The following is a 240,203-nucleotide window of genomic DNA, read 5'->3' as shown; positions in this document are numbered from 1 at the left end:
TTGGGGCACAGGATTTCAACATACGGATTTTGAGGGGCACAAACACTCAGTCTACAGTGGAGTTGTTATGAGGATTAACCCTCATAGTTAACATTTGCAAGCTGTTAGAATAGAGTCCACGACGTGCCTGCCTCCTAAGAATTGCACGGGTTAGGCAGTCATGGTTCCTGTGGCCAAAGAGGGAATCGAGGCGCAGAGAGNAACCATGTGACCGGCCTCGGTNACCCAGCCTGTGGATAGCAGAAGCAGGCTTTCACACCCTTTTGCCTGGACCCCCAGTGGTGTCTGGACCCTACCCGATTCACCATATGGTCCTGGGCCAGTCCTTCANCCTCCTTGAGCCTCAGTTTCTTCATCTGTAAAATGGGGGCGGTGGGCTTGCACTGTGAGGAGAACTATAAGGTGGTGAGGCCAGGCAGGTCCTGCTGTGCAGTTAGAGCTCTGGACAGTCGGGGTGCTGGTCTTCAGATCCACCAGAGTCCAGCACCGGGCTGGGGCAAGCTGCCCTGTTCCCCGACACCCCTCACTGCCCCGGATGTCTGCTGCCTTCTGCCCCTTGCATCTGCTTCAGGCTCCGGGAGAGTAGGAGGCACGGGGGGCCTCCTCCACAAGGAGAGCCCCCTTCTTTCTGCCTCCTCTCCTTTCTTGCTCACCGTGTGCAAGCCTCTCCAGCCCTAGGCCCCAGGGGCTCAGGTAGGGGGCTGCTTGCCTCGGATTTGCTGGCACGGTGTCTCCTTGGGGCTCACCCCAGGCCACCTCTGGGCCAAATGATGTGTTTTCAACTGCACACTGACCCTCAGCCCCGTGAGACTGAGGGGGCTGGTCTGGCTGCGCTGTGCCCACATACAGCGCCTGCCGGGGAGAGGTGCTGGGGACCGAGGGAAGGATGAGCAGCGGGGGCCGTCACCTGAGGGCCCGGCCCTTGCCCGTGTCCTGTCCTGGGGCAGCAGGAATGGGGTGCTGGTGCACCCTGGGGCCGCATGTGGGAAGGAGTACTGGAGGGGAAGAGGGCTAGTCATGGCTGCTTCTGGGCCCAAGAGCCAGGCCGACTGGGGGTTCACGGGGCTCAGGGCAGACGGGGCTGGCCAGCTCCCAGCAAGTGGGCTGACCCTCTGGGGGACCCCATTGGAGGGGTCTGGCGTTCTGAAACACCCCACGCTCTGGCCTCCAGCTCCACAGTCTCAGCAGGCGAGTACCCCTCAGGGGCAGGTGTATTCCTTAGATCCTTCCACCCTGTTCTTTGGAAACCTGGCCCTAACCACAGTCTGCTTTTTTCCTCCAGCCCGGCTGCCGCAGCCACTGAGAAGAAGGCAGTGACGCCGGCTCCTCCCATCAAGAGGTGGGAGCTATCCCATGACCAGCCTTACCTGTGACTGTGCCCTGGGACACCAGGCCAGGCCCTCAGTGGCGCTTCCCCTCCTTGGATTCCCTTGGGGGAGACTGACCTAATTTATGCCAATTATATGGAGCTGCAGTATGGCTTCCGTTGTTCCTTTTGAAGCGACACCTGCTTGCTTGGACTTTGGGGTGAAGTGGGTGAGAATCTTCTGACTCCAGCAGCGCTCTAGGGGCGGGGGAAGGGTAGTGTTCTGGGGGTCCAGGGTGCCATGCTGCCACTGGGCACAGAGTCAGGTGACATGGTGCGGGGGGGCCCAGACATGTCACTGGCCCTTCTCCGAGGGCCTGGCTCTGTCCCTGAGAGTGGTGGGGTGGCTCCAGGACCCCTGGGTGTTTGTGAGCACCGACTGTGAAGGACGCGGGCCGAACGCAAACTGCTCACTTGGCCTCTGCATCTCAAGAGCTCCCCGGGCCATCACTCGTGTGGACATGGGCCAGTGCCCTCCCACCGCGACGCCCCCCCCACCCCGCCCCGATCCTGGACCCCCGCAGCTCAGCGGGGAAGGCAGGACAGCGAGGCGGCGCCCAGGGAAGGCTCACCTAGGGCGGGTCAGGAAAGGCTCCCTGAGCCAGAGACCTCTGTGCTTGGGCCTGGGGGCGGTGAGGCCCCTGGTCCCTGTGGGGGAATGAGGGGAGGGAAAGCTGAACAGGAAGTAGCCCAAGGCTGGCTGCAGGAGCCACACAGTGACTTCAAGTGGGAGAGTGTCCCTGGCAAGGCTTCCTGGCGGAGGTGGGATTCTGGTCGGGGCCAAGGTGAATCCCACTGAGAAAGAAGGTCAGCAGGGAGAGGGAGGCGGGGCAGGGTTTGCAGAGGTCAAAGGAGGGCAACCCGGAGGGCTTTGCAAAACCCGGGGCAACCAGGCCACTGCAGGTGTCCGAATAAAGTTTCTTGACCCAGACTTGAAATTGGGCGCGGGAGTGGAGGAGGGGAGAGATCTGACGCCTGAGCTCCTCGCGGGTGCCAGGCACCTTCTGAAGCCTTTCTCTGCGTGATCCCGGCTCCTGGAGCAATCCTGCCAGGTCATCGCTGGACAGAAGAACCGAGGCGTGGAAAGACCGAGAACTGCCTCAGGCTCGCTGAGAGCTGGCCCCGAACCCGGGGGGCCCATGAGTCTGCGCTCCACTGCCGCAAAGGCACGGCTGCTCCCGCTCTTATCCCGCGCCCCATGCCTCCCTCACCGAGATGGCGAGGCTCGAAGGCGGCCGCTGCCCTGCCCTGCCCCGGGCAGTCGCGTCTGCCATCCTTGCCATCCTCCTCCGCACCTGTGCACCCTCGCGTCTTACCACATTTCCCCTGGGAATAGGAGAGAGGCTGATTTAAACAATTATATGTATATATGCTCCAAAAGCAGCTGAAACCTCCAGCGTTTTGAAATAGCATGCCATCAACCTGTAAATGGAACCCCTTCTGGGAAGATCGGGACGCTTTAGTGTGGCATCACGGAAAACCGGGATTGGTGAACACTCCCACGCCTGTCTTAACGCTGGGGGACGGTAACTTGTGTGGGGTCCTGCTGGCAGTTGGACGCGCTGCTTCTCCGGAAGGCAGAGCTGTCGATAAGCTCTTTATTTCCAAGAAGAAAACACTGAGGCCAGACTGGCTGGAAAGTCTGCAGCAGGTTTGTAATGTATGTGCCTACTGGGTGAGCGGGAGAAGAGAAACCCCAAGGGCTGCCTTTGCATATCTTGTTCCCGAAGTAAAAAATGATACCCACCTCCCTATGAGGGGTCTAGAAGGACTAAGTGAGGCAGGGAGCGAGGGCGCGCGCATCCAGGTGGGAGGGATGGCGGACCCAGGATGGAAGCCAGGAACCGGAGGATTCTTTCATTTACTCACCACATCTATTTTTTGTGTGTGTGAGCAAGATCAGCCCTGAGCTAACATCCATGCCAATCCTCCTCCTTTTTTCCCCCTTTTTCTCCTCAAAGCCCCAGTAGATAGTTGTATGTCATAGATGTACATAGTTGCACATCCTTCCAGTTGCTGTATGTGGGATGCCCCCTAAGCATGGCCAGACAAGAGGTGTGTCGGTGCGCGCCGGGATCTGGAGCCGGGGCCGCCCGAAGCGGAGCGCGCACTTAACGGCTAAGCCACGGGCCGCCCCTACTCACCAAATCTTTAAGAGCCTACTGGGCGGGCCCGGTGGCTTAGCGGTTAAGTGTGCGCGCTCCGCTGCTGGCGGCGCGGGCCCGGATCCCGGACGCCACCGACGCACCACGTCTCCAGCCATGCTGAGGCTGCATCCCACATACAGCCACTAGAATGAGGTGCAGCTATGACATACAACAATCTACTAGGGCTTTGGGGGGGAAAATAAATAAAATCTTAAAAAGAAAAAAAGAGCCTACTATGTGTCAGGCACTGTTCTTGGCTTTGGAGACACAACGAGGAACACAGCATTCCTGCTCTCCTGGAGCTGACATTCTAGTGGGGAATCAGACACTAAACAAAAATTAGTAAATATATAATCTGTCCAGGGCACAGAAGGAGCAGGAGGAGGGAGGGCTGGGGCACGCCTGAGAGGAGTGGCGCCATATTCAATAGGATAATTAGGCAATGACTTTTGCTGCCGGATGCAAGTGGAAAGTTAAATATTGTGAGAAGCCACACACAAGTTCGTGTACATCCCCACAAGCTTCTAACTTCAAATGGGCCCCAGAGCCTTCGCTATGCCTTGTGGGTGGGGAGAGCGGGGTGAGTGTGAAATCGCTTCGCCCCTCGTATTCGACCCTTTACGGTAGCCCTGGCCGCGGACGCCGCGGGTCCTGGTGCCTGGGCCCCGCCCCCCGGGCTGCGCGTGCGCGTGCGCGGGGATAAGAGCGGGGCCGGCGGCGCGGCGGGGGCGGTGCGCCGAGCGGCTGATGGCGGGGGGCGGGGCGCGGCGAGCAGCGGCTCTGGGCCTGGCGCTGCGGCTGCTGCTCGGCCTCGGGCTGGGCCTGGACGCCGCCCCGGCCGCGACCCGACCCTCGGCCCAGGCCCCAGGTGAGTGAGCTCCGCGCGCCCTCCCCGCGCGCCAGCAGCGCCCGGCCATTGGCTGCGGCGAGTCGCGGACACTCCCCCGCACGTGGCCCGACGGCCCCGCGTGCCGCCCCGACCCGGGACCCTCGGCCCGGGTGGCTCTGCCCGCCTTGCTCCGCCCTGCTCGCCCCGCACAGCCGCTCTGCTTGTCGTGCCCTGTTGTCGCCCCCACGCCGCCCTTCAGCCCAGCGTGGCGGGAGGGCGCGCTGCAGGCTCTGGTTGTGCCCCGTCTGATCGTGCATGGCCGGTCACCCGGCGCCGCCCGCAGCAGCGCGCCTTCCAAACCCGCGCGCCCCAGCCCGTGTGGCTGCGTTTCCTGGCGACCACCCCCCGCGCTGCCAATCTCTGCACCTTCCTCCTCTGGCCTTAGAGAACGGCCTTAAAGAACGAGAGGGCTCTCTCCCTCCCTGTGACCCCAGGGCCGCGGACGCGTTGGCCCTAAGTCCCCCTGACCCTCTCTGAGGTTCCCAGAGGCAGCTGGGCGCGTTACAGGGATCTCCCCGTGCGCACTGTGAGCTCGGGTTCAGGCTCACCCCGCTCCTCCGTGGGTTCCTGCCTGCTGTGGTCCCTGCCTGACCCCGAAGCCCTTGCCTTTTCAGGCCGGATGTGCCTGTTTCCTCCAAGGAGGCAGGACTCACGTTAACCAAGTTCCAAACTTTTTACACGCAAGCAGTCTTCTCTCCTCAGGACACTGAGGTGGGGCCTCCTAGGGTGCCCGTTTTACAGGTGAGGAACCTGAGGCCGGCAGGGGAGTCAGTGGTGCCTCCAACTCCTGTCCGACCCCACAGCCCCATGAGGCCAGGTCTGCTCTGCTCTGCCGCCCGCTTTGCAGAGGGACGCACGCTCCAGCAGCCAGGGAGGGAGGTCAAAGTTTGTCAGTGCAGAGAGCGGCTAGGGCTGGGGAGGAAGCCGTGCCAGCGGCCGCCAGACCCCCGGGGGCCTGGAGGGAAGGCGGCTCCAGGATTTCCACAGCTCTTCCGGGCTCCCTGAGCTCGGGGACTGTGTGGCCCGCAGGTACAGTTGGGCCTGGAGCCCTACGGAGGGGCTGGCTGTGCCGAGTGGGGGTTTTGGAGGCTCAGGGCCCTGGGAGTAAAGGTGAAAGGGGCCAGAGGTCCAGGACTGAAGGGAGTGAGGCTAGGCTGGGGCCAAGCCAGATGGTGGCCACCTGCCCTGGTTCACCCAGGAGGAGACCCTCAAGGCCACTCCCTTCCTCTGCCCCTCAGACTCCTGCCTGCTGGCCCAGCTTCCAGGCCCTTCTGTGCTCCGGGGTCCAGGAAGTCTCAGATCTCATCTGGACTCAGCCTGGACCCTTGTGTGACCTGTGTCCGCTTCCTGTCAGGCACGGCCCTGAGCTTGTGGTCACCAGGTCATTGCTCTGACCTCCACTGAGCGCCTAGTCTACGTGGGTACCAGTTTAAGGACCATTGGGTCCATTGTTATAAGCGGGAGGCAGAGCTTCAGGGGTCTCAGAGAAGGGCATGAGACCCCTCCCAGGAAAGAAGCTGAGATCTGAAGGCTGAGGAGGAAATCAGCAGGTGCAGAGTAGGGGGAGGAAAGGGCAGTGTGAGCCAGGGAGCAGCATGGGCCAAGGCCCTGAGGTGGAAACGAGCCAGGCCTCTTGGAGAAGCAGCAAGGAAGCCAGGCCAAGGGCCTGATGAAGAGGAAGAGTGGTGGAGGAGGTGAGGTCCAGGAAGGGCTCAGGGCTGGACCACACAGAGGAGGTAGGGGTTGGTTGTGAGAGGGTCGGGGACCAGGGGACAGTTTTGAGCAGAGGGGAGGCGCAGGTAGGTGACGGAAAGTGCGACTCTGAGAGGTCTCCAGTGTCCGACAGGAGATGGAGTGGGGCCTGGTGGAGGTGGCACGTTCAGGGTGGGAAAATGATTGGATCTGGGAGGAACTTAGGAGTTGAGTCGACAAGGCTTGGTGACTAAGCAGGTCCTCTTCCCAGGGCCTCAGTTTCCCCTTTGCTAAGCAGGAAGGATATAACAGCCCTGCTGACCCTGCCGCTGGGCCTGATCCAGAGTAGGTTCAGAGATGGGCCTCCCTCAGTCTGTTTAACCCAGAAGGGTCTTGTAGGGATTTCTGGGGAGGTCATCTGGCCATTTGGAGCCTGGTAAAAGCTGGAGGATCGGCGAGACCTGGGTTGCAACCCGGCCTCTGCCACTGGCTCTGCAGCCTCTGGCCTTCCCTCTCCTCAGTGTCTTTTGTAGAGTGTGGATCACAGTAGAACCTGCCCCATAGGGCTCGTGGTGAGGCTGTGAGCCGCCCAGCTCCAGCCCCACACAGAGTAGGTCCTCAGCAAAGGGTCCCTGGAACCCGCCCTGTCTCCACGTGGTCGAGCCCTGTGACCATTGCTCCTGGGGGAGGGTGCAGACTCGGCCTCACTTGTCCGCGTCTCGCAGGCCCCAGCGCAGGCTCGTGCCCGCCCACCAGCTTCCAGTGCCCCACCAGTGGCTTCTGCGTGCCCCTCGCCTGGCGCTGCGACGGTGACGCGGACTGCGCTGACGGCAGCGACGAGCAGGAGTGCAGTGAGTGGCCGCGTCCCGGGGGCGGGGCTTGCAGGGGTCGGGGCCACAGGGAGGTGGGGTGGCTGCGGAAGGGGTGTGGCTTCAGGTAGGGCCCACTGGGGCGGGCCTGAGGTTGGGCGGGGCTTGCAAGGAGGGAAGCTGGGATTGAAGCTTGAGGAGCTGTGGGTTTACAGGGAGGCGGAGTAGTGGGGTCTTGGGAGGAGGGGCTTACAGGGAGGCCTGTCCTTGGAAGGTGGGGCTAACGGAAGCGGGGCGGAGCCATTATGGTCGGCGGCACTTATAGGGTCTACTCTTCGTGGAAGGCGGGCCTTGCATGGGGCTGGGCGGTGGGAGAACCCTGGCCCTCTTGAGTGGGCGTATGGGACCTGACTGAACCTCTGCCCTAGGGATCGAGCCATGTGCCCAGGATGGGTGGTGCCCGCCACCGTCTGGCAGCCCCTGCTCTTGTGACAGCATCGATGACTGCGCCAATGGCATCGACCAGAACCTTCAGAACTGCAGCCACCAGCCCTGTCCTGCCGGGGAGCTCCGCTGCCCACTGGGCGGTGCCTGCATCCCACGCACGTGGCTCTGCGATGGCCACCCGGACTGTCCCCACTCTGGCGATGAGCTTGGCTGTGGTGTGTGCCGTGGGACCTTGGCGTGCCTGTGGGGTGGGAAGGGCTGGTTGTTAGACAAGGCCCCCGGACACCTTTGGTGTGTGAGCAGCCTGGGGGCGTGGCCGTGGGCCTCTGGCCGTGCCTACATCCCCGTGGGGTTGGCGGGAGGTGACTCGGCGTGGCAGTGCTCACCAACCTCAGTCTGGGATGAAGATGAGCCCCGAGGTCCCCCCTGGGTACCTGGAACACCTACTCAACCCCCCACGCCCTGGGTGCCCCCTCCCCAGCTACTGAATGCCTGGACTTATTACAGGAACCGAGACCCTCCAGGAAGGGACCGCCACGTCCATGGGGAGCCCTGTGACCCCGGAGAGTGTCACCTCTCTGAGGAATGCCACAGCTACCTCTGTTGGGGACCTGGACTCGGTCCAGCCTGGAAACCGAAGTGTCTATGGGGCTGTTGCAGCTGCTGGTGAGATGAACGGGCCCTCCCTTGCGTGGGGCTTGGAGCGACTACTCCTGGGAGCAGGGGCTCGGGGAGGGAACAGGCTTCAGACCCCCCACCCTGACATGTCAGGAGCTTGGTGGGTGTGGGGGCTCCTGCCACCCCATCACCTGCTCCCATGTGTCTGTTGCCCACAGTGCTGCTAAGTGCAGGTCTGGCTGCCATTGCCCTGCTGGTGTTGTCCCGGCTCTGTGCCCGGGAGGCACCTGGACCCGCTGGGGCTGCTGGTGGCTGTGAAGGAGACCCTGCTGCTGTCAGAGAGGAAGACCTCGCTGCTCTGAAGACGAGCTCTTGCCACCATGTCGCCTGGGCCCCCGAGTGTGGCAGTTATGGGGACACGCATGCTGCTGCTGGCACACCTGTCTTCAGACATGGGTTCTTCTGGCCATACAGCACCATGGACCTGAGCTCCTGCAGACGTGGCCCTGGAGGTTGGAGGTCCCCGGATCCTTCCCCTGGATGCAGGGAGCCTTGAATGCGGAACACGCCGCAGCTGGAACTGAGGGGCTGGCCCCAGGCTACTCCCGGGGGTGGCCCTGCTCTTAGAGACTCTTGCTGTGCCCGTCCGAGGGTGGTGATTAAAGTTACTTCACATCCTCTGCCTGCCTGTGGGCCTCTGTCTCCCTCTTCCCTGGGTAGAGGTGGAGCTCCGCGGTGGAGCGCCAAGCCTGGAGAGCATGGGACTCAGGGACCCAGCCCTGGGTGCCCCCTTGGCCACTCCGCCCCTGGCTTGCTGGGATCCAGAGCAGGGGACGGGGAGGTGGGGTGGTGGGGCTGTCTGAATTGCCTGCAGGCTTCTTGGAAGAGGAGCAGAGCTTGGGCGGTTCCTCCCTGAGTCCTGGGCTGGGGGACCCTGTCCATCACGCCTTCCTCCTTTTGCGATGGAAGTTGGGCATCCCAGGGTTGGTCTCAGCCCCACTCTGTTTTAACATGTAGGTTTATTATTATTCAGCAATGGCGAGGCCCGTAGATCAGGAGATGACTGCCATTGAAAAGACACTTTGTTACTCACAGATCCCAAGAGAAGGGGGCACAGCACACTGGGCAGGGCCACACGGGGAAGCACCAGGGTGGGTCAGGGGGCAGAGGGAGGGGGAACATGGGCAGGAGTCCCTATTATGGTTTCCAGGGAAGGAACAGGCGAGGCAGGGTAAGCAGATTTAGGATTGGCTAGTTGGAACAATTCCAGCGCACTCTGCGGGGCAGGGGCTGGCCCTGGGGTTATCCGGGCAGGGGAGAGTGCCCTGGATTGGTTGGGTTGCATGTAAAGGCACACTCGCTGGTGACTTGCTTGCTTATCTCTAGAACCAGCTAATCCTGGGAGGGATGGTCCCCCCTGGTTAGCGAGGCCAGGCTGCCAAGAATACAGAAAGTATAGTTAATACACACCCTAACTGCCAGGTGGTGATGGCAGGGCTCTTCTCTGACCCTCGGTTTCCTCATCTCCAGATGGGGGGTCCAGGGCCCCGGTAGCCTGTTTTTGGGGCAGTGACCTCCCTGACAACCTTGGAAGTGGACCGGGTGTCTGCCACCAGCGGGCCCCGTGCAGCCCAGTGCCGGGGGAGCATGCAGGGTCGGGGGCTCTGACATCTGTCAGGCAGGGAGCTGGGCCTTGTGAATGAAATGCTTGGAGGAGCAGGTGGGTGAAGCAGGAGGGCTTCCTGGGGGTGGTGGAGTTTGGCTTTGGGACCCTGTCCCCGTGGGGAGGGTGGTTGAGATGAGTTTTGGAGTCTGGGCCTCGGCCAGCGTGTTGGGGGCTGAGTTCTCTGCAGGGTAGGGGGAGTTGAGGTTTGGGAGATGGGCTGCAGCCAGGATAGGGGGCCTCGGCTGACCGTGGAGCAGAGGGCACCCCACCTCCTGGGGTACAAGGCCTTCCCTCTGCTCAGGGGGCGGGGCCCGGGGCCTCTCAGCTCCCAGCTTGGCCCACCGGGTACACGCTGAGCTGTCCCAGGGCGCCCTCCACAGAAATGGAACCACGGTGGGCTTCGTCCGGTTGGAGGAAGAAGTTGTATCACAGATGGGATTCTCTCTTTAGGATTTTTGTTTTTTCCTTCCTTTGCTCAGGCACGCTCAGCCACAGCAGGCGAGGGGCCCCATCAGGGGTCCCCGAGGACGGCCACAGGTGTCACACAAGCAGAGGTCTAGGGTCTGGGTCTTTTCTGGGATGTCACTGGGTTCTCAGTTGTCAGTGGAGCAAACCACCCCACGCGCAGGGGCTCCAAACAACCCCTGATGTGTTCTCTCGCGTGGCTCCGTGTTGACCGGGCCGGCTGGCGGCTCCTGTTCCCCCTGATGGTGGCTGCTGTCCTCTGGGCGCTGGGCTGGCTGGACACCACCTTCTGGAATGTCTCTGTTATGTCCGGTGCTTTGGGGGGGATGGCGGGGCCAGCTGGACCTCTCCCTCTCCGCGTGTCCTCTCCACGTGGCGTCTCCGTCTCCACGTGGCGTCTCCGTGTGGCGTCTCCGCGTGGCCTCTCCCTCTCCACGTGGCGTCTCCGTGTGGGCTCTCCACATGGCCTCTCCGTGTGGCCTTTCCCTCTCCACGAGGCCTCCGGAGCAGGACGGCCGTGTTCCTTTCACGGCGACTCAGGGTTCCCCAAAGTGCAGACCCAGCTGCTGGACCTTCTACAGCTCTGCCTGGAACTGGGCCAGCACCTCATCCGCCACATTCTGTGGGTTCAGCGGAGCCGCAGGCCAGCCCTGATGTGTGGGGGGCGGAGGTGGGGGCCACAGAAGGGTGATCCCGGTTCCTGGGGCCATCCTTGCAGGCCCGCTGCCACAAAGGGGGCAGAGGGCAGGGGCCGGGGTTGGGGCCGGCCAGCGTGGGCGACCGCGTCCCCTCGAGCCAGCTGAGTGACGGTGGCCCGTGGCGTTGCTCTCTCAGGTGCCCTTTGTCATCTGCGCCCCGGGGCGGTCACCGGTACAGGCGCCGTGAGCACGCTGCGTTGCAGCTCTCTCTGTTCCTTCAAGTGGGGCTCACTGTTCTGCCAGCCGCCCATCCTGTCCCGGACAGCAAGCCCCGCGAGTCACTTCCAGGAAATTCCAGCGAAGGTCCAGGTTTCAAAGGGAGGGGTGTTTGGGGAGCCCACAAGGAGGGAGACGTGGGGGTGGCCACAGGCCCAGCGCCTGGGAAATTCTGATGGGCCGGGGCAGGTGGGGCAGGTGGCCGGAGGGGCTGCGGGGTGGGGGCTGCAGTGGCAGATGGGGAGGGGGTGGAGCAGTGTGCGTTTGTGTATCTTTGTCCAACTGGCCCATTCTTCCTTATTTTTATTGAGGAAAATTTCACGTAATATAACATTAACCATTAACCATTTGAAAGCATACAATTCAGCGGCATTTAGTGCATTCACAATGTTGTGCAACCATTATGATGTTTTCTATCTAGTTCCAAGACATTTTCATCCCCCTAAAAAGAAACTGCATCCCGGTTAGCAGTCACCCCCCACCCTTCTCCCCAGCCCCTGGCAACCATGAATTCACTTTCTGTCTCTACGGATTTGCCTGTTCTGGACGTTTCCTGTCAATGGAATCACTCGCTCTGTGGCCCTTGCAGTCTGGCTTCTCTCACTGAGCATCGTGTGTTCAAGGTTCTTGCCCAAATGTTTCCTTGTGCCCTTTTTATCCACCCCACCTCCATTACCCAGGCAACTCCCGATTGGTTCTGCATTTCTAGAATCATAGAGTATGTATCTTTTTCTGCCTGGAGGTTTTTACTTTTGGGGATTATCTTAAGATCTGTATAGGTTGTTACATGTAGTAAAAGGTAACTCACTTTTATTGCTGAGTCTTTTGTTGTCTGGCTATCCCAGGTTCATTTACCCATTTCATCTGTTGATGGATATTTGGGTTGTTTCCAGTTTTTGATTATTACGGATAAGGCTGCTGTGATCGTTTATGTATAAGTTTGTTCACATGGTTTTAATTCTTTTGGGTAAATACCCAGGAGTGGAGTGGTGGCGTCCTATGGTAGATATATATTTAATTTTAAAGAAATTGCCAATGTGTTTTCCAAAGTGGATGTATTCTTATTTTTTCTGCCCCCACAGCGTATGTATTCTTGTTTCCTCACATCCTTGGCGTCACCTGCTGTGGCCAGTCTTTTATTCATTTTATTTATTTATTTATTTTTGTGAGGAAGATCAGCCCTGAGCTAACATCCATGCCTATCCTCCTCTTTTTGCTGAGGAAGACCGGCTCTGAGTTAACATCTATTGCCAATCCTCCTCCTTTTTCTCCCCAAAGCCCCAGGAGATAGTTGTATGTCACAGTTGCACATCCTTCTAGTTGCTGTATGTGGGACGCGGCCTCAGCATGGCAGGAGAAGTGGTGCGTCGGTGCGTGCCCGGGATCCAAACCCCGGTCGCCAGTATCGGAGCGCCTGCACTTAATTGCTAAGCCACGGGGCCAGCCACTGGCCAGTCTTTGAAATGTTAGCCATTCTAACAGGTGTGCAGTGGTATGACACTCTAGTTTTTTTAATCAAAGTGAAATTCATGTAACAGAAACTTACCCATTTTAAAGCGAACAATTCAGTGGCGTTTAGCACATTTGCTTCCTAACTACTCATTTGTGAATCTTTTTGTGAGCTGGTGGCGTTTCATAACAGGTCTGGTTGGGACTTTGGGATTGCATTGCGTGTGTAGGTTAATTTGTGGAGGAAAACAAACATTGAGTGGGTGCCAGGCATTGTTCTAGGTGCCGGAGCCTTGGCCTTGAACAGAACAAAGCCCTCTCACCCATGAGGCGGAGGTGGGGTGTGGAGACATTCACCTCATAAGAGACCAGGACCTCAATGTCACCTGATGCTAAGTTCTGGGGACCGAAAGCTGGAGTTGGTGGGATTGCGTTCTGGATCGGGAGAAAGAAGGGTCACTGTATTTTTTATCTTAGTCGAAAGAGACCTCTCGAATAGGAAGACATTTACTTATTTTTTTTTAAAGATTTTATTTATTTATTGTTTTCCCCCCAAAGCCATAGTAGATAGTTGTATTTCATAGCTGCACATCCTTCTGGTTGCTGTATGTGGGACTCGGCCTCAGCATGGCCGGAGAAGCAGTGCCTCGGTGCGCGCCTGGGGTCCGAACCCGGGCCACCAGCAGTGGAGCGTGCGCACTTAACTGCCAAGCCACGGGGCCGGCCCCTGGAAGACATTTAAATAGAGACTTGGAGGAAGTAAGAGGGTGGGTGAATTGGGGCAGGTAAGTAGATGAAGAACATTCTGGGAAGAGGGAACAGCACGTGCAAAGGCCCTGAGGCAGACGTGTGTTCCAGAAATAGGAAGTCTGGAGGGAGTGGGTGGTGGCAGTTGTAAGATGTGACAGCAGAGATGGCTGGGTCAGGGCACAGAAAGTACATAGTGACGTGGCAGCCTCTGGGAGGTTTTGAGTAGAGGTGGGCATGCCCTGACTCAGGTTTTAATAGGTCTTTCTGTAGTAAGAAAATCCTTTAGAGAAGTGATTTATCTAACTGAAAGCTTCTGGCTTGAGTAAGACTTTGTTTTTTTACCAAATTGGTTTAATAACAGCCGTGTGTAGGTACAGTTTGTTCTGAAACAATGCATGTTAGTTTGTATTATCATGGAACGGGTCCGTTTTTCTCAATTACAAAGTACTTAAGGGGCCCGCCCCATGGCCTGGTGATTAAGTTAGGTGTGCTCTGCTTGGGCGGCCCGGATTCGTGGGTTTGGATCTCGGGTGCAGACCTACACCGCTCATCAGCTGCGCTGTGGCAGCGTCCCACATACAAAATAGAGGAAGACTGGCACAGATGTTAGCTCAGGGGGAATCGTCCTCATCCAAAAAAAAAAAATTATTTAAAAAAGGGTCTTTCTGATACTTTCTCCTATTGTCTTGCCACAATCTGCCATTTCCAATTTTATGTGGTTCTTTGGGTTAACCTATTGGAGTTCTTCATTTATTCAAAACATGTTTGTTGTACATGAATGTTCATAGCAGCACAATCATTAACAGTCAACAGGTGGAACCAAGCCAAAGATCCATCAATGGATGAATAGATAAACCAAATATTGTGTATCTATATAATGGTTTATTATTCAGCCATAAAAAGAAATGAAGCTCTGACATAGCTACAACGTGGGTGAGCCTCATAAACATCGTGCTAAATGAAAGAAGCCAGATGCCAAAGGTCACATGGTATGCGATTCCATTATGTGAAATATCCAGAACAGGTAAATTTGTAGGGATGGAAAGATGAATGGTTGCTTAGGGCTGGGGGATATTAGTGAGATAGGGATGATGCTAGAAGATATGGGGTTTCTCTTTGTGGTGAAGAAAATGCTCTAAAAATGGACTCTAATGATAGTTGCACATATCTGTGAATATACTAAAAACCACTGAATTGTACATTTTAAGTGGGCGAAGGCTACGCTGGGTGTATTCTGGGCTGAACTGTGTCCTGTCCAAATTGATATGTTGAAGCCCTAACCCTTAGGACCTTAGAATGTGACTGTACTTGGAGACAGGGTCTTTAAAGAGATGATTACGTTAAAATGAAGCCATTTGGCTGGCCCTAATCTGATCTGACTGGTGTCCTTATAAACAGGAAATTTGGACACACAAAGTGACACCAGGCTGTGGACACAGAGGGAAGACCATGTGAGGACACAGCGAGAAGCTGGCAGTCTGCAAGACAAGCAGAGAGACCTCAGAAGGAACCAACCCTGCCAACACCTTGATCTCGGCCTCCTAGCCTCCGGAACTGTGAGAAAATAAATTTCTGTTGTTTAAGCCCCCCAGTCTGTGGTATTTTGTTACAGCAGCCTGAGCAGACTGAAGCGTGCATTATATCTCAAAAGCTGTTTTAAAAAGAGATTTGTTGAATGGTACTATGTCTTAGACACTGTTCTGGGTGCTCAGGATACAGCAATAAATAAAATAGACCAAAAAAAAAAAAAAAAAGTGGGCAGAGTGTTTCTGGCTGACAACAGAGTACAGAGGTCCCCGACTTACGATGGTTCGACTTATGATTTTTCTACTTGGTGATGGTGCGAAAGCGATATGCATTCAGTAGAAATCGTACTCCGAATTTTGAGTTTGATCGTTTCCTGGGCTAGCGATACGCGGAAGGATGCTCTCTGGTGTTGCTGGACAGCTCCCAGTCAGCCCCGCGATCACAAGGGTGAACAGCCGACCCACTTCCCCATTCTGTGCCGGGACAACCATTCCGTTCTTCACTTTCAGTACAGTATTCAATCAATTGTGTGAGACAGTCAACACTTTATTATAAAATAGTCTCTGTGTTTGATGATTTTGCCCAGCTGTAGCTCATGTAAGTGTTCTGAGCACGCTGAAGGCAGGCAAGGCTAAGCTATCATGTTCGGGAGATGAGGTGTATTCAATGCATGTTTGACTTAAGATATTTTCAACTTACGATGGGTTTATTGGATGTAACCCTGTTGTACATAGAGGAAGATCTGTATAGGGCGGGAGGGCACAGAGCTGGGAGCCTGGAGACCAGGGAGGAGGTGACCGCGCTGGTCTAGGAGGGCACGATGGGTTGGCCCCAGTGGGGCGTGCAGGTGGCGAGAAGTGGTGGGATTTTGGATCTGTTTCCAAGGAAAAGCTGAGGGAGCGATGGCATTGGCTAGCACATTGCAGGTGGGCGTGAGAAAGAGAGAAGGCACGGAAGGACGGAGCCAACCTCCAGGGGGAGGACGGTGGGGGCGTGGCGTGGGTGGGGGGCCACTAGATCAGCTTTGGACCTGCGACATTTCAGAGACCTGTGAGGCCCCCACGTGGAGACGTGGGGAAGACACTTGACCCTATGGTCTGGGTTGAAGAGAGGAATTTGGGAGCTGTCCCAGGTGGACTGGAGGGGAAGAGAGAGTACAGCCAATGTCTAGAGGTTTCTGGAGTGAGGAAGATTCTGGAAGGAGAAGGAGCAGCCACAGAGGTGGGAGCGAAGCCAGGAGAGTTCAGGAGAACAGAGTGAATCAAAGAAGAGAGCGTCCTCCCTGGGTCACAGACTGTGATGCTTTCTGTGAGACGGGACCTGGAGTGAGACACTGGGATTTAATAACATAGAGGTCATTGGTCTTGATGGCAAAAACAGTTACATGGCTTGAAGAACAGATGGGAGGGAGAAGGTGTGTATGGATGACTCTTTGTTTTGGGCAGAGGGCGCAGAGAAATGGGGCAGGGGCTCGAGGGAGCGGGGCGCTCAGATTATTTTTTTCCTTTTAGATGGAAGATGCCCATGAGAATGGCTATAATTTAAAATAAAAAAATAATGTGTTGGTGAGGATGTGGAGAAATTGGAACCCTTGTGCATTGCTGGTGGGAATGTAAAATGACACAGCCACTGTGGAAAACAATTTGGTGCTTCCTCAAAAGTAAACAGAATTACTAGAATTACCGTATGATGTGGCAATTCCTCTCCTAGGAATATGCCCCCAGAGAATTGAAAACAGATATTCGAACAAATACTTGGACGTGAACGTTCATAGCAGCAGTATTCACAATAGGCTGAAGATGGAAACAACCCAAGTGTCCATCAATGGGGGAATAGATCAACAAAAGGGGTGCCTCCAGGGCCAGCTCCGTGGCTTAGCAGTTAAGTGCGCGCGCTCTGATGCTGGCGGCCCGGGTTCGGATCCCGGGCGTGCCCCAAGGCACCGCTTCTCCGTCCAGCGCGAGGCTGAGTTCCACGTACAGCAACTAGAAGGATGTGAACCTATGACATACAACTATCTGCTGGGGCTTTGGGGGGAAAAAAGTGAATAAATAAAATCTTTAAAAAAAAAAAAAAAAAGGGGTGCCTCCACACAATAGAATATTATCCACTCATAAAAAAGAATGTTCTGGTACACTGTGGATGGACCTTGAAAACATGATGATAAGTGAAAGAAGCCAGGCACAGAAAATCACATAACGTGTGATTCTGTTTATATAAAATGTCCAGAATAGGTAAATCCATAGAGACAGAAAGCAGATTAATGGTCACTAGGGGAGGGGCTGGCCCGGTGGTGTAGTGGTTAAGTGCGCGTGCTCCGCTGCTGGCGACCCGGGTTCAGATCCCGGGCTCGGATACCTGACGCGCACCAATGCGCTGCTTGGCAAGCCATGCTGTGGCGGCGTCCCACATAAAGTGGAGGAAGATGGGCACGGATGTTAGCCCAGGGCCAGTCTTCCTCAGCAAAAAAGAGGAGGATTGGCGTGGATGTTAGCTCAGGGCTAATCTTCCTCAGAAAAAAATAAAAATTAAAAAAAAATAAAGAAAAGCATGCTCAATTGTAAAAAAAAAAAGAAAAGGTCACCAGGGCCTGAGGGGAGCAGGGAATGGGAAGCAACTGCTTAGTGAGTATGGGGTTTTATTTTGGGGTGATGAAAAAAATCCGTAAGACTTTTTTTAGATCAATTTTAGGTTCACAGCAAAATGAAGAGGAAAGTACAGAGATTTCCCATATACCCCGTAACCCTACACATTCGTAGCCTCCCCCACTAGCAACATCCCCCACCAGAGTGGTACCTTTGTTACAACTGATGAACCTACGTTGACATGTCATCATCACCCAGAGTCCATAGTTACATGAGGGTTCACTCTTGGTGTACGTTCTGTGGGTTTGGACAAATGTGTAATGATGTATCCAGCATTATAGTATCAAAAGAGTATTTTTACTGCCCTAAAAATCCTCTGTGCTTCCCTGATTCACCTCTCCCTCTCCCCTAATCCTTGGCAACCACTGATCCTTTTACTGTCTCCATAGTTCTGCCTTTTCCAGAATGTCATAGAGTTGGAATCATCCATTATGTAGCCTTTTCAGATTGGCTTCTTCACTTAGTAAAGTGCATTTAAGATTCCTCCATGTCCTTTCATGGCTTTATAGCTCACTTATTTTTAGCACTGAATAATATTCCATTGTCTGGGTGTCCCACAGTTTATTTATCCATTTACATCCTGCAGGACATTTTTTTGGTTCCAAATTTTGGCAGTTATGAATAAGGCTGCTATAAACATCCATGTGCAGATGTGCAGGTTTTGTCTGGACATAACTTCCAACTCACTTGGGTAAATACCAAGGAGCGTGATTGCTGGATCATATGGTAAGAGTGTGTTTAGTTTTGTAAGAATCTGCCAAACTGTCTTCCAAAGTGGCTGGACCATTTTGCCTTCCCACCAGCGGTGAATGAGGATGTGATGCTCCACATCCTCACCAGCGTTTGGGGTTGTCAGTGTGTTCTGGATTTTGGTCATTCTCCTAAGTGTGTAGTGGAATCTCATTGTTTTAACTCGCAATTCCCTGATAACGTATGATGTGCGGCATCTTTCCGTACGCTCATTCGCCATATGAATATGTTTCGGAATTAGCTGGTGGTTATACAGTGTTGGCCTAAATAAATAAAACAGCAGTTATTTTACCAGCGAAATGAGTTTATTCGGGAACAGCAAAGAATTGCAATTTGGGACAAACAACCTATAGCAAAAACCACAGGCAAGTCCCCCAGTCAAAGGAGAGGAACGTTATTTTATAGGGAAAAAGGAGAAAATTGGGAGGAGTTGTTTTGAACAAAAGTCCATTGGAGAAAAGCACACGTTCAGGGTGGGGATGGTTTCTCATTGGCTGAGTTGCTGGGGTAGTCGATTTCTGTTTGGGATGCAACGCACATTTCTTCTTGTTGGGGTCTGTAATTGACAATCTTTCCTGTAATTGACCTGAGCGGTGCTGCGCGAGAGCTCCCCCTTCTGGCCTCCTGACTTCATTTTAAATGAGCTTTCCCTTTATTAATTTTTTTTCTTTCTTTCTTTCTTTTTTTTTTTTGTGAGGGAGATCAGCCCTGAGCTAACATCTGCCAATCCTCCTCTTTTTGCTGAAGAAGACTGGCCCTGGGCTAACATTCATGCCCATCTTCCTCTACTTTATATGGGACGCCGCCACAGCATGGCTTGACAAGCTGTGCCTTGGTGCGCGCCTGGGATCCGAACCGGCGAACCCCGGGTGGTTGCAGCAGAGTGTGCGCACTTAACCGCTTGTGCCACCGGGCTGGCCCTCCCTTTATTAATTTTCACAACAGCCTTGTGAATGTACCAAATGCCACTACGGTTTAGTTTTAAACAGTTAATTTTATGTTATGTGGATTTCACCCAATAATAAAACCAAACCAAAAAGAAGTGGAAGATGAATCCGCATATTCGTGCGCTGATGACCTAGTACGGAGGGAGAATTGTTGTTGTGGCTGCTTGCATCGATGGGTTTGCCTGGGTTCCGGCGCAAATTGTTATCTCAAAGCGGCAGGAGGGAAGGCTGGGGTAGCGTGTGGGTCTAGGTGCGTGTCGGCAGGTTGGTGGGGGATGGCGGCTATGGAAGTTTTTTTCTGCTGGTTTCTATTTTCTCAGGTATGAGAAATTTTCTGCCACAAGGGTTGGTAAACAGGAATGATGTGGGCATAAGGAGGAAATCGCAGCGGCTTCTGTACATGTCTTTCCAGCTCCTGAAAGAACGCAGCAAGGCAGCAAACCGCCCCTAGGGGGCGCTCTCTCCCTGCGCCTGCCGCCCAGGCTTCATCCAGCCATGCTTTGCGTTTTGTTTTTTTTAAATAATTTTATTTATTTATTTTCCCCCCAAAGCCCCAGTAGATAGTTGTATGTCATAGCTGCACATCCTTCTAGTTGCTGTATGTGGGACGCGGCCTCAGCATGGCCGGAGAAGCGGTGCGTCGGTGTGCACCCGGGATCCGAACCCCGGGCCGCCAGCAGCGGAGCGCGCGCACTTAACCGCTACATGCTTTCTGTTTTGACCACGTGCTGATTGTGGCTTATTTTGCACTTCCTCCCCGCTATTTATGCATTTGCTTTTGCCTCCACCCTTCCTCACTCTCTTCTCCATCAAGTAACATTCACCTTTGTGGGGGGGGGTTATTGTAAAATATTATAACGTGAACTTGACCATTTTAACCATTTTGAAGCGCACAATTCAGTGGCATTAAGTACATTCCCCACCATCCGTCTCCAGAACTTTTTTCGTCTTGCAAAACAGAAACTCTGTCTCCGTTAAACACCAACTCCCCCTCTCCCTCCCCCAGCCCCTGGCTCCCACCATCCTACTTCAGGTCTCTATGAATTTGACTCCCCCAGGGACCTCACAGAGGTGGAATCATACAGTATTTGTCTTTCTGTGATGGGCTCATTTCACTTACATAATGTCCTCAAGGTGCATCCATGTTGTAGCAGGTGTCAGAATTTCTGTGTTTTTTTTTTGTTTATTCAATGAGGAAGATTAGCCCCGGGCTAACATCTGTTGCCAATCCTCCTCTTTTTGCTGAGGAAGATTGGCCCTGTGCTAACATCCGTGCCCACTTCCTCTACTTTATATATGGGACGCCTACAACAGCATGGTTTGATAAGCGGTGCACAGGTCCACGCCCAGGATCCAAACCTGCAAACCCAACCACTATGCCACCGGGCCGGCCCCGGTATGTTTTTTAAAGATGAATTCCTATATTTATTTCTTTACACTTATTAGAAATGTAACAAGTCTTTTAAACTGTGCTAGTATTTTTCTTAAGCTCGTTTCTGCTTTTGTTGATGATCTGCTTACAGGGTTGTAAGGATGTTGGGTGGCTTGCTTGACAGAGATCAATTACACTGACTTTCTGAGGATGACTCATCTGTGCTTTTCTGGCCAAATTGTACTTGGTCATGACGTAATCGTTCCCCCGTGCTGCAAGATTGGGGTAGCAGCATTTCATTTAGAATTTCTGCTTCTATGGACATTATTGATAATTGGTCTGAATTTTTCTATCCTGTTCTAGTCTTATCTATTTTTGTTTTTATTGAGGTGAAATTCACATAACAAAATTAACCATTTGAAAGCGAACAAGGGCCGGCCCCGTGGCTTAGCGGTTAAGTGCGCGCACTTCGCTACTGGCGGCCCGGGTTCGGATCCTGGGCGCACACCGATGCACCGCTTCTCCGGCCGTGCTGAGGCCGCGTCCCACATACAGCAACTACAAGGATGTACAACTGTGACATACAACTATCTACTGGGGCTTTGGGGAAAAAAAAAAAAGGAGGAGGATTGGCAATAGATGTTAGCTCAGAGCCGGTCTTCCTCAGCAAAAAGAGGAGGATTAGCATGGATGTTAGCTCAGGGCTGATCTTTCTCACAAAAACAAAGAAACAAACAAACAAAAAACAACAAAAAAAAGAAAACGAGCTATTCAGTTGGCATTTAATGCACTCACTTCTGTCTAGTTCCAGAACATTTCCATCACCCCAAAGGAGACCCCAGACCCATTAAGCAGTTGCTCCCAGTCCCTAGGCCCCCCTCACCCCCGGGAACCACCAATCTGCTTTCTGTCTCTGTGGATTTACCCATTCTGGACATTTCACATAAACAGAATCATACAATATGTCGCCTTCTGTGTCTGGCTTTTTTCGTTCAGCGTCATGTTTTCGAGGTCCATCCGTGCTGTAGGCATCTCTGGTTTAGGTTTGTAGGTTATATATTATCATCCTAAAAGAAGTTGGGTGGTGTCCTCTCATCTCCTTGTTTTCTGTTCCTGGTATCAACCTGAATAAGATGGGAATTACCTGCTACTTGAAATGCTAATAAAACTTGACTGTAAAATTCCCTACGTTTTGTCCTGTAAGGAGAGGTAATTTTTTCCCCCTGTTATTTCCATCTCATTAACATTTATGGATCTAGTCAAGTTTTCTGATTTTTCTTGGTACAATTTTTGCATTTTATGTTGTCCCATAAATGTATTCATTTCATCTTGATTTTCAAATTTATTGGCATATAGTTTTTTTTTTTTTTTTACCACCTTCACCCATTTCGCACACCTCCCCACCCCGGCCTCTGGTAACCCAATCTGTTCTCTGTATCTATGCGTTCGTTTTTGTTTGTTTGTTTGCTTGTTTTTAGATTTCACATATAAGTGAGATCATACAGTATTTGTCTTTCTCTGTCTGACTTATCTCACTGAGCATAATGCCCTCCGTGTTGTCACACATGGCACTATTTCCTTCCTTTTTCTGGCTGAGTAGTATTCCATTGTATATATATATACCACATCTTCTTTATCCTTTCATCCACTGATGGAGACTTAGATTGCTTCCATGTCTTGGCTATTGTAAATAATGCTGCAATGAACATGGGGGTGCAGATATCTTTTCAAGATAGTGATTTGGTGTTCTTCAGATAAATACCCAGAGGTAGAATTGCTGGATTGTATGGTAGTTCTATTTTTAATTTCTTGAGGAACCTCCTTACTGTTTTCCACAGTGGCTGCCCCAGTTTGCATTCCCACCCTCAGTGCACAAGGGTTCCCTTTTATTCACATCCTCTCCAACACTTGTTATCTCTTGTCTTCTTAACATATGGTTCTCAACCTTCTCATATATAGTTTTAAATTCTCCTTGTTTCCCTCTTGCTCCTTCTCTCCAGGTGTTTATCTTATTAATTTTCCCAAAGAGCCAGAGTTTGGTGTTATCCTTGCCATTTCTGTTCCTTTGCCCTGTGTTGATTTGTTTTAATCTGTGTTGTTTCCTTCTTTTCTTGTGTCGTTGGGTTTTCTCTATTGTGCCTTTCCTAGTCTAGTGCCAGGTCACCTCTCTGACTGAGCTCAGCCTCCCTCCGTGGGAGTGGCTGGCTGGGAGCCTGTCGTCCGGCTGGGAGGTCCTGGCCAGGCCGATGGACTCTCAGTCCTGGATTGTGAATCTAGGATCTGCCTCAGTGAGGCCAGGCTTTGCAGGGCCAGGTGATGGAGAGGGGCTGGGGGCTCGAAGGCACAGGCAAAGGGTGTTGCATCTCCTGGGGGATGAAGCCAGTTGAAGAGGAGATGGGGGCAATCTGAGAAGGCTTCCTGGAGGAGTAGCCTTGCCTGGGTTGAGAGGTGAGGTAGGAGTAGGCTTTGAATGGTAAGCTTTCAGCACCTTGGAGAGGGCTGATGGGCCCTCCGTAGAGGCACCTATAAAGAATGCACGAAAACCTTCTATATAGAATAAAACATAACCCCTATAGAGAAAGCACACAAACACACTCGTGATAATATGTGTGGGCCCACAGGACACAGAGGACAACATGCCTAACTCACATGAAGACACACTGGGGAACATGGGCACGTACAGGCTGTAAGGAATGTGGACCTCAGTGAACACCAGACCATACCTGACCTGAAAACTGATCCTCAAATACGTGTATATGAATGATCATAGCAGCACTACTCACGACAGCCAAAAGATGGAACAACCCGGGTGTCCATCCACAGGTGAACGGATAAACAAGATGTGACACAGCTATACGATGGAATAGTATTCAGCCATCAAAAGGAGTGAAGGATACATTACAGCATAATGAACCTTGACAATATGATGCTCCATGAAAGAAGCCAGACACGATAGGTCACATTGTATGATTCCATTTGCATGAAATATCCAGAATAGGTAAATCCACAGAGACAGAAAGCAAATTGGTGGTTGCCATGGGCTGGGGGAGGGGGGAGGGGGAAGTGACTGCTCATGGGTATGGTGTTTCCTTTTGGGGGGATGAAAATGTTCTGGAACTAGATAGAGGTGGTGGTTACACGACATTGTGAATGTCCAAAATGCCACAGAATCGTTGACTTTAACATGACTCATTTTGTGGTTTGTGAATTTCACCTCAATAAAAAAACGTGTAATAAAAAAAATTTCTTCCATCATTTCCATAGGTTTGGTGTGTGAAAGGAGAATCTAGCATGTTCTAGTCTGCCCTCTGCAATCTACACGCTCTCTTGTGTGTAGCTCTTGAAACCTTTTCGTTATGAAGCACAGCAGATATAAAAACATACGAAAAACAAACGTATCACGAATCATTGCAAAGTAAACACCTCCTGGCACCCACTCTGTAGCGACAAAGCTCCTTCTCACATTTTGTTTCATTCTGTGAGTTTTGGCAAATATGAAAAACAGAGAAATATCAGTAGGAAAAAGAAAGTAACAATCCCCGATAGTTCTCCCATCCCAATTACCGTTAATATTTTGATACTTTCGCTTCCGCTATTTTGTTTCTATTCTTGAAAAATATACAAATAATTTAGAAACAAATGCATCTTTAAAAAGTAGCAAGTTCTCATAAAATGAAAGTGCTTTCTGGCCTCCATCCTTCTTCTCAGCCCCCTACTGTGTAGCCTTTAGTCCACATTAAATACTTTTACATATAGATAGAAAATGCAAAATATGGTTTTGTGTGTATTTTATTTTTATGTAGATATCAAGGTTCTATATGTATTTTTGCAACTTGCTTTCTTTTACTCAACTATATGTTTTGGTGTCAATTCATGTTGATAATATGGATGTAATTCATGCACATTTTATTAATATATTTCCATATTATTTGCCTTTGGGTGGTTTTCCCTCTTTTCCTACCACAAGCACACCCCTACATCCTCAGGCCCTCCTGGTGGGTCTGAGATATTGGCTTGTGGGGTCAGCATGGTTTCGCTTTTTTTTAGTTAGCCCTTAGTTATCTTCTAAAGCGACTTGTGTCAATTTCCACTCCACTCCCCCCCCCCCACCCAGGAGAATACCGTTTCCCCCACAATCTCATTAACATTGGATATTATCAAACAAAAAAAATTTTTTTTCCAATCTCATGGTTGGAAAATAAGTCTCATGGCTATTTCAATAGGCATTTTCCTGGTCACTAGTGAGGCTTATGTCTTTTTATATTTTTTTAATCAACTTTATTTTCTAGAGCAGTTTTTAGGTTCATAGGAAAATTGAGCAGAAAAGACAGTTTCATGTAGGCCCCCTGCCCACACACAGGTGCAGCCTCCTCCACTATCGACATGGCACCAGAGTGGTGCCTTTGTTACAACTGATGAACCTACATTGACATGTCATTATCACCCAGAGTCCATAGTTGACATGAGGGGTCACTCTTGGTGTTGTCCTTTCTATGGGTTTGGACAAGTGTGTAATGACATGGATCCACCATCATAGTATCATACAGAGTGGTTTCACTGTACTAAAAATCCTCTGTGCTCCACCTGTTCATCCCTCCTTCCCCCTTCCAACCCTTGGGGATCGCTGATCTTTTTACTGTCTCCATAGTTTTGCCTTTTCCAGAATGTCATAGAGTTGGAATCATACAGTATGTAGCCTTTTCAGACTGGCTTCTTTCACTTAGTGATATGAATTTAAGGTTCCTCCATGTCTTTTCATGGCTTTATAGCTCATTTCTTTTTGCACTGAATAATATTCCCTTGTCTGGATGTCCCACAGTTTATTTATCCATTCACCTCCTGAAGGACGTTTTGTTTGCTTTTAAATTTTGGCAATTATGACTAAAGCTGCTATAAACATCCGTGTGCAGGCTTTGTGTGGACATAACTTCCAACTCACTTGGGTAAATACCAAGGAGCACAATTGCCGGGTCGTATGGTAAGAGTATGCTTCGTTTTGTAAGAAACCACCCAACTACCTTCCAAAGTGGCTGGACCATTTAGCATTCCCACCAACAGTGAATGAGAGTTTCTGTCGCTCCACAGCCTCACCAGCATGGGTGTTGTCAGTGTTCTGGAATTTGGGCCATTCTAATAGGTTTGTGGTGGTATTTCCTTGTTGTTTTAATTTGCATTTATTTCCCTGATGGCATATGACGTGTAATGACATGTATGTTTTCATATGCTTATTTGCCATCTGTATATTTTCTTTGGTGAGGTGTTAAGATCTTTGGCCCATTTTCTAATCGGGTTGTTTGTTTTCTTGTTGTTGAGTCTTAAGAGATTTTTTGTATCTGTTAGATAACAGTCCTTTATCAGATGTCTTTTGCAAATTTTTCTCCTAGTCTGTCTGTCTTCTCATTGTCTTGATAGTGTCTCTCATGGAGCAGACATTTTTAATTTCAATGAAGTCTAGCTTATCAATTCTCTCTTTCTCTGATTGTGCCTTTGGGCTTATATCTAGTCATCACCAAACCCAAAGTCACCTAGATTTTCTCCTGGTACCTTCTAGGAGCTTTATAGTTTTGCATTTTACATTTAGGTCTGTGATCCATTTTCCGTTAATTTTTGAAGGGTGTAAGGTCTGTGTCTAGATTCATTTCTTTGCATGTAGATGTCCAGTGGTCCCATTACCAGCACCATTTGTTGAAAAGACTTTGATCCATTGTATAGCCTTTGCTCCTCTGTCAATGATCAGTTGACTGTATTTATGGGGGTCTATTTCTGGGCCCTCTATTCTGTTCCACTGATCTATCTAATCTTCCCTGGGCCCTCTATTCTGTTCCACTGATCTGTCTAATCTTTCACCAAGACCACACTATCTTGACTGCTGTAGCTTTATAGTAAGCCTTGAAATTGGGTAGTGTCAGTCTTCCAACTTTCTTCTCCTTCAACATTGTGTTGGCTATTCTGGGTCTGCTGCCTCTCCATAGAAACTTTAAAATCAGTTTATCAATATCCACAAAATAAGTTGCTTGGATTTTGATTGGAACTGCATTGAATCTGTAGATTAAGTTGGCAAGAACTGACAATGAATATCTTGACAATATTGAGTCTTCCTATCCATGGACATGGAATATCTCTCCATTTATTTAGTTCTTTGATTTCTTTCATCAGAGTTTTGTAGTTTTCCTCATATAGAATGTGCACACCTTTTGTTAGGTTTCTACCAAAGTATTTAATTTGGGGCAGTGCTAATGTAAATGGTTTGTTTTTCATTTCAAATTCCACTTTTTAATTGCTGGTACATAGGAATCTGATTGGCTTTTGTATATGAACCTTGTATCTTGCAACATTGCTATCATGGCTTATTTGTTTTAGGAGGTTTTTTTATTCTTTTGGATTTTCTACATAGATGATTATATTGTCTGTGAACAAAGACAGTTTTATTTCTTCCTTCCCAATCTGTATCCCTTTTATTTTCTTTCTTATCTTATTGCGTTAGCTAGAACTTCCCGTACGATGTTGAAAGGCATCCTTGCCTTGTTCCTGATCTTAGTGGAAAAGCAAGTTTCTTACTATTAAGTATGATGCTAGCTGTAGGATTTTTTGTAGATATTCTTTATCAAATTGAGGAAGTTCCTTTCTATTTCTAGTTTACTGACTTTTCCCGTTTTTTTTTTTTTTAATTGTGGTAAAATACACATAACATAAAATTACCATCTTAAGTATTTTTAAGTGTACAGGTCAGTAAGGTTAAGTATATTGACATTGTTGTATACGCAATCTCCAGAACTCTTTTCATCTTGCAAAACTGAAACTCTATACCCATTGAATAAGTCTCTATTTCACCCTCTGCCCAGCCCCTGGCACCCACCATTCTAAATCCTGTCTCTATGAATTTGACTATCTTAGATACTTCATATAAGTGGAATCATATAGGATTTTTTTTCATGTCTGGCTTATTTCACTGAGCATAATGTCCTCAAAGTTTATCTATGTCATAGTATGTGTGAGAATTTCCTTCCTTTTTTAAGATTGAATAATTTTCCATTGTATTTTCCCATGTCTTAAAAATTCCACTGCTGTGATTTGCCTGTTCACATCCTATTGACCTTTTTTCTTTTGGGTGGCTCTTTTTTCATTTATATTTGGGAGTTCTTTTTTCGTGTGTGTGTGAGGAAGATCAGCCCTGAGCTAACATCCGATGCCAATCCTCCTCTTTTTTGCTGAGGAAGATTGGCCCTGGGCTAATATCCGTGCCCATCTTCCTCTACTTTATATGGGACGCCGCCACAGCATGGCCCGACAAGCAGTGCATCGGTGCACGCCCGGGATCCAAACCTGCGAACCCCGGGCCACCACAGCAGAGTGCACGCACTTAACCACTGCGCCTCTGGGCCAGCCCCATTTTTGGAGTTCTTTGCTAAAGTTCACTCCAAAAAAAATACTCATTAAACAGTTATTCCCTATTCTCCCTTCCCCCAGCCCCTAGCAACCATTAATCTGCATTCTATTTTTATAGGTTTAGCTATTCTGAATATTTCATATAAAAGGAATCATAAAACGTGTGACCTTTTGTGTCTGGCTTCTTTCACTTACCATAATGTTTCTAAAGTTCATCCACATTATAGTGTATATGAGTACTTCCTTTTTATGGCTGAATAATATTCCATTGTATGGATGTACCACAGTTTGTTTATCCATTCACCCATTGATGGCCATTTGGGTCGTTTCCATCTTTGGCTACTGTGAATACTGGTGCTATGAACATCCATGTCTGAGTGTTTGTTCAAGTCCCTGTTTTCAGTAGGTAGGTAGGTACCTAGGAGTGGAATTGCTGGGTCATATGGTAACTCTATGTTTAACTTTTTGAGGAACCACCCAACTGTGTTCCACAGTGATCGGCCATTTTACATTCCCATCGACAACATATGAGGATTGTTCCAATTTTTCCACATCCTCACCGACACTGGTTATTTTATTTTTTGCTACATCCATCCTTATAGATGTGAAGTGGTATTGATTTACATTCCCTAGTGACTAATGATGTTGAACACCTTTTCACATGCTTGTTGGCTATTTGTATATCTTCTTTGGAGAAAGGTCAATTTAAGTCCTTTGCCCATCTTTTCATTGTTTTTTTGTTTTTGGTGAGTTGTTAGTGTTCTTTATATATTCTGGGTACTAGACCCTTTTCAGACACATAGTTTGCAAATATTTTCTCCCATTCTTCAGGTTGTCATTTTGCATACCCCTTTTAAATTGTATTTATTAATAATATAATATCTCTCACACCTCACAACGTCCAAAGCTAGAACAGTGACAACAATTCATATCTATCTGAATCCCATCCCCTGCCTCCCAAGATCAGAGATAACTTACCACTCTTGGGAGTTTTGTGTTTAAATTTTCTATTTATTAAAGAAATCGTTCTACTAGATAGATGTTCACACCTAAACAATACATTATTTTGTTTGAGTTGCTTTTGGACTTAATAGAATGGCCAACAATTTTACATAATGCTGGATGGTTTTCCAAAATGACTGTGCCAATGCACTTCCCCAGTAACACATCTTATTTATCCTCATCTTCTGTAACACTTATTTTGTCCAATTTCTTTATTTTTGCCAATTGAATGGGTCTACAATGGCATCTCATAGCCTTGCTTTGCATTTTCCTGATTATTGAGACTGTCTTGAGATGTTTATTGGCCAGAAGTGCCTTCTCTTCTGTAAATGTCCATCATGGTTTCTGCTACCAATTTTTTTTTTTTTTTAGGTCAGTGGTCCTTTTCTCACCAAGAAGTACTGTAGGCTTCTGTTGGGAAGTTCTAGACGTATCTTCAGGGATAAGGAGGAAATGCATTTGTACTTCCAGGTTTTGCCAAATTCCTTTCCTTGGGTGTGAACCACGACAGTTCCATCTGCCCTGCCAATCTCACCAACAGAGGCTTCTGTCACTCTTTTTTGCCAGGATAGCTGGCGAGAACTGATATTTCATTGCGCAGTGGTGCGTCTCTTAACGACGGGGACACGTTCTGAGAAAGGCATCGTGAGGTGATCTGGTCGTTGCGCGAACATCACAGAGTGTACTCACACAAACCCCGATGGTATAGCCTCCTACACACCTAGGCTATATGGCGCTAATCTTACGGCACCACTGTCGTCTCTGTGGTCCATTGTTGACCGAAACATTGTCATGTGGTGCAGGACTGCTGTTTTCGTTTGCATTTGGCTTCTGTTGAGCGAGGTGGAGCATCTTTTCATTCACTTCAAGGCCATTTGCATCTTTCCCCTGTGGACCACCTGTCCATCTTTTCATTCCTCCGTCTCTCCAGATCTTTCTCTTAATTAAATTTCCTCTTTCACGTTTCTATTTGATAACCCCTCCATACCCCTGTGGTCCTCTCTCTCTTCTGTCTCGTTTCCCATTGCCCTCCTCTCTCCATCTTTCTGCCCATCTTCTCACTAGTCCTTCTCTCACATCTCTTCTTCTCTCCAAGCTCCTAGTCTGCTCTCTTGTTTCTCATCTCCGTGTCCTCTCCAATGCCTCTTTCCTCCCATCCCACCACGTCCCTGCTTTCTCATTCCCGTGCCGCCTGCAATTCTCCTCTCTGCTATTTTCTGCCCCCTCTCGTCCTCCTGGTCCCTCTTTCTGGCATCTCTAACGCCTTCCTCTTGACTCTTTTCTCTGTCTTCCTTTTCCTCTGGCCTTGGCTGGCTCTGCCATCTCTCCCACATCCGTTCTCTCTTTGCTGAGAAGCACCCAAGACAAGACCTGGACCTTCTCTCTCTCTGTCTCTCTCGTGTCCTCAGCTCAATCTTCACTTGTCTGTCTTCTCCCATCCCTCTTACCCCTTTTTCCTCTTCTATCTCCACTTCTAGCTCTTCTCAGATCTGCTCCTCTGTTGTCCTCAGTTTTCTCTTTTCTGTCTCTCTGTGATCTGTCCTCTGACAGGTCTTTCTTCTCTCTCTCCCATGACTCTCCTCCTCTTCAGTGTTCCCCTGAAGGCAGCACGTCCTGGCCCTGCACAGGGCTTTGTGGCTGTGATTTCTGGGGTATGGACGCAGGTCTCCCAGCCTCAGTTGGGGGAGGGGAGCACCTTCCTGCGGAGCTCCCAAAGAGATGGTGACCTCACCCAGGCCGACCCTTGGGAAGCCTGCAGGAATCCCCCCCACCCTGGGTCCTATTTCACCGTCTCCAGGGAGGCCCCGGGACCATGGGGGTGGGGTTCTGCCAGCCTTGAGCAGGGGCTGCAGGGACAGGCAGGAGCCTCCCCTTTGCCCTTCTGCTTGACCTCTGACCTGTGTGACCTTGGGCAAACGACTTGACCTGTGTGAGCCTACAACCTTCTCATCTGTAAGCTGGGTCTATGAGTAGCTGGCCGAGGGCTGCCCTGAGCTGGAAGGAGGTGGTTTGGCCAAGGCGTTGGCCAAGTCAGGGACTTGCCTGGTGGGCAAGTGTCCGTGCATTCTTGCCATCTGCATCCCCTGGGGGCGGGCACGTGTCAGAGTGGCAGTGAGCATCCCGTCAGTGGGGTATGCCAGTAGGCCTGGCTCCCTCGGGGCCTCTGGGGATGGACGAGGAGCTGTGGCAGGGACAAAGATCTCAGGCAGAGAGTTTGGCTCCGTTCAAGTTTTATTGGACCCCTTTCAGCTCGGGGCTCTTCACAGCCCCCAGGCTGCAGCCTGGAGGCGGCTCTGGCGGGCCGCAGCATCTCGCTGCTGCCCGCCCCCCCAGCTCTGTCCAGTTGCCTGGGGGAAGGAGGGAGGGTGAGCGAAGGAAGGGGCTGGAGACAGATCATCAGCCCTCCCCCCAACTCTGGGGTGGGGCCCTCTCTGTCTCCACAGAGCTGGCCCAAGGGCCACCAGTCCAGCCGCCCCACGCATTCAAACCGCTGGGTGCTGGGGGCAGCCCCTCACGGCCAGTCCTCGGCCAGCTACGTGGCCAGCATGTGCCCATTGGCCAGCCGCCCGGTGGCCCGGCTCCGAGGGCCGTCAGTGGGGGCTGCCCCATTCTTCAGCCGAGGATGCTCCTGGGCCGCCTCCCCGTCACTCGAGTCGGACTCCTCCACATCGCTGCGAACGTCCTTTTCCATCTGGAGAAGAGGGAGGAGGGTGGCGCTCAGAGCACGGAGTGGGGGCGAGGCTGCAGCGGGGCTGGCGGCTCCAGGGAGGCACACGCGAGCCGACCCTCGCCCCATCCTACCTGGCCCTTCTTGGCAAAGCTGTAGATCATGCGAAGGATGAGGCAGGACCAGAACACGTGCAGCAGCTGCAGCATCGTCAGAAGCGTGTTGAAGAAGTAGTACCCAAAGAAGGGGCCCGAGTTGGCAACAGACTCATAGTAGGTGGTATAGAGGATCCTACAGCGGGCAGGGGGGTGGGGCTTCACCAGCTGCCGCAGCCTCCGGTCCTGGGAATCTCTAACTTGTGTGACCCGTCCTGCTCTAGAACCTTCTATGGCTCCCCACTGCCACCAGAGTGATACCTGTGTTCTCCAGCAGGGCATGTAAACGCCCCTCTCACCTGCTTTTATTAAATTAGTGGAAGGCACAAGCTTGCCAACCAGCCAGTCACAACCATGAACCCCAAGGGGGTGCTTAGTATCCTGGTGGCTGGTATAAGAACCGGGTGGTCCGTTCACCCCTTTTCTTCTCTCCTCAGAGCCCCATCTTGCCCAGATTGGCTGGAGGGTCACCTTGCCCAGGCAGCAAGCGCCCAGCTGGCCCTTGTTCCTCCCTGACACTCTTTCCTCATGGCTTTCAGGGACCCACACTCCCCTCTCTGTCTCCTCTGCAGGCTCCCCCTGACCCACGAACATCAGGGGGTCCCAGGGCTGGGCCTCTCTGTCCACACCTGCCCCCCCGGGTGACCCCGTCCAGTCTTGGGGCTGCAAACCCCAGACACGTACATCTCTCCCCAGAACCTCAGGCTGGGTGCACACTGATTCCTCTACGACTATTCTGGGGGGGCCCGCAGGCCCCTCAAACCCAGCAGGACCAGAGCTGAGCTGCTCCCCGCCCCATCACCCTCGGGTCATCCTCCTGGGCCCACTTGCCTCTCTCATCCGCACTGGTCCAGCTGCATCACTGCTCACCTGGACCAGTGCAGTGGCCTGGCCCCGCCCAGCTCCTGCTGGGGGCTCTCACTAGTTGTTCCCCCTGCGGCCACCAGAGGGCGCCCGTGAGCCCCTGAGGCAAGTCCTGTGTCTCTTCTAATCAGAACACTCTTCTCCTCTCATCTAGCTTGGGATAAAAGCCAAGTCCTCCTCTGGCCCATAAGGCCCTGCATATTCTGCCCCGTCCCCTCCCTGCCCTCCCCCTCACTCACTCTGCTCCAGCCACAGGGGCCTCCTCTCTGTTCCTCCAACATACTGGGGACGGTTGTGCCTCAGGGCCTTTGCACGTGCTGTTCCCTCTGTCTGGACTGCTCTTCCTTTATGATCAGGGTTCTCTCCCTCACCTCCCTCCAGTTTCTGTATGAACGCTGTCAGTGAGGCCTCCCCTGACCATTGTAATTCTAACTAGCCACACACTTGTCTCCTTCCTGACTTGATGTTCTCTAGCACGATTGCTCCCTCAAGTGCTCTATATTCTACTTGTTTGCCCTTTTTATTATATCCCTCCATGTCAGCTCCACACGAGCAGGGGTCTTCATGTGGCTCCCTCTGCCGTGAAAGGCTCAGTAAACACTGGTGGGCTGATGGCCGCCCCTGCCCCCAACTCCATGTTCCAGGCACTCGGGGCAATGATGACTGAGCCCAGTTTCCTGTCTCCCCTACCTCTGGGCCTTTGCATATGCTGTGCCCTGTGCCGGGAACACCCTTCCTTGCCTCCTCTGGGAAGTCTCCTGGCCAACACCCCCAGCTCCCTGGGTGGGGGCACCGAGGGTGAGGCAGGCCTGGATCTCAGCCACACCAGCCCCCCCTCCCCAACCCCCGCTGGAGGGCTGACTCACTGGGTGGGGAAGAGCACGAGGCGAGTATAGAAGAAGACCAAGGAGAAGACGATGAAGAGGGTGTCGCACACCCTCCGAAAGTGCGTGTAGTTGAACATCTTGCAGGCCTGGGGAGGGCAGCAGAGAGAGATGGATTCAGGCTGGTGGTTGGGTGGGGGAGCCAGGTGGGAAGGGTGGGGCTGGGCAAGGGCGAGGCCTCGCCTCAGGGCTAAGGCACCATGGGGCCAGGCCGGGTGGGTGGGGCATGCCCAGAAAGGTAAAGTGTGTGTCTCTGAGTGTGAGAAGCACATGTCACTGGAAGCCAAGAGGGGCCCGCGCCATCTCCCAGGAAAGCTGGGGGTGGGTGGGCCTCACCTCCCAGGAGGACTGAGAGGGGGCGGGGCCACACCTCCCTGGAGGATTGAGAGGGGGTGGGGCCTCGCCCCCAGGAGGACCAAGGGGGCGGGGCCTCACCTCCAGGAGGACCGAGGGGGTGGGGCCTCATCTCACAGGAGGACTGAGGGGGGCGTGGCCTCACCTCCCCAGAGGATTGAGAGGGGGTGGGGCCTCGCCCCCCAGGAGGACGGAGAGGGGCGGGGCCTCATCTCCAGGGGCACCTGGCAGGCCGGGCAGGGGAGGGCGGCCGGGAGGCGTCCGCAGGGCCAGGCTCACCTCCAGCAGGTAGTCAGAGGAGTCGTGCAGCAGCAGCACCAGAGAGCCGATGCGCAGCAGGTTGGAACTGTAGGAGAAGGTGATCAGGGTGATGGTCACGAAGTGGTGCGCCACCTGCTCCTTGAAATCCTGCGGGAGACGCGGGCACAGCTGGGACACGGCTGTGAGGGCCGGCAGCAGGCCCTCCGGGTGGGGGGAGGGGTTGGCACCTGGAGCCTGTGGACTTCTGCCTGGGCACCAGGGCCCCTCAGGGTGTGGGGTGAGGCCCCCCTCCCCGCCTGAGACTGAGACACGCCCCCCGGCACGTCACTTCCCCAGCCGGACTCTTGGCCTGGCCTCACCTTGCGCTTGATGTCGAAGGGCAGCGTGATCAGCAGTGAGACGTAGAAACTCAGCTCCAGGAGGTACCACCAGTACATGGCCAGCTTCAGGGGCTGTGGCAGGGCGGGCACGGTTAGCTGTGGGGGTGGAGGCTCCACGGGGCAGGGGCACGGCTCAGGGCCCTCCCTGTTTGCTCACAACCAGGACACTTGAACCCCCGTGAGGGAGGAAGGCGTGAGCTCCCTGTCCCTGGGGGTAATCAAGGCCAGTGGTTTCGTGGCAGCTCCTGCTCCGAGTTTCCTGCCCCCGTCCATTCCGCAGCAAACGCAAAAAGAGAGAGTGGGACTCGGAGGGGATTACAGTGTGACGGCCAGGTTTGGCTCTCCTGCCCGTGGCTGCAGGAAGTCGGACCACCCCGAGCGTCCCACAGCCTCCGAGCACCCCCTGCCACTCACCTGGTTTGGGTAACTGTCCCAGCACATTGCCGGCGTCCACAGCCACGACTCCTGCGGGGACACGGGAGTCTGAGGCTGCCCGAAGGTCGGAAGCCAGCCTACCACCCTGGGTCTGGGGCCTCCTCGGGGGCTCTCCAGGTGCTGCCCTGGCCCAGCCCTGCTGTCTCCTGTCTGGTTACATCTCTGCTCTCACTCTAGACCAGGGGCTCATTCACTGCAGAAGCCCCAGCCACAGGGCACGGTAGGTCCTGAATAGGCGCCCACTGAGTGAACATTCACAGTGACCTTGCCAAGTTCTCTCTCCTCTCTCTGTGCCTTTGCACATGTTCCCCTCTGCCCGCACCCCTCCACACACCCCCAGCCAGGCCCCGCACATAGTAGGTGCTCGTGGGATAGGTGGGGGCAGGTGAGCAGGCAGGTGGACTCACGTGGTAGAGGACCGAGAAGCCACCGAGAAAAGAGCACAGATAGAAGACGAACCTCCAGCTGTAGAAGGGGAGGGAGTCCGTGAGGCAGCTGCCAAGAGAGCAGACCCCCCTGCACACCCAGACAACCCCTCCCCAGCCCCATCCTGGGCTGACCTGGCCTCACAGAACTTCTTGGTCAGGCAGGGCCGGTCCTGGTTCCGGCGTCTCCGGAACCAGTGTTGGGTCTGCCGCAGCGTCAGGCCACACCGGGCAGCCAGGAGGGCCATCTGGGGCTGGGGAGGGGGTGATGGGGGCCAGCGTCACAGAGGTGGCTTCCCGCCCTTGTCCCAGGACAGGCAGGACCCAGCTCTGCTCCTCCTCCCCTGCGGCCCCAGACCTTGTCTGCCTATGGAGATGGGGGAATCGGGGGGGGGGGGTGTCACAGGGTGGACCCCCAAAACAGGCCTTATGAGAACCCAGCCCTGCTCACAGGACAGGCCGGTGACTGCTGGGGGCTGGGACTGGGAAAGGAGCTGGGGGCTGGGGCAGCTCCCCCTAGAGGTCTTCCTGTACCCACTCCAGAAGAGTCAGGTCACACCCCCACCCCAGGCAGGCAGCTGCAACGTTGCCCCCCACCCCTGCCTGCAGAGGGGGACTGATGAGCGGGATCACAGGCTCTCTGTTCTGCCCACTGCCCCTCCCGCCTCCCTCCTCCCCCCTCCCCTTCAGGACCCCGCCCAGCGCCTCCCATAGCCCAGCCCCTGCCCACCGGGCCGCCATACCATGGGTGGGAACACAGGGGTGGGGGGGCCCCAGAACGGTCAGACCTTCCACTCCTCCCCTGCACAGAAGAGAACCCTGCTCCCCTCCCCTCCAGTCCCAGGATCTGCCCATTGGGCAGCTGGGCCCGCTGATGGCGGTCCCGGTGGAGTGCGGGGTGGGGACACTGGGGGGTGCCAGAGGCTGCCCTGGGCTTTCGCTGCCCCAAACAGCTGGGCCACATCCCACCCCAGGCCCCATCCAGACAGCGGCCACGCAGGCTGGTGGGGCTGGAGGGTGGAGGGGCTCTCACCTCCTTGGGCTTCCACCCTTCCGTGAGGAAATGTTTCTCCAGCACGGCGTTGGGCTTCACTGGCTTCCTGGCCCGATCCCGGACCCCCAGCCACTGGCTCAGGGGCAGGCCGATGAATCTGGGCGTGGGGAGACAGAGACATCGGTCCAGGTGAGAAGGAACGTAAATGCTACAGCTGGGGAAACTGAGGCTCGAGAGCCCAGGTCACATCCTGGGACCCACTGCTGCTGCACTGGACCCACATAAGCAGGGGGCTGGACTGGTCTTCAGGACGGGGGTGTGAAGGCCAACTTTTGGGGTGCCCAGGTACCTTCACCCAATCCCACAGCAGAGTTCCTCTACTGCCTCCTTGGGGGTCCTGGTCTGCCCCACACTGGGCTGGGGGCTCCCCATGGGCAGGGGCAGGTCTGCTCCCTCTCAGGCCTCGGTCCTGCCAGCATCCCCCACTCCAGCAGACACTTGGAGGAGTCGGGTCCCTGGTCAGTTACCACACTCCCACCAGGGGCCCCCCTGGAGTGGAATTTCATATCCACTGTCAACATCACCTGTCATTTGGGGAAACTGAGGCTCAGAGCAGCCCAACAAGGAACTGATTCCAGATTCAGTCACGAGGCGGGGAGGGGACTGGGGTTTACTGAGCACTTACGATCTGTCAAGCCTGGGTCCCAGTCTACATTATACGCTGGCTCACTGAACCCTATTATCGTCCCTATTGTTCTGATGGGCAAACCGAGGCTCAGAGAGGTCAGAGAGGCACCCAAGGTGACACAGCGAGTGAGTGGCAGACCCGGAATTCGAACCCAGAATTCACTTTCCCTTAATAACGGGGAAAACCCCTGCTTTTGACCCCAGAAATGCTACTCCCATCTCCACTGCCCTTTGGAGGGGCAACGGATGCTTTTGGGATGTGTTAACACCCCCACTTCAGACCAGACCATCAGTTAAAGATGCAAATGCCCCTTGGGGCTCCAGTAGTGAACCCGGGCATAGTCCCCCCCTCACCCCTCCCTCCCCACCGCTCCCTCCCCACCCCTGCGGGAAAGCAGACTGGCCCTTCAAGTCCTGGCTGAATTGGGCCTCCCAGAATCCTTCGGGCAAAGCCTCAGGCCCCACTGACCTATCTGCTGTGTGACCTCAGGCAGGTCACTGGACCTCCCTGTGCCTCCATTTCCTCTTCTGTGAAATGGGGATAATAATAGCACCACCTCATGGGGTTGCATTGAGGGCTAAGTGAGTTAAGACACTCGACTGCTTAGAGCAAGAGTTGGCACAGAATAAGCACTCAAAGGCTGTTTGGGAGAGACAAAGCAAGATGCAGAAGGCTCCCATGTCCCTGTGGTCACAATGAGACAGAGGGGGGGACCCTAAGTGGGGGCTGGAGGGGGTCAAGGGCTTTGTGGGGGGAGGGGCAAGGCGGGCTTCCCTACAGCCTTAAAGGAGCCGCAGAACAGCAAGTGCAAAGGCCAGGTGGTCACAAGAAGATGCAGACCTGAAATCAGGGGTAAGCAGAGGGAGGGGCCCTAGGCATCAAGGGGGATCCTGGAGGGGGTGTGAGGGCAGTCATACGGGGGCAGTGGGGAGGCCGGCGGGAAGGGGCCTGGCAAGGTGGGTCTGGGGGCTGTGACCACAGCACTGGTCAAATGGGAAAGGGCAGGACCAGCAGGGACAGAGGGGGGGACCCCAGGGATAGATGCCCAGGGACAGAGGAGGAAACCCAACATGGGGCAGCCCCTGGTCTCACAAGGAATGACTGAGAACCCACAGGGCTTGGCAGCTGGGAGGTCACCGGGAACCTGGGCAGGCGGGAGCCAGGCTGTGGGAGGCTGGGGTGAGCGGAGGAGGCCCAAAGGGGAGGCCAGGGGCCTGTGATCCTTCCCTTGGCTACAAGGGGAGCAGGAGGGACGGTGTTAGAGGGAGCCAGGAGGGAGGGGTGGTGGGGGCCGAGCCAGGGGTGGTGGGGAGGAGCCAGGGGCTTGCCCACAGGGCACAGAGCGGGGAGGGAGCAGGCAGGAGCTTCTCGCTTACTGGCTGTGTCCAGCCTCTGCAGACCGTCCTCGGTCAGCAAAGCGGGCACACGCCCTCCGGCCCCCACCCGTCTTCTAAAGATGCTGACACGCCCTGACCTGAGCTGCAGCCAGCGTTCCGATAAACCAGACACCAGAAGAGCTGGGGGCAGGACGGAGCCGGAAAAGCACTTTGGCTCAAAGGCCAGGCCCCACCTGGGGACACATGAGGACAAAACCATGCAGGATGCAACCACCCCATATACGTGAGTGATGACGGGGCCGAGTGCAGGGCGGACACTCACCTCTCGAAGACGAAGCGCACGGCAACCAGGGCCAGCGCCAGGGGCAGGGCTGCCAGCATGTCCCGGGGGTGGGCGTAGACCAGGCCATCCCGGTCCTCCAGTTCAGCCCATGAGATGTTGGGCGGCAGCCAGAACCTGTCCTGCCAGAACCACTCGTGCAGGCTGGACCACATCCTGTAGACACGGGTTCCAGTTAATGGAGAGCTCGGCCAGCTCACCCTGCCCTCGTCCCCCCAGCGCCTGGCAACCTCGAGTTTATTACAGCCACTGTTAAGGACAGACTTGCGCTGTGTCCTCAGGCAAATGACTTGACTTCTCTGAACCTCAAGTTCATCTGCAAACAGGGATGTAATAACCACCTGTGAGCCCAGCCTGGCTCCTAGTGACCCCTAACAACATAGCTCCTGACAGTAGTTATTATTCTGCACGTTATAGATGTGAAAACAGCGGCCAGAGTCAGGGGAGGCTTGATTCCCCAGCCATCCTTCTGAACGCGGACTCCCCCTGACGTATGGCTGTTGGCTGTCTCGCTCGCTATCCCAGAGGCCGGGCTGCGGTGGGGCAGGAGAGGCTGCTGCATGCCCGAGCTTGCTGGATACAGAGCAGCGGGCCAGGGGAGCCAGCGTCCCACCAAGAAAGCTTCCCACCAGCTGTCTTGAGGAGTCCAAATAGCTTCTCCCCTTCCCGAGATCTTAAGACAAGTGTCCAGACCCCCATACCAGTCCCAACTGGAAATGTTCGTCCATTCATTTGTCTGTCTACCCATTCATCTGCCTGCCCACCTGTCCATCTGTCCGTCCGTCCATCCATCCATTCATCTGTCCATCTGTCTATCCATCCATCCATCTACGCATTCATGCATCCACCCACCCATCAATCATCCATCTACCCGTCCACCCATCTATTCATCTGTTCATCCATCCATCTGCCCATCCGCCTGTCCACCTGTCCATCTACCTACCCGTCCATCTATCCACCCGCCTGTCCATCCATCCATCCATCCGTCCATCTATCTATCTATCCATTCATTCATCCACCCACCCACCCATCAATCATCCGTCTACCTGTCCATCCATCTATTCGTCTGTTCATCCATCCATCCATCCATCCATCCACCCACCACGTGTCCATCTACCCATCCATTCATCCGTCTGTCCATTCGTCCATCCATATCCATCTATCCATCCATTCATCCATCTGTCCATACACCTGCCCACCTGTCCATCTACCTACCCATCCATCTATCCACCCATCTGTCCATCCATCCATCCATCCATCCATCCATCCATCCATCCATCCATCCATTCATCTGTTCATCCATTTATCCATCCATCTATCCATTCATGCATCCACCCACTCATCAATCATCCATCTACCCGTCCACCCATCTATTCATCTGTTCATCCATCCGTCCATCCATCCATCTGCCCATCCGCCTGCCAACCTGTCCATCTACCTACCCGTCCATCTATCCACCCGCCTGTCCATCCATCCATTCATCTATTCATCTGTTCATCCATTTATCCAACCGTCCATCTATCTATCTATCCATTCATTCATCCACCCACCCATCAATCATCCATCTACCTGTCCATCCATCTATTCGTCTGTTCATCCATCCATCCATCCCTCCATCCACCCACCCACATTTCCATCTAACCATCCATTCACCCCTCTGTCTGTCCCTTCGTCCCTCCATATCCATCTATCCATCCATTCATCCATCTGTCCATCCACCTGCCCACCTGTCCATCTACCTACCCATCCATCTATCCACCCATCTGTCCATCCATCCATCCATTCATCTGTTTATCCATTTATCCATCCATCTATCCATTCATCCATCCACCCACCCATCAATCATCCATCTACCCGTCCATCCATCTATTCATCTGTTCATCCATCCATCCATTCATCCATCCATCCATCCATCCATCCATGCATACACCCACCTACCTGTCCATCTATCAGTCCATTTATTCACCTGTCTGTCCATTCGTCCATCCATATCCATCCATCCATCCATCCATCCAGTGTTCTCTGATTGACTTGTATACGCCAGCCTGGGGCTGGGTGTTGGGGACACAGCAGGCAACAGAGCAGACACATCCTGTCTCCATGGAGCTCACAGCCTAGCAGGGGAGGCAGCCAATACACAAGGAACCAGATTCACAGATAGATGAGATGACACAGCATGATGGGGCCTGACCGAAAATAAACAGGGTGGCGTGGTTTTAAATCAAGTGACCAAGGAAGGTCTCTTTACGGAGACATCGCCTAAACTGAGACCTAGAGATGAGGAGGGCCTGGGTTGATGCAGAAGAGGGTAGTGGTGGTGGGGAGGGGCTTTCCAGAGAAATACACAGGAGGTGCAAAGGCCCTGAGGCAGGACTGAGCTCAGAGTGTTGAAGGAACAGCGAGGAGGGCTGTGTGGCCGCAGCAGAGTGAGTGAGGGGGAGACACAGGGAGGAGAGGAGGGCAGGGACGGGATGGGGGCAGGTCGGGCAGGGCCTGTGAGCCACAGGGAGGAATTTGGATGATTTCTCCATTTTATGATGCAAATTTTCCCACCTGCAGAAAATCTGGAAGAACTTACAGTGAACATCTATCTACCCACTACCACATTTTGCTCTATGGCTTCATCACACATCTGCCTACATCTGCCCACCCCTCCACCCCTCTATCCACCATCAGTCCATCTTACATTTTCGGAGGCATTTCAAAATGAGCAGGAGACAAGTCACATCAGCCCTCAATATTTCAGCATGCACATCATTAACTAGGGCTCAATACTTGCTTGTTTTTTTTTCCCCAAGGTAAAATTTACTAGAGCAAAATGCATACATCTCAAGCATACTAACCGCTGATTTTTGACAAATACATGTAAGTCTGTAAACCCAACATCCTTCTGTGAACATTCCCAACCCCCCACAAAGTTCCCTGCAGCCCTTCTCAGTCAATCTCCATCTCTGCTGTCCCAAGGTAACCTCTGTTCCAATCTTTCTTCCATCATGGAGTAGTTTTGTCTGTTCTAGAACTTCCTATAAATGGAATCACACACTCCGTCTTTGTGTCTGGCGTCATTCACTCATGGGATGTTTTTGAGATTCTTGTCTCCTTTTTATTACTGGATCATAGGTACCGTAGGACTGTACCACAGTTGGTTATCGTTCGCCCGTCGAGGGGCACTTGGGATGCTTCCAGTTTGGGGTAATTATGAGCAAAGCTGGTGTAAACATTCGCAGCTGAGTCGCATGTGAACAGAAGCGTGCATGTCTCCTGGGTCCGTCCTGAGGAGCGGAATTGCTGGGCATAGGGCAGTTGCCTGTTTAACTTCATAAGCAGCTCTGAAACTGTTTTCCAGGGTGGCTGTACCATTTTACACTCCCACTCATGGAGTCTGGGGGCTCTGTGGACCTTGGTTTTATTGTAGGCGAGATGGCAAGCCAGAGGTGTTGCTTGCCATGCAGGGAGTGGCCTTTTGGAGGCCAGAGGGGATGCTGCGGACTGTGTAGATGAGGTGGGGTGGAGAGAAGGGGATGGGTGCCAGAGACATTTTGGAGGCAGAGCCCCCAAGAGTTGAACATATGAGGTAACATATTCCCAGGCTCCAGGATTAGGAGGAGCCTTTAAGGACACCTTAAAGGGGGCATTATTCCGCCCATCACCTCGCCGGACATCAGAAGAGTGGTCGCTCTTAGGGACAGGTGGATGGGTTGCCAAGGGCTGGAATGTTCCGTCTGCTGATCTGGGTGCTATTCTGGTTGAGAAACTTCACTGAGTTCTGCATCTACGACGTGGGCCCTTTTCTCTGCACAGATTCAAGCATTTGCATTCAACAAGTCTATGATTCTCATTCCAGCTCAGACGTGTGGGTTTTCCCCCCACACCACCAAGCTGGGTGTCCTACAGTTCAACTCAATTCTGACTCCGGCTACCTGGAGAGAGCGTCAGATCCCACGGGTTAAGGGCTTGGTCCCACAAGACTAGCTCCCTGACTTCAGATGCCAGTCGCAAGTCCAGGATGTCACCTGTGCTTCTGACCCACCAGCTATAGATCAGAGGTTCCCACCGTCCCCTCTTTGGGTTTGATTATTTTGCTAGAGCGGCTCAGAGCTCAGAGAAACAGTTCGCTTACTGGATCATCAGTTTATTATAAAACGATGTAACTCAGGAGCAGCCAGATGGGAGAGACACAGAGGGCGAGGTCTGGGGAAGGACGGGGAGCGTCCACACTCTCCCCGTGATCGCCACCCTCCCGCACCCCCACTGCTCACCAACCGGGAAGCTGTCCGAACCGTCCTTCTGGATTTTTGTGGAGGATTCATTACACAGGCGTGATTGATGAAATCACTGGCCATTGGCGATTGGTTCAGCCTCCAGCCCTCTCCTCTCTCCCCGGAGGTCAGGGGGTGGGACTGAATGTTCCAACCCTCTAATCACAGGGTTGGGTCCCCTGGCCACCAGCTCCCTCCTAACATGCCCTAGGGGCTTTCCACAAGTTGCCTCACTAACAAAACAAAAACGCCTTTATAGCTCTCATCACTTAGGAAATTCCCAGGGTTTTAGGAGCTCTGTGCAGGGACTGGAAGGGTGGGGGCTCAGAAGTCCCTGGCTGATGTTTAAATCCATGGAGATGGACGGGTTCCACCCCCCGGGGGGGGGGGCGGGCCGTGAAGGAGCAGCCCATTGACCACGCCGTGGGGGTGGGGCGTCCAGCATTCAGGCATCAGCGAAATGTTTCACAGCTGCCGCCACCACTGGACACTCGGGCGGGGAGGGACACTAGCGGGCAGCAGCCTGAGAAGTGGTCAAGGGTTTGGGACAGCGGCTCGTCTAGACCCACAAGGCCCAGGGCACCAGCCTGGCATTCTCGGCCCCGCCCACACAAGCCTCCCAGCCAGAGCCACGCCCACCGCAGGGCATCTCCATCCTCCTCCGCAGGGGCCCTCCCGCCCATCCCACAGACCCCCCAGTGCTGACGGAAGCGGGCCGGGCGCCCTGGGAAAGCCCCCAGCCAGCCAGAACCCACAAGTGCAGCCCCCAGCCCATGTTCTTCCCCCACCCAAGGGAGCCCAGATGGGGGTCCACTGCAGCCACGGGGCTTACAAATCGAGAGATGCCACACAGGAGCAATGGCATCTCGTAATCTCAGGCCTCTGCGGATGTCCTCAGCCTCAAAGCCTCACACTCTTGGCTCTCACCGCACAGTCGGATCTCACACACCCCAGCCTTTACAAATGCTGTCCTCTGCCTAGAATGCCCATCTAATATTTACTGCCCTGTGCTGGGTGCTGAGGACGCAAAATGAAGGGAAAGTGGGCAAGGTCTCTGCCCTAACAGGGCTTACCCACTTCCTTGTCTGGTTGGCAAACTCCTATGCATCCTTCAAAACCCAGTTCAGTTGTCACTTCTTCTTGGAGGTACCTCTGATTGCCCCCACCTTGGATCCAGTTAAAGCACCCTCCCCTAGCCCTGCTGCACTCACTGTGACATTGGGAGCTGGCCAGGCAGTCTTTTTGGAGGTGGTGAGGGGGTGGAGAAGGAAGGGAGCACGACCAGCCTGGAACCCCAGTCCCCTCAGCTGAAGCAAGCCAGCCCTTTTTGGCCGTCAAGTCAGAAAGCGGAACAGAAATACACTTTCCAAACTGGAGAGCCCTCCAAAGGGGCTTCAGACTGACACACCCTGACTGTAGATGCCTCCTCCTGGAAGTCCTACCCTCTCTCTAACCTGACTCTGTGTGTTTGCCCACCTGCCTCACCCTCTTGATAAAGAAGAGACACTGTGATTTGAGAAGAGAACAGGGTCCAGAGTCCAGCAGACTGGCCGGAGTCCCAGCTCCAATGTTCTCAGCCTGGGTGCCTCAATTTCTTCCCCGACCTGTTGGCGGGACCTGTGCCCTCCTTGCTGAGTGGTTGAGCTGGCCAGAGATGACCCTGCATGTGGAGCATCTAGGCAGGGCCTGGCACACAGGAGGGGCTCAGGTACGGCTGTAACCGGGCGACCAGGCAGCAAGGCTCAAATTTCTCTGCGCCTCAGTTTCCTCATCTGTAGATTGGGAATAACAGCTCCTTCTACACGGGGTGGTTGGGAATGAAGCCTGGGGTGGAGTGAGCAGTGAGTAAAAGTCAGCTACTGTTACTGTCAGCAGTGGAGAGGAGAGGGGCGGGATGCGGGGCCGTCTGGAAAGGAAGGAACCTGTGGCAGGTTCTGGTGGTTCTTCCTGGAAACCGCCCTCCCCTCGCCAGCCTCCCCTTAAAGCTGCCGAGCTCAGGCTGGGCTCCGCCAGGGCCGCCCAGGGGTCATCTGGAGAACGCCGAGGAGCCTGGTCCAGCCTGACCAGCCCGAACCTTCATCCCCATCCCCCCCCCCCCCCCCCCGGGTCTCCAAGCCCAGCTGTGTCTTGAAGCCTTTTTGGCCTCACTCCCAGCCCGGCCCCTGCCACCTGGGAGCCAGCTTCTGATAATCCTTCTTAGCAGCTAAAAATATCCCCGGATTGGGAGAGAGAGAGAGATTAGGGCTTTGCGCTGACATGGGGAGGGGGAGGAGGAGCAGAAGACCCCTGGCCTCCCTCAGGGGTCCGAATGAGTGCGCCTGATCCCAGTGCCCCCTGAACCCCCAAATGCCCCAACATCGCCCAGCAGAGCAGGGCTGTGCACACAGGTTTGTTCTGTGTAATTTAAGATCCAGCTAGCTGCAAACGCAGGAATTGCCCGGCTCGAAAAAAGGAAATCAATTCAGACTCCAGATGTCTGGGTGCCCGGGGACAGGCGGATACACACACACCCCCACTCCGCCCCACAGCCTGGCCCGCTGCCGGGGGTCACCTGACTCCTGTGGCTGGAGGCCTAGGCGGGGAACACATGATGTACTAAGCAAGGGTTGTTTGTCAACCACGGCTGCCCCTGCATCAGGCCTGGCTGTCCCCTCCAGATGGCCCTGGCTCTTCCATGCTGGGCTTCTCTGAGCAGGGTCCCCCGTGGGGTGCTAATGACCACAGATGCAGACAGCCCAGGAGGCACTACTATGCTGCTCCCTGCAAGGACCCCACAGACAGCCCCAAGTCCAGGGCTCTGCCTCCCCCCAGCCCCTCATATTTAGACACACTCTTCCTGCCCTCCACACTCTGGCCCTGTTGGGACAGCCCCCATCTGCCACCAGCTCAATTCACTGCAACAGCTGGTTGGTGGGCTTCCAAATCACCAAGCTCACTCCTGCCCCAGGGCCTTTGCATATGCTGTGTCCAATCCACCAAGCTCATTCCTGCCCCAGGGCCTTTGCATGTGCTGTGTCCAACTCGCCAAGCTCATTCCTGCCTCAAGGCCTTTGCATGTACTGTGTCCAATAGACCAAGCTCATTCCTGCCCCAGGGCCTTTGCATGTGCTGTGTCCAACTCATACAGCTCACTCCTGCTACAGGGCCTTTGCATGTGCTGTGTCCAACTCGCCAAGCTCATTCCTGCCCCAGGGCCTTTGCATGTGCTGTTTCCCCACAAAGCCCTGTGTCTAGCTCCATCTCATCATTCATACCTCAGCTCACTCGTCACCTCCTCAGAGAAGGCTTCTCAGATCACTACCAGAGAAACCACCATATTATTCCATCTCCTTACCCCATCTCGTTCCTTCAGCCCTCTTCTCCCACTTGATCTGTTTTCTTATTTACTTGTTTGCCTCACCCCACGGCATAAGCCTCAGGAAGGCAAGAATGTTGTTTTAGTCACTGCTGTGTCCCCAGACAGGGCCTGGCACAACCTTAGGTGACAACAAAATGTTTGCTGGGTAGATAAATGAGTGGGTAGAACAGACACACAGACAGGTGGTGGATGCGAAGACTTTAGCTCAGGTGGTTGAACTTTCTAGAAAAAAAACACACCAGCTTTAACAGGCAAGGTCGGCTTGATCTCTGCAAAGTAGGTCCACTGTCTCCCACTTTGGAACTGGAAGCCTGAGGCTCAAGGCAAGAAGCCACTAGATGCAGCCAGCAAGGGAGCGAGCCAGGGCTGGATGCTCCCCGGGGTGGGGAGGGGGCTCAGGGTTCCCAGGACCCTCCCCAGGCCTGCCTCTGCCTATCAAGGTTTCCCCAGGGGGCAAGCTCCTACCCCACCCTCCCTCTAAGCTTTCAGGGTGCCAGGAGCTCAGCACACCATTTCTTAACTTCGACACCCCCCGGCAGGCTCAGGGGGCTACATGAACCAGGGTGGGTCCCCTGGTGTCCCCAGCCCACTGGCCACCCCCTCGCCACTACCTGCCCTCCCACCCCCACGGCCCCTCCCACTCCCTTGGCAGCGCCTTCTCAGAACCACCCCCTTGGCAACTACCCCCAAAAATAAAGGGTCACTCTGCAGCTGCCCACCCGGCTCTGCCTCGGGGCTGCCTGCGGGCCCTCCTCCTGGACTCTGCATTCCAGCTCTTCCTTCTGGAGCCCCACTGAGCCCCTGCACTCCCCCACGCCCAGGTGCCAAGGTTCCCAAGAGCCTCCTCCAGCGGTCCAGCCCCCAGGCCTCTGCACGGACAGTGCCTTTTCCCTGCAATGCCCCCACCCCCTTCACTGGCCCAGTTCCTAGTAGGTTTTCGAGACCTGGACCAGATTAAACTCCCTACTTAAAAGGCCTTCTCTATCCTTCCCACCCTTGGCAGAGCCCCCTCCCCATCCCAGCCCCACCCCTGGGCCTTTCTTAGGGGCTTTTGTCAACCCTGGCTGGGCTCCAGGGAGTTTAGAGAGCGAGCTGGCTCTGAATCTCCCCCTAGACAGTGAGGGCCAGGGAGGGACCTCTAGGGTCCCCAGCATCACCTCCTGGGGGTTTGTGTTTGGGCGTCAGCCAGGAAGCTATTAAGAAAGACTGAGGGAGAAGAGAGGATCTCAGGTCTCAGGAAGTTTGAGGGGGGACACTGAGCAATCCCCAGCCTGAGACTGGTGGGGGCAGCAGGATCTGATTGTTGCAGGGACGAGATCAAGGTTGGGGTGGAAGGGGAGCTCACTTGGACTAGACAATTAAAAAGCCAACCAAACAAACACAGCTTTATTGAAGTATCACCGACATTCAAGAACCCACACATGTTTAAAGTGTGTGACATGATGCATTTTGACACATGTACATACCCATGAAACCATCACCTCAATCAAGAGAATGAACATATCCGTCACTCGCCCAAAATTTCCTTGTGCCCCTTCAGGGTCTCCCCACCTCTCCCTTCCAGTGAAAACTGGAAGCAATCTTGATGTCCAACAGTTGGGGATCAGAAACCTCAGGATTCCATACTATGAAATATTAGATAAGAGTTTAAAAGGAGGAGGAGGACACAACACGGATGAACCTTGAGGACATTACGCTCAGTGAAATCAGCCAGACAAAAAAAGACAAATATTGTAGGATTCCACTTACAGGAGATCCCTAGAGGAATCAAATTCCTAGAGACAGAAAGTAGATGGTGGGGGCCAAGGGATGGGGGAGAGGGAGGAATGAGGAGTTAGTGTTTCATAGGGACAGAGTTTCAGTTTTGGAAGATGAAAAAGTTCTGGCGGGGCCAGCCTGGTGGCATAGTAAAGTTCGTGTGCTCCGCTTTGACAGCCTGGGGTTCGCAGGTTCGAATCTCGGGCGCAGACAATGTACTGCTCGTCAAGTCATGCTATGGCGGCATCCCATATAAGGTAGAGGAAGATGGGCACAGATGTTAGTTCAGGGCTAGTCTTCCTCACCATAAAAAAAAAAAAGGTTCTGGAGATTGGTTGCACAACAATGTGAATATACTTAACAATACTGAACTGCGCACTTGAAAATACTCAAGATGGTCAATTTTGTTATATGTATTTTACCACAATTAAAAAAATTTTTGTGTATTTTATCACAATTAAAAAAATTTTTTTTTATTTAAAAAATTGCCAAAGGAGAGGCACTGAGGAGGAGGAGGAAAAGCTATGCTGACTGACTTGGGAGGATCACTGAGTAGAAAAAATGAAAGCAAAATGCAGAGAGATACTAATGGCCTGATACGTAATTTATGTAATGGAAAACCACCAGAAGCGTTCACTCCTTCCTGGTGATGGTGGGGTTAGCCACATCAGACCAGCCCTCTCAGAGATAACAATAAACTCTGGCTATGAAAAATAAATAAACACCTGAAATTTCAATTTAATTGAATAAAATTTAAAATTCAGTTCCTCACTTGCACCAGCAACATTTCTATACTAATAGACGCATGTGGCTTGCGGCTACCATATTGGGCAGAGCAGATATGGAACATTTCCATCACTGCAGAAAATTCTATTGGATGATACTGCTTTAGAGAGTGACCAGAAATACATAGAAGTTGCAGGAGAGTCTGTACGTGGAATAAGGGACCAGCACGGGGTGAGTTTCCCGTTTTTTATCGTTATTCGTGGAAATAGAAACTGGCTTGAAAAACAGGAAAACCGAGCTCAGAGAGACCACAACAGGTCAATAATGGGACAGAACATGTAGGAAAGGAGAGAGCCAGGAAAAGGAAGTTCCAAATTCTGCATAAAAACTCCACAAGTCTCTTGCTAACCTCTGAACCACGCACGTGCCAGGGCAGACTCCAACTAGCCCAGCTAAGGCTGAAAGAAACAAACAGAGAAGTCACCTGTCACCCCCCACAAGGGAAACAGAGCTTGAGTCCAGACAGGTTAATTGCCCAATTAAAACAAAAAAAAATCTCTGCTCTTCAGAGGAGCACAACAGAAGCCAGAGCATCCACAACACACCTTTCACAATGTCCAGAATACAATCCAAAATTACTTGACATACGAAGAAACAGGAAGACATGACCCATACTCAAGAAAGAAGGAAATTAATCAGGACTGACCCTGAGGTGACCTAGATGTTGGAATGAGCAGATAAGGACTCTGAAGCATCTAGTAGAAATCTGTTCAAGCATGTGAAGAAAAATGAGCTCCTAACGAATGCACAAACAAGAAATCTCGACAGAGAAGCAGAAACTATAAAAATGAACCAAGCGGAAATTCTAAAACTGAAAAATACAGTATTTGAAATAAAACATTCATTGGGGGGCCGGCCCCGTGGCTTAGCGGTTAAGTGTACGCGCTCCGCTCCTGGCGGCCCGGGTTCGGATCCCAGGCGCGCACCGACGCACTGCTTCTCTGGCCATGCTGAGGCCGCGTCCCACATACAGCAACTGGAAGGATGTGCAACTATGACATACAACTATCTACTGGGGCTTTGGGGGAAAAAATAAAAATAAATAAAAAAAATCTTAAAAAAAAAACAAAACATTCACTGGGCTTGAGAGTTGATTGAAGATGACAGAAGAAAGGGTGAATAAATTCAGAGACAGATAATAGCAAATATCCAAAATAAAGAAAAGAGAAGGAAAAATTGAGATTAAATAAAAGCGTGCGTCTGGAAATGGATAGTGGTGATGGTTGCACAACAACGTGAACATAATGAATGCTACTGAGTTGTGCACTTAAAAATGGTTAAAACGGTAAATTTTATGTTGTATACATTTTACTACAATTAAAAATTATATAGAGTCTCGGTGACCTTTGGAGCAGTATCTAAAGGACTAACGTGCACGCAATTAGAGTCCCAGAACGAGAAAGGAAGGAGAGAGTGGGATAGGAAAAATATTTGATGGAATAAGAGAAAACACCAAAGGATTTTCTGTTTTTGTATGGCTACATATATGCATGTAAACATGCAGAAAAAGGCTGCAAACATACAGTCCACACTCAGAGTTCCTATATCAGGATGTCGAGGGGAGGGGACAGCTGGTCAGCTTGTCCTGTGATTCACTCATTTTTGTAAGGAGCGTGTTTAAAGGTGACAAAAATTTTTCTTAAAGTGCGGTAAAATACACATCACATAAAATTTACCATTTCCACCATTTTCAAGTGTACAGTTCGGTGGTATTAAATAGTCACAGTGCTGTGCAACCATCCCCACCATCCATCTCTAGAACTCTTTTCCTCTTGTAAAACTGAAACTCTACCCCATTAAACACTAACTCCTCATTCCCCCGCCCCCAGCCCCTCGAAATCTCCATTCTACTTTCTGTCTCTATGAATTTGATGACTCCAGGTCCCTCCTATAAGTGGAATCGCACAGTATTTGTCCTTTTGTGACTGGCTTATTTTCCTGAGCATCATGTCCTCAGGGTTCATCCATGCTGTTCCAAGTATCACAACTTCCCTTCGTTTTAAGGCTGAATAATATTCCAGCGTATGGATATATTAAGGGTGACTTTTTAAATCAAAAATTATATGAGTGCAAGAGAAAGGAAAAGGTTTCCACTGAAGGGGTGGTTGGCAGAGGAGACAGGGGCTCAGAGGGGGCATTTCTGGCTGGCAAGGGCCCCCACGTCCCCCAGCTCACCGCTTAAGAAACCACTTCCCAATCAAGATCAGCCCCGTCCGCGATCTTGGCCACTACCCACCTTCCAGGGTACAGAGAACTGTGGGCTCCAGGCTGCACTCCGAGGGTCTCCCTCCTTCACCCAACCTGGTCTAACATCTGCCCTACTTCTGCTGCCAGTTGGCTGCTGGACCCCTCTGCCACCCCTTGGTGACGGCGTTCCTGGAGGCAGGATCAGGTAAGGCCAAGTAGCAGCAAAAGCCAGACTATTTTCTGGGACGGGGGCCTCGCCCACACCCTTACCAGGGATTGCCCAACACACTTGGGGTGTTGGTACCACGCCAGGGGTTACCTGCAGACGCCCACTGCCCCACGTGCCTGCCTCCCTGCGTTGGAAATGTCAGCCATGCTCTGAGGAAGATGCTGTTACCGTTCCCACGGATGAACTGTTTCAGTGACACTGATTCGTCTCCCGGGGTCACACAGCTGGCAGACGGCTGGAACTTTAGCTTCGCCCCGGGCCTTCCAGGACACGGGCTCACAGATCTTCGGCTCACCCGCATCCTCGGAAAGCAGGACTTGCTGTCTTGATGCCTGTATTTCACTCCATCCCCAGCCCACTACTTCGGACTTTGCCTGGGTCCCCGTGGCCACCCCCTGACCCCAGGCCAATCCCAGCGGCCAGTTCCCTGTCCATGTATTTGCGACCTCCTGGTGGCATATCCGACCCTAAGAAGGCACGATCAGCGCATGCGTGCTGTGGTTTCTAGATTCCTGCGCCTTCCAGGTCTCTCCCCGCAATGCCAGACCCGCTAAGGCGACGCCACCCGACCACTGCTTGCATGGACGTGTCACGCTCAAATCACTCTCCAGCCACCACATGGTTTCTTCTTCCCGGGGCTTCCCACCTCGAGAAGATCCCACCTTCCACCCAGTCTTTGGGGGCAGCAATCTGGGGGTCATCCCAGACCCCTCTGCACACCCCCTGGACACTCATTTCCTCACCGATTACATCCACTTCCCTCGTAATTGTCAAGCAAGTCCCTTCTCTGCTCGAATACCCCTGCTGCAGCCTCGACTCTCATCTCAATCATTGTGGTCACTTCTGCCCCGGTCTCCCTGCCCCAGGGTTTTGTCCAGGCCACCTCCCTCTGTCACCTCCCACATGATCCTTCTAACGTGCAAATCAGACCCTCAGCTTTAAATCCTGTAGGTGTTCCCACGGACCCTGCACTATCCAGCCAGGTGCACCTCCGGGCCTTTGCACGTGCTGTTTCCCCTACTGGGGTTAAGTGCCCTTCCCATGGGCTCTCTTACCTCCTTTCTCAGAACTTTTAGGGCAACTTTGGTGTCTTTCCCAGTAGCCTAGTGATGGGGACTGGCCTGATCTCTCCATGTTCCCAGCGCCTGACAGGCGCCCAGAAGCTGTCCACAGAACAGATGACTGAATGAAAGGCCCAGCTGAGGCCCCAGCTCTGTCTGCGGACACCCAGAACCCCCGAGAAGAACCCAGCACCAGCTTTGCTCCTTCCCACAGCCCGGTCACCCTTTTGCCCCGCCCCTCTCCCTCCTGTGCATCGTACACCCACTAGTCTCCAAAAGGCGCACTTGGTTTGTTTCTTAAGTACATTTATTTTCAGAAGAAACTTTCCCTCCCTCTAGGAAAGCCAGCGTCCGCATCACGTGCCGACAGCAGCCACGAAACAAACACAATGAAACAAGACGGCATTCAGTCCTCGCCAGCCCCTGACACGGGCGGGGCTGCCAGCTCGGGCCTGGGCTCTGCTTGTTCCCGGGAGGTTGGCAAGTACCTGTCACCTGGGCCTTAAAGACAGAGCAGCAGCCATGGGAGCCTGGGGCCTCGATGTCCCTGGAAGGGGGTGGTTCTGAGAACTCTCCGGGAACGGGCGCTGTCCTTCCTTGGGACTCCACTGACAAGGAAGTGCCTCCCTAAGAGGTCACCTGTGGCGGCATCTGGGAGGTGATGGGGGCTGGGACAGGGCTGGGAGTAGAGTATGTTGGGACAGGCAGGCCTGATCTGGAACGACCTGCTTGGGCAGGAGTTTGGGGGCACACAGCCCAGGGGTGGGAGGAGACGAGAAGAACCTTCTTGGGCAAATTCCAGGCGTGGGACTCGGAGAAGGCGCCCTCTGAGAGGTAGCAGGGGTGGTGAGGGGGGAGAAGGCAGGGCCTCAAGAGCCCGGGAGTCTCAGCGCCCCCAGGCACCGCCTCTGTGCCCCCTGACTTGGTACACTCCTGAACCTGAGCCCGCAGACCTGTCCGGTGGCGCTGAGTGAGTGGCAAACGGGGGTGCACTGGAACGTCAGAGTCACCTGCACCCATCTGCTCCTGCTGGGCGGCCTGGGGCGAGCCGCGTCTTCGGTGAGATGAGTCACCATCCTAGCGCTTCTGCCCGTGCAGGGCGCACGTGAGCGCCGGCCATCCCCTGGGTTCAAGGAGGGCGCTGCTGGGCTGGGGTCCCAAACCCCATGGGGTGGTGCGGAGAGGGGCCCCCCGTCGGGCCGCCAAGGCTGTCCGTGGGCCCTTTAAGGACCGGAGATGTTTGTGTAACTGGAGGCGAAGCACTTCCTCTCAGATGACCACTGTGGGGCGGCCCCTCCTCTCCGATGCACAGATGGGCGGCAGGGAGGCGGTGGCGGGGGATGGAGAGAGGCCGGTGGCGGGGGATGGCGGGGGATGGAGGGAGGCTGGAAGGCGCAGGGCCAATGGCTCTTCCCCACCCACCCCTCCCCCCAGGGGCTCAGGGTGCAAGGCTGTCCCCTCCCCCACTTGAGAGCCCCAGGGGGCTCCCCACCCTCCAGGCGGCACATTCATCTCCTAGGAGGCCTCTGTGGTCCGCCCCGCCCACCGCCCCTTCCCTGTGCTGACCCCCTGCAGCCACCCAGACTCCGTGGTTCTCAGCCCCTCAAATCTCAGACACAGCGCTCTAACGCGATACCCAGGTGCCAGGCCTCTGTCCGGGCCGTTCCCTCCGCCTGGTCACTGTTCACCATCCTCCTAACCCGCCACATCAGCAGCTTGCCTGTGGCTGCTTCCAGGAAGCCCTCCAGGACTCCCAGGCTGGAGCGGGGGCCTGGGGGTCCTCTGCTGCGCTCAGGTTATTCTGCCTTGTAACTGCCCAGGGACGCATCTGTCTCCCCAGCAGAGAGGGGGCCTTGGGAGGGCAGCGCATGCCTGGGGGTGTCCATCACCGGCTCCGACTCAGGCTCAGCTCAAATGTCACCTCCTCAGAGATGCTCCGACCACCTGAAGTAAAGTAACCCCCCTCACGCTCATTTCTGGAAAATTCTAGGAATGTGTGGAAAGTCCTAAGGATCCTGCCTCGGGGTCTGATTGGCCCCCAACTCCTTCCAGTCTCCAGCCAGGCCCCCAGGAAGCTGCAGCAGGGAGTCCAGCGCCAGGGGCTTTGGCGACCACATTTTGCAGCTGGGGAAACTGAGGCACAGAGCCACCTGTGGGCACAAAGGAGGAAGTGGAGAGCTGGGATCGAACCTAAGCCCGCCTGTCTGCAGAGCCTGGCACCCTATCTGCCACTCCCCATCCAGGCCCAGCCTGTCAGGCTGCAGCCAGAAGTCCCTGGGATGCCTGTCATCATTTCATAAACATTTATTGAGTGCCTATTGTATACCAAGTGCTGGGCGCCAAACTGGGGTCCCACAGGGAACAGACTAGGTCAAGATTCCCACCCTCATGGAGCTGAGGTTCTGGCCAGGGTGAGGTTGGGAGGCAGCAAAACCCATATATTTTATTAATTCGTTTCATTATGTCAGGTAGCGGAGAGGAAAAAAAGGCAAGGGAAAGAGATCAGGCGTTGGGCAGTGGGGGGCTGCAACTGTAAACAGGGAGGTCAGGAAGGCCTCCCTGAGGTGATGCTCGAGCAAAGCAGGTGAGGGAGGGAGCCATGAGGACAGAGCGTCCCAGCCAGCAAGAACAGCCGTGCAAAGGCCCTGAGGCAGGGCCATGCGCGGTGGATTCGAGGCATAGTTGGGGCTGGAACAGAGGGGAGAGTGGGAAGAGGTGAAGGCAGGGAGGTGACAGCCTTATCTAGACCTGCCCTAACCAACATCTCAGATGGAGAAAAGAGACACAGAGGCAGGCATTCCCAGAACTCATCCTGCCTGCCCTCCCCTCCTGTCACTGTCTTTGTCCCCTGCTCTCTCACGGTTTAGCCCGACTCTCTTGCTCCAGCTGTGGCCGCATCGCGCCTGCCAGGATCACTGTCATAGCTGAGCCAGGACCACGGGGAGCTGCCTTAAGGCACACCCATCCCCGATTTGTCCCGGTCGCGGTGTCCTGGCTCAGCCGAACCTCCGAACTAGGTTCCAGGGTCCGCTGTCTGAACCCCCTCAGTGAAGCCTCTGAAGCCGGAGGGGTTTGGGGCACGCCAGCAGTGGGGGCAGGAAGGGTGACCAAGTCCAGGCGACCAGGCCCTTGCCCACGTAGGGGACAGAGTGGGGGGGCGCGAGTCCTTTCTCCTCCACCTGGAAAGGGAGTGACAGCAGGCTGGTGGTGGGGCCATCCTCAAAACACATCTGCTCTTGTGTTTGCTGCTTGTCCTTGAGGCCCAGCCAGGCCGCTGCCGCCATCCCTGCATCCCTGAGGGCTCCTGTCACCTCTGAGAACATCCTGCCCCCAAACCCAACTCTCTGCCCTGCCTGGCCTGCCCACCCAGTAGTCCTCATGTCCTCCACCTCCATACCCCCCACCAGTGCCCTCTCCCCTGGCTACTGCCCCCCACTCCCTCTGGGGCGTCTCTAGGTCAGCTGAGCCCCACCACGTGCAGGGGGGAGGGGCGAGGCCTTGCCCATCGCCTCCCTCCTCCTGCCAGCCCCCTCCGCCTTCAGGGTTCCAGGACTCAAAGGCAGAATGCCCACTGCACAGAGGACAAAGGACCGAAGCAACCCCTACAAACCGCAGAGCAGCAGGGCCCAACAACCTCTCAGCCCTCCAGCCAGGACCCTCCCAGGGTCTGCTGTTGTTGGAATGGGGGGCACTGAGGACCCTCAGTCTCTCCATCTACCCTTCTCCCCACTCTCCCCCTGGCTCACTCTGCTCCAGCCACACCGGCCTCCTTGCTATACTTCCAAAACAGCAGGCTAGGTCCTGCCCCAGGACCTTTGCACATGCCAGTCCTTCTTCCTGGAATGTTCTTGCTACTGATGTCCACCTGGCTAGCTCTTTCTCATCCTTCAGATCTCATCCCCCTCCTCCCAGAACATCAGCTCCATGAGGTGGGGGGCAGCAGGGAAGCTTCCTTTTTGTCCATGCTGGTCCCCAGTGCCTCCCAGTTCAGGCACTTCATATGTGCTGAATCAATAAATGGCAGACAACAGGGGTGGAAGGGAGGTGGGGCCAAGCACAGGGTAGAGGGGATCTCCAGGGTGTGGCTGGCAGGGGCTTGACCCCTCCTCAGATACACAGTCGTGGGACCCTGGGGCAAAATACGGCACTGGGGCAAAATACGGTTTCGTGAGCCCAGGAGGGCGTGGGGCAAGAGCTGAGCCCCTGCTGGTTCTGTATAGGGAACTGGCACGAGAGCATCATATTACCAAAGGTATAAACTCCAGATTGAGGGAGGAGAAAGGCCTCCTCTATGCCACTCTGGTCAGAGCCAGGCTGGGTTTGAAGAGCCCATTCAAGGGTGGCAAAGAAAAGCCCATTCTGAATGGCTTGGGGTGGGAGCAGGGGGAGGGGATGGTAGGGAAGGGCAGCCAGACAAGAGAGTAAGACCCCTGCCACGGGGACGAATCATTCGAGCAGGGGATTCAGAGACACGGAGAGGCTGACCTCTTCCTCCTCTCTGAAGCCCTTGCGCCCTTGGCTTCTGGCTTGCCACCTGCTCCTGGTTTCCTCTCGCCCTCTCTCCACCCCATCCCCCCTGGGAGGATGTCTCCCAAGGTCAGGCTTGCTTCTCGAAAGCCCGCCCTGCACCTTGCTTCCGCCTGGGCATCTAGCAGCAGCAATTTCCAGACGCTGGAAACAGACGGCTGACTTGCACCCGACCCTGCTCCCCACTCAGTGGCCACTCCACCCCCCCACTTCACATCTATCCAGGATCACCGACTTCCCACGCATCCCCACCTCCGCGCCGTCCAGCCCCCTCGTGACCCGGACCAGTGCAGTCGCCTCCGTGCAGATCTGGCCAGCTCCTCCCGTGCACCCCGCAGTCTCTCCCTCCACATCTTGCTCTCTGGTCCCTCTGCCCACCAACTCTTAACCATCCTTAGGAACCAGCCCATGGTCACCTCCTCCAAGAAGCCTTTCCAGACCCCTCCCGAGGCTGAATAAAGTCACTCCTCCAGACTCCCTCCCGGCGAGGCATCCAGGCATGCTCTGTCTGACCAAGTGCTTACTAGCCTCTAGGCTCTGTGCTCATCTCCGAGCCGATGACTGGTATTATGCCCATTTTACAGGTGAAGAAACAGCATGGGGAAGGTGAAGTCAGTAGCCTGAGGGCAGTGAACTCAAACTGGCAGGAGGAGGTCAGAGGCAGCCTCCGGACAGCTGGAAAGGGGCCAGCCTGCGGAGCCCAGATAAGAGAGCAGCGTCCCACGGTGCCTGCATTCCTGTGGGTGCCCCGAGGGTGGTGGGAGGAGTCGCCCACTCCCCCCTGCCAACCACAGCCACCCCGGCGCTCCTGTGCCGCCGAGTAATCACCCCATGTCAGGTGCTCTGCCAACCAAACCTTTTCCACGTCTGGCTCACCCCATCTGCAGCCGCCCTGGGTCCAGAGGTGGGTGCAGTTATGCATGGCACCCATTTCTCAGAGCAGGAAATGGAGGCTCACGGGGCTCTGAGCTCCCACCAGTACTGCAGCCCTCCTCTAGCCCCTCAGCCTGAGGCTGCCACGGGGACTGGCCAACCCCTTTCCTGGCCAAGGCTTCCTTACATCTGAAGGATGCTCCCAGATATGGGTACTACTGACGCATTTCACAGATGGGCAAACTGAGGCTCGGAAAACCTTCCCTGGAAGCAAGAGGCTCCCAGCTTATTTCCACTGCCTCTCCCCTCCCCCCTCAAGACACCTCCACCAGGAGTGGGTGAGCCGGGAGCGCAGGCAAGGCAGGACCTGACTGCCTCCTCCCTCCAGCCTGGCAGGGCCTGCCGGTACCCAGGTGTGTTGAGTAGGCTCCAGGCTCTCACCCCACCAGCGCCAGGTTTATTCCCAGCAGCATTCCGGGAATGGGACCGAGCTGAGGCTAAGTGTGCTGGGGGCTTCAAAGACCATCCCACACTCCAGAATTTCTATCTCGGGCAGCCCAGTGCATCAGATCCAGGATGGCCCTGGGGGGCCCTGTGCTCAGCCGCCTGGGACCCTGCCTGGTCTCCAGGAGCCTCCCCATCAGGTGGCAGGTTTCGCTAGTGAGACTCAGTCACAGCAGCTGCACCCGGCAGACCTGTTTCTCTCAGTTTCCCCATGCGGGCAATGAAAGGCCCGTCTGCAGTTTTATCTGCCCATGCCAGAAACCTCCTCCAGGCACTTGCCTTCATGCCCCGCTTCTGAGCAGGCGGGGAACGTAAATGACGTTCTTTTGCCAAAATGGATCCCCGATTCACTCACTTTCCACCACCCCTTCCAGTCGGGTCCCAGCAGCAGCCTTCTCCCATCTCTTCTGCCCACAGCAGCTGCGGGATCACAATCAGACCACGTCACTCACTTTGTTCTAAGCCTCCGTGGTCCCCACAGACTTGAGTATGGAATCCACACACTCCTCGCCATCTTCGAGGCCCGGGCCAACCTCTCCCCACTTCCGATGCGCGCTCACCGCCCTTCACCCACGCCGGCCTCTTTTCTGCTCTCGCAAACACATCACGCTGGGCCCTGCCTCAGAGTCTTGCTGTTTTCGGGGCCTAAAAAGCCCTCGCTGGCTGGACAACTCAGGCCCGGATGACACCTTCTCCGAGAATCCCTTCCTGACCCTTACCCCATCTCTCTGATGCGTTGTCTTCCTCGCGCTTAGCACGGGCTGGAATGATCTGTCTCTCTGTTTACGCGGTTCCGAGCCGTCTACACGGCCAGGCTGCGGGCTCCGAGGCCAGGAGCCCGGCGGCATCCCCAGCCCTGGCACGTCGGTGGCACTCAGTAGGCGCTCCCTCTGGATTCGCTGGTGACGGACCGCCACTCCGGGCGCGCTCCTTGCGTCCACGCACCCGGATTCCCCCGCGTCACCGTGCCAGGCTCCCCCCCACTCCCTGCCGCGCGTCTCGCAGCGGCGCCCCGGCCCCCGGCGGAGCGGGGGTCTCTCGGAGAAGCGCCCGGGCCCGGGACCAGATGGGAAGCCCCGAGAGGCCGTCCCGGGCCGGGTGATGGGGGACGGAGCGGCTGCGTCTGGGGGCCGGGCCGGGGCCGCCATGGCCGCGGAGGCGGGGCCGGAGCTCGCCGCGAGGGTGGCGTTCCGGGCGGCTTTCGCGGCGCGGGGCGCTCGCTTACCTGGGGTCGCAGGCGGCGGGGCGCTCCGGAGGCCAGTGGCGGGGAGGGGGACAGCCGCCTGGTGGGCGATGCGGCGGAGAAGGAGACACGCGCAGCGCGCACGAGGCAGCCGGACTCTGCTCGCGGCACCGCCTCGGCCGCGGGCCGGGGAGGCAGGCGGGAGGGGGCGCGGGGCGGGGCCTGAGGGGCGGGGCGGGACCAGGCCCCCTCCGCACCACTAGGCCGCTGCCCGGACCCCCGGCCCCGCCCCCGGCGTCCCAGCCCCGCCTCGCCCCGCCCCGAGGCGCGCTCGGCCGGGATCCAGCCCCCAGCCTCCTGCCTGCGCCTTTGAACCCAGCACGCTCTGCTGCGCGCCCAGGCCGGGCCCCGCTTCTCCTCTGTTAGCTGTGCATCCCCCAGCCCCCTCCTGGCTCCCCTATTCTGGCTCGGCTCCGCCCCGCGTCTCTGCAAACACTCCCGGGGGCGCCCTGATCCGCTGGAGCGCACGGCTGGGAGTTGCGGGGGAGGCCCGGACTCCGCTTCAGGCCTCAGAGGCCACCCCCGGGCCCCCGAGTCTGGGGACCTGTCCCAGCTCGCAGGCCAAGCGGGCCCACTTCGTGGTTCATGGGGCCACGGCTCGCGCAGGCGCCAACTGCAGTGTTGGGAGCCCCGGAGGCCACCCCGAAGGTTGGGAGGCGTGGAGGGCATCCGGGCAAAAACTGCAATTTGGTGGAGTGCAGAGGTCAGGCGGCAGAGCGGGGGAGATAGGCCAGCGTGGGTGGTGGCGCAGCCCCGAGTCCCACTGCGGTGCCCGCCTGGCGGAGGGCAAAGGGGGAGGAGGCTGGGCCCCCTCTCGCCGGGTGGAACCGAAAGTGACCCGGAATCAGCAGCGCGCACGGGCAGGGAGCCTGGGCGAGCCGCGAGTGGAGGACAATCCCGGATGGAGCAGAGGCGGTCTGAGCACTGGGTCGCCCCTGGGGGACTCAGGCTACAGCTGTCGCCGGTTGGGGGTTCGAGAGCCGCTGGCCAACTGCGTGTCATCTGGGCAAGTGGCTTCACCTTTGGACAATAAGCCTCTCCCTGAAGCAGATCCAGGGCGCGGTGGGGGAAGTCGGGACCTTCTGGGCTGGGGGCCCTAAACGAGTTGTTTCACAGAGCTGACATTCGATTTCCACACGTGGGGAGAGGGAGGGAGACACAGACCGCTGTCGTAAGTGTGGAAGAACCTGTCCCTCCCAGTTCAGCCTCCAGCTCTTTGCACTCGCTCTTCCCTCCACCAGACTAGTATTCTTTCTCTTTTCAGTTGCATGCATCCTTCTCTCTCAGGCCCCTGTCCCCTCCCCAGAGCCCCACGCTCCACCTCTGCCCCACCCTCTGCATTCACCGTTCTATCCTCTCCCTCTCCCTCCAAGAGCTCCTTTGCACACGGGGAAAGGAAGACCATCAAGTCACTTTTCTCAGTTCTTGCGACTAGGATCTGTCCCATATGACACTTTGCACCTGGCGGTCCTCAGAGCATGGCAGCCATTTGTATTCATAGTGGGAGACAAGGTCAAAGTGGAGGAGTCCAGGCCCCAGGGGAGAAGCAGCAGATCCCTGGAGAACTGGAGGGGGAGGCCCTCATAAGATGATTTGGGTGGGCCAGGGTCAGGGAGAGATTTCAGGTGGGAGGTACTGCGTGGGCAGAGGTGGGGAGGCTGGAGGAACCCCCAGTTGGGCTGTTTCTTGGCTGCCCCCTGCCCTCCTTCTCCTGGCCCCACCCCCCTTTGGTGAGCACGGAGTGTTCAGGGCAGGCTTCCTGGAGGAGGAGGCATCTGAACCCTGAGAGATGATGGGTGGGGATTAAGCTGAGTTAGGGTCCAGAAGTGAGTGTGGAGAGGACAGCAGGGCCACTGTCCTGGGCCAGTGGCTGTCCAGGGCCAGCCACTACAGGTCCCCCAGGGCTCTCTTAGAGGAGACCTCTTGGGAGCGGCTGGGGCCAGGTCTGGGGGTTGCAGACAGGAGTGAAAGGAGGGACTCTAGCGGGATTTAGAGGTAAAATCGCCAGGGTTTGGGGGAAGCTGGGGAGGCCAGGGCCTGGTGGGTGGGAGTGAGGAGATGGAGGTGTTTCTAAGCTGGAGAGTCCAGTGTGGGGTGTCTGGGTCCAGGGAGGGGGGACCCTAGGGAGGCCCAGAGCTCAGACATGAGGTGGGGGAGCTCCTCAGCTCCCCTTCCCCTCCAGGCCTCCCCACCCTTTGTGCTTGAATGGGGGACAAGGAGGTAAGATTGGGGAGGCTCAACAGCCCCACCCACGTGATCAGCGGAGGGCCTCTTCGTCCCTCCTGGTCCCCTCCAGCCCGTCAACTGGTCCCAGCCACCTTGGTCTCTTCCAGACCCTGGGACCACTATGGCCAGGCCTGGAGCCTAGACCCTGGACCCTGGACAACGCACCCTGTGCGAGGCGGAATAATAGCCACCCAATGATGTCCACATGTCCTAACCCCCGGAACCAGTGAATATGTGACCTTATATAGCAAAAGGGACGTCGCAGGTGGGATTAAGTTAAGGATCTGGAGGAGGGGCAGATGATCCTGGATTATCCGGGTGGGCCAGCGTCCTCACAGTGTCCTTGTAAGAGGGAGGCAGGAAGGCCAGAGAGAGCTTGGAAGATGCTGGACTGTTGCCTTTGAAGATGGAGGAAGGGGCCCCAAGCCAAGGAATACAGGTGGCCTCCAGAAAGTGGAAAAGACAAAGAAATAGGTTCTCCCCTAGAGCTTCCAGAAGGATGGCAGCCCTACCGACACCTTGATTTTAGCCCAGTGAGACCTATTTTGGACTTCTCACCTCCAGCACTGGCAGATAATAAATGCGTGTTGTTTTAAGCCACCAAGTTGGTGATAATTTGTTTCTGCAGCCACAGGAGACCCATGCAGACCCCGAGCTTCCCATCCAGAGTCCTGCATGCACTGTCAACCCCCGCTCACCCCTCATCTTGACTCAGTTTCCAAATCAGCACCCTGAGGCCATCCAGCTCAGACCCACCACCCCCGCTGTGTGCCCGCATCACCCAGCCCTCTGGAACTGCCCCTCCGGTGGTCTCCAGGGCTGCTGGTCCCCTGTTCTGGTGGGCGGGGTGGGGGAGTAGTGAAGTCCCGGATGTCTGTCTGTCTGTCACTGCCTCTCTGTCCTGCAGCGTCCATTTCGGTGTCTCCTGTTCCAGCACCGCACGCCGGGCAGGTTTCTGCTGTCCCAGGCCCTCGGCTGACCGTCTTTCCTGGCCCAGCCTTTGGCCCTCAGTGGAGGGCTCCTCTCCCTGAAGACAGAGGCCCTGAGTTCAGACAGACCAGGGCCCACATTTGTGCTGTGTGACCTCGGCTGTGTGACAGCCTCTCTGAGCCCTGAGGTGCCCTCACCTGTGGAACGGAAGCTAACCAGGCCAGCTGGGGGGTGGATACCCGGATGGACCACTCTCCCCACATTGTCCCTTTCATCCAAACGGCCTGAGTTGGGACTGGGGGAGGGGAGGAGATGGGAGGATGGAGGAGTGGAGAGGCCTCTGCATTGGCTGTTCCCTCTGCCTGGAACACCCTTCCTGTATGTCCATGCTGCCCCCTCCCTCATTTCCTTGGGCCTTTAGTCAAGGCCCACCCTGCCCCACCCATCCTGCCATACGCCTTCCCTGTCCCCCTCCCCAGTCCTCCTGCGTCTGGGCTCCATGTTTATTCTGTGCCCTGACAGCAGCCCCCGGAGGGTGTCCGCCCCCAAGGGCAGGGGCGTCTGTTTTGACCCCCCTGTGACCCTAAAGCCTAGAACAGGGCCTGGTACACAGTGGGTGCCCCGTAAATGTCTGTTAAGGGCGGAGAGGACGGACAGAGGCAAGGCAAGATGTGGAGTTTGTCCGAGAAAGGCTCAGAAAGAGGGCCTGCTGGGTGTGTGTGTGTGTGTGTGTGTGTGTGTGTGTGTGTGTGTCTCCATGTCCCTCTGGGTCTCTGTGTGTTCCTCTGTGTGTCTCTGCATCTGTCTGGGTGTGTCTCTGAGTGTGTGTGCGTCTTCTGTGCATTTCTGTGTGTCTGTCTGTCTGTGGAGGTGTCTGTCTGTCTCTGGGGGTGTCTCTGTGTTCCCTACGTGTGCGTGGGCGTCTGAGCCTGGACACACGTAGCCTCGACTTCCCCGCTGAGCAGGGCTGGATCCTGAGCCCTCCTCTCCGCGTGGCGCCCCGCCCCCCGGAGTCCCGCCCCTTGCCTCCTCCGGGCGCCCTCCCGGTGGCGCCGTGCCTCAGTGTCCTCCCCTGTCCAGAGCAGGCACTCAGTGCCCGGTGTCCCTCCCCCTCCCTCTGGCCCTTCCAGCTCCTCGGGGGCGGTGGGCTAACTGGTTTGAGCCAGTGCTGCCTGCCAGCCAGCGCGAGGCTCCCAGTGGCTGGGCGGGGGTGGGGGGGTGGAGCATGGCCGGGCTGGTGCCAGGCGCTGTGCTGAGAACGTCACAGAGATGAACACATCCACCCTATCTGGGAAGCAAGTGCATTGAAATTCCCATTTCACAGATGAGGACGCAAGCCCAGAGTGGGGGAGCAAGACGCCCAAAGCCACACAGCCGCGGGGAGGGGGCATTTTTGAACCCAGTTCTGCCTCACCTCTTATTCTCCATCAGCCTCAACTTTCTTTTCCTCTGCTGGATTGGGGGGGCACCAGGGTGGGAGAGAGGACCTCACCCCTCACCTCTCACCCCTGGTGGACTCAGACCCCTCACTCAACATCCATACTCACCCATCCCCCAGGGCTGGTTCTCTCTTTCCCCCCTGTCTCTGTGCCCTGAGGGGGGCAGGGGGCAGGGCTGGCCTGGCACCCCCCAAATGTGAGCTCGAGTGATGAGAAAGGGCCCCCACCCCTAAGTACGCCCTTTGCTCACCACCCATCCCTGCCTTCCCGCTCACAGGAGGCCCTGGTTCATTCATCCCTGCCATCCGCCTGCCTCTCCGCGGGGCATCTGGGAAGCTGTCGTTTCTCCTGATCTTCACCTGCACTCCAGCAAGGTCTGAACAATCCGGCAAATAAGAACCCTGGGCCCAGAGGTGCTGTGACCAACCATCCCGTGTGCCTGGGACACGGGACTTCCAGGGCTAATGCCAGGATGGTCTGAGCGTCACCCTCCCGGGAGGGGAGGTGACCTGCCCACAGTGACCCGGGCACAGGAGCCCCCACGCCAACACCTACTGATGGAAGACACCGTCCCCTCTCCCAGATGTGATTAGGAGGAGCTAAGGGGGTCCTCTTTGAAAAGGGTTTTTAAAATAGGAGATGACATCTCTGATGGGCATGAAAACGTTTTTTTGTTTGGAACAATTCACACATAACATTCAGAAGCTTCACAAACATTTTCTGTGGCGGTAAGATTTCCTCCCCTCTGTTTCTCCGGCCCCAGAGGCTCAATTTGTTGGTTTAGCTGCCTGAAACAGTCTTTGTATACAAATGCGCACGTTCTTTTTCTTTTCTTTCTTAAAAAAAACAAAGCTTGCGTTTTACACATTCTTCTGCATCTTTTTTTTTTATATGTTTTTTTTTGTTGTTAAAGATTTTATTTATTTTATTTTTTCCCCCCAAAGCCCCAGTAGATAGTTGTATGTCATAGCTGCACATCCTTCCAGTTGCTGTATGTGGGACTCGGCCTCAGGATGGAGGGAGAAGTGGTGCCTCGATGCGCACCCGGGATCCGAACCCGGGCCACCAGCATTGCAGCCCGCACACTTAACCACCAAGCCACAGGGCCGGCCCCTGCATCTTTTTTTTTGAGGTAAAATATACATAATATAAAATTTACCATGTTAACCATTTTGAGTGTGCAGCTCAGTGGCATTAAGCACATTCACAATTTTGTACCACCATCACCACTATCCATTTCTGGAACTTTCTGATCATCCCAAATGGAAACTCTGTCCCCATTAAACACTGACTCCCCATCCCCCTCCCCCAGCCCCCGGCCCTCACCATCTACTTTCTGTCTCTATGGATTGCCCATTCGAGTACCTTGTGTCAGTGGAATCACACAGTATTTGTCCTTTTGTGTCTGGCTTACTTCACTGAGCATAATGTTCTCAAGGTTCATCCATGCTGTAGCATGTGTCAGAATTTCGTTCTTTTTTATGGCTGAGTAATATTCCATTGTTTGTATATATCATATTTTATTTTTCCATTCATTCGTTGATGGACACTTGGGTTGCTCCTACCTTTTGGCTACTGTGAATAATGCTGCTATGAACATGGGTGTACAAATATCTCTTTGAGTCCCTGCTTTCAATTCCTTTGGGTCTATACCCAGAAGTGGAATTGCTGGATCATATGGTAATTCTAGGTTTAACTTTTTGAGGCTCCTGAACCTTGTCTTTTAACTTGATATTCCTAGGAGGTCTTTGATTTTAATACATAAAGAGATCTCTTGTTCTTTTTCTTTTTTTTGAAAGAGCGAGTGTTTTATTTTTTTGCTAGCAACTTTAGAGATGCAATTCACATATCATCCAGTTCCCCAATTGACAGTGTTCAAGTCAAGAGTTTTTAATAGAGTCACAGAGTTGGGCAAGCTGTCACCACCTGGTCACCACCTTTAACTTTAAAAAGTTAAAGGAACCAGTCCCCTATGGATGGATGGGAATGTTGCTTGTAATCTAAACAATGCTGCGCTGAGTACCCTGACGCAGAAGTGATGTCAAGCCAGTGTGAGCATCTCTCCACAAATGCACAGGAGAATTGCTGGTCAGAGGGCATTCGAGAACAAACAGCGATTGCCACAAGATTCCTTACCCTTCACAAGGGCGGCGCTATCAATCTTTGCTAATCTGAGAGATAAAAAGTGATATAGTTCTCAGTTGCATTTTTATTCTAAATGATGCTGAACATCTTGGTCTTTAAAAGGTGGGTCTCTATTCTTTGCCTGGAAAAAAACTTTTTTTTAGTTGTCAGACTTTAAAAATTTATTTATAGAGGCTCTTTTTTAAAATTATGGTAAAAGATATAGAAGCTCTTTTTTTTTTTTTTTTAAGATTTTTTAAGATTTTATTTATTTTATTTTTTTCCCCCAAAGCCCCAGTAGATAGTTGTATGTCATAGCTGCACATCCTTCTAGTTGCTGTATGTGGGACTCGGCCTCAGGATGGACGGAGAAGTGGTGCCTCGATGCACACCCGGGATCCGAACCCGGGTCACCAGCATCGTAGCGCGTGCACTTAACCACCAAGCCACAGGGCCGGCCCTAGAAGCTCTTTTTAATATTAAGGAAATTAATTAAGGAAATTACTTCTTACTCTCTGATATGAGCTGCAATATCCCCCTCCCCCCACTGCCCAGTTTGTTGTATTTTTATCTTGTTTATAATGTTATCTCCCCATGCCTCTATCTGCATTTTCAGGAAGTTGGACTTATTTGACTTTTTCTTTTGTGGCTTTTGTGTTTAACTTATTTTTCTTAGAAAGGCCTTATGGACTCTCAAATTATTATTTTGAAAAGGCCCCCATGTACTTTTTTTTTCTGGTTCTTTTATGATTTTATTTTTCATGTGTAAAATTCCTATTCATCAGGAATTTATGTTGAGGTAGGGTGTGAGGTAGGGATCCAACTTTTTTTTTTTTTTGGTGAGGAAGATTGGTTCTGAGCTAACATCTGTGCCAATCTTCCTCTACTTTGTAAGTGGGACACCGCCACAGCATGGCTTGATGAGCGTGGTGTAGGTCTGTGTCTGGGATCCAAACCCAAGAACCCCAGGCCGCCGGAGTGGAGTGTGCAAACCCAACCACTCCACCACTGGGCTGGCCCCTGCTCTTTTTTCTCCCAGTTGTCCCAACAGCATTCATTGCATCATCTGTCTTTTAGATGTGTAGTTTTGGGGAGATCACAAGGGCTGTCATATCTGCAAGTAGGACAGTTTTGAGGTGTGGAGAGAAGTCAGAGTTGTCACAAGATGGACACTGTTTACTACTAAATTGATGATTTAGGAAGTCAGTCCCCACCCAAACCTCCAAGTGTTTCCCAGCACTGAGAAGCATCTGCGGAACGTGACTTTTTTGTTTTGGATCCATTGTTCTCTGGTCCTGGGATGTTGTAAGCGTCCCACAAAAACAACATTAACACAGTGCAAGTCGATTGCAAAATGATAGGCGAAATCTTGCAACTTGGTACGATTTCATGTGATGGAAGGAAGTGGGTGTGGAGAGGGACCAGAATCACGGGTAAGTTACTGACAGGGAAAGTCCTGGGAAGACAGCACAGGCTGCCCCAGGGAGAGTGTCTGCAACATCGCATGAGTCAGACCAAGACCTGGGTATGGTTTTCAGGGCTGCCATAAAAAGGTTCCACAAACTGAGTGGCTTAAACAACAGAAATTTATTATCTCACAGTTCTGAAAGTTCAAAGTCTGGAATCAAGGTGTCAGCAGGGCCATGCTCCCTCCAAAGGCTCTAGGGAAAAATTTTTTCTGCCTTTTCCAGTTTCTGCGCTCCTGGGCTTGAAGACCCATCACTCCACAATTTCTGCCTCCGCCTTTACGTGGCTGTCTTCCTTCTCTGTGTGTCTGTTTCTCTGTGTCCAAATTTCTCTTATAAGGTCACCAGTCACTGGATTTAGTGCCCAGTCTACTCCAGTACAACCTCATCTTAACTTGAGCACATCTGCAAAGACCCTATTTCCAAAGAAGGTCCCCTTCCCAGTTACTGGGGTTAGGACTTCAACATATCTTTTTGGGGGACACAATTCAACCCACAGTGCCCTCCAAGCATTTTTTGTTTCGTTTTCGCTCTGTGTGTGTGTCTGTTTTCCCCCAAAATGACTCTTTCCAGAATCCTATTGAAATATTAAGTACGAATTATTAAATACAAATTTATGCGGAGGGGAATGTCCCCTCCAAAAAACCCCAATGAATTAATTTCTCTTTTCATTTCGAGAATTAGCCCGTAGTTTCCATTACAGCCCACATCTTGTTCGCTGTAAAAAAGACTGAATTCCTCATCGTAATTTGGACTCTGTTTTTGAAAGATACAGTTCCTTCCCATCAATTCTTTTGTTTTCTGCCCCGGGGTTTTGGTGCCCATGTTAATTGGAGGGGTTTTCTCTGGGACCAGCGAGCCGAGGCTAATGAGGTGGCTCCTTGGTGATTCCAGGTCGGTGTGGTGGGTGCGTGATGGGGGGTGTGTGGGTGGGGACAGGATGTTCAGGACGTGGACAGGAGGTCGCCGTGACCTTCCCAAGGATGGAACGCCCCTTGGCTGAAGGAGCAGGAGGGCAGGGATGCAGAGGGCTGGGGGAAAGGGGACTCCACTGAAACAAAAGCCCAGTGTGACCTGAGAGGGCAGCCTGAGGGACTGTCCACTCAGGGCTGGGGGAGCTGAGACTTCATGGAGCCACAACTGAGTTTTTATAGGAGAGTGTCACGCTCTGATTTGCCATCTAACGGGTCACCAGGGTGCAGCATGCGAGGGCATGGAGAGAAGAGAGGGAAAGCGGCCTGGCTTCTGAGAGGAGGGTATCTGGAGGCTGATGGGGCCCGGGGGAAGGAAGGAGAGGGAGGTGGAAGGGAGGTCTCTGGCAGGCCTGGACTGTGCCTCTCTGGCTGGGCAGCCAGATGTGTGTCCTTGAGTGGAGGGCACAGGGCGACAGCAGATTTGGAAGGACGGTGCTGGGCTGGACAGGAGAAGTCCAGAAGTCCATGGGGGCCTGCCCTGGAAGCTCCGTGTTTCTGAGCTGGAGATGCGGGTCCCTGGTGTCAGCCCAGGGAAGGCATGTGGAGGGGTAGGAAGTCCCGTGGGTGACAGCCCTTGTAGGTGAGGGCAAGAGGAGAGAATGTGGGGAGGGGCTAGGCCTTACTGCAAGGGGCCGCCTGGCTGGGGCTTGTCCTGCCTCCTTCAGGGCCCCTCAGGCCAGCTGCACGGGCCACCGTCAGCCCCCAGACAGGGGAGGCCACAGCAGCTTTGCTGGACAGACGGGGCTGAAGGGCAGTAGCTGAAGGATCAATTCAGACGTTGAACTCAGCCTCTGCACCATCCTGGGACAGCGTGGGGACAATCAGAGAGGAGGAGCGGGGAGGGAAAACCAGCATTTATCGACTATTTCCCACATGCAGGGCATATCCCCGATTCTCGCCTATTAAAAATAACACCAGCCACAAGCTGTCACAGGTCGCTTGTGTGCCAGACGTTAATTTAAATGAACTTATCTGATCCCTCCACAGCCCTGTGAGGCAGGTCCTCTTATCCTTCGTTTGCAGCTGAAGACACGGAGGCACAGAGAGGTTAGGACACTGGCCCAAGGTCACACAGCCTGTGAGCTGCTGAGCTGGGATTGGAACCTGGGCTGTGTGTTTCGGCTCTCCTGGCAGTGAGCCAGTGACAGGCCAGAACCCGGTGTCTGTGCAAAGCAAGTGTGCAAAGCTAGTGGCCCAGAATGAAGCCTGCCTCGTAGCTGTTCCAATGAGGATTTGGGTCGGGAGGTGGGAGTAGCTGGAGACAGGCTTGGCTGGGTCTCCCAGAGGTCTGGGAGCACCAGTGGTGTGAGCTACAGGTGTGGCTGACCTAACCCCACTTCCCTGGAACCTTCCCCACCCTCCCTAACTTCCCCTTCTGCAAAGGCTGCAGGCTGGGGAGCGGGAGAGAGTCCTCTGGAAACGGGTGGTGGGAGCCGAGGGCTGGACCCGCAGAGCCGGGAGAGGGGGCTGGAGATGTGCGGCTGGGGGACGCAGGCAGGGGCTGCCAGGAGAGAAGAGGGGCAGAGCTCAAGTTCAGGACATTTGAGATCCCTGCCTCGTCCTCCCCCACTGGAGGAGGGGGCAGTCTTTGGGTGAGGACCTGGGACCTCTCAGTTCTTCCCAGCCCAGGAGTCTCCCCTGCCCAGAGGTGGCTCAGAGGGTGGGGGCTTCCCTGCAGGAAAGGACCCTGGCGTGAGCATCTAAGCTTTTGCATATTACTCAATGCCTTCTCTTATATTTTGCAAAACTCAGTGTGTGTGTGCGTGTGTGTGCGCGCGCGTGTGTGTGTGTGTTGACTAGAAGAAAATCAATTATAGTCCCGAAGCCTCCTGGCCCTTAGCTCTGAACTGGAGTAGAGGGAAGGGTCCGAGGCCGGGGGAGGCTTCCAGAGTAGGTGCATTGGAGCTGAACCTCGGAAGGCAAGAGCATATTGGGGGCAGTCAGGCAAAGAAGGGAGCAGGTACAAAGGCTGCAGTTTGAAGCAGGTGTTCTGGGCTGAAGCTTAGTTTAACTGTGCAAGGAGCAGAGAGGGTGGGTAGAGATGAGACTGCAAGAGAACCAGGGTTGGGACTGAGAAAGTCCCTAAAGCCTTGGATCTAATCTTGGGGGCAATCGAGAGCCATGGCAGGGTTTAGAGCAGGGAGGGACACGGTCTTAGTTGTGTCTCCTAGAGATCCCCTGGGCTACGGTCTGGAGGACGGGCTGGAGAGAGGGGACAGGTAGGGGCAGTCGCCCAGTGCAGAGCTGATAAGGCCTGAATAGGGCAGCGGGCTGGAAGAAAGGGGCAGAATTTTTAACTTTTAGAACTTTTATTCAAATATTGCACACGTACAGAAAAAAATGCACAAGTCACAAACGGACGGCATGAAGTTTCTGCAACGTGCTTGAGAAGCCAAGACCCAGATGGAGGACAGACGTCACCAGCCCTAGGAGACCCTGCTGTTCTCCTTCCCGTCCTCCCACCCAGGGTCAGCCCTTGACTTTGAACAGCACGGAATCACTGCCCATCGTTTGAACTTGATATAAATGGAAGCGAGCAGGATGTTCTCTTTATAGCTGGCTTCTGTGCAGCATTGGGGAGGGGGGTGTGAATTTCCTCCAGTGTCCTAGGTCGCACCCTTGGTCCTTGTCATTGTGGTCTAGCAGAGTTTCTCAACCATTGTTGACATCTGGGGCTGAGCAATTCTCTGTGTGTCCCATGAATCATAGGGAGCAGCCTCCCTGGCCTCTACTCACGAGAGGACGGTAGCCTGCACCCCCTCCCTCAAGTTGTGACAGCCAAAAATGTCTCCGAACATTACCAAATGTCCCCTTCGGGGTAAAAATCAGCCCTGGTTGAGAATCCCTGCTGTATAGTATTCCATTTTGTGAAGTCACCGCAATCTATTGACCTTTTGTTGGGCAGTTAAATGGTTTCTGGTTTGGGATTATTACAAGCAGAGGTGTTATGAACGTTCTCATAGGTTTTTTGGTGAATGTATGCATTTCCTTGGGGTTTATTCCTAGGAGTCATAGTGTAGGTGTTTGTCTGGCTTTATGGATACTGCCAAACAGTTTTACAAATGGGTTGTATCATTTTACACTCCCACCAGCAGTGTAGAAGCATGAATTGGTATTGTCTTTTTCATGTCAGCCATTCTAATAGGTGTGGCATGGTTCTAATTTGCCTTTCCCCAATGACTCATGATGTCAAGCATCTTTTCATTTATTGGCCGTTTGGAGGTGACATTTTGTGATGCCTTTTTCTTGGTGATTTGTAAGAGCTCTTTATATATGGTGGACATATGATGGCATTAGGACCACCTTTACTCTAGTCCCCCTGGTTCCTCTGGCCACCTCTGTCACATTGATGCCCTCTGGCTGTATTGACCATTAGGTCATACTCCATTCCAGTCACTGGACTCCACTGGCCACTGATCTGCAGTGACCTGGTCTCTCTGGCCACTTTGGGGAGACACACTTGAAAGACACAAGTGCCCAGAACAAAATCACTGCACTCCCCACAGAGATAACCATTTCCATAATCTGTATCTACTTTCGCAGGCAGAGATGTATCTATAAACAAGTGTGTTTTTAATTTATATAAATAGTATCATATTGTGCTATCATTACACAACTTGTTTTCTCTCTCAGCAGTATGTTTTTGAGTTACAATTATGTTGCCACAGAGACAGAGTTGGTATCTGGGGGAAGCTATTCATTCCCTTTTCACTCCTATATAATATTCGACCACAAGACCACCCTCCTTTTCATTTCTCTACTCCTCCGTTGATGGACATTCCAATGGCTTCTAACTTTTCACTCTCACGATCATCACTGTAAAAAAATCCTTGTATCTGTCTCCTGTCACTTTTCAGAAAGTTATTTCCTTTCAAAACCCACTGTCTATTTTTCCTACTGCTTCCACAATAATGGCTCCATTTCTTGGCTATTTGGAGATGACCTTTTGTGAAGGGCTTATTTTTCCTTTGAGATGTCTGCCTTTTTCTTGTTGATTTGCAGGAGCTCTTTATATATGCTGGACATGACTCCTTTGTCAGATATTTCTACAGCAGATATTTTAGAAGAAGTTTTGGGTGGTACTCAGGAGGTAAAGTCAACAGATCTAGGTGACTAACAGGTGGAGAGGGAGAGGAAGGAGTGGAGAATGGTGCACCAATCATTCTAAGTGTCAGGGTGACTGATGGGGCCATCACTGAGGTGGAACATGGGAGGAGCCACAGGTGAGAGAGGTGCTGGTGGATCTGAGGAGTCACTAGAATTTGTCCTGGGGTCTCATGGACAAAGTAGGGCTCCACAGAGAAGGGCCCCTGGGTGGGCTGCAGACCCCAGAAATCATTTGCAAGATATGAAGCCTCGTGCATTTTCTTTTTTTTTTTTTTTTTTGGTGAGGAAGATCAGCCCTGAGCTAAGATCCGATGCCAATCCTCCTCTTTTTGCTGAGGAAGACTGGCCCTGAGCTAACATCCGTGCCCATCTTCCTCTACTTTATATGGGACACCGCCACAGCATGGCTTGACAAGTGGTGTGTTGGTGCACACCTGGGATCCAAACCTGCGAAGCCCGGGCTGCCAAAGCGGAGCACACGCACTTAACCGCTGCGCCACCGGGCCAGCCCCCAGCCTCGTGCATTTTTCTAAGTATCTCTAGCTTGCAGCACGTCCATACACGCCAACCCTTGCCTCAGAGCATGAAACACAACAGGGTCTTGTGGGCCAGCTGAGGCTCTGGCAGCAGGATTTTCATATTTTGCAATAAAAAATTTTAAAAAACTATTGTCAAATAAAATTGACTTTTTTTCTTTGTTCTGTAGCTCTGTGAATTTTAACAAGTGCATAGATTCGTGTAACCACAACCACAATCAGGACGTAGAACAGTTCCATCACCCCCCAAATTCCCTCGTGCTGCCCTTTCAACTCTCACCCCCTTTCTCCCCCCGTCCCCCGGCAACCACTGATCTTTTTACTGTCTCTATAGTTTTGCCTTTTCCAGAATGTCACAGGGTTGGAATCATCCGTTATGTAGCCTTTTCAGATCAGCTTCTTTCACTTAGTGATATGCATTTAAGGTTCCTCCATGTCTTTTCATGGCTTGAGAGCTCATTTCTTTTTCGAGATGAATAATATTCTATTGCCTGGGTGTCCCACAGTTTATTTATCTGTTCACCTACGATAGGACATCTTGGTTGCTTGCACCTTTGGGCAATTATGAATAAAGCTGCTATGAACATCTGTGCGCAGGTTTTGTGTGGACATAGCTTTCAACTCACCTGGGTAAATACCAAAGATCCCAATTGCTAGATCGCATGATAACAGTATTTTGTTAAGAAACTGCCAAACTGTCTTCCAAAGTGGCCGAACTATTTTGCATTCCCACGGGCAACGAATGAGAGCCTGGTTGTTCCACAGACAACAGGATTTTTAATCCCAGAAAAAAAAATTGGGTGCCATCTGTAGACAGGTTTTTTTTAGAACATTATATGAAAACACTTTCCCTGTCGTTAAAAAAAAAATCTCTCTGCGTTGTTAGAAAAATCTTTCTAACAATGTTAATGTTACAACCAGTTAAAAAGTGTCAAAGGTTAAAAACCTCTCTAATGACCGCATAATCAATTTTACCATGTTATCGTACTGCAATTTACTTAACTGTGTACCTTAAACCTTGTACTAAGTCAATATGAAAGTAATGCTACCACAACTATTGTCATGTGCAAATATTTGCCCGCCTCTCGTATTTCTTCAGAGCAAATTCTCAGAAGTGGAAATACTAGCTTGAAAAAGACAAACGGTGTACGATTCCTGGGACCCGGTGCCAAATGCTCTTTGGAAGGCTGCAATTTATGCTGAAAGCAGCAAGCCGGAGCAAGAATCTCTAATAAAACAAAAAGTCGTGATTAAAATAGGCAAAAGGAGGTTTCATTTCTAATTAGCAATTAGTGTCTTTGGGTATTCGTGAGGTCGAATGTCTTCCCCCGGCTGTATCTGCAGGATATTTGTGACTTCTCTGTTCGTGGTCTCTTCCATTTCTTGGTTGGAATATTCATATATATCGATTCATATAAGCTCTTTAAATTTTCAAGAGAGACAACCCAGTACATTCCTTTCCTATTCCTCCCATGGCTCTTAAGCTTAGAAAGAGCTTTGAAACTGCAGAGATTTGAAATCCACTTATAGACATACCTTGTTTTATTGCAGTTTGCAGATATTGCTTTTTTTTTTTTTTTTTTTTTTTGGTGAGGAAGATCAGCTCTGAGCTAACATCTGTTGCCAGTCTTCCTCTTTTTGCTGAGGAAGATTGGCCCTGGGCTGACATCCGTGCCCATCCTCCTCTACTTTATATGGGACACCACCACAGCACGGCTTGACAAGCAGTGCACGGGTCCATACCCAGGACCCGAACCTGCAAACCCCAGGCTGCCGAAGTGGAGTGCATGAACTTCACCACTACACCACCGGGCTGGCCCCCAGATATTGCATTATTTACAAGACCCTCCACCAGCAAAAAGATTATGACTTACTAAAGGCTCAGATGATGGTTAGCATTTTTTAGCACTAAAGTATTTTTTTTTGAAGTTAATAATCATCAATATTTATTGAAAATATATTACATATCAAACCCATGATAAGGGATTATAAGGCATGTGTTGTTATCAGGAGACTGAGGCTAAAAGAGGTGAAGTGGTTTGCTCGAGGTCCCTCAGGAAGTGAATAGCAATTGGGATTTGAAGCCCAAGCTGACTTGCTCTGAAGTTCGTGTTCTCAAATCTTATGCTTCACCTGCTCATGTTTTGGTATATGCATTGTCTATCACAATCATGCACACATGCTGTCTTCTTCACTGATAATTTCCTACATGAACTACCCTTATATCCCCCTTAATGACAAGCCTTCTTGCCATTTGCATGGAGATATTTTTCCATCCCTTCACTTTCAGTTTGTGAGTGTCTTTAGATCTGAAGTGTGTCTCTTTTATGCAGCATATATATGGACCTTGTTTTTATATCCATTCAGCCATTCTATGTCTTTTCACTGGAGCATTTAGTCCATTGACATATAAAGTAGCTATTGATAAGAATAACTTAGCTATTTTTTTTTACGTTTTTTCTGGGTGTTTTAGTAGTTTTTCTCTGTTCCTTTCTTCTTTTCTTGCTTTCTTCTCTTGTGGTTTGATGGCTTTCTTAGCACTAAAGTATTTTTTAATGTAGGTATGAACAGTGTTTTTTTGGACATAATGTTATTGTACACTTTCTAGACTACAGTATAGTGTAAACACAACCTTTATGTGCACTGGGAAACCAAAAAATTTCCTGTGACTCACTTTATTGTGATATTCGCTTTACTGCAATGCTCTGGAACCGAACTTGCAATATCTCCTGGGTCTGTCTGCAATTTTATTCCTTCTATTTTCTTCTAGCCTCATAAAAGTGTGTAGTTTGGAGATATTTAACTCTTCAGATCACCTTGTATTCGTTAGCTGTGGCTGCATAACAAATTGCCCCAAACAGTGGTGGAAAACAGCAATAAACTTGATTATCTTTCCTATTTTCTGTGGACCAGGAGTTCAGGAGCTGTGTGGCTGGGAGGTTCGGGCAAGGGGTTTCTCGGAGGCTGCAGTCAGATGTCACTCAGAGCTGTTGTCATGTAAAGCTCGACTGGATTCATTTTGAAGGTGGCTCACTGTCAAGGCTGGCGAGTTGGTGCTGGCTGTTGGTGGGTGACTGCAGCTCCTCACCTCGTGGGCCTCTCCGTGGCGTTGTTTGACCCTCCTCCCAACATGGCGGCTGGCTCCCACCAGATCAAGTGATCCAAAAGACCAGAGTGGTCACACCACAGCCCCTGGGTCCAATCTGGCTCACCGCCTGTTTTTATAAATAAACTTCCATTGTCACACAACAATACCCATGTATTTACCTGTTGCCTGCGGCTACCTTTGTGTTGCAACAGCAAGTCAAGTTGTTGCATCAAAGATTGTAGGGGCCACGATGCATAAAATATTTACTATCTGGCCCTTTACAGAAAAAATTTGCTGATCCCTGCAAATGACCAAGGCTTCTAGAAGCTGATGCTATTTATGGCCTAGCTTTGGAAGTCACACACTGTCATTCTACAGAATTCCATTGGTCACACAGGTCACCCTACCTCTGATTTAACATGGGAGAGGACTTGAATACCAGGAGGTGAGGATCATGGGGGCCATTTTGGAGGCTGACGGCCACCCTCCTGGAATTTGTTTGCAGGTATTTTTTCAGAGATGCTTGGCTGCCTGCCTGATATTCATTTTCCCTTCTTCATTACTAAAAAGTACGGATTTTGTCTGGGGCAGTAATATGCTCAGTTTAAAACACAGATGTCCCCAGATTCCCTCATAGCTAGAAGTGTCCACGTGACCCCTTTGTGGCAAATGAGATGTAAGTGGACTGTTGTTTTTCTGACTAGAAGGGGAAACTCTGCCACCTCTACCTTTTTTACACGTAATTCCTCCCCTTTCTTGCTGCCTGGAACATGGTCACAATGCCTGGAAGAACAGCAGCCATCTTGAGACCATGAGGACAAAAGCTACGTACTAAGGATGGTTATGCAAAAAAGTGGACTGACCCTAGGTCCCAGCCAGCGTCATAGAGACTCTGCACCAGCACTGGGCTCTACTTCCAGAATTCACCTTATGTGAAGAATGAAATCCGAGGCCGGCCCCATGGCGTAGCGGTTAAGTGCTTGCGCTCCGCTTCTGGTGGCCTGGGTTCGGATCCCTGGCATGCACCGACACGCCACTTGTCAGGCTATGCTGCAGCAGCGTCCCACATAAAGTGGAGGAAGATGGGCACGGATGTTATCTCAGGGCCAGTCTTCCTCAGCAAAAAGAGGAAGATTGGCATGGATGTTAGATCAGGGCTGATCTTCCTCACACACACACACAAAACTAATAGTAATAATAAAAAGAATGAAACCCTCCTCCTACCCTGTTTCAGTCACTATTAGATATGTATATATATATTTTGGTCATACATAGCCAAATGCAATCCCAAAGTGGTTCTGATGTAGGATGAGGTAAGAATACTTTTTTTCCCTCCCAAATGGTTAACAAATTGTCTTACACCATTTACTGATCTGTGATAGCAGCTTCATGTTGCAAAAATCAGACATGGACTCACGCAAGACTTTTGGGTCCACAGATTCCATCTCAAATCTTATAGCTCGAGCAGTGTGGTTTCAATTATTCTAGTTGTATGATGTGGTTTCCTATGGAGCAAGACCTCCTTCCTCCTCTTAATTTTGCCTCAACTATCTTCACCCCTTTATCCTTCTCTGTGAAGTTTCCAGTTGATTTGTCAGTCCGCCCACCTCTCTCCCACGATATCTTAAATCGGAGTCTGGTATTTCAGGACAGCTTTTTATGTTTGGCGCAGGTCAGCTGTAGCTTTCTATCATTGGTTTGATTTTCTAGACTATTTACGGGGTCCAAGCGAGATCATGCTAGAGGCTGTGCTAAGGATCGCCCACCACTATCTTGTTTAATTTACACAATTCTCACCAGAAGTACGTGCTATTATTTCCTCATTTTACAGATGACTAAATTGAGGCTCAGAGGGGCTTCCTAAGTTGTCCAGTGTCACTAAGCAAATAAAAGGCTAGCGATGAAATTCAAACTTGGAGTCCCAACTCTGAAGGCTGTTTTAGCTCCTACGTGGTCCTGCCTCCTTGTGGGCATGTCAATACCCCAGGAAAGGAACCATTCTCGCCTAGAGCTGACTCAAGGGGTGGCAAACAGCCTCCGCCAGTCTCTGGAGGATGCTGCACCCCCACAAACCTCCCGCTCTGTGCCTTCCCCCACCCTCTGTCTCTGGCCTCCCAGAGGGAAACTGAGGCAGCTCGGGCAGCAGCCAACACTCCCAGACAGCTGCAGAAAGGAACCCAGAACATTCCTGGGCAGAGGGAAATGTCAGGGCCCACAAGGCAGGCACCTGTAACGTGGGAGGCAATTGACAGGGTTTCTGCCCCTCAGGGACCCGCGTGTAAGACGGCTTCTCCCAAGTCTGGAATCCCACTTCCCATGACTTATAACCACTAGTATTTCTATAGTCCCCTCGCCTCTCTGTCCCCTTTATCCTCATGACAGCTTTGCCCAAGCCCCTGAACAGGAAGCAGTAAATCCATTCATTTAGTCCTTCCTCCCTGGGGTTGACAGACTAGAGGTCACTGATGGCTCTTGTCTCTCTGAGCATCACATAAGCCAACAGGCTCTCTGTTCCTCTGGAAACCTTTTCCAACAGTGTGTATGGTGGAGGGCTGTCTGCCACCACCGTCCTCTCTCGATGTGGCTGAGTCTGGATCATTCCATCAATCCATCCATCAGTGGGAGCACCAGGCAGGACTCAGGATTCCCTGAGGATGTGACTGTTGGCAGGTTGGTGGGCTGACTGCCCTCCAGGTCCTGTTCTATGCCCAGCTCGGGTCCCCCAAGGGGTGCAGACCCTGGCATCACCTAGTTCTCTGTCACCTGAGTGGCTTTGCAGGGCTGACTCATCCTTTAGGCTCTGTACCCAGGGCCCATGACATTTTTAGGGGCCTATGAAAATGTTTTAAATTTACTTTCTTTTAAAGTGAATAAAAAATAATGAATATGTAATAATGAATCCAGCCAGGATTACATTCATTTTTATACCAATGCAGTTCTAAATATAATTACTACTTTTTTTTTAATGGAGGAAGGGGCCTATGGAAGCAAAAGTGTCTATGGTCCACTAATATAGCCCTGGTCCTCTCCTCCCAGGAAAACCCCAGACCCATCCTCTGTACAGAGATTGGGTCTCATCCTTCTCCTGCTCAAAACCCTGCTGCAGCTCCCCAGCACACTCAGAGTGACACAGCCAACAAGGTCCCCATCACCTCTCTGCTACTCACCCTTTATTCTCTCTACTCTAAGGTCATTGGTCTCTCTGCTGTTCCTCCAACCCATGGAGACACTTCCTGCCCCAGGGCCTTTGCACCTGCCCTTCCCGCCGCCTGAAACACGTTTTCCTAGTTCTTATCACAGCTGACTCCTTCTCATCCTTCAGATCTCAGCTCAAATATCCCCTCCTCCAAGAGGAACCTCCATGATGCCCCCAACTAAAGCAGCTCCCTCTCCAGTCACATCCCTCTGCTTTCGTGTGTCCACATCACTGACTGAAAATCTCTTGTTCATTTGTTTGTTTACTGCCTCTCCTGGTTCTGGTTATCTAATGCTGCATAATAAGTCACACCCCAAACTTACTACTATCTCTCCCAGTTTTGGGGGTTGACTGGGCTCAGCTGGGTGGCTCTTGCTTAAAGTTTCTCATGTGGTCACAGTTGGGCTGGGACTGGAGTCATTGCCAGGCTTCCTGGCTCCCCTGTCTAGCAGGTGATGCTGGCTGCTGGATCTCCGTGTGGTCTCTCTGTGTGGTTTGGGCTTCCTCACATCATGGCGGCCGGCTCCAAGGGGAGGGGTCCCACGAGAGAGCCAGGAAGGAGCCCCGCCACCATTTATGACGTAGCATGGTGGTTTAGTGTCATTTCCGCCATACTCTGTCGGTTAAGGCGGACACAGAGATCTGCCCAGGTTCAAGGGGAGGGGACCTGGACCCCAGCTCTTGTCCTGGGTGTCAAGTCCACACTGAGGAAGAGCCAGTGGGATGAGAGAGATGGTCACAGCTGTCTTTGGAGAATACAGTCGGCCTCATCACCACTGGAGAGTCACCTCCAGGGGGGCAGGGTCCTTGTTTGGGTTGCTCACTGCTGTGTCCCTGGCTCCTAGAAAGTGCCTGGCACATAGCAGGTGGTCAGCACATCGGGAGCTTCTACCAAAACATTCCAATGCTTTCCGGAAAAATCCTGTGTTCTGAAAAATCACACTTGAAAAATAACAGGAGGGCCGGCCCCGTGGCTTAATGGTTAAGTGCGCGCGCTCTGCTGCTGGCAGCCCGGGTTTGGACCCGGGTGCACACCGACGCACCGCTTCTCTGGCCATGCTGAGGCCGCGTCCCACACACAGCAACTAGAAGGATGTGCAGCTATGACATACAACTATCTACTGTGGCTTTGAGGGGAAAAATAAATAATAAAAATTAAAATTTAAAAAAAAAGAAAAATAACAGGATGTTATTTATATATTTATTTATTACAATACAACAAACGTATTATTTATATTATAACAGGGTATTAATTACAATAAATATATTAACTATAAATTAAATATTACATTTAACAATGAAAATAATTGACCAAAAATGGGATTGAGGGCAGAATAATAAAACCCACTGAGCTTTGTACCCAGAGCACTAACAAAACCAGTTGGCGTCCTGGTCAAACCCCTATCCCAGGTAAACCTCTCCTGATATCTGTGCCAGTCTCCAACTATGGGCACCCGGATCCTCATTTGAATGAAGGCATTCACTTCTAAGCGAGGTTGCGTCTAACCCAGTTCAAATCTGATCCAGCCCGTGGGTGTCTTCATTAATGTATTGCTTCAAACTAGGGCAAAATGTCTTTGCCGTGTCTTCATCTGAACTTGAAACTTTGCCAGGCAAGAGAGCAGAAGGTGTAGAGGTTCTTGAAGTCATAAGTCAGCCATGGAACCCAGCCACAGAACCCAACCATGGAACACAGCCACACAACTCAACACAAAACCCAGCCATAGAACCCAGACACAAAACCCAACCATGGAACACGGCCACAGAACTCAACACAAAACCCAACCATAGAACCCAAAACAAAATCCAGTCATGGAACCCAACCACAAAATCCAACCATGGAACACAGCCACAGAACGCGACACAAAACCCAACCGTAAACCCAACCATGGAATTCAACACAAAACCCAATCATAGAACCCAACACAAAATCCAGTCATGGAACCCAGCCACAAAATCCAGTCGTGGGACACAACCACGGAACTCAACACAAAACCCAGCCATAGAACCCAACCATGGAACACAGCTGCAGAACTCAACACAAAATCCAGCCACAAAACCCAACCACAGAACACAACCACGGAACCCAGCCATAAAACCCAACATGAAATCCCATCACAAGAACCGGGCCATGGGACCCAGCCCCTACTCACCCTGAAGGAAGGCATTTTTGTAGCTCTTCAGTTTTTTTTCCTTTTTAAATAAGATTTTTCATATACAGTTAAGACTTTCTCTTTAATTACAAAAAAGTGCTAGGAAAAAACCCAACACTTCTGGGTTATCCCAACGTCCACCCTCCCTCCATCAATGCAAACTGGGTGATTTACAAAAAAGGAACACATGTTGTGAGAGAGCAAGCTGTGGTTACCGAATCTGTCAGCAGGGACTGGATGCCCAGGATGGGACTGCAGAACCTCATTCCAGCCTCTACGATGCAGCTCAATTATGCATCAATGAGCAGGAGGCGTTTGTGGTTCTGCCACTTCTCAGCCAGGCAGGCTCAGGCAAGTCACTTCCTTGTTTCAACATCTATAAAATGCAGCCTCAAGACCAGAGCCCCACGTGCAGAAGGGCCCTGCACTTGGTTTACTGCTCTGCTGTTGCCATCAGGAAATTCTTTTTATCCCCCAGCTTTGCGAAGATATAATTGACATATAATATTGTATATAAGTTTAAAGTACTGCAAGGTGTTGATTTGATACATTTAAAATTGCAAGATGATTACCACCCTAGCATTAGCTAACACCTCCAGCCTGCCACATAGTTACCATTTCTCTTTTGTGGTGAGAACACTTCAGATCTACTCTCTTAGCAACATTCAAGTATGTGATACACTGTTAATAGCTATAATGACGGAGCGGTACATTAGCTCCCCAAACTTGGTAATCTTCTAACTGAAAGTTTGTACCCTTTGACCAATATCTCCCGATTTCCCCCATCCCCCAGTCCCTGGTGACCACACTCTCTGTTTTTCTGAGTTTGTCTTTTTTAGATTCCACATATAGGTGAGATCATGCAGTATTTGTCTTTCTCTGTCTGACTTATTTCACTTAGCATAATGCTTTCATCTGGAAATTCTTAATCATGTTACCTTTGAACTTGTGCTTTGTAAGTGAAGCCTGGTGGGATAACGGAGCATGAGCAGAGACACATCTGCGATGCCCTGTGAGCACAGAATTTCAGCAGACTCCTCACATGTGACAGTTCATCGAGACTCAGAGTGAGTGTAAGGTGTTAGGTCTAGGATTGAGTAAGCCAGAGACACTGACAACCTCTCGAGGCAACGCTTTCCATGAGATCCCAAATTTGCTTCTAGCTCTGAAAAGAAAGCAATAGTGTTCTAAGGAACGACAATGAAGAAACCCTGTTATATCTTTTCTCACTTGCGGTGCTGTCTTGTACTAGCCAACGAATTCTGCTGAAGGTGGTGACACAGAAGTAGAAAGAAAGAGAGCATAACCCACAGCTCCCTTTTCTTCAGGCTTTCCTTACACACTGGTGAACTGAAAGTAGAGAGTGTTGGTAAAATGTGCTTGTCTCAAAAAGTGAACGTTTTGTGCAACATTTGATCTGGTAAGAATGAAATACACGTGCACGGATGAGCTACGAAATCCAAAGTGTGTAATTTAGGGGATTTCATGAACAAGTTCAATGCCCTTACATCTGTATTTAAAACTGTCACTGGATGGAGATTTCTCAAAAAATTAAAAATAAAAATACTGTACAAGCCAGCTATCCCACTACTGGGTATTTATCCAAAGAACTTGAAATCAACAACTCAGAGACTTATGCACCCCTGTGTTCATTGCAGCATTATTCATAATAGCCAAGATGTGGAAGCAACCCAAGAGCCCATCGACTGATCAATGGATAAAGAAGATGTGGTCTATATATACACAATGGAATACTACTCAGCCATAAAAAAGACAAAATCGTCCCATTTGCAAAAACATGGATGGAGCTTGAGGGTATGATGTTAAGTGAAATAAGCCAGACAGAGAAAGACAAACACTGTGTGATTTCATATGTGGAAGATAAACTAACACACGGACAAAGAAAACAGATTAGTAGTTACCAGGGGCAAGGGGGTTGTGGGGTGGGCGAAAGGGGTAAAGGGGCATGTATGTATGGTGACGGATAAAAACCAGACTATTGGGGCCGGCCCCGTGGCTTAGCAGTTAAGTGCGAGCCCTCCGCTACTGGCGGCCCGGGTTGGGATCCCAGGCGCGCACCGACGCACCGCTTCTCCCGCCATGCTGAGGCCCCGTCCCACATACAGCAACTAGAAGGATGTACAACTATGACATACAACTATCTACTGGGGCTTTGGGGAAGAAAAGGAGGAGGATTGGCAATATGTGTTAGCTCAGAGCCGGTCTTCCTCAGCAAAAAGAGGAGGATTAGCATGGATGTTAGCTCAGGGCTGATCTTCCTCACAAAAAAATTAAAAAAAAAAAAAAAAAAAGAAGAGCCACTTCCCATAAAAAAAAAAAAAAACACAAAAAACCCCCAGACTATTGGTGGTGAGCACAATGCTGTCCATACAGAAACTGATAAATAATAATGTACACCTAAAATTATACAATGTTATAAATCGTTATGACCTCAATAAAAATAAAAAAATTTTTGTGGAAATTCCTTTCGCCTTATAAAAAATAAATAAAATAAAATAAAATAAAGCTGTCACTGGGCAATATAAAGATGAATGGTAAAATTCATGCTAAGAATTTCACATTTAAATTCCTTGTCACTTAGACTGAAGTGGGAAATGTGAATATGTTACGTCACTTAGAGTGACACGGAAAACACTATGACAAGTCGAGAGAGAGACTAGGGAAGAAAGGGGAAAGTTTTGTATTTTCTGTGTGTGTGTTTTTTTTAACAAGGGGCCCCACATTTTCATTTCATACCGGGCGTCGCAAATGATGTGGCTGGCCTTGTGTAGAACCTACCCCGCAGGGGGGTTATTCATGCACATGAAGGGCTCGGCTCAGAGCCTGGCACAGAACAGGGCTTTGGTAAAGATTAGCCGCCATCAACATCATCATCATCGCTCTCTCTCCACCACCCCTGAGCTCTTAGCTTGCCCACCTCCAGCTCCCTGACTGTACCCTCCTCTCCCTGTTGGTCAGTCCAGCCTCAGGGACCCCCCTGACCCCTCTCTCCCCACCACCTTTGACCCCTCTGTCCGTCACTTCTGGTCATACTTTACCTGCATGCTGCCGCTGGCCTCTCCTCTCCTGCGTCCATTCAGCTGACAGTCCCACGGCTGCTCCAAGGGGCACAGTCTGAGCCACCTGGGCCCCAGACCCTCTTCCTAATCAGCTCTGATCCCTTTTGCTCCCCCCAGTGTGCTCCCCACATCTCCCCACGCTCCCACAGTCCTCCATCTCTTCCGCTGAAGACTCAAAGCAAAAAGGCTTCTCCCCCAGGTACCCCTCCAGCTGCTCACAGCCTTCTTCCCTTTAGCAGCCAGCCTCGTGCTCACACTCCAGTCAGAGACAACACTCTGTCCTCCACACACCTCCGCCGGTCCTGGCCTAACCCAGCGGGCGCCCTGGGTTCCTGCAGTCACCGGCTACCTCAACCTCCTGCAGCCTCTGGTATTTTCCGCCATCTATACTGTTTGAAATCCTTTTGTCTTAAAATGTACCTGGGATTAGTTTCCACCAGGGATGGTAAAATGTACAGACACAAAAATGACTGTCACGAAGGACATTTACACTCACAGTCCCTAGAAGCAGGAGGCAGGGCACACGCCACATGGGGAAGCAGCAGGTCTGTCAGGAGGCAGAGGGAGGGAGGAGGAGAAATGTGGGAAAGAACCTTTATGGGGGTGTCTGAGGAAAAGGCAGGCAGGGCAGCATAAGATTGAGGCTGGGCTAGTTTGAATAATTTCGGCCGACTCTGGGGCAAAGGGGCTGTGCCTAGGTGCCTGGTACCTGGCCCCGGGGTGATCAGGGCAGGGGGATATTGGCCCAGAGGGTAGAGCCCCTAAGGGAGGTGGGTGTGGGTGTGAGTTTTGCATGGCTGGTTTGCATATGAAAGGTGCGCTCCCTGCAGAGCTGTTCACTATCTCTAGGAATTACCTAATCCTGGGTGGGGCAGTGTCTCCAGGATCAGCCAGGCCCCAGGATGGCAAAGCCCCAGAATATACAGAACAAAAAAGGCATGATTAACACACCCTTTCACCTCGTGACTGCACTCACCTTTTTCCCTATATCTCTGCACCTGTCCCCCACAGCAGCCCCTTGCTCCCTGGCCCCTGGTCCTGAGCCATCCTGTGCCTTCTGTCTCTCTCTCATCTCCATCTGCACCACGGGCATCTCAGGGAACCCCAGACCTGTGGGTTCACCGGCTCCCTAGACATGTCCCCATCTCAACAATGTGTACCTGTCCATGTATGACCTGGGATGCCACCTTCTCCCTCATCCCCTGTAGCCGGTAGACCATCCAGCTCTGATGGTTTTGCCTCCCTAATATTTCTCAAAAGCCCCCTCTGTGTTCCGCCCGCCGTGTTGCATGCTTATCAGCCCCTCCATGCACCAGGCCCTAGGCCAGGTTCCCAGGGGCACTGCAGCGGCCGGGACAGACACGGTCCCTGCCCGAGGGAGCTCGCAGTCCGTGGGGATCCAGACACTCAACATCCGTTTCTTTTTTTTTTAAAGATTTTATTTATTTATTTTTTCCCCCCAAATCCCCAGTAGATAGTTGTATGTCATAGCTGCACATCCTTCTAGTTGCTGTATGTGGGACACGGCCTCAGTGTGGCCGGAGAAGCGGTGTGTCAGTGCGCGCCCGGGATCCGAACCCGGGCCGCCAGCAGCAGAGCGCACGCACTTAACCACTAAGCCACGGGGCCGGCCCTCAACATCTGTTTCTAGTTTTTTGTGTGTGTGTGTGAGGAAGATCAGCCCTGAGCTAACATCCATGCTAATCCTCCACTTTTTGCTGAGGAAGACCAGCTCTGAACTAACATCTATTGCCAATCCTCCTCCTTTTTTTTCCCCCCAAAGCCCCAGTAGATAGCTGTATGTCATAGTTGCACATCCTTCTAGTTGCTGTATGTGGGACGCGGCCTCACCATGGCCGGAGAAGCGGTGCGTCAGTGCGCGCCCGGGATCCGAACCCGGGCCGCCAGTAGTGGAGCACGCGCACTTAACCTCTAAGCCATGGTGCTGGCCCTGTTTCTAGTTCTAGGTCAGGCCCTGCCTGATCCTCCCGGCTCAGTCCACCCCAATGCCCACCTGCCACCAGCAGCCACAGGAATGGCTCTGAAACATCACTCATCCCCGCTTAGAATCCCCCAGTGCTTTCCTCCAGCCCTGAAGGGAGCTCACGCTTCTTAGCGGGAGACACAAAGCCCCTCCTGAGCTGAACTCGAAGGCCTTTGAACCCCACTCCCCACACCCGTGTGGTTCCCCCAGCACACCTGGGGAGCCTCACCTGTCCCGGGGCCACGCCTCCTCCTCTCTCTGTGTCAGGGTCGCTCCCTCATTGTCCTGCTCGTATCAGATGGGTAAAGAGCAAAGTTCGAGAAGACACAGTGTGAGTGGTGCTGCGGGGGACCCAACCCTGTCAGACAATGCAAATGTGACCCAGCGCTGGGAACAGCCCAGAGGAAGGCAACTAGGCTCCAAAGCTAAAAACCGTGAAATACACATGCCCTTCAGCTCAGCCGTCTCCTTTTTGGGAACGTGTCCTGCAGATAAACTTGCACAAGCAAGGAAATTCAAGTGAGATGATTCCATGCTGTCTCATTCGTGGGAGCAAATCCTAAATGCTCATCTGTCGCAGGCCAGTTCAATAAAATTAGTGGCCCCTCCACGAAAGGGGACCCTGCATGGCTGCCACGTGGGAGGGGACGGATCAGGATACGCTAATAAAAGCAGCTTAGATGTATCCAGCTGTGATGGGCGCTTTACTTGTATTTACACTTTCTCTTTATACGTATTGAAATGCTCATCACATTGAGATTGAGGAAGTAGGTGCTGTGATTCTCCCCCATTTTGGGACAAGGAAGGAAACCGAGGCAGCTTTGAAGGGTTCAACGACCTGCCCGGATTCACGGAGGGAGAAGTGACAGAGCCAAATCTGGCCAGTCCGCGATGCTAGTCTCTGAGCTAGGACTCCCCTGTTGGCTAATTCTGAAAGATGTCCGACATCCATTGCTCCTTTCAGAAGCAGGGAATGGTTTTGTAAAGTGTTAACATTTAGAGGAAGCCAAGTGCAGGAAGTTCAGGAACTCTCTGCGCGGTCTTTGCGAGTTTTCTGTAGATCTAAAGTCATTCCAGAATAAAAAGTTTATTAGAAAGAAAAATGCCTCCAAGAGATACTTGGACACCAGTGTTCGTACGTAGCAGCATAATCCACAATGGCCAAAACGTGGAAACATCCTGAATATCCACCGATGGATGAATGGATAAGCAAAATGTGGTCCATCCATACAATGGAATACTATTCAGCTTTAAAAAGGAAGGAAATTCTCACACCTGCTACAGCATGGATGAAACTTGAGGACGTGACGCTCAGCGAAATAAGACACAAAAGGACAAATACTGTCTGATTCCACTCAGAGGAGGTCCCTAGAAGAGTCACATCCCTAGAGACAGAAAGTAGATGGTGGGGGCCAGGGGCTGGGGGAGGGGGATGGGGAATTAGCGTTTAATGGGGACAGAGTGTCAGTTTGGGAAGATGAGAAAGTTCTAGAGACGGATGGTGGGGATGGGTGCACAACAATGTGAATGTACTTAGTGCCACTGAAATGGGCACTTAAAAAATGCCCTTCTTCATGCCCTAGTGCCAGCTCCACCGCTGGGAACACCCGTCAATACGTGCCAATGACATTATCTTCCTGGACTTCAGCGGGGGCACTGTTGGCTGAGGCTGCGCGGGGGCTGGGCACCGATGGGGCCAACTTCCAAGTCACTTGGGTTCATGCAACTCAGCTGGTGCCCAGATCGTATAGGCTCTTGTCTCTGGGTGTAGAATCTCCACGGCAGAGAAGCTTGGTGTCTGGCCAGCTGAGAACAGAGTGAAGGAAAGAAGGCAGGTCGCCTTTCCCAAAAGGGGGTGTAGAGTGACCTGTCAGAGGGCAGAGCCAGACCCCGGCCCCGGGCTGGGGAGGAAGAAGTTTTGCCTGTGAGGGCCCTTCTCCCATTCCTGCCTCCCCCTCATCTCTTCCAGGGCGGATGAAAGAGCATTTGCCAGGAAACTAACCCTGAACCACAAAGCAAAGGCACGGGCCAGCAGGTGGGCATGGTGGGGGCTGGAGTGTGGAAAGGCTGACCTCGCGGAGCAGAGGGAGGTCCCCAGAGACCAGAAAAGACATCGGCTTTGTGGACCCACAAGCTGGACCTTATCAGGGTCTGCGGAAGTTTAGACACAGTGGTAGTTGACGCTCATGGTTATAGGTAGTATACAATTAGCATCTAAGCTCCCTATGGAAGTGGCAGGAAACCCCCTGTTAGGATACAGGGCGCCTTTGCGTAAATTGCAAAAAGCTGCCCTCCCCACAAGAGGCGGGAACACACAGGGGCTGAGGGGTCACGGGACAGCTCTGCCAGCCGGGCAGCCTCGGGCGGGTTATTCCATCTCTTTGAAATTCAAAGTTTGCTCCCGTACAAAATGGAGATGGCAGCAGTGCTGGCCGGTTGCGTGGGGCTGTGGTGGGAAGTGGATAATGGATATCAAGGGGAAAGACAGTGCCTGGCGCAGGAAGAGCGCTTTCTGACTCTTAGCTATTATTTTATGATTGTTATCGTTGGTGCATGATGTCCCACATTCAAATGTGATCTTGAATCCCTAGGGGGACCCTTGAAAGCAAGGATTATTATCGCTTCTATATTCCAGTTGGGAGATTAAGTCTCGGAGAGGTCGAACCTGAGAGCCCAGAGCTATAGAGTGATGGGGCTAGGATTTCATCGAGCCCGCCCACCGCCCAGCCTCAGGGGCTTTCTCCTGCACCCTGGCCAAAGCCCAGACCTGGAGGGAAACCAGGCACACAGTCTAGGAACGGTGTAAGAGGGGCAGAGTCCATCTGAGCAGATTCCCGGGCCAGGACTTGGCCCCCTAATTCCAGTAAGAGCTCTTTGCTCTTTCTGTGGGTTCCAGGAAGATGGTCTCTTGTGTCCCTGTACCTGGCGTGTGAATAATGCCACTAGGCTGCAGCAGCTTTCAAATCCCACCAAGCCCCCTCCTTCCTGCCTGGGCCCCAGACAGACTGTCTCCAGTGCCCGAGCCATCCTCACAGCTGCTGCAGGTGGATTTCCCATTGGCTTATCTCCCCAGGATGGTATTTGACTTCCAGGGGCCTGGGGGTCACTTGCTGGAGCCCCTACTTCGCCCATTTGGGGACGGATGTTTCTAGAAGGCGACTGACAACAGGTATCAAAAAGTTTAATAAATTGCCTTTGACTCAAAAATTCTACTTTTAGGATTCAATCCTGAGAAAATAATTAAAGACTTAATCAAAGTTTTAGCAATAATCATGTATATATAATATTCTATATGGAATATAGAATATGTGTGTATATTATATACAGATAATATATATTATATATATGATATATTATAGATAATATTGTTACATATGGTTATATATAATATATGTATGTATTATAGTTATAAATCTATGCAATATGGTTATATATTATATACTTAGATATTACAATAATAGTAAGAATTCAGAAGCAACCTAAATGTCCAATAATAGAATTTTGGTAAAGTATATAATGCTATATATAATGGAATACTATACGGTCATTGAAAAAAAGATGAGATAGGTCTACATTTATTGACATGGGAAAATGTCTGTTACTGCAAAACAAAAACAGGTGGTTAGAAAAAGAACTAATTATTGATAAGGATAGTTAATGAGAGATGGGAACTCTGGGAGAAAAAATTTTAAGGGACATGGAGGATAAATCCAGGTATTCCAAAACAGAAGTTTCCAGAAGGAACTGGAATGGTCAATAGAGAAGATTCCAGAAGGAACTGGAATGGGCAAGCTCCAAGGGACATGAACTGTCTGATTTGCTCAGTGCTACACTGCCAGAATCTAGGATGGTGCTACCACTTAGTAGGTGCTCAATAAACAGCTGTCATCAATAAATACCATCAAGGAGAAGACACAGTATTTGAAGAAACAATGGGTAGGAATTTCCTAATGGTGGGAAGTTGATTCTCTGATGAATTTAGCTCCCAATTGGGAGGCGTTGGGCCTGAGGAGAGAGGAAGAGGTACCATGTTGAAAACATGAGTGAAAGCTTCCATACTGGAGAAGGAGATTGCCAGCCCCTTTCCTGCTGGGTCCCAAGAAAGCCAAGGATACTCCCCCCACCCCCCAACCCCCAACTCCCAACAGGATACTGAGAGTCTTCTCCAGAGAAACCACGTTGCCAGAGAAAAAGACCTATAGGGTGTTCTTGGGGGACCCCTGGGAAGTTTCACCTTCCATGAAACCACCCCCTGACATGAATCCCGCAATCATTTCAGCCCCTGCACCTCACATTCAAATATAAGATCTAGGGAAACTTCCCAAAGGAAACTCAGAGACCAGAATAAACATAGGAAAAACAGACAAACAAACTCAGGAAACACAACAGTGCCAAGGGGGAAAAAAAAAAAGACAGTGCAACCCCACAATTATTATCTTCAGAGAAATAGAAGATATACTGATTAGATCAATACACAAGAACAGAATGCTGCTTTTAAAAATAAGAAAGAGGAACAGTCAGGTTCATTGCATTGTTGTTTTGCTTGATGGGGATTTGGAGGGGGCTGGGGTCCATCGCTGGGTGAGCGAATGGCAAAGCTGGGGACACACAGCCAGGAGTCCCACAGCAGCTGGAGGTAACAGACAGGGCTCGCGTGAGCAATGTGGATGGATCTTCCCAACCAAGTGGAAACAACCCAAATGTCTATCAACCGATGCATGGATAACAAAATGTGGTCCATCCTTCCATACAATGGAAAATTATCCAGCCATAAAAGGTAATGTAGTACTGATACACGCTACGTGAAAGAACCTTGAGGACACTACAGTGAGTGAAAGAAGCCAGACACGAAAGTCACATAGTGTGTGCTTCCATTTATATGAAATGTCCACAACAGGCAAATCCACGGAGACAGAAAGCAGAGCAGTGGTTGCCCGGGGGTGATGGGAAGAGGAGGAATGAGGGACGACTGCCAGGGGGTATGAGGTTTCTTTATGGGGTGATGAAAATGTTTTGGAATTAGATCGTGGTGACGGTTGCACAACCTTGCGAATATACTAAAAACCACTGAATTGTACTCTTTAAAAAGGGCAAATTTTGTGGTATGTGTGTTATACCTCAAGAAAAAAATAAAGATATGCAGAGGCTGATTCAAACAAAAAATAAAATGCCAATAGAAAAAGGAATAAACAAGAGCGAGAGGCAACACAAAAATTGGGGTGAATGAAAAACACGTGCACCTAGGACAATATACATCTTGCAGAATCAGAAGCAAAGAAAAAGATAGACGCCAAACGCGCTAGGATGATTGGGATTCTCGAATGGAAAGGATAAAGGGAATAACTCCTCTCATAACCCCATCCCCCCTCCTCACCCTCCCTTCCCCCAACAGACCAGCAGTGACAAAGGGCAATGACTTGAATGACAGAGGGAACCCGGATGAAACTTGTGAACTATTCAAAAAAACAGTGAAAAGCACATTTCATATCAAAATCCCTGAAACTGATCAAACCGAACCTGGAGAAATGTTCAAGCCTTAATTATCCCATTATTAAAGAGAGCAGAAATGAAGGAATTACCTACTCGTCTTAACAAATTAGACAAAGCACAAAAACAAATACAGGAAGATGCAGTGGATAGAGATGAAAAACAGAAATGAATCAAATAGGGGAAAAGTAACAATAAACGTGATAATCACGGTAGGAAAGTGGATTCTCTGAAAAGACCAATGAAACAGATAACCCCTCACAAACCTTCTTAATTTTATAAGTCAAGGCAGAAAAATAAATAAGATTAGGGACGGCAAAGGACATAAGGTGTCAGCATAGATATAAACAGTTAAATAGGAGAATTCTACATCGGGCTCCAGGCCACATTCTGGAAACCCTGTTGGAAATGGATGATTTCAGAGAAATATGCACAGTCTGATCACTGACCCGGGTGGAACATCTGATTAAGTCAATGAACATAGAGAAATCAGAAAGCTGATTATGGAAGCAGGTTGAAAAAGTTTCTCTAAACTAAAAAGAAAAAAAAAATCCAAATTATTTAAACTACTCCATAGAAATGCGTCTATGACTTCATTTTATCAATTCGATTTCATGACTTCAATTTCAAAACTTAATACTGACAGAACAGAAATTACAGATCAATCTCACTTAAGAACATAGATAGAAAAATTCTAAATGTTTTCAAATATTGTCATTTAATAAGAGCTACAGTATGATATTAACTTTATTTCCAGAATTCCAGAGAGGTCCATCAAAAAACATTCTATCCAATTAAATGAGAAAAACCACATGATCCTATTAATACTTACTAAAAGGCATTTGATAAAATTCGGCAGCCTTTTCTAATCAAAGCAAAGTAAAATTTAAAAAGAGGAAGAAGTTGCTTAAATATAATAAAAGCAATTTCCTTGAAATCAATAGTAAATATTGTCCTAGATGCAAATTAGGAAAATGACCAATGGGCCAACTTTTACTGTCATTTTCTAACTTGTCTTGGGGATTCCAACAAATGCAGCAAGACAAGAAAACAGTAAGACATTCAAAAAGAAGAGATAAAGCTAACACTTTTTGCTAATTGTGGAAAACTCAAGTGCTTTTGCAAGAGTTTAGTAAGATGAGTGGTAGAAATATTGTACAAAAAAAATGAATTTCTTCTAGGGGCTGACCCAGTGGCATAGTGGTTAAGCTCTTGTTCTCCACTTCGGCTGCCTGGGGTTCATGGGTTTGGATCCCGGGTGTGGACCTATACACCGCTCATCACCCCTCATCAAGCCATGCTGTGGCGGCATCCCATATACAAAATAGAGGAAGATGGGCACAGATGTTAGCTCAGGGCTAATCTTCCTCAGCAGAAAAAGGAAGATTGACAATGGATCTTAGCTCAGGGCAGGTCTTCCTGAACCAAAGGGGAAAAAAAAAAGAATTTCTCTACTCTAGCAATAATAAGGAAATACTGCATTCACAAATGACAAACCATGATATTGTGAATAACTTTGGTGAAAACAGTACAGATACTATACAAACAAAATTATGAAATCTCATTGAAGGAGGTAAAGCAAGAACTGAAAAGATAGACGACACAGCATTTCTTTGATGAGTCAACAACAATAAAATATAAATGACCCACAAATTGATAGATTTAATGCAATTGGATTCAGTATCCCAATGGAGAAAGGGTAATGATTTTTCCTGAATAGGATAAAAACTATATGGAAGAATAGCTAAGACAAATGTAAAAAAGAATAGGAGGATAATTCAACTAGTAAAGTATTAAAATGCAACAGTTAAATAGATGAGAAGAAAAAGAACAGAAATCCAGGAACATATCGCAGCATATATGAAAATCTATATATGAAGAAGATGGTATTTTAATTCCACCATTAATAGGGTGGTTTATTTTTAGAGCGGTGCCGACCCAACCTTGAGTTTCCATCTGAAAAAGCAGGTAGACTCTCAGCTACACAATAAACAAAAATATATTCCAGATAGAATCAATATTCAAATATAAAAGAATGAAAATCTTGCTAGGAAATCTAAGTGACTACACATATAATCTGAGGACAAAAGAGCCTTTCCTAAGCAAGACTGGAAACTCTGGATGACAAAAGATATCCTAAATTTTGAAGTCAATAATTTGGATGACAACAAACATGCACAAATTGAGAAAAAGACAATCCAAGAGGGAAAAAGGGACAAAGAATATGAATAAACAGTACACAGAAAAGTAAACCCAAGTCACCAAAACCATACGAAAAGACGCTCAAATGGTCTGGGGGTTAGGAAATACAAATTGAGGTAATGGTAAGATGCCATTTTCTCAAACTGGCCAAAAATGTAAAAGTGATAACACTCATTGCTGGTGAGGCTGTGGGGAAAAGGACACTCATGCACGGCTGGTGGGAATGTGCTCTCCCAGTGGGTTTGAACACTTCACCCTGGCAACATCTATTTTGGATACAAGTCCTTTTCACATATGTATTTTGCAAATATTTTCTTCTAGTCCATAGTTTGCCTTTTTATTTTCTTAACAGCAGCTTTTGCAGAGCAAAAGTTTTAAATTTTACTAAAGTTCAACATCAACTTTTTTCTTTCATGTGTTATGCTTTTGATGTTGTATCTGAAAACCCATTGCCAAACCCAAGATCATCTAGATTTTATCCTATGTTTCCTTCTAGAAGTTTTATAGTTTTGTGTTTTACAGTTAGGTCTATGATCCTCTTTATGTGTTTGTGTATATATACATATGAAATGTGCAGTTTATCATTTTAACCATTTTTAAGTATACAATTCAGTGGCATTCAGTATGTTCAGTGCAACCATCATCACCATCTATTTCCAGAACTTTACATCATCCCAAACAGAAACGGTACCCATTAAACAATAACTCCCCATTTCCCTTCCCCCCATTCCCTGGTAACCTCCATTCTACTTTCTGTCTCAATAAATTTGCTGGTTCTAGGCACCTCATTATGATCCATTTTGCGTTCATTTTTGTGAAAGATATGAAGTCTGCCTAGATTTATTTTTTTTTTGCATATGGACATCTAATTCTTACAGCACCATCTGTCGAAAAGACTGTCCTTTCTTTATTCAATTGCCTCTGCTCCTTTGTCAAAGATCAATTGACTATATTTGTGTGGCTCTATTTCTAGGCTCTCTATGCAGTTTCATCGATCTGTGTGTCTGTTCTTTTGCCAAGACCACGCTGTCTTGACTGCTGTAGCTTTATAGAAAGTCTTAACATTGGGTAGTGTCAGTCTTCCAACTTTGTTCTTCAGTACTTTGTTGGCTCTTCTAGATTTGTTGCCTTTCCATGTAAAATTCAGAATCAATTCATTGATATCTACAACCCGACAAAATCTATTAAAATTAAAAATACATAAGCCCTTCACCCAGCAATCTCACTCCTAGAAATCTTTCTCTTAGAAATAAAATCATCAGCACATATGGGTGTCGGTAAAAAAAACATTGATTGCATTTATGTTATTCTTTTTCTTTTTGATAGCGAAGGGAATAAGATCTGTAAATCAAGTGAAAGTCTCTCAATGGGAATGTGGTTGAATAAATTATGATTCATCCACATCACAGAAGATTATCAAGCAATTAAAAAGAGTGAATAAGGACCTTCACGAGTGGTCTGAGCAGTTTCCATGAGATACTTTGGGTTAAAAGAGTACAACCAATAGAATTCTATATTTATGAAACAATGACCCCAATTCTCTGCTTTTGGTCTATTTATTTATGTGTACGTACTTTTATTCAATGAGCAAGGAGAACAAGATGGTAAGAAACACAATAGATGGAGAACTTTAAGGACGACCAATCTAAGAGAAAATAAGAAAAAAAGAGAGGTTAGTTTACCCCGTTACAACAGTTGAAAATCGTACCTTCTCCCTAAGCCAGCATTTTCCAATAGAAATATAAATGCGACCCATGTATACAATCTTAACTACATTACAAAAAAGTAAAAAGAAACAGAGGAAATTTTAATAACATAACTTATTTAGCCCAATGTGCCCAAAATATCATCATTGGAACATGTCATTGATATTTCAAAAAGCATTCATGAGACGTGATACACTATTTTTCTCTTACGAAGCCTTTGGAATCCAGTGTGTATGTTACATCTTGATTGGGGCTGGGCATGTTTCAAGTGCTCAATGGCCAGTGGCCAGTGGTCCCCATCTGGACAGTGAGGCTCTGCAGACAATTTATAGGAAGACTTGAGTGCCCCCTAGTGACAGACTTGATTAACTCCACCTTCTGGGCAACTTAGTCCTCAAACATAAGTCAGATGGTGTGGCTCGCTGCCTAGAACCCTCTGTGGCTCCCTGCTGCCACCGTGCTTCACGCCTTCCTTGTAGGATTACCAGAGGAACTCAGTGTGATGACAAATGTAAAGCATCTAGCACACAGTAGGTGCTTAATAGATGTTGATTGAACTAATGGCACCCTTGAGGTTTGCAGGGCAGGGCAGGAAGCTGCAAGTAGAGACTCAGACAGCAGGTGAGGGATGGATGGGACCATAAGGAGACAGGCTGGGCAGATCCTGGAGCCCCAGAGAGATGGATGCAGATGGCAGGGCTGGGGGCGTGTGGCCAGGTCCTCCCTCCCCCAGCAGGACTAATCCATGCTTCACCCAGTGGTCCCAATCTTTGCAGAACCAACTTGCGATCACCCCCTGCAACAAAAAACCCTTGTGGCTCCCTGCTGATCTTAAAATATCGAGAAATTCCCCAAAGACTGTCCCAGCCTCACCTCTCTCTCCTCTCTCCCTTCTTCATTGTATTCCGGCCACTCAACTTACACAGGGCCTTTGCACATGCTGCTCCCTCTCATCGGGATGCTGTTCCCTTTCTTTAGCTTTAAGTTCCATTTAGCTCCTCCTTATCTGGCTAGTCTCAGAGCAAGTGTCACCGCCTTGGAGAAGCTCCCCATGACCCCCCAGCCTAAGTCAGGCCGTGGGGCACCAGGTACCTCACTCCCGTGGCACTTATCACCACCAGAATGTGAGTTCCGGGGATCTTTGCTTTGTTGGCTGCTGTGTCGCCCCTAGCCCCTAGAACACTGCCTGGTATACAGCAGGCACTCAACAAATGTCAGTTGAATGAACGGTCCCACCGTGTCTGTTTCTGCTCGCCTTCCTATCCCCAGTGCTTGGTACATGGTAGGTGATCAATAAATGGTTGTTGTGGAAATGGGTGATGGCCTCAGGCCTGGGTCACTGGGCACCTGTGTCTTGGGCCACCAAGTGGCCACTGCATATTGCTGCCAGCTTGATCCCACCTGATTTTCCCAGGAAAATGACCAAAAAGAGGTTTTCTTTCCCATTTTGAAGATGAGGGAACTGAGCCTGGAGGTGGAGAGGCACAGCTCGGACACACGGCTCGGACTCCACGGCTTGCGGATTCCTCTGAGCTGACAGTGAGGTTTTTTCTCCATCAGGGACGCTCACTGTGGTGGGCTGCATAATGCGACCCCCCCAAAGATGTCCACGTCCCAATCCCAGGACCCGTGACTCTGTTACCTAACACGGAAACATATTTGCAGATGGGATTAAGTCAAGGATCTGGGGATGGGAGATGATCCTGGATTACCCTGGGGACCCAGTATCATCACAGGGCCCTTATAAGAGGCAGGCAGGAGAATCACAGAAAGATTTGAAGGTGCTACGCTGCTGGCTTTAAAGATGGAGGAAGGGGCTGTGATCCAAGGAACGCAGGCAGTTTCTAGAAGCTGTAAAAGGCAAGACAAGGGATTCTCCCTGGAGCCTCCAGAAACATCGCAGCCCTGAGGACACCTTATGGTTAGCCCAGTGAAAGCCATTTCAGACGTCTGCCTTCCAGAACGATAAGATAATAAATTTGTGTTTTTAAGCCACTAGGTTTATGGTAATTTGTTACAGCGCCCGTAGGAAACTCGTGCACCCTCCAACCTAAGAGGAAGATTCCAGCAGGTCAGTGGGCAGAAGGCATCCGACAGATCCCGCATGACCGTTGCCTCAGCGTTCAAAGCCCTGTGTCCCAGACACAACCAGCCCTGTCACTCCAACTGCATCCCAAAACCAGTGGCCAAGCCTGCCCTCCCTGGCAGCAGAGGGTGAATTATAACTTTGGAAGCAGGACAGAGCTGTCAGAAGCACACAAAATGCGTGATTGTGAAGGGAAACGGCAGCCAGCAACTATAGGTCCTATGGCTGCGTGAACATCCAGACTTTTCTCTCCATCAAGAGAGAAAACTAGGGGCTGGGCCCATGGCATAGTGGTTAAGTTTGTGTGCTCTGCTTTGGCGGCCCCGAGTTTGCTGGTTCCAATCCTTTGGTGTGGACCTACACACTGCTCATCAAGCCATGCTGTGGCAGCATCCCACATACAAAAGAGAGGAAGATGGGCACAGATATTAGCTCAGGGCCAGTCTTCCCCAGCAGAAAAAAAAAGAGAGAGAAAACAAAAACCAAGAAAAAAACATCAACAAAATGAAAAGACAACCTAACAGATGGGAGAAGATATTTGCAAACTACATACATGATAAGGGGTTAATATCCAAAATATATAAAGAACACGTACATCTCAACAACAAAAAAACTAACAACCCAATTAAAAAAATGGGCAAAGGATCTGAACAGACATTTCTCCAAAGAAGATACACAGATGGCCAACAGGCACAGGAAAAGATGTTCAACATCACTCACTATCAGGGAAATGCAAATCTCATTACTACTAACCATAAGAAACGATGAAATCCAGCCATTTGTGACAACATGGATGAACCTTGAGGGTATTATGCTAAGCGAAATAAGTCAGAGGGAGAAATACCATATGATCTCACTCATAAGTAGAAGATAAAAACAACAACAAACAAACATATAGAGACGGAGATTGGATTGGTCGTTGCCAGAGGGGAAGGGAGGAGGGAGGAGGGAGAGAGGGGTAATTAGACACATATGCGTGGTGATGAATGGTAATTAGTCTTTGGGTGGTGAACATGATGTAGTTTACACAGAAATCGAAATACAATGATGTACACCTGAAATTTATAGAATGTTATAAACCAATGTTACTGCAATAAAAATTAAAAAAACAAAAACAAAAAACAAGAAAAACCCCAAGCACTCAGAGAACCCAGCATGATGTCGTGTTTCTGGGGAGCAAGGACGAGGGATAAGACGCGCCCAGCCGCACCCCTCCAGAGATGGAGGCTGCAGGTAGGGAAGGACGCTGCCGACGACCAGGCTTAAATGAGCCCAGAGGTGAGATTGTGGTGTCCACATTTTTTTCTTAACTGTGGTAAAACACACGTAACACAAAATTTACCATCTTAACCATTTTTTGAATTCTTAAAATTATTTTTTTCCAACTTCATTGAGGAATAATTGACAAATATAATTGTGTTTATTTAAAGCGTACAATGTGAAGATTTGATACACATATACATTGTGCAAAGATGACTTCATCATTTTGAAGTGCACAGTTCAGTGGCATTAAGTACATTCAGGGTTGTGCAGCCATCCCCACTATCCATCTCTAGAACTTTCTTATACCCCCAAACGGAAACTCTGCCCCCATTGAACACTGATTCCCCATCCCCTTCCCCAGCTCCTGGTACCCACCATCTACTTTCTGTCTCTGTGAATTTGACTCCTCCAGGGACCTCCTGTGAGTGGAATCAGACAGTATCTGTCCTTCTGTGTCTGGCATATTTCACTCAGCATGATGTCTTCAAAGTTCGTCCATGTTGTACGATGTGTCAGAATTTCATTTTTCTTTTTTTTTAAAATGCTTTAAAAGCTTTTATTTAAAAATGCATTTAAAAATGCTTTTATTGCATGTCGAAATGCTCTGACCATAATTAATACTCCGCACACCGTCAGGTGCCAATCAGAGAGGGCTAGAGGCAGCGAAAGGAATGTTCTAGCACACTGGGACAGGGAGGGTTCTCAGGACTCGGTCCAGTTGTCTGAGCTCCAGGTTTTTTTTTTTACTTACTAAACTACAGAGTTTATTTGGTTTTTCCAGGATCCAGTCTAGTACACCACATTGCATTTATTTGGTCATTAATGCCTCCTTAGTCTCCTCCAATCTCTGACAGTTTCCCAGTCTTTCACGACCTTGACACTATGAGGAGTACTGGTTGGTTATTTTTTTTTTTATTGGTGTCATAATAGTTTATAACATTGTGAGATTTCAGTTGTACATTATTGTTTGTCAGTCACCATATAAATGTGTCCCTTCACCCCTTGTGCCCACTCCTTACCCCCCTTCCTCCTGGTAACCACTAATCTGTTCTCTCTGTCCACGTATTTGTTTATCTTCCACATACGAGTGAAATCACGTGGTGTTTGTCTTTCTCTGCCTAGCTTATTTCGCTTAACATAATACCCTCCAGGTCCATTCATGTTGTTGCAAATGGGACGAGTTTGCCTTTTTTATGGCTGAGTAGTACTCCATTGTATATATATATATACCACATCTTTACCCACTCATCAGTCAAGGGACACTTGGGTGGCTTCCACTTCTTGGCTATTGTGAATAATGCTGTGATGAACATAGGGGTGCATAAGCCTCTTTGAGTTGTTGATTTCAGGATCTTTGGATAAACGCCCAGTAGTGGGATAGCTGGATCATATGGTATTTCTATTTTTAGTATTTTGAGGAATCTCTATACCGTTTTCTATAGAGGCTGCACCAGTTTGCATTCCCACCAGCAGTATATGAGGGTTCCCGTTTCTCCACATCCTCTCCAACATTTGCTGTTTTTTGTCTTGGTGATTATAGCCATTCTAATGGGTGTAAGATGCTATCTTAGTGTTGTTTTGATTTGCATTTCCCTGATGATTAGTGATGTTGAACATCTTTTCATGTGCCTATTGGCCATCTGTATATCTTCCTTGGAAAAACGTTCATATCCTCTGCCCATTTCTTGATGGGGTTGTTTGTGTTTTTGTTGTTCAGCTGTGTGAGTTCTTTATATATTATGGAGATTAACTCCTTGTCAGATATATGGTTTGCAAATATTTTCTCCCAGCTGGTGGGTTGTCTTTTCATTTTGATCCTGGTTTCCTTTGCCTTGCAGAAGCTCTTTAGTCTGATGAAGTCCCACTTGTTTATTTTTCCTTTTGTTTCCCTTGTCTGTGTAGATATGGTGTTTGAAAAGATCCCTCTATGACTGATGTCAAAGAGTGTACTGCCTATATTTTCTTCCAGGAGTTTTATAGTTTCAGGTCTTACCTTCAAGTCTTTGATCCAGGGCTGGCCCCATGGCTTAGCGGTTAAGTGCTCATGCTCCGCTACTGGTGGCCCGGGTTCGGATCCCGGGCGCGCACCGACGCACCGCTTCTCCGGCCATGCTGAGGCCATGTCCCACGTACAGCAACTGGAAGGATGTGCAACTATGACATACAACTATCTACTGGGGCTTTGGGGGAAAAAAAGACGGAGAAGGATTGGCAATAGATGTTAGCTCAGAGCCGGTCTTCCTCAGCAAAAAAAAAGAGGAGCATTAGCATGGATGTTAGCTCAGGGCTGATCTCCCTCACAAAAAAAAAAAAAAAAAAGTCTTTGATCCATTTTGAGTTAATTTCTGTGTATGGCAAAAGAAAATAGTCTACCTTCATTCTTTTGCATGTGGCTGTCCAGTTTTCCTAGCACAATTTTGTGTGTGTGTGTGTGTGTGTGTGTGTGTGTGTGAGGAAGACCAGCCCTGAGCTAACATCCAATGTTAATCCTCCTCTTTTATGTGCTGAGGAAGACTGGCGCTGGGCTAACACCCGTGCCCGTCTTCCCTTACTTTATGTGGGACGCCGCCACAGCGTGGCTTGCTAAGCGGTGCGTCAGTGCGCGCCCGGGATCCAAACTGGCAAACTCCGGGCCGCCTCAGTGGAGCGCTAGCACTTAACTGCTTGCGCCGCCGGGTTGGCCCTGTCCAGCACCATTTATTGAAGGGACTTTCTTTTCTCCATTATATGTTCTGAGCTCCTTTGTCAAAGATTAGCTGTCCGTAGATGTGTGGTTTTATTTCTGGGCTTTCAGTTCTGTTCCATTGATCTGTGTGTCTGTTTTTGTGCCAGTACCATGCTGTTTTGATTACTATTGCTTTGTAGTGTATTTTGAAGTCAGGGATTGTGATGCCTCCAGCTTTGTTCTTTTTTCTCAGGATTGCGTTAGCTATTCGGGGTCTTTTGTTGCTCCATCTGAATTTTAGTATTCCTTGTTCTATTTCTGTGAAGAATGTCATTGGGATTCTGATTGGGATTGCACTGAATCTGTAGATTGCTTTAGGTAGTATGGACATTTTAACTATGTTTATTCTTTCAATCCATGAGCATGGGGTGTCTTTCCATTTCTTTATGTCATCATTGATTTCTTTCAATGACGTCTTATAGTTTTTGTTGTATAGGTATTTCACCTCCTCGGTTAAATTTACCCCTACACTTTTTATTCTTTTTGTTGCAATTGTAAACAAGATTGTATTCTTGAGTTCTCTTTCTGTCAGTTCGTTATTAGAGTATAGAAATGCAACTGATTTTTGTAAGTTGATTTTGTACTCCGCAACTTTGCCGTAGTTGTTCATTATTTCTAATAGTTTTCCAATGGCGAATTTCCTTTCTTTTATGGCTGAATAGTATTCCATTGTATAGATGGACCACATTTTGTTTATCCATCATCCCTCGATGGGCACTTGAGTTGTATCCACCTTTTGGCTATTGTGAATCCTGCCGCTATGAACATGTACCTGTTCAAACCCCTGCTTTCAATTCTCTTGGGTCTGTGCCCAGAAGCGCTGGATCATACGGTGATACTATGTGTAAATTTTTGAGGACCTACCGTATTGTTCTCCACGACAGCTACACCATTTTACATTCCCACCAGCAGTGCACGAGGGTTCCAATTTCTCCTCATCCTCACCATTACTATTTTCCTTTTTTTAAAAAAATAATAGCCATCCTAGTGGATGTGAGGTGGCCTCTCATTGGTATCACAGCTTTTTGCCTCTCCAAAGGGCAGATTGGTTCTCCATTGTCTTCAGGTGGTTCCAGATGAGAGCCCTCTCCTAGAATTTCCTCTCGATCTTCCCGTTCATGACCTTCCAGAGGTGGCAGATGTGTGTCTCTTCTCTGAGAGGCGGGAGCCCTCTCCTTCAGAGCCACGAGTCCGTCTGCATCTCAGGAAATGCCTGCCCGTCATTGCTCCACGGCTGTCTCCCCAGTTCCGGGAGTGTCGGGAAGTCCTCCCCATGCGGAGGCTGCCTTGTTGACCTTCAAGTGTCTTTGTGGGCCAGCCTCGCTTCCACTTCTCCTCCTGGCCAGCATTTTTGTCATCAGCAGCGGCCATCCTTCCTTCCCCTGCGACCTCTTGACCACACGACGGCTAAGCCACATCTGCAGCCTCCAGTCAATTCTTCACGTTCTCCCGGAGCTCCTTGCCATATCCCTGTGGATGTGCTGTTCCCCTCCTCCCTGTCCCTCTGGCTTCCTAGGAGTCACCCGGGACAAGTGTCTCTTGTGCATCTTGGGTGTCCGCTCTCTGATCCTGTCAGGACTTGTCACCTCCACTCTGTCCATTGTCCCTTCGGCAGACAGGCTGCGGGGGTGGGAGGTGACGAGGGGGACCGCACGTTGATAATTATTGAAGCTGAATGATGGACCCACGGTGGTTCGCCACATTGTACATACTCTCTCTGCTTTTGCGTATGTTTGACATTTTTCATAACAAAAGATTTCTAAAAACCCTGCATGATGTCTAGCATGACATGGCACCTGTACTTGGCTATTTCCTGAAGTCCTGAAAGTCCAGAGGTAGGTGACTAGGTAAATAAATCACCAGTTTCACCAGTTCCGCTCACCAACGTAGTCCTCTGCAGACATCAAAAAGAATGAGCAAGTGCTCTCTGAACTGACACAGAAATAGTACCAAGACGGGCCGGCCACGTGGCTTGGCCGTTGGGTGCGTGCGCTCCGCTGCTGGTGGCCCGGGTTCAGGTCCCGGGCGCGCACCGACGTGCCGCTTCTCCGGCCATGCTGAGGCCGCGTCCCACGTGCAGCAACTAGAAGGATGTGCAGCTATAACATACAACTATCTACTGGGGCTTTGGGGGGAAAATAAATAAATAAATAAAAACTTTAAAAAAAAAACAAACAGAAATAGTACCAAGACGTCTTAAGAAGAGAAACAGAGCAAGTACATTCATAGCAGCACTATCACAATCGCCGAAAGGTGGAAACAACCCAGGTCACCGTCATCTGGTGAACGGGTACACAAGCTGTGGCCCCTCCATACAGTGGAATACTATTCAGCCATAAAAAGGGATGAAGTTGCCATACGTGCTAAGATGTGCGTGACCCTCGAAATCACATGTAGTGAAAGAAAATAGATTAAAAGGCCACATAGTATATGATTCCATTTACATGAAATACCCAGAATAGGCAAATCCATAGAGACAGAAGGTAGAGTCTTGGTTGCCAAGGGCTGGGGGGAGAGAGTAAGGGGGACAGGGTTTCATTTTGGGGTGATGAAAATATCTTGGAACTAGATAGAGGTGATGGTTGCACAACATTGTGAAAGTACTTGACGCCACTGAATTGTGCATCTTAAAATGGTTAATTTTGTAATGTGAATTTTACCTTAATTTAACAAAATGGTAAAAAAAAGTGATCAGGGAGAGGCACTTACCAGGAAAATAAATTTTTATAAAGAGGAAAAAAGCAAGGACAGAACAATGTACACAGGTGCCGATGTTTGTGTTTAATGTTAAAGAGAAAAGAATACGTGTGTGTATCAGAGAGACACAGGACTCTGTTACCTCCCCCTGTCTGGGAGACTGAGGTTTGGGGGGCTGGTAGCGGCAAAGCCCAGGGGCACGGGGAAGGTTTCAGGCTGTGTGACCTGGGTTCAGATCTGTCTGTGCTCCCTTTTTTTTTTTTTTTTGGTGATGAAGATTGGCCCTGAGCGAACACTTGTGCCCTTCTTCCTCTATTTTGTATATGGGATGCCACCACAGCATGGCTTGATGTGCTGTGTGTAGGTCCGTGCCCGGGATCCAAACCCACAAACCCCAGGCCGCGGAAGTGGAGCGCACAAAGTCAACCACTACACCACCTAGCCAGCCCCCTCTCTGTGCTCTTTACTGGCTGTGGGCCTAGGGTAAGTGCCTTGGGGGCTTTATGCCTCAGTTTCCCCATCTGTACAGTAGAGATAGCAGAGCCCGCCTCAGGGGTCTGTTAGGGGTCCAGCTTGGCATGCAGTGAGCACTTGATGAACTGGGGGGGCTGTCATCCCCAGAGAACCTGACAGGGAAGCCCTTGGGGGTCCAGCTGTTCTCTCTGCCCCCCTCCTGTCCCACTCTGACCTTCTCGGGGCCATCCCGGGACCTCCGGGACCTGCCACCCTCCCAGCCTCATTCCCAGGCATCCGGCCAAACTCTCTGTGTGCATGAGCTCTGTCCTCCCCTTGCCCAGCTGCTTCCTGAGCTCAGACAAAGAGAGCTCTGTCCCCAGGCCACCCGGCCCAGGCAGGCCCAGCGCACCCCACACAGCACAGGCTGCAGGCACCCCCCGGTGCCCCCGCCATGTCTCTTTGCCCCCAGTCCTGGCCCCGTGCTCCCGGGCATGCCCTGCCCGCCCTGTCTCCATCCCTTCCTCAGGCCGCGCTAATGGACATCTGGGAGTCTCCTGGCCCTGGATGCACACAGTAGCATCCTGTCTGCAAGAGGGGCCTCTGGGGCTGCACAGAAAGTCAGAGGGGGGGCGTGTGAGGAGAAAGGGCGGATCTGGAATGACTCAGACATTCCACAATGACTGAACAGGATGACGCAGTGTGGGTGCGCAGGGCAACACGGATTGTGCCCCCATGTGACAGGGACAGGTGACAATTAATAGGAACTGGGGATGATGGAGACACAGTGTGACAGCAACAGGTGACAATGAGAGGACAGTTGACAGCAACAGGTGACAATGAGGAGACAGCTGACAGCAACAGGTGACATTATAATTTAAAAAACCCCTAGGGATTGGTCTAATGTTGGTAGGGAGGCTGTGATATTCTAATAAAGGAAAATAAGGGGACATGTATCAAAATGACAGGGGACAGTGAGGAGACAGTGTGGCAGTGAGGGATGACAGTATTAAGACAGTCTGTGACTGTGATGCCTGACAGTAGAGAGATGCTGTGACAGGAACAGTGACTGATGATGAGGCAGGAATAACACAGCAGACAGGACCTCTGCCATTGTTTTAGCCATAGGTGACTCAGATGGCCTTTCTCTAGGTCTGGGACATGCCCCCTTTATGAGGCCAACCCCACAACAGAACCTCAAGATACTGGATCCCCATTTTCCCAGCCCGCCTTGCATCAAGGTGGGGGTGCACGACCCCACACCCCTCTGCCAGGCACCTCTGCCCCCAACTTTGGTGGACGCTGGCCCCAGAGAAGTGGGGACCCTTGGAGTCCGTTCTGCCGAGAGTGGCACAGGTTTCCAGCATCCAGATCATCAAGCATCATCTGAGCCCAGGGAGTGGAGAGGGAAGGGAAAGTGTCTTTGTGGGACCAGATCTGCGGGCAATTTCGGGGCGACTCTGCTGGCTGAAGACCCCCAAGCTTGGGTCTCCAGCCTCCCAGGGAATCTGCGTGCGACCAAGAGCCCTTTCTGCCGAGACCGATTTGTCACTTGCAGTTTAAGAATCCTGACACTCTGGGTGATGGGACCGTCGTTAACGGATGACAATGTCACAGCGACAAGGTGAAGGTGTAAAGGTGACAGGAGACAACACAAATGTCACAGGCAGCGGAGTCACCAAAAAATAGCAAGGTATCCTGTTCACTGTGACAATGAGAGGATGACAGCAGGGGGTGACAGTGACAGGTGGCCCTGTAATGGGAATTTGGTGATGATGCAGTATTGACGGGGAGACTGTGACATGCTCTGCTCTTGTGACAGTCTTGGGGTGGCATTGGGATGCTGGGGGGGGTGAGAACCTAAATGTCCCTTCATGACAGTGCGATGTCACGGAGTGACTGTGTAAGTGACACTCAGAGTGACCACATCAGTCGTGGGCAGCAGTGTAGCAGACCCAGGCAGTGGTGCATTGGAAGGAAAGACGGTGTGATGGTAGTGGGGGGTGCGATGACAAGAAGCACTCACTTCTGCTGTCATGGAGAACTTTCTTGTGCACGCACATCTCCTCTGTCTTGCCCCACCCTATGGGTTCCTTCTCCCCTCGCTTCCGGAGAGCAGGGAGGGAGAATTCTAGAACTGAATCACCGCCTGACCCACCAGCCTTCCTCTGGGCTTAGCCATCGAAGCATCGGTCACACTGAGTCCCTGGTAGGGGACTGTCCCTCCCCACGTTCTGCACATCTGCTGGGCTGCTTCTGGGACACCTGGAGCCTGTCCTGTGTAGGACACACTTGTTGGCTGAAGAGCAGACCAGGCGGGACTCTGGCAGAGGAGCTTCAGAAGAGGTGACAGAAGTGTCCCTGGAAGCTGGCCCATCCCTGAGAGCCTCTGGGCCTCCCACACTGGAATCTCCACACCTCTCACTGCTGTTCCGGGGTTTCCTTCCCTGGCACACCCTCGCCACACCCAGCCACCCTTCTCACAGGCCCCGGTAACCCTGCTCCCTCGGCCACGATGACCCAAATCTTGTCCCTGAAGTTCCTCTCTGTCTCATGCCCTCGCTGCCCCCCAGATGAGGTTCTAGAACCAAGGGGCAGCCTCTGGAGGGACCTCCTTTCCTGGGAGCCCACCACAGCTCCCCTCAGAGGCGGGGGGAGCCTACTGAGGGCTCCTGGGTGCTCCTGGCTTCTGCTCACCCCTCAGCCTCCCTTGTGCCCTCCCTCCCTTTCTCCCCTCCCCCAAAGCTCTAGCCTCACTCAATTCCATACTTTCCACACTTTCTCATCTCCAGGCCTGTGACTGTGCTGTTTCCACCTCCTGTCCCTCCCTCTACTTCTCTGACTTGCTCCCTTCTACTGAGCCCTCAAGGCTCCCATCAACAGGCAGAATGCTCCTTTCCTTCCCTGTTTTTGGGGTCCCTCCCTCTGGCCCGGGAGTGGGGAGTCCGAGTCTGTCTTCTGGGACGCACACTGGGACATTATAAGAGTATCTCCCTCACAGGGTTTTTTGGTCATGAAATGAGATAACGTGTATGTAACTCTTAGCGCCAAACCTGGCACATAGGCACCCAATAAATATTAGCTCAAATTGTTATTTGATATGTATTTATTACATACCAGAAGTGCTATGATGGAGGCATGATCAGCACAATCAGCTTTGGGAATTCAATACGGTAAACTAACAATTTGGTGGTGGGGAGGAGATTTTTGAACTGGGCTTTGTCAGATGCATAGGAGTTTGCTGAGTAGACTAACAGCTTCAGGTCCAACAGTTTCTGGCCAATCCCCACCTTAAGGGTCACTGGTGGAAAATGGTGGGGAAAGCTAGAAATTTTCGCTTGGGTAGTAGGCTCCAGATAAGGGGTGTAAATTCTGAAGTTCAGCCCCTATGACAGGTGGAGAAACTGAGGCTCAGAAAGTCTAGACCTTTTGGACTCTTAAACTCTTCATTTTGAGAATCAGATGAAAAACGTGGCCCTTCTCCCCAGGAAATGCATCTGGGTTTTGCTTACATTTTTAGGGGATTCTGGCTCTTAGTCTAGTTAAGAATCCAGGCTCCAGGCGCCAGGTGAGTTTCCGAAGTTACCCTCGGAATTCTCCCTGCCCGAGGGAGGGGGGAGGCGTCTTGGGAGGACGTAAGAGGGCCTCCCAGGTGAGTCTCGAGACATCCCGGCCTGGCTGTGCTCCAGGCCGCCCCAAATCGGAGCCCCACTTCAGGGCACCGCCGGCTCAGTTTCTACCCGAAAACGCGGTCGCCGCAGCCCCTCCACGCCCTGCGCCCCCCAGCCCGCGCCAGCCCCGCCAGCCCCGCCCTGGCTCCGTGCTCCCCGGTTTCTCCAGCCCCTCCGAGTTTCACCCGGAGCCCCGGGCCCTCCCCCAGCTCCGGCCCCTCCCCCAGCCCGGGATCGGAGCCCCCGGCCCCCGCCCCGGGAGCTTCGAGGTGCAAACGCGCCCTCCCCCGACTCCTCCCGCCCGCAACTCCCCCCGAGTGGCAGCTCTTGGCTGGGAAGGCGGCGGGGTCGGCCTCTCGGCTCCGCGCTCCCGCCCCGGGCCCCCGGCGCCGCGCCCAGCCAGCCCCTCAGCGCGGAGCCCCGCGCGCCCGCCCACCGTGCCTACCTCCACGCGCGCCGGCCCGCAGGTAGGGGACGCGCGGGGCCCGCGGCGGGCGAGGGACCCGGGAGCGGGGCGCGCGGGGAGGCAGGGCGGGGAGGAGGGGGCCACGGCCAGGGCGGGGGAGGGGATTCCTTTGTTTGCAGCCGGCAGCCCCGGGCCCAGCCCCCTCCCCTCTCCGCGCTCCGCTCGGCGCCCGCTGGGGCGCGGGGACCGGTGCCGGCGGGAGGGGCTCGGGCCCGGCCCTGACCCGCAGGTGAGGGCGGAGCCGAGCGTGGTCGCGGCCCCCGGCCCTGCCCGATGGAGAGCGCGGCCCCCTCCTCGTCCCCCGAGCCCGGATCCCTCGCCGCCCGGCCCCCGCCTCCCCGCCTCCCTGCCCGTGCGGTGCGCGCCGTCCCCGCTCATTCATTCGACAAACTCCAGGGCGCGGTTGGCGGAGGCCGGGCGGGGGCCGGGTCGGGCCAGGCCGGAGACCCCCCGAGGCGACCGGGCTGGGAAGGAGGCCCCGCGGGCTCTGAGGCTGCGCCAGGCGTCCCGGGAGCGCAGACCGGCCTGGACATCTTGGAAGCAAGAAGCCGCTGCCCCTCCCCAGCTGGACCGTCTCGCCCCCGCCTCCCCGCTAAAGTTCACAAGGATCTCTCCTTTCTCCAAGGACCTTGGGACCACCTGGGTGGGCTCTCCTGTCACCCCAAGGCCCAGAGAGGGGCAGCCACGGGCCCAAGGGCACACAGCGTACTCCCCACCAGTTCCCCACCCAGGCCCAATTCTTCTCCGCCCTGGTCTGGAAAGTGGGACCTGAAAGGGGCCCCGGAAGGCCACTTGGTCGGCCTTATGTCCCTCAAGTATTTGGCTTCCATCCTGCTAACCTTTGCCTGGTCATCTCCTCCACCAGGAGTGGCCCTGTCCTCATCTCCTCCCTCCCATCTTTCCAGGTCCAAGAGCCAGCCAGCCACCTCCTGGGGGTTGGGGGGGGGCGCCCCTGATCCTCTTCCCCTCCCTCCCCTCTGCCTGGGCTTCAGCCCCCTCTCAGCCCCTCACTAACTGTGTGATGGTCTTAGTTTGCTGATCTGTGAAGTGGACACAAAAGCTGTCCCCTCCTTGCTGGGCGGAGGGGGGTGCTCTCCATTGGGAAGTTTCAGACTCTGCCTGGTGCCCCTGCTCAGTATATCCACCTGTCACCTGTCTCCCAACCCTTCCCTCCCGGCTCAGCCCTCCCGGCCAGGACTCTGGGGGTCGCCTCAATGCTCCCCACCTCCCTCCAAGTCAGCTGCCACCTCCTGGTGATTTCTTTCCTCTCTCGGCCCTCATCTGGACGCCTGCCTCAGCCTCCTCACCTGCACGCTTCCTCTGAGGCCCTACAAGCCCTTCCACACTCCATCAAACACCCATTCTGCCCTTGTTCCTCCCACTTAAAGCCCTTCAAGGGCTCTCCATTGCCCTTAACCTACAAGTAGGAGCTCCATTACACACTTATCGCTCTCACAACACTGGCCCATCCGTCCCTCTCTCTCCTCCACTCCATGCTCCACGCCCTCCTCGCCTCTGCTCTCGCTGTGCACACTGCCCCAGCACCCCTCTCTTGGGGAACTCCATCTCTGAGACATCACGCCTCCTCTGGGAAGCCTCCCCTGACTTCATGTGCTCCCGGGTCAGGGTTGGATGCTTCCCTGGGCTCCCACAGGCCCCGAGTTTCCCCATCCCGGCGGCCGCGCCACTGCTCCTGGTTCTTCTGGATGCCCCGTGGCCGAGGGCTTCTGCTGGGGTTGACTCTGCTTCCTCTCCGCAGTCTCCGAGGGACACATCGTGGTTCTGGAGGGTCTCTGCTTGGCAAGGAGAGGGGCTGGCGCTTTCACCATGGCCTGGGGCCCCCTGGCTCGGCTCCTGCTGGCCGGAACAGCCCTGTCGTGCGTGGCGGGTGTCCAGGGCCGCTGGGACGGGGCGGTGGAGGCTGCAGGCCCCGGACGTGTGCGCAGGCGTGGCAGCCCAGGCGTCTTGCAGGGGTAAGCGGTACCCGGGATGCTGAGAGGCCCCCGGGGTGTGGGTTGGGCTGAGCTGTCCTGCTGGGGGCTGGGGGTGGAGGGACGAGGCCCAGGGAACATCTAGCTGGGCAGGGGCTCACTGCCCATGTCATGCTCTCCCGAAGGCCGAATGTGTGTGGCTCTCGCTTCCACGCCTACTGCTGTCCTGGCTGGAGGACGCTGCCTGGCGGGAACCAGTGTGTCGTCCGTGAGTGCTGCTGCCTCCTGGAGGGGGGCGCGGGAGGGGACACTGGGCAGCTCTCCGACCTGTGGGCAGGACCAGCCCTGGTTACAGGTGGCCTTGGCTGGGGGCGTCTGGACGAACCACAGGAATGGCCCTTGGCTGTCCTCAGGTTCCCAGGCCACCCTGCCATGTTCGTTCCTTTGCCTTACAGCCTCTTTGTGTCTGTCTGCCTGCCTGTCTCTCTGTCTGCCTGTCTCTTTCTCTCTTGGTCTCTCTCTTTCTGTCTCCATCTCTGTCTCTGTCTCTGTCTCTCTCTCTTTTTCTTGGTCTCTCTCTCAGTATTCTCTGTCTCGCCATCTCTTGGTCTGTCCGTTTCTGTCTCTCTCTCTCTCTCTCAGTCTCTGTCTCTGTTTCTCCTCCCCGTCTCTGTCTCTGTCTCTCTCTGTCTCTGTCTCTGTCTTTTTCTGTCTCTCTGTCTCTCTCTCTCCCCATCTCCGTCTCTCTGTCTCTCCCCATCTCTGTCTCTGTCTCTCTGTGTGTCTTTTCTGTCACTCTGTCTCTCTCTGTCTCTCCCTATCTCTGTCTCTTGTCTCTCTCTCTGTCTTTTTCTGTCTCTCTCTCTCCCCATCTCTGTCTCTGTCTCTCTCAGTCTATCCCCCTCCCCAGCCTCTAGAGTCTGACTCCACTCCCCAGGAGAGCCCCCTGGCCACCATGGCCGATGCCCCAGCACCCTCAGCTTCTCTCCTTGCTGCTCAGCGGTTCTTCCCCAAAGAACCTCTCTCCCAAAGGCTCCCGCAGAAGCCTGGAGCCTTGCCCTGGGCACATACGGGGTGGGGATGGTGCCAATTCGGGTCCTGGCCCTGACTGTCACCCGCTCTGCCTGTGCCAGCTGTCTGCAGACATGCCTGCGGTGAGGGCTTCTGCTCCCGACCCAACCTGTGCGCCTGTGCCGATGGGAAGCTGGCCCCCAGCTGCGCGGTGGGCCCAGGTGAGTGGGGAGCGGCCCACAGGGGTGGGATGAGAAGGTTAGAAGTTTCTGGATGCCACTGGGAGCCTGGGCTGGTTTCGCTCAAGAACCAGAGCCAGGCCTCGCCGTCCTGGTCCCGCCGCCTTGCACGAGCATCGTGGGGCCTGTCGCCACCTTACTGTGCGTCCCTCCTCCCTGTCCTCAGGGTCGGGGTGCAGTGTGAGCTGCATGAATGGGGGCAGCTGCCGAGGGGAGTCTTGCCTGTGCCAGAGGGGCTACACGGGCACCGTGTGCGGGCAGCGTGAGTACCCCCCACGCACACCTGGGCCTGGGATCCCAGAGGGCGGGGCTCTGCTGCCACCTGCCCACACCCACAGTCACTTCTGGGACCAGGGATGGGAGGGGACACACTCATCACTGTCTTATCACTGGGTCTGGGTCAGATCATGGGGATTCCCGGGTGAAGACAGGCTCGCTAGGGGCCCAGCTCCCTCTATGCCCGGAGGACCTCAGGCCACCCTGCCCTTTCCCTCCACAGCCGTCTGTGACCGCGGCTGTCACAACGGGGGCCGCTGCATCGGGCCGAACCACTGCGCCTGTGTGTACGGCTTCATGGGGCCTCAGTGTGAGAGAGGTACCAAGCTGGGGGTGGGGAAGGGCTCTGGAGGGAAGGAAGGGGGCTTCCTGGCAGCCCTGAGATGAGTCCAGGCCCTGGGAAGGCCCAGCTGGACTGTTTCCTGCCGCCCCTGTTGCTGTGAAGGGCAGAGAAACCAGGGAAGGGAGTCAGGGAGGGCTTCCTGGAGGAAGGAATAAGGCGGAGTTCATGAGATGGACAAGCCCCTTTTTCTTGCACCCTCTCTATCAAAATGATCCCATGGGCTGAGGTGGGGGGGCGTTGGGAGACAGTTGCCAAAAACTAAGACAGTGGAAGCAATGATGTTTTGTTGGACGTGGCGGGCGAGGGGAGGGATGGAGGCAAGGACGAACCCCAGGTCTGATCTGAAAACCTGGGGGAAGGTGGTGCAGCTGGAGGGCAGGAAGGGGGGAGACCCTGAGCTCAGTGTTGGCCCAGGAGCCAGGGGGTCGTCCAGGAGGTAGCTGGACACCCAGGCCTGGGGCTGCCCCATCCACGGGGCCTGAAGCAGAGCGCACGGTTGAGGTTCACGGGGAGGAGAAAGCAGGGAGATTTAAGTGCATACGGAAACCATGGAGCCCACAGGAGGCTGAGAAGGAGAAAGCGAACAGGAGCGGGCGGCCTTGGGGATGCCCAGGCTGGCGAGACTTTTGGTTGCAGGAGCCATCAGAGTGGCCAAGGAGCCCAGGACGGCGAGGGTGGGCAGGGCCCTGGGACTGACCTCCGGGGGGAGGTGGTGGCTTGGGGAAGAGGCGCATCTGTGGTCGAAGCCAGGTCGGAGAGGGTGTATCGATGAATCAGAAGCCGGAAGGGCTGGGGGTGACCTGGGTTCGAGGGTGGGCTTGTGGGAACTGGATTTGACAAGAAGACAGAATTGGAATTTGAGCTGACAGAGGGGGAGCACCCGGGGTGGCCGAGGGGGAGTGAGGGTCAGTGGGGAGGGCGAGAGAGGAGGGGTTTGGGGTGGGTGGTGGACAGGGAAGGTCCCAGAGAGAGGCAGGGCTGGGTGCCTAGGCAGCAGTGAGTGGGGGTCCAGGGTGCTGGGTGAATTAGGCGAGATTCTGGGAAGAGAATGGCTTAGGGAGTCAGGGCCGTTGGGGGGTCTCTGTGAAGCCCCTCCTCCATACGGGGCCTGGCTTTGGCTTCTCCTTCTGGGAGTGACTTCCCTTGATTCAGTGCCAGCCCCTTGATTAGAACCATCTGGAAGATGGAGCCAGGAAGTCACATCCGGGCCCGTGCGTGGCAGGGGGTGGGGGGGGTGGGGACGGACGGGACCACCTTCTGCCGGGTGCAGGGGTCAAGGATGTGGTGTTGTGGATCCAGAGCATCTGGGCAGATGCTGGGTCCCTCCCAAATTCCAGGGGATTTGGCAGGGCCAGATGTGTGCTCAGGGACCAGAGAGGCTCCCTAGCCAGGCATCCATGGGTCCCTGCCCAGGCCTGAAGGTGGGGCAGGGCCTGGGGGAGGGAAGGCAACCCCAGATATGTCCTGGCCTCTCTTGGAGGTTGGTTGGGGAATGCTTTGGAGAGAAAGGGTTTTGAAGGGTGAATAGGAGTTTGTCGGGTAGGGAAGGGGAACAGCATGAGTAAAGGCTTGTGGTCAGGAAAAAGCCTGGTGTGTTGGTGTAGGGAGGCTGGGAAGGTGGCTGCTGCAGGGGTCCAGGTGAGAGAGGTGGAGGCCCGAGCTGGGGCTGCCGGGATGGAGATGAATGAGGCTCTGGGGCGAGGGCAGCTGAGGCCAGCTGCCCACATCCATCTGTCCTGCAGACTACCGGACGGGGCCCTGCTTTGGCCAAGTGGGCCCTGAGGGGTGCCAGCACCAGCTGACAGTCCTCGTCTGCACCAAGGCGCTCTGCTGTGCCACCGTGGGCCGGGCCTGGGGCCTGCTGTGTGAGCTCTGCCCTGCACAGCCACACCCCTGCCGCCGTGGCTTCATCCCCAATATCCACACGGGGGCCTGCCAAGGTGAATAGGGGGGTCAGCGAGTGGGGATGGAGGTCCTGGGGGCCAGGGCTGAGTGGGAGCCCTCAGCAGCCTTGGTTCCTCCCTCTGACGGGCCTCTTATTCCCTCGCAGACGTGGATGAGTGCCAGGCTGTCCCAGGCCTGTGCCAGGGGGGCAGCTGCGTCAACACTGTGGGGTCCTTTCAGTGCCACTGCCCGGCTGGACACCGGCTCAGTGAGAACAGCGCCAAGTGTGAAGGTGGCCGACGGGGAGGGGGACGACCTGGGTCTTCCTCTGTGCTCTGGGCGGCTGGGGCTCCCCTGCAAGGAGAAGGTGCGCAAGGGCTGGCGGGGGGGCCGGCTCTGATCGAGCATCTGTCTACACAGATGTGGACGAGTGTCTCAGCGTGCCGGGCCTCTGCTCTGGGGGAGACTGCACCAACACAGTCGGGAGCTACCTGTGCACCTGTCCCCGTGGGTTTGCCAGCAGCCTGGACGGCACCCGCTGCCTGGGTGAGCCGAGGGGGGTGGAGGGGCGGAGGGCGGGTAGGGGACAGGCCCCTTGCGCATCCATCTCTGCACCCCTCTGGCCCTCGGGCTCCTCTGGCCCTCCGAGCTCTGTCCTTCTGCCTTTTTTGGATCCCGGTTTCCATCCCCTCTGGCATCCTGGCTCCCTACCCAGTAGGCTTTGTGCTTTATGGACCACAGTCTGCGCACCCCTTTGGCTTTCCATCTCCATGCCCTTTAGCTCTCTCATCCCCTGGCTTGGCCTCTTGGAGGCACTGCCCCCCTCTCTGTGCCCCTCTGCCTCTCAGACTTTAGGCCCTTCTGGCTCACTGGCCACCTTTCTTGCCTCTCTGGCCCCCTGCCTCTATGCCCATCTGACCCTCTAGCCTCCATCTCTGTGCCCCTTTGACCCTCTAGCTTTCATCTCTATGCCCCTCTTGTCATCTAGCCTCCATCTGTATGCCCCTCTGGTCATCCAGCCCCATCTCTATGCCCCTCTGGTCGTCCAGCCTCCATCTCTGTGCCCCTCTGGTCGTCCAGCCCCATCTCTGTGCCCCTCTGGTCGTCCAGCCCCATCTCTGTGCCCCTCTGGTCGTCCAGCCCCATCTCTGTGCCCCTCTGGTCGTCCAGCCCCATCTCTGTGCCCCTCTGGTCGTCCAGCCCCATCTCTGTGCCCCTCTGGTCTCTAGCCTCCATTTCTGTGCCCCTCTGACCCTCTAGCCTCCATCTCTGTGCCCCTCTGACCCTCTAGCCTCCATCTCTATGCCCTTCTGACTGTCTAGTCTACATCTGTATGCCTCTCTGGTCATCCAGTCTCCATCTCTATGCCCATCTGCCCATCGGCCTCTCTAGACGCCCCCGTCTGTATGTCCCTCTTTCCACTCCCAAAGACTATTTAGGCGCGCCCATCTTCCCCCCAAGCCATGTGTTTGAGATAGGGAAACTGAGGCTCAGAGAGAGGAGGTTTGCTGAGCCAACTCAACAAGTCCAGATGCCCACACCCAGCTCCCCAGGCCCCCAGCCAGGGTGAGGTCCTCTGCGCCATGCCTTCCCCTGGATGCCCACCCTTCTGTAATCTCCCACACCCTGCCTGGCCTGGACGGGGGGACCCTTGGGCTCTCACTCCCTGTCCTGCTGTCTTGATGAGCCTGTCATTAGACTTGAGAAGTTGCCGGTGCCCAGCGGGGCCAGCCAAGAATATGGACGCTTGTGGTGGGTGATGGGCAGAGTCCTGCTTTGGGGAGGAGCGGGGCGCCTGCCAGTTCCCCAGCACCCCCCACCCCGGGCCCCTCTGGCTGGGCCTCTACCAGGCAGGGCTGGGGATATTGTGTTTGGAGTTCTGCCAGCATGCTGTGGCCAACGCCAGACCTTCTATTCCTCCACCTCGGAGGGCCACCATGGCGGCACGGAGGATCCCTCTGGGCACGTCCCCCAGACGGTGGGCACCTCTCCCAGCTACTGCTATTCAGTTGCCAAGGGCAGGTTGCCTCTGAACTTGAGGTTGGGGCTCTGTCCTGGGTTCCAGCTGTCATCGGAGCTGCTCACAAACTCTGTGACCTTGGGCCAATGGCTTAGCTTGTCTGTGCCTCAATTTCCTCATCTATAAAATGGGCATAGTGGCAGTACCCACTTCATGGAGTCATGGAGAGGATTAAATACAATTTGTGGAGTGATTTGCCCAGGGCTGTATGTAGTTGACACTCGATACACATTCACAAAGACAGGAGAACAGTGGAGTTGGGGCAGTGGCCGCTTAGTGGGGCCTGATCACAGCGGATGGTTAATAAGCAACGGCAACGTCATTTTTGTTAAAGTTCTTACGTTTGGTCTCGGTCTTCCCTGCTTCAGAGGCAGCTGCCTGGTCAGGGCCCCTGGGGTTCAGAGATCTGGCTTCCCATCCTTCCTCCCTCTTTAGCAGCTGTGTGACCTTGAATGAGTCTGTTGACCTCTCCTCATCTGGGCAGGCCCAGCCCCCCCCGGAGTGCAGAGGCGACTCCGACCCATGCATCTGGGATGTGCCCAGGTGCACGGGGTGGGGCCGGGGAGGTGGAAACTGTTGCATGTTTTCTCAGCCTGGGGCAGGGCAGGGGCGGCTGTGAGCCTGTGAGCCGCCCTCCGGGCTGGTGGGAGGGGTTTCTCCACTGTGGGCCCCCAGCCAGGATTTGTGGGATTTTAAACCTAAAAATACGCTCTTTGAGTCAGAGCCCAAGAAATCTGATCGCTGCATAAAGCCGTCTGACTTGAGGACCCGGTGGGAAGCGGAAGACTGTCCGTAGTTCTCATACCTGAGGGGCCTCTGCCTCAGTCTCCCCAGGGGCTGCAGCTGTCAATCCACCAGTCTGCCCCTCGGGGTTCCTCCTCAAATTCACAGCCTTTTAGCTTTCTCCGGAATGCCCAGGGCTGGCAGACAGAGACGCCCAGCTATAGATCCCGGCGTCCCCCCAGGGCAGCCCCCAAACCGAGAGTTTTTCCTCAGTGTAGTTGAATACTCACAGTGACGGGGAGCTTACTACCAGTGCCAGCTTTAGGTGTTGGAACGCTCTTGCTTGAATGAGCCGAAATCTACCTCCCTGGGATAATTTGGAAATCTTGGTAATAAAAGATGTCGCTCAGTGAGGATTGGCCATGTGCCAGACATCCTATGCTCTGCTTTTCATCAGGGCAACACTCTTCCGAGGTGAGGTGGATGCTCTGAGCATCCCCATTCCGTGGATGGGGAAACTGAGGCACAGAGAGGCAAGGAGACCTGTCCTGCAGGCAGTGCTGGTGGACCTGGCATTTGAACCCGGCTCTGGTAACAGACCTGCCCTGCTTTCGTTGCAGACCACCGGGCTGGCACCTGCTTCTCGGCTCTGATCGTGGGCCGCTGTGCTGGGGACCTCGCCGGCCACTACACTCACAGGCAGTGCTGCTGTGACAAGGGCAGGTGCTGGGCAGCTGGCCCGACCCCTGAGCTGTGTCCTTCGCGGGGCTCTGGTGAGTGGCCTGGGGCTGCCTCCCGTCCTCCTCGGCCCCCAGGGCTCCGCCTGCAGCTTGGGGCCCCGGGGCACGCTGAGGGCTGGCCTCAGACCCTGCCTCCTTGCAGATGAGTTCCAGCGACTGTGCGCCCAGGGGCTCCCGCTGCTGCCCTCCTACCCCGGCCCCTTCCCTGGCCTCCCCGGCTTCGGATCCAACGGCGCAGTTCCTGGCCTTGGGCCGGCGCGGCACAGCCCCCACGGCTCCAGTGGCCGTGGGGTTCCCAGCCTGGGCCTCGGCGACGCCAACATTGGTGAGGCCTGGGACCTGGGAGGAGGGGTCCAAGACCTGGGGGAGGGGGTCCAGGCCTTTGGAGTGGGGGGTCCTGGCCTGGGCAGTAGGGATGAAAGTACCCATAGTGGTCTGGGGGCAGGGGTCGATTGGGGATCTGGGCCTCAGAAGTCAGGGTTTGGGCCATGGGGGGGGTCTGGGCTCAGGGTGGTAGTCTAGGGCTGGGGTGGGGGATCTGTGCTTCTCTGAGCCTGGGGTGGGAGTCTGGGCCCAGGGTAGGGTTCTAGATCTGTGGTGGGGGTTCTGGGCCCAGGGTAGGGTTCTAGATCTGGGGTGGGGGGGTCTGGGCCCAGGGTAGGGTTCTAGATCTGGGGTGGGGGTCTAAGCTTCTCTGGGCCCAGAGTGGGGATCTCAGCCAGGGTGGGAGTTTGAATCTAGGGTATGATTCTGGGTTGAAGTGGGAGAGCCTGGGCATAGGGGGCGGGGTCCCAGCCTCAGAGTGGGGGTCTGAACCCAGAGGCAAGACCCAGACTCAGGGTCGGGGAGGCAGACAGTGCTCAGGTGCCCCCACTGGCCCCACGGCAGGCACAGCCACGCTGAACCAGACCATCGACATCTGCCGACACTTCACCAACCTGTGTCTCCACGGCCGCTGCCTGCCCACCCCTTCCAGCTACCGCTGCGAGTGTCACATGGGCTACACGCAGGACGTCCGGGGGGAGTGCATCGGTGAGCAGCGGCCGGGTTTGGGGGGGTGGCCGCACCCTGCCGGGCTGGGGCTGAGGGTCGTCTGCCCGCAGACGTGGACGAATGTGCTAGCAGCCCCTGCCACCACGGAGACTGCGTCAACACCCCCGGCTCCTACCACTGCCGGTGCCACGAGGGCTTCCAGGCCACACTCAGCAAGCAGGCGTGCGTGGGTACGGCTGTCTATCAGAGGGTGGGGGCGACGGGGGCCTTGGCTGGGGGGGGCCTGAGTCTGCCACCTGAATTAGAGTCTGGGGGGTGCACCTGCCGACTGCCCGCCTCCCTCCCTCCCCGCAGACGTGGACGAGTGTATTGCCAGCAGTGGCCTCTGCCGCCACGGCCGCTGCATCAACATGGAGGGCAGCTTCCAGTGTGTCTGCAACGCAGGCTTCGAGCTCAGCCCTGGTGGGAAGAATTGTGTGGGTGAGTTGGGGGGTGGGTGGGTGGGCTGGGGGCTTCTGGGCCCCACTAGCTGTCTTTTAGGGCCACCTTGCATCTTGAGTCCTCCTGCATCACCTCCCTCCTTCCCTACGATGGACCCTCTGCTCCACCTCTCTGAGACCAGCCAGCCCACCTGAGGTTTTTCTTGTGCTCTGTCTACCTCCGACTTGCTTCTTCATTCCCTCCTTCCTGAATTCATTCCGTGCATCCCAGGAAGGGCTGTCTGATCCTGAGTCTGGAGCACATCCCCTCTCCTGTCCCATGATGCCCCCGAGAGCGATGGGATCAGGACCGTGGAGAGCGCCCTGCTCTCACTCTCTCTGTTGGGTACAGGGGTGCCATCCAAGCTCCACGGCTTATGGGGGCCCCTGGGCTCCCCTTTATTTGATTCTGTCGCCTTGTCTGAGGAGACCTGCCTTAAAGTCTTCGCTCGTCAGGGAGGATTTTCTCCTTTCTGCATTCATTCATTATTAAAAACCTTTTTAAGCATCTTTATTGGTATATAATTCACATGCAATAAAGGTAGTCATTTAAAGTGTACAATTCATTGGCTTTTAGTATATTTAGAGTTGGACAAGCATCTAAGTTTAGAACATCTTTATCATTTCATCTCCATTAGTCATTCCAGAATCTTCTCTCCCTCCCCCCAGCCCTTGGCACTAGGCTAATCGGCTTTCTGTCTCTGTGGATTTGCCTGTTCTGGGGGTTTCCTGTAAATGGAATCACACGCTGTGTGGTTTTTTGTGTCTGGTTTCTCTCACTGAGCATCATGTGTTCAAGGTCCATCCACATTGTAGCATGTGTCAGGGCTTCACTCCTTTTCATGGCTGAGTAATGTTCTAGGGTGTGGATGGACCACATTGTGTTTACCTTTTCATCAGTTGATGGACATTTGGTTCTTTTCCACTTTTTGCAATTTTGGATAATGCTGCTATGAACATTCATGTACAGATTTTTGTGTGGATCTTTCATTTATTCATTTCCTTTTTCTTTTTGGGGGGGCAGTCCATTATTGTCCAAAATGGATACTTTGATAATCAACTCATTTCTGCATCTACCATGTTCCTTTAAATTAGGCTATTTTAAATAAGATGAGATTCACACGAGATCAATTGAATCATTTAAAAGTGAACAATTCAATGGCATTTCGTAATTCCCAATGTCCGTGCAAACACAACCTCATTTATTCCTTTTTTTTTCTTTTTTTTGATGAGGAAGATTGGCCCTGAGCTAACATCTGTTGCCAATCGTTCTCTATTTTGTACGTGGGCTGCTGCCACAGCATGGCTTAAGTGGCAATGCATGGGTCCGCGCCCAGGATCCAAACCCATGAACCCCGGGCTGCTGAGGTGGAGCGCACGAACTTAACCGCTACGCCTCCAGGCTGGCCCCTATTCCATTTTTTTTTTGGTAGCAAAATATGCATAGTATTTCTAAGTGAACAATTTGGTGACATTTAGCACGTACCCAACGCCGTGCAACCACCTCATTTATTCAAAAATAGCTTGCAGCAGAATATGCATAGCATAAAACTTACCATTTTAACCCTTTTAAGGGAACAGTTCAGTGGCGTTTAGTGCATTTCACAAAGTCCTGCAAACATCACCTCATTTATTTATTTTTATTATTTTTTTTATTGTGGCAAAATATACGTAACATTTACCGTTTTAACCATTTTTAAGGGAACAGTTTGGTGGCATGTAGTACAAAGTTGTGTAGCCACTACCTCACTTACTCAACTTTGAACAAATATCTCTGGAACGCCTACTCCATCTTGGGTGTGGCAGGACCCAAGATGCAGACGTGAGCGAGCAGCCCTGTCCTGCCCCCTGGGGAGCTCACGTGCCTGCAGACAGACTAATGTCCAGCAGACACAGTCACAGACAACCATGTCTTGTCTTCTCGGGCTCCCACACCCTGGTAGTGGTCCCTCGGGGGCTCAGCCCTGGCTCTGCCCTGGAGAAGTGAGAGGGAGGGGCTGGTCCAGTGAGGGGCGAGCGCCAGCCTCGCCTGCCCGGACCCAGCCTCTCCGGGTGTCCCCAGACCACAACGAGTGTGCCACCACCACCATGTGCGCCAATGGAGTGTGCCTGAACGAGGACGGCAGCTTCACGTGTCTCTGCAAGTCTGGTTTCCTGCTGGCGCCCAGTGGCCGCTACTGCGTGGGTGAGGCTGGAGGCTGGACCAGAGGCGAGAGATGGGGAGGCTGGAAGGGCTGGTGGCGGGGGGCACAGCTGGCACCCATGGCAGTGTCCCCACCACCCCTGCAGACATCGACGAGTGCCAGACGCCCGGTATCTGCATGAATGGCCACTGCACCAACACCGAGGGCTCCTTCCGGTGCCACTGCCTAGGGGGGCTGGCCGTGGGCGCAGACGGCCGCGTGTGTGTGGACACCCATGTGCGCAGCACATGCTATGGGGCCCTCGAGAAGGGCTCCTGCACCCGCCCCTTCCCCGGTGCCGTCACCAAATCCGAGTGCTGCTGTGCTAACCCTGACCACGGGTTTGGGGAGCCCTGCCAGCTGTGTCCTGCCAAGAACTCCCGTGAGCATCCTGCTGCCCGGCCCCCACCCGCTGTCCATGGTCCCTCCATGAGTCCTCGCTTCCCGTTCATCACCCTGGGGGAGGAGAGGAAGGGGCTCTGGGCTCCTATGGGGTGGGGGCTTCTCTCCTCTGGGGGCTCTCCCCAAGAAGAGACTGAAGGAAATTGCTCTTCCCATGGGAGGGGGGTCATCATACTCCCAGACTCTTGCTCAACACCGAGGGGCCATGTCCTTGGGCCACACCTTATAATGTTAGCAGTCACTGGTGACCCCTCTCGCCCTGCCCCTGCCCTTCCAGCCGAGTTCCAGGCCCTGTGCAGCAGCGGGCTCGGCATCACCGCAGATGGCAGAGGTGAGTGGGGGCAGGGCCGGGAGACGGCAGGGGGTGGGGTTGTGGTTGGGCACTGTATCACTTTGCGGGGGGGGGCTGCCATAACAAAGTAACACAAACTAGGGGTGCCAACGGCAGAAATGTATCCTCTTGCTGTTCTGGAGGCTACGAGTCTGAGATCAAGATATTGGCAGCGTGGGTGCCTTCTGAGGCTGTGAGGGAGGTTCCGTTCCTTGCTCTCTCCTAGCTTTTGGTGGTCTGCTGGCCATCTTTGGTGTTCCTTGGCTTGTAGAAGCCTCACTCTGATCCCTGCCTTCATCTGCACATGGTGTTCTCCCTGTGTGCGCATCTGTGTCCAAATTCCTCCTTTTTATAAGAATGCCAGTCGCATTGGAATGGGCTGGGGTCCACCCTAATGACCTCGTTTTAACTGGATTACCTCTGTAAAGACCCTGTCTCCAAATAAGGTTGCACGCTGAGGTCCTGGGGGTTAAGACTCCAACATGTGATTTTGGGGAGGACACGATTCAGCCCATAACAGAGATAGTGGATGTATAAAGCCGTGCTCCCTCCCACGGCTCCTTTCCCTCCCCTCCAACTCCTTCCCTCCTGAGTCCTGCTTTCTGTCCCACTGGCTGTGCAACCTCCAACGTGACTCTTCTGATTCCCCCAGGACTGGACAGTCCCTACCGGGGGCCCCCTGGCTCATCTCCTGTGGCCAGCAGGTCTCAGCCCAAAGTTGAACTGTTGAAACTTGAAAGGAAATTCTCCGTGTGTGTATCTTTTCATTCGTTTGCTGCTCAAACATGCGCACTGCCCCCCCCATGCCTTCCTGAAACAGCTTTTCTGCCTGAGCAGAAATAAAAGGATACAGTCAAGTTTTCCATTGTGGGATAGATGTCTGACACCCCCTTTCCCCCCGGTTTGTCCCCTCAGTTAAAGGCACAGACTGAAGCCAGATGCCCGGGTTCAAATCCCGACCCTACTCTCTACTGATTGAATAACCTCGGGCAGGTTACCTACCCTCTCTGTGCCTCAGGTTCTATGTCTGTAAAGTGGGGATAATAAAGGACTCATTTCAGGGGTGTTGTGAGGTTCAAACGGGTCAATATGCTTGGCACAAGCTAGCAGGCATCCCATAGCGTCAGCAGTTATGATTGCTTTTATTTTTATTACGTTGCTGCTGTACAAATGTCTGGCTTGTGGGTTCCAAACTGGGGACAGTTGGAATTTGGCCATTTCTGGAGAAATATTGGAGAGGATGCTATTGGGATCTCGTGGGTGGAGGTCAGGGATGCTGCTCGGCATCAATGCCCAGGATGCCCCCACAGCAAACAAGGATCCAGCTCCAAATGTCCACGGCGCTGAGAAATCCTGTCTTAGAGGGAAATGCGACAGGGTCTGGGCTGGAGCTCTGGCCCCAGGGGAACGTGGCTTCTGGAGACCCCTGGTGAGCTTCTGACGCCTTCCACCCGCTTCAGACATCAACGAGTGTGCCCTCGACCCTGACGTCTGTGCCAATGGCGTGTGCGAGAACCTGCGAGGCAGCTACCGCTGCGTCTGCAACCTGGGCTACGAGGCGGGCGCGGCCGGCAAGGAGTGCAGGGGTGAGTGTGCCCCGCGGACGGGCGGGTGGGCAGGTGGGGGAGCCTCCCCTGCTTGGACCCCTCACCCCACTCTCCCACCCCGCCCTGCAGACGTGGACGAGTGCGCCCTCAACAGCCTCCTGTGTGACAACGGGTGGTGCAGGAACAGCCCGGGCAGCTACAGCTGCTCCTGCCCCAAGGGCTTCAGCTTTCGGCAGGACACGGAGACCTGCGAAGGTAGAGGGCCCGGGCACGCTGCGTGCGGCGGGTGCACACACAGACACACGCTCACAGACAGCTACATGCGCTGCGTGAGGTGTGTACACGCACAGATGCACACACACTCAGACACACATGCTGCATGTGGCGTGTACATACACAGACATGCGCACACGCAGACACACACTGGAGCTCTGTGTGCACACACCCAGACACATGCATGTTGCGTGTACACACACATGCACACAGACACCTACACACGCTGCATGTGGCGTGTACATACACAGACATGCGCACACTCAGACACACACTGGAGCTCTGTGTGCACACACCCAGACACATGCATGTTGCGTGTACACACACATGCACACAGACACCTACACACGCTGCATGTGGCGTGTACATACACAGACATGCGCACACGCAGACACACACTGGAGCTCTGTGTGCACACACCCAGACACATGCATGTTGCGTGTACACACACATGCACGCAGACACGTACACATGCTGCATATGGTGTGTACACACACAGGTGCACACATGCTGAAAGATGCATGTATACTCACATTCACACCCACATTCATGCCCCCGTACTCCCAAGGACATACATGTATTCATACTTTATCTCACACAGTTATACACACTCAGGAGTGTACTCAAACACACATATACACACATTCACACACTCATTTATTCTCACACTTACACACTTGCACTCATAGCCATACAGTTACACCTTCAAAGGCCCACACATATGCCTGCATTCAGACACTCATACATTCACACGTGCGCATATGACCACTCAGTTACACACTCTGGTACTCACTCAAAACACACATGCACACCCACAGTCACACTCGCCAACACCCCCCATAGTCACACACACTCACGTGCACATGCTCAGAGACACGTGTGTGTTTACATTGTCACTCACACTTTCACACAGTTAGGCTCACAGTCACACACACGCATGCATTCACACAAACCCCTCACATACCCATGCACTTGTGCACTCACACACGCTCACACTTGCTCGTGTACACAGGAATACATGCCCATCCTTGCTCACACACGTGCTGAAACACATGTGCACACTGTCACACATACTTGTGGCGATGACCTTGCCCGTCCTGCGGCCCCTTGCACACTCACAGGCACACGCACGCACGTGCACACAAGCCTTCCGCCTGACCCCGGCTCCCCAGCCTGTGTCTTCTTTCCCTCCTCCCCTGACAGCCAAAGCTCGCCACAGTGCCGTCCTCACTCCCACCTCACCCTAACCCTGTCCCCGTGGTCACCAGAGCCCCCACGTGTCCCCTTCACCCTCTGCAGCAGCCCGGGCCCAGCCTCCTGCTCCCCGCTCCCCCGGCCGACCCCACCACGTCTAGGCCTCTGTCCTCTCTGGGTTTTCCTCCTGCCTCCCGCTCTTGTCCTCTCTTGTGCCCTGACTGACTCCATGAGGGTCACCGTTCCCCACCGTGTCTGTCCCTCTGCCCTTTTCACACGTGCACGCTCCCAGAACCCTCTGTGTCAATGTGCTTGTTTGGGTGGACACCACGATTCAGTGCAAACACGTGTGCCTGCACATTCCGTTCCTGTGCACGAACGCACCTTATCTGTTCACGCACGTGCATGGACACGCATGCACCACCCCGGGCCGCTGGGCTCCGGCAGCCCCCGGGGAGGAGGGGGCCCTGGCCAGGTGGGGCTCCCTTTCCCGCAGCTCAGGACATGGTGGGGGGCTGTCCTCACAGACATCGACGAGTGCCTGGCCAACCCGTGTGTGAATGGTGTGTGCCGGAACCTGGCCGGCTCCTACGCCTGCGAGTGCGCCCCTGGCAGCCGGCTGGGGCCCTCCGGCACCATGTGCTTAGGTGAGAGTCCCCGAGTCCCACGGAGTTCCAGGGGCCCCGCTGCCCAGCCCTGAGTCCCTCCCCGGGGAGGGCTGGGCCTCTGTGCGTTGATGTGCAGGTGGGGGCCCTGCAGGTGACACAGGTGACCCCCTCTCCCCAGACAGCACCAAGGGCACCTGCTGGCTGAAGGTCCAGGACGGCCGCTGCGAGGCAAACCTGCATGGAGCCACCCTGCGGTCCGCGTGCTGCGCCACCCTCGGGGCCGCCTGGGGGAGCCCCTGCGAACGCTGTGACATAGGTAATGCCCTGGGTGGGCTCCTGGGGGTCTCCTGGACCCGGGCACTGTGCCTGCCGGGGCGCCCTTTCAGAGAACTGGATGGAAGAGGTACCCCGGGTCTGGATGGAGAGAGTCACTCCTCTCCTCGCTCTGGTTCTCCCAACCGCAGACCCTGCCTGTGCCCGTGGCTTTGCCCGCATGAAGGGGCTCACCTGTGACGGTAAGTCCCTGCCTCTCGTGGTACATCCCCAAGCCGACTGCATGCAAGTTGGTGTCTTGGGGGCTGCCTGCAGTCCCTCCCCAAAATCTTTTGAGATGCAGACAGAGACTTCCCCTCCCTGGTCCCCTGGTCTTCCCCGCGATTCCCCAGCTCTTGAGGCTGGCACGATCCCCCTGCTGCTTCCCCAAGGACAGCTAGGTTCTGGAGCCCCCAGCTCCTGGGAGCCTCCAGCCCTCGCCTCTCCACTTGCCTGCCACTGGCCAGATGTGGACGAGTGCGAGGTCTTCCCCGGGGTCTGTCCCAACGGGCACTGCCTCAACACCGCTGGCTCCTTCCGCTGCGAGTGTCCCCAGGGCCTGACGCTGGACGCCACGGGCCGCCTGTGCGTGGGTGAGTCCGTGCAGGGCCACCTGCCCTGCTTTCATTGTCTCTACCCCCAGTGACTGGAGACCCCTCCCACAGACAGGAGACATTGAGGGGGTCCTCAGGGACTGTCTACCCCCCTGCCCACCTCCTGCTGACGCATCTCAAAAGACGTCTGTTTTGGGGGTTCTGTCTCTTCACTTAACCACCCCTTTAATGAAGTGCATTGCAAATGGGAAAATCTTATAAAATAGTATCTTCAACTTTTGTTTATTCTTTTCTCGTTACCAAATAAGGTTTACCCCGGGGGGACTTGAGCACAAGACACCTCTGACACAAGTGCTGAGATGCACACAGGAGCCTTCGTCCTTGCCCACGAATCTCCCTCAGCATCCAGGGCTCAAGCACTCTCCCCCAATGGCTCACCCTCCAGCTCAAAGGCTCTGTGATATTTTCCCCCTGGAGGAGGATTTCTTGGCTTTGCCCCATCAGCATCTTGAACCGGAAATTCCTTGGCCAAAAGCATCCATCATCTAGCAGACAGGGCTCCTGTTCTATCAGTTTTTCCTCCTGCAGACCCATCAACCCATTTGTAGCCTCGTCATCGGCCCCTCGGGGCCTTGTCAACCGTAAGGCTGCTGGGACCCTTATCAACTCTGATTTCCTTTTAAACTGAGTTTCAGGTGTACAATGGGTCTTCTCACTGACCCCAAAATGTGAGCAAAGGGAAAGTAACCAAGTAAAGAGAAAAAAGCCATTGCCTTGCAGGACACCCTGCGCTGAATTCAGGGCTGGGTGAAATAGAGAGACGCAAACCCTGGCCCAGGCTGGTCAGATGTGACCATTACCCCTGGCCCGAGGCACTGGGTACAAGAGAACTTAAGATGGACCCCTGTGTGTGGCTCAGCACTCTCGATTTTTCCCAAAGATTCTATAAAACTGTCTGATCCTCAAATTGACCACTTAAACATACGTTCCGGTTGCAAAGAGAGAAAAGTTGTCCTAGACCAGGGATCAGCAAACTTTTCCTGCAAAGGGCCAGAGAGTAAGTATTTTCAGCTCTGCAGGCCACACAGTCTCCATAGCAACGACTCAGCCCCGCCTTGTAGCACAAAAGCAGACACACATGATATGGAAACAAAGGGACGTGGCTGTGTGTCAATAAAACTTTATTTACAAGAACAGGCAGCTGCCCCCAGGCTGTAGTTAGCAGGCCCCTGTCTTAGACCCTCATGTCCGGCATTAAGGAAGGCTTGTCTGCTGTCAGATTGTTCTATTTACAGATTAAGCAGAGTCTGGAGCCAGATGGCATGTTTTGAACCCGGCTCTGCCTCTTACTAACTGTGTGGCCTTGGGCAAGCTACCTAACCCTTCTGTGTCTCCTGTAAAATGGGCACGATAGTAATATTTTCATCCTGGTGTCATTTTGAGGATTAAATGGGTTAATGAGCTAAGAACAGTGCCGAAAATGTAGCAAGCCTGCTAGCAATTCGAGTTATTATTATTAAAGTGTAACTGTTGGGGCCGGCCCCGTGGCCTAGTGGTTAAGTTCAGCGTGCTCCACTTCGGTGGCCCAGGTTCAGATCCCGGGCGCGGACCTACCCCACTCATCAGCCACACTGTCGCGGCAACCCACATACAAAATAGAGGAAGGTTGGCACAGATGTTAGCTCAGGGCTGATCTTCCTCAGCAAAAAAAAAAAAAGTAGCTGTTGGATGACGTTGAACCTCAGCAGGAAGTCACTCCCATCTTAGTCTTCCTGTTGGGGAGGCCATCTCAGATGGGCGCTGCTGAGTGAGGCCGTAACGCCCATGTGGCGGCGGGCATGGTGTGGCAGGGGTGGGACCCGGTGCTGATCCTCCATGCAGATATGCGCCTGGAGCTGTGTTTCCTGCACTGGGACGAGGACGAGTGTGGGGCCGCCCTTCCCGGCAAGTACCGGATGGACCTCTGCTGCTGCTCCGTGGGGGCCGCGTGGGGGGCTGCATGCCAGGCATGCCCGGAGCCCGAGTCCCCGGCGTTCGCCAGCCTGTGTCCCCGGGGGCTGGGCTTCGCCAGCAGGGACTTCCTGTCGGGCCAGCCCTTCTACAAAGGTGCGTCTGGGCGCGGGGAGCCTGGAGGACGGGGAGAGGGCACAGCACGGGCAAAGGCCTGGGGGTGGGAAGCGCATTTGAGAGATAGCAAACCATCCACAGTCAGAGGTGCGGAAGCTCAGAAGCGAAGAGCCCAGGGATGTCGGGACCCTGTGACATTTGATGCCCCCACCCCGCAGATGTGAACGAGTGCAAGGCCTTCCCTGGCCTCTGCGTGCACGGCACCTGCCGGAACACCGTGGGCAGCTTCCGCTGCTCTTGTGCAGGGGGCTTCGCCCTGGACGCCCAGGAAAGGAACTGCACGGGTGCGTGCCCACCTCTGCCTCTTTGCGGGGGCCTGCGGGGATGGGGGCCACAAACCAGACGTGGAGCGAAGGCCAGTTCTCTAGGTGCCTCTTGTCCTGCCTGCCTGCTGTGTGGCCCAGGGCAGGTCGCCACCCTCTCTGGGCCTCAGGGACCCGACTGTAAAAGGAGGGGCTGGCAAAGGGGACGCCCAGGGGCCTCTGGGCTGGGAGGGAATTCCCTGCCCTCTCTGGTGTGCTGTCACGGCGCCTCTGCTCCCCTGGCTCAGTGGGGCAGCTTGGGGCTCGTGTGGCCCCATGTGCGCACAGAAGTGGAGGCCCAGCCCGCGCCCCCTCTCTCCACAGACATCGACGAGTGTCGCATCTCCCCTGACCTCTGTGGCCAGGGCGCCTGTGTCAACACCCCGGGCAGCTTTGAGTGCGAGTGTTTCCCCGGCTACGAGAGCGGCTTCATGCTGATGAAGAACTGCGTGGGTAGGCGGCCGGAGCGCGGCGGGCACCCTGGGTGGGGTGATGCCTGCTGGGTCGCGGGCTGAGTGGAGGGACGGTGGGGACGTTGCTGTGAGGGACGCGGGTGGAGGGAGCAGGTGTAGGGAGAGCTGTGGCCCAGCTGAGACACAGTGAGCATGGGCGCCATGTGGCATCGTCCCCAAAGGCAGCCGGACATGGGTCTGGCGGGCAGATGGGAGGCCTGGGGACCAAGATTTGAGCAAGTTCTCCCAGGGCGGGTGTCGCGTGAGAAAACGAGAGAGCCTGGGAGAGAGGAGCCTCTCGCCCCTTTCCTTCGCTTTTTTATTCACTCAGTGAACGTGTCACGTGTATCTACTCAGGGTACTGCAGAGAGCTTGGGGGCAGAGGGCCCTTCTCTCAGAGCTTGTGACCTAATTAATAAAATAAATCCCCAGAGAAATGCGAAGCGGCCAGCGTCAGAAGCGCTTGAAAGGGCCACGTGGTGGGGTTGGAGCCTGGACCCCAGGGATGTGTCCTGTTCTGTGGGCTTGAGGTTGTGGCTGAAAGAGTGGGAGTAAATGGGGTGAGCAGGGCTGAAAGAGCAGCCTGGAGGGAGAACAGCATGTGCACAGGCCCTGGGGTCGGCCTGAGGGATAGAAGGAGCTGCTGTGTGGAGGGTCAGGTGGAGGGAACAGCACATACAAAGGTCCTGAGGTGAGCCTGAGGGGTAGAAGGAGGCAAGGGAGACGAGTGTGGTGAGGTGGGTGGCGAGGCTGCCTGCTCCCCGTGGTGAAGCCTGGTGGGGCTGGGCCTTGCCTTCCCGCTGTGTCCTGTGGAGGGGAGGGGGGCTTCTCAGGGCCTCCTTCAGTGACTCTGGGAGTATTGGCCTCGTGGCCCTGATTCTCCTGAGAATTCCAGCTCCCCCTGCCCCCGTCTGACTTGTCCCTGCTCCTCCCAGCTCCAACTCTGCTCCCTGGGGTCACCCGAGCCTCAAGCCTCCAGGCTCCCTTGAGGGGGCCACAGGGAGAAGCTTTAGGAGCCACATCACGCCCTCCCCAGGTCGGCATCTTCATGCCTCTCTCTTTCCACACGCCCAGACGTGGACGAGTGTGCGCGGGACCCGCGGCTGTGCCGGGGAGGCACCTGCACCAACACGGCAGGGAGCTACGAGTGTCAGTGCCCCCCTGGACATGCACTGACGGCCCAGGGCACTGCCTGTGAGGGTGAGCGTGCAACCGGGCGTGTGAGTGGGGGAGTGAATGTGAGCGGGTTGCATGAGATAGTGGGAGTGTGGATTTGTGAATCTCTCTGAGTCCGTACCTGTGTGTGAGTGTGCACATGTGTGTCAGCATGTATCTACGTGTGTGAGTGGGTGCATGTGTGAGATAGTGGGAGAGCGTATTTGAGTGGGTTTCTGTGAGAATGTGAAAGTGGAAAAGCAAGTGTGCAAGTATGGGTCAGTGTGTGTGTGTGAAATGTGACTGCATGGGTGTGAGATGGAGGGAGTTTGTCCATGTGGGCATGCAAAGGTGTATCTGTGACTGTGTCTACACATAAGTGAGTGTGTCACAGGTGCTTGTATGTGAGCCTGTGTGAGTGTGTGTCTACACAAGGGTGAGTGTTCTTGTGTAAGTGTGTGTGCTTGAGTCTCCATGAGCTGTGAGTGTGTGTGTCTGGGTGTGAATGTGTGTTGGCACATGGATGAGTGTGTTTGGAGGTAGGTGGGTGTGAGGGTGTGTTTGTATGTGGATCTGTATGAGTGTGCAAGAGGGCATGAGTGTGTATCTGAGTGTGGATGTGTGTCTGTCGAGGGCAAGTGTGTTTGTGTGAGTGCATGCAAGGGTTGTTTGTGAGTCTACATGAGTGTGGAAGAGAGTGTATGTATCTGGGTGTGTATTCACACAAGGCAGGCACATTTGCCTTTGAGCAGGTGTGAGGTGTATTTGTGCATCTACATGAGTGTGCACGTGGGTGTGAGTGTGTATCTGATTGTGAATATGTGTCTACTGAGAGTGACTATGCACGTGAGTGGGCGTGAGGGTGTGTTTGTGTGTGAGCCTATGAATGTGCACGTGATGTGTTTACTGGTGTGGGTGTGTGTCTGCTGGGGGTGAGTGTGCAAGGGTGTGATTGTGAGCCTTGTGAGTATGCAAGAGGATGTGAATGTGTATCTGAATATGGACGTTTGGGCGAAGGCGAGTGTGTGAGGGTGTGTTTGTGAGCGAGTAGACTCACACCCACAGGGTGTGTGGACACTGGTAGTGTGACCACATCGGCATGCATGCGTGTCCGAGTGTCTCAGGGCCCGCAGGTGGCCGATGGGGCCCAGCCCCGCCTTCCCTCGGGCCCCTCACCCGCCTGCTCACGCAGGGCCCCCGCCCGGCCTTCTCCCCCCAGATGTGGACGAGTGCTCCCTGCGGGACGGCTTGTGTCCCCACGGCCAGTGTGTCAACGTCATCGGCGCCTTCCAATGCTCCTGCCACGCCGGCTTCCAGAACACCCCTGACCGCCAGGGCTGCATGGGTGAGAGGGCGCCCCCCCGCTGCCGGCCGTGCCCCCAGTGCAGTCTCCTGACCCCAGATGCCGGACCCTCTCCCCACTGCCCTACCCCTGCAGACATCAACGAATGTCGCCTTGGGAACGGCGGCTGTGACATGCACTGCGTTAACACCGAGGGCAGCTACCGGTGCGGCTGTGGCCCCGGCTACTCGCTGCTGCCCGATGGCAGGGCGTGCGCAGGTGGGTGGCACGGCCCCTCCCACTGCCCGGGATGTGGGAGGGAGGAGGGGTCTCCCAGACCCGGACGGGCCGCTGAGCCTGTGGCAGGGTCCCCGGGGCTCCCCGAGTCCCTGCCCACCTGCAGCCCAGCCTGCACCCCCCTCCCCCAGACGTGGACGAGTGTGAGGAGAACCCAGACCTCTGCGAGGGAGGCCAGTGCACCAATGTGCCCGGGGGACACCGTTGCCTGTGTTACGACGGCTTCGTGGCCACGCGGGACGCGGGGATGTGTGTTGGTGAGGAGCTGGGGCCGTGGGGTGGAGCACGCAGATGCCCCAGGTCCCATCCGTCACACGCAGGCAAGGGGACAAGGCTTTGTAAATCATGGCCACCGGTGCCTTGAGCCCAGGCGCTAAAGCCTGAGGAATCTCATCCATAGCATCAGAGCCCGAGAACCTTGTTCCTTTGAAGTACATTTATTGGGCACTTACTGTATACCCAACACGTACAGAGACCCGTGCCCTGTTCTGAGGGCTGCACTTTAAGATCGCCACAGACCAAGGGGTGTTATGCAGAGGAGGGTGAGCAAGATGGGGAAGACCCTTAGAACTGTGTTCTCTGAGCCCCCCGTGGGCACCCCGAGCTGTTGGGGCCGTGATCATCATCCCTTCCTGGCTGTGAGTCCTCACGAGGCCCGGGAAGCAGATGTGTACTGGGTGGCTCATCAGGACAGGGCTGGGGCCGGAGTGGGGACGTTCCAGGAAAAAAAGAGGTAAAGACTCCCTCCCGAGAAGACGTGTCCAGCCCAATGCAGCTGCAAGAGTTCCAGATCGCAGAAGTCTTAGGAAGCACTCAAGGGCCTTGGACCAAATGGAATAGGCCCTCTTGCAGATCTGCATCAGCGTAAAGGCTCTGAAAAGGTCTGCTGGAGAAAAATCCAGTTAACTTTGTCTAACTCAGAGTTTTCTAAATGTACGTGGCTATAAAATCCTTCAGAGGACGCGTGCCCAGTGCGTTGCATGGAATTGCTCTGTAAAATGTTGGCATACCACAGCTGCGGGACCAGAGGGAGCCCCCCAGCCCTGGAGGTGGGCAAGGAGAACCCCAAAGCTGGTGCAGTGCTGGTGCACCCCGTCCACCCTCCCCTGCTCCCTCTCCCGTCATCCCCGCACCGAGCGCTCAGGCTTCACCTCTCTCTCCCCACAGATGTGAATGAGTGTGACCTGAACCCCCACATCTGCCTCCACGGGGCCTGCGAGAACACAAAAGGGTCCTTTGTCTGCCACTGCCAGCTGGGTTATGTCATCAGGAAGGGGGCCACGGGCTGCTCCGGTGAGCCGGCGGTCAGCGGTGCAGCAGAGGGGGCCCCCGAAGGGCCAGCTCAGTGGTCGTGGGGTCTGCCCCGTCCCTCAGGGCAGAGCAGGACCAGACATCCTTCTTACAGATTTCCGGTGCTGGGCCCTCTTGTTAAAAGCAGGAACAGGACCCAGTCAAGTGCCCCTGGGGCTCCCCTGAACAAACAGCTCTATGGGGGGGCTTTGGAGCCCCCAGGGTCCACAGCGGCATCCCCAAAGCACTCAAGCCTGGTGGTTTTCAGTGACACAGGGACGAACATTTCAACAGTTATTATTTTAGCTTCCTAGGGCGGCTGTGACAAATTCCCACAAGCCTGGTGGCTCAGAACCACAGAAATTTAGTCTCTCTCCAGAACAGTTCTGGAGGCCGGAAGTCTGAAGTCAAGGTGTCGGCAGGGTTGGTTCCTTCTTGGGGCTCAGAGGGACAATCTGCTCTGTGCTGTCTCCTGGCCTCTGGTGGTGGCCCTCAGTCCTTGGGGCTCCTTGGTTTGTAAAAAGGCATAGCTCCAATCTCGGTGTCCGTCGTCACGTGATGTTGTCTCTCTGTCTGTCCAAATTTCCTGCTGCTTATAAGGACACCGGAGTAGTCCTTATAAGAAGTCACTGGAGTAGGGCCCACTGTAACCCGGGATGACCTCATCTCAACTTGGCTACATCCACAAAGACCCTATTTCCAAACAAGGTGTCATTCACGGGTTCTGGGAGTTAGGACTTGAATACACCTTTTTTTGTTTGTTTGTTTGTTTGTTTGTGAGGAAGATGAGCCCTGAGCTAACATCCATGCTAATCCTCCTCTTTTTGCTGAGGAAGACCGGCTCTGAGCTATCTATTGCCAATCCTCCTCCTTTTTTTCCCCCAAAGCCCCAGTAGATAGTTGTATGTCATAGTTGCACATCCTTCTAGTTGCTATATGTGGGACGCGGCCTCAGCATGGCCGGAGAAGCGGTGCGTCGGTGCGCGCCCGGGATCCGAACCCGGGCCACAAGTAGCGGAGCGCGCACACTTAACCGCTAAGCCACAGGGCCGGCCCCTGAACACACCTTTTTGGAGGACACAGTTCCACCTGCTAAAATTAAACAGTTACTTTAATGTGGACCAGAATCAAATGTCACACAACAGAGCATCAAATCCACGGCTTCTTAGGGACTGTTGGTGGTGTTATAAGATTTTCTTTTAAAATACATTTATGTAGGTAAAAACAGGAGGCAGTGTAAAAAAATGTTCGGTAAATAGCTCCGTTAGGTGGCGTATGATGCAAAATTGACTGAGGATTAGAAATGCTGGTTTAGAAGAGGGGGCGTGTTCATTAGGACAGTTACTCTTAATGTCTACCCGAAGTCTCTCATGCTGCCATTTCGGACCATTTCTGAGGGCTGCTGGGAGTCATGCCTTTTGGGTTTCCAGGTTTTTCTCTTGGGCTCTGGTTGAAGGTGGAAGCTCCCAGAGTGGTGGTGGGGGGGCATTTCCGGGCCAGCCCACCCCAAGGGGGGGATCCTTGTTCCTTCTCCTGCCACTACACTTAGTCTCCCCACTCTGCCCCAAAGCCCTATTTCTACTAGGCCCGGGCCTCATAGGGCTGCTATGTCCTCCTCCCCTCTCCCGGTCCTGCCCCTCCTGTGACTGGGTCCCTGCCCTCTCAGATGTGGACGAATGTGAGCTTGGGGGACACAGCTGTGATGGTCACGCCTCCTGCCTCAACGTCCCCGGGAGTTTCAGCTGCAGGTGCCAGCCAGGCTGGGTGGGGGATGGCTTCGGGTGCCACGGTGAGTGCCTGAGGACAGGCGATCCGGGCAGAGCAGCTGAGGGAGGTGGGGGGCAGGGAGGGGGTGGCTGGGCCCAGGGGTGCCAGTCAGGGCTGGATTGGAGGGTCTGCCTCCTCGTGGCCCCCCAATGCACACCCCCGGGGGTCCCCGGGCTCCGTCTCCTGCAGACCTGGATGAATGCGCCTTCCAGGAGCACCAGTGCAGCCCGAGAGCAGACTGCCTCAACACCCCTGGCTCCTACCGCTGCGCCTGCCGCCGCGGCTTCGCGGGGGACGGCTTCTCCTGTGAAGGTGAGGTTGGGGGTGGGCTGGGAGGTCAGGAGGGGCCCTCCTGGAGGGGGCCAGCCACGCAGGCTGGATTCTGAGGTGGCCACAGTGGTCACTTGGCTTCCCAACTCATGCTGATTCACCTGCTGCTCTGTGGGTGCTGGAGACACCGTGCCCTCAGCCCACGGGGCCACCGGCCAGGCCCAGAGTCCTGGGAGCGGTCTTCTGCCTGGACTCTGAATGCATGGAGCCTTCTGGATGTGGGGAGCAGGAACGCTTGCTTACTTCCCAGCGGCTCTCCACCCCAGATCCTGAGAGACCAGGTCCCCTGTCTGCCCACCTGGCTGGAGTCCCAGTGACCAGGTCCCCTGTCTGCTCCCTGGCCCTGACTTGGTCACCTGCCCACCGAGTCAAGGTCTGAGTTCTCAATGCCACTTGCCTGCTCCCGGGACCCCGGGGGACAGTGAAGGGTGCAAGCGATGGGGCCCACCCTGCGGGTCCTGGCTAGCTGGCGGCCAGCCCTCTGCCTCTCGGGGCCCTCAGACAGGGACGAGTGTGCGGAGGACGTGGACCTCTGCGAGAACGGGCAGTGCCTCAATGTCCCCGGCGGCTACCGCTGCGAGTGCGAGATGGGCTTCAACCCCACGGAGGACCTCCGGGCCTGCCAGGGTGAGGCCTGGGGCTGCCGGGGAGGGGCACAGGGCAGGCAGGTCCCCGGGGCCCTCTGGCACCGGGGGCGGCCGGAGCAGGCTGCCCGGCAGAGCACTCTGACCCGGGGTCCCCACAGACGTGGACGAGTGTGTTCTCGGGAACCTCTGTGTGTTCGGGAGCTGCGAGAACCTGCCCGGAATGTTCCGCTGCATCTGCGACGAGGGCTACGAGCTGGACCGTGGTGGCAGCAACTGCTCAGGTGTGGGAGCAGAGGGGCGGGGGGGATGAGGGGATCAGGAGCGGGGACGAGGAAGAGGCACAGCTCACTCCTTCGCTGCCCTCGGATCTCATCCCAAACGTCTTCTCCTGGGGGGCCTCGCTTGACCCCCCATCTCCAAAAGTGCTCCTGTTCCCGTTAACCTTCTTCCTTGTCTTTGATCATCCTCGGAATAAATGCAGTGAATGAATGAAAGCGAGCTCCCTCCACCACAACCGTCAAAACGGTCTCCCACCCGTGTGTTTAAAACAGGGGTCGGCAAACTTTATCAGTAAAGGGCCAGACAGTACATAGTTTCAGTTTTTTGGGTCATATGGTCTCTGTTGCAGCTACTCAACTCTGCTGTTGGAGCTCAAAAGCAGACACAGGCGATATGTGAATGAGTGGGCGTGGCTGTGTGCCAATAAAACTTTATTTATACAAACAGGCGGGGGGCCAGATTTGGCCTGCAGGTTGTAGTTTGCCAACCCCTGGTTTGAAAGCATGTTCTAAACGTTGGTTTTGTTTATTGGCTGCGTGGAATCCAGGCAAGGGGCGCTTTCAAGGGCAAACCTCCAGGCCGAGTAGAACAGAGCAGGGAGGGGAGGGGGGCAGATCCCGAGGCTGCTGTCCCCTTGGGCTTTCTTCCCAGGGGAGGACACAGCCTCACCCCACAGCCCCGCATTCAACATCAAGGGCTTGGACTTCCCAGGAGGAAGGTGGGAGGGAAGCAGGCTGAGGGAGGGCTCCCCACTGAAGTGCTCCCACCCCACAGATGTCAATGAGTGTGCAGACCCCGTGAACTGCATCAACGGCCTGTGTGTGAACACCCCCGGCAGCTACCGCTGCAACTGTCCCCAGGATTTCGAGCTGAACCCCAGCGGGGTGGGCTGCGTGGGTGAGTACACTCTTGGCTCTGGCTGGGGCCCTGGGGTCAGTGATCTGGCCGGGGCCGGGGCCTGGGTCCCCCTGGCCTGTCGACCTGTTCACATCCACCTGCTCCTCACCAGCGGGATCTTTGCTGGCCCCGGCCAGAGTGATTGTCCCTGTCGCCTGTTGCAATGCAGCCTTCTGCTCTACACACACACACACACGTGCACACAGACGCGTGCACGCAGAGTTACACAGTTCCACACACAGACACACACAGTTGCACACACAGAGACACACACACACCCTTTCTCCTCCGCCACCTGCTAACCATCTCCTTCCACCTGTTCAGACACCCGGGTCGGGAACTGCTTCCTAGACACGCAGGACCGAGGGGACGGTGGCATCTCCTGCGGTGCTGAGATCGGGGTTGGCGTCTCCCGAGCATCCTGCTGCTGCTCGCTGGGCCGGGCCTGGGGCAACCCTTGTGAGCTGTGCCCCATGGCCAACACCAGTGAGTCCCTGGGCAGGGGGTGGGGCGGGCGGGCACTGTGGCCTGAGCCACAGAGACCTAGCCCTGGTCTGGGCCTCCCTGGGTCTTCAGGGGTCATCTATGCTAAGGGAGGGAAGCTTGGAACCAGAGAGGGAGAGGGGCTCGCCCTGGGTCACACAGCATACTCTCAGGAGTTCATTGGCTGGGCCTCTCTCCAAGATCTGTTCGTGCCTTCCCTTCCTGCAGATTCTCTGTGTGTTTATATTCACTTGCTCACTCAGTCAGTCAACAAACATTGGGAGTTCCTCTGTGCTAGGGACTGGGGATCCAGAGAAGGATGAAACAAGGCCACTGCACACTGCCCTTCACCCATAAACCAATGGTCCCCAGACTGAGAGTAGAGCTATCCTGAGGGTCTGTTTGAGGCACAGTGATGGCTCAGGAGAAAGCCGTGGAGAGGGAGGGGGTAAGGGAAGACTTCTCAGGATAAGAAGCTTGAATGAGGTTTTGAAGGATGAGTAGGAGTTTTCCAGGCAGAGTAGGGGGAAGGGTGTGTGATGCAGTGGGAACAGCATGGGCAAAGACCTCAGGTGTGAAACAGGGAGACATCTGTCTACCTGGGGTAGACAGGAGTGTGTGTGTGTGTGTGTGTGTGTGTGTGTGTGTGTGTGTGAATGTCCAGGGTCTTCCTTTCATGGGGGAAACTTACGGTCACACTAGGGTCTGATTTTCGATCAGAAACAATCCCTCCTCCCCACCCCCAGCTACTACCACATGACCCGTCCGCTCACATGTTGAATGTGAATACATTTAGGCACACACATACACAGGTACTGGACCCCCCAGGATTGGCCAAGGTCTCTTGGCCCTGAGAGGCTGAGGAGGTAAGAGGATGTAGTTGGTGTGGTAGACGGATGCAGGACCCACTCTCGAGTCCCTCTTGGGGGACCTCCTCTCCCCTGCCTCCCCTAGGCTTTGCCCAAATGCCCCACCCCACAGTCCCTCACAAGAGCCTCTTTTCCTTGCAGCTGAGTACAGAACCCTGTGCCCAGGTGGCGAGGGCTTCCGGCCCAACCCCATCACTGTCATTCTGGAAGGTGAGTTCCTGGCAGACCATCCATCCGTGCACCCACTGATTGCCCTTTCTCATCCCTGCCTCACCAAAGGGCAGAGTTGGGCAGCTTTGGGGAGCCTAGACCCTCCCACTTGGAGGCCAGGCATCAAGACCAAGATGTACTTTTAGTTTGGGGTGGATTTTTTTCTCTGTCCTTTTAGCCACCTCTTCTTCCACCTGTTGGTTTATTGATCCATCCTTTCACCAATCCCCCATCCATCCATCCACCCATCCCACACTCATCCAGTCCCTTTCCTTTCTTCCTTCCATACAGGTATATATATATACCCATATATAAACACACATACATCCACTCATCTACCCATCCATCTACTCGCTTACCTACCCACCCACCCATCCGTTCACTCATTCATCTTCTCCTCCGTTGACCCACTTGCTTGTTCACTCATCCACTACTTTTCATATCCATCCATCCACCCATCCATCCTCTCATCCATCTGTCCATCCATCCACTCAACTACCCATCCATCCATTCATTCATCTACTCACCTACCTACTTACCCACCCATCCATTACTCACTCATCTTCTCATCCATTGACCCACTTGCTTATTCACTCATCTGATACTTTTTATATCTATCCATTTACCTGTTCACCTGTTCACCTATCCAGCTACCCATCCATCCATCCATCCTCCTCCATCCACCTATCCACCTATCCCCTATCCATATAGCCATCTCCCTCCACTCATTTATCCATTTATCCATCCATCCATCCCCAAAACATCCATCGATCCCCCTCTATTCGTTTATCCATTTATCTATCCATCCATCCATCCATCCACTCATCTATTTTCTTGTCCATTCACACTCTTGCTTATTCACTCATCCACTACTTTTCATATCCATTCACTCATCCATCTGTCTGTCCATCCATCCTTCTGGCCACAGGGTGTAGTAAGATTGGAGAATTCCTCCCAGAGGGAACTATGTGATGGATGGATGCATGGGAGGATGGACTATCAGATGAAGGGGTAGGGGATGAATTCAGGATGACATTGACCCAAGAGAGTCTGGGTGCAGCCTCCAAGATAAGCCCTGGCCTGAACCCTCCAGATAACCATCAGCTATTGAGTATTCTTGAAGAAGCAAGACTGGCTCCTCCAGGACCCTGGACAGCCCAGGGCAGGGCTTGAGTGTCCCCTGAGTCCTCTGCTTGGGTTTAGCTTCCAAGCACAGCTTCCTCGCTTTCTGACAGATATCGACGAGTGCCACGAGCTGCCAGGGCTTTGCCAGGGGGGCGACTGTGTCAACACCTTTGGCAGCTTCCAGTGTGACTGCCCACCTGGCTACCATCTCAATGAGGACACCCGCATCTGTGAGGGTGAGCACGGACCCTCCCCGCCTCCCTGCCTCCCTGCCCAGCCTCACCTCCTCCTCAGGTGCTGCGGCCTGAAATGCCCCCAGGAGCCTGCTCACCTGTCTTGCTGCCTGGGGCCCAGTGGAAGGATGGAGAAGGCCTCATCGGTGTGCCCTGTTCTATCCTCTGCTCTGCTGACTCCTCCTCTCTGTTGCCTGACCTCTGACTTCCCCACTCAGAAATGATCTGCAGTAGCCATGAGTTTCCTCCTTTGGGCAAAAGTTGACCCAGAGCTAGAATTGGGAAGGGAGACACCAAAGGAACAGCCCCACCTCTCCTTCAAGCATCCCTTCACCTGTCTCCTTCCTGTTCTGTTTTGCGCATCTTAGTAATACCCAACAGTTTATTGGTGTCTGTGACTGTGTGTCACCACTGTGCTGAACATCCTCATTTGTAATTCATTCATTCACTACAACAGCCCCATGAAGGAGGTCTCGTTCCTATTATGATCCCATTTTTCAGATGCAGAAACTGAGGCTCAAGGAGGTTAAGTGACTTGTTCAGAGACACTAACTCGTAAGTGATGGAAACTGGCTTTGAGCCCAGCCATCCTGATCCTTGAGCCTTCCAATGAGCTCTTCCAATGCAATGTACCATGTTCATCCATTCACTCATTCATTCATCCATTCATTCATCCATCCATCCATGCTCACCATTCATGCTCACTGTTGCCATCTTGAAATTCTTCGTGTATTTTGAACAAGAAAGCCCCGATTTTCATTTTGCACTGGGCAAATTCTGTAGTTGGTCCTTGTCCAAGAGTTTGTCTCACTCCTGGAATCACTGGGTCATGTGGTAATTCCACTGACTCTTTGAGAAACCGCCAGACTGTTTTCCAAAGCAGCTACGCCATTTTACATTCCCACGAGCAACATGTGAGGGTTCCAGTTTCTCCACATCCTCACCAACACTGGTTATTTTCCATTGTTTAAAGTTATATCATCCTGGTGGGTGTGAAGTGGTATCTCATTGTGGCTTTGATTTGCATTTCCCTAATGACTAATGAAGTTGAGCATCTTTTCATGTGCTTATTAGCCATTTGTCTATCTTTTCTGGAGAAACATCTGTTCAGGTCTTTTGCCCATTTTTAAATTGGACTGTTTGTCTTTTTGTTGTTGAGTTGTGAGAGTTCTTTATTCTGGATATAAGACTCTTATCAGATATATGATCTGCAAATAGATTCTCCCATTCTGTTGGTTGTCTTTTTACTTTCTTGATAGCATCCTTTGATCCACAGCAGGTTTTAATTTTGATGAAGTTCAATTTATCTGTTTGTTTTTTCTTTCATAGCTTGTGCTTTTGGTGTCATATCTAAGAATCCATTGCTAAATACAAGGTCATTAAGCTTGACCCCTATGTTTTCTTCTAAGAGTTGTATAGTTTTAGCTCTTATGTTTAGGTCTTCTATCTGTTTTGAGTTAATTTTGTATATGGTGTGAGGTAGGGCTCCAACTTCGTTCTGTTGCATGTGGATATCCACCTGTCCTAGCACCATTTGTTGAAAAGACTCTTCTTTCCCCGTTGAATGGTCTTGTCAAAATCAATTGACCATACATGTAAGAGTTTATTTCTGGACTCTAAATTCTATTCCATTGATTTATATGTCTAGCCTTATGCTAGTACCACACTCTGTTGATTACTGTAGCATCGTAAGTTTTGAAATTGGGAAGTGTGAATCCTCCAACTTTGTTTTTCTTTTTCCAAGATTGTTTTGGCTATTTGGGCTCCCTTGCAATTCCATATGAATTTTAGGGTCAGCTTTTCCATTTCTGCAAAAAAAAGAGTCATTGGGATTTTCACAGGGGTTACACTGAATCTGTAAATCGCTTTGGGGAGTATTGCCATCTTAACCATAATAAGTCTTCTAGTGAATGTACACAGGATGTCTTTCCATTTATTTAGGTCTTCTCTAATTTTTTTCATTAATGTTTTGTAGTTTTCAGTGTTCAAGTCTTGCACCTCTTAGGTCAAATTTATTCCTAAGTATTTAATTTTTTGGACACTATTATAAAAAATTTCTTTTTCGGTTGCTCATTGGTAGTATGTAGAAATACAACTGATATTTGCATGTTGATCTTGTATTATGCAATTATGTTGACCTCATTTATCAGCTCTAACGGTTTTTATTTTGTTGATCCTTTAGGATTTCTTATAGATCAGATCCTCTGGTTGCTGTAAGTTTTTGACTGGATTCCAGAGTCTTGCAAAAGTTGATTTTGTCACTTTTTGCCAACTCAATAGTTGTTTTGATGGAGAAATGGAGCCCTGGCATTCCATGCTCTGCCATTTTTGGTGACATCATTCCTAGCGTGCCAATATTCCACCACCTGTTTTTGTACAGCCCACTAGCTAAAAATGCTTTGTACATTTTTTAAATGGTTGGAAAAAAATCAAAAGAAATATAATATTTTGTGACACATGAAAATTACATGAAATGCACATGTCAGTGTCCATAAACCAAGTTTTACTGGAGCATGCTGATATATTTAGCTGTTGTCTATGGCTGCTTTCACACTACAATGGCAGAGTGGAAAGCTATGTCCGAGACCATTGTTTGCCTTGCAAAACTGGAAATAATTTACTTTCTGCCCTTTATGGAAAAAGTCTACTGCCTCTGGGCTAGAGAATTGATCAGATTGAGAATCAACCTTTTTTTCAAGAATACTTCATCCATGGGGCCCTTGCTTCCTCTCACATCACATTAGGAAGCACATGATTCTGCCAATCTTGGTGACCATGTAATTAACTCATGGGCTCAGGTCATATTTTTTCCTAATAGAATTGGGATCGTAGTAAACGTTTTCCCTCGCTTAACGCCATGTCGTACATGTCCACGTCACTAAAGTGGCTGTGCATTTTAAGCTAATCTTGAAACCAAACTCAAGCCATAGTGAAGTTGCTCCACCGGACCTGGGATGGAGAGTTATCCAGACAGTTCCAGGATACTGCCCCTCCCTCCCCTGCAGACATCGACGAATGCTCCGCACACTCGGGCATCTGTGGCCCTGGCACCTGCTACAACACTCTGGGGAACTACACGTGTGTCTGCCCCGCAGAATACCTGCAAGTCAACGGTGGCAACAACTGCATGGGTATGAAGTGTGATAATGGGGGAGACCCGCAGTTGTGGAAGCAGCGCTCAAGTGTGGGAGGGACTTCTGGGAGTCTCCAAGCCTTGGAAGAGTGTGGGGAGGCATGTTTGGGAGAGGAGAGAGAGGGAGAGTGAGTGTATTTGAGATGCCGGTATGCAGCAGTGAACAAGGCTGCAGGACTCAGGGGATCAGGGCTGCCATGAATGGTTGTCCTGGTTGTGCACTGCCCAACAAAGTCTAAAATGTGAGTGGCACCCCCAAGTGTTGGGGAAGAGACATCAAGCCAGTTATTTTCAAATGAGTTTCCTTGGTCGGACTCTCTCTCCCTCTGGCTTGAGTGTTTTTTATCTACACTCATCTCCCTAACCCAACCACAGACATGAGGAAGAGCGTCTGCTTCCGGCACTATAACGGCACGTGTCGGAATGAGCTGGCCTTGAACGTGACCCGGAAGACGTGCTGCTGCTCCTGCAACATCGGCCGGGCCTGGAATAGACCCTGCGAGGCCTGCCCCACCCCCGCCAGCCGTGAGTCCCCCTCGTCTGCCTTCTTTCCAGCTTGGCCTTTCTCAGTGCAGTGTTTACGGAGGCACATCCACTTAGGGCTCCCCGATCAGTCCACATTGTTCTGATGAGAGCTGAAGAGTTGAAGTTATGTCCCACTGTATGGAAATCAATGCTTTTACGGTGGGCAAGCCATCCTTCCTTCCATTTTGCAGATTTGGGAAATTCAGGATGTCTTGGTGAAGCTTTCATTTGTGGTAAAGGTCTTTGAAGACTCACAGATTATCTGGGGGGTTGGGAGTGCCTGGGGCCGGGGAGGAAGTGCACAATTGGTTCGAGGAACCAGGGGCCCCATGAGCTGGGGTAGGGGCAGACGCGGGGAAGCTCCAGGCAGGATTGCTGAAACATCAGTCAGGATGAAGAAGGGTGTTCCAGGCAGGGAACAGCATGAGCAAGGGCCTGGAGGCAGGACTGAGCAGGAGACAATTTTGGCAGCTGGGACGAGACCTATTAGAATGATCTAGCAACCAGCCTAGGCGTCAGAAAGAGCTTCAGGAATGGAGCAATGACTAGAAGGGAGGGTCACAGTTGTGTTAGTGCTATGGACTGACTGTGTGTGTCCCCCCAAACTCATATGTTGAAACCTAATCCTCAGCGTGATGGTATTAGGAGGTGGGGGCTTTGGGAGGTAATTAGGTCATGTGGGTGGAGCTCTCATGAATGGGATTAGTGCCCTTATAAGAAGAGACATGAGAGAGATATCTTCTCATCCTCATGTGAGGACACAGCTAGCAAACAGCCATCTATGAACCAGGAAGGGGGCTCTCACCAGATGCCGAATCTGCCAGCACATTGATCCTGGGCTTCCCAGCCTCCAGAACTGCGAGAAATCAGTGTTTGTTGTTTAAGCCCCCCAGTCCATGGTATTTCGTTATAGCAGCCAGAGCAGACTAAGACAATTAGTTTCCTAGGGCCGTGGGAACAAATTACACAAACTTGGTGGCTTAAAAAACCGGAAATATACTCTCTCCCAGTTCTGGAGGCTAGACACCAGAAATCACGGTGTGGGCAGGGCCACCCGCCCTCCAGAGGCTCCAGGGAAGAATTCCTCCCTGCCTCTTCTAGCTTCTGGTGACTCCAGACGTTCTTTGTAACTGCATCACCTCCATCTCTGCCTTCGTCTCACGTGGCTTCGCCCCGAGTGTCTGCATGTCTCTCCTTTTCTCATAAGGACACCATTCCTTGCATTTAGGGACCACCCTAATCCACGATGACCTCATCTTAACTTGATTATATCTGCAAAGACCCTATTTCCAAAAACGGTCACCTGCAGAGGGTCTGGGTGAACATGAACTTGGGGGGGCTGGGGGTCATCCTTCAAACCAGTGCAGTGCAATGGGGAGGGGTCGTTACTGGCCATCTCCGGGCTCCGGGCCATGTTTTGGGTTCTAGAATAAGGCAGACCTGAGCTGTGCAGTCAAGGAGGAAGCTGGGAACAACCAAGTGTGGTTGTAAGATTGTCAAGACAGAGCATATGTCACCCATGGGTTATGTGCTGGGACTTAAGTATCTGCCCAGATCTTGTGCCCTGAATCTGACGTGCAGGTAGAATATGATGAGGCAGAAGTCCACCCAGCAAAGGGGCTGCTGAGATTGTCTGGTCTCATCACAATGCAGGCAGAAGAGCAAACAAGGGCCAGGGCAGGGACCTGGGAAAAGGTGGCAAGGTGGCACTGTCTGACCACCTGCCCCTGTCTGTCAGGTGACACCCACCTCTTCTGGGGATTGAGGTGGGACAGTCAGCATCTTGGTGTCAAAAGTGGGATGTAATTAGAGACTGCATTGCCCAGGAGAGCCTGAGGGTGGCGCCATGAGGTGCCTGGAGCCAGAGTGGCGGGTCAGGGGGAGCCCTAGGGAGCCTGCCCTGTGTCCTCGAGGTTGGAGTGAGCTTTGCTAGGGAGCAGCAAAGGGAACAGCATGTGCAAAGCTGTGGCAGTGTGACAGAAGAGGGCATATTCAGACGTGTAATGAAATCAGTGTGACAGGAAGGTAGGGCTTACTGAGGGAGGAAAGAGGGGGCTGGGGGGTGAGGGTCTGGAGGTCCAAAGTGAAGAGTCTGTGTTTTGTGGGGAGGGCAGTGGGGCGTGGTCAGGGGCACTCACACAGAGAGGAGATAAGGGAGGTCACGTCTCTGTGTTGGAAAATCACACTGCACAGCTGGATGGTGGTCTTTAACCCTCCCAGTGCTCCTCCAAGTGGAGGGCGGGAGAGGGACTAGTTATTGGAGGCCAGGTGAGCCCTGGGCTGCAGGGGTGGAGGAGGTGATAGGTGGGGGTGTCAGGAAGAGGAGGAGGGGTCCCCCTACCCCAGGGAGCCTGCAGCCCCAGTGCCCCCCTCCCCTGTTCTCCTTTGCCCAGTGGACTACCAGATCCTGTGCGGAAACCAGGTTCCTGGCTTCGTCATTGACATCCACACAGGGAAGCCCCTCGGTGAGTGACTGCTGCCCCCTGCCCATATCTCCAGGTCCCTCTGTCCCCAGAGCCCTGACCTTTCCCTTCCTCTCCCCTAGCCCCTGGCCCCACCATCTACTTTCTGTCTCTGTGGATGTGACTCCTCTAGGGACCTCCTATGAATGGAATCACACAGTATCTGTCCTTCTGTGTCTGGCTTATTTCACCGAGCATCATGTCCTCAAGGTTCATCCGTGTTATAGCCTGTGTCAGAATTTCCTTCTTTTTTAAGTTAAATCAGGTTTCATACAATTTAATACCTGAAGGCCAAATTTCAACTGTGCAGTGTTTAATTAACGGACCCACGTCCAGTTGTTTTATTCCCACGGATATATTCTCCTTATTTTAAACAATCGGAACAGGGTAGATAAGATTCACTTCCTCTCCAGTCACCACCTTAAATCTAAGTCTCCTTCCCACTCCTGCAAGGTTCCCACGCTTTATGCCAGCAGTATTTCTTTCTTGTTCTTTCTTCATGCATTTAAATACACAGAGAGGTCCCCCCATGAAAATGTATGAAATTATGTTCTGGGGAGTTGACATAAATTCTGTGATTCTCTATACGTTGTCTGCAAGTTGTTTTTTTCACCCAGCAACGAGTTGTGAAGAACTGGCCAGGTTGCTATACACAGTACTACCTCCCTCATTGTCCTGCTTTGTAGTATTCCATGGGGCTGCCCCGTCCCAGGTCACGAGCCAGTCCCCCATGGATGGACACTTAGGTTGCTTCCAGATTCTTTTTTTTTTTTTTTGTGAGGAGGACCAGCCCTGAGCTAACATCCAATGCCAATCCTCCCCTTTTTTGCTGAGGAAGACTGGCTCTGGGCTAACATCCATGCCCATCTTCCTCTACTTTATATGGGACGCCGCCACAGCATGGCTTAACAAGCAGTGCGTCGGTGCGCACCTGGGATCCGAACCGGCGAACCCCAGGCCGCCGCAGCGGAACGTGCGCACTTAACCGCTTGCGCCACCGGGCTGGCCCCTCCAGATTCTTTTTTATATATAACAGCTTCATTGAGATATCGTTCACATACCATGCACTTCCCTCATTTAAAGTGTACAATTAAGTGGTTTTTCGTATATTCGGAGAAATGTGCACCATCACCTCAACCTAACTTTGGGACATTTTCATCATGCAAAAAGAAACCTCATCCCCATGAGCTGTCACTCCCTGTTCTGTCCTCTCCCAGCCCCTGGCAACCACTAATCTGCTTTCTGTCTCTATGGATTTGCCTATTCTGGACATTTCGTATAAACGGAGTCCTACAGTATTTGTTCTTTTGGGACTGGCTTCTTTCACTGAACATCATGTTTTCAAGGTTCATTCATGGTGTAGCAGGTGTCAGAGCTTCATTCCTTTTTAAGGCTGAGTAATATTCCATTGTATGGATGGACCACATTTAGTCATCCATTCCTCTGTTGATGTTTCAAGTTTCTTGCTAAACATCATCTCAGAACCTCGCCATGCAGCTCCCTGCTCACAGAGGGGGCTGCTTCATTCCCACAGACCCCGCAAAGCAGGCTCGCTGGGCAACAGCAAATGGGCATATTTTTTTGTGTGTGAGGAAGATTGGCCATGAGCTACCATCTGTTGCCAATCTTCCTCTTTTTGCTTGAGGAAGACTGTCCCTGAGCTAACATCTGTGCCCATCTTCCTCTATTTTGACGCTGCCACAGCATGGCTTGATGAGCGGTGTGTAGGTCCACGCCCGGGATCTGAACCCGTGAACCCTGGGCCGCTGAAGTGGAGCGCGCAAACGTAACCGCTACACCACAGGGCCAGCCCCAGGATATGGGCATTTTGAATTGAGAAAGATGGTCTCTCCCTCTGCTCGTCTTTCCTCCCGCATCCTGATCTTTTTCTGCTGGGCCCAGAGATATTTTGGCCACAGCAGGATCTTTCGAGTGTGTGCTGGTTTGTGGTCACATCTTCTCCCAGTCTGCTTGGTCCCTTAGCTCAGGGTCCCCACACATCGTTCCTGGGGGCTGGGCTGCCCCTGACGGCTGACGCCCTCCGCAGACATCGACGAGTGCGGGGAGATCCCTGCCATCTGTGCCCACGGCATCTGCATCAACCAGGTTGGGAGCTTCCGCTGCGAGTGCCCCACGGGCTTCAGCTACAACAGTGTACTGCTGATCTGCGAAGGTGCCACCTCCCCGGCCCTGGGTGGGATGCTGGCCCCCCGCGCCCTCTCGGCGAGTCACTTAAACTCCGTGAGCCTCAGCTCCCCCCTCTGCATAATGGAGCTAACGCCTTTCCGAGGGCCTCCATCCCACGTGACCACCCTCCCTCTGGTTGTGGCTGCTCCCAGGGAGACCTCCTCCTGTGAAGCCAGGGGCTGCATTTAGGGTTAGATCCTCCTTCACCCCCACCCTGTTGGTTGTATCCCCCAGACGTGGACGAGTGTGCCAGCGTGGAGAGCCCCTGCCAGCAGAATGCCGACTGCGTCAACATCCCTGGCAGCTTCCGCTGCAAGTGTGCCCGAGGGTACAAGCTGTCGCAAGGCGGGGCTTGTGTGGGTAAGCGGGGACCCCAGCAGGGCACGGGCTAGGGAGGTGAGGGCTTGGGATACAGGAGCAAGCCAGGCTCTGTCTCCCATTGTGACTTGGGGAGGGCTTGGCTCTGTCCAGGCCTTTCTCCTTGACTGTACCACGGGCGGGTGGGGATGCTGAGAGCATCTGTTAATAAGGGAGTTATGGTGGTGGCACAGGAGGTGAAGAGACGGTGCTGGCAGCAGCTCGAATGGGGGCTTCCAGGCAGGCCCTGGCTGCCCCCTTGCAGCATGCAAGGGCTCAGGGAAGCACTGTGGGGGGTGGGGAGCATGGGGACACCATGCTGCCTGCCCTCCCCCAGGACGGAACGAGTGTCGGGAGATCCCGAACATCTGTAGCCACGGCGACTGCGTGGACACGGAGGGCAGCTACAGATGTCTGTGTCACCGTGGCTTCCGGGCCTCGATGGACCAGACCCTGTGCACAGGTGAGTGTCGCCTTCAGCTCCCTCCTTGCGGGCCAGGCTGCCAAGGGCAAGGGGCCACGGGTCTACACCCCCCCTGGGGTGGGGATGGTGCTTCCATCCATCCTGGTTCACAGACTCACACGTTTGAGTCCTGGCACCTAAGACCTTGAGGAAATGACTTATTCACCTCCCTGGCCTCAATTTCCCCTTCTGTTAAATGGGAGCGATAGGTAGTATCAGGGGTACTTCCCAGCCCCTCACCCCCTGAGCCGTCCCATGCCCTGGGTGAGCTGGGCAGGGCTCGGGGGCTTTGCTCCGGCAGACATCGACGAGTGTGACCAGCAGCCATGTGGAAATGGGACCTGTAAGAACATCATCGGCTCCTACAACTGCCTCTGCTTCCCCGGCTTTGCGATGACGCACAGCGGAGATTGTGTTGGTGAGCCATCCGAGCTGGCAGGCGGGCCTCAGTGTTCCCCGCTGAAAAGTGGGTTCTTGGCTTGCGGGCTCCCCTCTGAGATAAAGGATCTTGCACCAGGGATCCTTCTAGAAAAACACCCCCAGGGGATGGAAAATGAGTCACCCCAAAGTTCCCCACACATTTTTAATTGTCAGGTGCTGGGGATTCCTGGCTAGAGCTATGCTCAGATTGATGGGAGGTGGATGGACAGTATGGAGAGGAAGGTAGAGAGTGAAGTGTGACGATGGCAGTTTAGTACAGTGGCTAGAAGCATGGATTCCAAGGTCGGGCGGCGTGAGTTCAAATCCCAGCTTTGCCAGCTGCCAGCTCTGTGACCCTAGACAAGTCATTTACCTCTCTGTGCTGCAGTTTCCTCCTCTATAAAAAGAAGATTAATAGTAGTACTTACTTATATTAATATCAGACCAAATAGACTTTTTTTTTTTTTTTTTGGTGAGGAAGATCAGCCCTGAGCTAACATCCATGCCATCCATCCTCTTTTTGCTGAGGAAGACTGGCCCTGGGCTAACATCTGTGCCTATCTTCCTCCCCTTTATATGGGACACTGCCACAGCACGGCCTGACAAGTGGTGCCTTGCTGGGCGCCCGGGATCCGAACCCAGGCCGCCAGCAGCAGAGTGCATGCACTTAACCGCTATGCCACGGGGCCAGCCCCCAAATAGACTTCTAAACAAGGAATATTACCAGAGATAAAGAGAGACATTATATATTGATTAAGGGGTCAGTTCCCTAAGAAGACATCATAAATGCATATGCATCTAACAATATAGCTTCAAAACAAGTAAAGTTTAAATAGAACTGAAAAAGACATAGACAAATCCACAGTTATAGTTGGAGAGTTCAATACTCCTCCTTCAGTAATAGAGAGAACAAATAGAAAATCAGTAAGGATATAGAAGACAACACTGTCAACCACCTGATTGATATTTATAGAATATTCCAGAATACACATTCTTCTCAAATGCACATGTACGTTTACCAGGAAAGATCATATTCTGGACCATAAAACAAATCCTAACAAATTTAAAAGAACTGAAGTCACACAAAGTAGGTCCTCAGAATGTAAGGGAATTAAACTAGAAATCAGTCACAGAAAAATATCCAGAAGATTCCCAAATATTTTGAAATTAAACAACAGACTCCTAAAGAATCTGTAGATCAAAGAAGAAATCGTAAGAGAAATTTTAAAAAATTTTGAATTAAATGAAAACGAAAACACAACATAAGAAAATTTGTGGGATGCAGCTAAGGGAATACCTTGAGGCAAATTCATAGCACTAAATGCTGATGTTAGAAAATATTGGTGTCTACTTCATAGGCTAGTTGGAAGGTTAATATACAGAGCCTGACACAAATTGGAATCACTGCTGTGAACTTAGCTTTGTTGTGAACAAAAGTACAAGGGAAACTCAGAGCCCCATGCACTGTGGGTGACACCTCCTGCCCATCTCCCCTCTGCAGACATGGATGAGTGCACCACCCTGGTGGGACAGGTGTGCCGATTTGGCCAGTGTGTCAACACAGCCGGCTCCTTCCACTGCCTCTGCCAGGATGGCTTTGAGCTGACAGCTGATGGGAAGAACTGCATGGGTGAGTCACACGGTGCTGGGGGCCATCTCAGCCGGCCCCTGCTCCGAGTTTACTTGCAGTTGGTACTTCTGAGGGACCATGGTTCCATTTCATAACCATGCATTTATTTTTTAAGAAGAAATAAAACCAGCACATCAGACCTATGTTTTCATAGAGTTTTCAACTTAGGGTGAGGCTGTCTTGACAATTTAAGTTTTCTGAAGGAAGGAATAGTAGAGATGCAAGTGGATACCGTGGAAACCATGAGAGGGATCTGCCAGTGGCTTGAGATTAGGAATCTTCCTCCCTCTTCCCGTGACACCACTAGGCTCCACCTATAACCCACACCAGGACCCAGAATATCCTTCCCCAGATGTCCCTGTTTTCCTGAGTCTTGAGCCCTTCCCCTGGATCCCGCACTGCCACAGGGAGGACTTGTCCTGGGACCCTCTGCCATCATGCAGTGACTGTAAGTGCTGGTGCCAGTCCCAGGCAAGCCCCCTGCCACAATCTGGCACTGAGACCCCTCCTTCTCTTCTCCACAGACACCAATGAGTGTCTCAGCCTTGTGGGAGCCTGCCTGCCAGGCACTTGCCAGAACCTTGAGGGCTCCTTCCGCTGTATCTGTACCCCCGGCTTCCAGGTGCAGAATGACCACTGCGTTGGTGAGTGTCTGGCCCCACCTCCCAGCTCCAGGGCCAGGAGGTGTCTCTGGGCCTCTGTTTCCCCATCTGTAAAATGGGAATGCCAGCTGGGATCGTGGCGAGGGTGGAGATGCACTTAGCACAGTACCCAATGCAGCTCCTTAACACTACTGTTTTTAGGATCATTTTGGACTCCCAGCTCAGGGCTCTCTCTCTGGGGCCCACAGGCTTCCTCGTGAATCCTATAAAATGGGAATGGGTGTGGGGTCAAACTGCACCTCCAATTACCCAAACATAGAAGTCTTCACTCAATGAAGGGTGGTCATGGACCAGTCTGCCCTGAGCTCCAGTGGGGTAATCCCCCGTCTGGATGACTTTGTACAGTGTGGGCTAACCTGGACCAGAGTGGCCTGACAACTTCTAGTCCATTGATCCACTTGGACCAGCCTTGTACAACCTGGGCTAACCTGGACCAGTCTAGCCTGAGTAGATGGGCTAGCCTTGTACCATGTGGGTTGACCTGGACCAGTCTAACCTGAGTAGATGGGCTAGTCTTGTGCAGTGTGGGTTGACCTGGACCTGTCTAACCTGAGTAGATGGGCTAGCCTTGTGCAGTGTGGGTTAACCTGGACCAGTCTAGCCTGAGTAGATGGGCTAGCCTTGTACAGTGTGGGTTAACTTGGACCAGTCTGGCCTGAGCAGATGGGCTAGCCTTGTACACTCTGGGCTAACCTGGCCTGACTTTCTGTGGTCTATTCTATTTGGACTAGCCCAGTGCAGCATGAGCTAACTCCATCCAGGGTAGGCTAAATTTGTCCAGTCTCAGTTAACTTTCTACAAATTTAGTCTCTAAAGATGAATTTTGCCCAACCATGACCCCTACCCCAGAGACACCTTCTAGGAAAGACCCCCCCACACACACTGCCCACCTAGTGCTCCAGTTCATACTGAGCCCTGGAGGCCCCTGCCCAGCCCCAGTCCCTGGGCCCACCCTGGCTGAGCCCCCACTCCATCTGCCCCTCCTGACAGCTGAGCCTGCCCCACTCTGGTGGAGGTCTCGCTTGCGTCCCACCCAGCTCGTGTCCCTGCCCCTCCAGACATCGACGAGTGCTCAGAGCAGCCCAACCTCTGCCTCTTTGGCACCTGTACCAACAGCCCTGGGAGCTTCCGGTGCCTCTGCCCACCTGGCTTTGTCCTCTCTGACAACGGGCACCGTTGCTTCGGTGAGTCTGGGGTCCAGGGAGCACACAGGGCTAAGGGAAGAGGTGGGAGGTGAGGAGGGGCAGAGTCAGATCACCCAGAAAAGGGGGCTGCAGTTTCTTGTGTGCGTCTCCAGGAGCTCTGCCTGGGCTTCTCTGCCTTCGTGGGGTCGTCCTTGTCCAAGCAACCTCTTAGCCAGACAGGTCACTTCTACAGAGGGCTACCCTGGTCAAGTCTGGGCTAGCCTGGTTTCCTGGGCTTGGGCTGTCCCGTATGGGCTACAGTTGCCTTACCTGGCTGGCGTCATCCCCGCTGGGCTGGCCTTGTCCAGTGTGGGCCAGCCTCACCCAATGTGAGCCAGACTCTTCTCTCCCAAGTTAGAGGCAACAAGGCTGAGGGCAGGGTAATATTTGTTGTTCTGGGGGCCACTGGTGGGCCAATGAGGACTTCTCAGGCTGATGGAGTCCAGGGCTGAGGACTGGGGGTGAGTGACAAGGATTTGGAGTCTGAAATCCGGGGTCTTCCTGCTGTCTGGAATCCATCGCTTTGCTACTCCAGGAAGGGACTTGTGATCCAAGAATAATGTGGCTGAGTTTGACCATTCTCCCTGGCATGGGGCATCCCCACAGCTAGTGTCGCTGGAAGGGATTCCCAGGGGTCCAGCAAAAGCCCCAGGGCTGACCCTCATTGGTCAGTATAGGTCACATGTCCATCCTTGAACCAATCACCACGCCCAGGGGCCTGGAGTGTTCTGATTGGCTGCTGTAGGGTCAGGACCGCCCATTCACCAGGACTGAGGTGGGGGAGACCTGCCGGGCAGGTGGGCGCTGCTGATGGCCCTTCTCTCTGGGGAATTGCCCCACAGACACCCGGCAGAGTTTCTGCTTTACCCATTTCGAGGCCGGAAAGTGCTCAGTGCCCAAAGCTTTCAACACCACTAAGACCCGGTGCTGTTGCAGCCAGAGGCCTGGCGAGGGCTGGAACGACCCCTGTGAGCTGTGTCCTCAAGAGGGCAGCGGTGAGCCTGCCCGCCTAATGCCCCTCTGATTCTGCCTGCCTGCCCCCTGTCTGCTCTCCTTCCTCTCTGTTCCTCCTTCAGCCTTCCCTGCACTCACTCTGGGGGACCCGGGGGGCTGCCCCTGGCCCCTGACCCTCACCCCTTCCCTCTCTGTGTCCAGCTGCCTTTCAGGAGCTCTGCCCCTTTGGCCACGGGGCGGTCCCAGGCCCAGATGACACTCGGGAAGGTGAGCCCCTGGCCCACCTGCTGAGAGCCCCTCGGGGGCTGCTGTGCCCTCCTCCTTTCCCACCCAGCCCTGGTTCCCAAGTCTCAGGCTCCCTCCCAGACCCGTGGGTGGCCTTACCAGTGGACCCCCACCAACCTGGAGGGAAGGAAGAGACCCTGAGTGTGGCCAGGGCGTGACAGAAGCCGTGCCCGTGCCCCCGCCGCCCGCAGACGTGAACGAGTGTGCAGACAGTCCTGGCGTCTGCGCTGACGGCCTGTGCGTCAACACCGACGGCTCCTTCCGCTGCGAGTGTCCCTTTGGCTACAGCCTGGACTTCACGGGAGTCAGCTGTGTGGGTGGGTGGCCAGCCGTGGCCCGGGAAAGGAAGGAGCGGAGTGGGCAGGGCAGACGCCACCCAGGGCGGGATCCTGTCCCTCAGCGACTGTCGCTCTCCCCACCCACTCCTTCCCTCCCTCTGCTGTTCACTCGCTCATTCACTCATTCATTAATTCACTCACTCGTTCTTATTCATTTACTCATTCATACACTCATTTGCGTGCTCATTCATTCACTGGCTCATGCATTCACTTGCTCAGCCATGCACTCATTTATTCATTCATTCCTGTATTTACTCATTTATTTACTAAGTCATTTACTCATTCATTCACTTACTCATTTACTCATTCATTTGTCCATTCACCTATTCATTCACCCACCTGCTCCCTCATTCATTCGGTCACTTGCACATTCATTCATCAATTCACTTATTCCTTCACTCATTCACTCTTTTGCTCATTCATTCATCCTCTCATTTTTCTGCTTGTTCATGCATTCACACCCTAGCTCACTCATTCATTCACTTATTTACTCATGTGCTGATTCACTTCTTCCTTCACTCATTCACTCTTATTCATTCAGTCAGTCACTCATTCATTGGACACAGATTGCATGCCTGCCCTGCCCCCAGCGCAGGGGTGCACAGATGTGGCCCTATGCAGTATGTGGCAGTCGGTGGGGAGGCAGACAGGATAATATCAAGGACAGGAGCTCTCTGCAGGGGCTGACAACCCCTTCTCCCACCCCAGACATAGATGAGTGTTCCGTCGGGCACCCCTGTGGGGAAGGCACCTGCACCAACGTCATCGGAGGCTTCGAATGTGCCTGTGCTGATGGCTTTGAGCCTGGCCCCATGATGACCTGCGAGGGTACGACCCTGCCTGCCCAGGACCTGGGCTGTGTGATGGTGACATGGGGGGCTGGCCTGAGAGAGGGATGGGGAGTCCCATAGGCAGATCCCGCCCAGCTGGCACCTCCATGGCCTCCCCAGATGTCGACGAGTGCTCCCTGAACCCCCTGCTCTGCGCCTTCCGCTGCCACAACACCGAGGGCTCCTATCTGTGCACCTGCCCAGCTGGCTACACCCTGCGGGAGGATGGGGCCATGTGCCGAGGTAGGATCCACACGAGTGGGTGGGTGGGTGATGGGCAGGGCCCCAGGGCTCCCCAAGCCTTGGTCCTGAAAGAAAATGGAGAAATGAGAGCCTGTGCCTTCAAGCAATGAGCCATAAGTGCTAAAGTGAAGGGAGAGCTGAGGCAAGTGAGTGTGCAATGGACGCAGTTTTGTGAGTGGTGGTTCTGCTTCTGTTGTTGTAAGTATTATTATAAAAATGGCGTACAAGTATCTCCCAGGGTGCCAAGTCTAACAGGACAGTGAGTGTGGGTCTGGAGGCCTCTCCACAGGGGCTGGACATGCCCTGAGTGGGGTAGGTCAGTGAGGACAGCAATTGTGCCCCCAGGGGACATGTGACAATATCAGGAGACGATTTTTATTGTCACAGCTCCGGGGTTGGGGGATGCTATAGGCATTGAGTGCTATATAAATATGCTGCTAAATATCCTACAATGTACAGAATGGTCTCCCACCACTAAGAATTTTCCGGTCCCAAATGTCCATAGTGTCAAAGATGAGAAACTGTGGGCTGGGACTTGGTCTTTCCAGGGCTGTTTCAGGGTCACTGTTCCAAGGACCCTGGTGAAGGCCAGACAGATTCCCAGACCCTGATGTGGGCAGGGGACGTGCGTGTTTGGGCAGTCCTGACCCCCTCGGCTTCTCAGGAGGCCTGGGACGGTCAGGGGAGGGTGGACGCTGGCTAGTGCTGCAGGGACCTCACTCTGGCCCCACCCGAGGCCACCGGGGGTGGGATCCGGGTCCCCACAGCCTGGAGCCGGGCCCTGGTGCGCCTGACTTCGGCCGCCATCTGTCTCTGGTTGTCCCCAGATGTGGACGAGTGTGCAGACGGCCCGCAGGACTGCCACGCCCGGGGCATGCTGTGCAAGAACCTCATCGGCACCTTCACGTGCGTCTGCCCCCCAGGCATGCGGCCCCAGCACGGATCTGGGGAGGGCTGCACAGGTACAGGGTACTTCAGGGGTGCAGGGACCCTCCACAGAGGGGAGAGTTCAAAGCCAGAGACTGTGGGTGGGCAGACATTGACACTGGAGGGGGATCTTCCAGGCCGTGGGGGAGGCTGGCTCGGGGGGCTGTGTTCTCTCCGCTGGCCTGCCTCATCCCTCCCACCTCAGATGATGACGAATGCCGCACCCAGCCCAGCCTCTGTGCCAGCGGCCGCTGTGTCAACACGGCGGGCAGCTTCCGGTGCGACTGTGACGAGGGCTTCCAGCCCAGCCCTGCCCTCACCGAGTGCCACGGTGAGTGTGGCCAGGCACAGGCACGGTGGACACAGCCGCCCACCACGTGGCACCACCGCCTGTCTCTCCTGCCGCCTGGGAGCTCCCCGAGGTGGGGACGGGGTCCAGGGCACTGAAGGGGCATGCGGGGGGGTGCTGAGCCGATCTGGACACATGTCTCCACCGTGCACCCCTTCTCTTCCCTTCGTGACTTCAGCCAAATGCTCTGGAAGAGCAGAGCGCCCCCCCCCCCGCCCCATCCATCACACCCAGAACCAGCCCTCCCCAGCTTTGCCACTTCCTGGCGGCCAAACCTGGCGGGAGACCCACTGGTACCATCTGTTCTGGCGACGTGTCCATCCCAGTCCCCACACAGGCCTCCCGTTCTCTCCTCCCTGTCCACTCTCCCCCCAGCACGGTCTCCATCCCACAGCTTCAGGCCAGATGTGTGTGTCCAGCTGCCTCCTGGACCCCCCACCCCAAACAGCCCCCCACATGCAGCTTGCCCCAAAGCAAGCTGAGCCTCTTTGCCCCTGGGCTGTAGCACCCACTGGACCCCCAAGCCAGCCCCTGGAGTCACCCTCATCTTGACGTCCAGTCTCCAGCCTGTCTTCTCCACTTCCCGCGTGTCGCTGGATGTCACCCTCCTGCTCTGTCCCCATCTGTCAGGACACCACCACGTCTTTCCTCCCCCACAATGTTCCCGGCCTCCACACTGCCCCTTGAGCATCTGTTCTCTCTACGGATGCTGCTCTTTGCCTTCAGGAAGCTGCCCGGGGTCTACAGCCCCGGGGTGTCTCTCTGATCGTGGGTCTGCAGCTTCTGCTGTGGCCCAGCCCCAGCCCAGAGAGGGCGTCTACCAGTCTAGGTGACACTGGCTTGGGACATTGCACCCTGCACATGCAGAGCTGTGTCAGACGTCTGGGAGCCCGTGTGTAAACTCAACGCCGCCAGTCGCCATGGGAGAGGGGCCCTGATGGCACGTTTCTCCCACCCACCATCCCCCACCCCGCTCTCCGCAGACATCCGGCAGGGGCCCTGCTTCTCCGAGGCGCTGCAGGCCGCATGCCAGGCCCAGTCGAGCGGCGGTGAGGCGGCCACCAGGGCTGAGTGCTGCTGTGGGGGTGGCCGTGCCTGGGGGCCCCGCTGCGAGCTCTGTCCCCTGCCCGGCACCTCCGCCTACCGGAAGCTGTGCCCCCACGGCTCAGGCTACACTGCCGAGGGCCAAGGTGAGTGGGCAGTTGTGCACGGTCGTGTGTCTGCATTCTAGTGGGTGCTAGAATGTGTGAGCCAGTGTGTGTGTGCGTCTCTGTGCTGGCAGGCATGTGAACGAGTGTGAGCCAGAGCCCACTCTGTGTGTGTACATGAACTTGGGTGGACGGGTGAGCAGATGTGTGAGCCATGTGTGTGTGTTCTTGGTGTGCTCTGGCTTGTGAATGAGCTTGTGAAAGCATGTGAGCCAACATGCACTCCCTATGTGTGCAAGCTGGTTGATGAGCATTTGTGTATTAGTGACGATGTGAAAGTGTGTGAGCTGTTTCATGTGTGTGCAAGCTTTTCAATGAACTCCTATGTGCTAGTGAGTGTGTAAAAGCATGTGAGCTGGTGTGCATTTCCTGCATGTACAAGCTGGTTACTGAGTGTGTGTCTGTGTGCTGAGTGTGTGAAAGTGTGTGAGCCGATGTGCACTCCCTGTGTGTGCAAGTTGGTTAATGAGCATTTGTGTGTTAGTGCATGTGTGAAACTGTGTGAGCCGATGTGTTTCCTGTGTGTGCAAGCTTTCCAATGAGCATCTGTCTGTGTGCTAGTGAGTATGTGGAAGTGTGTGTGGTGGTGTGCATTCCATATGTGTGCAAGCTAGTTAATGAGTGTGTGTGTGCTACTGAGCACGTGAAAGCATGTGAGCTGGTGTGCATTCTGTGTGTGCAAGCTGGTTAACGAGCATTTGTGTGTTAGTGTGTGAAAGTGCATTTTCCGTGTGTGTGAGCGTGTTTGTGAGTGTGTGTGTGCACTAATGAGGGTGGGAGCTGGTGTGTGTTCCGTGTGTGGGAGCTGAGTAAGAAGCACATGCCAGAAGGTGGGTGACAGAGGGAGCCAGTCTGCGTGTTTTGGGTTCTGGTGAGTGTGACAGTAGGTACATGTATGGGAGTGAGTGTGAGTGTATCTGTGCATGAGTGTGTCTTATCAAGCATGACAGTGAAGGTGGGACAGGTCGCCCCAAGTGAGCAGTGGTGACATCTGGGGCTGAGAAGGAAGAGCCTTTGCGAGTGCGTCTGGGGGACAGAAGGGCCTGTGTGTGTCCTTGTGATTCTGCAGGAGTGTCTGTGGGTGTGACTGGTGTGCAATGCGTGTGTGTCGCTGTCTGTGCTTCCTCGTGTGTGTGTGGGTGCCCTGAGGCGATGTCGTTGGTGTAACTGGGGTGGGTGTGTCCCCCGGGTGTTCTCAGTGTCTTGTGGCTGTAGCTTCATTAGCGTGTCCTGCTGGTGGAGGTACGACCCGCAACCTGAGTGTGGGGTCCCTGGGGGCCGGGCCCCCAGCTCCGGGGTGCACAGAGGGGAAGTAGAGGCTGGCCTTGCCTCCAGGGAGAGGGCTGGTGGGCAAAAGGGCAGAGGCATGTCCCAGTGACCCGAGGCGACTAGCCCCAGCCGAGCCCCGCTTGTCCCCAGACGTGGACGAGTGCCACATCTTCACTCACCTGTGCCCCCACGGCGAGTGCATCAACAGCCTGGGCTCTTTCAGCTGCCACTGCCAGTCTGGGTACGCCCCAGATGTCACTGCCACAGCCTGCCTGGGTGAGCCCCCTGACTCCATCCCTGACCCAGCCTAGCCCTTCCACACAGCACTGTTCCAGCATTTCCGTGAGAAAAGCGAGACCAGGAGCAAAACATCCTTGGTCTTTCCCCGTGCCTTGATCCCATTTGGCCCACTTTCCTGATGTTACTTTGTGCGTCCTAAGATTTTCGTGTAGCAGGTATTCATCTAAGTCAAGAGTCAGCAAACTCTGGCCCTCAGGCTGAGTCTGGCCCTCCACTTGTTTTTGTTAATAAAGTTTTATTGACACACAGCCACATCTGTTTGTTTCCTTAACCCTCTGTGGCTGCTGTCCTGCTACAAAGGCAAAGTTGAGTAGTTGACTGAGACTGTGTGGCCTGCAAAGCCAAAGAGGTTTACTCCCTGGCTTTTTACAGAAAAAATGCAATTCCTTGCTTAAGCCCACAGATTCTGGATGGCTAGGGTTTGGGAAGGAGGCCTCAGCAAGGCCTGGGTGGAGACCCCAGCCCCTGAGCCCCCGGGAATGTGTGTCTGACCCCTTTGCATGCTGTGAGACCATCTAGATGTGGACGAGTGCAGCCAGAGCCCCAAGCCATGTACCTTCCTCTGCAAAAACACGGAGGGCAGCTTCCTGTGCGCCTGCCCTCGCGGCTACCTGCTGGAGGACGGCAGGACCTGCAAAGGTGACGTCCCCCATCCCCCACCATGCCCCTTGGGGCTCCAGCCCTGCCCCCAGGGATGCCCCAGGCACAGCCCCTGCTGTCTCATCCCCTCCCTGCTGCGTGGTGTCAGGCGCCACCTCCAGGGTCTCTTCCCCGGGAAGCCCCGGCCCTGTGGGCCCTGCCTGAGCCCCCCCGGTGCTGTCTGTGCCGCAGACCTGGACGAGTGCTCCTCCAGGCAGCACAACTGCCAGTTCTTCTGCGCCAACACCGTTGGCTCCTTCACGTGCCGCTGTCCCCCTGGCTTCTCCCAGCGCCACCAGGCCTGCTTTGGTGAGTCCCCTCACACGACCCTGGCTTTCACTGGTTTGTTCACCAAATAAATCCAAGCACACAGTGTGTGGCAGACATCGGGGACACAGGGGTGATTGGAGCAAAGTCCATACTCTGTCGGTACTCACGTCCTGGTGGCATCTAGAACTTCGGTCTCTTCCTCGCCCTAGGGACCTGGGAGGCCCACCTTCAGGAGTCCCTCTGATATTGGCCCAGGACACCTACCCTCGCCCCTAACCAGTGCCTGCTGAGTCTCTCTCATAGGGCCTCCCCGGGGCGCTCCCGAAAGCCCAGGTGCCCACACAGTCCAAAGGGGAAGTTGGCTCAGAAGCGAAAGTTTCCAGGGCATCTGTCACTTCCATCACTTCTTAGTGTCTTGTGACCCGGGAGAACCAGACCTCCCTTGAGGGCCGAGCCCAGCCAAGAGTGGCTCCATGCAGCCTCCCACTAATCCACTCAGCCAACACTTACTGAGCACCTACTGTATACGAGGCAGTGCTCTCGACCAGAGGTTGGCAGACTCCAGCCTCCAGGTCAAGCCCGGCCCCCTACTTGCTTTTGTTAATAAAGTTTTATTGACACACAACCACGCCCATTCATTTATGTATTATCTATGGCTGCTTTTGCACTATAACAGCAGAGCCAAGTAGTTGCAACAAAGTTGCAGATATTTCCTCTCTGGCCCTTTACAGAATGGGTCTACCTAGCTCTGTTCTAGATCCTGAGGGCACAGCAGTGAATACAAGGGTCAAGCCTGTTGCCGGCATGGACTGTCCCTGCTGAGGAATCAGACTAGAAACAAACATAACAATAAGTTACCACCATAACATGTTAAAAGGTGATGTGCAGAACGAAAGAAAGAAAAAAGAAAGCAGAGTTAGGAGATCAGGAAGGCTGCAGTTTTAAAACTGGGATCTGGAGAAGCCTCCTTGAAAGGAGACATTTGACCAAAGATTTGAAGGAGGTGAAGGAGTGAGCCATGTGCACATGGGGTGGGGGGAGCATTCTGAGCCTTGGAATGATAGGCATTTCTCTTTTTCTGCACAGTAAAATTATTTTCCCTGTTTCCTAAGATGAGCACCCTTAACAAGGCATTTGTATGCACGCAGCTGTGCGCGTGTGCACACACAGACCCACGTGCCCGTGCACACGTGTAGTTACCACGGATTGAGGGCTCCAGATGGTTCATGAGTACCACTTCTATACCTGTACTCCTGGTGGGTGGTCTTAAGCTAACTAGGTCAGGGGTTGGCAAACTTCTTCTATAAAGGGCCCGTTAGTAGGTATTTTCGGCTTTGTGGTCCGTATGATCGATGCGGTAACTGCTCCACTCTGCCATTGTAGCTCAAAAGCAGGCATAGACAATACGTAAATGAATGGGCGTGGCCACGTGCCAATAAAACTTGATTTATAAAAACAGGCAGTGGGCCGGATCTGTCCCACGAGGCCCTGGTTTGCTGATGACTGAACTAGAAGGTCAGACTCACCTGACCACAAATGGGCCACCTAGACCCTTTGGTTTGATTTGCTGGATACAAAGGGGAAGAAACCACAGGTGGTGCCGGATGTTTCTCTTGGGTGGGATCCTGGTGAGAATCCGGGGCTAGTCTCTGTGGCCCCTCAAGGGACAGCTTACGTGTGAGGGATGAGACCATGGGCAACTACAGGAGCCACTCTGTCCCCAATGCCTCTTGTACCCCAGGGAGATTCCAGGTCCCCAAAGGGATGTGCGTCATGTCGAGAATCTCCATACTCAGGGAAGCCAAAACTAGGGTTCCCTGCCCCGAAATATATTGTTCGTTCCCCAAAACCCCAGTTCAAATGCAATTGACGAGCCACGGGCCATTGCCGCCAGAGCAACGTTGTCTGGTAACCAGCCTGCCTTAGCTCTGGCTGCCGTACAAAATGCCACAGACTGGGGGCTTAACCAACACACGTTTATTTCTCACCGTTCCGGAGGCTGGAAGTCTGAGATCCAGGTGCCGTCAGGGTTGGTTCCTGGTGAGGGCTCTCTTCCTGGATTGTAGACAGGAACCTTCTTGCTATGTCCTCACATGGCAGAGAGAGAAAGAGAACTCTCCAATGTCTCTTCTTATAAGGACACTGATTCCATAGTGGGGGCCCCAGCCTCATGACCTCATCTAACCCTCATCACCTCCCGAATGCCCCACCTCCAAATACCATCACATCAGGGGTTAGGGCTTCAACACACAAGTTTGGGGGACACACACATTCAGTCGATAACACTGGCTGACACCCAACAATTGTCACTTTTCCATGAGGATAGAGCACAACAGTGACCCCAGGTCATTTTCCTATGGAAAGGGAGAAGGGGTTTGTTAATCTTTTACTCCCGTGCTGAGCGCTGTCCTAAGCCCTTTACATGATTAAATTAATTTAATTCTCACAAAGACGCAATCAGGCAGGTATTATCATCTCCATGCTACAGCTGAGGAAACTGAGGCACAGAGAGGGTAAGTCACTTGCCCCAGGTCACACAGCTTTGAGGTGGTACAGATGAAATTCCGACGAAGTCCTATGTGTCGGTGGTCTTAAATACTCGTGGCAGTTTCATGAAGTGGGAACTGTTACAGATCTCATTTCACAGAGGGGGAATCTGAGGCCCAGTGAGGGTAAGTGACTTGCCTGAAGCCACACGGTGGGGCCTTAACCACCAGGCGGCCCTGCCCATTCTCTGTCCTCTGCAGACAATGACGAGTGCTTGGCCCAGCCTGGCCCGTGTGGCCCCTGGGGACACTGCCACAACACTCCAGGCAGCTTCAGCTGTGAATGCTTTCAAGGCTTCACCCTGGACAGCTCAGGCCGTGGCTGCAAAGGTAGAGCCAGGCTCTGAGTGGGGTCTAGGTCTGGGAGGGGGTCCTGAGGGCCACCAGGCAAGCCCTCTCTCCCTCTCTCTGTGTCTTGAAGACGTAGATGAGTGCAACGGGCCGCATCGCTGCCAGCATGGCTGTCAGAATGAGCTGGGAGGCTACCGCTGTGGCTGCCCCCAGGGCTTCACCCCACACTCCCAGTGGAGCCAGTGTGTGGGTGAGTGGAGGGGGCCGGGAGGGAGCCGGGCCTCCCGCCAGAATCTGTCCGGAGCGGGCGACTAGGAACCACCACCCCGAGGATATTGTGATAAAGCACAACTACCTAGAGATCAGATGGGCCGGCCTGAAAGGTAGTGAGTTCCCCACTGCTGGGGAGGCTGGGGAGCCAGGGGGCTGCAGAGCCAGCAAGGCAAGGTTCAAGTCCATTTCTTAGGGTGTGGTGGCCTGGAGGGCTCCGCTGAGAAAGATTCTGAGCCGGTGCCTGTGATCACTGGGAAAGAGTGCTGTGATTGATTAGTGATGTCTGCCATGGATGCGGCCATGGGGAATGGGGGCGTGCATGCTACATCCTTGACATAGCTGTTGCAGAAGCCCTCGGTTTGGGGGGCTAGCCTTCTGCCCCCCAACCTTCCCCATTGCACACTTCTCTATGCTGCTCCAGGGCCTGCTAATAACAGCCTTATCCTCACTGCCTCTCTTCGTTCCTCCTCGATAGTCTGGCTTTCCCTCTCTACCCTTGTCGGGACCTGCTCTCCTGTGACCTATCTGTCACCTCTCCTCAGTCTTTATCTTCGACCTGCTCTGCTCCGGGCCCTGCTACCTACTCCTCCTGGACACACTCTCCTCTCGCGGCTTCCATGACGTGGCTGTCCCTGCTCGCCAGCACTGCCTTCTTTCCGGCTCCTCCTTCTGCCCCTCAGGGTGGGTCCTCAGCTAAATTCGTCTTTCTCTCGCCCAGTGGTGTTTGTCCCCTGGGGACCCCGCAGACCATCCCTTCTGCTGCCAATTCCTCGTTCTCAGCCTGTCTCCTCTTTAGACTTACTTATTCATTCCTTTAGCAATGACTTTTCCAGGTCCTGCCTTGCACCAGGCCCCGTGGATACACAAGCGAGCCGAGAAACAGACTCTGTCCCTCTCCTCCAAGTTGTGCTGTCTGGCGGTGGGGACAGGGACTAATTAGGCCAGTGGCTCTCATTTCGCCCCCTGGGGCACATTTTGAAGTGTCTTGGAGACATTTTTGCTCATCACAGCTGGGCGGTGCCTGCTACTGGCCTCGAGTGGGTGGAGGCCAGGGATGCTGCGAAATGTCCTCCAGTGCGCGGGCCAGCCCCCAGCACGGAGGGTAATCGGGTCTCAAATGTCACTAGTGCCGAGAGTGAAAAGCTTGTTCCAGATCAGCCCGCAGTCTAGGATTTCTGGGAAGTTTTGAGAAATGCTTTGAAGGAGAATTACAGGGGTGGGGGGGCGTGAAGGAGTGTAAAGGAGGTGCAGACCTGGTCTGGGGGCTCACGCGAGCTGGATGGGGGTTTTGACGTCGGCCTTGGGCTCTGAGGAGGTGTTGGAGTTGGCGAGTGGGGATGGGGAGCGTTGCGGGCAGAGGGCTCTGGGGGTACGAAGGCCGCCCCCCGTCCCCTGTGTCCTCTCTCTCCCCGTCCCCACCTGCAGATGACAATGAGTGCGTCCTGTCGCCCGCGGCCTGCGGCAGCGCCTCCTGTCACAACATGCTGGGCGGCTTCCGCTGCGTCTGCCCCTCTGGCTTCGACTTCGACCAGGCCCTGGGGGGCTGCCAGGACGTGGATGAGTGTGCGGCGCGGGGCGGCCCCTGCAGCTACAGCTGCGCCAACACCCCCGGGGGCTTCCTGTGCGGCTGCCCCCGGGGCTACTTCCGGGCTGGGCAAGGGTGAGGGGCTTGAGCGAGGTGGGCACGGACCCCTCAACCCCGGAAGAGCACACACACACATGAGCCCGTGCATGCGTGCATGGACACACATGCACAGAGGCCCAGCAGCACTTGTACGTGCACACACACAAGCTCATATCCCACAATGGTGTAATTGTCCTCGTGGTGCTCCCGTATGCTTGCACGTCCACAGTGGTAGATGCACACGTCCCTGTAACACACTCGAGTGTGTGCATGGCTCACATTTATGCCAACATGCCCGGGCACCCTGGTACATTCGTATATCCCAACGTGCATATGTGTGCAAGCATACCTCAGCATCCTGGGGTGCAGGCTCGCACAGGCACATGCCCCTGGGTACGCTCAGGTGCATTCATGCACCCCTGCGTGCACGCAGGTTCACACCTATGCCCAGGTGAGCCAAGGGGTGCACACGCACAGGCACACACCCCTGCGTAGGTGCATGCCAAGCCACGCCAGCCCGTTGGCACGCCAGTGCTTGCTACCACAGGCTCCGAATGGAGTGTGGGGGGTGGAGGGGGGTGGCGGAGAGGTCCCACCAGCCTGTCCCTGAAGTCCTGCCGTTCCCTGTCCTGGCCCAGGCACTGTGTCTCCGGCCTGGGCTTCAGCCCTGAACCCCAGAACACCCCAGAGGAGGAGGACCTGCTCCCGCCCGAAGCCTGCTACGAATGCAAGATCAACGGCCTCCTCCCTCGTGACCGGCCACGGCGCAGCGCGCGCGGGGACCACCAGGTGCCAGGGGGATGCACCAGGCGCAGCAGCACTGTCAGTGGCGGGGGCTGCCAGGGGACGGGCGAGGGTGGGAGCACCAGACTCCGTGTGCCGTCTTGTCCCCCGTGTTGTGCTGCCTTCCCAGGTCTTCCTGTACTTCGTCAGCCCCGGCTTCCGCCTGGGGGCTCTCTGGGGGACACAGGCCCCCGAGCACCCCACCTCCCTCTGGGCGACGAGTCAGGCACCTCCCACACGGACCCTGGCTGGGCTGTGATGCTTCCATGGACCCCTTCCTTGGCACTTGGATGCAGGAGAAATGCTTTTGGCCCCCCAACACTGCCTGCACCCCGATACTTGTCACCCCTCGCCTCCTGGCTGCTGAAGCCCTCCTTTGGAGCCCCTCTGGACTTAGCACCGTTGGGGCCCAGAGCAGCCAGCTTAGCCCCATTGTCCATCCCCCCTCCTCAGACCCTCCACTCTGCACCCCTTTCCTGCACCTGCAATATACCTGGACCTCCAGAACCCACCTTGTCTCTAGAAGTCACGGGGGTCCTCCCCACTCTCTAAGGGTCAGCAGAGCAGGCCTGCAGCTGCGTCCCTTCTGCCCCCTGGGGCCACACCAGCCTGACCCGGGTGACCGTGACCCCACCAGGTTGTGCGGGGAGAGCACTGTGTCACAGCTTCGGCCTGCTGGCCCCTCAGCCCAACAGTCCCCAAGGCCACTGCTGGTCGGTCTTGCCACCATCCCCCAAGAGCTCTGAAAGGGAAACATTTATTAAGCACCTACTGGATGCAGGCACTGCTCCAAGGACTCTGCATTCACTCACAGCCTCTCAATGTTTACCACAGCTCTGGGAGGTGTAGATGCCACGATCATCCCCATTTTACAGATGGGGAAACTGAGGCTCAGAGAGGTCAGATCGTGTGCCCAAGTTACAGGACTTGAAAGTGGCAGAGCAGGGACTACGCCACATGGCCTTCTCTTTACAAGCAGCCTTGGTCTTCATGGCCAGGCATCCTGGGCCCCTCTGCAGTCAGCACCTTCTGAGCCCACCACTTTACATTATATCAAAAAAAAAAAAAATCTCTGAGCATGGAAGCCATTACCCACATCTGGGACCAAACTCCTTCATGCCACAGATTTTGCTGGACACTTGCTGTGCACTGTGTCATGGAGCAACAATGAACCAAAAAACCCAAAAGTCCCTGCCCTGGTGGGGCTGATATTCTAATAGAGAGACAGGCATGAGATCAGTAAAACACATTGTATTTTATAACACATGATAAATAGGATCCATGATAAATGCTGTGGGGGAAAATGAAGGCAGAAAGGGGATAGGAATGTGGTGTGTGAGGAGCTTTCAATACTCAATCAACTAAATGTGAATGTATTAGTTTGGCTTTTCCCCTCCTGTTGTATTTTTCCCCCTTGGTGGGAAAACGGTGGCTGTATATAGGATCCCATAGTTACTGTTATTTTTTGTAAGCTTTGCAAGGATAGAGCCCTGTGTCTGCTGCGTTTGTATTGCCAGCCTTTGGTACTCACTAAGAGTGAGTGGGGTGGTTGTCAGGGCTCCTGGGACAGCCACCAGCCCGATTGGACAGAGGAGGGCTGGGCTGTGACTTTGCCTGCAATACCCACAGACTGCCAGCATGTGTCAGTAAGAGCACATGTCTGAGCAACTCTCCCAGGGAAGGGCTGAAATTTGCAGAACTTAGGGGCTGGGAAACAGGAAGAGCTTTCACTTTAATGCAGCAGCAGAACACCCCATCGGCATGTAAATTTGGTGGAACAAACACAGCGCTGCCCTAAACAAAGGAGAGGAAAAAACACATAGCCTCCTGTGGGATTGGATAAGTCCCCCAGCCCGGGTTAGCCCATCATTGAGGCTTGCTGGCTTATTCAGGGCTCTATCCCACTGCCAGGACCGGGACTGCACTCAGAGGAGCTCAGATAAAGAGGGGTTTGTCATCCACACACAGGGGGCTCTCAAAGAGCCCAGATGCAGGAAGTGCAGTGGGCCTCTGGGAACCGGAAAGCTATTGGGCGGCTCTGTCTGGCCCAGCGGGATCTTGTGTTTCTCTCACTGTGTCAGCTCCAGTGTCTTTCGGGGGCTGGCTTCTGCTGCAAGGCCCTGGGTCATGACTCCAGCCACCCCAGGCCACCTCTGAGTGACCTCAGGGCTCTGGGACCCAATGCCATCTGACAGACTCCCCATCTGGGTCTCTGAGAGCAAATCCTCGATTCCCTCTGCCCAGGCTGGCAGGAATCTAGCTAAGGCCCCTCAGCTGAGACTAGGAGTCTGGAGTGAGCGTGTGACAAAGTGGCTGCCTACTCGCCCCTCTTTTCCTTCCACCTGGAACCAGCCTCCGCCGTCATGCCTCTGTCTGTAGCCCAAGCTGACCATTGGCCTTGTGGATGGAGGACTAGACAGAAGTCAAGGGCAGAGAGTGGTCCACGTTGTCCTCCTCTTTAGAGATTGGCTGAAGTCTCCCCTTGGCTCCGTGGCCCCCTGCCCCCACCACATTCTGATTCTCCCGGCCTCTGACCATGCCCCTGGTCTTTCTCCCCAGGTGAACCTGGCCAGCCTGGACTCGGAGGCCCCGCTGACCCTGGGCCTGAACCTCTCACGCCTGGGCCAGGCCGAGCACCTCCTGGAGCTGCGGCCGGCGCTGGAGAGTCTGGGGAGCCGGGTGCGCTACGTCATTGCCCGCGGCAACAAGCACGGTTTCTTCCGCATGCACCACCTGCGAGGCCTCAGCTCCCTGCAGCTGGGGCGCCGGAGGCCGGGGCCTGGAACCTACCAGCTGGAGGTGGTGAGCGTGGCAGAGCCCTGGGGCACCCAGCCAGAGGGGCGGCCGGGGCCAGGCGGCCGGGCCTTGCGGCTGAAGGTGCGGCTGCACCTGCTGTAGCCAGGAGGAGTCCACCCCTCCAGCCTGGCCCCAGGCCCCTCCCGCAGCCCCCCTGCAGACTCACCGCCTGGGCACCGCCCAACCCCTGCCTCCTTCCACGGGGTTTTGGGGAAACTCTGATGTCACTCTGCTCACTACACACTGTGGGGAGACTCCGGCGATGAGCCCTGGACTCGATGGGCCGCAGAGCCCCCTTGCCGTCCTCCTCTCCAGAGACAGGAGATTCTGGAGCTGGGAGGGATTCATCTCCAGCGGCAATGGCCGACCGGGTGGAACCCCGAAACTCAGGAAGAGTGAAATGCTACGCTACGACCTCAAGCGAGCCCAACCTCTGCCCCGGGGACCCCAGCACTCCGTCTTTCTGGAGACAGCTGGGAGCTGCTGTGTGCACCCTCCGCCTCCAACCACCCGGGTCAACGAGGGCCCCTGTCTCACTGTATCTGGTCAATCTCAGGCTTCAACTTCTGCACTGCACCAGGGCTCGCCCCTGGGGGTCAGCAGGACAGGAATGGGCAGCTGGGGTGGGCATGGGGCTTGTCCCTCAGAGCAGAAGTTGGTGACACACAGCCATGTTCATGCCCCCAGGGGGCCGGGTGAGGGTTGCGAGGATGCTTTTATATCGGAAGCAGAGACAACAGTAAAGTTATTTGGGGTTAAGTCTGCCCCCTTGGCATGTTCTCGAAGTAAACAGACGCTGCCCTCAGCTGGACCGGGCCAGGCTCACATGTGGGGAGCTGGAGGCCCTGGGAGGGAGGAAACCTTGAGAAGGAGGGGCTTCAGCCCAGGGCTCCGAGGAGAAAGTGAGTGGGGAAGACGTGGGTGAAGACCACCCTCCACCTGGGGGTGGGGGACTCGGTCCCAGGGTGCAGGTAGGTTCTGCCAGCTTCAGACCCGTGCGTTTGGCACAAAGCCGGACTGTGAGTGGTAAGACTGGGAGCCCTCATGGGTATCAGCCACGTGCTACGTACCAGGCACTGTTTTAAGCATTTAAAACATTCGGTCGTCCCCACAGCCCCATGGAATAGACACTGTTATTCTCATCCCCATTGTACAGATTGGAAAATCGAGGCTCAGAGAGGTTAAGCAATTCGCCCAAGGTGACCCCAGGTCGCAGGTGGCAGAGCCGGGTTCAGAGTCGGGCAGCTGTGCCAGTGTCCCTGCCGTCGCCTGCCATGCCGTCTTGCCTGGCCCCAGGTTGGGCCGGATCTCCGGAATGTGATGGCTGGGACGCTCGCCTTGTTAACACGTCCTCAGCGTGTGTGTGTGCGTCACGGAGCGCAGCGCAGTCAGTCCCCACAAACACGTATGAGGCAGGCAGTGCTGTCACCCCATTTCACGGGGGGGAAGCCGAGACTTAGGGAGTTTGTGGAATCTGCCCGGGTCCACCCCCCAGAGTAGAGGACCCCAGGTCCTCCGAGTCTGCACCCTGGCCCCCTTGCCCCAAGCCGCCTCGTGTCCTCTAGACATGGTGCATTTGGTTTACATCCAGAATGTTCTCTCTTGTGGTGGAAACGGAGGCTGCCTGAGGACAGCGCCCACTCGTGGGTGGCTGGAGTCTGGGTGAGTGACCTGGGCCCTGATGCCTAGCTCTGCCTCCTGGAGAGAGGTCTCTAGTGCCTGGCCCCGGGGCTCTGTCCTCGGCCCGATTCTGATTCCCCGACTTCTCAGGAGCCTCTGGGCCCCCATCAGAGCTCACAGAAGGCTTCCCTGTCCACTAGCCCAGGGATCCCGGCAGAGCCAGCACGTGGCCCGTTTTATAGACAAGGAAAGAGGGGCCGGGAGAGTGAGCGGTTTGCTCAAGGTCACCAGTTGGGCTCGCACCCAGGCCCACAGCCCGCACACCCGGTGCCTGGTCCCCGGGCACACAGCCGTCTGCGGTGAGGGCCGAGAGCACAGATCCCGGGTGGGGGGGCAGCCACAGGGGACTCAGCACAGGCTGGGCAGCAACTCACACCCCCACGTGACACGTGACAGAGACAGGGATGATGTCCCACCGAAGGTTTATTGAAAAGTTATGGGAAAGCTGGGAGGGGCATCCTTGGACGGAGCTTTGCAAGGACCTAGAGGGACGCAGGCAGGCGTGGCCCGGGGTAAGTGGCAAGAGGCTGCAGGCAGGCCACGTATCCCGATGATTCTGTAGACGACCCGTTGCGCAGGGCTGACTCTGGTGCCCGGAGCAGGCAAGGGGCTGAAATAAGACCAGCTCCCTCCTTCCGGCTGCCTGAGGAGCTGGGGTTGCAGGGGTGATGGGGAGGGACCCAGCGCAGGCTCGGACCGGATTCAGATTTGACCTGATGAGCGAGGGGCTGGGGCAGCCGGGGCTGCAGGGCGATGGTTGTGGCAGAGAAGGATGCAGCCCATCTCTGCCGGCTGATCCTGGAGACGTGCTGCTCATGGTCCTGCAGGCGGGATTGGAGAGGACGGCAGGTGACGGGGGCTGGAGTGGAGTCGGGGGCCCTGCAGCTCTTGGTTTCCTTTCAGCTCTTGCCAAAGCCCCCTGGGCTGGGTCAGGGTGGTGAACGGCCAGCTAGGACCCTCCCGTGTGAATCTGCAGGGCTGACTGCAGAGCCAGCCCTCCTTGGTCCTGGAGGTGAGTCCTCTCACCCAATCTGGGCTGATCCTAAGCCCTCATCCCTCAGCAGTGGTGATCATGATCTGACATGATCAGAGTCCTTACCTAGAGTAGCTGTGGTTGGGAAGGAGGCGTTCCTCTTGCTGCTTTTGGCGGGATCTCTAAATGTGAACAATGGTAGCCCAGAGGTTCCAGAGTTCAACTTCCTCACCCCAGAGTGAGAGGCTGTCCAAGAGATAGATAAGAGCTCTGCCAATACCCTTTGAGCACCTGGATCCAGCCGAACCTGAAGCCATTGGCTGGTTATTTGAGCCAATGAATTTCCCATTTGCTTGAGTTTTCCATCTCTAGCAATTGCAAGTGTCTTGACTAAAAGAGTTGCTCCTTCACTCAGTCTCCCACTCACCAGCAACTGGCTTTCTTTGGGGTGGGGGCAGCTGTCATTATGCTGGGCTGCAGCCCCCTCCTTTGAGAGTTGAGAAGCTCAGGGGCCCACAGCAGGGAAGGTAAGCACCAAGATGCAGAGCTGGGGTCTCACCCACCTTGGAAGCTTCTCCGGGTTCCATGGTGGGACTTTGAGAGGGCCTTGTTCCGGGCATCCAGGATCTTCATCACATTTTGCACCCACCTGGCCCTTGGGTTCCCACACACCATCCTTTGCCTCTGGCGGAAGAAGAATCTGGCGGGTGGGGGGTGGGGTGCCCAGGTTAGGGTGCAGCGGGGAGCAAAGCTGTGTGTGAGCCCCTCCCCCTGGCCCCCACTGTCCCACTCACATCACGGCGGGCAGGTTGCAGCTCCCGGTCACCTCCTGGCGCAGGTAACCCTGGGCGTGCCGCAGCAGGGCCAGCCCAACGTGGCGGTGGTAGGCCAGGCAGCAGTCCTCAAAGACTCCTGCAAACACACGGCCGCCCATAGGCTCACGTCTGTACGTGCACATGCACAGCTGTGTGTGCGCTCTGCAGGGATGGCCACAGACGTGGGGACCTGTGCTCACAGCACGACCCTCCCGGGCCCGGCCGAGGCCAAGGGACAGCCCAGGTGATAAGGAAGCTACTTCGCTCACCTTTGGCCCTTGATATGGGGACAGCTGGCAGGAGATGGGCCCAAAGGCCCCAGCTGGGAAGGGCCTGGAACCCCCAAATAGGTGAGGGACCAAGGCCACTGCTACTCCTGCTCTGGGACAGGGGGCCACGGGGAGCAGGTGCAGTGCCCTGAGCACGGGGACCACCCAGCCTAGTGCCTCCTCCTGCTCCTGATGTCCTGGCTCCTGCTCCAGGCTAGCCCTTCCCCACTGAGGGCTATCGCAAGCACCTCTTCCTCTCTGTCCCCATTAGAGTGATCGCTCCGAGTTCCCCGGCTAGAAACCGGGAAGTCTCTGTTCATTTACCCGTTGGTCGAACAAAAGCATTTAAAGAGCTCCCACTAGGTGCCAGATGTCTAGACAAACAGAGGGGACTTGGCCCCAGAGTTGTCATGGGGATCTCTCCACTGGGTGGGGAGACCGGCAAGTTGATCTACGCTGGAGGGGGAAGCGCAGAGACCTGGGGTGGGTGGCTGCCTGGACGAGGAGGTGCTGGTGCCCCAGAGGGTCTGGGAGGCTGAGCAGGGGGAATGAGCAGAGGATGAGTCCCTGTAGGAGACAGTGCAGAGGCCTTTGAGGTCCTCTGGGATCAGGCCCTCTGCTGACCCCTCCCTCCAGGGGCCACATCTGAGTCCTGGCAGAGCACAGTGGGAGGGATGGGGGTGGGGGAGGGCTCGAGGGCCCCCCCACCCTGCACAAGGGGAAGTGGAGTCAGACGACCCTGGGCTGCAGTGCCTGGCACACAGTTTCCAGGGCTGAGGGCCACTCTGCCCCCAGGATCAAAGGCTGGGCCTGGCTCCGGGAATGCGCCTCTGATAGCGGGACAATGGGAAGGAAGCCCAGCCCCCTCCTGGGCAAAGGCTAAGGTCTACTGGGGGCAGGGTTAGGGCCTCTCAGACCTAGCAAGGGGCAGGCGAGGCAGAGGGTGGGGCTGGGCCCTGCTTGGCCAGCTGCCGGCGCTCCGCGGCCTCCCCCAGGGCCCACGGGGCTGTAGGACACAGTGGCAGGGCTCCTGGAGGACACTGGGCGCCCAGAATTGTCGTTTAGTCACCAGAATCCTCAAGGGCCTAGTCTAGGGAGAAGAGGGATGGGATTCCCCATTAATAACAGTAATGGGTATCATTGTTGTTGCCAGGCACGGGGCCAAGAGTTTTGCAGGCGTCAGCTCATGCATCCACGTGTCCGATCTCCGCGGTGGGAATTCGGAGTCCCACTTTGCAGATGAGGAAACTGAGGCTCAGAAAGGCTGAGTAGCAGCTCTCAACCAGACGGCACAGGCAGCCCCATGAGGGGGAGCCAGGATGGGGCCCTATCCCTGTGGGTCCCGGGGCTCTGATCTCCAACCCCGCCTCTGCTGGGTCAGCTTACTGCAGTGCGAGCCTGGCGGTAAGCGGCTATGCCTCCGCTGGGAGCCGCCCTCTGCTCCCCGCAGTCCCTGGGCCAGCTGGAGACCCGGCAGGGAGGCCTTGAGTGATGGACTGTGGAGGACGCACCAAGAGGCTCTGGAAGGAGGGGCTGGGGACCCTGCACCCCCAAGGAGCTGCACAGAGGCCAGGAGTTTCTGCATGCCTGGGGCGGGAGCTGTCCGTCAGAGAATTCCATGGTGGAGATGGGATCAGGAGAGGCTTCTGGACGAGGGGAGGGGCAAATGGGGGGGTGCAGAAGGACGAATGGGGAGAGGGGGGCTCCAGAGAGACAGGGTAGGTCTGGTCCAAGACAGTACCTTGAGCATGGACGGCGGGGGCCCAGGCGCCCACGCAGCAGGCCACCAGGCAGGCCAGGAGCCACGGGTTCATAGCGCAGGGTGGTCCTTCTCCTTGGGCACCTCCAGGGATAATGGGGGAGGTGGGTGGTGATGAGGACCCCAAATGGAGAGCAGCGGGCACTGGAAGCACCCCCAAGGCCCTCTGCAAGGCAGGCAGGCAGCACAGGAGGGAGACAAGTCGCGCCAGAGGGACCTGCCGCTGCTCTCGGCTGTGGTCAGCGTGAGGACTAACCAGAGCCTACAGGGTCTCCAGAGCAGGTGCCTGCTGGCGCGTACCCAAGTACTCCAGTCCGCCAGGCCAGCAGGCTTCCCCCTTTATAGAGGGAGCCCCACCTTGCCTCCACCTGCCCGCCTCCTCTCCCACCTCCTCCCCGCCTCTGCCTCTGTACTTCTCCCTCCTGCCCTGCCCCTCCTCTCTGCTCCCCGTTTCTCTTTCGAGCTCCTCTCTCCAGGGTCAGGGTGCCTGACCAGGCACAAGACGACCCAACTCAAAGAGCCAGGCAGGGCAACACTGACTCTTTCAACTAACTACTCGCACGTGGGACACACAGGGGCTGGCTCCTTTGGTGATGAGAGGCAGAGGGACACAGATGGACAGACCCAGCCCTGCCTTCGACCAGGCCACTTGAAGCCTGGCTGCGCCATGACCCCCTCACTTCCTATCCCATCCTAGGCCTCTCAGCCAGCACCCCGGCTTTCTCCCTTTTCTCCTCCCTCTCCCGTCCCCTCTCCTGCCTCACACCTGGGTGGACACTGGTCGCCCGTGGACAGGACTCGGCCTCCCTGGAGCCGGGGGAAGACCTTCACCTCTGCCCCCCATCCCAAGCCACCTTTTTCCCCGGGGACCTGACTTCACCCCATTTTTCTCTCCTTCTACACAATGGGGTGACATCATTTCACAGAAATGCCTGGGGTTTTGAGAACAGGCAAATCCATAGAAACAGAAAGTAAAATTAGTAGTTGCCATGGGCTGGGAGGAGGGGAGAATGGGAGGTGACTGCGAAAGGGTGTCTTTTTGTTCCGAAATTAGTGGTGATGGTCGCGCAATTCTGCGGGATGGTACACTTTGAATGGGGGCAATGCACGTATGTGAATTTTCCCGAATATTATCTTGAGAATAACCTCAATGACACTGCTAACAACCACGACAACAAAGAAACGCTCTGGTTTTGGAAGAAAAGCCTGGAGCCCCAGGTAACCACCGGCAGGGAGCACAGCAAAAGCCAGCTAGAAGGCGTTTCTTCTTTCTCTGGGTCAGCGTGGCCAGGAACAGGGGTGCGGGGCGATGGAGGCGGGGTGACATAGGGAGGAAGGGGGCTCTGCAGAGAGCTCACAGCTGATTGCTTTTTTTAAACATTTTATTGCCCGCATCCTTAGCTATGGACCCGTGTACCCACTTCTCACCTCTCCTGCTCCACTAGGAGCCCACTAAGCAGATTTGGGTCGGGAGGCTGGGTGGGTGGGGCTTAGCACCGGGGGGCGGGGGCCGACTGGGTGGGGCTTAGAATGGGGGCGGGGCTTAATGAACGGCACTCGGCGGCGGGGGCGGAGCTTGATGAATGGCAGTGCCGGGGTGGGGCTTGGTGGGTGGGGCTTAGTTCTGGGGGCGTGGCTTGAAAGATATGTGGTGCGGGCGGGGCTTGTGCTGGGGGCGGAGCTTACGAGCCCAGCCCCGCCCCCTAGCCGCTAGGACGCTGCGGTCCTGCAGCCGCGGCGGTGGGCGCCCCCGGGGTGGGTGAGGCTGGGCCGGGACGCGGCTCCGCGTGGCTGCGGGCGTGGGGACGCGGCGTGGCGGGTCGGGGCCAGCCTCCCCGCTCCGGCCCGCTGTCCCCGCCTGCCCCAACGGCGGGCAGCGGCCAAGACGTGGCGTTGCCCAGACTTGGCGGAGGTCCCCCGCGAGTGAGCCCGCCTCCCCGCCCCTCACGGTTCGCCCCACCGGCAGATTTAACGGGAAGGAGGGGCTCCGAGAACAGGACGCAGGGCAGACAGGGATTTCCGCGCTCGTGGACCCGGCTCAGGACCCAGGGCGGACGTGATGCTCAGGGACGGATGCTCAGGCCCTGCATGAAAACCCGGAGGCGCTGAGTGTGAGGGCCAGATCTGCACGGTCAGGGCTGAACTGGGAGAGGGGAGGCCTCTTCTGCTCCTACAGCTGCTGGAGGCGTTACGGGGAAACTGTACCGGCAGGGGACCCTCTCTTCCGAATGGGTGAAATGGGCGCAGCTGGGGTGACAGAAGCCTCCTCACGCCTCCTGGTCACCAGCTCTGAGGATAGGGGCCTTCGGGGGTGCTCTCCAGCTTGCAGCTGAGCTAAACTCAGGGACTGACCACACCCCAGGGCCTGCAGGGTTGGAAGGGCAGGCAGGGGCCTTTCTTCCGTGAGCGTGGCTCAGCCCTGGGCAGCACCCCCAGAGAAGGCAATTCTAGTGGGTGCACACCGGGGGCCCTACGGCAGAATGAGGCAGGCAGTGGGCTCTGTGAGGGGAAATACCAACTGCTCCCTTGGGAGTGAGCTCCTCTGGGGGCTGAGGCCTGCTCACTCTCATTTCTCTGCTGGAGGACCCTCCCAGATGCTCAACATTGGCCCGCTTTACAGAAGAAGAGACTGAGGGTCAGAGAGGCCAAGTCATTTGCCCTTTTCTTTTGGCCAGGAAAATCCAACTTTTATTTCTTAAATACTGTGAAGGAAACGGGGACAGTCCCCTAATGGGGGAGGGCCATTGAGCAAAGGCCTAGGGGTCATCAGGAAAGCAGCACCACCAGCTGAAGTGGGGGTCTTCCTGCAGCTGCTTTTGCATATCAGATCCCCCCCACCCCCACTCCCACTCCCGGTGCTGCCTACAGCTCTCCTGAACCTCTGTTGCCTCCAGGTCCCAACTCAGGTGGCCTCTGAGAGAAGCAGCTGCCCCCCAACATTGTTGTGCATCTCATGGGGAGCCTACCAGACCCCAGGTGCCCTAGCTGCCGGGCCTGGACTCCTGTTGTGCCCAGCTGCCTCTTGCTCTGGTCCAGATGCACAGTGGTTGCCAGGCAACTGGAGGAAGCGGGGAAAGGGATTTTTCCAGGATGCCTGGCAAGCCTCTGGCCTGACATTCAGGGACTTGGTTTACAGACTGGCCCTGTGTGACTCCTTTCACTGTGTTCCTGATGTGGTTGGCCCTGGTGCCTCCTAGAAGGTCGGCTTTGAGGGGCTTCCCTCCCCAGGCTGACCAGCTGCCTCTATGTTCCAGGGGGCAGCAGTAACGACAGCTTGGGCTACTGGCACTGGTCGTGACCTTGGCCTCAGTCCTTGGGCTTCTCCTGCTCTTACTGGACGTGTGGGGGCCGGGCCAGCTGGGGCAGGGATGGCATGGGAGGGAAGGTGGTGGGCTCCGGAGAGGGTCCCATAGAGTCCTGAGTCTCTCTTCAAAGCTACAGTACTGAGCACCATTCACCCCTTCCACACAGGTTTTCTGGACCCTCTTACATACCAGCCACACACTGGGCCCCCAGGGTGACGGCAGTGAGCAAGCAGACGTGTCCCAGCCCTGAAAGATGACAGTGATGCCACTGATCCTCACTGAACACCTGTTGGGGGCCATTTGTTATCTCATTCATTCAGCAAACAGTGAGCGCCTACTGTACGCATCTGCTGTATACCTATTGCATACCTACTGCATGCTGGGGATGGTGGGGCTCCTTTAAAGAGAGTGGCTTGAGGTGACAATAACCATATAAATATTTATCCACATTGACAGGGGAAAAAAAACCAACTGAGGCCCAGAGAGGTTAAGTTGCCGACCAAGTAAACAGGGGCCAGATTCCAAGCCCAGGTCTGACTCCTGCATTCCACATGTACTGATCCAGTGCTGTATGAATTAATTAATGAGTTATTTTTTAACTTTAATAATGTATTTTATTGAACCCTATCTCTCCAAAATATTACCATTTCAACATGTAATCAAATAAAAATTATTAATGAGGTATCTCCCTTTTTTGCACATAGGTCTTCAAAACATGGTTTATTGTACTCAAAATGCACTTGTAGCACATCTCAAGTGCTCAAGAGCCACATGTGGCTGGTGGCTACCTTACTGAACAGTGTGGTTCTAGCCACAGCTAATTGTCAACTCATAATTTTATGTTGTTTCGTTTTAATATTTTTATTATTGTTTTTTTTTTTTTTTAAAGATTTTATTTATTCATTTTTTTCCCCCCAAAGCCCCGGTAGATAGTTGTATGTCATAGGTTCACATCCTTCTAGTTGCTGTACGTGGGACTCGGTCTCGCGTTGGACGGAGAAGTGGTGCCTCGGGGCGCGCCCGGGATCCGAACCCGGGCCGCCAGCATCAGAGCGCGCGCACTTAACCGCTAAGCCACGGAGCCGGCCCTTTTATTATTGTTATTATCATTATTATTATTATTTTTGCTGAGGAAGGTTGGCCCTGAGCTAATATCCTTGCCAATCTTCCCCTATTTTGTATGTGGGACGCTGCCACAGCACGGCTCGATGAGCGGTGTGTAGGTCTGCACCCAGGATCCAAACCCGCGAACCCCAGGCTGCTGAAGTGGAGCGCGCAAACCTAACAACTAAGCCACCAGGCTGGCCCTATATTTTTATTTTTAAGACTTTTTTTTGGGGGGGAGCATTTTCTCAGCAAAATTCAGGGGAAGGCATAGGGATTTCCCACATAGCCCCGGCCCCACACAGGCCTAGCCTTCCCCATTATCAACCTCCTCCACCAGAGTGGGACATTTGTTGCCACTGATGAACCTACATTGACACGTCATCATCACCCAGAGCCCATAGCTGACATTAGGGTTCACTCTTACTGGTGCACATTCTGTGTTTGGACAAATGTATAATGACATGGATCCATCATTATGGTATCACATCGAGTATTTCACTGCCCTAAAAATCCTCTATGCTTCAAGCATGTCTTTTTTATTCTGATGTTTTGACAGCTGGGGCCTGGCTGACCCCAGAGGGACTGCCCCTCTCAGGGCTAGCAGATTCCTAGAGATAGTGAAGGACTTGCCTGCCAGCACACCATTCACATGCAAACCAGTCAATCCAGAGCCCACACCCCCACTGCCTCCTTTATGGGGTCTCACACCCAGGGCCACTCTCCCCTGCCCTGATCACCCTAGGGCCAGGTGCCAGACAACTAGGGCCAGCCCCTATGCCCCAGAGCCTGCTGGAATTATTCAGACTAGCCCATCCTAAGACAGTATATGCTGCCTCGCTCATTCCTTCCAGTGGAAACCACAATTTCCCCCCTCCCTCTGCCCCCTGACCCACCCTGGTGCTTCCCCGTGTGGCCCTGCCTGGTGCACTGTGCCCCCTCCTCTTGGGATCTGTGAGTAACGAAGTGTCTTCTCAATGGCAGTTGTCTTCTGATCTGTTAGCCTCGCCATAGCTGAATAATAATAAAACCTACATTTTAAAACTGGTGCCAAGTGATGTGCAGACAGCTGGAGACAGAGGGCAGATAACAGATGCACTGTTCCCTGTGTGGGGCTCACAGCTAGTGGGGGATGTTCACAGGAGGCTGCAAGACTGCATGGTTAGTGTTCTAGAGGAACATCTGCACGCAGACTGTGGGGGTGCAGAGGGCACCCCACCAGGTTTCTAGAGGGAACAACTGATGGATGGAGACCTGAAGGACAAGCGGGTGTTAGTCAGAGGCCAGACAGAGCTGGACACCAGAGGGACCTGCCAAATGCAGAACAGCTGGTGTGGGAGATGGGGGGGCAGATAGCAGAAGATGAGGTGGGAGGGGACAGGCTATTCAGGGCCTCACATGCTGAGCTAAGAAGGGCGACCTTCATCGAGAGGGCACTGGGGAGCCGCTGAGGGATTTAGCCAGGGGAGGCTTGTGGTCAGGTCTGGGTCTGCGCTCTGCCATCGTCACGTGGAAGAAGCACCAGAGGAGAACCAACTCAGACAAAAGAAGACTCAACAGTCAACAGCCCATCTTCCCCTGGGGGCTGTGGGGAAGCCCCTTTTCCTTATCCCCTACACCAGCAAGAAATAACTCAGGAAATATTTACCGAGGTCTACTACGTGTCAGGTTGAGTAGTTACAACAGTGACAAGACAGACTAGTCCCTGCTGTCATGGAGATTTTCATTTTTATTTTTCTAACAGAGAGGTTACAATAGCATGTGATGAATGCTGAGATGGCACAAAACAGGGACCCAGAAGAGAGGAAAAAACAAATAACTAAAATCAGAAATGAAAGTGGGAACATAACTACTGACCTTACAGAAATAAACAAAAAGGGTTATAAGAGAATATGACGAACAATTGCATGCCAACAAATTAGATAAACTAGATGAACTGGCAAATTGCTAGAAACAAACTACCAAGACTGACTCAAAAAGAAATAGAAAATCTGAAAAGGCCAATGACAAGTAAGGGGATTGAATTGGTAATCCAAAACCTCCTGACAAAGAAAAGTCCCAGACCAGATGGCTTCACTGATGAATTCTACCAAGCCTTTAAAGAAGAACCAACACAAATCCTTCCCAAACTCTTCCCCAAAAACAGAAGAGGAGGGAACACGTCCTAGCTTATTCATTCTATGAGGTCAGCATTACCCTGATACTAAAGCCAGATAAAGACATCACAAGAAAACTACAGACCAATAATCCTTATGAAGATAGATGCAATAATCCTCAACAAAATCCTGGCAAGCCAAATCCAGGAGCATAGTAAAAGGATTATAGGACCGGCCCCGTGGCTTAGCGGTGAAGTGCTCGCGCTCCACTGCTGGCAGCCCGGGTTCGGATCCCAGGCGTGCACCGATGCACCGCTTCTCCGGCCATGCTGAGGCCACATCCCACATACAGCAACTAGAAGGATGTGCAGCTATGACATGCAGCTATCTACTGGGGCTTTGCGGGGGGGGGGGATAAATAAATTAAAAAAAAAAAAAGGATTATAGACCATGACCACATAGATTTATCCCAGGAATGCCAAGGTGGTTCAACATAGGAAAATCAATCAACTTAAGACACCACGTTAATAAAATGAAGGAAAACCTAGAGGATCATCTCAATTGATGTAGCAAGAGCATTCGACAAAATCGAACACCCTTTCATGTTAAAAACACTCAACAAACCAGGAATAGACGCAACTCCTCAACCTGATAAAGGGCATTTATGCAAAACCTACAGCTAACGTTATACTCAGAGATGAAAGACTGAAAGCTTTCTCCTTAAGATTAGGTACAAGAAAAAGATGTCTACTTTTGCCAGTTCCATTCAACGTTGTACTGAAAGTTCTGGTTGGAGGAGTTAGGCAAGAAATAGAAATAAAGGGCAGAGAGATTGGAAAGGAAGAGTAAAACTATCTCTATTTGCAAATGACATTTTCATATATATGAAATAAATCCTAAAGAACCCACACACAAAACTATTAGAGCTAATAAAGTCAGCAAAGTTGCAGGATACAAGATCAACATGCAAAAATCAGTTGCGTTTCTATACGATAGCAATGAGCAATCTGAAAAGGAAATTTAAAAAACAATTCCATTTCCAATAGCATCGAAAAGAATAAAATACTTAGGCATATACGTAACAGAGGAAGTGCAAGACTTACAGATTGAAAACTACATGACATTGTGGAAAGAAATTAAAGAAAACTTAGATAAACAAAAGACATCCCATGTTCATGGATTGGAAGACTTAATATTGTTAAGATGGCAATACTCTCCAAATTGATCTACAGATTCAATGCAATCCCTATCAGAATACCAATGACATTTTTTTTGCAGAAATGGACAAGCAGATCTTAAAATTCATATGGAATTGCAGGGGACCCTAAATAGCCAAACAAATGGGAGCCCAGGACCACCAGTGCTGGGAGAGGGACCAGCCTTCTTCCTCCTGCAGGGCCACAGGGCCTGCCTGACCAGCCAGGCAGGACTCTGCCACAACCTGCAGCTCCCTTTGGCTGCCACAGCTGGACACACCCCCATTTAGAGCAAGCCCGGCCTGCCACTGCCCCTCACTCAGCCCTGATGTCCTGTTGCCTCCACATCACCAGAGTCTTCTTCACAGGTTTAGTGGGGTCAAATCTAGGGGGGGTGGTGCAACTCTTTAAGAAATTCTATGCAGAATCCATCACCCCCCCCAAGAGAAAACAAATTAAAATAGAGCTGTGTGGTTCAACCACTGGCTGGGGGCCTCAGAGCACCCCCCCACCCCATCCCCCTGCACCCCAGACTTGTGGGAACCCTTGGGTCTCTGAAAAGAGTTTGAAAACCACTGGCTTAAGGGGAAAAGTAGGATCCCTAAAGTAGCACATGGAACTGGTCAAATTTTCTATGTCTTCTTGAATTGGTTTTGGTAGTTTGTTTGAATTTGTTCATTTCACCTAGATTGTCTAATTTGTTGGCACACAATTCTTCGTATATAATGAAGAATCCCTTACGTTCCTGTAAAGTCAGTAGTTAGGTCCCCACTTTCATTTCTGAATTTAGTTGTTTTGTCTCTTTTTTTGTTTTGCCTAGGTAAAGGTTTGTCAATTTTGTTATCTTTTCAAAGAACCAACTGTTGGTTTTGTGTCTTTCAATTGTTTTTTTCTATGCTCTATTCCAGTTACGTCCATTATAATCTTTATTATTTCCTTCCTTCTGCTGGCTTTGGGTTTAGCTTCCTCTTCATTTTCTAGTTCCTTAAGGTATAAAGTTAGGTTATAGATTTAAGATCTTTCTTCTTTTTTAATGTAGGCACTTAAAGAGCTATAAATTTCTCTCTGAGCACTGCTTCTGCTGCATCCCATAGGTTTTGGTATGTTGTGTTTTCATTTTCATTCATCTCAAAGTTTAATTTCCCTTGTGATTTCTTCTTTGACCCATTGGTGTTTAAGAGTGTGTTGTTTAGGGGCCAGCCCGGTGGTGTAGTGGTTAAGTTCACGCACTCTGCTTCAGTGGCCTAGGGTTCGTGGGTTCAGATCCCAGGCATGGACCTATGCACCACTCATCAAGCCATGCTGTGGCAAGCGTCCCACATATGAAATAGAGGAAGATGGGCATGGATGTTAGCCCAGGGCTAATCGTCCTCAGCAAAAAGAGGAGGACTGGCTACAGATGTTAGCTCAGTGCTAATCTTCCTCAAAAGAAAAAAAAACACAGTGTGTTGTTTAGATTCCACATACCTGAGAATTTTCCAGTTTTCCTTCTGTCATTGGTTTCTAGCTTCATTCCATTGTGGTCAAATTGAGACTTGTTTTGTGACCTAATATATGGTCTATACTGGAGAATGTATTACATGCATTTGAGAAGAATGTGTATTCTGCTGTTATTGGGTGGAGCATTCTGTATATATCTATTAGGTCTAGTTACAGCCATTATTGAAAGTGGAGTATTAAAGTTTCCAACTGTTATTGTAGAACTGTCTATTCCTCCCTTTAGTTCTGCCAATGTTTGGGCCAGCCCCGTGGCATAGTGGTTAAGTGCACATGCTCTGCTGCTGGCAGCCCGGGTTCAGATCCCTGGCACGCACCAATGCACCACTTGCCAGACCACGCTGTGGCGGCATCCCATATAAAAATAGAGGAAGATGGGCACGGATGTTAGCCCAGCGCCAGTCTTCCTCAGGAAAAAGAGGAGGATTGGCATGGATGTTAGCTCAGGGCTGATTTCCTCACTAAATAAATAAATAAATAAATAAACAAATAAACAAACAAACAAACAAATAAATAAATCTGCCAATGTTTGATTCATATATTTTGAGGCTGTATAGTTTGGTACACATAGGTTTGTAATTATTAAATCCTTTTGATAGATTGGCCCTTTTATCAGTATGTAACGTCCTTCTTTTTTTCTTGTAACAATTTTTGACTTAAAATCTATTTTGTCTGATATTACTATAGTTACTACAGCTCTCCTTTGGCTACTATTTGCATGAAATATCTTTTCTCAGTCTTTCACTTTTAACCTATTTGTGTCTTTGGACCTAAAGTGAGTCTCTGATCTAAAGATAGCATATAGTTGGATCACATTTTTAAAAATCCATTCTGCCTTTTCTTTACAGAGTCTAATCCACTTGTATTTAAAGTAATTACTGATAAGGAAGGACTCTGTCATTTTACTATTTGTTTTAAAGGTATGTCTTATACCTATTTTGTTCCTCAATTTGTCCATTACTACTTTCTTTCACATTTAATTGATTTTTTTGTGTGCGTGTGTGAGGAAGATCAGCCCTGAGCTAACATCTGTTACCAATCTTCCTCTTTTTGCTGAGGAAGATTGGCCCTGAGCTAACATCTGTACCCATCTTCCTCTACTTTATATGGGATGTTGCCACAGCATGGCTTGACAAGTGATGCATAGGTCTGCATCTGGGATCCGAACCTGCAAAACCCCGGGCTGCCAAAGCGGAGGGCGTGAACTTAATCACTATGCCACCAGGCCAGCCCCATAATTGATTTTTTTTGTAGTGCACCATTTGATTCCCTTATCGTTTCCTTTTTTGTATATTTTTAGTTGTTTTCTTACTGGTTACCTGAGGATCACAGTTAATATCTTCAACTTGTAACAATCTAGTTTGAATTAATACCAACTTAGTTTCAATAGTATGCAAAACTCTGCTCATATACAGCTCCATCCTTCCCCTTTATATTGTTATTGTCACAAATTGCATCTTGATACACTGTACTCCCATTAACATAGCTTTATAATTCTTGTTTTATGCACTTGTCTTTTAAATCATATAGGAAAAAAAGAGGAGTTACAAGCCAAAAATACAATAATACTGGCTTTTTTATTTACTTCCATAGTAAACTTTACCAGTGTTTTTTATTTATTCATATGGTTTTCAGTTGCTATCTGAAACACTCAACCTGAAAGACTCCTTTTAGGTTTAGTTAACCTCTCTCAACTTTTGTTTATCTGGGAATATCTTAATTTCCCCTTCATTTTTGAAGGGTAGTTTTACCAGATACAGAATTCTTGGTTGACAGTTTTTCCTGTCAGCACTTTAAATATCAGTCACTGTTTTCTGGCCTCCTTGATATCTGATGAGAAATTGACTGTTAATCCTATTGGAGATCTCTCATATGTGGTGATTCACTTCTCTCTTGCTGCTTTCAAGATTCCCTCTGTCTTTATCTTGTAACAATCTGATTATAATGTCTTGGTGTGGATCTCTTTGAGTTATCCTGCTTGGAGTTTGTTGAGCTTCTTGGATTTATAGTTTCACAACTTATTAAATTTGATAAGTTTTCAGCCATTATTTCTTCAAATAGTCTTTCTCTTTCTCTTTTCTCCCTCTGAGACTTCCATTATATGCATGTTTGTACACTTGATGGTCTCCCAAAGGGGTTTCAGATTCTGTTCATTTTCCTTCATTCTTTCTTCTTTTAGCTCCTCAAAATGGATAATTTCAATCGACCTATTTTCAAGCTCAGTGATTCTTTATTTCGCCTATAGAAATTTTCGGTTGAAACTCTCTAGTGAATTTTTTCATGTTATTGTACTTTCCAGATCCAGAATTTCTATTTATATCTTATAATTTCTGTCTCTATTTGATGAGACATCATTCTCCTGACTTCCTCTAGTTCTTTTTCTGTGGTTTCTTTGAGCTTTTTGGGCATATTTAACACAGTTCATTTAAAGTCTTGGTCTAGTAAGTCCAATGTACGTATGTGCTTCCTTGGGGACAGTTTGTTAATTTCTTGCTTTCCTGTGAATGGGCCATACTCTTTTGTTTCTTTGCATGCTTCCTAAGTTTTTTTGTTGAAAGACAGACATTTTGTATATTAAAATGTGGTAACTCTGGAAGTTGGATTTGTTCTCCTTCTCTGGGTTTGCAGTTGTTACTTGCTGTGGGTTGTTGTGTAGTGACTTTTCTAAAATACTTTTAAGACTGCATTTCTTGTTGTGTGTGGTCTCTGAAATGCCTGGTCCTTTAGCTTCTGATGAGCTAGTTGTCTGACAGAGATTTTGGAAATGCTAGGAAGAATAAGAAGAAGGGGGGGGGGCGGCCTGGTGGCGCAGTGGTTAAGTTCACACGTCCACTTCGGCAGCCTGGGGTTCACCAGTTCGGATCCTGCTCGTGGACCTACTCACCACTCGTCAAGCCGTGCTGTGGCGGGCATCCCATACAGAAGAGCTACAACTCTACAACTATGATATACAACCATGTACTGGGGCTTTGGGGAGAAAAAAGAAAAAGAGGAAGATTGGCAACAGATGTGAGAGCAGGGCCAATCTTCCTCAAAAAAAAAAAAGAATAAAGTAAATTTATTAAAAAAAAAAAGAATAAGGAGAAGGAGGAGGAGGAAGAGGAGGAGGAGGAAGAAGAAGAATAAGGATGAGAAAAAGGAGGAGGATGAGGAAGAAGGAGGAGGAGGAGAAAAGAAAGGAAAGAAGGAAGAAAGAAGGAAAGAAAGAGAAAAGAGAAAAAGCACTCTCCTGGTCTTTGCAGATTGACTCTGTGTTGACTCTTCAATGCTTAGCCAGGCTGTCTACAGCTCTGCCTTAGCCTTCGCTTCCTGCTTGTGCTGAGCCTAAAGACCAGCTGGAGGTGAATGCTTAGGGTCTTCTCCAGTCTTTTCTGAGCATGCGTCCTGCCCTGGGCATGTGCATGGCTCTCTAGATTCCATCACATGTGGGAAGTTTTTCAAAGCCATTGTTCCACAAGGTAACTCTCCCCAGCTTTTCCTCTCAGGCTTTCAGTGGCATGTCTATTGTGTGTCCCAACTGTAATCCTTCCCTCCACGTGGCAGCCCCTTGTTCATTTGCCTTTCAGTGTTCTCAAGGAATGCCCTCTTAAGAGCCCTTTTCTGCTCTGAGAGTTACAAGTTAGGTGAAACAAAGGCCAGTGCCTTGCACCATTCTTTCAGGGACCCCCCAGACAGGTCCAAACAGACAAACACAATTCCTCAGGAACAAGGAATTCTTGCTTTGTTTTGGGGAGGAGGTACCAAGTTCCTTTACTTGAAGGAATGATGTGAATGAAAGAACTCAAGTGGATGTTCTAGCACAACTTATGGAAAGGTAATGGTAAACACAGCATGGGTGCACTGCCTGGTGACCACAGAAGGGACTCCGTGGCTGTGGGGAAGCCAGCCTGAGGCTTTGCTCTCGTTGTCACCATCTCCCAGGCTGTACTTGTGAAAAAGAAACGCTGCCAAGGCAAATGTTCCAAGGCCCCATCTTGTGCGAGTTGGTTACATGGTCACCCCATTCTTTGATGGATTTCACCTGCTCATTCAATGAAGTCACACAAGTGCCTTGGCCATTTTTGTCAGCGGCCACTTTGTGCATTTCCAGTAGCGACTGATTCATGCTTTTTTCCCAAGTGTAACACCCTCTCCGTGGCATCCTGCCTGCTCTCCCAGCCGTCGCCATCTGGTGTTTCAATATCCTGAGGGAAGATTCGGCCACCTCGTTGGTTCTGCAGCTTCATCGATTTCTCAGCAAGTTCCCTCTCCTCGCGAGACTGACGAGGAAAATGTGTGGCAAAGTTCTTCAAAGCCACCTCATCTTGGTCAAAGTAGAAAGGCATGGACAGGTAAATGCAGAAGGCATCGAGTTCCAGGTTGATCTGGTGGTGAATGGTGGTCTCTGGGTCCTGGTGGCACTCCCAGTGCACCTGCGACGGGGACACAGTCTCACGGCAGGTGGCTTGGGGGGGGTGTCTGTGCAGCGTCGGAGCAGCAATGGGGCCATGGACTGGTCCAAGGGCGCTGCCAGGAGGTGCCGGGACCCCACTGGATCGGGACAGCTTGGGTACCACAAACGTTTATTGAGTGCCTGTTATGTACCAGGCACTGTTCTAGAATGCGAGGCTACACAGTGAATGATCCAAACAAAACTCCGCGGCCTTGCGCAGCTCACATTCTAGCGTGGGGCTTCTCAGCCTCGGCACTACTGGCGTTTGGAGCTGGACACTTTTGTGCCATCGAGGGCTGTCCCGGGCATTGCAGGATATTGAGCAGCATCCCCGGGCCTGACCCACTAGATGCGACTAGCATCCCTCCGTGGTCACGACAACCAAAAATGTCCCCAGACCAAAATCCCTGTCCCTCTCGCCCCCTCCGCTGAGAACCATTGCTCTAGCGAGGAAGTGGGGGAGCCAAGGTCAGATCTATCTCACGTGCTCTGTGTGTGCACGTGCGCATGTATTGAGTACTGCCTACCCTGTCTGGCCCTGCTCTCTCAGCTGTAATAACAAATCACGCAACCCCTACTATAGTAAGCTTGCTACACGTCAGGACCTGTACTGATGGATTTTATATCCACTGGTGCAACAACTGAGGCTTGGGCAGGTCAGTCCTGTGCCTGAGGTGTCAGGGCTGAGACGCTAGGCTGAGTCTGCTTGACTGCAGAGCTCCGGCAGCTCCCAGCCACCGGGCTGTGTAGTGTTCTGTTCAAAAGGAAGGGATGGGTAAGGCGAGGAGCCTGAAAGCCCCATGGGGCCCCAGGCTGCACCTGATTAATGGCAGCAGGTTGGGGCTGGATGGCTAGGGTGGTGTGGTGCTTGGTCTGGGGCTGCTGTGGTCTCTCCCACAGCTGCCTATGGGAGCTGGAGCAGCGGCGGAGGCTAGTTACCAAGGACGTGTTTGTGTGCTGTGGGCTGGGGCTGTATCTGGAGGTGAGCGGCCAGTATTCATTTTTGGGGCCATCAGGTGGGTGGTGGCTCCCTCAGGGCTGCTGGGGGCCAGCCCTGGGCCGGCCAGCATAGTGGCAGCAAGGCCTGGCCCTCCCGACAATGCCCGCGACCTCATGGGGCTCATGGGGTGGGAACTGTTGAGGGCTGAGGTGTGCTGACTCGGGTGCTAAGCAGATGGGGGTCCTAGGACTGCCGAGTCTGGATGACAGGACCTACTGGCTCACTTCCTTCGCACGTAAGCTCCTGGGAGGCCTGGGGGCAGCTCCAGCTTCTGGCTGAGAAATCAGTCCCCCTCCTCCAGTATCACTGGGACAAGGGGACCCGTGCACCCCACACGTACTCCATCTACCTCCCTCGTACCCCCATTTTCTCTTTTCTCCTCCTTTCCAGTGACAGCTCTGTCCCTCACTGTTTTAAAATGTAGGTTTTATTATTCAAATATGGAGAAGCCAACAGATCAGGAGATGACCGCCATTGAAAAGACAGTTTGTTACTCACAGTTCCCAGGAGGAGGGGACACAGGCAGGGCCACACGGGGAAGCACCAGGGTGGATCAGGGGGCAGAGGGAGGGGGAACGTGGGCAGGAGCCTTTATTGTGGTTTCAAGGGAAGGAAAGGGCCAGGCAGGGGAAGCAGGCTTAGGATGGGCTAGTCTGAATAGCGGGCTCTGGGGTGCAGGGGTTGGCCCTAGTTGTCTGGCACCTGGCCCTGGGGTGATTGGGACAGGGAGAGTGGCCCTGAGTGTGAGAGCTGATAACAGAGGGAGTTGGAGTGTGGGCTCTGGACTGGTTGGCTTGCACAAGTCCTTTGCTGTCTCTAGGAATTAGCTAGTCCTGGGAGAGGCAGTCCATCCCAGATCAACAAGGCCTCAAGATGTCAAAGCATCAGAAATGCAGAAAATAAACAACACGATTAATACGCTCATCACCTCTCTTCTCTCACCACCTATTACCCCCATTTCCCCATGTCAAATGCCAAGGACCGCTCTCCAGTCTCCCCGACCCACAGAAACCTGGCATCCCGATCCCTTCCTGCCTTACCGTTCCCCCCACCTTATCACCTCCAGCTCCCGCACTCCTGCACTGGCTCCCCCCCTCGCCCTCAGACCCCCAGCCATTCCTTCCCTAGGGCTCTGACCTCCCTTCTCTTCAGAGCACAACCCCCTTGATGCCCTGTCCCCCTCCTTCCTGTCATCTGAGACAAGGGCATTTTCTCAGGGTTCCACCCCTCAACCTTTCCTCTCGGATCAGGCAGAGGCCACACAAACCCTCCCTTCGTATTTTGGCTGCTGATGAAAGACCTAGAGATGCCTCATAGACCATGTGTCCATTTGTGAACTTCTGCAACTCAAAACTCATTTTCCCTCTCACATTGGCTATAAAAATCAGAGATGTCTTCTCCTAGGGAGGGAGGAGAAAAGAATTGGCCCAAGACATGTTGGAGAACGTGGGTTGCCTTTCAAAATCAGCTACGTGAAGCAAAGATTGGGGCTTTTTGATCTATATGAGTAACTTTTTTTCTTAATTTGGGAAGAAATAGTGGTCACTTTGTCTGCTTCTCCATCTCAGTGTTCTGAGTCTGAGAAAGTCTGGTCCACCCAAGGCCTGACTCCCAAACCTTTGTACGGTGAGTCTTCCCCATCTGGTGGGAGACGCTCACAGTGGGAGACACAGTAGCCCTTTGGGGCAACATAGCTCATGCCGAGAGGCAAATGCCAGCCCGACTCAGGGCTTCACTCTGACTCAGAGTAAACACCCGTGTGAGTTCCCTGTGGCTGCATAACAAATCACCACAACCGTAGTGGCTTAAAACAACACAAATGTATTATCCTATAGTCAGGGAGGGCAGAAGTCCTAAAAATCGAGGTGTCAGCAGGGCTGGTTCCTGCTGTAGGCTCTAGAGAGGAATCGGTTTCCTTGTCTTTTCAGCTTCTAGAGGCCACCTGCCTTTCTTGGCTCATGGCCCCTTCCTCCGTCTTCAGAGCCAGGAGCATAGCATCTTCCAATCTCTCTCTCTGACTCTGCTTCCCTCATCACATCTCCTTCTCTGATGCGGACCCTCCTGCCTCCCTCTTATAAGGCTCTCGTGATGACATTGGGCCACCGGGATAATCCAGGATCATCTCCCCAGCTCCAGATTCTTAACTTAATCACACACACAAAGTCCCTTTTGCCGCGTAAGGTCACATATTCCCAGGTTCTGGGAATCAGGACGTGGACATCCCTGGGGGAGGGCATTCTTTTGCCTACCACAGCACCCATGGGGGTCAAGCTTCTAAGACAAGCCCCACGGAACACTCCTTGTTCCTTGGGGGACATGTGTGGACTCGGTTCTGGAAGGCAGCGAGTGGGGAGGGAGCGGGGGACAGAGAATTCCAGACAGAGGGAACAGGGCACGTAAAACAGCAGGCTCCCTGAACACCTGACCTGGATGTGACCTGAAGGCCCTTCCCATCAGCACAGGAACCCAGGCAACGGAGCGCCCTTTCCAGGCTCTGTTCCGCAAAGTGGGGGTTTTCACCCAGGCCGATTCTGCCCCAGGGGACACCTGGCCACATCTGGAGAGATATTTAGTTGTCACAGCTTGGGGGGGGCGATCAGAGATGCTTCCAAATGTCCTACAGTGCACAGTTCTGTCCCCACCACTGTGCCCACCACAAGGAATCCTCAGGCCCAAAGGTCAGCGGCATCGAAAGCGAGAAGCCCCCTCCCCCATAGAGGGTTTCTGCTCAGTGACCTCTGGCCTGTCTACCCCTGCCCTGCCTTTCTGGGGAAAACCCATTCCTACTTCCTCCTGACCCTTGGCCAGCCCCAAAACAGAAGCATTAGTGTGGACTGAACGCTCCTACCTCTGGAATGCGAAGGAAGGCCCGGCCTGCCCCCCCAGGAGGATGGATCTGAGAGGAGCGGCGTTTTCTCCCCGCCCCAAGCCTGACCCGCTCTCGCCTCTGGGTTCCCACAGCCCTGGGAAGGCGAGTGAGGCAGACGGTGTGCTCAGGATGTGTGCCGAGCCTGTGCTGGTCACTGGACGGGGAATAAGCCAGTTCATTCAGACATGGGTCAGCAGGTGACAGGACCCTCGTGACAGGAGGGGAGGTGAGTTGGGGGGGCCGCCCCCCCTCTGGCTCCTTGTCGCTGCCACCCCGAAGTGCTCATGTCAGCCACACCCCTGGAGTCAGACAGGCCTTCGTTGGGCAAGGGTGGCAGTGGGGTGCCCGTCTCGCCCACCGTGGAAGGGACCCCAGCTTGGGTGGCCTGATCCAGTAAGACAGTGATAAACCCGGGCTGGGGTCTTGCTGCCGTTGGCCCTCGTCAGAAGTGTTCATTGCTTGTTCATTCGGTCAGCAAACCTTTGCTGCCTACTGGGTGCCAGGCCCCGTGTGGGGCGCTGGGCATGACAGGACCCAGCTGTTCCCTTGAGGAGCTCACAGAGACTGGGAAGAGGAGGGTCCACGTTTGCTGACTGCTTAAGTGGGAGCCAGCCCCCATGCTGGGTGCCTCGCTGCGGTTCTCATCTTGGCAGGTGTGGTAGCAGCAGAGCAGCTGCGTGTCTGGGGAAGGGACAAGGGGACGCTGGCCAGGGGCAGGAGGGCAGCAGGGACGTGGGTAGAGAAAGCCCAGTGCAATGGCTCAGAGAGGAGGAGGAAGGCGAGCATGCGTCCAGAGGGACTTCCCTGGGGGTGAGCCCCGGAAAACCCCTGCTCCTGGGGGTGGGAGGGCTGGTCCAAGGAGGTGGCCTGTCCCTCCCACTGCAGGCTCCTGGAGTCCCCCCCCGACTGCCCCTGCACTGTCTGTAGCTGCTCTGGCCAGCCTCTGTGGATTTCCATGTAGCCCCTCACTGAGTCTGAGCCCCTGATGAGCTCCCCATCCTACCGGGGCTCCAGGTCAGCCCCAACTGCCAGAGAATGGGGTGTCCAAACCCTAGAATCCTGCCTCCTTGACCTGTGGCCAATGAGGCAGTGCCCATGGGTGATAAAGGCCACCTGAGCTCTCCTGCCGATACCCAGCAGGCTGTAGCCGAATCCCACGCTCCCCCAGAGTTATGGCCTGAATTGTCCCCCACCCCTCAAATCCATATGTTGAAGCCCTAACGCCCAGGACCTCAGAATGGGACTTTATTTGGAGATCAGGCCTTTAAAGAGGTGATCAAGTTAAAATGAGGTCACTAGAGTGGGCTCTGATCCAACATGCCCGGTGTCCTTATAAAAAGGGGAAATTAGGACACAGACACACACAGAGGGAAGACCACGTGAGGACACGGGAGGAGACGGCCATCTACAAGCCACAGAGAGGCTCCAGAATGAAACCAACTCTGCTGACCCCCTGACCTTGGACTTCTCGCCTCCAGATCTGTGAGGAAATACATTTCTGTCCATCATAAGCCCCGCCCCCGTCTACGCTGCTTCGTTATGGCAGCCCGAGCAGACTAACACACCCAGGATGCACCTGAGTAAGACGGCAGCACACCAGGCGCCTCGAGACGTGGGGAGGGGACGTCCCTAGGATCAAGACGGACCCTTTCTCCACGGCCTCGGTTTCCTCCCTGTCCCCTGTGGACCTGAGGCCGTCTCTTTAACTGCACCACTGAGTTTGTTCCCTTCCCTCCAGACTCAAGCATCTTAAGCCGCTGGGCCCTGCCTGGATGGGGGGAGTGGAAATCACACCCACAGATGCCACCAGGAATCCATGACCCCCCACCCGGCTGTGCCCTCCTTCTCCAGAGTGGTCCGTGCAAACCCTCCCCGACCTGGCCCCCCCAGCCCCCCCCCCACCTCTTATCTGCATCCTGCTCAGGCCTCCTCCTGCCATCCCCCTGGGGCTGGGGCCTGCCTCAGGGCTGGTCCATCCAGTTCCCCTGCCCCGCTTTCTCCCTACCTTTCCAGCCATAGGTGGAGGGCCTTGCAGAGTGTAGGTGCCATTCTGTACCCTGCCTCTTTCTCTTATATCACGAGCCATCTGGCACCAAGGTTCCGTGCACGAGTTCTGAGGTCCGTTGGTTGCACCTCTGGCTCCTTTCTGCCCCTCTTCTAGGAGTGTGTGACCTTGGGCACACTTGATCCTTCTGTAAAATGGGGCTAACAGGACCCAACTTACAGGCTCGCCGTGAGGAGCAAACTGTGTCTGCACGGTGCTCGGCTCAGGGCCGGGGAGCCATGCTTACTCCACATGGCAGCGGGCCCCCTACCCGCCATTTCTAGTGGACGCGCAATTCACCAAGGCAGCCTCATCGCCGGGCACCTAGATCGTTGTCAACCTGGAGGTAACTCATTAAAGACAGTAAGAAACGTCCTTCTGTGCAGACAGCCCTTCCATTAGTGGCTCAGGATAATTTTCAGTGGTATAACCACAGGGTCGGACTATGAGCCCTTTTATAGGCAGGGTAAGTAGCTTCCAAAGGGTCGTTCTGATAAACATGGCTGCCACCTCCAGGAAAGCAGGGTCCTGGCAGGACTGGAATGATCTTTGCCTTGACCAGCCCTCACCCACAGGGCCCCCCGCGACAACAGGCAGAGCCGCTCTGGGGTTTGTTGACTCTCCTTCTCCTCCTCTGAGTTGACTGTTTCTGATCTTTGCTCCTTTGGTTCTTATCAATTTGCGTGAGCTTTTAATAGGCTGATAACATCTGGCTTGTTGATCTTGTGCAACTTGTTTTTATTTATTTTTTTTTTGTTGAGGAAGATTAGCCCTGAGCTAACATCTGTTGCCAATCCTCCTCTTTTTGCTGAGGACGATTGGCCCTGGGCTAACATCCATGCCCATCCTCCTCTACTTTATATGGGACGCTGCCACAGCTTGACAAGCTGTGCGTCGGTCCGCGCCCAGGATCCGAACCTGCAAACTCTGGGCCACCAAAGCATAGCACGCGCACTTAACTACTGCACCACCGGGCCAGCCCTTGTGCCACTTGCTCTTAACTGCACACATTCAGAGCTTAGCATGCGTGGGGCGCTCCGAGAAATGCTGCTGGGTGGGCTTTTGGATCTTTCGTCTGGGGAGCTGGGAGGTTTGGAGGATTCTGTGGTACACTGAGGGTGGGAGTTGCCAGGGCGGGGCAGAAGCCGGTAACAGAAACACTCATCCTTGGTGTTCGTGCCCCGGCACATTGGGGGCAGGTGGGCGGCACCTTGCAGGCAGACTCTGGCAAATCCGTGGGCCCCTGGCCTGCGTCCCACGGGATGCTGGACGAGGAGCAAGGCTGGCAGATTGTCACAGCAAACTGACCGCCTGCCAATGTCTGGCAAGCACGAAGCCTCCGTCTCAGTTATAAAGAAAAGACTGGGGAAAACAGCCTGGTGGTTCCTCAAAAAGTTAAACATAGTTACTATATGACCCAGCCACCCACTCCTAGGTATTTACCCAAGAGAAATGAAAACATATGTTCACACAAAAACTTGTCCATTGATGTTCACAGGAGCATTATTCACAACAGCCCGAATGTCCGTTGATGGATGGAGGAATAAACAAAATGTGGTATATCCATACAGTGGAACATTACTCAGCCATAAAAAGGAAGTACTAATTCAGGCTACAACACAGATGAACCTCGAAGACGTGATGCTCAGCGAAAGAAGCCAGACACAAAAGGCCACATATTGTATGATTCCATTTATACGAAGTGATCAGAATAAGCAAATCCATAGAGTCAGAAAGTAGATTAGTGGTTGCCAGGGGCTGGGAAGTGACTGCTAAGGGGTACGAGGCTTCTTTTTGGGGTGATGAAAATGTTCTGGAATGAGATAGTGGTGACGTTTGTATAACTTTGTGAATATACTAGAAACCACTGAATTTTCGCTTAAAAAAAAAACTTTTAAAAGGAGCACAGCAGAAAACCTGACAAATACATGTAAAACATTTAGAGATAAAGGAAGAAAGAGAACTCGTATGACATGAAAAAGAACACCAGAGGACGGGCTGGTGGCATAGTGGTTAAGTTCACGCACTCTGCTGTGGCAGCCCAGGGTTCACAGGTTCGAATCCCGGGCGCAGACCAATGCACCGCTCATCAAGCCATGCTGTGACGGCATCCCACATACAAAATGGAGGAAGATGGGCATGGATCTTAGCTCAGGGCCAATCTTCCTCAGCAAAAAATAAAAGAACGGTTGCATTAGAAAAAACACAAATCTTAAAAGTGAAAAAAAAAAAGTGATATAGTGGTTACAACCATGTCATGTAGCAAAGAGGAGGGTAGCCGTGTGAGAACTCAGAGGAGAAAGCAGTCACCATCAATAACACTCCGGATGACATGGGAAACCAGGCCACTCCATGACCCTGGGAATGAGAGCTGGGGGGCCTTTACTAACCTTTGACCCTATGGGAGATAAAACGGCCCCTGCTGTTCTTGCCAGAAAGATACTGGAGTGGAAGGGTTATGGGTCAGATCCAGAAAGATAATTCTGGAAAACAAAACTCGCCAAGCTCACTCAGGTCAGTGCCCCCCATTATCTCGAGCAGCAGTGTTCGAGGAGCGACGATTCTGAGATAAGAAGCAGAGCCCTTCCTGCATCTGGGGCGGTAAGCACAGAATTTTCTTTCTGCGCCTGCTGACTGACGATAGTCCCCGTGCGTCAGATGCTCTGCTGGACGTCTGCTTTACTTGTGTCCATGACGTAGTGGTGCCACCTGCCTTGTACAAACAAGCAAACGGAGGCTCGGGAATATTCGCACGGCAGTTCCTGAAGGAAAGCCTGTGTTTCTGCGCCTGCTTCAGGGCCAGGCTCTCCGGGGCAGAAATGTGCATGAAAGGAACCACGGGTGACCCACGCACAGAAGGAGCCAGTACCTTTGGCTACTTGTTCCTCCAATTCTGAACTACTCAGGACCGTGAACTCCAAACTGTTGTTAATCTGAAAATAAACTCAGCTGCCTAAGAAAAAATAAATGCAGCTTTTCCTGGTTTTATGACTGATCTATTCGGCACTTCAGATGGAATTGGATTGAAGTCGGGGCCCACAGAGAGCTTGAGTGCCGGAAGGTTTTTTGGGCTTGTTCGGGCCTGTCTGGCTTCTGTTCTCAGAACAAGCATTCTTTGTGAATGTACTAGAGCCCTGGCTTTGTTTGGGAGCTGGCCACTGAAACGCTCACCTGACATTTAAACCCTTAAGTCCCCAAAATATCCCCCGCCCACACATGGAGCCCTGAAAATGGCTCAGATGTCAGGGCTTTCCCCCACATCACTGTCTAATGAATCGGGGCACTGTCTTCTCCACATTCGACTGGTCACCAAGTCCCAGTGATCCCACCTCTAAAATGTCTGGAATCCTCCGCCTCTCCACACCCCCCCGCCCGCCACCTGCCATGACAACTCTCCCCGAGGTTGTCTTGACAGCCTCTGGCCGTGATGTGAAGTGTGTGCACCACCCTTGCCTCTGGTTCCTTTCCTTCAAATAAATAAATAAGCCAAGAATCGTGCAAGTCTTTCATTTAAAATTCTCTTGGCGGGGCCGGCCCAGTGGCGCAAGCCGTTAAGTGCACACGTTCCACTGTGGTGGCCCAGGGTTCGCCGGTTCGGATCCCGGGTGTGCACCGACGCACCGCTTGTTAAGGCATGCTGTGGCGGCGTCCCATATAAAGTGGAGGAAGATGGGCATGGATGTTAGCCCAGGGCCAGTCTTCCTCAGCAAAAAAAAAAAAGAGGAGGATTGGCATTGGATGTTAGCTCAGGGCTGGTCCTCCTCACAAAAAAAAAACAAAAAAATAAAATAAAATAAAAAATAAAATTCTCTTGGCTAAAAGACAAATTCTAGATACCCATTGCCTGTGGCAGGTATGTTGTTCTCTATGGCTGCTGTACAAATGGCTGTAACCTTGGTGGCTTAAAACAAGACACATTTATTATCTTACAGAAGACTGTAATGAGTCTTACCAGGCTAAAATCAAGGCGTAGACAGGACTGCCATCCTTCTGGAGGTGCTGGGGAGAATCTGTTTCCTGGTCTTTTCTAGCTTCTAGAGGCCGCCTGCATTCCTTGGCTCGTGCCCCGTCCTCCATCTTCCAAGCCGGCAATGGCATCTCTGACCTCTGTTTCCAATGTCACATCTCCTTCTCTGACTCTGACCCGCCCGCCTCCCTCTTATAAGAACCCTTGTGATGAGATTGGTCTCATGCAGATAATTTAGGATAATCTCTCCATCTCCAGATCCATAACTTCATCCGTTCTGCAAAGTCCCTTTTGCCAGGTAACATATTCACAAATTCCAGAAGATTAGGATTATTCTGCCTACCACAGCAGGACCATACTCTTTCTGAAAATGGCCCGACAGTAAATATTTTAGGCTTTGTGGTCCATATGGCTCTGTCGCCAAGATCAGCTACATAATTTTCAGAGGCCAGTGCGAGATCAAAATGCGGGGCCCCTCATCCCTAGATTATTAAGAATTTCAAAATGGTGACAGTAGGAACACGGGCCCTGTGTGACTACACAGATCGCACAGCCACCAAGTGGGCCCTGCCTGAGCAAATCTGCCTCTGATGTTGTCACTTGAAAGCAGCACGGGCAATATGTAGACAAAAGCGTGGCTGTGTTACCATCAAACTTGATGGACAGTGAAATAGCATTTCATGTAAATTTCTCATGTCACAAAACGCTATTCTTCTTTTGTTTTTTTCCAACCATTTAAAAATGTAAAAATCATTCGTAGCTCACAGGCTGTGCAAAATAGGTGTGGGCCAAATCGGGCTGTAATTTGCCAGCTCCTGGTCTACAGGATAAAATCCCAACTTCTCTGCCCAATGCTCTAGGGCCCTTGAGAGTTGGGGACAGACATCTGGGTGGCTGGAGTGTACTCTGATTCTGACCCCTAAGAACCAAAACTATGCTTTTTACCAAAAAAACAGAAAACAAGAACTTCCTGTCTCAAATTCAGACCAGAGAAATAAAGATCTCTGAGACTAAGCAGCCCTGGGTTCAAATCCCGGCTCTGTCCTTACTAGACATGTGCACTTGGGCAAGTCACCTCCGTTTCTCTTAGGATCGGGTCTCAAGTCACCACGGCCAGCCAGGCCCTGTGTGACCTGCTCTTTCCAATCCCACTACCCTCCTATCCTGCCCATGTCTCCACCACCAGCCTTCTCTCAGTTCCTAAGTATGCCAGGCTTCTGCCTGCCTCAGGGCCTTTGCACTTGCTATTCTTGCTGTGGAAACATTCTGCCCTCCTTTGTCTGGTGACTCACCCTTCTTGCCTCAGCTGCAACCCCAAGGACTTGGGGAGCCTTCCCTGGCCACCCTGAAATGCAGTCAGGTCCCCGTTACACGCTGTGCTGGTACTCTGAACCTTTGCAGATAGTAACTATTTGTGTAATTTCTTATTACTATTAATAATAAGAAGATTTAATCCATGCTTTATGCCAGGCTCTGTCTCAGAGATTCTAAAAGTGAACGATTTCACTGAATTCTCACAGTGCCCTCATGAAGTATTACAATCACCCTCATTTCATGGATGAGGACGCTGAAGCTTAGCGTGATTAAATAACTCACCCAAGGTCACACAGCTAAGTCAGTGTTAGAGCTGTCCTCTTAAGTCTGTCCCCACAAGTTGACTGTGAGTCCCATGAGGGCAGATGTCACATCTGGCACAGTCACTGCTGTATCCCCAGAGCTGAGCACCTGTACTGGGTGCATTGCCGGTGATTAAAAACATATTGATGACCTAAAAGGAACAACAGCTCAGGAGCAACGAGCACACTGAGCACCCAGATCTCGGTTTCTAACACCATCCTCTAGTTAAAGGAACAGGCTTGGAGAAATGGCTGATTCTAGGACCGGGGCAGGAAATACACGCGACAAGCCTGGGGCATCTCGTAGTGCCAGAAAATAAGCAAGTGCTCCAAAGAAAACAAACAGAAAACCACAAAAAACAAAACACATGGATGGAAGTCAAAGGGCCACAGAAGGCAAGTGAAAGAGCCCCCAGTGGCCAGAGCTGGAACAATCTGAGCAACGCAATAAATAAAGTAGCATTGGGTTTTAACCCAGAGCATGAAATAAACACCCAGGAGTCCATACTGATATAACTAAATGATTGGATAAACTAGCAAATGGGGGAAAAGAGATAGATCTCCCATGCAGAAGAATTCCAAATAATTTACGTAGATATCCACCCTTCAGGAGGGGGAACATAGGTCCCCACTCTTTAGTGTGGGCAACTTCCTTCCAAAGTATACAATACAGAAAGCGGGGGAGTAAGTTTGTAGTGGAGAAATCTGACAGATTCTACCTCAGCCAGGGGATCAAAGCCAACAGCCAGAGGCATAAATCATGCAGAGAGTATGTATCCTCGATATGACATGAAGAGAACGACATACTTTACCTCTTTGGTCTTTCTCCCCCGAACCCATCAGCCCAGTCTTAGCATGAGAAAAACATCAGACGAATTCCAATAGGGGGACATCCTACAAAAAATCGAGCCAGTCCACCTCAAAACCGTCAAGATCATCAAAAATGAGGAAAGCCTGAGAATCTGCCATACCCAAGTGGAGCCTAAAGAGATAGGATGACTAAGATGATAGATCTTGCAAGTTCTCATCAGAAGAAAAAACAATTGTAACTATGTATGGTGATGGATGTTAAGTGAACTTACGATGGTGATCACTTTGCTGTATATACATATATCAAATCATTATGTTGCACACCTAAAATGAATACAATGTTATACGTGAATTATAGCTCAAAAAAAAAAAAAAAAAAGAGACAGGACAACCAAATGTAATGTGGCATCCTGGATGGGATTCTGGAAGAGAAAAAGGCTATTGGGTAAAAACAAAGGAAATCTAAATAAACTATGAACTTTGGTTAATGACGTGTCAATATCGGTTCGTTAAATATAACAAATGTATCATACTAATAAAAGATGTAACTAATAGGGAAAACTGGGTGCGGGGAAAATGGTCATTCTGTACTTTGCAATATTTCTGTAAATCTAAAACTTCTTTTTGTTTTTATAATTTTATTTATTTATTTATTTTTCCCCCAAAGCCCCAGTAGACAGTTGTAGGTCATAGCTACACATCCTTCTAGTTGCTGCATGTGGGACGCGGCCTCAGCATGGCCGGAGAAGCAGTGCGTCGGTGCGCGCCCGGGGTTCCGAACCCACGCCGCCAGCAGCGGAGCGCGCGCACTTAACCGCTAAGCCACCAGCCGGCCCTAAAACTTCTAAAAAAAATAAAGTCTATCGATGATAATAATAAAGTATAGATGAATGAATGAAGGATTTCATTCATTCCTTCTGGCGACAATGATAGTTCCTTCTCACAGAGCTATTTTGAGGATTCCATGTGAGAACCTGCATAAAAGCATTTAGCAAGCAATACTACTCAGCTCAGAGCAGCTACCACCATTCTACTAAATCTATGCCATCTGCTATGGGAGCCACTGGCCCTATGTGGCTCTTTAAATTAAGTATTTTTACTTTTAAATACGTTAAAAATTCAGTTCTTCAGTGGCACCAGCCACATGACAAGTGCCCGAAAGCCACTTGGAGCTGGTGGCTACTAAATTCGTGCTGATAAAGAACATGCCCATCATCGCAGAAAGTTCTACTGGATGAACACTGCACTACACAATGAATGGCGTGATTATTTATTTAGTGTTGTCAGGTCCTTCCAGTCTTTCTGAAAATGCCATCTTCTCAACCTTCCCGACTGCCCTCTTTCAAATTGCAACCCCCACACCCCTCATGCTCTTTTCCCAACTGACTTCTCTTCTTACCACTTTTCACTAGTTGATGTGGAATCCACTTGATTTCTTTTCTGCCTCCCCATCTAGCACTGCACGGTCCAGTGCAGTAGCCACTGGCAACGTGTGGCTGCTGAGCTCTTGCAAAGCAGCCAGTCCAACTTGAGACGTGCTGTGAGTGTCAAACACACAGCAGATTTCAAAGACGTGTGGGGGGAAAAGAAAAGAATGTAAAAGATCTCTTAACCTTTTATTGATTATGTATTGAAATAACATTTTGGACATAAATTGGGTTAGATAAAACATTATTAAAATGAACATCACCTGTTTCTTTTTACTTTTTTTCTCCTTTAACATGGCTACTAGAAAATTTAAATAATGCATGTGGTCAACATTTGTAGCTTGCTTATATTTCTACTGCACAGCGCTGGTTTAGAATGTCAGCCCAGAAAGGACACGTCCTTTTGCCTGCTCGCTGTGCATACAGCGACTGGCATATAGTAAGCGCTCAACAAAATTTTAATGAATGAATGTTAGGCTGGGCCTCTGGTACCCCGCTAGCTCTGATGGTCAACACTGACGGAAGGCTGACCACGTCCCACGCCCCGCCTCCTCACCACCCCAGATAAGGAAACTGAGGCCCGGCGAGGTGACGTCAGCCCCGGCCCAACGGCACGTAGTGCGGAAACGTCGGGGCCGGGATTCGAACCCCGGTCCTGTCCCCACAGCTCTGGCGCGCTGACCGTTCCTACCTTGCAGGGCCGCGGCGGTCGCGGCGGCGAGACAGACAGGCGCGGGACACACAGAACGCGCTCGACAAGAGGCGCGGCTCTTCGGCCACCGCCTTCCGCCGGCCGGGCCCCCGCCGGCCCCCTCCGCGGCCATCGCCGGCCACCCGCGTCTCCGCCGGCCGCCGAGCCCCTCGCAGGCGGCGCCGGCCGGAAGTCCCGCCTCCGCCGCGCGCCCCGGGGCGCCGCGACAGCCACGCCGGCCAATGAGAAGCGCGCCGTGGCGGACGCCGGCCAATGGGCGCGCGCGCCGGGGGGGCGGGGCCGGGCCGCGGGCCGGAGCGGGGCGGGCGCGCTGAGGAGGACCCGCCGCCGCCGTCGCCGTCGCCGCTGCCGCCGCCGCCGCTACCGAGGCCGAGCGGAGCCGTTAGCGCCGCGCCGCCGCCGCCCGCCCGCCCCGGAGCAGCCCCGGGCCCGCCCGCCCGCGTCCAGGTGAGGCGGGGGGCCTCCGGCGGCGCCCGATGGGGTAGGCCGCGGCAGGCCTGAGCTCGCCTGGCCGGGCCGCGGGCTCCCGCGGGCCTGCACCGGCCGAGGCCCAGGCCGCGCCGGGCGGGAGGGGACGCGCGCGGCCGGGCGGGGGCCGGCCAGTGTGGGCGCCGGCGACAGGCCCGGGCCGATTCCTCGGCCGCCGCGAGGGGCGGGCCAGCGGGACACGCGTGGGCACGCGCCCGGCGGCCGGGGCCCCGGGGGTCTGGGGAGCCGGGGGTCTGGGGGTGGGAGAGCGAAGCCAGAGGCGAGGGAGCGCGGCGAGCGCCCTCAGCGCGCAGAGGTCGCGGCCCACGGGCTCGCTCCCCCGGGAAGCCCTCCGGATTCTTTTGTGGTCCTTGTCAGAGGACCGCGGCCGCCCTGAGGTCCTTCTAGAAGTGTGCAGACCCTTCCGTCGGCGTGAGAGTCCTAGAAAATAGATCTTTTGGACGCCATCTCGAACAAAGCTGTTTTGGGGGCGTGGGACGTTTGGATGTGTGAAGTGTGTGTGTGTGTGTGTGTGTGTGTGTGTGTAGAAAACATAAACTGCACGCAGTTGAACGATGGGGGATGGATGCGCTTCCTTCCTTTTCCGGCGTCCTCTGCTGCTGGGCTTGTCCACATGGGTTCTCATACCTACTGTGTGCAGGGCAGGTGGGGAGGAATTTCTGCAGGCTCTGCCCCTGGAGGGACAGGGCGCCCCTTTCTGGAAGTATTCATGTGGGATCTGGACGGCCAGCGCTCCGGAAGAGGGAAGATGGGGAGGATGGTCGGACTAGAGCAAGGTTTCTCAGCCTGGGCACTACTGATATTTTGGGTGTGATAATTCTTGGGCTTGGGGGCTCTCCTGTGCATTGTAGGATGTTGGGCAGCACCTCTGGCCTCTACCCACTAGATGCCGGCAGCATCCCCGCCCCCCCCAGTTGTGAAGATGAGAAAATGTCTTCAGACATGGCCCAAAGTATTACACACACACACACACACGTATAAGAACCACCACCGGACTAAATGATCTTCCACTAAAAGTTCCTCCAGTCACATCTCTGACGCCGGGGGATCCAACCTCAACCATGCCTTAGTTTGCTTATCTGTAAAATGGGATGGATGAGAATACTGCTGTGCCGATTTAAGGGTGTGGGAAGCCCCTAGCTTTGTGCAGGGCCTGTGCGTGGTAGGCACTGAATAAATGATGTTATAAATAATCGCCAGTATTTAGTGAGGATTTACTCTGTGCTTGACGCTTCACAGACATAATAATCTCCAGCCCTTGTGGCAGGTGCTGTTGTAATTTCCATTTTAGGGACGAAGAAACCAACGCTGAAATGGGTCGCTGGATATGACCAGTCTTGCACAGTAAAGTGGTGCAGGCAGAATTTGAACGCAGGCCCTCTGACTCGGTCCTTACTTTTAGCTACCGGATTTTACCGGTCTTATAATCACAAGCGTCCAGGGGACCCCAAGAAGAATTCCATTCAGTTGTCATTGAGCATCTTCTGTGGGCAAAGCTCTGTGCTGGGATCTGTTATAAAATTCTGTGACTTCAAAGTCCACAAGAGGCTGAGATTTACAAATATCTCAAAACGTGGAAACAAGTAAAGTTGATGTTGAAGGGCTGGTTTTGAGGGGGCAGAATTTCAGTTTGGATGGGTTGAGTCTGAGGTCATAGGGCAGCCAGTGAAACACCAGGAGGATTATGAAAATGCTGTCTTCCTGAGGCTTGCTTGATTGCTTCGCTCACTTCCTGCTTCCCATCTCTATCTATCCTCTTTCCACACTCCAGCAAGAGCTGTCTTTTTTAAACACAGATCTGCTCTTGTCAGTCCTGATTTAAAAGTCTTTGGGTGGGAAAAACCAAAGTAATTTCTTTAACCTCTTTAGGTGGCATAAAAGCAAATGTTTGGGATCCCAGGTCTTGTGTATTCAAACCCTCCCTTCGTTTCTGATTTCACCTGCACGTGGACCCCAAACTCCGACCCTCTCTGCCTGTTGCTCCCACTGCCTGGAATGCCGTTCTCTTCCACCTGGAGATCTCCTCCTCGTGCTGCGTGGCCCAGTTCGGTGCTCACTCACCATCTGAAGCCTCCTCTGACTGCCAGTCTTGGTCCACCCGCACCGGAATCGGCTGTTCCCTCGTTTGGTCCCTATCCCGTTCAATTGATTGAATCAAATTAGATGCTGAATGGTGAGAGAAGTGCAGTTACTGCCTTTGGCCCCTAGGTGGCAGCGGTGGAGCAGCGAGGCCCACCTGAGGCTTCGGGTCAGGGGAAGACCGGAGGAAACCAGCCTGCAGAAGGGAAGTGAGTCTTGCTTCCCTCCTCTAACCAACTCTCCCTGCTCCCCTGCTGTGTCCCAGGCCCTGTGGGAGGCTCTGGGGAGGCAGTGTTGATTAGGATGTGTGCAGAGATCATTTCAGCCCACTCTGGTGAGTGCGGTGGTGGTTACAACTCGCTGATGTGGAAGCACGGGAAAGGAACTGTAACCTAGCCTTGGTGGGCAAAGGAGATCACAGAGTGCTTCCTGGAGGAGGTGAAGCGTGTGGGGGAGGAGTTAGTCAGGCAAAGATGGTGGAGAAGGGCCTTCCAGGATGCAGGAACAGCACAGGCAAAAGCATGGTGGTGGGAACAGCTTGGTTTACCCAGGAAACCACGTGGAGTCTGGTGCTTCAGGGACAAGAAAGGTGAGGTGAGGAGTTGCAGTTGTCCTCACGCAGCTGGCTTGGCTGTTGTCCTGCAGGCCAGGCCAGGGGTGGCCGCTGGGCGGCTTTAGCCCACACAGTGAAGGAGTCGGGTCTGCACACAGTTGGAAGAGTTGGAGGAGATACAGCTGAAGGCCAGCAAACCAGTGAGGAGGTGATTACTTTCCTTTAGATAAGAAGAGTTACGAAAGTGACCCAGGGCTGTGGTGGCAGGGAAAGAGGGGATGGGTTTGAGACAGTTAGAGGGCAAAAGACACAGGACTCTGGGTATTTATGTGTGGGACGTGAGCAAGAGAACAGCGGTGGATGGTTCTGGGTCTCTGCCTGAGTGACTGGTAGAGAAAATGGTCACTAGGAGAAACAGAGAAGGCAAAGAAGGAATGATTTAGAATGTGGACGTGGACAAGGAAGCACATCACTTGACTGGAACGTGTGTGCGTGGGTCCACAGTGATGCGGGAAGGCGGCAGAAGGCACGTCCACGTCCGGACCTGTTGGGGGGACTCACTTATATGACCACTGTCCATCCCCAGTCAACTCCGAGCCTGCGTGCGCATTGGCCAAGGCACCAATCACGCTTTCATGGATTGCAAACACGGAACGTAACTTCTTGTTCCTCGTCACCGGGGAATAGGGAGAAGTCGGGAAATTGCCTCCTCGAGGAACTTGCAGCCTGAATTGGGGAGAAAAGATGTCGACGCGTGAGGTTAAACAAAAGGATGGAGCGGCAGGTCACGACAGCTCTGGGAGAGTGTTGAAAGAAGTGATTGTCTGTTGTTGGGTTTTTGTTTGTGGCGATAGAGCTGGAGGAGGTGCAGCGTGGGGGGAGGAGTTAGTCAGGCAAAGCTGGTGGTCATCGTGATCAGAGAGGCGTGGGCAGGAGTTCCCAGGTGCAGCCAAAGGCCCGAGTGAACCAGAGAGGAGGAGAGCACACAGAGGTCCGGAAGCCTGAGAGGACCGGTTTGGCCAGGCAGAGGGTCAAGAATGTGAACTTGGAGATAAATCTAGAAAAGTGTGTCCGGGTCAGGTGGTTGAGGGTTCCTGGGCACAGTCAAGAGGTGATCTCGGGAGATTGCTTTTCTGGGAGAGAGGCGGGATCAAGGGACCCGTCAAGGGGTACGGAGGTGACCGGTAATGGCCTGAATTTGAGGGTCCAGGCCTGGACTGCTTCTTTATCTAATGTATGCCCAGCGCCTTGCTGCATGCCTGGCATGATTGGGACTCCGTCTGTGCTGGAGGAAGGAAAGGTTTAAAAGGAGCTCAGGAGTGACTGGATCCAGCCACCCTTCCAAGAGACATTTATGCCAGAGGAGAGATTCACAGGAGAGGGAACAGTCCAGAACACCCCAATGGCAAGACTGATGTCGCCATGAACAGAAACGGGAAAACCAAAGGAAGAGCGGTGATTTGGAGGGAAAAGACCAAGTTGGGTTTAGTGACGCTGAGTTTGAAACAGTCATGTGGCAGGGAGACCACTTGGGAGCCAGTGTAGGCGAGAGGTGACAGGGATGTGAACAAGGATGACGGCAGAGAGATGGGGGGAGAGAGACGTGTCTCAGATGTGAAACTGGCGGAACGTAGTGCTTGCTTAGGGGCGGGGGATGGAGAGAGGTGGCTTGGGAGACAGGTGTGCATGTGCCACCAAAAGAAGCCATTCAGGGGAGGAGGACCGGAGGAGAGGAGATGAGGGTCCTGCAGCTGGAAACAGGGAGATCGGGGGACACACAGGTTCACCTTGATTTTGTTAATGGAGTAGGAGTAAGGGGACGGGTGTGAATCAGTTCAGATCTCTGTGAACAAATCGAGACACCAGCTGATTCGTCCAGGGTTAAGTGCACCGTTGATGAGTGATGGAGCAGGGAACTACGAACGAGACCTTCCACGGTCTCCCATGGGGTGCTGCAACGGTGTTCCACACCGTGGTTTCCGTGGGATCTGGGCCTTTTAGAAATGGCCTCAAAGGTGTGGATCATTTCCAGAGTCCCAGGGGAAAAGGGTCGGAGTGTTCCCTAGTGGGCCTGGAGGCGAGTGGCGAGGTGGGCACTTACTGCGTGTCAGGAACTGTGCTGCGTGCTGTGAAGCAGGCGGTTACATCCCCATTTTGCAGCCACGGAACCTGAGGCTCCGGGAAAGGAAGTGCCTTACCCACAGTGGTTCAGCTGGTCGGCCATAGGGTTCGTATTGGAGCTCAGATCTGACAGACTCCAAAGGCCCTGGGCTTTCCTGCTGTGCCAGGCTGCCTTGCAGTTCTGGGAGAGAGCCTGGAGTGACCTGGGCCAGCCAGAAAGAAGCCAGGACTCTTAGCAGGGCTGTGGAGCTGCTCAGGGCCCCTCAGGCCAACCAGCAGTTCAACTGGGCCGGATACCAGATCTGCTCCTCCTCGGGCTTCTCAGCCTGGCAGATATGGAATTGCTGCGACTTAGCTGGAGCCACCCAAGCCAGGCAGCTTTGCCCTCCGTGGGCCATGGGAAGGGCGAGTAAGGATGTGTCCCCTGTCCGCCTGAACCCTCGCCTCTCATCCAGGTTCTTAATTGGGTCAGCTGGTGCGTTCAGTTTTCTTCTGGCACCAGAGTGTTTCCTGGGTGACCTTACATTCCTAAGACTTTTACCTTGAAGAACTCAGAATTTTACATCTGGAAAGGACCTGAGAAATAATCGAGTCCAAGCCCCATCATCTGGTGTGTGAAGTGTCAGTGTTGAGCCTGGGGATACATTTGACCGTTGTAGTTTTGTGCTGGCTCAGGTCGTTTAGGAAGTGTGCTCTGGGACTCTCAGATGAGACAGATTCTCGTGGCGCCTAATCGAAAACAGTCTTGCTGCTTTATGCAAGTACCACCCATGTGTATTTTTATGTCATTCGTATACATCTCTCTCCTCTGTATATGTAGTAGGTACACAGCTGTGTGTTGCTTAACAACGGGGACACATTCTGAGAAATGGGTCATTAGTTGATTTCGTCGTTGTGCAAACATCACAGTGTATTCACACAAACCTAGGTGATATAGCCTACCACACCCCTAGGCTGTATGGTACTAATCTTTCAGGACCACCGTCGTATACTTGGTCCATCATTGACCGAGACGTCGTCATGCGGTGCAGGACTGTGCTACTGATGTGAACAGCATCGCCAAAGTCACATAGACACCAGGATCATTTAAAATAGTGGGATGGGGCTGAAAACCCTCAGAGATCATCTGAACAGGACTTCTCCATGAAACATCCAGTTACTGGAAACGTTTCCAAGTCAGCAGGAATGGCTTCACTAAACTAAGTTTCCCTTTTTGCTCCCCGCAGTTGACTTTTATTCTGTGGGATGGGTGGGGTGGGATGATCCTAAAAGAGTAAGATACTGAATGTATTAATAGACCATCAAGACGATTTCCAACCACCCTTCTTTGAAAGAATGCACCCAGGGGCTGGCCCGTTGGTGCAGCAATTAAGTGTGCACACTCCGCTTCGGTGGCCCAGGGGTTCACAGGTTCTGATCCCGGGCGTGCACCGACGCACCGGCTTGTCAAGCCATGCTGTGGCGACGTCCCATATAAAGTGGAGGAAGATGGGCATGGGTATTAGCTCAGGGCCAATCTTCCTCAGCAAAAAAGAGGAGGATTGGGGGCCGGCCCGGTGGCGCAAGCGGTTAAGTGCGCATGCTCCGCTGTGGCGGCCTGGGGTTCGCCGGTTCGGATCCTGGGCGGGCACCAATGCACCCCTTGGCAAGCCATGCTGTGGCGGCATCCCACATAAAGTGGAGGAAGATGGGCGTGGATGTTAGCACAGGGCCAGTCTTCTTCAGCAAAAAAAGAGGAGGATTGGCAGATGTTAGCACAGGGCTGATCTTCCTCACAAAAAAAAAGAATGTACCCAATACGCATGATTCCCTGGTGAGTCTGAGACCCAGTGTCTGTCTCCTCTGCTAGGGGACCCTTAGGTGCCAGTGATGTAGCCTTGGCCCTCAAGGCTTTCACCAGTGTTGTGGGAGAAAAGCAAATAATGACGAGTTAGAGTGGTTTGTGCAGTAATAAAGGTGTACACCAATGGTGTATGGGCACGGGGAGCTAGAGCAACCTGCTGTCCTGGGGTACTCTTCAAAGATAAGTGGGGAGGTGATGGAGAGGGCGGACGATCCCTGCGAAGGGAGCAGCCGTAACAAAGACCTGAAATATGAAGGTCTATGGTGTGCTGGGGAAGAAGCCAGAGGGATGGGAGTACAGGGTGGGGAAGCGGGCAGGGGCCCATCACCAAAGGCCTTGTGTTTCATCCTCGGGAGACTGCTCTGTAGTGACAGCTTATTAACAGTGTGAAGACTGACCCTGAGCAAAGTCATGCTGCCTCTGGATGGTGACACCACCGATGGAAAGCCAGAGAGGAGGAGCTGGCTTGGTGGGGCGCAACGTGTTGACCCCGAGGAGTCCCCAGGGCTTCCACGTGGGGAGATGCGCTCAGTGAGAGGAGACAGGGCCTGGCGAGCCGAGAGATGGCCAGAGGTGGCCACGACTTGGGAGTCATTGATTGTCGGGTGGTGACAAAGGCCCAGTTGTGGTCGGAGCCTATGGTGACAGAAGCTGGTTTGGAAAAGGTCAGAGGAGGGGACCTGGAGAGCAAGTGGAATGGCTCCAGAGCGCTGAGAAACTGTGCTCTTGGGGTTTTGGTGTCTCCGCTGTTGCCGAGTTGACCAAGAACTGGGCCCGCAGGGGCTGCTCAGCCTGGACTGGGCGTCAGGAGGAGCCAGCGTGCTGTGGAGCAGGGCTGCAACACAGAAGGGTCACTTTGTAAGTCTTTTAACATGTGTTTTTTAATTCACTCTTTTTGGTTTAGAGTTCTTTGAGTTTTGACAAATGCATAGAATCACATGACTACCACTACAATCAGGATACAGGAAAATTCCATCACCCAAGAAACAAAAATATTCCCTCGTGCTCCCCTGTGTATCAGCTCTTCCCCTGCTCCCTGCCCCGGCAACGACTCATCTGTCCCTACGGTGTTGCCTTTTCCAGAATGGAATCACGCAGTATGTAGCCTTCAAGTCGGGTGTCTTTCACTCAGCAGAACGTATTTGAGATTCGTACCAGTTGCGTGAATAGTTAATACCTTTTTATTGCTGAGTAGTATTCCACTGTGTGGTGTACCATAGTTTATCCGCTGGCAGCTTGGAGGACATTGAGTTGTTCCGGTTTTGGGGAGGTTATAAATAAAGCTGCTACGTTTGTGCATAGTTTTTTGTATAAGCACAGGTTTTCATTTCTCTTGCGTGAAGACTAGAAGTAGGATTTCTGGGTGGTGTGGTAAGTGTGTGTTTGACTAGAAGCAACTGGCCGTCTGTTTTCCAAAAGCTGCCGTAACATCGTTCCGGTTACACCAGCAATTGCTTGAAAGTTCTGGTTTGTCCACATCCTCACCAGACCTTGATTATTGTCTGTTGTTGTTGTTTGCTTTCGTTTTATTTTGTTTTAGCCATTTTTTTTTTTTTTGGTGAGGAGATCAGCCCTGTGCTAACATCTGCCAATCCTCCTCTTTTTTTGCTGAGGAAGATTGGCCCTGGGCTAACATCCATGCCCACCTTCCTCCACTTTATACGGGACGCCACCACAGCATGGCTTGCCAAGCGGTGTGTCAGTGCGCGCCTGGGATCCGAACTGGCGAACCCTGGGCTGCCGCAGCGGAGCGCATGCGCTTAACCGCTTTTGCCACCGGGCCAGCCCCTGTTTTAGCCATTCTAAATAGGTAGTGGTATCTGTGTGCGTTTAATTTGCATTTCCCTAATAACTAATGACGTTGAGCGGCTTTTTATGTGTTTCTTTGCCATCTGTGTATCTTCTTTGGGACAGCGTCTATTCCAGTCTTTGGTCATTTTTTTAAATTGGGTTGTTTTCCTATTGTTAAGTTTTTGAGAGTTTTAAAAAGTATGTTCTGGGGCCAGCCCCGTGGCTTGGCAGTTGGGTGCGCATGCCCTGCTGCTGGCGGCCTGGGTTCGGATCCCCGGCGCGCACCGACACACCGCTTCTCCGGCCATGGTGAGGCCGCGTCCCACATACAGCAACTGGAATGATGTGCAACTATGACATACAGCTATCTACTGGGGCTTTGGAGGAAAAAAATAAATAATTAATTAATTAATTAAAAAAAAAAAAGTATGTTCTGGATACAAGTCCTCTTTCTGATATGGGATTTGCAAATATTTGCTTCCAGTCTATGGATTGTAATTTTCCTAGCAGTGTCTTTCGCGGAGCAAAAGTTTTACATTTTGATGGTATTCAGTTTATCAATTTCTTTTAGGTGGGTTGGGCTTTTGGTGTGGTATCTAAGAAATCCCTGCCTCACCCAGCGTCACAAAGATTTTCTGCTAGAAATTTTCTATTTTCACATTTTAGAACAGAGGTCGGCACGCTTTTTCTGTAAAGAGCCAGATGGTAAATGTTTTCAGCTTTGTGGGCCATATGGTCTCTGTCACAACTACTCGACTCTGTCACTATAGCGCCAAAGCTGCCATAGATATAGATAAACAAAGGAGAGTGGCTACGTGCCAGTAAAACTTTATTTATAAGAAGAGGCAGGGGGCCGAATTTGGCCCGCAGGCCATGGTTTGCTGACTCCTATGTTAGAAAGTTAACTTTCTACCAGGCATAGAGGACACCCCACTCTGGATAGTGAGAATGGTATTAATTATGGCCCAGTTCATCATCTGTGAAAGCAGGGTGAGGGAGAAGGCAGAACAGTAGGTGCCTAACTCAGAAGAAGGGTGAAGAGAGGGAGGGATAAAGAGAACGAGAGGAAGGAAGGAGAGAAATGTTCGAATCACCTTTTGAGCACACTTCAGTGTGCATTTTAGTTGCTCAGAGTTAACCCTGCACTTTGGTTCAGGCTTCAGCAAATATTTTTGTTTGTTTGTTTTTGAGCTAATCATCTATCATAAGTCTCATGGCCACAGACAGTTTAACAGACTCCTGGAGTTTTTCATGATGAAACCCGGTCATGCTGGTAGTCCCGTGCTTTCTCCTGAAAATTGGTGTGTATTGAACCATCCCTGTTAACGCATATTTAGATTAGATCCGGTATTTTACCAGCCGTGGGGTCATGTGTTCCTCTCACACATTTCCCTGCATGTGTGATGATTTCTGTAGAAGAGGTTCCTGCAATTCTGGGCCAGAGGGGAGCATTCACATTAAAAATGTTTGTAGGCGCTGAGCATTGGGGCTTGCCTTCTCTTTCTGCTGTTTGGAACCCTGAAACCACTGTGTGAAGAAACCCCACAATCTACTAGAGCATGAAAGGCCACGTGGTGGCTTGTCCTCCCTCAGCTGAGAGTCCCTGGCCGCCCAGCCTGCCAGTCACCAGGCCTGTGAGTCAGGCCAGCACAGACCATCCACCCCCAGCCCAGCCACCTGCCAATCTCTGAGTTCAGCCAAGCCGGCCCAGACCAGAGGAGCCACTGAGCTAACCCACAGAACCGTGAGAAATAACATGGCTTGTCATTTTAAGCTGCTAACAACAACAATGTTGGCAGGCACTGCTAAGTTCTCCTAAAAGGTGGTACCATGTCACAGTTGTATCAAGGGTGTGCGAGGGTGTTTTTCTCTCCCGTCCTCCCACTGGAGTGTGCCCCTCCCACTGGATTGTACTCCATCTGACTGGCAGGAAGTGGCATCTCTTTTTATTTCGCGTTGTCCTCATCATTCATGAACTTGAGCTTCTTTTCCTGGTTTCTTAGCCATTGGAATTGCCGGCCTCTGTTAATTACTGCTCCTCTCCTTTGTCCACGTCTCTTTAGTGAGATGTCATTTTTCTCTTATTAATTTGTAGATGCTCTGAATCAAGTTTCCTCAGCCTCTCAGTATTGACATTTGGGGCTGGATGATTCTTGGTTGTGGGGGCTGTCCTGTGCCTTGTGGAATGTTTGACAGCATCCCCGGCCTCCGCCCACTAGATGCCAGTGGTGCCCACCCCCCCAAGTCGTGATGACCAAAAATGCCTCCAGACGCTGCCCAGTGTCCCCTGGTGGGCAGGATCACCCAGGGTGAGAACCACCAATCTAAATAATATAACAGGGAGCAAGTATTTTCTCCCAGTCTGCTGCTTATCTGTTTATGGTGCCTTTGCCAACAGAAGTTTTTAATCTCGTGAAGTCTGACTTTCCAATCTTTTATGACTTTTGATGCTATAACCTACTTTATAAAGAGCAGGGAGCATGGAACATTTTCCAAAACATTTTAAAAATGCTAGGAGATTGGACTAATTTTGCATCTTGCGTATGGTCTGAAGCAAGTTAGAGAGTAGCAAGGTGGAGAAGGCCTGAACTGTTTCCAGCAAGAAGTGAGAAACCACACCTAGCTCCTCTCTCAGCGTTGGTTCAGGGGTGGGGGGAGATCGCCGGGCAGGAGATGTGTTCAGGTTTTTACGTAGCCGCTGGCAGGGCTCTTTTTACAGGAGGCTGAGTGCTGCTGACCGTGGCCACTGGGTTTTCAAGCACAAAAGCAGAGCTGAGCAGCAGGGGTCTGGAGAAAGGGGTGGGCTGGCCCCCGAGACCTCCATGCTGATGGGCAGCAGGGGCTTTTTCTCAGTGATAACGTTTCGGTCCCATGGGGGTGAGCACCTGTGTATGCAGAGGCAGGGACGTGGGACATCTTAGGTGAGGTAGCCGCACGGCAGTGCTTGTGAGCAAACCCAGTGTGAGTGGTGCCTTCAGAAGCATAGTCTTGGTGCTCACGGCTGCATTGTTCTGGATGCTACTGTGAAGCCATCAGTGTGCTCTGATGTTTGTCACTGAAAGTAAAGACTTCTGCAGGCGGCTACGGCATCCCAAAGCCTGCAAGCTCTAAAGACCAGCTTCCTTCAGTGGGTAGAGACATCCTAACCTCCCAGTTCTGTCACTATGGCCTTTGGAATAAAGGGGTGCAAAGGGCCATTCCTGCCTGCTCCTGGACAGACGGGGTGTCCGGATTGGTCAGGGTGCTCAGGTGCACGTTGCAGCCTCCACAGTGTCCAGCTGCAGCAGTAGTGGAAGTGGAGACGAGAGAAAGAATCAGAAATCTTTGGAACACTCTCAAGAGAGAACCCAAACACTTTTTACAGGAGCTTGAATTACAGTGCTGGAAGTGTCTGTAGGTTTCTTTGAAGCCCTCTTAGTAAGTGGAAATGGTTGAACTTGGAGTTGTTTTGTTTTATTTTAATAGATTTTATTTTTTAGAGCAGTTTTGCGTTTACAGAAAACTGGGGAAGAAAGTAGGCCATATGCCCTTCCCCCGACACAAAGTTTCTCCTATTATTAACATCGTGTATTAGTTTGGTATTTTGTTATAATCGATGAACTAGTATTGATACATCTTAGCTAAAGCTTCACTCTGTGTGTTTATACATTCTGTGGGTTTGGACAATGTATAATGTACAATGTACAACGTATAATGACATGGATCCACCATCCCAGTATCATACAGGGTAGTTTCGCTGCCCTAAAAATCCTCTGTGCTCCATCTCTTCATCCTTTCTCCCCCTAACCCCTGGCAACGCCAATCTTTTTTGAGGTCTCTATCGTTTTTGCCTTTTCCACAGTGTCATATAATTGGGATCATACGCTCTGTAGCCATTGGAGCTATTTTGTTTCACTTAGTAATATGCATTTAAGGTTCCTTCATGTCTTTGTGGCTTCACAGCTCATATCTTTTTATCACTGAATAATACTCCATCATGTGGATGTCCCAGACGAATGAAGATTGTTTCTCCTTCTGCCTGCTGAAGGGCATCTTGGTTGCTTCTAGTTTGAGGGCAGTTCCAAATAAAGCTGCTAGAAACATGCACGTGCAGGTTTTTGTGTGGACATAAGTTGAACTTGGAGTGCTGAGTCTTTTGAAAAACATCTAAGTGCAAACGCAGCCATTCGTTTTGCCTTAATATTCTGCAGTGTGAACATTTGGAATATACTTGATTTTTTCTTCTTCCTCTGCAGATTTTTTAAAAATACAATGTCTAATGGTTATGAAGACCACATGGCCGAAGACTGCAGGGATGATATCGGGAGAACGAATTTAATTGTCAACTACCTCCCTCAGAACATGACCCAGGATGAGTTACGAAGTCTGTTCAGCAGTATTGGTGAAGTTGAATCTGCCAAACTTATTCGGGATAAAGTAGCAGGTAAAGAAACCGAGACGTGTCGGTAAAGGGACTACTGTGGCTGTCCTGCTAGGCACTGTTCTCTTTGCCTGTGACTCTGCAGTGTCCCTCAGTGCAGAAGAGCCACAGCCTTGAGATGACGGCCGTGAAGTTTCATTTTTATCTCAAACTGTATTTTGCTACCGCCTTAGTGTAAGAGTGAACGTAGGTTCCCAAAAGAGGAAAAATTCATCATAAGACAGAGGGCATGTACAAAATCAGAAGGTGGGAGGGGAGGGAAAATGAGGAGACACCAGAAACGGGGACTGCTCTGAGAGCTGGAAGGGACCGAAGAAGGACAGCCTGGCCTGGCCTGGCCTGGTCCCACGTGTGGAAGGGACCCTGGCCAGCACCCTGCCCAGGGCAAGACCAGGCAGGCCCATCTCTGTCTGTCTTCCCAGGCCCACAGCAGAGCGCTGAGTCCCCTACAGGCAGCACCTCTTTAGGTTTGGGCCAGGCTGACTGTATGCTGTCAGCTTGAGCATCTGAAACACACCACGCTTGAACTCGGGTCGGGAGGCAGGAGCAGGGCAGTGGATCAGCAGGTGGGCTGCGGGGTTGGCAGGCCAGCTCACAGCCCCGCTCTCCCACTCCCTCGAAGTGTAACCTCAAGCCTCAGTGTCCCATCTGTAAAGTGGAGGTGGTGGCTCCTACATCCTGATGCTGCCTGCCTCCTGAGGGTTTGCAGAAGGCCCTGTACCTGCTAAGGCCCTCAGTGCAGAGCAGCCCCCATTGTGAGAGCATGGTTTCAAGGACTCTGGAGAAAAATATGGAATGACCAGGTCCTCCTCCTCTTCCTTCCTCCTCTCTGCTCTGATGAGCTGAGGAGTGGGCAGTCCTCCCAGAACGGCTCTGGCTGCCACCCTGGGTTGTGGGACTGTGATTCCCTACACTGGAAAATAATTTATAAGTAAAAAACCATTTTTATATTGGGAATATAATAATACTGCGTTATATTCAAATTTACGCAAAAGTAGAGTAATATATTGAACCCCATATACCCATCGCTCTGCTTTGTTGACTCTCGGCGTTTGCCAGACACGCGAAGATCCCTGTCCCGGGGATGACTCCTGTAGAGGCTGGCTGACCGCTGTACAGGGAATTAGTTCAGCAGAGTGGGGCACGGAACTCAAAAGTCTTTTAAGGACCCTTACAATTCTGAGAGTCAGTGATTTAATAAACATCTTCTAAATAGGAACTTTTGATGATACATAAACTGGAACAGCATTAGAATGTTCTAGAAGCCAATGTCTCTCTCCTGTTCCAGGAGACCATCCCGAATAAGAGAGTCCTTGTTCAGAGGGGGTTTTGAAGTTCCTCGTGTGCTGCTAACAACTCTTGCCTTTCTCCTTTTACATTCTGGTGGAAGGGAATTTTCAGCGCCATTGATGTTCCTGAACGTTGCAGTCCGATTTCACAAGCGTTCTCACGGTACCTGACTCCTTTGTCTCTTCACTTGTGGTTGTCAAAGGAATGTGAGCTATGTTAATAGGAACTCCCAGATTTGGGAGATTGGCCTGGAGAGAACTGGTTTTGAGAATCTGTGAAAGCAACAGAAGTGTAATTTGGAAATTATTTAAGTTCAGAGATAAACTTTATCTTATCTTCGGGTGAAATAAGTGTGGTGCACCAGGAGTTGTGGAGTAGGTAGGCCAGGGCTCGCATTTCAGCTCAGCATCTTGCTAGCAGTTCTTAAATTGAGTGAAGGTAGTTTTGTGAAAAGCTTACTGCCTTCTCTCTTTCCTCCTCCTGCCACCGGTATGTAAGAACTTCGCTGGCTGGTCCTGGGGCCACAGCCTTACATGTCTCTGCCCCTTTGTCTTTTATTACGCTGCTCTGGTGAACCCCAGGGGTGGATGCGTTCGTCCAACTGCTCTCTCCCAGCCGCGCTCAGGCTGCACCCCCCAGAGAGTCTCCCATCCAGGCAGAAGGCGACCTGTAGAATCAGATCCCCAGCCAAGCCCCACCCGCAGCCCGGGCTCTCCCCGGCCCCACAACAACCTTCTCCGTGCGTTTTCTCCCTCAGGCCCGCTTCACTCTGAGCTGAGGACCGCCCTCTCCTTCGCAGTGAAAATAACAGCCATCTCCACCTCTGTCCTGGATCCCTTTCCTTCCCGGCGTCCTAGGAACCTTGAACTATGCAAGTACCCGCTTTTCTGGGTCTCTCCATGATCACCCGGCCAGCATTCAAACATCTCTGCTCTCTTTAAAAGAATCTTTGCTAAGATCCCCAACTTCCTCAGCTCAGGGTTTCTCCACTTGAGCACTATCGACATTTGGGACTGGATAATTCTTGATGAGGGGTCATCCTGTGTATTGTAGGATGTGGAGCAGCATCCCTGGCCTCCACCCGCTAGATGCCAGTGGCACCTTCCAAGTTGTGAAAACCAGAAAATGTCCCCAGACGTTGCCAAGTGTCGCCTGGGGAGCAGGATCACCCCTGGGTGAGAACCACTGCTCTGGCTGTTGTCCTCCCTCTCCTCCCGTTCACAGAGCCCTGAAATTGACTATCTCCTCTTCCTTCTAGAAGCTTCTTCTTCCCTTGGCTTCCATGAACCACCCACCCTGGCTTTCTCCCACCTCTGAGGCCTTGCTCTGCCTCTCTTGCAGCTCCTTCCCAGTCATTAACTTAGGCGGCCCTCACGTTATTCCCAAGCCTCTCCTTCCTGAGCCTACACTAGGGGAGCAGATGCACCCTGACAGCTTAAATTCACCCTTGCTTTGCCTCCTCTCTTTCAACCAGAAAGCTCTCCTGAGACTCCTCAACCCCTCAAATTCGGTGTTTTCCAAACTGACCTTGACTCCCCCACAAGCTGACCCCGCGTTTCCTAGCAGCCCGTCCTCGCAGATGGCACCACTGTGCACCAAGGGCTGCAGTCAGAAATCGAAGCTGACCTTTGCTGATGACCTGGCATTCATCCTTCTGGATGCTTCCATCCCTTTTCCTCCGTCTGCCCTGCCACCATCCTAGACCAGGCCACATCGTGTTCTGCCAGCACAGTGCTCTAGCCTCTTAACCGGCCACCCATGCTCCTTCTAGACTGTTCTCTTCACTGCGGCAGGAGTCCCTGTAACACTCCATATGTGACCTGTCACCTGCTTCAGAACCCTTCAGTGCCCAGACCCGCTTGCCTTAGGAGCCTTCCCTGGCCCAACCTGGTCAATGTTAGATGCTCCTCTTCCCGGTTCCCATAGCAACCAGACAGACCTGCACCCTGGGTTTCCACGCTGCACTGAAGTTGCAACTTTCTGGTGCAGTAGGTCTGTATGGTTCTTGGAGGCAGAGACCCTGTTGTAGCCCTAGATGTAGCCATAACCAGTGTTTGTTGAGTGAATGAATGAATGTAGGGATTGGAGGAATATGCAGATGAGCATGGACATTGATTCACTCAGCAAATATTTATTGAGTGCCGACCATGAGCCAGGCACTGATGACAGGAGGCATGAGGGACAGGGTGGTGGCTGGGATGCCAGGAATGTTTGACGTGCTGGCCTCAAGATTCAGGATGCTTCTGGCTGGCCAGGCCCCAGCCCCCACGCTGGGGACATGCATTTGTTGCTGCCTATTCTGTCTACAGTCACTAGCTAGCCTTACTTTGCAGCCCTGCCCTGCTCTCTGCCCTGATGTCTGGTCCCTCTGCAGGTGGCATGTGGCCCACAGGGGACCAGAGCCAGCCTCCAGCGCATTGGCTCAGCTCTGTCTCATTGCCATGCATCTCTGGTCGGGATAAAGCCCCTACCCCTGCCTGCAGCTCCCGAGTCTCCTGGGGACCTGGCCCCCTCATCACCAGCCACTGCTCACCCTTCTCTCAGGCTGGACTCGGCTGCTTGTCATTTCCCAGGCACGCCCTGCTCTTTTGCTCTTGTGATTTTGCAGATACTGTTCCCTCTGAAGGAATGCCCTTCCACACCTAGCCAGCCCAACCACTTTTTTGTTCTTAATGTGAATCACCTTTGTTCCTTATAGGAAAAAAGTTGAATATGAGATAAGGAGGAAGGAAGGTTTAAATGACCCATAATTCACCACTGTTAGCTTTGTGGTTCGTGTCCTTCCTGACGTTTCTCTTCACAGATTCATGGTCGTGATCAATCGCATGCTTTTACAGAAATGGGCTACCACCACCCCAGCTGTGTGGGACATGTTTCTTCCTGTATCTGTGCCCATTTTTCCCGCTGACTGAACACAGTTCTCTCGTCATCATAACGGTGACATAGTATTCTGTTGTGTGGAGGTTCTGAGTCTACGATAGGTTGTAACCATTTTCCCGTATTTATAAGCCCCACTGAGATAAATATCCTGGCGCAGAGCTTTGCTCCCTGGTTATTTCCGTAGAAAGTCTTCCTGGAAGTGAACCAGCAGGTGGGAGAGTGTGTCCCTTTAAAAGCTCTCGACATATCTGCAGCTGCCTGCGGGGGGGTCTCCAGTTTACAGCTCTTCCCCCTGGCCCTGCCGTCCCCCAGCCCCGGCAGGATTTCTCATCTTTGCCAGCCTAAGTGAAAGATGACATCTGATCGTGGTGACAATTCCGCATTTCTAGTGAAGTCCATCTGTTTTCACTTGTTTACCAGCTGTTTGCACTACTTCTTTTAAAGATTTTATTTATTCAGTTTTTTCCCCCCAAAGCCCCAGCAGATAGTTGCATGTCATAGGTTCACATCCTTCCAGTTGCTGTACGTGGGACTCGGCCTCGCGTTGGACGGAGAAGTGGTGCCTCGGGGCGCTCCCGGGATCCGAACCCGGGCCGCCAGCATCAGAGCGCGCGCACTTAACCGCCAAGCCACGGAGCCGGCCCGCACTACTTCTTTTATAAAATACCTTTCTTGCCCTTTGCCCCAACTTCTTTCTGTTTCTTATTCATCACCTGATTAATTCCCTCATCCCCCAGGCCCAGTCTCTCTCCCTCGGTGACGTCTTCCCTTGAGCCCCCACAGACCTTTAAAGGAAGAACTGGGCCGCCCCTGCCCTCCCACATTGCAGAGGAGGGCCTCGTCCACGGGCGCTCACCTCCCTCAGCCGTGCACCCCAGGTCAGTCTGAGAAACACTGAGGGATTAAAACATTACGTCTGGCTGCTCTGGTCTGTGAACACGAGACGGAATGCCCTGGAATCATCTCTTGGTCTTAACCCCTATCTAAAGGGAGGGGAATGTATTCGGAAAGGCAAGAGCACAGACCTGCATTTGCCCAGGGGTCGCCTGAGAGGGCATGAAGAGTGCTCCGTGCGGAGGCAGCCTCGGATTTCCCCAGGCAGCGGCTCTCGGGGTGCCGGCCCCTGACCAGCAACAGCACCTGGGGACTCAGGCCCCACCCAGACCCATTGCATCAGCCAGTCTAGGGTGTTTGAACATCTGCATTTCACCCTTCCTGGAGGGAGGGCGATGCCCGGGCAAGTCAGAGAACCAGAGCTGAGAAGCACCGCCCTGTGGCCAGAACAGCAGTCAGGGGCGCTCCACAACCTGGGGAAGTGAGAGCTGGGGGCAGCGCCGCCTCTGGACAGCCCTAGACCTCAGCCCCAGGGTTTGTCCGCCCTTTATCCTTTCACTTCTCCTCTTGCCCTCATTTCGCACCTCTCCCCATCCCCCACATTTCCCATCCCGGGGCTCTGGTTGCCCCCCACCCTCCAGCCCCAACTCCAGAGGCCCCACCTTCCTCAAGCCCCAGCAGCCTGTGCAGGATCCATGCCTCTGAGCACCCCTGTCCCCCACCAGGCCTCAGACCTCCCTCTTTCAGGGCTGGTCTTCCATCGCCCCTAAAGGGGAGGGGGTGGGAGGATCATCTGTAAGAAGCTTAGAAATGCACATTCCCACCCATGGGCCCCCGGGCTGCAGAGGGCCCTGGGGAGCTGCGTCATTACCCCACATGGCGTGTGGAAATGTGGAGAGGCAGTAACTTGGAGGCCTTCCCACAGGCACCTGCTCTGAGCACAGACCGTCAGGCCCTCCTCTCCTCATGCACTTCCAGCTGCAGCTCTCAACCTGGGCTGGACCTTGGAATCACCCAGGAGCTTAAAAAATGGCTGAAGCCGCCCCACTCCTGCCCCACCGCACCCCCATTCCTCTTGAATTGGTCTGGGCTATGGCTGGGCCGTGATAGTTTTTAGAAACTGCCCTGCTGATTCGAGCATGTGGCCGAAATTGAGAGCGACTGGTGTCTAGTGAAGGGGAGGGTGGAGTTGGGTGCTCAGTCCTGTGTTGAGCACTTTAGTCTACGGCCTCATCTGGTGGGTGAAACTCGGGGCTCCCCTTCGTTCCTCACCTGCCTTCCCTCCTGCCGCACTCGGGTGCCCACCACAGAGGGGAGGACAGCCTGGGAGGACAGAGCCAGCCCCAGGAGCCAGGGTGTGCACAGATCCCTCCCCACTGGGCCCCAGACCCTAGAAGGCCCAGCCTGGGAGTGCTGGCAGGGCCCTCCTCGCCCTGGGCGCTGCTGCCTGGTGCTGTAGGGAACCTGGGCCCCTCTGGAGTTCCCTCCCACATCAGCCCATCTGCAGGTCCTCGTGATGGGTCTTCCTTCTGCTCCCCGGCCTGGTGGACTCGTCTCACATCTGGTCCCGCTCCCAGGCTCCCCCGGGGCTCTGCAGCAGCCTCTGTGGCTGCTCTCCACCCCACAGCCCCTCCGGGCCGTTCCCCGGGCTCATCTTGTTCAGCCGCCCTTCGTTTCCTGGAACACACCAGAGTCATCTCCGCGTCAGAGACTTGGCGTGTGCTCTTCTGTCTGGAATGCTCACCGGCCATCCCGAGGTCTCGCTTCACGTCTCCTGCTCAGAGGGCACTCCTGACCGTCGACTACCCGGGCCCGTCCTCTGGGTCTCTCTCACTCCTCATAGTGCCTGCACACGGCTTTGTTCGTTGATTTCTTGCTGATGTGTGTCGTCCTTCCTGATCACCATGAAACCCCTCAGCCAGCCTGGCCAGGGCCCAGCATGCAGTAGGTGCTCAGTTAATACACGTCGGCTCATTGGGGAGAACAGGATGGGGAGCGGGACTGGGAAGGAGGCAGTGGCGTCTGGAATGTGTGACTGCCTAGGTGACATTGGCAGCTGCGGGCACATGGGCAGCCAAGGAGGACACCCAGGAAGAGTGTATGATGGAGACGAGGGCCAAAGGCAGAACCTTGGGGACTTTCTCGATGGAATAGGCAGAGGACGAGGGGCCTGAGGAGGGACAGTTGAGAAGGACAGCCTGGAGAGAAAGAAGACCTTGTGCCACGTCCTGGAGGTGGCAGTGTCTCAAGCAGGTTGGCAGTGGCCAGAGCTGCTGAGCACTCTGGGCCGCGGCCCGAGACTGTGGGTGGGGTGGCGCCTGAGGGGTGTGGGCAGCCTTGGTGAGGCTGGTGCTGGCAGTCAGCAGTGACCACCGTGGAGGCCAGCCGGGGGCCACCGAGTGCCAGAGAGGTGAGGAATTAGGCACTGGGGCTGGGCAGGGCCGTGTCTATAAGCCGAGAGGAGCTGGCTGCAGCTAAGGACGCGGGATCAGGGCCTGGGTCTCAGGTCCTCACCGGTTTCTGGTCTTCCCAGCAGCTCTTAAGCCTCCTGAGGCCCCGGCAGTGGACGAGACAGGTGCTCCAGAGTTGGGATTGGCCTTGTGGGAGGAACAGAAAGACAAGGAGACCAGCCAGAGAGAGGCAGAGGAGCCTGGGAGGCCTGGGGGCTGGGCCAGAGAGGACTGCTCCATGGCCTGGACCCAGTGAGAAAGGGGTGGGGCGAGAGCAGGCATTTGTCAGTAAAAATCCCAGGAAGGCTGGAGTTGGGTCGGTAATCCATACCCCAGACAGTCTGCATTCTCCACTTTAACGTCTGCAGTCTTGCCCATCTACAAGAACCCGAAAGTTCCCGACCTGGAGCCAGTTGTAGTTTTCTGAGCTGCGAGTCTGCCTCTCCTGCTAGGTGGGCCCCAGCCCCCACAGCCCTGCTGTTATAGCACCCTCACTGTCTGGGGCTCAGGAGCCAAGTCTCTGACACCTGTGGAGTTTTGTTAGAAACACAGGTCTGGAGGGTCAGGTTTTGTTTTTGTTTCTTTCTTTCTTTTTTTTTTTTTTTGTGAGGAAGATCAGCCCTGAGCTAACATCCATGCCAATCCTCCTCTTTTTTTCCTGAGGAAGATTGGTCCTGGGCTAACATCTGTGCCTATCTTCCTCCACTTTATATGGGACGCCGCCATAGCATGGCCTGACAAGTGGTGCGTCAGCGCGCGCCCCGGATCTGAACCCGGGCCGCCAGCAGTGGAGAGCGCACACTTAACCGCTAAGCCATGGGGCCGGCCCCCTGTTTTTGTTTCTTTAAAAAAGAAAGTGGCCCGTGCAGAATTGCAGATTATTTCTGTAGTTGCTGCGCCCTGAAGGAGGGAGAGCGGAACCCCACAAGGCACTCCTTAAGTTTGGGCTGTGCAGAGGGATTTCCTTCCAAAGCTTCCGGGATGGAATGGGACGGAGGTGACGTTAGCATTGGAGAAACCTGGCGGACCACCTGCCTCCGCCAGGGGGTCAAGGTAAACATCAGCAGTGATAAGTCACGTTGATGGCTGTACCCCTGATACGATGTTGAGAAGGGGCTCTTCCTCCCCAAAACCCGTCAATCACCCCAGTCTAACCACGAGAAAGACATCTGACGGACCCAGATGGAGGGAGATTCTACAAAAGTCCTGCCCAGTCCTCCTCAGAACCGTCAAGGTCATCAAAAACAAGGAAAGTCTGAGAAATCGTCCCAGCGCAGTGGAGCCTAAGGAGACGTGACAATTAAATATTATGTGGGGTGCTGGGTGGCATCCTGGGACAGATAAAGGTATTAGGGAAAAACTAAGGTAATTTGAATCAAGTGTGGACTGTAGTTGATAATAACGTATCAGTGCTGGTTCATTAATTGTAACAAATGTACCAGCGCAGTGTAAGACGTTGCTAATAGGGAGACTGGGTGTGGGGTATATGGGAACGCTTTGTATTATGTGTCATTTTTCTTTAAACCTAAAAAATAAAGTTTATTGGTTTATTTTTTTTTTAAGTGGCAAAACTAGGTTAGGCTCTCCCCTGGGTTCCATGTCACATCTTCAGCCAGAGGGTCTGGGTTCAGCTGGCACCGCGGGCTGGGCCAGCTCTCAGTGAGGCTCAAGGCCTGGACGTATTTTTCAGCTGCTCCTTGTCACCCTTCGCCAACCAGAGGGATGGAGCACAGCTCGGTGAGGGGACCTTGGTCTCGCTTACCGCTCTCTCTCCGTGCGCAGAGCAGTGCCCGGCGTGGGCTGGGCGCCCACCAACATGGCATGTGGATGTGAGCATCTTAGTCGGTCTCTTCTCTGGGCCTCCTCCTGCTCCTCCTCTGCAGTGAAAGTGTTTGACTAGGCCCCTATAAGGCTCCTTCGACCTCTGACCCTCAGCTGATGCTTCTCTCTGGGCCCCTACAGCCGCTCGCATCCCGCCCGTGGTATCCACTTGGTGGTCGCTCCTGCCACTTCTGAACCTTTCACACAGAAGGGGTGGGGACACTGGATTTCTTTGAGAAGAGCTCAGGCTTTTGCGTCCGTTATGGCTCCCACAGACTGATGCTGCTGTCGCAGTGGAGGCTGCTGCCCAGGGGAGCCCTGGACGCCCGGCCGGGGCTGTGAGGGCACCACAGGCTGCCCGGCTGGGCTGGGACTTCTCTCAGCTCTGGCTTCTCCTTGTGCTCCCCAGCTGGGTCACAGATTCACGAAAGTAAAGGGAACTGACGCTGGGTGGCGCCAGAGCCCAGCAAGCCTTCCTGCTCGGGGGATGGAAGTGGCAGAGAAACGCCTGGACACAGACAGCTGGTTGTCATCAGGCTCTCCCCACCTGCCTGCTGCCCACTTGGACCGTCCTCCTCCTCCCCCACCGAGGCCCCCTCGAAGCCCCACAGAGCAGCCAGCACCAGTGGGACCAGTCATTGTCATTGCTTCGGTGTTGGGTTCCCCAGGATGCTGTCAGTAGCACAGTGTTTCTTTCTAAATGACATTTTTTTTTTAGTTACAAAAGTAACATTTGTTCATTGCAGAAAAGGTACAAGTTTGCCAAAGAAGTGTAACAAATAAACCATCACAACTAAACCATTAGCTTGTAACCATTGATCTCTAACCCCTCTTCCTGGAGGCCGCAGCTCTCCCGTTTCTGTGTATTGTCTTTGTCTTTTCTCTGACCTTCACCTTTTGAGCCCAGTGGGACATAGTCCCGTTCATCCTCCCTGGCTCCCTGGCTCACTCTTGGTCGGTTTACCGATGTCCACGTGTTCTCCCACGCAGGACACAGCTTGGGCTATGGCTTTGTGAACTACGTGACTGCAAAGGACGCAGAGAGAGCGGTAAACACGCTGAACGGCCTGCGGCTGCAGTCAAAAACCATTAAGGTAAAGAGCTGCGATCATTCCCCGTTCATTCATGGCCCGGGCGGGGGCTGTGCCAAGCCCCCACTCATGTCCCTGCCGCAGACGCCATTAGCACGGTGCTTTCAGGGCATCTGAGGGGCCTCCTGTCGGCCCAGAGTCAAGGCATCGTGGGTCCGGTGCTTGTTAGATGGTGACCATCCCAGGCCTTATGCTGGTGGCTCATGGCCTCCTCAGTCCCACCCGCAAAGGGAGGGTCCCCATGAAGTGCACTTACACAGGGGCACCTCCACAGGCCTCTCTTGCCTCCCTTCTACTGGCCACGATGTTTCCGTCCCCATGTCCCCATGCCGAGTGAGTGTTTGGCCAGCCCTGCCCTCCTGTCGCTCCTGGCCTACTGCGGTGGTCGCGGCGACAGTGGTGTCATCCTCCCACCTTCCCTGCCCAGGTCTCCCCTCCCGCCCCATCACAGTCGGTTCATTCAACATTCATTTAGCAAATGTTTGTTGAGCACCTACTGTGCGCCAGACAGTGGGCAGTACAGACAGATCCCACGCCCTCATGGAGCTATGTCTCTGTGTGCACACATGCGCATTTCACAGAAATGTGCAGGCCGTGTGTGGCAGAGGTAAGTGTCACGGAGGTGCATGGGGGGGTGCGACGTGTTCTGTGGGAGACTTCATGTTGACTTGAAGGAAGAGAGGGAGCCACGGAGCCGCCTGAGGGGGAGCCTCAGGCAGAGCATTGCCAGTGTCACTCCCAGTTCAAGGGCTGTGGTGGCGTCCTGGGCCAAGGCAGTGAGTCCTCCAGGTCTCACGGGGCGGCTTCCTCTGCCTTCACGTTCTTCTCAGCCTGCCACCGCTTACACTCCTTTTGTCAGCCCAGAGTGCCACCTCCTCCCGTCCCCAAGTGTCTGTCTTCAGGCTCCCGTGATCTTGGGCAGCTCCCACCGCAGACAAACTGTGTTTTCTCGACCGTCACTCCCCACTGAGCCCTCCTTTAGAATATGCCACCTCCTGCTGCCCCAGGCTGGACCCCGGACCTGGCTTCCTGCAGCAGCCTGTAGCCACTGTGCCCACCACCCCTCACCCACAGACCTGGCAGGTCAGCTCTTGTTCCTGAGACACATGCCTGCCAGAGTCCACCTGAAGCCACCTGGTAACATTGTGCTACATGAGCCTTTGGGCCTGCCAGATCCTGCCACCCCATCTCCCACCCATAGGAAGCCACTCCCTCTGATTCACTCAGGCGCCCAGAAGGGTCTCTCTTGGGACCTGCGCCATGGCCGGGCTTCCTGAGCTTCTCTGAGCATCAGAACCACCTGTGTGCTTGTATAATACAGATTCCGGGGCTGTGGCTTGGGCCTCCTGGGTCCCCTTCTGTAGCGTGGGCCCAAGAACCCGTATTTTCACTCACCCGCCAGGGAAGTCTTACAGTCTGGCTGTGGAGCACACGTTTAGCGTGGAGGGTGGTGTTCCATTCCTGCCATTTAACTGTGCATGATCTTGACTGCTCAGTGTCTAACCGTCTGGACCAGGAAACCATCGCTCATCGGCAGGTTTCCGGGCCCACCTTGTGCCGTGTACATAGGATGTGTGTGTGCTCCCTGAGGCAGGAGTGTGGCCCTCGCTGCCTCCCTGGGGGATGTGAGGGCCGGTGAGAAAACACTGCAGTGTCCAGCTCTCTGCCTGGTCCGTGGGGAGCTGCCAGCACGTGCTGCTGCAGGTGACAGGTGTTCCCAATGACACACAGTCCCGTGCGTGATTTCCTACCATAGGGTGAGCTTTTTCTCACCCGAAAATGGAACACCGTCTCTTGATGCTTGCGCCACGCACCTGCCCTAACCCCAGCAAGTGGTTTTGTTTCCAAGGTGTCGTACGCACGCCCGAGCTCAGAGGTCATCAAAGATGCCAACTTGTACATCAGCGGGCTCCCGAGGACTATGACCCAGAAGGACGTGGAGGACATGTTCTCCCGGTTCGGGCGGATCATCAACTCCCGGGTCCTTGTGGATCAGACCACAGGTACGGCGGGGGGCCTGGGACACACGCGAGGTTCTCCTCGAGGTAGGGGACAGGTTTTCTAGAGAAGGCAGATCGCTGTTTGATTTTCAGTGTCGTTAGCTATTCTACCAGTGAGGACAGAATCGGAATGAGAAGGTGTTGTCTTTTGTTTTATGAGTCAGGGAAGGTAAAATAGCATAACAGCAGCCCCTGTGTTAGGCCAGCATTTTATGATGAAAACACTAAGAGATTCTGGCACCTTCCCTCAGGCGCACAAATGTCTTGCCTGGCCCTGAGTGGGGTGAGAAGGCTGTTGCTCAGCCGTTTGCTGCTGTTCCTACTGCAGACAGACAGTGTGCAGGGTGAGACAGTCCTCACTTGGATTCCAGAGTCCCCGCTTTTCGTTGCTCCAAGCTGCAGGGGTGACTGCTTCCGATGAGTGTTTTTCAGTCTTCCCCCTCATGGGGATCGAAGGCAGTGACTTCCTCATAGCAGTCCCGGCCATTTAGCCAGTCCCTTTCGGTTCATCTCAGTTCAGGACATGAACAGCTGGAGCTCCGGGCTTTACATGAGACAGTTAGGCACAGCTGAGCTGGGGACCCACACACGCCTGCAGAAGCAGCCCCTGGTGGGCAGGAGGTGGGCTACCGGCCCTGACTGCGGCCCACCGGCTTAGGGCCTGGGGTCGGGACACCCCCTGCCAGGCCTGGTCACGGCTCTGTCTGGGAGTGGTGAGCGTGGGCCACACTTGCTTTCCGACTCCTCAGTTCCGTTCCCAGCAGGAGTGGGAATCTGCTGACAACCTAGAAGGAAGATTCATGCTCACTGAGCTCAGGGAAGCCAATGGAATTGTCTGCGGTGGATTTTTATGTTTTAAAACCATAAGGTTTTAAGGTTATGGTTAAGGTTTTAAGGGCGTGTTCACCAGCCCCTTGGCTATGGCATTAAAGCCACACTGGGTGGTTAGGTCACAGGAGGTTGTAGCTCTGAGGCGACCTCCCTTCTGAGAGACTGGCAGCGCCCCCAGGAGCAGAGCAGCCTTTGCCCCTCGCGCAGATGGGCGGGGCCTTCCTGGCGTGTGACGGGGGGGTTGGAGGTGCACACACATTTTCCTGTGTCCCCCCCAGGCGTGTGCTTTGAGGCAGGTGGTCTTGTCACTTGCCCTCCATTCTCCTGCCCCAGCTGTGGAAGCTCAGCCTGGCGTGTGCTGGCCCTGCCTGCCGCCCCACCCTCTGGGGCCCGGCCTTGAAAGGAGTGGACACATTGTGTCCCCCAGGAACTGAGGAGGAGAAGGGGCTTGTGAAGGCACAGGTCACTGGCATTTCATGGGAGCTCTGGGTACTCCCACCCCGTAGCCTGGCGCAGACACCCCTCCAACACCAGGCTGTGCTAGAGGGCCGTGGGCTCCACCCACACCGCTGCCTCCATTCTGCACCTTCTCTCTGGGGTGTGGGTGAGGATGCCATTTCCTTGGCGTAAACCCCCCTGGTCTGCACCAGAATAGCTTCCTGCGGTCCCTAAAGCCCCCCTTACTTACCTTCAAGGGCCAGTTGAGCACGACGATCCAGTTGGCTGGTCAGTGCACATATTTATTCCCAGCCCCACTTGCACAGGAGCGTCTAGTGGGCTGCCCGGGGACCCACATTCTGCCTCCGTGTCCTGTTCTAGACTCCCCATGGACTGCTGTGCCTCTGCTTGTCTCTGTCCAGCCGTAGCCCAGCGCCGCTGAGCAGGGCCCGGCTCACTGGAGTTAGAGTCCACCCACCTTGAGCACACACCCTGGCCACCCAGCTTTTGTGCCCACCATCCCGAGGGAGGTCACTTCTGCAGATAGCTCCCCCAATCCATTGGCTGGGGATTTTGCCTCATTTCCCTCTGCAAGGCTGGTGTCTCCTAGAGTGTTGGGGCACCTTAGTGTTGCCCCCCAGGCTCAGCCATGAACTCAGGGTGGTGCATGGGACCCTCACTCTCCCTCAGGCCTCCCCACCAGCCTCTGCCACTTTGGCAAAGGGATTGGGGCCCCCACCCCCCACCTCTATCTGTTTTGGAATCCTTGCAGCTGGATGGGAGGGAGGGGGAGGGAAGGGAGATATTAGGGGGTCCCAGGGGCTCCTTCTCCACAGCCCTCCCCTAGCCTGGGGTATAGGATTGGAGGGTAGAAAGGTGAGCCCCCTGGGGCTGTGGGCTTCCCTTCCCCACCTCTGCTCCAGAGGAGGCCCCCCGCCCAGGGCTCCTCTGCTGGGACAGAGGCTGCTTGGTGCACCCTCTTGAAAAAGTATACATTCATCAAGTCATTTAGTGAATTGATGTTCCCTGACGTTGAATACCATTCTTTTTCTCTTTCTGGGGTTTTCTTTGTTTTGCTCGGGCAGTTTTCATTTGAAAGTCATTTTACAAAACCAAACAAGGAAGCCCCACTTGCACCCACACTTTCTCTCTGCTTGGTTGCAAGACCCTTATGCACAGAACAGAGCCGTCTCCCTGACGGCAGCTCTGTGGAAGCCCGCCAGCTACTGCTTTCCCTGCTGTCTGCCTCAAGTTAGGTTTCGTCAGGTTTCCCTCTATCTAAGCTGTTGTTCATGCATTAAAGAGTAAATAAAAACAGTGTATGCCAAGTACGTGTTTTCAGGTGTTCCTTCTGAACTGAAATTTTAAGATGAGCTCAGGCTCTAGAACTTTCGTGGCACAGGTGTGAATTGCTAGGTTGGATCTCACTGAGTCAGCGAGTATCTGGGTGTATGAATTTTACATTTATATTCAAACAGTCATGGAGGCAACGCCGGGGCAGGCTGAGGCCACTAGGAGCCGCTATGCTGGGGGGATCCCAGGAGGGGAGTTCCCCAGTGGCAGAGTTGGGGTGTGGGCCTTAGGGCTCAGCATGGGGTGTCCACGGTATGTTATGGTCGTAGAGAAAGAATCCTTGGCCCGAGGGTCCCTGTCTACTGTCTGCTCTAATGGGACCCGCAGTGTCGCATCCAAGTCAGTCCTGAGGTGGGGTTCTAGGCCCACAGGGGGTGACCATGCCTCGCACTGACACTTGTTATCTCGGTGCCCCTCCTGGTGTGCCTGCGTCTCTGCATGTCCCTCCACGGCCTCCAGGCCAGCTGGGGAGACCTGTGCCCACTGTGGGGACAGTCAGTGGGACCCTGTGGGAAACAGTGCTGGGACCTGGGAGCTGACTGAGGGGACGCCCCTGTGCTCACTTAGGTGGTGGCCCAAAGCCCTGGGCTGCCCTGCTTTAATAATTGTCATTCACCACGTGCTCAAGGCCTTTGTCTAGAGAAGAGAGTGCAACTTAGGATGGCCTGTGACTGGCAGTAGAGAACGAGAATATCCAGGATAGGCTGTCCCTGCCGCCTCCCCCACAAGGGCACACCCGTGACTCCAGCCCAGTGACATCGCCTCACACTGGCCCTCAGCTGTCACGTCCCCACGACACTTTGCCCTTCACACTTGACCCCTGTTTCTTCCCCCACGAGGAGGAGTCAGGCTTCTCCCATGGCTCTGCATTCCCTCACCCCAGCCCCACCCTGTTCCTTGAGTTCTTCAAGGCACGAGGTGTCCCCTTCGCTCCCCCAGGCCCAGAATGTGGATGGATGGGGATGGAGGGTGGCTGAACCCTCTTGTACCCAGTTTGCTCGGGTCACACTCCTACCAGGTTGACCCGACACTGCCTTCAGCCCTTGGGCCTGCATCTCAGGCAGCCGGGTCCAGGGCCGCATTCTCACTCTGTCAAAGGATTGGGTTACCGCAGGGACCCAGGGCTGGCCTTTGGTTGGTTCAGTCTAGGTGCCAAGAGAGGGTGCCCTCCCAAGGCAGCCGGAGGCCGAGATGGCCTTCCCGTGCAGGACCAGGACCAGGTACGGAGTGGGCCTAAGGCAGGGCTCTGAACCTGCCAGGGAGTCTGTGGGCGGGCGTCAGCACCAGTGCGTGTGCCTGGGCAGTTTTCTGGGGCGAGGGTGAGTGGCCTCACTTGATTCTGAGGGCGATTTGGGACCCACAGGAGATCCCAGGACCTTGCAGTGGAGTATCCAAGAGATGAGTGAGGGGATGGCAGCAGGTGTCGGGTGGTAGGCTGGGTGCTAGGACTCTACGCCCCGAGGGAGTCTGGGGGACCCCAGAGCCCTGGGAGATTCCTCACCCACCCCTTGTCATCCACCCTCAGCAGGTCTGTGCGCCCGCACTGCGGTGGGCACCTGGCATTGAAATAGTGATGGAGGTTGTAATCTCTTCTAACATGGCTTTTATTAAGAAAGAGGTTCAGGGTGTCTATTTGGGATGTCTGTCACCAAAATATCTTTTGGCACTGAGACTGCGGAGTTGTTGCTTCAACTTAAAGTCTGAAACCTTAATCTTTTATTAGTAATTTGCGGTTTTTAAAATTCATTTCTTTCTGTATTTAAGTTTCATTTTTGTTTATCACATTAACCAAGCATCCAGTCTGAACCACAGTAGACTGACTGACTTGACTTTTGCTTTTCAGTTTGAAAAAATCCTTGCATTTTTTCCCCCTAACTCCCTTTTTGTTGGTTTGTTAAAAAGGTTTGTCCAGAGGGGTTGCGTTTATCCGGTTTGACAAACGGTCGGAAGCAGAAGAGGCAATTACCAGTTTCAATGGTCATAAACCCCCAGGTTCCTCCGAGCCCATTACAGTGAAGTTTGCGGCCAATCCCAACCAGAACAAAAACGTGGCGCTGCTCTCCCAGCTCTACCACTCGCCGGCCAGGCGGTTCGGAGGCCCGGTCCACCACCAGGCTCAGAGATTCAGGTGGGTCAGGAGGGCGGCACCTCCCCTGCCAGGCCCTTCCTGTGCGGCCGGCTGTCACGGCCCAGCTGGCTGGCTAACCACGTGCAGTGGAAACAGTTTGCTGGGCACGCTGGGCCAGTCGTGTGGGAAAGTCGCATTCAGCGTCATTTGTGTCCCCATGGCGCCCCCTCCATCCAGAAGGTGTCTGTATGAAAGCCATTGATTTCCACTGGAGTGTAGTTTTTAATTGCAATCAAAAAGATGATGCCCACTCCAGCCAGGTCCCTGGAGAGGGCCTGCTAGCGCTCCAGTGTACACTTCCCAGTGACACCGGCGTGGAGCCGTGAGTTTGCAAGATCCTTCCACACCCGTGAGAGAAACGATGCAGCCTCGGGTGTGCTCACGTGAGAGCTGTTCTTCCAGAGTTTTTAAACAGGTGTTAGATTTTGCTCAGCAGTCCTAAGGCAAGCCTTTCTCATACCCCTGCCTTGTGGAGGCATTTTGGTGTCTGAATGTGATCCGCCTTCTGTTTAAAAGTCTGTCCTAGAGGTGAACCGTCTTCCCGTAGTCCTGAGTCTTTCCAGATTGACAATGATTCTAGTTGCCAGGATCTAGTAACACAGAGACGATGAGGGTCAGTAACTTGGACTCCAAAGTTTGGGGTGTTACCGTCTCATGAACAGCGGAGACCCCAGTTTAGGGGCCGGTTTGTTTTGTTTCTGTCAAAACCTCAACAAGTGGTGTGAGGGCTTATCTCAGCTATGTTAAGCATCTTTCTCCGTGACTTTTCAGGTTTCCCTCCTTTGTTTTAAGCAGTGAGGTTGGGTAAAACCCTGCCCGTTTCCACAGATGCCAATGTGCGAGGTATTATTTTCCCAGTCCAGCCATCCTGAGTTCTCAACCCGGCTCAGGTTCCAAAGCTGGCCTCTTCGTTTGTTGGCTTTCCTAGTTTAAAGACAAAGGCAGGGGGAGGTCTTTGTCAGAAGCGAGCTAAATCCACTTTTCAAAGTCCAGTAACACCGAGGACATCACCGCTGACCGGGCAGGACGTGTGGACAGCTGTGTTCAGTGTGTTACCCAGGAACTCCCGAAAACCAGAGAGGGTCGGAGGAGGAGAAGGGAACTCTGGTCACAGTAACGAGGAGTAGAAAACAGGGAGACCAGAAAGACCGAACTGTTGTCAGGCAGGAAAGGGATGGAGACAGCCAGAGGAACACAGCGAAGAGACACGGGAGGAGGAAGGGACGGGCGGGAAGATTCACCACCAGAGGCAGACTAAGATAAGAGTAAGAAGAAAGACCCAGGGCTGGCCCAGTGGCATAGCAGTTAAGTGCGCGTGCTCCGCTTCAGTGGCCTGGGGTTCACTGGTTCGGATCCCGGGCGCGCACCCAGGCACCGCTTGTCAGGCCATGCTGTGGCGGCGTCCCATATAAAGTAGAGGAGGAGGGGCACAGATGTCAGCCCAGGGCCAATCTTCCTCAGCAAAAAGAGGAGGATTGGCAACGGATGTTAGCTCAGGGCCGATCTTCCTCACACACAAACAAGTCAAACCCCCCAAAAAGAAGAAAGACCCAGAAGGAGCTTGCAGTCAGTTCTTATCACATCAGAAAAAGCCCAGACTAAAGGAATGATCAATTCTCCCTTTGTACAAATCAGAAAAGAAAGGGGTGGGGGGCCGGCCCCATGGTCTAGTGGTTAAGTGCGCGCGCTCCACTGCTGGCGGCCCAGGTTCGGATCCCGGGCGTGCACCGACACACTGCTTGTCAAGCCATGCTGTGGCAGCATCCCACATAAAGTGGAGGAAGATGGGCACGGATGTTAGCCCAGGGCCAGTTTTCCTCAGCAAAAAGAAGAGGATTGGCATGGATGTTAGCTCAGGGCTGATCTTCCTCACAAAAAAAAAAAAAAAAAGAATGAGGAGTGGGTTTCATGACGGTCAGGATGAGAGAAATCAGCTCCAGTTAGCAGGAGAAAAGCCAACTGACAAAGATTAATAAGAGTGAGAGTTATATCAATAAAAGACAGTACCACATTCCCTCAGATTCTTTTCAGTATAATCGCTACGTAAAGACTTAATTATAATAACTCAGGTCTATATTTGATATCCTGTGAAACGTGGAGGAAATGAGGTCCTTCTTGAAGTCGGAACCTCTTTCCAGTTCTCACTGAAAACCAGCTCGGCTTAATGTCATGCAGATACTCGGGTGCCTTTTCCCAGCCCCATTTCAGTGATACTGTGGTCTCACTGTCGTCCCAGACAGACTCAGGCCACTGACAAGCCCCCTGAGTCATTTAACCAACTCAGACATCCCGGTGTGGGCTGTTTAAAATTATTCTTGCAAATTCAAAACCATGGCCAATAATGTGCCTTAATTCTTCCATAACTGCATTGAAAGTAACCCTTGGATGAGTGGGCTACCCCTCAGGGGCTGCCCGCTCTTCTCCCATGTCTGTAGAGAGAGTGGAAGTTTAACGGCGCTAGAAGGCACCCCGCTTCCGCCAGATCAGCCCCACAGCTTGAAGCCCGATTTTATTTGGGAGCAAGTGGTGTTTCTCTGATTGCATTGTGTGGCTTCACAGATGCTGTGTCGTGCTCAGATATTCTTAAATTGACCCCAAGACCATTACTTTTTAATTTGTGAAACGTCTACAGGGTCACGTGGCTTCAGTAACAATTTTATCCTCTCGCTTACTCCTTATTGCAACGGCCACACATTTGTAGAAGGCTTATTTGTGATGTAACTGAAAGTGTCGCTTTGGAAAGGGTCCCCCATTTTTGCTAAAGCTTGGTGAAGTCATTCACAGCCCTCAGTTCGGCCCCGGGCCCTTCTGGGATGTTGTGAGCCAGCAACAGAAGGTCGCCGAGCTGTGGGAAGGAATTCCCTCGTGCCCTGTAGTGGCCGGGGACCAGACACTGCTCAACTGTGAACCCTCACAGAGGGAGGGTCATGACGAGGGGAAGGTGCAAAATTTGGAAGAAAAAAATCCAGCTCCCCCTTCCCCACACGCACACAGACATAGAATATGAGCAAATATTCCTCCAGGGAGACCTGAGGATGTGGAGAAGTTTCTATCATTTAAAATGTGGGGAGCACGGAATGACTGAACAGGACCCTCCCCACCTCCATGGTGGGAGGGCTGGAGGGAACGGCTGGTGGGAGGCCACTAACAGGCCACTGCTCCGAGGGAAGGCTCTAGACCCTGCAGGGAGCCCACCGCCTCCCTCTGCCACCACATTGAATTCCTCTCAGTTGAAAGCAAAATCTTGTTTGTGACTGATGGGGGTGCCAGCCCTGAGCACCTCACACCCAGCCGTGTGGAGGGCAGGGCCTGAGTGGCGTGGTGGCTCGCTGGCCGGCTCTGACCTTGACCTGAACGTGTGCTCTCTGTTTGCTAGGTTCTCCCCTATGGGTGTAGATCACATGAGTGGGCTCTCTGGTGTCAATGTCCCGGGCAACGCTTCTTCGGGCTGGTGCATCTTCATCTACAACCTCGGCCAAGATGCCGATGAGGGAATCCTCTGGCAGATGTTCGGCCCCTTTGGCGCAGTTACTAACGTGAAAGTGATACGCGACTTCAACACCAACAAGTGCAAAGGCTTTGGCTTTGTGACCATGACAAACTATGAAGAGGCCGCCATGGCCATAGCAAGTCTGAACGGCTACCGCCTGGGGGACAAAATCTTACAGGTTTCCTTCAAAACCAACAAGTCCCACAAATAACTTGCCCATGCTTTTTTTGTACGGAATAGCTAATTAAGAGTGAAGAAGTTGAAACTTTTTTGTTAGTGTACAACTCATTTTGCGCCAATTTTCACAAGTGTTTGTCTTAGTCTAAATGAGAAGTGAAAAGGTTTTTATACTCTGGGATGCAACCGACATGTTCAAATGTTTGAAATCCCACAATGTTAGACCAATTTTAAGTTTCTTAAGTTATTTCCTTTAAAGTATATATTAAACAGAAATCTAAGTAGACTGCGTTGACTAACCAGTCCCTCGGGATGGTGGTGAATCTAAAGCATGCTTTAACTTCTGAGACTGTCTAACACTCGTTTCATTTGCTGTCGCCACAAACTGGATAACAACAAACACAAAATGACCTTTCAGTTTTAGTCTTGAAACTAAAGTTGTTAGACAGATGCTGAGTGTGCGTTTGCTCAACCGCTTCACCATTTTAAGCGATTTCTGCTTTGGTTGACAGGAAATTGCTTTCCCAAGCAGGTTCCATCGCCACCTCCTGCTCACTCAGCCCCGGGCTCTTCCAAGTGGTCCTGGCGGTGGCAGCGGGCCCGACCGAGGTGGGCCACCACCGGGGAGGGGGGCCACACGCCGGGCCAGGCCGGGCCCTCCAGAGAAGGACACGCATGTGTTTCGTAAGCCCAGGCGCCAATGGGAACGGACCAAAGAGTTTCAGGGAAACTCCAGTATATTCCAGAGTCAGATCTAAGCTCCAGGCATGCCTGAAGACGGGGTGCTACTCTGACACCCCAAATTCCTATCCACACATTGCATGCACGGTGCCCCACACCTCGGATACCGTTCACAGTCAGTTCTGCAGTTCCCCAGAGCATTTAACATAGCTCGAATGCGTTAAGATAGCTCTATTTTTAATAACCCAGAAACATTTGAGCATTGTATTTCTCGCATCCCTTCTCGTGAGCACTAGACCTTTTTCTATTTTAGCCAGATTTTGTTTTGAAACTTCGCTTTCGTATGAACACTCAGCAGAAAAGTACTTACTTCTTGCCAGTATCTATTAACTAAAAAGGCTTTGATTTGTAGTTTTAAAGATTAACCCTCAAAGTTCTCTTCATAACTGCCTTGACATTTGGGGTTGTTCTGTTCTGTTAATTTTCTTTTGCTTTTTTGTGTTTTTTGTTTGTTTTTACTCTTGCATTTAAGACCATTAAATTTGATTTTGTTTTGCTCGAATTTTGTTTTGTTTTTTATTTTACCTTTTCTTTCTTTTTGGCTAGGGAAGGTCCAGACGGCCCAGCATTTAGGGAGGAGATCTCAAGAAACAAGTACTTGCCTCAAGACAAAGCATTTATGAGTCTGTGGCGTAGGAAGGTGCAGTCACAAGTGGTGTTTTGTAAAACAGGAAGCCGGCAGGAAGAGTCAAGAAGAGAGGGCCTGAGAAGTAGGCAAGGCCAGATCGCCGGGCCACTCCTCAGGAGCCTGATCTTTTATAAATCACTAGTGTACAGAGAGAGTCAAAACCCGGATAACCTAGTACCAGCAGTTGTAACCTTGACGTGAGACTAAACACATGTAACAATAGGCTGTTTTTTGGTTATCGACATCATGGAATTGCGGTATTATCTATCTATCTATTTATCTATTTATTTATTTATTTAAGTGGAAAAAAAATTGGGCAGTGGGCGCAGCCTTCTCCAGTGTTCTGAGAAGCCCTGGACAGCTTGAGGCTGCCGTCCCCGCCCCGTGTCTCATGCTTCATCAAGGGGCTGCCAGCTGCTTGCATCAGCCTCCATAATTTAAGAGGTTGCCGTGTTCTTTTCCCACAAAAGGCTGAGTTCGTCCCTTGAGGCCTTGTCTCCTAAGTTGGCCAAGTACCCTGGAGGATCTCTGCCCTCCAGCAGAAGTTTCCAGACCCTAACTCAAAGCCAGCTTACGTGCCTCCTCCTGGAACCCAGAACCAAGGCCCGTTTGCCTGGATCCCACACAAAGGGGGTCCCCGCTCTGTGTGGCCCAGAGCGCTCTTCACCCCGGGAAAATCTGCCTTTCAGGTTGTGCTTGCCTCGGGCCGACATCTTCTCAGTGAAGATGAGGTTCCCAGTTCTGAAGGTGACCCTTAAGTCTCCTCGTTGACACACATTCCTGCCAGCCCCCGCTAGTGTTCAGTTTCTTATGAGAATTCTGTCAGAAGCATAAACTGTGAAGTGACGGGCCTGCTGCCAGCACTGTAGCTTCTTCCCTCCCCTCCATTTTATTTGAACCATATTGATTATTCTGATGCTGCCACAGACCAGAAGGAGATGTGAAGTGCATATGAATCTTTGAAAGTTGCCCGAAGTTTCTCAGTTCAGTAAAATTCTCGTTTTATGTGGTCTCCACTCTGAACAGGCTTCTAGCTAA

The 240,203-nt window shown here is 53.1% G+C and overlaps 4 protein-coding genes and 2 pseudogenes across 5 annotated transcripts; 3 read left to right on the top strand and 3 right to left on the bottom strand.

Annotated features, from left to right (window-relative positions):
* Nucleotides 1-4,254: 4,254 nt before the first annotated feature.
* LOC147912177 (CD320 antigen-like) lies at nt 4,255-8,489 on the top strand (annotated as a pseudogene). The gene is made up of 5 exons (XR_015550228.1): nt 4,255-4,381; nt 6,820-6,945; nt 7,332-7,565; nt 7,858-8,016; nt 8,187-8,489. The product of XR_015550228.1 is annotated as a CD320 antigen-like (transcript).
* A 22,547-nt stretch (nt 8,490-31,036) lies between these two features.
* Nucleotides 31,037-59,523, bottom strand: CERS4 (ceramide synthase 4). The gene is made up of 11 exons (XM_004443485.3): nt 59,394-59,523; nt 38,609-38,782; nt 36,301-36,418; nt 35,403-35,521; nt 35,250-35,307; nt 34,822-34,872; nt 34,387-34,479; nt 34,046-34,174; nt 33,395-33,501; nt 31,644-31,800; nt 31,037-31,533 (listed from the first exon to the last, which is right to left on the bottom strand). Exons 2-11 carry the CDS (start codon nt 38,779-38,781, stop codon nt 31,375-31,377), a joined length of 1,164 nt encoding a protein of 387 aa, XP_004443542.1. The 5' UTR covers nt 38,782; nt 59,394-59,523; the 3' UTR covers nt 31,037-31,374.
* On the top strand, nt 59,315-170,911 carry FBN3 (fibrillin 3). Its single transcript, XM_087425290.1, has 67 exons — nt 59,315-59,549; nt 59,793-60,473; nt 108,986-109,471; nt 111,230-111,443; nt 111,587-111,669; nt 112,535-112,633; nt 112,818-112,913; nt 113,151-113,246; nt 115,013-115,210; nt 115,321-115,446; nt 115,575-115,700; nt 118,518-118,670; nt 118,780-118,962; nt 119,526-119,669; nt 119,741-119,860; nt 119,985-120,110; nt 122,172-122,294; nt 122,399-122,674; nt 122,972-123,025; nt 124,486-124,611; nt 124,702-124,827; nt 126,567-126,686; nt 126,826-126,963; nt 127,112-127,162; nt 127,427-127,552; nt 129,395-129,619; nt 129,799-129,924; nt 130,267-130,395; nt 131,469-131,594; nt 132,769-132,894; nt 132,988-133,110; nt 133,260-133,385; nt 134,296-134,421; nt 136,085-136,207; nt 136,375-136,497; nt 137,017-137,142; nt 137,261-137,383; nt 138,156-138,278; nt 138,603-138,764; nt 139,772-139,840; nt 141,076-141,201; nt 144,204-144,329; nt 144,707-144,856; nt 147,250-147,321; nt 149,366-149,491; nt 149,740-149,865; nt 150,200-150,325; nt 150,627-150,743; nt 152,247-152,375; nt 152,900-153,019; nt 154,096-154,221; nt 155,064-155,216; nt 155,377-155,442; nt 155,652-155,777; nt 156,507-156,626; nt 156,749-156,871; nt 157,699-157,833; nt 158,004-158,129; nt 159,131-159,337; nt 160,775-160,900; nt 161,444-161,563; nt 161,756-161,872; nt 164,581-164,709; nt 164,801-164,920; nt 166,369-166,603; nt 167,206-167,356; nt 169,910-170,911. Exons 1-67 carry the CDS (start codon nt 59,315-59,317, stop codon nt 170,246-170,248), a joined length of 9,999 nt encoding a protein of 3,332 aa, XP_087281416.1. The 3' UTR covers nt 170,249-170,911.
* A 2,402-nt stretch (nt 170,912-173,313) lies between these two features.
* CCL25 (C-C motif chemokine ligand 25) lies at nt 173,314-175,748 on the bottom strand. The gene is made up of 3 exons (XM_004443513.3): nt 175,625-175,748; nt 173,594-173,711; nt 173,314-173,499 (listed from the first exon to the last, which is right to left on the bottom strand). The coding sequence occupies exons 1-3, from the start codon at nt 175,695-175,697 to the stop codon at nt 173,355-173,357; spliced, it is 336 nt and encodes a 111-aa protein (XP_004443570.2). The 5' UTR covers nt 175,698-175,748; the 3' UTR covers nt 173,314-173,354.
* Nucleotides 175,749-188,511: 12,763 nt separating this feature from the next.
* On the bottom strand, nt 188,512-195,463 carry LOC101390464 (ferritin heavy chain pseudogene; annotated as a pseudogene).
* An 8,543-nt stretch (nt 195,464-204,006) lies between these two features.
* ELAVL1 (ELAV like RNA binding protein 1) lies at nt 204,007-239,039 on the top strand. The gene is made up of 6 exons (XM_087426056.1): nt 204,007-204,164; nt 216,829-217,016; nt 227,279-227,382; nt 229,229-229,382; nt 233,904-234,129; nt 237,506-239,039. The coding sequence occupies exons 2-6, from the start codon at nt 216,845-216,847 to the stop codon at nt 237,828-237,830; spliced, it is 981 nt and encodes a 326-aa protein (XP_087282182.1). The 5' UTR covers nt 204,007-204,164; nt 216,829-216,844; the 3' UTR covers nt 237,831-239,039.
* The last annotated feature ends 1,164 nt before the right edge of the window (nt 239,040-240,203 follow it).

Source organism: Ceratotherium simum, chromosome 39 (genome assembly GCF_057802395.1).
Source record: "Ceratotherium simum simum isolate JZ-2026a chromosome 39, ASM5780239v1, whole genome shotgun sequence".
In the NCBI taxonomy this organism is placed as follows: Eukaryota; Metazoa; Chordata; class Mammalia; order Perissodactyla; family Rhinocerotidae; genus Ceratotherium; species Ceratotherium simum.
Note: the sequence above shows the minus strand (reverse complement) of the source record. Positions and strands in the feature narration are given on the sequence as shown.

Coding starts and splice junctions, on each gene's coding strand:
- CERS4 (XM_004443485.3), bottom strand. CDS start 38,781: ATGTGGTCCAGCCTGCACGAGTGGTTCTGGCAGGACAGGTTCTGGCTG. Junction 34,480..34,821: donor GGGACAGTTACCCAAACCAG/GTGAGTGGCAGG, acceptor GCCCTGCCACAG/CCCCTGAAGCTGGCCATGTA. Junction 33,502..34,045: donor CCTCTGACTACCTGCTGGAG/GTGAGCCTGGCC, acceptor TGCCCTCCCCAG/GCCTGCAAGATGTTCAACTA.
- FBN3 (XM_087425290.1), top strand. CDS start 59,315: ATGGCCGCGGAGGCGGGGCCGGAGCTCGCCGCGAGGGTGGCGTTCCGG. Junction 59,550..59,792: donor GCCGCGGGCCGGGGAGGCAG/GCGGGAGGGGGC, acceptor TGCATCCCCCAG/CCCCCTCCTGGCTCCCCTAT. Junction 161,564..161,755: donor GGACGGCAGGACCTGCAAAG/GTGACGTCCCCC, acceptor TCTGTGCCGCAG/ACCTGGACGAGTGCTCCTCC.
- CCL25 (XM_004443513.3), bottom strand. CDS start 175,697: ATGAACCCGTGGCTCCTGGCCTGCCTGGTGGCCTGCTGCGTGGGCGCC. Junction 173,712..175,624: donor CCCCGCCGTCCATGCTCAAG/GTACTGTCTTGG, acceptor GTGTGTTTGCAG/GAGTCTTTGAGGACTGCTGC. Junction 173,500..173,593: donor TGCAACCTGCCCGCCGTGAT/GTGAGTGGGACA, acceptor CCCACCCGCCAG/ATTCTTCTTCCGCCAGAGGC.
- ELAVL1 (XM_087426056.1), top strand. CDS start 216,845: ATGTCTAATGGTTATGAAGACCACATGGCCGAAGACTGCAGGGATGAT. Junction 227,383..229,228: donor TGCAGTCAAAAACCATTAAG/GTAAAGAGCTGC, acceptor TTTGTTTCCAAG/GTGTCGTACGCACGCCCGAG. Junction 229,383..233,903: donor CCTTGTGGATCAGACCACAG/GTACGGCGGGGG, acceptor TTTGTTAAAAAG/GTTTGTCCAGAGGGGTTGCG.